The 288,358-nt window shown below is 39.3% G+C and overlaps 1 protein-coding gene, 1 long non-coding RNA gene and 1 pseudogene across 3 annotated transcripts; 2 read left to right on the forward strand and 1 right to left on the reverse strand.

The window, feature by feature from the left end:
* The first annotated feature begins 24,018 nt into the window (after positions 1 to 24,018).
* On the forward strand, positions 24,019 to 28,500 carry LOC306666532. Its single transcript, XR_013765326.1, has 2 exons — positions 24,019 to 25,676; positions 25,737 to 28,500. It is a non-coding gene; the product is annotated as an uncharacterized lncRNA (long non-coding RNA).
* On the reverse strand, positions 28,426 to 119,626 carry SCAF8 (SR-related CTD associated factor 8; the record flags this gene model as incomplete). Its single annotated transcript, XM_079148670.1, is given in 27 exon segments — positions 28,426 to 30,501; positions 31,228 to 31,446; positions 35,539 to 35,607; positions 37,738 to 37,882; positions 39,628 to 39,761; positions 41,929 to 42,085; positions 42,997 to 43,110; positions 44,417 to 44,517; positions 48,719 to 48,912; positions 50,198 to 50,310; positions 50,528 to 50,659; positions 56,342 to 56,459; positions 58,303 to 58,382; positions 59,360 to 59,536; positions 64,097 to 64,227; positions 65,557 to 65,710; positions 69,710 to 69,871; positions 86,390 to 86,434; positions 89,009 to 89,092; positions 113,442 to 113,504; positions 119,153 to 119,205; positions 119,208 to 119,326; positions 119,328 to 119,382; positions 119,385 to 119,434; positions 119,436 to 119,492; positions 119,494 to 119,549; positions 119,552 to 119,626. Coding segments are annotated over 27 exon segments (4,317 nt in total). The 3' UTR covers positions 28,426 to 29,041.
* An 86,575-nt stretch (positions 119,627 to 206,201) lies between these two features.
* LOC306667018 (SCP2 sterol-binding domain-containing protein 1-like) lies at positions 206,202 to 206,743 on the forward strand (annotated as a pseudogene). Its single transcript has one exon. The product of its transcript is annotated as an SCP2 sterol-binding domain-containing protein 1-like (transcript).
* The last annotated feature ends 81,615 nt before the right edge of the window (positions 206,744 to 288,358 follow it).

Genomic DNA, 288,358 nt, shown 5'->3' on the forward strand with positions numbered 1-288,358 from the left:
GTGTTCACTCCAAGATAATGTCAGAGTTAGGAAGTGACAGGGTCAGGACTCAAATGACCCCTTATCCCTGCCTGCATGAGGAAGATGTTGCTGAAGGGCACAGCGAAAGCATTGGGCACAGGGTCCTCATCTGATCACACTGGTCTGCAGAAGTGTCCCTTGATTCCCAACTACTTGCTGTCTTCACAATATTTCATGTCACCTGTTATAACTTCCATAAAAGTAAGGACGATCAATGTACAAGGCTCATTTGTGATTTACATTTATTGTGGCTATCTGGTAAAGGCATCACTAGATCTACAACAACCAGCACTGTGTTTACTCTCGAAAAGTCCTCTGAGATAATATCTCTGTAGACAGCCTCACAGAAAATATTCTCCTAGGGAACACTTGGTTGGCATACCCAGACATGCAACACCGTGTAATATGGACACTACAAAGGTAAAAAAGCCTAAACAGTTTTAATAAGCAAATTCCCATTAGTAATCAGCAGATAACTGTACTGAAAATAATTCCTTTGAAACTATTTGGGATTTGCAAATTAGAAATTGTTAAAATAAAATCACGCCCGGTGCTTTAGCTGACTCAACCAAGTATACTGTGGGAGGCTGTGCTATGACTTCACTAGCCCTTGTCATGGTATGGTTTCACATGGACAGTGACAAATGACTCTTGGCTGATGACAGGCAAGAGCCGCTGTTAAGATGTGTATGAGTTGAGGCTGGGGCTTAAGATCCCAGAAATTCCAGTGATGACTATTAATAGATCTAGGATGACCAGCAGCACTGGGTTTCCTTCGATAGGGGCACAGCGACCTCTACTGGTAGAAAAACAGAATCCTGAAATGTGATTTTTCTCCAGAGTGAATTTTCAGAGGCACCACTAAAAATATTTATTGTTCGGAAAACTTGTACAACTTTTTAATTAAAGAAATCTCCTCCTCTACAAGAATTAGACATTCTAATTGAAGTAGGCCGCAATCCTATTATCAAAGGAGAGAACTAAACAGTACTTTACTCCTAAAATTAATTCTGCTGATAATACTGAGACTACAGTATCAGAGTTATCAAAATTGTTATAAAAATGTTTTTTGAAAATATTGCCAGTACACCCTAAAAGTTTCCAAAGGCACCAATTAAAGAAAAAGTATAGAGTTAAACTTAAAATGCTTTGAAACTTTCCAAATACTAAATGGCCTACTTTCTCATGAGTATTTTGCTTTCTTGTTTTCAAAACAATAAATTTTTGGTTTTCTCTTTTAAGTTTCAAAGGTTATCAAAAATTATCCACAAGTTTATTAAAAACCTGCAACAGTGGGAAAATAGTTTCTCTGCTCCCATTTGCTTTCTTTTTAACCAAGCCTAATAGATCTAATTAAGGATTGGTGTATTAGTTGGTTTTTGCACAGAACAGAACAGATTAAATGTGGCGTTCTTTTTCCAGAAATGTACTTATTGATAAAATAAGAGTAACAGATTAGGAAAAATGACAACATTTCTATTAATTGTTCCTAAGTAGGACTTAGAGATTTCTATAACAAAACTGTCTTTTCATTTCTATTTGTTAACTGGTCAGTCCCTGCTATCTGCCATGTGAGGCACTGTGGGGTCAGCAGGGTGAATAAGACCCTATCCTTTTTCTATGCAAATAATTATAAAGACTCATTTTAAACAACTTATTCTTAAAACATGGAGTTGTCAATAAAACAATCTAAGATTTTCACACAATCCGTGTCAACCCCGTGCAACATTATCTGCAGCCACTGGGGGCCTGCTTCTGAGTACTTGCAAGGATCTCTTCTCGCTTTTAGAGGGGGATGGGAAGAGACAGGGAGATTTGCCTTCTGGTTCTGTCCACAGGAACAACTGAAGCTGTTAATTGCCAACACACCACTCTCCTCCCTCTGACGACAGGAGCACAACATGCCTAGCATCGCAAACCCAAAGACTACTCGGGGTAGGGGAGTGTGAGGGGAATTAGTGAAACCCCACTCAGAGTCCCTCACTGCTGTGCCCTGGGTCTCTGCTCTACTCAGCCCACAGGACGACGCGTCCCTCACCTGAGGGAAACATCAGACACCACAAAGGCAATTTTCTACAAGTCAGCTCTAGTTCCCTGCAAGAACTCATGGCTTTTAAAATTATAATCATTAAATCAAGAAATCTATGTAAATACTAAAATCTTGACAGGACTCTAAAATAACATGTCTAAAACTCTGCCAAAAATGCATACAACAGAGGGGGGAAACAATAGAGGGGAGGAAGTCACTGAAATGCTCCTAAGAGAAGAATATTATGCAAGCCAAGGGGTTGAATATCATGCATTTAAAAAGCATTAAAAAGATGAAGGCTTTATGAGCCATCTAGAAGGATATATGAGGAACTGACAGCAGTGATCCTCTGCAGGGGAAAGGCTGGCTGGCTGGCTATGAACTTTTCTACTTCACACCCTTGAACTGTTTATAACAAACATATCGTTTTTAAAAAAGAAACACAAAAATATACAATAAATCATTTTGAATTACAAGAGCTATGCTGTGGACAAGAGAAAAACATAGGTCAGTGTGAGAGATTTTCACAAAAGTAGCCAATTTGTAAAATTTTTGGCAAAACAATACTGTTTTTGTTTCTTTGTCTGTTTTATTTTTTTTTTTAAGGTATCGGGGATTGAACCCAGGGGCACTTTATCAAAAAGAGCTACATCCATTGTCCTATTTATTTTTTGACAGGGTCTTACTAAGTTGTTGAGGTTGGCCTTAAACTTGAGGTCCTCCTGAGCCACTGGCATTACAGAAGTGCACCACTCTGCCTGGTTCAGATGAATTAATTATATTCATTTGTCAAAACAAACTGTCAGTTTTTTAAAAAAAGATGATGATGACTGATAGGGTAAAAAGTCAGTTATTACTAAAAGGAAATAACTCTTTTCATGAAGGTTCCTCAGTGGGGGAATATTAAGTCATTTGTAAAATATGTTCTATTTCCTGTTATTCTCACAAATTTTCTTATTTGTTTGCTTAATTCAAAGCATCACCTCACTGGACGCGGTGGTGCACGCCTGTAATCCCAGCAGCTCAGGAGGCTGAGACTGGAGGATTGTGAGTTCAAAGCCAGCCTCAGCAATGGTGAGGTGCTAAGTAACTCAATGAGACCCTGTTTCTAAATAAAATACAAAATAGGGCTGGGGATGTGGCTCAGTGGTAAGGTGCCCCTGAGTTCTTAAGGCTCCAAAATGCTGCAATGACAGATTGGTTTTTCTTTACTTTGTGAAAGTGTTGTTCAAACAGTAGCAGCAGCACCAGCAGCAATGAGGTTGTCCAGTATGAAATTCCACAATGTGAATTTTCCATTTAGCAGCTGAACTGGACTGAGGCAATGGGGAAGGACACAAAGCCAGAGCAGAGCTGTGGCCACACAATGCCCGGGGCACAGCTGGAGAGCAGAGGTCTGGGATGGCCTTTAATCTGCACCTGTGAACTCCTGGTCACTCCGTGGCTGTTCGCTTCAGGGAGGTGCAGCTTTGCTCTGTGTAAGAATGTGCATGTGAGACAGTGAGGGCACAAAAGGAATGGCTTAAAAAAAATTCCCTGAAAGGTGCCCAGGGTAAACTGATTTAAAAACCAATAGAAGATCATGTGTATCTAAAAAGAATAAATAAAAAATAAGATAAAGTAGAAAAAACTCAATAGAAGCAGCAAAGGAAAGCAAACCACTTATTTTATAGCATCGCCTGACGCTGCTGGAGTATCTTAGATTACATTCTGACTGTGCTGTGTCTGTGTATGTATGTACAAGTTACATGAACATCTATGCATTTAAAGGGGGCAAAACAAACCTTGCACTGAGTCCCAACTGACCTTAACCATCAACTCTTAACAGCATTGACAACAATTTCACAATTCAGAAGTTTTTGTGACTGTCATTTTACTTATCAATTCCCTTGTCCACTTTTAAAGATCTATCATCTTGGGAAACTAAATCTGCAAACATTTCTCATCTGGCAAAGCTAATCATCATATGATCTGTAATACTGCCTCCATGCATGTATGAGTCAAAACTCTGTCCCAGTTAAATCATTAGGCAGTGGCAAAATTTTGCTAAAGATCACAACACGAAGGGAATGTTAATTACATTCCAAACTCAGTCCTTTAAACTGCAATTTAACACAAATCTAGCTGGTGTGGTCCCAGTTACGGGAGGCTGAAGCAGGAGGATTGTTTGAACCTCAGAGTTTGGGGCCAGTCTGAGCAACACAGCAACGACCTTGTCTTTGAGTGTGTGTGGGGGGTGTCTTAAAAATTACAGTATATTCTACAGAAAAGCATCCAATACACATAAATAGTACAATGAGGTGACAGTTTTGAAGGTATGAGGGTTTATCCTTTAAAAGGGTTCAAAACAACATGTTCAGCTAAAAGCTTTCATGCTTGACCAAATGGAGACATCTTCATTTCTCAGTTTTATGGCAGACTCCAGATGTCCCATTTTAATAACCAACAGCACAATTCAATCTTACAGCAGGTTTAAAAATCAAATGATTTCTGGAAAACCGCTAAATGAAAACTGACTTTTGCTGTGGCTAATGACTTGATTTTTCACTTGGCAGTAATGCTGCGGTGTCAGCAGCATTTTCTTTTTGATGGCTAATAGAAATTTCAAAATCCTCCTTTCTACTTGGAAGCATATAAAATAGGTCTTATATGGCAGAGGCTCTTAATACTACTTTCCTTGATGGGATCTGCCTGGCCCCTTGTTTCTCATTTAAACACACAACTAAGGTGCAAACAAAAAAGCTGTATTGTCTACATCAAACTAACTGCACTACAGTTAGATGTATGATCAATCTGCATTATGATGGGGTGGGTACACATAGTGTTCCTGTTATCTACAAAGTGCCTTTTCCTTTCTTTAAAAGAAAACAAAAGTGAAAAACATTCCACATTAAAAACCAACAGAGGAGAGGGACTGGGGTTGTGGCTTAGTGGTAGAGCCCTTGCTGAGCACGCGTGAGGTACTGGTTTTGACTCTCAGCACCACATAAAAATGAATAAATAAAGGTGTTGTGTCCATCTACAACTAAAAAAAATTTTTTTTAAAAAAAAGTCAACTTAGGAGACACACAGAACAAAGGGGGCTGATGCCAGACGGCACTTCTGCATCTCATCTGCCCCAGACAGAGTGCGCCACTTCCACCTCTTAAACAGCTCGCGGGCGGCACAGAAGGTGGAGTAAGGAACTGCGCCCTACTTCTTTGCAGACAAGAGGTTCTAGTTCAAGGACTTTGTATGGACACATTAGGTTTCTTTTATTATTTTTTGGTGGTGCTGGGGATTGAACCCAGGGCCTTGTGCTTACAAGACAAGCACTCTACCGACTGAGCTATCTCCCCAGCCCTGTATGGACACATTAGAAAGACTTTTTCAATGTTACCAAGAAACCAGAATGAAAAGGAGCACGCTACATTATATGCTACATTATATGCTGTAGCCTCGGGGAATAAATATTTCTAGGTTCTATTCCTAACTCCAACTCAAATGAATATAAAGAAATCCATTAAGTATCTAATTTGCCTGTCAGTCAAATAAGAAATAAAATGGTAATAAGCTGAATTTACTCACAATTATATTAACCAAAGGTCAATAAGCCAAAGGGAGCAAGTGTAAGGAAAAGGCAGTGCCCACAGGAGTGATGGAACTTCTACCTGGAGAAGGAGATCCCTCTGTCCCATCCCATCCCACCCCTGCACACTTCCAAAACAGGCCAGCTTTACTCATTCATCTCATTTTAAAAAATAATAATAAATTATTTATTGTTATTATTTTTGGTGGTTTTGTTTTTTTTTTTTGAACCAGGGATGGAACCTGGAGCTTTGCGAATGCGAGGCAGATGCTTTAACGCTGAGCTGCATCTCAGTGTTTAAAATTTTTGTTGTTGTTGTAGATGGACACAATATCTTTGTTTTATTTATTTTATACAGTGCTGAGAATCAAACCTAGGGCCTCATATTTACTCTACCACCGAGCTATAAGCCAGCCCTCATCTCACTTTGAGACAGGTTTCTTCCACCTTTTTTTTTAATTGTAAACAAATGGGATACATATTGTTTCTGTTTGTACATGGAGTAAAGTTTGTACATTTGTGTAATCATAAATTTACATAGGGTAATGTTGTTTGGTTCATTCTGTTATTTTTTCCCTCCCCCCCCCTTTTCCCTCTATACAGTCCTTTCTTCCTCCATTCTTGCCGCCTCCCTAACCCTAACCCTAACCCTCTTCCACCTTCTTTTTCTAGTGGTACTGGGGGTTGAGCAAAGAGGCATTCTACCACTGAGCTACATCCTCAGCCACTCCCACCCCCAATTTGAAACTGGATCTCTTTAAGGTGTTCATGCCAGCCTCGAACTCGGAATCTCCTGCCTCAGCATCCTGAGCTGCTGGGATTACAAAGTATGCCACTGCACCCAACTGAAATGGTGTTTCAGAATTGGAATTCTTGTTTTAACTTTTTCCTTTCTGAGGTTGATCAAATTATAAGAATTTAAAGATACAGATTCAGGGGTCATTTTAACACTCACGGAAGGAATCTAATTACTGCAGGGGAGTCTTAAGGAAGCAGTCCAGGTAGATTAGAAATCATTCAACTCCAGGAATTGGTAGAACAGTGACATTCTCAAAAGGAATTTGATGAGATCTGACAGATGAAACACAACACTGCGGGCTGAGCTGCTACCTATGCTCACAATGTTCAACACGTCAAAGGGGAAATCGTTTGCTGTGCGGTACAAGAAATTGCTTGCACTGTTAAAAACAGAACAAAACTGGCCCCAAGCACCACTAAATTATTTGTTCTTTTGGCTTCCATTTGAAAATAAGAGGCCATGTATGATATGGGTTACTAGGAAATGTTCCTCTAAAATGAACTTAAATACATGGGAAATGAGTCTTAAGAAATCTCCTGACTGGGAATGACAAGTCTATGCATTAGTTCCTGAATGAATGTTCTCAAACTTCAGCATAAAATACCAGGGACTGCTTGTTAAAGATGCAGGGTTCTCCACTGCTCCCAAAGTTTTTACATCACTTGTCTTTTGACGGAGGTTATCCTGCATTTTAAACAAATCTTCTGGGTATTTTAAGAGGCTATCCATGCTCCACACTTTGAGAAACACTTATCTTAAAGATGTGTGCTACTGTATGGGTGGCTTCTTGCACGGGGTGATTCCACTGTCCAAAAGTGTGAACTCCCTGCCATTTCATCAGTAATGAAACTATGCCAAGGAAAGGTCTTAATTTTTTAAAAAGTCACTTATTTGAGGCTCTGTGAGCTTCTTTTTAAAGATTATCCACTAACTCACTAACTCAAGGAATAACAGCTGTCAAGCATCTAACAAAGAGGACTAGGACAATGAAGAGGGAAGGAAAATGGTGGGAAAGAGAATGACCTACTTGTAATTCTGCCGAGGCCCAGCCTTAGGGGTCATAAAAGCTGCTGGCGCTTAAGACTCTGTCTGACCCAGTCTCAACCCATCAAGCATATATCACTTACTGCTGAAGTGACTGCTATATCCCAATGAACACTATAAAATAAACAAATACCTAAGTAACCATCACACATCAGAATGTTTCCTGGGCACTGGGACTGCACTTAGCGAACTTTGTCCTTGATCAGCTCTCATATAAGCTTTTGAAACAAGAACTATTCATCTTCTTCCTGCCACCAGCATTCTGAGGCTCTACGGTACCTCTTTACGGTGACTCTGAAAGGTGATCAGAGCATTTTCTACTTGTTACTGACCCTCACATTACAGTGAATACTGGGTCCTTTATCTTATGACAATAACATCTTCAGATGGATTAATTTACAGTGTGACATTTACTTCCTATGTGCCCTATTCAGTATCTGGTAGACAGAAACATTAGATGTCAGTTGAAAACATGTTTATTTTAAAAGCCTCAAACTGAAGATACATATAAACTGCCATCATTAGAGACTTTTTCATCTCTTTATCTTTTCCTGAATAAAAGGGATGGGACTATAAATAGCAAGTAAAGAATTTCCAAGGATGAATGACTCTTCATGTGACATTTGTTTTTAAAGACTGTTGCAAAATACACAACATGAAATCTACCATTTTAATGGCAATTATTTTTACATTAAGAAAATCCTCGAACTACTATTATAGTATTGATTAAAACAGGGAATCCTCTCCTGCAACAAAATAAAACTGCTATAGTTAACACCTGAATTCAGAGCCTACTGCTAGTAAATACCTTTTTTACATTATAAACATTCTACTGCTGGCAAACCTCACTAAAATAAGCTAGTCATAGTTAAATCACTTGTATTTCAGATAGTGAAATAAAACGTAAATATTATACCTTCCTACTTTTTCTGTATTGTTTTCTTAAAGTTCACAAATGATTCCTGGTATATGTAGCAGCTCATCTTTATAAAGACAGCTTATAATAAATATTCCAGGTATCTATAAAGTGCTTTACATGCATTACTGTTTTTCTTCTTACAGAGGTATTAATTCATATATCATAAAATTCCTCCTTTTCAAATATGTAATTCAGTAGTTTTAAGTATATTCACAAAGTTGCACAACCATCCCCACCACCTGACTTCAGGACCTCATGAGCTTAGCCAGAATTACCTATTAATAATTAGCACGTTTATGTGTCTGCATGAAGTGGTAATGCAGATGTACACGCAAGCTGTAGCGAGACACACCTAACTGAATATTGACTGCATTTGGAAAATATAAGCTGAGTTGCTCAAACCACAAAGTGGCAAATATGATGGAGACTGAAGAAGAAAGAGGTATGAAAGCAGTCTGCTGGATGTGTTTCTTGTAATCAAACACTGTTATTTTTAATCCAAAAGAATGTATAAAAGATGTGTCTAAAATGCTATTTGAAAACTTTACTGAGTTGTATTTGGAAAAATATTTCAATGTCTCAAAATGCAAATTAATTACCAAACCAGAGTTTAATTTATAAAAATGGATCAAAACTGTTGCGCATTAAGACTCCTTACTGGGAAATAACCAGAGGTAATAAGCTTCTGAAGAAATAATATGGGGGAGCATTTTCAATCATAAAATTGCTACAGCAAATAGCCCACTTTCCGGGCTCTACGCTATCAGCAGTCACTATTCCAATAGCACCACAACATGTAACTTCCTGGAAATCTGTATCTGTGCTGTCCGACATTCCAGCCAACATTCCAGTTAAATGTGATGATGGAGCATTTCAATGTGGCCAGTGTAAATGAGGAACTGAATTTTTAACTTATTTGGATGTAAGTAGCTATACTTGATCAAGGGACTACCTTATCAGACAATACAAATATTGAATGACAAAAGACACGACACACTTGACCGTATCATTAATGTTCTGGAAATCTTAAAAAGCACCAGGATACTATGGTTAAGGGGAGACAACAGGAGAAAAGGAACTTCCAAAGAAAACTCCAGTTGACCTCCAAGACTTTTGAGATGTTCCCCTCAAATCCATGCTCTGGGGCTATGAGGACAGAACGGGGGAAGACAGAAGAAAGACTCCTTTTAGTTATACAGAAAACTGCCTGATTATCAGTGGCAGCCAATATGTATTAGGAAGTCTGTTTTTTATAGTGAACTATCTGTTCATGTACATGGTGAACTAAGTACTGAACATGTTTTTTTTTTGGGGGGGGGGCGTAAAATACTAAACTCAGGGGTGCTTTACCACTGAGCCACATCCCCAATTCCCAGCTCTTTTTAATTTTGAGACAGGGTCTCCCTAAGTTGCTTAGGGCCTCACTAAATTGAACTCTTGATCCTCCTGCCTCAGCCTCCCAAATTACTGGGATTATAGGGTACACCACCAAGCCTGGTTGAACATACATTTTTATTTTCTGCTCAAAACAAGCCTTCCAGATAGATACCCCTCATCTATCTCTCCACAGAGGGCGATCTTGAGGCTTAGGGAGTAAATTTGCTGAAACAAAGATGCATCTTCTAAATCCACCAACTAGTATTCTTTCTTCTGGATAGAGCCCGAAGATCCTTCTCTTACAGCAATTCACACATTACACAGAGTTGCAGAGATGTAGTTTACTAGCTGCCCCCACCAAAAGCTATACTCTTAAAGGAAGGGACTGCGTTCTATCAATATTCTATCTCTCCTAGCCACCTGGTATCACCGATGGTTATGAATAGTACCTATCAAGGCACCTGAAATACATACTCTTCAGAGAGGACCTGTTGAATTTAGTATGAATCTGCTTCTATTCCAACATCTATGTCATCACACTTTCTCCAACCTGGACATCTCAAGCATCTATATTTTAGATTTAGAATCGAGCTCAAAGTTTAATGTTTACAGTTTTATATATAGTTTCTAAGAATCTGGAAATAAAATTGGAACTCTATGTCTGATCAAAATATTTAATTTCAAGTTGTTTACTTCTGGCCTATACTTTTAAAAAATCAAATGTCCTGTAATTTTTGGAAATATCTATTTTAGTACTACGATGTTACAGAAAAGATGTTCTCTATAAAGCACTTACCCAAGACACCTCTTAATGTCCTTGAGCCGAGGCAAGGTGCTTATAGCAACTTAATAAAGTCTCACTACTTTCCAATCTTTTCATCTTATTTATCAATGGCATTTACTTTCAGTTTTCATGCTTTATTAAACTGTATTTACCGTCAGTATCTACTAGGCAAAGGGAGGCAGAGAAGCGAGCCACCAAAAATCAGCCAGGGACAAAACAGCCTAGGAAGTTATTCCCAGTTCAAACACAGAGGCTTCCACCCCAAGACATAATGAAAACTGATCTATAGGCAAAATAAAAACATTCACATGAGAAACGTTCTTTTACAAATACTGTCAGAATGATATGAAATAGAATTCTTCAACACACGAAGAGGATGTCTAATTAAAAAATGATCTTGCCATGCACAGTGGCACACACCTATAAGCCCAGCAGTGCAGTTCAAGGCCAGCCTGGGTAACTTAGTGAGAGCCTGTCTCAAAATATTAAATAAAAAGGCCTTAAGATATACTCCATGGTAGAGCACCTCTGGGCTCCATCTCCAGTACCAAAACAAAACAAACACAAACAAAACAAAATAAAAACACAACCAGACCCATCTCTGCCCTAGGCAGAGTGAGGGTGACCTAGGGTTTCTGCCGATGGTTATCTTAGGAGAAATATGATTAAAACTACATACCTTTGCTGGGGAGATAGCTCACAAGGCCCTGAGTTCGATTCCCAGTACCGCAAAAAAAAAAAAAAAAAAAAACTACATACCTTTACTAAATTTACCCTTTTATATGTTTTGCTTTTCTTGCCATTAAGCATTATTTGCTTATTTTAAAATCCTTACAAATATCAAATATACAGTTTTGAACCTAAGAAAATCTGATGTTGGGTGAAAAAAGAAATGAACTAGAGCGCTGTTTTTCAAATTTTGTCATGGTATGAACGAGGATCTGTAAAAATGCAGACCCTGCTTCTGAAAGTCTGGGAGGGAGCCTGAGGTTCTGAATTTCTACGAAGCTTCTAAGTGATGTTGAAGTTGTTGGTTCAAGGATTTCTGTAGCATGGAACTAATTTTTCTAGATCTCAGTGTTTTGTTCTGTTTTTGTAATTCAAAAAAATGTTTTTCTCCCCAAAAATTTTAAATGTGTGTTATGATTCAGGTACTTCACTGGGAACACACAATCTGGTTTCTGCTCTCAACTGGTTTAAAAAAAAAAGTAAAAACAGCAGCAAGCAATTGCACTGTAACTGCAAAGGACTATAATTAAGATGTGCAGTGAGAAGAAAAGGGCAGGGAGATAAATGGAAGTCTACACAGAGGAAACCAGGACAACGTTTCAGGCAAAAGATGAGCAGAAAAGCACTCTGAGAAATAGTTAAATAATATCAAACTGCTGAAACACATGATGTTTATGGGAGATGAGACACATACATCAGAATGAGTCCAGCATGCCAGACTTACAGTTCGGACTTTATTTGGGAAGTTATCACACCAGTGAAGGACTCTTGGTAGATAAGTGTATTCAAATGTGTATGACAATATTAATAATAGTAACAGCTAACATCTGTGTATTTATATGCCAGGAACTGTTTCAAGTGATTTACATTTCTTACTTACTTAGTCCAACATATTCAGTAACACTGAGAACTATAAGGCACCAGAAAGACCTGCTCTCAATTTCAACCCAGGCAGTACAGTTCCGTACAGTTCCAGGGGCCATACCTCCAAGGAACATTCTGGAAAAAAGCCTCTGATGAGCACTGTAGAAGCTGCTTTCATCAGTGTTGAGCCTGGAAGAACAGTCAAGTAAAGAAATACTGAAAGACCGAGTGAAGGCCAGGGCAACGGAAATGAGACTTTACATTATGTTTATAGAGGGGAAAAAAAAAATCTAAGAAATTTGTTGCTGAGGGATATTATGGATGCAAGAGAGAGTAACTTCCTAATTTCTAGTTTGGGAGATGAAAAAAATATGGGTGTCAATCAGTGAGACCAAGGCAAAGGACATTTTGGGCAGGAATTCTGGAGAGGACACACGGGGATTAAGTTTGAGATGCTTATGGACTATCCACACAGAAACCTTTGTAGGGGATCAGGTAGATCTGGGTGTCAATGGTGTGGCCACTGGGATGCCAGTGTGGGTGAACGTGTGGAACCAGATGGGAAGTTGTGGGATTCAATGAAGGGGGTGGAGATGGTCAGGTTCAGGAACACAGGAGAGAGGTCTGTATGAAGATGACGTTGTCACTGCCATCAAGCGCTGCTGAGTTAATGATGAAGAGAAGCAGGGGAAAGGGCTGCTGGATTTGGTTAAGAAATCACCAGCGACTAGACAGAGCAGTGTCAGTGGGCTGGTAAGGTCAGCACTGACCCCAGTGCATGAGGAATGAAGAAACGGAAATGCACAGAAATGCTTTCCCTGAAGATCTTGCTATAGAATAAAGAGACCAACAGCTAGAAAATAACAAAGGATCCAAAGAAAAGTTCTATTTTTTGTGTGAGAGACTCGAGCACATTATTAGGAAGACAACATCAGTAAAGAGAAAAAAGTAAAAAATACAGGAAGGAGAAAAATGTTTGATCGAAGTGGTGTCCTGAGTGAAACAGGACAGTAAGACAGAGAGAAACCAGCTGTGGACCTAGGCAGCAGGTGTCTCAGCCTCAGCACTGCTGACAGGGACACAGAAGGCTCTGTCATGGGGTGCACTATAGGATCTAGATGCCAGCTACACTCAACCTCACCTGAAAACCAAGAATTCTCCAAGCTGTGAATGTTCCTGGGGAAGAAGGGGCAACTGTCCCTTGGGAGAAGAAAGAGGCCACGCTCATCCTTGGTCATGGACCACTGGAAGCCAGGAAGGGTCATCAAAGTACTTGTAAGTTACTAGCTGTACCAGAAAAGGAAGCCAGGCCCTCTGCTGAGCGCTGAGGAAGGCTGTGTGCCTGTGTTAAGTGGAAAGCTTCACAAAGCTTTTGTGGGGAATGAGAAAGGCACCTGCCTAGGGAAAGCAAAAGTGGGCACCAGAAATACTTTCCCTTCTAGACTTAAAAGCAAGTGTACTTTCCTTGCTCCAAAGCAGCGCAGAAGAAACTTGAGCCTGAGAATGCACGTAAGAGCCAAGCATCACCCAGCGGCACACGCCTGTAATCCCAGCAGCTCAGGAGGCTACAGGAGGATTGAGAGTTCAAAGCCAGCCTCAGCAACTCAGTGTGCCCTAATCAACTCAGTGAGACCCTGTCTCTAAATAAAGCGCACACACACACACACACACACACAGACTGGGGTTGTGGCTAAGCAGTTAAGTGCCCCTGTGTTCAATCCCCAATACCAAAAATTTTTTTAAATTTAAAGAATAAAGCAAGATAAAAAGAAAGGACTGACGAACCTTTATCAAAATATTCTTTCCAACAATTTATGGTACAGGGTCACCTTGAAAAAGCACTAAAAAGACCCATCTTTTTCTTTGTGAGAACAAATTTTAACAATGAAAACTGAATTTATCTTTTTTTTTTAACCTGAGTACACAACTTTACCACAATTTTATAAGGAAGGCTGTTACATTTTACTTATCTCAAATCCTATCCATTATAATCAACATTTTAATTTTTATCATAAGACAAAAAAGTTAAGTAAGTTGATATTTTAGATTAGGTACCACTTTTAAATGTTCATGTACTACTGAGTAAGAGTCTACATTAATGTTTGTGTTCAATATACAGAAAATTTTAGTATTGTACCTTGGGTTCTGAAAGTTTTATTATTGTACACGGTCAGAAATGATAGGAAGATGCTGTTATAACTAGCTATAATTTTTTTATATCTTTTGTCTTCTTAAAAATGTTTTAACAGTCTTGCACTTTCCTAAGAAGGCTGAATACGCCCTGACTCACCACAGTTTAAGCAGAGGCACTCATAAAAATGAGGAGACCAGATGTAAAACAACATTCCCACTGTTTATAGACGTATTACCAAAGAAAGTGTCTTCAGAGAAATTAGCTCATTAAGAAAAAAAAATCTATTAAAAAATTACGGAACTTGGCCACACTCTTTTCTTTTTTACTGCATTCACAAACTTAACTGAAAAATCTCCAACACAGCCAACAGACCCAAATTTGCTTTTAGCAATATCTTCCCAAGAGATCAAACACACCTTAACACGAATATCACACCTAAATTTGCTAAAACAACAATCCTAAATATAAGAGGCAAAGATTCTCATCTGTGCTACTAAGTCTCAGAATAAGCATACGTTCAAGAGCATGACTTTCTTCCACTAGAAAGAAGCCGTGCTTGGCTCTACAGGCACCTGCAGTTTGAAAGGAGTAGTGAAAGATTAGAGCTGGGAGGTTACCGATTCTCTTCCAAATAAAGAAAAATCAAGTTGGATTCACTTCCAGATCTGCCATCTTTACTAGCTAGGGGACAAAAGAGTGGAAATTTCATACTCTTAAGAACCAATGTACAAACTCATCCAAATGTATCTGACAATTCCCAACTTCAGCACACCTGAGGCCTCTAGAATGACACACAGTCCAAGGTAAAGGGTATTTTAGGAAAGGTTTTTGCCCTAAACCTGACTATAAAATGATATCCAGGCCTACATCCCTGTGGGTGCAAACACTGGGGCCAACAAGTTCACACAGTCATCAAGGCCGTCAAAAGGCATTATGTCTCTAGTTCCCCAAAGGAAGTGAAAACTGCATATGACTTGTAAAAACTAAGGAGAACACAAATCAAGAAAGGGACTATGTGTATAAAGAGCAGTCTAGGCATAATCAATTCACTTAGTTGGCAGCTGGGCACGGTGGCACACACCTGTAATTCCAGCAGCTTGGGAGGCTGAGGCAGGAGGATCGAAGAGTTCAAAGCCAGCCTCAGCAAAAGAGAGGTGCTAAGCAACTCAGTGAGACCCTGTCTCTAAATAAAATACAAAATAGGGCTGGGAATGTGGCTCGGTGGTCAAGTGCCACTAGTATCCCCTACAAAAAGCACCCAAAACAATTATAGTTAACAAATCTAAGGATTAAGTTATTGGTTAAAAAAAATCCAACTCTAGATCTATTTATCATTAGAAGTTACTAAACCAATTTACTTTAGGGCCAAGTAGTAAGCAAATCAGATTTCACTAGACCCATCAATCAATTCAAGAACCGGTTTTAGGCAAATTACAAGGTGGACAATTTTTTGAGACCATTTTTACTTTACCTAATATGAACAAAATGGATCAAAATCTTTGTGGTACTCAATATTATAAAGTTGGCAAGGCCATATGCATTAATTTCCATGATTCTATTTGAATCACAGTTGACATTCATCACTGGGTCCATTGTTTCCTAAACATGAAAGCCTAATGTAAAGTTTAACTGTCTGATTTTAAAAAGAACCTGGATGTATTTAGGTACTAAATAATGCTTTCTCTTTTCTTAAACAATCTTTACATAAGTCTCCCACTAGTTTAATTTTCACTGGGAAGTAACACAAGTAACCATCTTAACATTCCAGTCTACTTTTGAATTCTTTTTTAATCCTGTCCCTTTAAATAATTTCTTCCTCCATAGTAGTGCAATGAAGATAAATTGCTCCTTAACTTTTTTAAAAAATAAGGTTTTAACATACAAAAGAAAAATCAACTAGCTTCAATGACTATGTATGAGCATGTTTCCAATAATAATTTAAAACAATTTTATCTATAGGGCTAAGGTCACTCTAAAGCAGATGGCAAAAGATGTAATCTATTTAACATTTCCACTATGAATTCTTTCCCCTAAGATGGAAATAAGGCTAGAGTAATAATTAGGGCACCATGACATCTGTAAAATTAAGAGCTAATAAATATTACTGTATTGCTATTTTTAATACTTCAAAGAACTGAGGAACACAAACACTTGAATATTTAATTACTTGACTTCATGTCAAGTGAAGGCCAAGAAGAATGACACTCTGACGTTACCAATGCAAAGCCAACATGCTACAATTCACACACCATCATCTAAGAACTAGAACCTGTACAGGACAAACTAAAAGGTCGCTATAATAACTTGAACGCATAGTTTTACATGGCAAAATGTTCCAGAACCAAAGATGAGTAACAGGTTCCAGATTTAATGCTAAACTGTGATTGACAGAGGTTGCCTGGAGAAACATGGAAGGCTCTGGGCGTAGGAGTGAAGTCCTGGGACGGATCCATGGTATCTGCCACAGTTGAGGGTAAGGTACAAGTGCTTCTTGTGGGGGAGAAAATGTTGGCACACCTTCAAGTTTTTTCACTAAAACTAGAGTGTCATAGCCAGGAAGGTAACAAATCCCAGTCCCATGTGTACTACAATGTCCACTCTCCCCAGCTCCAGGTTCTTCCCATTGTGCAACTAGAGGAGAACAGCTCTCTAGCTTCAGCCTTCAAAGATTCTTAGTAAGAGATGAAAGCTGTAAGGTAAAAAGGATTTGGGAGAGCCAGAGAAAAAGGTATCAGGGACCCAACTGTTGTTACAGAGGAAAATTAACAGTGTTTTATTATACTGTGTTTGAAAAGCACAAAGGTATGGAATGGTAACTACTGGGAAGGCCACTAATTCTCATTTCCTAGGAAAACCTGTAGCATAGGACCCAAGGAGTCCTGGTCCGGAGCACCGAAAAGATTTTCTTCCTGTGTTAACTCCAAACTCAATAAATCCCTGGAGTTAAAATTCCTTTTTTATTATCATCCCAAGAAGTCTTCTGTTCATACTTCACATGTGAAGTCAAATATATTACGTTCTCATCGATCAGTTCTATCCACACCAGCTCACTGAAATAAGTACTTCACTTTATATTCATCAGTTTGACAAAGACTTTAGAATAGTGGTTAATAATTCCTATTATCCTAGAGTATATCCATAAAATAGCCTTTTGCCAAAATAAATAAATAAATAAAAGGGGAAAAAAACCCAAAAAACAAAAGGCTTGTTCACGCTTGAACATAGACTATAAAATGGTCCCAGGCTAGAATCAGGCTCCATGTCTGTCCCCTGGGGCACGGCTCTCACCATCCTCAGAGATCTCACTTTCCGAGTCTCATACAGCCTCAATTAATGTCTCACCTCTGAACTAAATGGTCCAAAGAAAGAAGCTGAGGCAGCTGGGTACAGTGCACAGGCCTATAAACTCAGTGACTTGGGAGCCTGAAGCACGAAGATACCAACTTCAAGGGCAACTCAGACTGCCTTCCAAATAAAAAAAGATAGGAAGCAGCTCAGTGGGAAAGAGCCCCTGGGTTCAAGCCTCAGTATCAGAAGGAAGGAAGAAGGGGGAAAGGAAAAGAAAAAAGAATAGAAGCAAGCCAGCAAACTGAAGCTAATCCACAAAATGAACCACAGTTCTGATGCTATTAAAAGCACTAGATAGCAATTGGGGGGAAAGGGTTAATTGGTGATTGAACCCAGAGGCGCTTTACCACTGAGTTACATTACATTACATCCCCAGGCCTTTTTATTGTTTGAAACAGGATCTTGCAGAGTTTATTAGGATCTTGCTAAGTTGCTAAGGCTAGCCTCAAATTTGTGATTCTTCTGCCTCAGACTCCCAAGCTGCTGGGGTAACAGGCATGTGCCACTGTGCCTGGCACTAGACAGTAATTTTAAAGACCACTGGTAGGTAATAATAAATCAGAAGATGAATCGATGCCTCAAAAATGATTTAAAACCAATGTTTTTACAACATACTTATCAGTAATACTATTGCTTTGAAATTATACTCGGTTCCTGTTTATTTTCCTTCTCTACGCTTAGTGCACATGTAGTCTTAATCTCTGGTTACTGGAGCCTTTAAAGGAGTCATTTATCTAATGAAAACTAAGTTGGCCCTGACTAGAAAATATCAGGCCTCAAAGTTCTAAGTCCTAACAAGTTTCAAAAACCGACGTGAGCCATGAAGAGAAAGAAAAGATACTGGTTCTTTATGACTCCTGTGAATACTCAAGGGATGACTGTAAAAAAATCGAAAAAAATCTACAAGGTTTGCTAATGGCTTGTATTCATACACGCAATATGTGTGTACATATAAACACATTTCCAATTACGTTATATTGTAATATTAGAAACTATTTAGAAATGTTAAACTAAAAAGGTAAAGGGCCAAGAGAGAAACAAAGGTGTTCACTGAGCAATAGAACAGCATTTATCATGAAAAAAAAATCAACCTGGCTCAACCACACCCAGCCAGAATAAATGCTGTGTGTGCCTGAGTGGGTATTTGACAGCCACCAACTATAATCGCCTTATCTACCAGACAGCAATCTGAAGGTACAAAAAAGAAATGGGGAGTGTTCTAAACTATTTAGAACAAAACAAAAAGCTACCTAAAAGGACTTAATAACTAATCACAAGTGTTGGTATCATTCAATCTTCTGGAAACAGAAATCATGATTGTGCAAGGCCTGGTTATACCACTAAAATCATTTCTATCTGATGTTTGGCAGCACCTACGCCAAGCTTGTCTACAACCTTTGGATCATTAGAACACTCAGTCAGACTCTGGCTGAGACTAAAAAGCTAGTCTTCATCCCCATGAAACTGTTTGCCAGTTTTGCCAAAGAAGATCCTCTACCAGGATTCTCTTAATCCATGAACATTCCCATTCATAAACTTTCTCTAACCATCACCCAAACAATTGTTTTGGGAATAAGGAGCCCTCTGAAAACTGATTCTAACTTAAGAACTTCCTCTCACTCTACACTGATTTAACTACTCTTCACTGATTTTCATTGCCCAGAGTATAAGATTTTGAATTATGAATTCTGAGCAGGTAAAATTATGCACTTAATTCTCTCCATTGTCCTCTATCTACAGCTTTAGTCCATAAAAACTTAAAATAACCAATGTAGCAAAGAAAGATTAGAGCTAGTAGTTTTTTGTTTTTTTTTTTTTTAAGATGTTGGTACACCTTTATTTTATTCATTTATTTATATGCGGTGCTGAGGACTGAACCCAGTGCCTCACAAATGCCAGGCAAGTGCTTACAACTAAGTCATGACCCCAGCCCCTAGTAGCAGTTCTTTAAGGGACTGATCCATTTAAAATTTGGCTTTATATCTGAAGATTACAATTTTACATTATTCCCTCCTGCAGAGTTTTTTTTTTTTAAGCACTGATAAAATAATTAAAAGTACAGATACTGATCACTGTTGTGGCATTTTGTGACTTCCAGTAGGGCCAAGATTTCTACTTTGGCTTCCCTAAACTGGCTACTACAAGTGACTATACTCTGGAATTAGAATAGATATAGTTAATATTCCTACTTTTTATAACAGTACAGATATGTCAGCAGTAATTTCATTTCTTTCTCCCCAAAAGACATCTTTTCAAGATCTCAAATTCTGATAAATTCACTTTGGGATAAACTGGCTCTAAATATGCTTCTCAACATCTCTGTATGACAAGGGGAGGCAATAATAACACTTTTAAATGATTTCTCTAAATCATTTCTGTAAATCATTTAAAAGTGTTATTATTGGGAGAGTAGGCTGCCTGCCCACAGCTGTGTTGTTTAAAGGACACGGAAAGCTTCGAAAACCTGAAGCTCTACCCACCCCCTCAACGCAGTTTGGGTTCTAATACTCAAAATTTGGACCTTAATTATTTGCAACTAATATAGGACACCGACTTGCTGTCCTCAAAGTCTGTACTGGTCACAGTAAACACCAATAGATGGTATTATGGGACACAATGTGCTTAGATACTGCGGTCTTCTAATACCCAGGAGAATTCTCAGTTCAAATTTCCATAAGTTATAGGGGTTATTAAAAGACACCTATTGAGGAAGAACACATGTAGCTTGGATTTCAGTCAAACACAAAGCAGTTTTTAACATGTCTGAATAAAGATTTTGCTAGTTGATTCTATGAAAAAAGTAAAGAAATGTATAAAAGTTAAATACTATATAAAACAGTGAAAACTCTCTAATTTGGTAAATAAAAAACTCATCTGTAATAAGCCACAGAAATGGCGAAGTGATGCCTACATAACACTAGAGAGGCTATTTTAAGGAGCAGACAAAGCTGAAATGCTAGTATGCTTTTGCTCTTGCTGCTATGGTCCTGGGGATTGAAAGCAGGGGCCCCCTGCACTCGCCACGGGCCCAGCCTTTTATTGAGACAGGGTGCTAAACTGCAGAGCCTGGACGCGAGCTGAGATCCTTCTGCATCGGCCTCCCAACCTGCTGAGATTACAGGCACATGTCACTGCACCACGCCTGTCAGTTTGTTTCAAAAACACGACATACAGAAGTGAAAGGGAGGGACCCAACATGGCACATTTTCAGAGCAGCTGGACTTAATGAAGTCTTAGAAACATCCACCTTTAAGCTCCAGCATTTTTTCTTTTTCTTTTTTTGGTGGTGGTGCTGGGGGCTGAACCCAGGGCCTTGTGCTTATTGGGTAAGTACTCCGGCACTGAGCTACACCCCTGGCGCAGTGTTTAGTTTTTATAGAGTAATTCCCACTAACGAGACCTCCTTTATATATTGTGAATATTATTGGATTTCCTTTGCAAATTCCTTTAGTTCTAGTACTCAGAAATAAACATAGACGTAAGGGCATCACAAATTCATCTGAAAAAAGAAAAGGTAGCGTTGCCTCTTAGGTTTCATGGCTTATGTTTTATAGTTTATGAACTTAGATTTGTTATTTTAACACCAAAACTAATTTAAAAATGAAGCCCTATAAAAGATGTAGTTATGTCATTCTAAAATGTGCCTCCTACTTCCACTGTGTGTGCTTGAAGATGTTCAGATCAATTTATTCAGATCCTGAGATGGTTATACAATTAATTCACAGGCTACTATGGGTGGAATTGTGTTCCTTCAAAATATAAGTCCTAACTCCCAGTACCTCAGAATGTGTCTTTTATTTAGAAACAGGGTTGTTGCAGATACAGTTAGTTAACGAGGATGGGCTCTTAACCCAATATAACCGACAGCCTCTTAAGAAAATGTGGACACAGACGTGGAAAGATGAAGGAGGCAAGCAAAGGAAGACGGCCAAGTGACGCTGGAGGCAGATGCTGGAGTGATGCATCTGTAATACCAAGGTTGATTGACAGCTGCCAGAAGTTTGGAAGAGGCAAGGAAGAATTCTTCTCTACAGCCTTCAGAGAGAGCACGGCTCAGTTGACACCTTGATTTCGGATTCCTAAGTCTCTAGAACTGTGAGAGAATAAATTCCTGTTGTGTTAAGCTGCCCAATTCTTGGTGCTGAATAGCATTCCCAAGAAAGTAATCAAACAGAGCATATGTTAACATCTACCTTCCTGCAAGAGCATTGTGAGTAAAGCATAGCTCTGAGGTCAGCAAAACCTGGATCAGAGACCCTGTGCAAACCAAGAGCTGTGTGACCACGGACATCTCTGAGTTTGTTTCTTCATCTGTAAAGAAGAGACAGAAAAGCCTACCAAAGAGGTTTTCTGAAAAGAAAGAAATTATGCGGGTTACCTGCTACAAAGAATTTTAAAATATTAGTCTCTCCACAAACCATTCTCTGTCGCAATGAGAATGCATTTTGATTTACAATCGTGGACTCCAGGGTTAGGAATTCATTAAGTAATATATTCAGAAAAAGGCCTACAATTAAAACATTATTAAATAAACTTTCTTAAAACCACTGTTCTAGATAGGCCGTTTATGTTTTTGCCACTGAAAAACATGAGTCCTTATCTTAGTCTAACTACAGTGATGTAATAAATTCTACCCTCTACTATCTAATAGGCTGAGAGCAATTAACCACAGCAGGGAAGGTCTGTTCTTAAACAGCAGCTATCTTTTACACTTTCAAAATTATTTTAATACAAGTCTTCTGACTGTAAATAAAAAAATGTTTTTAGACATGGAAGTATTTTTCCCTAATGAGTACACTTATTATCTAACATTTTATTTCATGTAACAAGCAAATAAACTTTGACAAGATTAGTAGAAATATCAAAGTTACCCACAAATTTAATAAGCAGATCCCCCTGAGGTGTGCATTAGGCAGTGACACGGCCACAATGTTCAGTCACTGGTTCAAGGACTCTGGAAAAAGTTATTAAAGGCCAGCACCAAGACATGCTTTGGATTATAACTTATATGAATCTAAGTTCAGTGACTTAAAGAAAAAGAAAACATAGAATAAGTTATATATTCTAATAAGGTAAAATAACCGCAAATTATCCACTGCCATTCATACGAATTTAAGTGGCAGAAAATACCAATAATAAATGCTACAGGTAAAGGTAACTTCACACATTTAATTGAAGTCAATGAAGTACTCCTAGACTAGTTTTATGCACAAGAAAGCACTAAATTTTGGTTGTGTAGACAACATATAAATGCTAAACTTCATAAAGCAGATGTCTAACCCACATTCTGAAATAAGTTTGCAAGCAATCACTGGTTCTGCTTTCCAAAGTATTCAAAGGGCAAAAGAAGGGCTTTGAATTTTTGTTTGATTTATGGGAAAGTGTTTTCAAAACGAAACCTTATTGAACCTCAAAGCAACATAAACATGCCTCCAAAATAGTTACTGATAAAAGTTCAAAATATGATGGCACGGCATTAACATTAAAAAATAATGAAAGCAGAATCTAAAGTGATTATTTCATGATGGGAAAGAAAGATAACACGATGCACACGCATAACAATGAAAACAAAACTTCAGTGCTTAAATGCAGTCATAAATGTGTTAAGCCTAGTTGGGCTGTTTATGTTTTTCTGAGGAACTATCTGGCAAGCCTTGGCCAAACATCAGGCCCCAGTTTCTGAATCTGGTACAACAGGGTTTCAATCTTTACTTGAATATTTATAAGTTATAAGACTTTGGGAAGTTAAGTCATCTGTGATTTAAATTTCTCTTCAGTAAAATGATCTTAAAATAATAAGTACCACACAGGATGGACATGAGGATTCTTATGATATAAATAATTACCCAGTTCCTGTCATATAGTATATGTTGATTCAATATTAGTTACTATTACCTTTACTAATAAAAACTGTGACCCTACAGACTAGCTATTAAGAAATAATGATTAGAGTTTGGTAACTTGTTCAAAGACACAGAGCTAGCAATTGCTAAAGCTAGTTTTAAAAAACCCAATGACAAAAAAAGGCTTGTTATCTTAACTGTTTCGATACTGTTAATTTTTTTTTTCTTTCTGTTCTCCTTAATTTTCTTCATCTGGTCATTTATAGAAGAGAAAATTAATTTTGTAAACTTAAGGTATTTAAATGCTCGAAATAACCTTAGAAATCATTTAGTAAAGGACCAGCAAACTATTTTCAATGCAATTAACAAAGTAAATGATAGCCTTTGCCTAGAATAATTAAGCAAAAAGGAGCATTGAGTGTTGCAACTAGGATTTGGAGGCTAATTCTGAGAAAAGCAACAAAATAAAAGTGACAGGTGGGGGAAAGAGGAAACAAAGAGCATAGGAAAATCAAGAGCTACAATCAATATTCTGTATCCACAGGTCCCGCAAACACTTGAAAAGAAAACAAGTATCTACACTGAGTGTGTATAAACTTTCTTTCCTGTCTTTAGTGACTAATCGATACGGTATAACAACTAAATGCACAGCATTTACATTGTGTTAGGTTTTAGAAGTTATGTAGAAAACATTTCAAGTACATGGAAGGACGTGCAAAAGTCCAAGTATTATGCCATTTTACATAAGAGACTGGGGGCTTGCGATTTTGCTATCTAAAGGCATTGTATTGTTCTGGGATCAATTCCCCGTGAACACAAGAGACAACTGTATATTCAGTAAACTATCTATTAAGTTCTGTGCAAAAGAACTCTCAATTTACTATCTGAAGCATCTAACATCTTTAAAACAATAAGAAGTCCATTGGCACCTTTCTCTCTCTTTATATAGTACACATGCGCACCCACATATACGGTCTTTCGTTCTGTATCTTGAATAATCTTTACAACAACAAGGCAGAGTAATTCTAAGTGTCTACAGGGATGAAGAGCCTGCTGGAAAAGAAGGGAATTAAATGGACGGGAAGAAAAATGAGCAAATCTTCCACACCACTGATGTGCATTAGTTTTTGATGTACAACTCACACTGAAGTAGTCCTTCTAATAACACTACTTCTTGGTCCCTGATAAATTTAACACTCACAATTCTGTCCCAAACTGGCTTTTTCTTATAATCAGAGTATTTAATAACATATCAAAACTTTATCTGAGTTATTTTATAAAACAGGTCCACCTGAGTCAAAAATACTTCCTACAAACCTATCTTATAAGCTTCCTTCCTCTTCTTGATATAGTAGTTCCTTAAATGTTTAAATTTTAACTATCTACAAGTGACCTGTCAACATCAAATGCCACAATTTTAACTGTTAACACTAAAAATAATTCTATATAACCAAAATATTTTTAATTTTTAAAAATCTTAAGAACCTGAAGTATATGGTATAATAAACATTTACTTATTTTAATATATCTAAAATGGCAGCATGTGGGGATTTTTAAAAAAAAAATACACCCTGAAAGGTGTGTATATGTACGTTACCATAAGTCTGTGATAACTGGTCCCTGACCAAGATTCAAAGAGTTCCATGAAGGACTCTGTCATACATTTCCCAGCTGAGAACCACAGAGAAAGCACACTTCAAACTGCTTTCAATGTGTGTGTTCTTATTTAAAGTATGACCCCTACAAGCACCAAAAGAAGGAATTTTTTTCTAGTTTCAGATGTTTTGTTGGATCAAAGTATCTTTTTTTTGGTATTAAAATTACAACAACCAAATCGTTTTACTTCATAAGTGAAAAATAGATGCTTTATATAAAACCACAGCAGGAACAATTAAGGAAACATAATTCTCTGTGCCTATGATTACTTAAGATAATTAAGGGGTTGGGGTTTGGTTTTGGCTCAGTGGTAGGACGATTGCCTCGCACATGTGAGGCACTGAGTTCAATCCTCAACACCACGTAAAAAATAAAGTATTGTGTCCACTTAGAAAAAAGAAGAGATAATTCAGTGTTTTACTTTGCCTATCCTAAAAATACTTCTCCCTTCTGTAGTAGGCAAGTACAAAGAAAAATGTTATTATTTTTCGTTGAAAGTCAAAAGGCATTAGAACGTTTTTAATATAGCACCCAATACTTTTCTAAATGAGGGCACACAAGGTATATCAAATTATTTTTAATTGAATGTAAAATATACTTTTCTAAATGAGGGCACACAAGGTATATCAAATTATTTTTAATTGAATATAAAATTTCCTGTTCATTCAAGGTTGTGCCCATCTAAAATACATAAGGTGAGAAAAACACCAAAATATTCTTTAAATTGCTTAATAGTGTGTATGTGTATAAAAGTTTAAGTGGGTAGGAAATTTACTCAAATTCATTTAACAACAGTAACAGTTATACATTCTCACTAAACTGAATGTCTATTTCAATAAGAAATCTGATTTCTTTTACACCATGATTCTCTTTACACTTCATCTCTGAATTAGGGCTGTATTTTTACAATTACTGGCATGTCTTATCAGAAGCAATTTTTAGCACTTTTCCAAATTAAAAAAGTAACTTCTTTTTAAATGTAAAACCACTGCCCTCAAAAAGTTCTAAATGTGTGATTCTATAAAATATAACCTTTTATATAGAAGTAAAAAATGGCAAATTTAATGAAGTGTCTAAATTTACAGTATAAGAGAACTGCTTCGGTAGGAATGAAATAGCTTAAATAATAAATAGATACTATAAAAAATCAGGTTACTTTTTGAGTTTTAAATGAATAATTTCATACTATCTTTTAATACTTTCAAAGAATTTCTCTACCTGATATTAAAACAAAATTAGAATAGGGCATTTACCCATAGTATGATGCAGATATAGACAACATTGCTGCTTCTATTGACAGTATAAAAGATCAAATACAGTATATACATTTATGCTAAAGTAGAGAAGCCCATATTTAATGAAATGTTTAGAAACATGAAAATATTTTAAAACTACTGATTTGGTTTATTAATACTGATAAAGTGACATCACTCTAACATGTCACATATTGAAATGCTGGTGGGGTTAGGGGTGTTGCTCAGTGGTAAAATGCATGCTTCACATGCACAAACCCTAGACTCATCCCCAGCACAGAACAAACCACCACTACATAATTCAGGGTCTGAAGTAGTTACTTCCTGCAGCACCTCAAACCATTCTTATTAAAGCAGCTATGTCACTCCTAACATTATTTCTAACTGTTAGCATTCTGGTGAAAGAATTGTGAGCAAAAGGAGCAGACCATAATTTCCTTCTAGCTATTTTAAAGAGCATCATCAAACATTTCCTGGGAGGATTTCAAGATACAGTACTGCCAACTGATTAGGTAACTTTCACCTTCAGAACCTCCAAACCAGTGCAACACTTGAACTTATTTTGTTTTCAAGTTCCCACATGGAGTTGCCACAGTGATGAAAAGCTTGGAATCCATAATCACTAGGAAGTCTCACATTTTTCATTATTACTTAATTCAACTGAATGTCACTGAGTTTTAATCATGGTAAATGCAAATAAAGTAGTTTAAAAGAAATTCCACTCATTATTATTTCCTTAAGGAAAAGGCCAATCTTTTCTGAACATTAACTTCACACCAATGTCGTAGTTCTTCCTCACAAGGAAATTATCTGAAACTAACTCCCAATTATTCACTGAATTACCATGGAAACAAAACAAAATAAACACTATTTAAAACATTTCTACTCTCACCTACTTTTCCAGAAAGTAAAATAAATAATGTACTATTTCTAGGCAGACGTAAGAGATTTTATTTTTGACCAGGAACTTTAAAGTTATCTGATCGCTGTCTAGATTATCAGAGGTAAGCAAAACCAATCCAATTTTAAATGGCTGGTGTGCTCTATCATTTCTGAAGGTTTGACAAACAGCTTAGGAATTTCTGATAAGCAAATGGTAGAGTTGTTGGAAATGCACAGGAAAGAAAATGACTTCATAAAACCAAATGAAAGCCTTTCTTTAGAAACTAAAAATCATCGAAGGGTTTTTTTATATGTACATACTGTATATGAAAAACCCAAAAGAAAACAAACAGCAAATAAATGAAACATAAAAGCAAAACCAAACAGGAAAACCAACCCCCAATTTTTCTCCTGTTCAGTTTACCTGGGAGGCTAATACCAAAAGTATTACCCAGAGCCTGCCAAACACATGATGGACACTTTGTTCTTGGAACACAAGTTAGTATTCTTAAAGTCCACCAACACCACTATACATTGTTTTTAATTAAGTAATTCATGGCAGGCACATGAATTAAGAAGGTATTTAGTGCTACTATTAAACTATGCAGAATACCAAATACAGTGTGAAACAAAGCAATGCAGGCATTTATGTGTAATAGGCCTCCAAGCTAAATCTGGATTCACACTTAGCTATGTTAAAAAAAGAACTGCCAACCATCACTGTATTTCTTTACAATACTTCTTATTTATCTTCATCAAGACCAAGAACTATAAGCTATAACTATAAGCAAAGTTACTTTGCCAAGTTTTTCCAATTTTCTATTTCAAAGAACATTTTATTACCTAAACCCTTATCTTTTTTCCTCTGTATGTGCATGAAGATCAACATACAAAGAAAAAACCTATGACTTATACAGTAAACATACATGGATATTGCATACATACTAATGAGACTGCATGATTTTTATAACAAAGTACATGCTTCTTCTACCACACAGTTCTTCAATGTTGTTATAATAATAATAGAAAACTTTCATAACTTAAGCACATGCTACTAATGATTCAGGGTTTTAAGAATTTGTAGGTTAAAAAAATACAATTCCTAGAACACTGTTATCAAACAAATAAGTTTTATTGGCATCTAAAAACAAAATTCACCCAACATTGAAACGTACTTTAATATTTATGTTGTCGTTTACTTTTTTTTTTTTTTTTTTTTTTCTTTTACTCACTGCAGTATGAGGAACAAATCACACACACTTACTTTGGAGTAACAGAGACCATAGTGTAGATTTTACAAAAACACTTTTTAAAATCTCTGTATTATGCTCCTCAAATACCTAGAGCCAGTCTTTGCATAAAATATCACAGCTTTGTCTACTACCTTAAAATGCTGCAGCAGCCTAGAGATATGGATAAGATATACCACCACTTGCTATTTTGAAATATATCTATTACCATATCCAACCTATTGATAGTATCTAAAAAATTCTTTCTTCCATAGGAAGTCTCTGACAAGCTGTTATTCATTTCCTCGACGTTAAAAGAATCTGGGGCAACATTTATATTTTATCAGAAAAATAAAAAAAAATGTTTACCTATCATGTTCATATTAAGAACAATGTCTATACAAGTCAGTTGTACAATTATTTTAAGAGAAAGGTGAACATGAACATCAGATTAACTTAATTCTGGCAGACAAAAGTGAACAACTATGGTCCAGTCAGCCATTAATCTATTACAGAGAGATGACAACTTTACAAAAGGTATCTTTTACCTACTGAGTGATGATTATGTCCCCTCAGTTTCTGTGCTTTCTACCACCACTGGTTCACTTTCTATATCAGCAACTGTGTCACTCTTCTCCTTGTTTATGTCACTTGAAGACGTCAGTTTTTCATAAAGTTCAGGATCATTCTGTACTGGTAAAGGCGGTGGTTGAGCATGTCTCTCTGTATTTTCACCATTAACCTGAGGCACATTATCACCTTTTCGTTGAGAAGTGGCCCCTTCAAAATAATCAAAAACCCGAGCATGAGGAGGGGGGACCCAAGTGTTTTGAATTCTGTCTCGTCCAAGACGATTTCCATTCATTTCTCTGCAGAAATCAAAATCTCTGTCATCCCTATCCCTCTGTCTCTCCCAGGGTCTTCTGCGGTCATCAAAATCTCTGTGAACTTCTTGTCCAAATCCTCTGTTCCAAGGACCACTTCTAGGATCAAATCGGTAGCTTCCAGCCCGAAATCTACCTCTTTCTTCATGTAATCCTTTTGGACCACCATAGACAGGGAGAACCCGGTGCTCTCTCTCATCAAAATCTCCTCTATGCCCCCAGGGCTTCTCTGGGGTAAAGCCAAAGTGGTCTCTTCGACCAAGATGATCTATACCTGGCCTCACAAGATTCTCTCTTATATCTACAGGAGGTCTTCCAAAATGATCCCTACCATCTAATGGAGGCCTTCCAGGACCTTCTCTTGGATCTATAGGCCGCCCAACCACATCCCTAACATCCACTGGGGGAGGTCTACTAATGCTCTCCCTGGTTTCTATGGGAGGAAACCGGTAATCTCTATCTCCTTCCTGTTGAATGTTATCACTCCCAAGTGGTATCCTTTTTTCTGGGTTAATAACATTTTCCACACTTTGTCTTCCAGGAGCTAGAAAAGGTCTTTCTGGCTGACTGAAAATATCTCCTGGAGGAAAAGGTCCACGGGGTGGTGGGTGAAGAGCTGAATCAAGTACCGATGGGGGAGGGATTCCACGCTGGGGTGGAATTCCAGGCTGCATTAAAGGGAATCTTGGTCCAGGTGCCTGTGGTATCAGTCCTGGACGAATGTCTAATATTGGCATTGCAGGCATCCTTTGATTAGGGATATTTAAAGGGGGTAAACTTTGAGGTCCAGCTGGTGGCTGTGTTCCCAAAAGTCCAGAAGTGTTTGTAACATTTGGTGGCTGTACTCCTACAAGTCCAGAATTATTCGGCATATTTGGGGGTAGCACTCCCAAAAGTCCAGAACTACTTGACACATTCGGTGGCTGTATTCCCAAAATTCCAGAGTTATTTAGAATATTTGGTGGCTGGGCTCCAATAATCCCAGAATTACTGGAAACATTAGATGGCCGGACTCCAAGAATTTCAGAATTACTTGATACATTTGGTCTTTGGACTCCCAAAATTCCAGAATTGCTTGTAACATTAGGCGGCTGTGCTCCTAAAATTGCAGCTGTACTTGAAATATCATTTGGAATCACTAAAAAAGAAAATAGGAGAAATAATCCAAAATAACAGTCATTCTGGTATGAAAAGGAAACTTCATTTATAAATTACTAATGTTATAATTTCCAGTAATTAGTTGGAGTTAATCAGTTACTTGTATCCCACAAAAATCAAGCTATACTAAACACTAAATAAAAATTGAGCTTCAATTATTAAAATCATACAAAGTAAAATTTAAATATTAAAACCTAAGTGTGGCTGTTATATAAAATAACTTTACATAAAATCTTTTAAAACAAAAATGGTAGATTTTACACTGATTCACTTATCTTTAATCGAAAGTCTTTTTAAAGCATAATTTTTAATATACGAAGAGCATGGCAATAAGAAAAGGAACTTAAATGCTTGCAAACATCATATTTATCATCCAGATCTAACTGGATAATACCTGAGATTGGTAGAAGTTATTCACACATAATACTTGCTCATTTTATTTATTTTCCTATAAACATACAGGTTTTGTGCAGACTTATTTTGACAGTAATCCACTAAAGCAGTCCAACAGGCCAAAAAAAGGCGGAAGCAAACTGAAATCTACATTATTCTGAGGAGAATGTCATTTTTAAAAAATCAAAGTTGAAAATTGCAATATTTCAACATCTGTGGAAATGTATGCCACCCCAGAATTAAATATCGATACAGAAGGAAATGCTAAGAGATTTAATTACATTCTTAGAGATTTATTTTATTTATTTTTTACCTGGTCTGCTGTTTTCACCAGAAGGAATCTGGTGTTCTAAAAGATGAGGTACTTTTTCTTCAGGCTCTGCTTGTTTAGTTGGAGGATTAAAAACATTTCCAGCTGGTAGAGCAGAAGTAGCAAGACTGCTGGCAACTGGACCACCTGGTAAAACGAGACTACCAAATCCAACATCCTTCACAGTTTCTGGGGTCATGGACAGTGGCGGCTGCACTAAGGCTGTTTAAGAGAGGAAAATTATTTCAGATTTAATTAGCTAATGAATTCATGAGCTACATTTTCTGACTGCTTGAATGATTCACTTAATGGCATCTTTATATTACTAAGGACATTATATAATAGCTAATGCTCAAAAGGACCAATGAATCATCATGAAATGGCTAAGGTATATTTACTTTACTTTTAAAAATAGGGAATACCAACAGTTTTAAGAAATATTTTTAACAAAAGTGTTTAGTAAAACAAGAACTAGGACTAAAGAAAATTCTAGTAATACAAAAAATTAATTTTCCAAATATACCAGTCAGAAAAGTGACTAAATACACAGAAATGATTAGTATAGAGAAGTAGACATCAAAATGAAAATGTGCCCATTTTCCTTGAAATAACAAGGTTTAGAATTCTTGCATTCACTACTTTTTGCCCAACAAAAGCAGAAACACAGATGAGATGGATTACAAATACAAAAGCTAGAGAAACTACATTTTAAAGAACTGACAGAAAAATGTTTAATAGCAAATGTCACCTGTATGTTAAAAAGAACTAGAGGAATGTTAACTGTACAACTATAATTTTTAGTCTACTTTGTATCACTTAAAGAATATTGTTAAATTATATTTGGAGATTTTAGAAATATTTTTCCTCACATTTGACTCCAGAATTACCAGGACAAACAGCATATAAGAGAGCAGTAAAATATAGATAAAATCCCTAGGATCAGAAAACAGGAATCTGAGAAATGAGACAGTGTGCAAGCAATCTGGAGCACACCAATACTTCTTTTTATTAATCGATCCCAAATTTTCCAAAACTAATAAACTAGGAGTAATTAGGAGGAAGAATGTAGCTTTATAAACTTGTATGAATTCATAAATGACTTCTGAACACTTGGTCTAATTTTCTGAAATAAATAATTATTCCTAATTAACTAACAATATAAAAAAGGAAGGATTCTAATGTGGCCTAAACACTGAAAGAAGAATGCATTTAACAATACTGAGAAAATACTGAACTAGACAAAAGGGCATGAAGGGAAGGAGGGGACATGAGAATAGGGAAGGCAATAGAATGAATCCGACATAATTTTTCCATGTTCATATATGAATTCACGAAGAGTCAAATTCCACATCATGTACAAACACAAGAATGGGAAGTTACACTCCATGTATGTATAGTATGTCAAATACACTCTACTGTCATGTATATCTAAAAACAAACAATAAAAAAAAACACTAAGAAAGTGAATTAGATATACAAAGTTAAGATCTCTACTTAGCGTATAAATTCTCTTTGTAATATGGATCTTTTCAGATTTAATTTTTGACACAAGCTTGCCCAAATTACTAAAGGTTTGTTCAGAAGACTTAAGAACAGCTACAGGAAAAAACAGATAAAAGCAATAAAAATGAATAAAAGGACATATTTAACATTTCTGAAATGTCCAACAATAGGAAAAAAGATTTAAAAATTAAAGTTAATAAGTGTCTGTAATGATTTACATTTGAATTCTTGTTTTTCTTTTGAAATGTTCACTCTGGTAAAGGAAACCAGATAGGCTGGGGTGCCTATTCCATGAATATGTAAAAAAAAAATTAAAAATTCACATATGAAGCTGGTGCTACAACTACAAGAAACAAATTACAATTTCAGGTGATTGTGGGTTAAGGGCAACTCGATTATACATTTTCGGTAAATACATACTCTGAGGATAAAGATAACAGTGAAGAAATGTTAAGTTTCATCCAGAATTCTTGTTAGCACTAATACTGGCCTTTTCATGAATAACCACTGTGTGTGGGTGTGCAAGTCTATATTATAAGAGAATGAAAATAAGTAATCATGTTCCTGCTTTTAATAGGATATAAGTTTAAAAATAAAAGTAGCTAAGTTAAAAAGTCCTACAGAGTTGAATTTGTTTCACAGTGTGTATTCATATTTTTTTCTTTTCAAAACAGGTATTTCCTAGTTTTAGCCATTGAAAACTCCTACACCCAAAGAAATCCCAAAAGCAAAATGAAAATCTAGTGCCCCAATTGTTATTTCTAAATACTGTATCCCATTTGGAGAAATGACAGATTCTTGAACTATAGCAGGAAAACAGAATTAGTCATGGACACAGTGGCCAAAACAAAGGTAAGCCCTGAAAAACTAATGCAACCACCTTAAAAGAACAGAAGCAACGAGAAGGTTCTCCAAATTGTTCAAAGATGAAGCCATCTGAACTTCATAAAGAACAATAAATGCAAGCCATTGGAAGAAAAAGGCTTTTAATCTATAAACACTGAGAAAGCAGAAAAGAAACAGGAAAAAGGGAGGACAAGGAAGAGGAGAAATTAAAAAAAAAAAAAAAAAAAAAAAATCCTCCCTGCTACAGTTATTGGTTATCACTGGAATCACCCTGAGAACTAACTCACAATACTGAGATGGCAATTAGAGGCAAGATTTGGCATCTACCCTGACTTTCCTACACAAACCAACCAAGTACCATTAGCTGATGAGAAATATATATTTTTTAATTAAAAACATTCCAGTTAAGGAATGAAGGAATTCTAGATTTAAAGAGATAAACCACTTTGTAACTAATGCCAAATAAATTCAAGTAACAATGATCAATGAATGACACCATCATATAAAAATTTGAAGGGAAATGTTTCAAATGACCAATTTCTACTACCTGAATGTTTTTTTTTTTTTTTTAAGATTACTGGAGTAGTTTATTTAAAATTTATTTCCAGTTTCTTTGTCCTTCAAGCATAGCTCCTAAATGTAAAATGTAAAACTAAATAATTCCTGTGTAGTTTACATTATATATTCAAGCGTTAGTTTCATCTTTAAGGAATTGTCATTTATGATGACTTAGTTTTACAATTGTATAATATTTACATAGTTCCAAGTCAACTCTCTAAAAACATTATATATTCAAAAAAATCCAGTTTCTATTCTTATATCCTTCACTTTATTTTCTTCCTCCCTTATGGGTAACCACCAAAATATGTTGCAGTTTATCCTTCCATTTTTAAGCAAATATGAATAAGCATAGTATATCTATGTACATGTGTATTACACACGTTTATATTGCCATAATACGTAGATAAGTGATGGTATAATTTAAATACTTTACCCTTTTTCCTTTGATTATTTATTTTTTTTACAGACTGCATTTTTATTTATTGTACACAAAGGGGGTATATCATTTCGTTTCTATGGTTGTACACGATATAGATTCATATCATTGGTGTAATCATATATGTACATAGGGTAATGATGTCTGTCTCATTCCATGATTTTTCATACCCCCTGAATGTTCTGATTCATCCTAGTATCATTAAAACTGGAAAAGACACCAAAGGCTAACTCTAATGTAAACTGTGGACTTTTGTGTAATAATGTCATCTCAATGTAAGTTCATCAACTCTAACTAGGCACCATTCTGGAGAGGCTAGACAGGTGCAAGGGTGGTGGCATACAGGAAATTTTGTACCTTTGGCTCAATTTTACCATGAACCCAAAACTGCTCTAAAAAACAAAGTAAACCAAAAGGTAACAAAACAATAAGATGCTGCATGGCTTCTGATAGGATGTCATGCCCAAGTTTAAGGCATTTAGCTTGTTAAGTATTCTTGTGAAAAGAGCTAAACTGGGATCTGTCTTTGATGCACACTTCCATTGTACAAGAAATGTACAGACATAGGAATAAATTTAATATCACAAAGAAGTAAAAATCCAAATCCATTATTTGGGATCGTGTGTGTGTGTGTGTGTGTGTGTGTGTGTGTGTGTGTGTGTGTGTATCTAAATTGATCTGTTTCTTCAACATGTCATGAAGAATAAATGAAATGGAAGGAGAGTTTGGGTAGGACTGCTCCACATTAAGACATTTAATAAAGCAAATGAAAACCACAAATATGATGAGGGCACCCTCTTTGAATTCTGACTTTCTGACTACTAAAGTATATTACAGAAAAACATCATCTAACAAACACACTTGTTTGAAAACTTTCATTAAAAAAAAAAAATCAAGTCACAAAAATTAGAGTCACCACATTTAACACTACTGGGAATAAAGAAAATACTTTTAAACAGAAAACTCACATGTTGGTACTACTGGTGGAATTGTAGGGGGTGGTACAACCGGCGGGGGAACTGGAGGGGGCATGAAACCTACATGGGGGAGAGAAAGACCAAAAATGAAACAGTACAAGAAAAAGTATTTGTTTCACATCAAAGATTACAATAGCAATAAAGGAAATTCCACATGCTTCTCTTTTCCTTTTTTGAGATGGGGATCTCATTGTGTTGTCCAGGCTGACCTTGAACTCCTGTGCTGAAGTGATCCTTCAGCCTCGGTGTCCTGGGTAGTTGGCACTACAGGTACATACTACCACATCCAGCAAAATTCCTTTTTCTTTAATTATTTTTATTGCTATGCCCTCACATTTGTGCATATAATTTCTACTTTTAATGACATTTATATATAGCATGTACTTTATTTAATTCTGAGTAATTTAGGATTAAACTAGGATTAAGCAGAGAGATCCTGATCATAAACACATTGTATTTATTCATTCATTCAAGTCTTGAGGCACCCTTGGTACTGCTGTAAAACTGATGGTTAATACAAGTCAGGTAACCGAGTTACGTTAAGCACAAAGAGTACATGGGAGAGAATGAAACATTTTAAACTACTGATCACATTATAAGAAATGTCATCTGTAAGATACGTCATTTTAGTTCTTTGATACATATGCTGTTTACTGGTTAGATCAAAATATTTTATTGACCTTAGAAACATTATATGTTTTGAGTACTAGAATAAACTTTCAATTTAATACTGCCTTTTCAATTATTTTGAAGAACAAATGATCACACTATGAATATTTCTTTGCATTTTTTATTTTAAATGGAGCTGCCATTAAATTTAATTAGAAAACAGTGATAAAGATAGTTTCAACAAATTCAGTGATAGAAAATGATTTACAAAGTTTATGTGGCATAATTATTGAAATCATTATTTCACAATAGCTTCTGAAATTTTAAATTTCAAATGAAGAATACAGAAAATAATAGAGAAGAGTAATTTTCTGTCTTTCTTTTTGTGGTTCAGGGGGGTTGAACTAATGGGCATCTTTCCACTGAGCTAAATCCACAGTCTTCTCATTTTCTTTATATTGTGACAGGGTGCCAAGGCCATCCTAGAACTTGTGGTTCTTCTGCCTTGGCCTCCCAAGCTGCTGGGATTACGGGAGCGTGCCAACATACCCAGCAACAGGAGAGATTATTCAAAATTTAAAATACAAAAGATAAAATTCTTTTTAAAATCTATCAATGTTAAATTATGTATTAATCTGCAATTAAAATTTTTATGTTAACGTGAAAAAGAAATTGCATTCTATGATGATTAATTTATTTTTTATTCTTGCTGTTTATAAGAACTGTATCCAATGGTTAAGAACTTAAATTACAGAAAACAAAGTACTTCTTTTAATAAGCAAATAATTTATGAAGCTTAAAAATATTTTAATTTTGAGAAACAATAATATATCACTTGATCCCTGTGTCCCTCCCTCATTCTTTTAACTTCCCATGGTTTAATACTAAAAGCTCTATCTCTAAACTTTATAAGCAATTACATATACTTAATTGTTAAGATGGGAGTTAAGTAATTTATAATTTTTAACCTAAAAGCATGATTTGGGGAACTTTTTTTATCAATAATTTATTAGGCCAACAAAACTATTCCAAGGTCAATTAGCATTTTAAAATGTAATTTCCAAAATAATACAAATTTATAGTATACAATGTAAACTTTCTGATAAAAAAATAATAATTATGAAGAACTTTCAGCTGGGCAAGGTGGTACATGCCTGTAATCCCAGCAACTTGGGAGGCTGAAGCAGGAGGATTCTCAAGTTCAAAGCCAGTCTCAGCAACTTAGCAAGACCTTAGCGAGACTTAGCAGGATCCTATCTCAAAATAAAAAAATAGAACAAGCTGGGGATGTGGCTCAGTGACTAAGCACTCCTTGGTTTGAACCCCAGTTCCAAAAAATTTCACATTGTTATAATCTTCAATCATTTTAAATTCCATTTTTTTTTCTCTCTGTCAGTGCTTCTTCTAGAAATGTGCCTTCTGAGAACAAATAAATAATGAAAACAATCTGACTGCACCACAAACTTAATGGAACAAAATCTGGTATGCTAAGGTCTGAGAACCACTGGCTCAATGACATTTAATCCTGGAAAAAGAAGATACTCTAAATACAGTTCAAATAATAAGGTGAAAACTTCTTACCAGGAGGTGGCTGTGAAGGGTTAAAACTTGCTCGAAGAAAAGGTGGTGGAGGGATCGGACTGAATCCAGGAGGAGGAACTGGCATAGACACAGGAAATGCTGGTGGAACTAAACTAACTGTAGGCACCGCTGGTGCTACTGGAATCTTTAGTCGATAAGGGGGGAAAAATCATTAATCAGTTTATTCATTTGTAATGATCACATCTTGGGAGAGCTAAAGGTTAATTTTATATATATGTATATATTTTTAGGAAAGCAACCAAATATCATTACCCACCCCCACATTTTTGTACACTTGTCAATGAATATACTTATCAGGGTAAAAGCAAGGCAATATTATTTAACAGATAGTTTTCTTGGAGATTGTGAAATCTTACATTGAAATGATGTAAACTAATGGACACCAAGGTGAATACCTGAATAGCAGGATTAATTTTCAACTGCCTACTAAGTCTAGTAGTACCTACCTATGTTATAACACACCATTAGGAAACATGAAATAACAATTTTAGCATGGCTCAAATTTCTCTTACATTTATTTTCTTATCCCAGCATAAATATCCTTTACTCATCTTAAGTACAAAATTTCCCAAATATTTACCTGCTGCTTAGCTTTACCTCTTTCCTAAATTTCCCACTTTATCAACTGTCTATTCAACATCTTGAGTTCAATGTCTAAAAGATACTTTACACTTAAAATTCACATACAAAACAAAAAACTCCCAACTGTTCTTCCCAAAGGAACTCTTCTCACAGTCTTTTCCATTCTTAAAAAATAATGGTAAATCCACCTTTCTAATATCTCAGACCCAGGGGTGGGGGTGGAGGGTATCATTGCCCTTGCCTATGCTTTAACTCACAAATCCATATTGACACTTCTAGAAGTCACACTGATCATACCTTCAAAGCATGTCTAGTCTAATATTTAACCAATTCTCATTACTTCCACAACTAGCAGGCTATTTGGAGTCACCACCATCTCTCACCTTTATTGCTCTAATTGTTTTTTAACTGGGCTCCCTGCTTTTATCAATGCTCATTATAGCCTATTTTCAAAATAGTAGTCAGTGCAACCCTTTAAAACTATCACATCAGATCAAGACATTCCTCTGCTCAAAATCCACCAATGGTTCATCGCATTCAGAATGACAACCAAGACCTTAGAGAGGTTTATCTCAACTAACCTGCCTTTCACTGGCCTTACTCTGACCACTTACACAATACCTGGGACACACCAAGTATGTTCCTGGCATACAGCCTTCCAACTGGTTGTTACCTTTACCTTGTATGCTCTTCCTCAGATATCCACATGATTAATTTCCTTAGTATCTTTGCTGCTCAAATGTTAACATTCTCAACTGGTCATTGTATTTAAAATTGTGAGCATCTACCCAGACACTCCTGATAAGTTTTACACTATCTTTACCCTTCCATAGGATCTCACTCTTATTTTTACCTTCTCTCTCCTCCCCTATTGAAAATGAAAGCCTCAAAAGGGCAGAAATTTATTTTTTCCTCATTGATGTGTTACTATAACCCCAAGTGCCTAAAACAGTACACGTCTCAGAGCCAGCACTCGTTAAATAAAGAAAACAATCATGCAAGTTTGCAGAGCCAATATTTTCCACATTTACCTTTGTTTTATATTTCTTGTGTTTGGTACAATAATAACCACAGAACCAACAAAAAATTTTAAAAAGACTGAAGAGATTTAAAAGAAAAATCCTTTGCCTAACACTACTGACAAATACCTTTCCTGCTTTGAACAATTCCAAGTTTTTATAAAGTAAATAGTATACATGTAAGTGAAAAGAAACGTAAAATATATTTTTTAAAAAAAGAAAAAGAAAAAAGAAAAAAAAACAAAAAAAAAAACCACCCAGCACTAACCTGCAACATGGCAACAGGTGGAGGGAAAACCTCTGCCTGGGTTGTGACCACTGTCTCCTTTTCAACTGGAGTTGGACTCTGAGTTGTCTGGACCGTCTCTTTAATAGGTTCTGAGCTTTTCACTGTTTCCCATTCTAAACAAAATATTTGAAATTGATTTCCTTTGGATAGGTGCAACTTTTCAGTTTTTCCTATTCATACATTTATATCACATCTAAATCCTTCATCTACCTTGGTAAACTGTAGGAAACATCCACAACTTTGGTGTCACCCTAGATTTTTGCCCAGATACTAAGGAATCCAAAAAAGCATGAAACACAAGACACAAATGGAAGACGCTACTATATTTGGTCTAAAGATAACATTTAGAAAAGATATAACGGAAATGTATCTCAAAGGATGTTAGACATACAAGGAACCAACCTTATTCTGTATTTTAATCACCAGATATAACAAGGGACAAACAAAGAGAATATTAACCCAATACAGGAAAATCCTCCTGAAAATATGACTATACAAAAATAGAACAAAGAGGCCCTAGTGGGTCCTCCTGTGGTTCTCCATCTCATTCAGATTGAAGATCAAATAAGATTAATAATAATTTGCCCCTCTGTACCCCTCGGCCTTCACCTCCTACTCTTACCTCACCCACTTTGCTCAAGCTATACCAATCTCCACATTTCTGAATATAGAATTGGCTTTGCACTTCATGTTCCCTCTGAATGAAGGTGTTCTCCCCAGAGGCTGTCTCACCTCTTTAAAAAACTCTCCAACAGACCTACAACCACTTAAAAATTGTAAAGCCTCGACACCCATATGCTCACCTTCCTTCTCTGCTTTTTCTTCTTATAATCTATTGACACAAGCACTGTACAGTTTGTATTTTTTTGTGTATTATCTATTTCCATTATAACACGGATTGGCAATCTCTTCCTATGGAAGTATCATACTTTGTGGGCAATATGCTCTCTGTTGCACCATTCAACTTATGTTGCACAAAGACAAGTCATATGAAATAGGTAAACAAGTAAGACCACTATATTTCAATAATTTTTTTGTGCAGAACAGCACACTGGCAGGATTTGACCCATTTACTATGAACCCTGTGCTATACTCCATGTTAGTAATAATTTTTGCCTATTAGTCTCTGTTATAATTCCCATTCTAAAAATTTGGCCTTGCACAAAAGAGGAACCAAACTATTTATTAAAAGAATGAATGAGCCAGGCACAGTGGCGCCTGCCTATACTGCCATCAGCTTGGGAGGTTGAGACACAAAGAACAGGGGTTCAAAGCTAGACTCAGCAAAAGCGAGTTGCAACTCAGTGAGACCCTTTCCCTAAATAAAATACAAAACAGGGTTGGGGTGTGGCTCAGTAGTCAAGTGCCCTGAGTACAGTTCTCAGTACCCACCCACCCTCTGCAACAAAAAATGAATGTTCTGGAGAAGCTGTGGTGGTGCAGAGGAGACTGAGGAAGAAAGCAACTAAGGTGTTGCTTGGTACTGAACTCAGGACCCTCTCCCATGCTAAGCACACACTCTTATCACTGAGCTACATTTCCTAACCAAAGAAAATAACAGAACGAAATCATATAAAAATATCTACACTGGCCCGAGAACTAAAATATTGTGAAAATTAGCTAATTTTGATGAGAGAACTAAGATGTGAAGAAATAAGTCACCAATCATGTTTCAGTTTTTTCTCAAATATCAATTTTAATATTTCTTTTTGAATATAACTGCTAATCATCTTGTGAGTTTATAACTGGAATCTTTCAATATAAAAAGACATTTTTTTTTTAAAAACAGCAGACCAGATGATCATTTGGGTGTAGGTATTCTAGAAGTATTATACTGCCTGAATTTGAATTACATCTTTTTAGACTAAGATTCTGTTACTGCTCTTCCCAACATGGACAATACTCAGAATAATCTGGAGTTTCTTAAAAAATTTTCAAGTTTTCAGTTCCCACTGAAACTCAAGGAATTAGAAATGTTTAATTCAAAAAACCTTGATGCACACAACTCTTAACTATCAAAAAATAAGATATACATGAAAAATGCTACATTTGTAAAATACACTTCTAATCCAAACTTTTCTAACTATGCCTTTAAGACCTATGAAACAGGACCCATTAAACATATACAATGGACACAGTAGTGTTTTTAGTTTTTTCCTCTCTCTTTTTTGGGAGATGACTTCAGGAAATAAAACAATTCACTCTATCACCCCAAACTCATTTCAAATACAACCTTCTAAATGTACTTTTTAAATAATAAAATGATCTTAGGGTTCTTACCAGTATTTACAGTTTCCTGATCAATCATGCCTCCTTCTGCAAAACCATCCAAGTCATCCACTTTAACTTTTTCCCATGGTATATATGTAACTCCAAGATCCACATCCCAGAATTGTTTGTATTCTGTTTTTACACCTTTGTTTAAAGCCCAAGCAATCTATTGGGAATGGAGAGAGGAAGAAATAAGTTCTTATGTATACTGTAACAACAATGTAAAAATTCAAATTTTATTTTAACAATGTAAATACAAATAAAATTAGTTTTGCTTATTTTAAATCTGCATTAGATAGTGTATGAAATTTCCACTTACTACTGTAACATTCGTATAATACATTTCCAGAGACAATCCAAATATCATTTTCACTATAAAAAGGTCAATTTATATGAGCAATAATTAGGATAGTTATTACAATGCAAACAAAACCTTGTATACCAGGAAGGAAAATGACTAGCTCTACTTTTACACAAAGAAACTATTTACCATGTAATGACAAATAAAATAAGTAGAAAGGAAGCTCATAAAATGGTACCCTACTTTTACTCAGAAAATTGCAAAAAGTGTGATTTTTAAGGAACAATTTGACTAATGTTTTGGTTACTGGACTTATTTTACCTATATCTAATTCTGTAACTCAACAATACTGAAGGAATACATTTCTGATGAACTATGCCTATAATATTAAAATGGAAGACAAGGTTAAGGAATGTAGCTCAGAGTTAGAGTGCATGCTCCATGGCCCCAAGTCCTGGGCTTAATCCGTGGCAGTACAATAGAAAAGAAAAAATGAACAAGCTGTGCCCAAGGGTGCACGCCTGTTATCCCAGCAGCTCAGGAGGCTGAGGCAGGAGGACCACAAGTTCAAAACCAGACTCAGCCAACTTAGCAAGGTCCCTGCAACTTAGAACCTGTCTCAAAATTAAAAGAGGGGGAAAGAGCTGGGGGAAGGGCTGGAGATGTGGTTCAGTGTAAGCACCTCTGAGTTCAATTCCTGATTAAAAAAACAAAAACAAAAACAAAAAAAGTTCATCATCCCTCCCATTGTCTGCCCCTGCTCCTCCAAATCTCACCTTAATAACCTTGGAACCGATTTTATATGATCCAGAACTCAGTTTCTGAAGAGCTCGAAATGCATCTTGTCGATGTACCATACAGACATAAGCACAACCCCTGGGAGGAATCATCTATTTAAAAAAAAGGTTTTTTGCTTTTTTTAGAAAGAGTATAAAGATGAAAATTCATGCTAGCAGTTTACAGTTTCAGTGAAAGAGAATGCTACTAATACACCAATTTTGATAGATCAGTCAACTAATTTCCCCTTTCCTTCTATTTACCGGTATTGTTTATGTACAATAACTCGGTTAAAAATAAACAAAATTCAAAATCTAATTTGGCTTCATTTTAAGTTTTGTTATATGTAAAATCTTTAATATTATATGCTAAGGGTTCTTGAGTATAAAATAAAGAACTACTTTTAAAAATTTTTTTTAGTTGTTGACAGATCTTTATTTTATTTTATTTATTTATATGCAGTGCTAAGAATCGAACCAAGTGCCTCACACATGCTAGGCAAGCGCTCTGCCACTGAGCCACGACCCTAGCCCCTAAAATAAAGAACTATTAAAACAAAAAATGTATAGCTCCATATACAAAATACTACCAATAAAAGGGAAATAATTTATTTCTAGTGGTATTTTAACTTTTCCAAATGATAAACTGAGTAATGTATGGAGGGTTTTGTTTTGGGGGAGTGTCATCCTTAATATAAAATCTGTATTCTATAATCTGTATTCTATAATAATTGATGATGAAACTATATTTGTCTTATAAAACTTTATTTTGACCAAGACTTCTGAATGAAGGTTTTAACAATAGGAAAATAATCTGTTACATATCTGAAGAATGACTTAAGAAGTATATAATAACTACACTTAAGTGCCCATGTGCAAATGGTTACAAATCTGTGAAACTGTTTCCTTTTAAGCATTTTCAAAAAAGAGAGGAAACAAACCTAGATCACACACAGGGGTTCCTGCTCATTCAAACATATGATGTTAAGAAAAGAGTTCTAGTTGGGTGTGCTGGTGGTGTAATTTCAGCAATTTTGGAGGCTAAGGCAGGAGGATCACAAGCACAAGTTCAGACTTGGGAACTTAATGAAACCCCATCATAAATTTTAAATAAAAGTGATAAAGCGCTCCTGGGTTCAATCACCAGTACTGCAAAACTAACCAAATAAATATAGTGCTGAATTGCTATAAAATCCCTATGAGTATTTTGTTTGAATTCCACTAAACAGAAAATATTAAGGTGATAAATAGCATCAGAGCAAACACAGAAATGATCAAAATGAAACAATTCTTATAAAGATGTGCTTATTAAAGCCAAATACTACTAGGCTTAACTAGGAATTGAAATAGATTCTTTAAATGAGTGATAACTCTGACTTTTAAAGAAAATTCAAATTATTATTTAAAAGGTGGTACTTACATTAATGGATTCAATTTGTCCAAACTCTTCAAAAAGATTGGTTAAATCTTGCTGTGTCGCCTTCTTGTCTACCTGACCAACCCACAGAGTAGTACTACATACTGTCAAGAAATAAAACAGACAAAATGACCTAAATCACGAAGATATATAGTTACTTCTTTCAAGTAACTGAAGAAAAAATACTAATAACATTAAATTAAGATAATAAACTTATTAATAGACTGTTTTTGATCAAATCCAATTCCAGCTACCCATTCACATTTCCACTGAGTCAACTTCTTGAATGTCACCTGTTCTCATATTTACTAGGGTTCACTGTAGGAGACTATAAGTGGCATATGGCATGCTAGTCTGGGAGATGGAATTTTTTTTTTTTTTTTCCTCCTTAATTCCCCCAGGTGATTGTAATATGCAACAAAGTTTTAAAACCACTTCCCATTACAATCTTATCTGTCAGTCTTTCAAATATCCTTCAGCATTAGAATCATTAAGTGGATGTTTTTCCCTCCTCAACAAATCAATCTGAAAACCATACTACCTACCTAATTCTTAAGGAAATACTTTGCACAGAGATAAAATGGGGAAAAGACTAAATTATAGCTCAACTTGTTATCATGAAAGACTTAAAAGATAAATTTAACTGCCAAAAGTTACTTTTCCTTAATAAAATGTTAAACATCATACTGCCTATTTCAGCTGTACTATGCCTCCAGCATTCTATCTCTGATCTTGATAGGGCAGGTCTAGGGCAGGTTCTATTCTGTGGCCAACTTAACCTCACACTGGAGTGTGATTGTTGGCAAGATCATTATTGGGTCTTTCCACTCTGGCTTTTCAGAACACCAACATCTTCCAATCCTATGTAAGCTCTAGAACTGTTTAGCTAACACAGAACACTGGTAAAAGCTCTTTCCCTGCTAGCTATTCTTTGTCTCGTGTATAGGTATTACCCTACACATACATAATATTCAACCCAAAGTCTCAATCTCTCCATCTTGTGATCCTTAATTTTTTTTTAAATTTTAAATTAGAGCTTTAATTTAAAAGGGACTATAATGTTTCTTTACTGAGTGCTACAATTTGGATGCAAAATGTCCCATAAAGGTCATGTGTTCAAGACTTGGTCTGACAGACTGTGGCACTATCAGGAGGTGGTAGAACTTTCAGAAGGAGGTACCTAGTGGGAGGAAGTTAGGTCACTGGGGGCTTGCCCTTGAAGGTAGTACTGGGACCCCAATATCTCCCTCCCCCTTACTGAGGCAGTTATTTATCTCAGGTATTTTGTCATAGTGATAGAAAATTAACTAACCTACCTTGTAATGCAAATGATTTACAAGTTCCAGAAACTCTGGATGTAAAATAGCTTTTGGGGGCCCATCAGTCAACCCACCACAAACCCTTAGCAGATTGATGAAGTTCTTTGACTAGCTCCTTCCTCTCTATTAACTGTCCTGCATTTTTTTAGCTGTCTTAATGTCCCCAAATTCTGTTCATGTTTCCTAGTCTTCACTGTTATTTTTCCTCTTAAGAAGCAATAATGATTCTCCTCAACACCATGAGAAGCATTGCTTTAGATATAACATCTCCCGAAAGCTCATGTGTGAGATAGCCCAAGAATTTTCAGAGGCGAAATGATTAGATTATGAGGGGTGTGACCTAATCAGTGAATTAATCTACAGATATGGATTAACTGGGCAGTAACTGTGGATAAGCAGGGTGTGGCTGGAGGAAGGAAGCCATTGTGCCTCTAGGGTTTACATTTTGCCCCTGGTTGAACAGAGCTCTCTCCACACCCTTGAACCATGATGTTCTGCTATACCGAAGGCCCAGAGCTACGGAGTTGGCCAGCCATGAACTGAACCAATGAAACTGTGAGCCAAAATAAACCTTTCCTCCTCTAAACTGTTGTCAGGTATTTTTGTCACTGTAATGAAAGCTGACTAAAACAGGAGGGGACAAATTGATTCCTGGAGTGCTATTATTGCTTCATATCTCTTGGACTATTTCAAAAACTTTGTATTCTAAAATATTCACTCTAAGGACCAATAACGGGGAAACACGACCACATGAGTTTAATATATGTAGAGAGAATATATGTAGAGATAATCAGAGGAAAATGACATTGCTTCAAAGTAAAAAGAGTTCTAAGGTTAACAATGTGAGACATATTCTTTGCTGTATTTTCTTATATGCTTTTTGAATTTTATTTTTTACTATGTGATATTTTACTCATGAAAATAATAGTAATAAAAAATTCCATTATATTATTCAGCCATAAAAAGATATGAAATCTCTCATTTGTAGGAACATGAATAGAAATGGAGAACACTGTGATAAGTGAAATAAGGGGGGCACAGAAAGACAAATACTACATCATCTCACTCATGTGGAAGCTAAAAAATGGATTTCACAAAAGTAGAGTAAAACAAATGTTAGCAAAGACTGGGAAGGTATGGAAGGGATGCATAGAAAGAAGCTGACTACTGGGTATCAAAACAAGTTGATATTTCTTTTTTTTTTCCTTTTTTTCTTTTCCTTAGCTTTTTTGTAGTACTGGTGATTACAGTCAAGGCTTTGTGCATGCTAGGCAAGTGCTCCACCACTGAACCACATCCCCAGTCCAGTTGGATAAGAGAAATAAGTTCTGATGTTCTATAGTACAGTAGGGTGATTAGAGTTAAAAGTTTATTAAATTTTCAAAACAGTCAAAAGAATGAATGTTCCCAATACAAAAAAATAATAATTGTCTGAGATGATGGATATGCTAATTGCTCTGACTTGATCAATACACATTGTATATGTGAATGGAAATGTCACATTGTATCCAACAAATATTTACAATTATTGAGTATCAACTAAAAACTAATGCATTTCAAAAGAAGAAAGTAAGGTTCCCTGGTTAATAGCTATGTAACAGTGACAGCAAAACATAAGTGAGAACTAAATCAAAGAGACTCTACATAATAACCCTACCCTAATATTGGTTAATGAATGAGTCTCAATGTCCTACTGGTAATCATGCAAGGAGGCATAGTGCAAATTTTGTGGTCAGACTTTAGACATTATTTCTTTATCAGACAGTACTAAAATTTTTACATTTAGTCTCCTACCCAAGGGACAAAGAAAGACATAAAAGGTAAAATATCAATATTAAATTAACACTTCCTCTCATAACCAGATAACATTCTCAGAAGATAGCCAAGACCTACTCAAACTGCCAAAACTTAATCAAAAGATGGTTGTTGCTACCTTTTATTTTAGGTTTCTACTTTCATGATACTCTAGCAACAAAAATTATCCCAATTATTTATCTATCTCTCCCATGCAGAAAGAATTTGGAAACCTTCAGAAATTAGGTACCAGGATCAATGTTTAGTCTTTAATGATCATAATTTGCTGCATTTAATATACCACTTTGCCCATCTGTAGTCTACTAGTTCACCTTAGGAGTCACAACCCAGTAAGAATGACCTTGCAGAATTTGGCAGTAATCCATTTTATTATGTTATACTTAACAATCCTACTACATGAACCCTCCCCTAGTCTGCTCCTAAAACAAACTCAACCATTACCAAATTCGTTCTAATTATACATAATAGATTAACATATAAAGAGGGGAACACAGCTTGTATAATAGGAATTCTTTTTCCAGAATTAACCTGCAAGTTTATAATCTGTTTTAAAAATTATAACAAAGTAGGGCTAAGGGTATGTCTCCAGACTAGAATATTTGCCTAGCATGGACAAGTCCCTGGGTTCAATCCACAGGGCTGCAAAATAAATTTTACAAACACACACACACAAAGTATATACTCCACATGATAATTACTTCTATAAATCCAGTGTTCACAGTTGGTTAGGATACTATAGATAGAAGTCACTGCATTATGCTAGAGATATTAGCCTGGTCTGCTTTATGTATCATTAGTCAAGTCATATTTTCTAACTTGTACTACATTTTTTAAAAAAATCAACTTTAAACAATCTTAGTATTTGAGTAGAATCTGCTTTTCTTTTCATTCTGTACATTATTGAAAAAAAAAAAAAAAAACCCCTGATACATAATCATTCATTCATCTAACCCATTTTCAACTTTCCTTTTTTCTTCCTGTTTTTGCGGTGCTGGGGATTTGAACCCAGGGGCCTTGTGCTTGCAAGGCAAGCACTCTACCAACTGAGCTATCTCCCCAGTCCTCATTTTCAACTTTTTAATCCAAAAATATAATTTGGTTTAGAGATCTTAGGAAATAACTATTTTTTATATGTATTAAAACCAAAGTTTTATGAAAGTATGTTACTTACCACTTAATGTTTTAGATCTAATTGGAGGTAATCCCTTTTTCTGCCGTTCCTTCTCCCTTTCTCTGGCTCTCCTTTCACTGGAGTATGATCGTGATGACTTCCTCTTCCTCTCTCTTGAGCGGGACCTGGAACGCTTTCTGTGTTTACGTTTTCGAGATCCAGATCGTGACCTGGACCTCCGTTTCCTTGGTGATCTACAAAAACAAAAACAAACCACCTTTTGTTAACTTTTAAGGACAATGTTGTCCTTCTGTAACATTGTTCAATTCTAAATGAGGGGGAAAATGTATACTCTGCTAACTCTTAAAATATTTAATATTATAATCAAACACACATTGTGCTCAAATCTCAAAGCAACACAGGTCCACATTAACCACAAATATTTGTGTAGTGATTCTGAGTCTTGGCGATTATTCACAATCAGGAGGAAGAAGAATGAGATTTGAAAAAGGGCTTCACTATAAAATTCAGGACACTAAATAATTCAGCTTAGTGTTTTTCAACTTGAAAATTTATATGGTGCTTCACTTTTTACTATGGAAGGTGAAATACTTTTAAAATTTACTGTGCAAATTTTCAAGAGCATTCACATATAAAAATTAGGGTTAAAAATGTTAAAGACTGGTTAAATTACTAGTTTGGTGGCACATGCCTGTAATTCCAGTGACTCAGGGGAGATCGATGCAGAAGAATCAAAAGTTCAAGACCAGCCTAGGTAACTCAGCAAGATCCTGTCTCAAAAAAAAAAAAAAAAAAGGATGTGGGGTGTAACTTAATGGTAGAGTGCCCTGCGTTCAATCCCCAGGACTGCAGCAAAACAAAAAATCATTAAAGCCTACCAATAAAAACATTTATTATAATGGCTTGGTATTATAATTAAAGTTTTAAAAAATAATTTTTGAATTTTTTTTGGGGGGGGGGCCATTTTTAGTATCATGAGATAAAACACAAGAAACATGGCTGTTTAGAGGCAATAATATCCTAAACTAGATACCTTCCTAGTATTATTAAAATCAAGTATAACCCAAACCCAGTCTCATGATACAGCTATTATTACATAAATCACTCAAATCAGTGGCACAAACATATTCAATTTAAAATGGAACAAAGGCTTTCTTCTGCTTTTATTGCTTTTATGTGGGGGTAGGGATTATTGGGGATTGAATTTACAGGCATTTTACTACTGAGCTACATCCCCCAGCCCTGTCTAATTTGATAAAGTCTCTCCAAGTTGCTAAGCACGCCTCACTAAGTTGCTGAGGTTGGCCTTGAACTTGTGATCCTCTTGTCTCAGCCTCCTGAGTCACTGGGATTATAGGTGCGCACTACCATGCCCAGCTTGTTCTTGATTTTGAAATACTTTTTATGAGAACATTTCAAAACTCATTCAAAGAAAAATATCTTTTAATCTTGATGCAAAGAAAAAAGTCAATGTTTTAAAAGTTCACATGTAGTTATTATTGAATATTATTATAGGACCTTGAACGAGATCGCGAATGAGTTCTCGATCTGGAGCGAACAGCCACTTTCTTAGCTTCTTGTTCGAAGATTTCCTCTTCCACTCCATCTTGCCCTTCATCTATATCCATATCCTAGAAAGAAAAAGACAAAAATCCCAGCTTACTTTTAGTTACATAATATCAACTGTACCTTAAAAAATATTCACAATAGTGGCATTAATGCTTAATAGGCAAAACAGATGGAGTGTGGCATTTCTGAAAACCACATTCAGGACATTACCATTATACAGTGTTTTGTTTTCTTTAAATAAGTTTATAAACTATGACTAGATAAAGCATTTACTTTTACCTGTTGCTGAATATCTATAGAATCATCCAAATTTGCTTCAGGCTCAAGAAAATGTTGCTGACTACTTCCTTGTGATGGTGAGGCTGAATGCTCTGATCCAAATGTACCTTCTTGACTATCCTGAGGAGTTGCCTGTTGAGAGCACACAAATGTTGGGAGATAATTTAATTACAAATGAAAATTTGTACACAGCAGATAACCCCAAAAAAATGTTTAAAGTAGTCCAAATACATAAAGAAGTTTCCATGTTAAATAATTTATAAAGTAAAACGACATATATGAATATATATAAATATGAGTGTATATATATGTATATAAATACAAGTTTATAAATACTTGTACAAATACAAGTTTACTTGAAATCAGGAACATTAGGGAGGAGACTAAAATATTTGAGTAAAATGGTTCTTTGATTTTTAGTTATTTTGGTAATGTCCAAATGGCTATTAAAGCAGAAGTTAAGAAGTTAGTTGCTATTCTTACTATTAAAAGGCAAGAAATACATTAGATAGATGACTTAATTTTGTTTCAGTTGCATCACGCTACAATAATTTCCCAAGGTTACTTTTTAAAACGCAAATATTTTACATGAAAAATTCCAAAACTAAAGTAGAATAAATATCAAAATGATCCTCAAAAAGTAGTTTCCTAGGCTTTAGGGTGTACACAATTTAAATCATGTTTGTACATAATTTTTCTAGACTATGAGAACTCTTGAGAATTGTTTATTTCAACCTCAAAATGTCTTTTTAAGAAAGTGAATTTATCCTGGCTATAATATGATATCTATTTTTCTTTCAATTTTTTTCCTCTATGGGAATAAACAACATGATAGCACAAAGCTGCTATTTTGGTCAGTCAGCATTCTTCTTTTACAATATCATTCAGTATATACTAAAACTGATTATATTATGTGTCCTTAAAACAAAACAAGTTCAAAGCAAGATCAGGACTTAGGTATGAATCACACCAAACCAATTAGAAATTTGTTTTTGAGGGCATTTAAAAAAATATTACTCTTATATTAGTAAGAACATTACTAGTAACATTCAACGTGAAAGAAAATAGCAAAAAGTTGAGTCAAAAAAAAAAACATTGAAGAAAAGTGCCAAGTCCCTTAATTTATGACAGAACAGACATTTTCAAGGCTAAAAAATAAACTAAAGCTAAAGTTTGAATTTAAACAGATAACAGTCTTCTATACCATGATATTGACCAAAATAAGTGTTATCTTCCAGAATATATCAAACATGTTTTAAGCATACCCCTGGCTTAAATCTTTAAAATGGTACAGTAACAACAGAATTTGTTAGTAACACAGCAGAAACTTTCCAACTTCATCCTAACGTTTCTTATTTAGTCCTAATTCAATGTTCATATATTGTTCACGTTATTTGTTTTTTACTTCAATACTAAGCATAAGTTCTACATCTATCTCACCGCACCTGTAGTTGACCTTTAATTATTTAACAGGTTAACCCTTAGTGTAACTATCAAGATTCACTGCAACCAATTTTGGTTCTTGAGTTTCTCTTTTCAGCAGTTTTTCTATTTGAAAAGATTTGTTATTTTTAAACTTTTTCCTTTTTCAGGAAACTTAGGAAGAAAAAAGTGAAATTTTACCACGGGGGGGGGGGGGGGGGGCGGCGCTAAAATTTATTATGTTATCTTGCTATTATGCTTATTAGGCCCACTGGAGTACTTAATAAACGTAAGCTATGTCACGGGATTTTAGACATCTTATTTTTGTATATTTTTAAACAGTTTGCTACTTTTTATTTCTAAGAATTATTTCATTATTACAAATGGTTGTTCAATTATTCCCAATTATATCAAAAAAGAAATAAAACCAATGGAGTTGTTGAAAAGGGTGATTGGATAGTGAAAGAAATATTATTCGGTTTTAATGCATGACCAAAAATATTGTACTACACTTCAAGAAAAAGATTAGACAGCATCTCTGTAGTCTACTTTTAGCCTTCCTCGAACAGTTGAAAATTCAATTCATAATTTTCTGCAAATAGCAACAAAGGGAAGAAAACGGGAATATACTTCACAATTATTAGACGAAGATGAATACAAAGAAGATTCTAAAAATGATGGTAAAATTTAACATGTAAGAATAATAAATAGCAGGCTATGAATTTTCCAATGACTATACCACCAAGAACTGGTGAAAGAAAAATAGATTTCAAAGGGCAAAAAGGAAATACGGTATTCTCAGTCATTTCAACAAAAAGGATTTTTATCTTGCAGTGCTTTTTCCAACAAGAACCCGGAATGTTCTATTTTTGTTAAAAAAAAATATGTAATATTTGAATTTGACACAAAAAGCTTTGCTACATCTAAATTATATTAAAATGCCTATTACAGCTCTCCTTCTCTCTTTAGTCTCACTTCTGTAAATTATTTAGAACATGACTTAAAAAGGTAGGAAAAAGAAGCATTCACTGGACCCAAATGGCAAATGACTTTTTTCTGCTTTACATCCTGGTATACATGTCTACTTTCTTCAGAATATCTTCATGCAAAGCAGCAATGAAAACACTGGGCAGGGGAGGGGAAGTAGAGAGTGGGATACGGCTAACAGCAGCTAGCAGAGACTTCTTTCAAGGTTGGTCCTAATACTGTAATGTGTCATAGTTTAATCATTTAGAAAATTCTTTATTTTTTATGTAGAATTGATAATAAAAACTCAAAGACATAGGCTTTACTGAAATCCACATATGCTATACCTATAGCATGTATACGATTTATGAAGCTAACAACCTTATAATTTCAGTATTTGGAAATGAAACTTATCTAAGATTGTAGACAAGTCATAGAGAGCAACTCAGGACTCAGAATACATTACCCATGTACAGTTCATCTTCAATTATAGTCTGCTGTACTGTATAAAAAATTTTTCTGAAAAAAAGTTATATATTTCTGATATCTTAATGAGTGCTTCATTAGTAGGCTGGACCTTCCTTAATCTTTTTATTCCTCTTTGAAAATCTTACCATCAAAATTTCATTTTGTAGGGTGCTTGCCTCGCAAGCACAAGGCCCTGGGTTCAAATCCCCAGCACCGCAAAAAAAAAAAAAAAAAATTCCATTTTGAGTTACAGCTCTTGTGACCTTTTAACTATTCTAATAAACAATTAGCAAAAATATAAACTAACTTAAGACAACAGAAATCACTCCTCTTCTGACATAATATCTAGTCCCTTCACAATTCTGACCATTCTTCTCTAGAAGTGTCCAGTTTTTCAATTTTGAAGAAATTTTTAATTTTTAATTTTTGTGGACAATAACAATCAACACATACCACAGGTGTGATTAAGACCTGCAATGAGCAAGGGCGGCACTATCGATCCTATTCCTTTATCTGAGACACTATGATAACTTTTAGGCAGCCATGTTCAGCTTACTGGTAAATGAAAATGCCTACCTTTTTTGCTTATTTTAAATTAAGTACACTAAGGAAAAAAAATTGGGTAGATGCAATAACATTAAATTGAACTGGTATGCAGTTAACTTCCTTTCCTTCTCTAAACCTGTCAAGTTTCATTGAAATCACTGTCCATCTGAGGCACGAGAAAACACAGTTTGGTTTTTTTTTTTCCCCCCACCTATCCCTTTTCTTCATTGGATTCATTTCAAACAACAAAGTTTTTAAAAACTTCCAAGATCTTCCAAGGAAGATCTTTATGTGGTGAAATTCTGGAATTAATATACAGAGCCAGTAAGTTTAGAATTCTCTTTTTTTGGTAGGTGAGATTCTTAGGACAGATTGGCTCATTCTCAAATTTTTAGTTAATTTTCACTTCAGTAACATAAGGTTCATTACAAGTTGGTCTAAAGTACTACCTTGACTTTACTGCTTCTGCTAAATTTTCTGAAATGAAATGAAGATAATTCAAAAAGTATCACATTTACAGCTAAACAAATGTGCTATTGGATAAACTCTTCTATCATACTCCATGCTGCCTCTGCATAAATTCACTGACAACTAATTTCTTTTGAATTTCACTGTTTTTCATTAAATGACATTCAAATGTTCTTGTCATCCTGGATTCTCAGGTAAATATTATCTGCTTGATATATATACTACCCTTATTCTGACGACTTCTATCAGAATTAGCTCCTCAAAACAAGGTATGAAATTCCATTCTTAGAATTCTATGCATGAGTTCCATGAATATCCATTTTATACTGACTATCTGCATTAAAAGGACAAGTGCAGGCACCACCTATGTCAAGTTGTACTCATTCCCATCTACATACACAACCAGTATAACTCCACATCATGTACAAGAATGAGAAATTGTACTACATGTATGTATAATATGTTAAAATGGATTCTACTGTCAAGCATATCTAAAAAGAATAAATAAAATTAAAAAAACAACAACTAAATAAATGGATGCAGTTTAGCAAAGCTTGTAAAAAACTGCAACGGCAATATTGCAAATTTTCTTCCAGAAGAATGAATGACCCAAGTCCCAAAGTGGTACTTTTGTTATGAAACATACATCATTTAGACATTTTAAAAAGGGAACCAATTCTGTATTTTTGGATAGGATAACTCGATAGATAATTTTATTTGAACTAACTTTGAATTTTTAGTGGAATACATATTGTATATACTCACTGTAGTTTTTAAAAAATGCGTATTAAAAACAAAAGGCACTTGTAACCTCAAAAAATAATAATAAAGTACCCATTCCCTCTTCCATAGTCCCATAATCCTTTAACCTGTATTAAAGAAACTTCTGCCATGTGCTCACACAAATGTATGTGCTCCATCAGGGAAGAGGTTACTTGAAGCCAGAACTAAGGTAACCTTTTCCTGTCCAACTTTATATACATTGCTTGCCTAAGAATGTATTGCTCACACTTACAAAATTTTTGTATTGTGCTATAAATTCGTTAATCCCCTAGTTTTTTATAGTAGGGATAAAGTGTGTGGGCTGAGGGGGCTTCCTAACACTCCTAAAGACCTTGTACCTATAAGTATTTCTCATACACAGCAGAAATATGCTTTGTAAATGAATTTAATCTTAGCTCGGCAACTTGACATATTTTATCAATTCTAAGGTGTAATATTTTTTCATGTTTTATTATCCCTAAAATTAGTAATATCCTTACAATTCAAAAGGATGTTAGGCTGTAGTTAGAAGTATTTTGAAATTCTTAGTTATATATAAATAATGTGTCTTATGACTGCTCATATATAATATTGGCTTTGTACTTTTGTATTAGATGTTTAATTTCATCAAACTTCAACTTCCGCTGGAGTAAAATAAGAGTCACAGTGTCTACCTCATGAGGGTTAAACGTAATTATGCCTACATTTTGCCTATTACATTGCTGATCATGCTCCTGTCACATGGTAGTAGCAATTAAAATTTTAAGTTTAAAGACAGCAATCCATTTTGTCGTCATTATTACCACCAATAACACATCATCACTGCCTTGCTAAACAAGGAACAAAAGTCACACCAAGTTTTAAGTGGTGATTCTGAAATCCCACCCTTCTGTCCACTGGTACACTGCTATTAATTTCTACAATATGGATTCATTAAGTTGCCAGAATACATTCTGATTATAGAAAAAAACAAACTATAAATGTCTTGAAAAAACTGATCTTCCTAGTAATAAACATTTTATTTTTTAAAAGTCACTATACCTATGAAAGGAAAAAAAGTGACTGGAAAAATAAGAGATGAGAAAACCCCAAACAAACAAAAACCAATCATCCTATAAATAATGCTCATCTACAAAATGCAAACAGCAATAACTCCAAAGACCACAAGATGGGGTTATGAACCTTTTGAGGCTGTTGCTGTTCCAAGAGCTGCTGTCTGAGATGTTCAAGGTTTTGCTGTTGTAGTTGCTCTGCTATCTGATGAAAAATGGAATTGTTCACAGATTCTGAAACATGAGAACTAAAAAGAAAGACAAATAGAAATATATTTTAAAATCCACTGAAGATAATACAAAAATAACTAATTAATCAAAGAAAACTAACAAAAGCCAATTCAAGAAATCATACTCTATTACAATGTTTGCTTCTGAAATATTAACACCCAGAATGGAATAATAATAGTAATATGAAGAGAAATATATTCAATAATATTTCAATAAATACATAACATGTTAGAGATGCTCTGTTGAAGGTTTCAGGCTATTAAATGCAGATACATTAGTGATTTTTAAATCTCAATAAAACACTTTATAAACAATTTAAAGTAAACAAGGTCATTTCAACTCCTTTTCTAACTGTGAGATAGTGGGGGACATGCTATATTAATCATGTGTAAAATCTACAATTATAATCTACCAAATAAAATTAATATGCTTAGAAATGAACACGTTATTAAGTATATTGACACATTTAGACAAGAGAGAGAAAACAATTTCAACTATGCTCTGAGAAATGCACTCCCAGAATAACCTGGAATTCTGTGTGCCATAATGTAAGAAATGAACAAAAAAAATTCCAAAGGGGACAAGCAGATGGTGAGAACTCTTGAAACAGTTGTGGGGGACAGAGAGGTGTGCTTCATCTGGAGCAAATAAACCTAACAAGAAGAACGATATCTACCTTCACACATGGAAGACTATATCTCAAAATATAATGGAGCAAATCTGTTTCCTTGCTTTAGAAGGAATCAGTGTGTAGAAAACAAATGGAATTCAGTTCAACAAAAGAACATGCAACAACAACAATACTTAAATTCTTAGTTCAGAAGGCATTAAAACACTGGATACTTAAAACTATATCAGGACTGTTGAAGGATATTCTTACGTTACTTAGGACACTGATTTACGTGTCTTTTTCTCTCTCTCTTTTTTTTCTATAATGGGGACTGAAACCAGGGGTGCCTTACCACTAAGCTACATTCTCAGTCCTTTTTACTTTTTGAGGGAGAGTTTCCCTAAATTGCCCAGGGTGGCCTTGAACTTGAGATCCTCCTGCTTAAGCCTCCCAAATACTTGGGATTACAGACATGTGCCACCACAACCAGCATTCTAAACAATTTCAAATGCTCCTTCCATCTTTATAATTTATAATCTAAACTACTAGTTTTAATTTTGTCAAGGTAAATCCTCTTAACAAACGGATACATTTGCATTTTATACGTATGCTATTTTATACGTATGCTATTTCTGTTTGAAGGAAGAATCCTAGGGGCTTTCTTCATTTCATCCCCCTCCTTCCATCTCCTAACTTCTACCTCCCACTCTCCAACAGTTCCTGCTATTAGTCTTTGCATGTACCTTCACAGAATCTAGGACTCTGCTGAACTATTTAGCAGAGGTCGGGAGTGGTTCCCTGATTTAAAAACAAAAAACAAAACAGACTCCATTTCTTAAAAATCATCAACATCCCTATAACATCAATTCTCATTTCTGATTAGTCTGCTGCACTTCCCAGAATTTGGTGATCTTCCCAGAAGCAGAGTTGGCACTAGAAATAAGCTACTGTCCTTGTATTGCAAATATTCTTAAAATTTAGTTAAATAAAAGAGATGTAAAAAGGTATCAGAACTAGCTTTACCCTTATTTATCAATTTTACTATAAAAAATTTGACATAATGAAACTATTTGAAAAATTTGAAAATGAGTACAAATAATCTAGGGAGACAAGATAGCAATTCTGCCACCTTTCTGTATGTAAGAGTTTAATAGCCTGAAATAACAATCCTAACACAGTCAAAGTATACTTAGAAGATGGTAACAAAAGTATCAGAAAAGAAACTGATTAAAGAAAAATATAATTCTTACAGTTGAGGCGTTGGCATTTCCTTTTTGGGTTCTTCACTATGCTCAGAATCTTCCCCAAAATCAAATCTATCCATCAACTTCTGGGGGGAGGGGAGGGCAGGGAAAAAGAGACAAATTAAAGTGCTTTACATAAATGTAAGTTACAAATGCTACTTTAAATGTCAATGACATCCCATTAGTTTATTTCTTCATTTAATATGTTCTTTTACAGAGTGAAGCACTGTGAGAATCTCTCTTCTTTAAAGTACCCATAGTCCCTTATCCAGTTTCGATTTCTCCAATTTCAGTTATCCTCTCAACAGCAGCCCAAAACTTAATATTTGTCTTGATTTGTTCGTGAGTCCATATTCACATAGTTTTAATTGTTAATTTTTTACTGTGCCTTCTTTATAGATTAAATTTCATTGCAAGTATGAATATATATGAAAAATATCGTGTTTGTGTGTGTGTGTGTGTGTGTGTGTGTGTGTGTGTGTGTGTGTGTGCGCGCGTGTGCACGCACGCAAATATAGTTTCAGGTAACCTGCAGAGGTCCCAGAATGTATTCTGAGGACTAGGGAGATCTACTATGTTGTCTTACATAACAAAACAAATTGTAGAACAGGCAATAAAATCACTAATGATAATTGTATACAAGACTAAGGATTAAAATAATGAAGTGATCTGCTCATGTCAAAACAGCTTGGTAACACCAGAAGCATAATCAGTGAATTTATTCCTTGATAGAAGATGAGGATCCTCATCTTTGTATGTTCCATCACCTTCTGAGTGCTCAACTTAAAGGCTTTTGATATGGTCAACCTATTTACATTAAATTAGACTCAGATGCTGCTGCCACAATGGAGAATACACTTACCATTTATCTTTAGTTAAAAGAAGTATTTTAAAGGTTTGAAGAGGAATTTTTAAAGTCTAAATCGTTTTAAATTTAAAATGCCTTCTACAGTACAGTGTATACAGGCACAAGTCTACGATAAAATACAATTTGTTGAATCCACGTGAAATTTCACACAATTTCATGTTTCCTATTGAATGGATCTGGTATTTTAATGACTACCTTGTTGAAAGGGACTCCCTGCTCCAAGGGAGTAAGTGTGTTGGCTGCTGCGGCTGCAGCTGTAAGCTGTGCTGTGAGAGCCTGCAACTGGACCACGAGACCAGCATCCAGGGCCTGGAGGATGGAAGGCTGTGGCTTCTGTTGTTGTATCTGTAAGGTTTGTATTAACTGCTGAAGCTACAGGAGAAATAAAACAGTTGCGATATATTTATAAGCATACCCATTTAAAACTTTTAGTTAATAAATGTAATGATTTACAATCTTAGGCAATCAAAAAAAGTCTTTCTTTGTATGCATATATAACACAGTCCTTAATAAGTTTGTCCTACTTCTGAAAAGTCAGAAAACTTTCAACAAAATAAATTAATTATACCATAACAACCAGAAAAAGAACTCCTAACAAGCTGAATGACATTTTTCACTACATTTCTCACCCCTCCTTCCATTAACTCCATAAAGGGATAAGTGCTGACAACAGCAGAGCTTTCACTATCATTCAGATTTATCATCTAAGAACATACTCCTCAAAGGAGAGCAATTAAGAAATTTATTGTTACAGCCAAGTTTGAGACTAAAGAAACAAGTTATTAACAATGAATAGTGTCAACTATGGTAAAAAGAAACCCATTTCCCACTATTACTCACTTTTGCTAAAAAGCTTGTAAGATGTTTAAGATTCATAAATAAGAAATCCCTACATTCATCACAGAAATAATACACAATTGAGCTCTTAACCTGTAATATGCAAATTGGTGCAGTTGGACAGGAAGAGTAACTTCTAATGTTACTATGAGAACGTATGTTACATAGAGAACTATGGTTAACAATTAATTATTTTAAATAGCCATCAGATTTTTAATGTTCCCAACAAAAAGAAATAAAAAATGACTGAGCTGATAGCTATGCCAACTACCCTGATCATTACACATTATGTACACATATTGAAATGTCACTCTATAACCCATAAATGTGCAATACTACTATGTGTCAATTAAAATGAAAGTAATTTTTAAGAAGCCCTAAGCCTGAGTTATATCTGAAAATTATCAATTTAGATTTGAAAAACAGAAACAGCAAACCTACTGATAGCCAAGACATCTGTATTCCTTTAAGTTCAACGTATAGTATGAGAAAGTACAAATGCCATGTAAGATGACAGTAAATAAAATCATTCATGCCTATTCTAAAATAGTAGCATTAGGAAACAAACTAGAACTGCTTAACTACCAAGCATCTTCTTTAAAGCTACTATTGGAATAAAAAAGAAAATGCAAAAATACATGAGCTAAGTCATGGCACTCAGGAAGCTCCAGAACGACTAAGACCAACAGGCGAAGACAAGAGCTCTACGTCACTGTGATGAAGGAAGGAACGGGAGGGAGGGAGAGCCTCTGACATCATCATTTCCCCACGACACTGTTATTCTTTCAGTCATCCAAACTCAAATCACCTCACATTCAACTTTTTCTTCTACGGACATCACTGCTGTGTCAACTTCTTCGTTACCTGTCTGTATTAACCCTCCTTGTACTATTTTCTTTGGAAAGCAATAAAAATAACTGTCTTACTATCTCTATACTTCTGGAAAATTTCTATCAGAAATATTAACCTAGTAGCATCTTTTAAAATGAAAGAGTACTTCATAAATTACTATTACTATTACTATTATTATTTTATTATCACAAAATAAGTTTACAATTTCAGTTAATATTCAGTTTATAATTGGTTTCCTGTCTCAAAAATGCAGAAACTCTTGTGTGCGAGTGTCAATATGCAATGAAGAATCCTGCCCATTATGTATAAGGCACCGTTAAAAACATTTTTTTAAAAAAGCAGAAACTGGGGCTGGGGTTGGGGCTCACTGGTAGAGCACTTGCCTAGGAGGTGTGAGGCAGTGGATTCAATCCTCAGCACCACATTTTAAAAGAAAAATTTAAAAAGGTATTGTGTCCATCTACAACTTTATATAAAAAAATGCAGGAACTGTATCCAGTCTGAGATTACCCATTGGGCTAATTTTTATACTTTTAAAAGACTGCACAGGTACCACATTTTTGAGCTTATCTTTTTAGAGAGTACACCCCATAGTCATTACCTCTCTTTTAATATCGCTACTAACAAAAGGAAGTCTCTAGACCTCTCTCCAACTCGTTTAACATATTAATCAGATCATGTGGCTTCAATACACAGATCTATCCATTCCCCATTGCTCAGTATGTGAATCCCGTCATTTCTCAAGCTACTCTCTATGGTTTTCAGAACCAACACTGTTATACCTCTGTCATTCATTCCACAAAAATATACTGAATACCTACTATCATACAGACATAGACTGAAAAAAATAGGCAAAAATCCTAGCCCTAATACAACATACAAAGTACATGCAGCAGGAAGAAACGAGGTAACAACTTCAAAAAAACAAATGAATTACATAATGTCATATAAGGTAGTAAATGCTAAGGAAGGAAAGAAATGTGAGAGGAAAAGAAGGTAAGTTCAGTTTATAATATTAAACAGCATTCACTGAAGTTCTTGTTACGATGACTTAACAACTTACAGGAGAATGAAACCATATGAAAATATGGGGAAAGACAATTTTCAGTATAGGAATCACCAAGTGCACATATCTTGGACTGTAAGTAGTATAAGTAAGGAATAGCAAAAAAGCCAGGTGTGGCTGGGGTAGAACAAATCAAAGAGAGAAAGAAGTGATGAAGAGAAACAAATGATAACAAGAGGGATCAATATAAACAAAACACATCACTAGTTTAGAGAAAATGATGGATTGTTGATGAAAATACTGAGAAGGAAACGAGATCAAGCTGAGAACACATAAAGCCTAGTGAAGTGACTATACAGCTTTACTGAGTCAAACAGAGAGCCACTGAGTTCCTGAGAGAGACCGTAGTGGAGCAAGGGTGAATGCACCATTAAAAGGCAACTGCAAGGAAGCAGGTAGTAGTGTGGCTTGACTCTAGTGATGAGTAGTGAGAAGTGGCTGGATTCAGAATCTATCACAGGTAGGCAACTTCTTTCTTTCCAGGGCCTTACACATTCTAGGCAACCGCTCTACCACTGAATTATATCCCCAGCCCTAGAAGATTTGAGGTCAGATGTGATGAGCAAAAGAAAGAAATCAAGGATAAATCACTTTGAATCTGATAGGCTTGGTATTTTTGAGCTTAAGAAAAAAAGAAACATTTCTGAATATATCTTTTAATACAAAAAATAAACCTAACTGGAAGGATACATATCCATTAATGAAGACTACGCAGACAGAGCAGGTTTCATTTCAAAGACTGAGAATCCATCTTTCACTCACTAGTCTCTCTGTCTACATAACTCAATCTTAGCACCTCTTTCTTACCTATACTTTAAAAAACAAACTATCATTTGTACAAAAGAACTTTCCCTGAAACAATTATTTAAGCCAAAGCATTATCTCTAATTTTGAATTTCCAAAGTCTTTTTTCTCAAGATTCTTATTCATTTTAATTATATTTATGTATTCCAATTACCTTGTCTATTAGACTTTAGACTTCAAGAGGCCAAAGAATGTCCCGTTTATCTTGTACACCCCACCACAAAGCCCAGAGCCTCAAACAGTGTGAACGCTATCATTGCATCTAGATAGTGTAGTAAGAAAAATATACAGGACAGAGGAACTTAAAGAGACAGAATTATCATTAATTGCAAATAATATGATGTAACTGGAAAATGAAATAAATCAAAAACAAAGACTGGCACTGGAAACAAAAATCCAATCTACTCAAGTGTATTCACAGGAATCTACAAAATACAGAAACCACATTTAGTAAGTTACAAAGCCTAAGCTACGATGTGACAATGGAATAATTAAACATTGTAAAGCTATCTCTTTCCTATCCCTCAAATGAATGGTTTTCTGTAACCCGATTCTCCTCTGTCTGAACAGTGGAGCCACCGTAGCTTGCTTTCTGTTCCCACTACCCAACACACGACTGCCCACTGTGACAATATCGATATCTGCCATTTGCTCTGCTTCCCATCATCCTGTCCCACTAGGACTAGTCTCAAATTCTCAATTCAACACCAGTTCTTCAAAGCACATCCTCTTGTGGCATCCCTTCTCTAATTCTGACCCTATCCCAACTTGGTCACTCTACACAATCTTTTCTAAGACAATTATGACCATTTAAAATAATTTTACAATTTTTAAATCATCTGTCTCTCCTAAGACATCTATCCCTAAGATAGAAGAGCAGTCCATCCATTTTGTGACTGGGGTTGCAACACCACATAATAATGTTTGGCACAAACTATGTGCTAAAAAATTAGGAGTCTGCCAAACAATTTTTTAATAAAATATTTATTTATTGAGTGGGGGACTGGGATTGAACCCAAGGGTACTTTATCACCGAGTTACATCCCCAGATCTTTTTATTTTTTTTACTTTGGAACATGGTCTCACTAAGTTGCTGAGGCTGACCTCACACTTGCAATCCTCTTGCCTCAGCCTCCCAGGTCACTGAAATTAAAGGGATGCTTCACCATGCCTGGCATAAAAAATTTTAATAACATGAAAGTAACTGTGATGAATTACTAAATGAAAAGTGGCAGTTATAGAGTAAGCTATACAGTGATCCCATTTTCAGAAAACTACAGAAATACTTACATCCAGGTGGTATATTATAAAACAGTACATTAGGAAAATAATGAATTATACATCATTCTCAACATAAGAAAAAACCTGCTCACCTGTTGGCCTTGAGGACTTTGTAAGATCTGAGCAACTGCTGCAAGTGTATCTGTATTTGTTATCTGAGATACCCACGGATCAGGCAGGCCTTGGACCACATTGGCTGGAGTAACAGGTGTCACAGGTGTTCCTTTTAAAAAAGACATCACACAGTTCACCAAACAGAAGCAAATAAATATAACTTGAAAAAGCTGAGGGACTTTTTCTATTACCTTTATAAAATAGACAAATCTATATAAATGTCTTTATTTTATTGGCAGCATTTAGAAAAACCATTTTAAAATCCTTCATATAATCAGGCTTAAAAAAAAAAACATGAGATTGTCCATATTTGTCCTCAATGAACTAAGATACTACTGTAACAAAGCATACTTAGCATTCATTAAAAACTGATCTACAAGTTTAACGAAGCTTACTTAGAAGCCATGAAAAACCTTACTTAAGAAGACATTCAATAACATAAGGAATAATCAAAACATAACCTTTGATGGAGATAGTACTTATAATATAAAACTATTTTTTTTCAAGTAAGTATGCATATAAATACATGACAAAAACTAAACATGTACCAAAATGTTAACAAATTCAATTCTTGGAATTGTGATAAAAATTTTAAATATCATGTAAATACCCTAAGAAAACATGATTTTGAGATTATTACTAAAGCATTCTTAGCATTATCAAACAATTTAAGCTTCTTAGTAAAGACTAAGTTATCCTAATTTCCTGTAAATATCAAGTTGATTTATATGTCACGTGTTAAGAAGTTACGGACAATCCAAATAATCTGGAAAAACCTAACTGACACACACCACACACTCATTTTCCCCAAAGTTCATTATATTTATGTTTCTTGGGATTAAAAAAAAAAACAAACTTTCTGAATTTTAGAATTACACAGAAACAACAACACATGCTGGCACACCCCTACAATCCCAGTGACTCAGGAAGCTGAGGCAGGAGGATCCAAATTTAAGGCCAGTCTCAGCAACTAAGTGGGACCTTTCTCAAAAAGTAAGAACGACCAACATGATGGTGCATGTCTGTGATCCCAGCAGCTAGAGAGGGTGAGGCAGAAAGATTGAAAGTTCAAAGCCAGCCTCAAAAATTTAGGGAGGCCCTGAGCAACTTAGCAAGACCCTATCACAAAATAAAAAATGAAAAGGGCTGGGAATATAGCTCAGTGGTTAAGCACCCCTGGGTTCAATCCCCAGCACCAAAAAAAGGACAGGGGGAGTGGGGATGTGGCTCAATGATAGAACACCCCTAGGTTCAATCCCACTTAAATAAACACATACCAACACTTGATTTTATTTTTCCTTTTGAATTATATTTTCTTTCAATTATCTAATATAGTATCAAAATTCTCCTGTAGTTTCAAATTGTTATTGTATATATGAATCATGTGAAAATATGAGTTGCTTATTTAGACATCAAATCTATATTGTAGTAATTATACCTGGAGTATTGCTCATAGCAGCAGTAGTACTGGCCAAAACAGGTGTGACAACGGGAGGAGGAATCCCTGCTGCCATATCCAAAAGCGGTTGAATAATCTCACTCTTAAATACATTATTCTTCTGCCATAAGTTTAAAACTCTCACTATTTTACTCTAGAGAAAAAAGAAATAGGACATTTTGATTTTTGCTTTCAAAACATTAGCACAACCATTTCACATGGGCTATTAGGGTGCAGGAAGGGAAGGCGAGATTAAAACGCTTCTGTGGTACTTTCTACCACTGAAAATCTGTTTTCTACCATTTTGCTTTTGCTAACCTTAACTCAATTGAGGGGAGGAAACATTAATTCTAATAGACATACAATACAGATGAAAGCTACACTTACACTTAGCTGAAGGCATGACAACTAGTCCCTATCTCCAAAGCAATTCTAATTAGCTCAATACTATGATTGCCCTGTAGAATTGTATTCAGTATTCTGAAGCAGAGTTAGGATTCATCTCAGTACTAAATTTATATTTAAAGTTAATTTTAACTTTGTCTCATAAAATGCTTATCTTTTGAACAAATAAATTACTCCAGGACAAAGTCCTCATCTAATGTGACTCTTAACAAACTTTCATTTTACAAACTATTTAAATATAGGAGAGGGTATTTCTTCATATAAGAATTTAACCAAGGGGTGGGAATGTAACCTCACTAGTGAACAATGTGTAGCATTCATGAAGCCCTGAGTTGAATCCTGCCATTAGAAGAAAACAAACATTTTTAAACAAGTTATTCCTTCCTAAGGACCTGACCATAAATTCTACTTCCCTATTGATGCTTTAAACCACAGACGACACACTTCTGTATGAACAGAATGTGAAATAGAACCTCTTCACTCTCCACTTTCCCTTTTTCATTATTCTTTCCGACTCTCTCCCCTGTGGCATAATGCTGATTCCACAATAGCATTACTAAATCTGACTCATAGAATGATAAATCATGTAATATACGAATAATGTTCTACATTTATTTCATTCTTACAATAATATGAGAAGTATTTACCCCTTCTGTTTAAAAAAAAACTGCTTGCTACTAACAAGCAGATTTACATATCTGAACCATCTCAGTGATTTTCTTTTCTCTTTCTCCTAGGCCCTTTAATAGCAACATTGAATCCAATTTACTCTTACTGCCCCTAAAGATTCTCAACATTGCTTAACCCAACCCACTACACACACAGATATCTCAAATCTTTGTTTTAATCTCACCCCTTTCTAGATCATTTATGCATTCATTCAGAGTACTTCGTATTTTTGGTAAGACTCCACTCAGACATATAACATTTATGCAGTTGCTATAAAACTCATGAAATTCATGCCCTCTACATAACCTTTCTTGGTCTTAAGCCAAAAGTGTAAATGAAAAAAAAAAAATTATTTTTTGAATCTTTAGTTCCCTTATTTATAAAAATGAGACCGTGTACCAGAAGTATTCTTGGGTTTCTTTTCTCAATTTCAAATTGTTTCTGTTTAGGCAGACTAGTATTCTGAAGGTCTTGGTCTTAACCACTCCCAATTTTGAACTTCTTGGCACAGAGCTGTATCTTAACTTATTACTTACAGCAACACAAAAATAGTACTTCACTTTAATTACATATATCCTAATCTTGCTCCAAAAGAGATTAAGGAAAATTTCACTTAGTTGTGAAGTTTTGTTTAATTACACTCTTGCCTGTCTCCTCTATTATAGTCTGTGTATTATAAACTTGAAAAGATAGGTATTACCAACTTCTATTTTTGGGATAAATCTGAAATCTAACAGCCTAATTAACAATATTTAGAGAAAACTAACGAAAAGAAAAATTCCCAGTATCTCCATTGGTTATGTGAAATTTTTCCTGAAAGCTTCAGATTTACCAGCAGAAAAATATGCCCAATTAAGAGAAATGTCTCAAGATGTTCGACAATATTTTTTAAGTAAAATCAACTGGACTGTTTATTAAAACCTTGCTTAACGAAATTCAAATATTTTTCCCAGAATATATACTTAAGTCAGTAAGCCATATACACTTAAGTTAATGAAGCCAGAATGTCATTAAAATACAATGATTACATAATAAGTATTTCCTTGACACTGAACAATCTGATCCACAACTTTCTAAATACATAAAAGTTCTGTAAACAATAACTAAGTACAAATTACTACTAATTGTGAGGCTACTTACATTAGGGGAAAAAAGGAGCTGTTATTGTGTATTAAAAAAGAGCAATTTTCAGAATAAAGATCTGGTTTATTAAGTTCCTCATACTATTATGTTCATATATTTTTAAATTACGTCCAAATCACTCATTAAAATGCAAGTTTTTGTACTTCAAATGAAGCATAGGAGAACAACACGACAAGCACGGCGCAGAGGCTGCATGAGTAATCTTAGCAGTTTGGAGGCTGGGGCAGGAGGATCACAAATTCAAGGTAAGACTTGGCAATAAAGAGAGACCTAGCAACTCAGTGTGACTGTCTCAAAATCTAAAAGGGGCAGTAGGTGCTGGGGATGCAGCTCAGCAGTAAATATGGTATTGGGATCAACCTCCAGCATGAAAAAAAGAGAAGAAAATTATACAACAAATGTTTCCTAACTTCAGATTTGACTACTACTTCTTTGTAAAATGTGGGCACTTAGAAAGTTCTGTGCCTTACATAAGAATATATCAGTTTCTAAGACATCATGTTATTCAAACAACTAGTACCTAACAACTATCATTCTAAAAATCTACATACCAACACATAATGCCCCTCGTTTATTGTCAAAATTACAGCATGAATATTTCTTCTTACAGTTTAAAAAAACCAAAAGGCCCTATTCCTAAAACACTTATAAATTAAAGATATCACATTATGAGATATACAACCTGAAGACTGATTTGTTCATTGTAACTGACAGAAATCAAAGTACAAATAATGAAATTTCGAAGTCAAGGTATTGAGTTACTTTTAAAAATTTTGATATAAAATTTCAACATAGCAAGTTTTATTAGATGGGATCATAAAGTACCTATTTTAACAGACAGACCACTTAAAATCTAAAACATTCTTTCAGCCTTTCAAAGAATCAAAGTACCAAGATAATGAAAAACAAAAACTGTGAGGAAATAAGTCTAAAAATAGTTCACTAAGAATATATTTAATAAATTTATCTGTGTATCTATCCATTATAACAAGATTTTCTTCTTCCAGTTCAAGATTCTCTTATGATTATTTAACGTAAAACTACCTATGAAGATGGTTTGTTTGCTCATAACTGTCAACTCGTGTGACTGACATTAGGATACTTGGGTATTTGTGATTGCAACAGTATCTTTTGTATTGCCTACTTTATTGTGTAAAGTAGCCTATGAAATATTGTCATATTTTATATGTAAATGTTCTTTTTAAATAAATAAAACTACTTAGACATGAATTCCATTAGTCTTCACCCATTCTTACCATTTGCTAATTAATCAACACAGCATTCAGCCCTGTCAAAAATCACACCTAGGGGTGGGGGTGTGGCTCAGCGGTGGAAGCTTGCCTAGTACAGGTGAGGTCCTGGGTTCAATTCGCAGCACCACGTAAAAATAAATACATAATACAGGATCGTTCACAACTAAAATATATATATAAAATGCACACACACAATTTTTTTAAAGACTTAAAAAAGAAAACCCCACACCTAAATATCCAAATCAGCATCCAAAATGAGTAACCCAAAATTTCAGAGCAAATACAAAAATAAACTCCTTTTTATTCTGCCTCTGGCATTTTCCTATAACACTTTTAATAAAATTGTACCATAACAAAAGAATTCTGATTTACAATTACTTTCTATGAAGTACTTGGCAAAACCATTTTTCACGAACAATGAAAAGGAAAATATGAACTCAAATCAAATCATCACAATCCTGAAATAGTTGTAGATTTAAATAAGTGTTTAATACAATTCTAAAAGACATTGTGGTCAATTTCTTTACCAGCATTCTTTAATAAATGAAAACATAGCAAAACGAACATCATTCTACTCTCTAAGGAATTCTAATAACAAAAAGGAATGTGGGTAGTGTAATAATTAAATATTCAAATTTAGAATAATCTAAAGACTCTAACGCCAAGCAAAAATAGCAGCATACCTTGTCATCCCCAGGGCAACGATACAAATTCTGGAAAGTGCTAATGATGTTATTACTAAATCGAGGTGCAAACACATCCTTTTCTTGACCAAACTGATGTCGGGATTGTCTCACAATAGAGTCAATAACATAAAGTCCAGGTACTTTGTATTCCGGTTTACACTGATGAGAAAAACAGTGGGAAGGGAAGAAAACAGAAAGGTAAAAACCATCATAAATCCTATGGAAATACATAAACACTGCTCATGTTGTAATGAATATTCAAACACTGAGTATTCCACACCATATGTCTCTGGAATGGCATTTTAAAGAAACTACTTTGGCTACTTTCCTCATTCAGTTCAACTGTCAGTCGGCATTCAAGTTCCAAAATAGTGCATAACTGATTTCAATGAAAAAAACCAAACTTGTAAATAAGCTATTGTTATAATTTTTAAATTTGCATGATGATTTTGAAAAGCTATGGAAGGAAGAAAAAAATTAAGGACTCTAGAAACTTTATTGCCTAAATGTATTAGATTTCATATAAAACACATAACAAACGGGTTTCTATACTAATTTCAAAAACAAACAAATGGCAAATTATACCATTCTAAATACATGCTACCCAATTTATCCTATGAAAACATTTTTTCAGGAACTCTCCTGGGTTATTTCTCAACCCTCATGTGAAACTGTAAGTCCTCTACTTTTTAACCACAGGTTTTTCTGGCCTATGGTAACTAAGTCAGCAGAATGAAGAATCCTTCTAAATATTAAGCTTACTACTCCTATTTTTGTTTCCATACCAAAAACATAAGAAAATCCGCCTAACAGCATGTATTGATTAAAAGAAAATTATAGTTACAGAGCAAGTTCATTTTTTTAGTAGTATAAAATCTTAAGTATTTTCACCTAAAATTACTTTCCAGAAATCATATATGGCACTAAAACAAAACTGTATTCTTAGGAGAATGTTCTTGGAAACCTAAGTATTATTATCACTGAGACAAGACTCCCCAACTAGGGCTGGGGAAGCAGTTCAGTGGCAAAGCACTTGCCTAGCATGTGAGGCACTGGGTTCGATCCTTAGCACCACATAAAAAATAAATAAAATAAAATAAAAGCATTCAGTCCACCTACAACTACAAAATATTTTTTTTAAACAAACAAACAAACAAACAAAAAGAACCCAAAGCCCATCCCTAACACACACGCGCGCACACACGCAATTTTCTAACTGGGATTTCCAGCCAAAACTATGAATGATTTCATTCTTCAAAAAGGGCAAGCGGCATTTAGTTTCTTCCTTAAAATCCTTTTTGAACACCTATTTTATTGTAAGGGTCTTTATTATGCCAAAAAAAAAAAAAAACGCAGAGATTTAACTGTAATTCAAAAGAGTCTATTAGGAGAGATTTGGGCTATCATGTGCTTGTATTTCATAAAAGAGCAAAAACTGTTAGTGTTTGGACATTAAAGATTTAGAATAAAGGACCAAAAAAGTCTTTGTTTTAAAGTTAATGTTTTTCAATGTCTCAAAGAGTTCAGACATTCAACCCTCAGTTCCAAAAACCTGACTTATTTTCCTTCAGTTCACACATCTAGTCAAGGCTAACTTCTTTTTACTGTAATACATTCAAATAATTAACTACCTACCCTGGCTAACAATACATGTCAGTAGACAAAACTTTCTAAACTTAATGAAAACCAGAACATCCATGTTATTAAACACACACACAAATACACTTACATAAAATATTCCCCAGTGCTAGAAACACATATCTGTGCTTAACAATTATTTATTGACTGGCATTTAAATTTTTCCAAAGGCAGAAAACAATCTTATACATAATGCATTATTTTACACAAATGATTATCTTAGAGTAAGACTGAACAGAACTTAAAAGTCGCTGATAAGAGCTTTAAAAATTAATGTGATAAGTAATGCAATTAATTCATGTGGTGTATTTTTAAATATTTTCCTTCGATTTATACCAAAAACTCAGATCATAAACTCACAATTCAGAAGAATGATGAGTACATACGCCACCTATCACTTGCCATTTGCCCGATCACCTGCCTTTAATCTATCCATCACACAGCACCCGAGGGCCATCTGCCCATTGTCCACCCTTAGCCGGCAGACTGCCAGTGAATCGCCTACTGCCGCAGTTACCTGGAAGTTCATTGTCACAGTAATCACAGGTTTGGTTACACGTGGCTGCCATTTGGGGACAATAGCCAGGACCTGTAGGCCCGCACAACCAAGACCTGCCTTCAGACTCAGCACCCGTACTGCCACTCCCTATTTGCCAACACTTTGGAAGCCAGTGCAACCATCTTGGATTACCCGGGAAGCAGAAGCCACCAACTGTAGGTGGGGCAACTCCCATCCTGAGACGCCTCAGGTACCTCTCATGCATGAGGCTACTAAAGACTTGTTTGAATAGTATAGTACTGTTATAGTGTAAATTGGTTTTCTTCCTTTTTAAAATTTTTAACTTTTTATTTTCCTTGTTCTATTTTCCTTTTGTTTACCTGTTTCCTCAGAGTTTCTTCCTCCCCTTTCTCATGCTAACAATTTCTTTTGCTTCTCCTTTCATTCTTCCTACAATCTAGTACTTCTATATATACTCTTTTCTTATCCCATTAACAGTTACATTCTACACCCCTCCCTATTCTCTTTGTCCACCATTAGAAACTGCAGACCTCATTGCACATCTATTTGTTATACTGTAGATAATAATTGAACTCATCCTGTTTATTATAACAATACTGTTAATGTCTTCATAGGGGCTGTTTGGTTTAGGGCTGCAAACTGTCTGTACCAGGTGCTGCTAATATTGATCTCTCCCTTAAAGGAGAGGTTTTGGAAACCTGCAGGATCATTATAAGCCAATAGGGGGAAAACTGCAATACCCCAGGATCCAAACTTTTAGAGGGGAGGATACGTGAACAGCATGAAAAATAAAGGAAGAAAGTGTTCCAAACAAACCAGGATTCTATATTAACAAAATCCAATGATAGCACAGTAGAAGAAATGCCAGAAAAGGAGTTCAGAATGTATATGATGATCCATGAAGCAAAGGATGAGATAAGAGAGCAAATGCAGGCAATGAACGATCACTCCAATAAACAGTTGAAAGAGCAACTGCAGGGAGCAAAAAATCATTTCAATAAAGGGACAGAAATTTGGGGGGGGGGGGGAGAAAGAAAGAAATCCTTGAAATGAAGGAAACAATAAACCAAATAAAATGTTGACAGAAAGCATGACCAACAGACTAGATCACCTGAAAGACAGAACTTCAGACAATGAAAAACTATTTACTCTTGAAAATAAAGTTGACCAAACAGAGAAGATGGTAAGAATTCATGAACAAAACCTGCAAAAACTAGGGGGCATCATGAAAAGACCAAATTTAAGAATTATCAGGATTGAGGAAAGCACAAAGATACAAACCAAAGGAATGAACAACCTAATCAATGAAGTAATATCTCAAACCTGAAGAATGAAATGGAACATCAAATACAAGAGGCTTACATGACACCAAATGTACAAAATTTAAAACGGATCCACACCAAGGCACATTATAATGAAAAATGCCTAACATCCAAAATAAAGAGGATTTTAAAGGCTGGAAGAGAAAAGCATCAGATTACATATGGGGGAAATCAATATGGACCTGAGCAGATCTCTCAGCCCAGACCCTAAAACCTAGAAGGGCCTGGAACAACATATTTCAAGCTCTGAGAGAACATGGTTGCCAACCAAGAATCTTATACCCAGCAAAACTGACTTTCAAATTTGAAGATGAAATAAAATTCTTCCATGATGAACAAAAGTTAAAAAAATTTACAAATAGAAAGCCTGCACTACAGAACATTCTCAGCAAACTATTCCATGAGGAGGAAATGAAAAAAAAAACAATGTAAGTAAGCACAGGGAGGAACTACCCTAAAGGAAAAGCCAGTCAAAGGAGAAACCAAGTCAAGTTAAAAAACAAAAATAAGTCAAAATGATCAGGAATACAAATCATACCTCGATAATAATCCTGAATGTTAATGGCCTACACTCATTAATCAAAAGACAATGAGGGCTCATTGAATTAAAAAGAAAGACCCAATAATATGCTGTCTTCAACGGACTCATCTCATAGAAAAGGACATCAACAGACTAAAGGTGAAAGAATGGGTAAAAACATACCAGGCAAACAGACTCAGTTAAAAAATAAAAAAAATAAAAAGCAGGGGTTTCCATCCTTATGTCAGATAAAGTGGAACTCAAGTCAAAGTTAGTTAGAAGGGATAAAGAAGGACATTTCATACTGCTTAAGGGAACTATAAATCAGCAAGACATAAAGATTGTAAATATTTATGCCCCAAACAATGGCACATACATGTACGTCAAACAAATCCTTCACAATTCTAGGAACTAAATGGAACACAACACGAATTTTCGGTGACTTTAACACACTGCTCTCACCACTGGATAGATCTTCCAAACAAAAACTGAATAAAGAAACCGTAGAACTCAATTACACAGTCAATAACGTAGCCTTAACAGACATATATAGAATATTCCATTCATCAATGAGAGAACACACCTTCTTCTCAGTAGCACATGGATTCTTCTCTAAAATAGACCATATGTTATGCAACAAAGCCCTTAGTAAACATTAAAAAAATGAGATACTACTTGGTATCCTATAAGATCACAATGGAATAAAATCAGAAATCAATAAAATTAAATAACAGAAACTACTCCAACACCAGGAGACTAAATAATACACTACTGAATGAAGCATGGATAACAGAAAACATCAGGGAGGAGACAAAAAATTCTTAGAGGTAAATGAGAACGATGATACAACATATCAAAATCTCTGGGACACTATGAAAGTAGTACTAAGAGGAAAATTTATTACATGAAGCACATCCAAGAAAAGAATAAAATGTCAACAACTAAATGACCTAACATTACAGCTCAAAACCCTAGAAAAAGAAGAACAGAACAACGCTAAAAGTAGTAGAAGACAGGAAATAATCTCAGAACTGAAATCAATGAAATTGAAACGAAACAATTGAAAAAATTGACAAAACATTGGTTCTTTGAAAAAGTAAACAAAATAGAAAAACCCTTAGTCACACTAACAAAGAGGAGAGAGAAAACTCAAATTATGAAAGGTCATGATGAAAATGGAAATATCATGACAGACACCATTGAAAACCATAATATAATTAGAAACTACTTTGAAAATCTATACACCAACAAAATAAAAAATCTCGAAGACTTTGTCAAAGTTTTAGAGACATATGATCCTCCCAAACTGAATCAGGAGGACATACACAATTAAACAGATCATTTTCAAGCAATGAGATAAAGGAAGTCATCAAATGCCTACCAACCAAGAAAAGCCCAGGGCCGGACGGAGTCTCAGCTGAGATCTACAAGACCTTCAAAGAACTTATACTCCTCAAAGTATTCCATGAAACAGAAGGAAAGAACCCTTCCAAATTCATTTTATGAAGCTAGTATCACCCTGATATCAAAATCAGACAAACATACATCAAGGAAAGAAAACTTTAGACCAATATTTCTGATGAACACAGAAACAAAAATCCTCAACAAAATTCTCACAAATCACATACAAAACCATGTTAAAAAGATAGTGTACCACAATCAAATGGGGTTCATCCAGGGGATGCAAGGATGGTTCAACATCTGGAAATCAATAAATGTAATACATCACATCAACAGACTTAAGGTTAAGAATCATATTATTATTTCAATAAATGCAGAAAAAGCATTTGATAAAATACAGCACCCTTGTTGCTCGAAACACTGGAAAAAACAGGGATAGTAGGAATATACCTCAACATTGTAAAGGCTATTTGGGCTTAATGGAGAAAAACTGAAAGCATTCCCTCTAAAAACTGAAAGAAGACAGGTATGCCCTCTTTCATCACTTCTACTCTACGTCATCCTTGAAACACTATAACAGAGCAATTAGACCAAAGAAATTAAAGGGATACAAACAGGAAAGAACTCAAAGCTATCACTATTTGCCCATGACATGATTCTATATTTAGGAAAAAAAAAAAAAAAAAAAACAACTTCACCAGAAAAATTGTAGAATAAATGAATTCAGCAAAGTACCAGGATATAAAATCAACAGCATAAATCTAATACATTTCTATTCATAAGTGATGAATTCTCTGAAAGAGAAATTAGGAAAACTAGTCCATTCACAATAGCCTCAAAAAAAAGAAAGAAAATACTTGAAATCAATCTAACAAAAGACATGAAAGACCTCTATAATGAAAACTACAGAACACTAAAGAAAGAAAGAAAAACTTAGAAGATGGAAAGATCTCCCACATTCCTGGACAGGCAGAATCAATATTATCAAAATGGCCATACTTAGAAAGGAGCTATACAGATTTTATGCAATTCCAATTAAAATCCCTATGACATTCCTCATAGAAATAGAGAAAGCAATCATGAAATACATCTGGAAGAATAAAAGAACCAGAATAGCCAAAGCAATCCTGAACAGGAAGAGTGATGCAGGAGGTACCACAATACCAGACCTAAACTCTACTATAGAGCAATAGTAACAAAAAGAGCATGATATTGGCACCAAAACAGACAGGAAGACCAATGGTACAGAATAGAAGACACAGAGACAAACCCACGTAAGTACAGTTATCTCATACTAGACAGAGGTGCCAAAAACACACAATGGAGAAAAGATAGCCTCTTCAATAAATGTTACTGTCAAAACTGGAAATCCACATGCAGTAAAATGAAATTAAACCCCTATCTCTCACCCTGTAAAAAACTCAACTCAAAATGGATCAAGGATCTAGGAATTAGACCTGAGTCCCTTCACCAAATAGAAGAAAAAGTAGGCCCAAATCTTCATCATACTGACTTAGGACCAGACTTATTCTTAATAAGACCCCCAGAGTGCAAGAAATAAAAGAATCAATAAACAGAATGGATTCAAACTAAAAAGATTATTCTCAGCAAAGGAAACAATCAATAAGGTGAAAAGAGCGCCTAAAGAGTAGGAAAAAATCTTTTCCACACACACTTCAGACAGAGCACTAATCTCCAAAATTTGTAAAGCACTTACAAAACTTAACACCCAAAATACAAAGAATCCAATCAATAAATGGGCTAAGGAACTGGGCAGACACTTCACAGAAGAAGATATACAGATGATCAGCAAATATATGAAAAAGTGCTCATCATCTCTAGTAATTAGAGAAATGCTAATCAAAATCACCCTAAGATTCCATCTAACTCCAAGTGGAATGGCTATTATCAAGAACACAGGCAATAACAAGTGTTGGCGTGGATGTGGGGGAAAGGTACACTCATACATTGCTGGTGGAGTTCCATACTGGTGTAGCTACTCTGGAAAGCAGTGTGGAGACTCCTCAGAAAGCTTGGAATGGACCCACGATTGGACCCAGCTATCCCACTCCACGGTTTATACCCAAAGGACTCAAAATCAGCATACTATAGTGATGCAGACACATCAATGTTTACAGCAGCTGGATTCACAATAGCTACATTGTGAAACCAACCTAGATGCCCTTCAATACAAGAATGGATAAAGCAACTGGGGTATAGATACACAATGGAATATTATTCAGACTTAAAGAATAAAATTATGGCATCTGCAGGTAAATGGATGGAGCTGAAGAATATCATGCTAAGTGAAATAAGCCAATCCCAAAAAACCAAAGGCCGGATGTTTTCTCTGATAAATGGATGATGATACATAACTGGGGGGCAGTGGGTGGGAGGGGGGTAAGAGAAGAATAGAGGAACTCTGGATTGTGTAAGTGTGAAATGGGGTGGGAGAGGGTGGGGGAAAGAAAGAAAGTGAACTGAGACAGACATCATTACCCTATGTAAATGTATGATTACCTGAATGGTGTGAATCTAAATTGTGTAAAACAGAAATGAAAAGTTGTACCCCATTTGTATACAATGAATCAAAATGTAGTCTATAAAAATTAAAATAAAAAAAGAATTTACAAGGCTCTCCAATGGCATGTTATATTTTTACTCTTGGAATAACTTTTAAAAAGCTGCATCATGCAAAAATTTTTACAGATATACCATCTGCAAACAATATTCTAATAATTTCCAATTTCCCATGCTTCAGAGAAAGTTGTTTTAAGAGAAAGGGAAGAATGACTAGAGAGAAAAACACCTTTAAATATATTAGTGTGATTTTCATTCTGTCATCCAAATTGGTATACAGCTATCATCAATCAGAGTTGTTTTACAAAGAACTCTTCAGGCAAGCTGGACTACATACTAATCCTAATAGAATCTGTGCTGCCACTTTCAACTATTAAAGGTTGATGTTAAGACAGAGCTAAAGCAGTAAAAACAGGAGCAAGGGGCTGTATGTGCAAAACACTGCATGACGCTGATGTTAGCCATGTAAGAATAGAGGACACAGGACAGTCATGTCTGACACCGTGAGTGATTTTTCTTTCCTCTGTACATTGGAAAGCTTGGCTTGTGAGCTGCCAACATTTCTAGATTACATAGTAAACACAGATTCTTACATTGTGGAGTAGACTAAGTGGGAGCTGCAATGAAAATAGCTTTCCCTTGGCTCAGAAATACTTCCTTGTGCCATGCCACACAAATACAGTGGACTTTAATATTTATATTACATTTAAAAAAAAATAGTTAACATATGCAAAAGGAACAATAACACTGACAGGTAACTAGCAAATGTAATCAAATTCACTAATGCTAGGATCTGCTCCAAAAGCTTTCTAAACTTCTAGCCATTCCTATCAAATTTTTTTGCCGTTTTTTTTTCCTGTAGACTATTTCAGGAATCTCTACATCCCTCCCCAAACACACATATATTACAAAAATAAGTATTATTTTTCTAATTATTCACCTTCCTGGAGATTTTAATACTCATACAACATGGGCCCTATTCCACCTTCATCCCTGTGGTTTCTTTTTTTTTTTTGGGGGGGGGGGGGGGCGTGGATCACTGCTCACTGAGTGGTTTTTAACATTTTGAGAGTCTTCTTTAATAGGCCTTCTTGTACACTGTGAAGCTTACCAGGAGTTTCCCTATACCTTCTGAAGCCCATCCACAGATCTCTCCAGGTGTCAATGAAATTACATTAGTAACTCTAAAATGTACACTTGCATTTCTCCCACAGAATTGAAAGAGTTCAGTATTATGCCATAGGCCACAGGGACAAATTTTATAATAATCAAATAAATTCCCCTCTGTATTTAAAATAAGTTTGCTACTTAGGAGACAACTGACTATTTTACTGGAATATTTATCAAGTAGATTATAAATTCTGTTATATCCCCCACTCTATATGGAGCAATGGTAACAGAAACAAAATTGCTGCTCTATTAAATATAAAAAGGTTGTTTAGGTAATAATTTACTATTATCTAATGCCTTCCAACCAGATTGGAAGCACAAGAGAAGGATAATGTATCCTTCAAGTTTCTCCCAACTGAGTTTTCTAAGCAGCAAATTATTATTAGTTGATACTGTAACACTGGTCATTTAAGATTATTTTTAGCTATAAAATTTACAGTTTAAAGATACAGTCAATTAAGGAATTTTAAGAAATCACAAGAAACTTTATTTATGTTCCTTAATAGTCACACAAAATGTTTCCTAAGATTTTGTTTCCTTTATGTTAAAATAATAACTAGTTTATACCCTGAGAATTCATACTGTGGAGTACCTGTAAAGTCTACAAACCTGGGCTGATTTACATACCAGCTACACTATTAAAAAAACATACCTCAGATTTTATGGACATCCAATATTAGTTCAGTAAAGATCCAACAAGAACTAAGCATATAATAATAATCTTAGGGCCGGGGAGATAGCTCAGTCGGTAGAGTGCTTGCCTTGCAAGCACAAGGCCCTGGGTTCAATCCCCGGCAACGCAAAATAAATAAATAAATAAATAAACAAACAAACAAATAAATAAATAAATAAATAAATAAAATAATAATAATAATCTTAACAGTCTCTATTATCTTCACTGCTAATTCTGAACCAATCTACATAATATTTCCTAAGAAAGTAAACAAATTAGGTAAGAGAAATTACTACAAAACAGGAAGAAAGATCAATGGCATTTTCTTTTGGATGGCTAACTAAATACTTTCATGTTATTTCCTAAATTTTTAATAATTCAAATTTTCCAAAAAGCATGGAACTTTAGAAATCCCACAAGAGCAATATGCATTTCCACAACTCCTAAGCCAGAAGAGGGGTCACTAACACATCTTTTCACAGAGGATCCTGGTCCCAGCCAGCAAGGAAGTTAAGAGATAAAAAGTGACTAGTTCTTTAGTGATGTCACTGAGGGATGATGGGAGAAGGGAGCTGCCTTCAAGTAAGAAAAAAATATTACCTTAGCTCCTGACAAGACACAGCTAACTAATCCAAATTTTATAAACACCTTAGTAAAATATCTGAGATTGAACTGAGGTGATAAAACATAAATCTGAAGAAAAGTAATATTAATCAGAAAACAAAATAATATTTTAAAGTTTTAATAATAGGGCCTATGTTTTACTCTTTAATTATAGGAAATCATTCTGATGAGTCCTTAGGAGTCTAAAACCAAGTCTTTTGTTGTTGTTTTGCAGTACTGGAGACTGAACCCAGGAGCAGTCTACTACTGAGCTACATCTCCAGCCCTCTTTATTCATTTATTTTAAGACAGAACCTCGCTAAATTGCTGAGGCTGGCCTCCAACTTATGATGCCCCTGTGTTAGCTTCCTCAGTTGCTGGGGTTACAGGAAAGCACTACCACACTTAAAAACAAATTTTAAAGCTGACTGGAATTTAATTTCTTTAGTGGAGGTAATTTATTAATGTCTTTTGAAAATAACCTTTAAGACTCACTAGATTAGAAAATTTAAGTCTAACAATACCAAGTGTTGGCAAAGAGAAAAACACAATCTCACAGATTGCTAATGGTAGTGTAAATTAGTACAATCATTATGAAATTAATTATGCATTATATAGCCAACTAGAAGAAATGCATATTCTATAACACAGCAATTCTACTCCTACACAAATATAATCTGCACTAAAACACATATATAGGAACATTCCCAGCAGTACTGTTCAGAATTTCAAGAGGTAGAAAAGTCATACCCACATATACACATCCCAACATCTGTAAACAGCAGAATAGACAAGTTAAAGCTTATTTGTAAAACGGAATATACACAAGAAGGAACAGTAACAAATATTGCTACCAGGCAGAAATCCTAAATATATGATGAATAAAAGAACTGTACACAAAAGAACATATACCAAAGAATTCCATTATGTGAAATTAAAAACTACATTAAATCACATTAAGAATTCATATTTACATGCAGGACAGTATTGTATCAACTGTAAATATAAAATATCTTACATTTGCATTAAGATATAAAGTAGCAACCATGCTTTATCAGAGCTGTTTTTAATGCTATTATTCTAGAATGTTCTCTTTCCAGATGACAACTGAGAAACTTTAAAAACTGTTTCCAGGTATTGTAGTAAGGGAACTTTGCTGTTTTCGGAAGTGTGTTGGGGGGGTGGACTTGGGGTCTCTTTATTAATGGAGTGTGCTGGATGTCTCTATAATAATTTTGTCCAGATAACTGAAAAACCTAATGTGTGTGTGCATGCACATGTACGAATCTGGATGGAAACTTTAGTTCTGCTGTCAACTTTGGACAAGGTTTCACAGTTCACCATGTCAGGTTGTAATGGTAGAGAAATTAACAGCCATACTGGTCTAGGAAAAATAAAACAATTTTTTTTTCCATGTACACAGGAGTAACACACAGTATTAAATATGTAAAGCCTTTTTTTTTTTGTGTGTGTGTGTGTGTGTGTGTGTGTGTGGTACTGGGGATTGAACCCAGGGCCTTGTGCTTGCAAGGCAAGCATTCTACCAACTGAGCCATATCCCCAGCCCATAAAGTCTTATATACGAGGGTTTGATCACAGAAACTAATATTCTCTAAATGGTGAAATTGCACTTATTTTAAATAAAACTATAACACCAAACAAAGATGTGACTAACATAAAAGTCTGACTATGGTTACTTGGGTAGAGGATGTGATCAAGAAGAGGCACTTGGGATGATAAGCACATCAGTCACAGTTTGATTTCAAATGAGTGGGAACTACACAGATTTTATCTTGGTAAAAATTCACCTATATATGTTGTTTTCTGTACTTTGTGTGTGTGTGTACTGCATAATAAAAAAATAATTACATAAACATCCATGGTTTCTTAAAACACAGACACATAAACACACACAACAGGCACAAGTTTCTCATACTGTGATGACCCAGGATGACAGATAAGGTCAAGATATATTTGAAATGCAACTTATGGACTGAGAGACTTAGAACCTATCTAAAATACCCCAGGGCAAAGAAATTTTGATAAGAAGCACATGTGCAAAGTAAGAATCTCTGAGTTTGTTTCTTTCAAACTATTTGGGCCCAAAAGTGCAAATCCTTATGTGCACCATCCCAAGGGTAAGACAGTACCCAGGATAAAAGTCCACCATTAAGGAATACTACACCCTACATGAAACAAAACAACAAAGGTTAAATAAACGTAACAACCATTTTTTCAATATGGACTCTACCTTTCCTCTGGGGGAATATCGCTGGGCAGAAAAATAAATATACCAAAAGATGACAAACTGTTTTGGCTTCATCTAAAAATATTATACTCACTACAAAGATTCTAACAATGTGCATAAAACTATCAAATCAAAATCTTTCATTATGGTAATGCCTATAAAGTGTTTAACCCAATATTTCCATGTATTATTGAGTAAATGTGTGTTACAGGGGCTGGGGATATAGATCAGTTGGTAGAGTGCTTGCCTTGCATGCACAAGGCCCAGGGTTCGATTCCCCAGCATCACCAAAAAAAAAAAAAAAAAAAGGTGTGTGTTACAAGATTCAAACCACATTCCCTGTTCTCACTGTTCTAATAATGCAGAAAGAAAACTGAAGGTTAAACACGGTCAAAAACTTGTAAATAAAGGTAACGGTGGTTCATCTACCGACTATTATTAGAGTCTAGGAAGATAAAATGTTTTGGTGATCTTATGGTATCTAGGAGAAGCCACATGTCATCAAATGTATACACCTGAAACTTAGTATCTAGATTATATTAAAAGAAACAGTTTTGAGTGATAACTTTCAATCTCATTCTGCATTTAGTGAACCGATTCATTTGTAGTACTCATGTACAAAGAAAGATGATTTCAAAAGAATTGGCTAAAGTCTACCTATTTTAGGAATGTAGCTGAACAAATATTTAGCTTGTGCATTTCAAGCTAGCAAACAGAATGGTTAACTATAGATGGTAGTAGTAAAGTCAGCAAATCGTAAGGTCTCTGAACCCCCCAAAATGCATTTTCTTTATTACTCAGGATAATTAAATCAGTTATTTATAATGCAAATAACAATTCTAAAATTTGTCCAAGTATTTGCTTCTGTCTCATGAAAGTTAGACAAAATCAGAACATAGGATGATTTTTGGCAAAATTCATTAAGACAAAGGCCAAAGGCCAGAATATTCTTTCAGTTTTTCCTAGCTCACAGGAAGTCATCTTTATTGTTAATTTGTCATTTATCATCACCACCTATAAAAATCTTTCATGACCCAAACATGGGTCTCCCTTACCAGCATTATTTTTTATGATACGTAATGGGGATATAAAATGATATTGCCATTCTAGAAAACAGTTTGAGGGTTTCTTAAGAAATGAAAACATGACTTCCTATCCCAGAGAAATGAAAACTTATGTTCACCAAAAAATTATATATGAATGTTCCTAGCAGTTTTATACATTAATAGTCAAAATCTGGAAACAACGCAGCTAATCTGCAATAAGTGAATAGCTAAAACTGTGGCACAACCATATAATGGAACACTACCCAGAAATAAAAAGGTAAAAACTATTTGAGTGGCTGCAGTTATATCTCAGTGGCAGAGCACTTGCCTGGCATGTATGAGGCACTGGGTTTGATCCGCAGCACCACATACATACACACATACATACATACATACATACATACATAAAATGTATTTTAAAAAAACTTAAAAAAAAAAAGAAACTATTTGATACATACAATTACTTGGCTCATCTCAAAGGAATTATACTGAGTACAACATGCCTACCTCAAAAGGCTACAGACCAAGATTCCACTTAAAATAGTCTTGAAATGTAAAATTACAAAAGGAGATAATATTAGTGAATGCTAGGAATTAGGGATGACAGAAGAGCTGAAACACAAAAAATCTTTGTGATGAAGAATTGTTCTGTATCTTGACTGTGGTAATGGTTACATGAATCCACAGATGTTATTAAATTGCATGGAACTAAAATTAGTCATGTAAAACTAGCAATATCTGAATAAGGTTGGCGTGTCAATAAAGTGACTATCAATTATGTGCTGACAGCAACACTGTACCACATGTATACCAGGTGAGTATTCCTCATACAAAATGCTTTGGAACCAGAAGTGTTTTGGATATTGGACCTCTTTGGATTTTGGAGTTTTCAGATTTTTGAATATATGCGTATAGCTAATAAGGATGGAACCCAAGTCGAAACAGGATGTATGTTTTACATACATCTTATATACATAATCTGAAAGTACTTTTATATAGTATTTTTTGTGTGCCTGCATTTTGACTACAATCCATCACAAGGTCAGATGTGGAATTTTCCAATTGTTGCTTCAAGTTTGGGATTTTGCAGTATTTCAGATGTAGGATTTTCAGATTAGGTATGGTCAATCTGTATAAGATATTACCATCAAAGGAAATAGAATGTAGGTTTAGGGAATCTCTGTTATTTAATCTATTCTTAATTTAATTACATGGGAATCTATACTTAAACTTGAAAATTTAAAAGATCAATTAAAAATACAGTTAGAGGTAGAGTTCAGTGTGAAGCCCTGAGTTCCACCTCCAGCACCTGGGGGGCAGGTTGGGGGGGATGTGGACTCTAACCAGAGACAATAGTATGCCTCTGTAATCCCAGCTACTCAGGAGACTGTGACAAGAGGATAGCATTGGCAACACAACAACTCCCTATCTCAGGGGAAAATCCCCCTGCCCAGACACACACCAACAATTTAAGTTAACCCTTACAAAGACCCATTGCTAAATCTCTGATTTAAACTGGGGTAGGTACAAAGCAATTACATTTCACCCACAAATATCGACTTGCTTCTTCAGACTGATGATACAATTACTTAACAATGGAATAAGTGATCACTACAAGTCTTCCTAAAATTCTGAAATATCTTATTAAAACTACCTCTGCCCCAAATCAAATCAATCAACAAACATTTTTTTTTTTTTCCACAAATCACATTTATCCTTTAAACCCTATTACTCAAATTCTAACTTCTGTACAAACAGCGAAGGCATTATATAGAACTATTAGAAACGCAGGCTCTTAGGCTGCTCCACACAGAGTGAAACAATCTCCACTGTTAACAAGATCCCTACCAAATCCTACAAACAACAAAGCTTAAGTGGTGCTGCTTTAGATAAAAGACTTAAGACTTGCTTTAGACTGATGGAATCTTCAGTCACTAGCATTTTTATTTTATAGTTTGATTTACCTAAAATAAAACATTTTATTCATGTCTTATCTTCCAATTATGTAAATTAACTAATCTCCAAGTATGCTTAACCAATACCTTAAGTATTGAGAAAAAGACCACTTGAAAAAGAAAAAGCGAGAATCAACTACAGGTTGAATTACTCAAGGCTACCTAGTTTACTGACATAAATCTCACCTTGACTCCTCTTCTCTCAGTCAACTATTTTTGTGACACTGCAACCTTGCTAAATCCTTAATGCCATATTCTTCTGATTCTCACACTGCCTCTGCTTATACCTAGACACATGAATATAGACAGCAGATAAGCCTAAACACAAGTCAGGAAGGTACTGATTTCCTGTAGTATATCCCCTAATAAGGAAATAAGTCTTAAGTACTCCTGCCAGAAAGTGTGACATCAATAGAGAATGATCACTAACAGGTGTACTAAAAACTACAACTGTCTCAGTCTCTGGTTACAAAAACATTACTAAATGTATGTAAGACGGCTGTTTTCAACTTTGTCTCCTGTGATTCCCCTGGAAAATGAAACTGCAGGTCTATATGATAAGATGTAGCAATTTTCAATGTCCTAATGGATCAGATAAAATGATCAGCAGTTTGTACAGAAGAAAAACAAACAGTATTTTATCCATCTTATATAAAGAGAATTGCTTTCTAAGCATACAGCTTGATATGACAAGTGAGAATCTAAAGGTTATATAAAATAAGATTTATACTCCATTAAAAATCAGTCATATTGACATAATTATTTTCAAGGAATGCATGCTTACGATGGCAATGTAAATTTACAGAAGTATCTGCCGGAAAACTATCTTTTACAATTATCCAAAAGGCATTTTCATTTTCTCTCTTAATTAGAAAATAAAATGGAATCATTTTTAACAGTCCCTCAAAACAACCTCAGGTATTTAATTTAAAGGAGAATAGTACAGGCACTAATATACAATTATAGTACATTTAACCTATGTATTAAAAGCATATACTTACTTTCTGAATGAATTTCTCAACACTCTGTACCACATGTTTATAGAACTGAAAGAAGGAAAAAAAAAAAAAAGTAGGTCTTAAAATCACTTTTAGTAGATTTTTCCTGCCAACCATATGCTTCAACATGGCTCAAAAGGCTTATCAAACCATTTAAATTTTCAAGATAAATATTTACACCACTCACCTTTTACAACCAACTAGCTGTGATATATAATTTCTTAAGCGATTCTTAAAATAGATATATGGTCAGTATGTCTAAAATGTGTTATTTAACATAAATATAAAAGAATACTATTAAAATTTTTATGAAACCATACTTTGACAAACTTGTGTTGACAGCAAAATACTTGTGATATAGAAAATGGCAGATGTATTTTCTTATTTTCAAGGAAAGAAAAGAACAGGTGTCCTTTGGTATCAGCAAAAGCAAGGATAGTACTAGAAAAATCAAATCATTTTATCAACCTACAGCATTAACAAATATGTATATAACAGAGCTGTTTTCAACCTTATTATCTCCTGCTTCTCCTAGAAAATTAACTACAGGAATATTTAAGACATGGAAATGGATAATGTCCTAATGGACCATACAAAATAGATTAGAAAGGAAGTAAACACATGGATTAAAAATTAAAAATGGTCTTCTATCAATTGTGAGAAAACATAATTTTTATAAAATACAACACTAAGCATAAAACTGAAAATAAATAGAATGGAAATTATAAATTTAACAAAAAAGAATCTAGAATTTATGTTTAATAAATTTTATTAAGTTAAAATAAATTTTAATATCCAATTGTAATGCCGTGGTAATAGCATAATTTTGTTTGAAAAATTAAACTGCATGAGTTATGTTTTATAAGGGACACTTCCTTAGACTAAAAAGACATGAGAACTAAAGTCAGTGCTGTTGTAATGTATGTAAGGACTATGTAGATTAGGTAACAGTACTTTATCAAAGAAGAAATTTCTTACATGTGATCCTTATACTATGGCTGCTTAGGAGAATGTCTTTGTTCTTAGATATAAATTCAAGTATATAAAGATTAAGTACTATTATGAATGAAGTTTGAAACTATCAAATGAATCCAACAGAAAAATAAAACAAAAAGTGTGTATGTGCATTCATGTGTGTAGAAATAAAGCAAATGTGGTAATATTAATAACTGTGAATTTCAGGGAAGAAAATTTGGTGCTTATTGAAATATTTTACAACTTCTGTTAGAAATTTTCAAAATTAAAATCATCAGTACAAATTAGTATGGTGTATCATAAAAACAAAGAGACTCTTGACTGACAGAAACCTAGATTCAAATTCCAGCAAATAACTTAAGTTTCTTATATCTTTCTGACATTAGAAAATAGGAAATAAGGTTAGCACCTATATGTAACTGAATCTTTAAAGTATTCTGCTCAAGAAAGTTGCATAAATACACCAACTTGTAATTTTTACAGATGAAAATGGCAATATACATGTTCACATATTCTCGGGATCCTGATCATAAAAATCATATCACAATGGAGAATAATATAGATAAACAAAGTACAAGAGATTCAATTCATTCTATATACTAACTCTACCAGATACAGGGGGGCAGGAGGGATTGCTTCCTGGAAAAATTCTCTAGTTTAAATGTGATAACTGTCCTTACCCCATCTTTGATTTTCTGTATGTAAGTATTGAGAATTTAACTATAATGATGTTTACAAACTTGTACATAGTCGGTCATATATAAAAAAATTCATTAAGATACTACAAATCTGAAAACTAAGTTTTAGCTATAAGAAAACAGCAAAATCAACCAATAATCTGAATTTATCTCAGTAGCGATTATTAGTAAATAGGAAATCATATATAAATTATAAATAGAAATTTATTAAATGTTATATATTGTTATCCAGAAGGTAATTTATATAGTTGATACTTCTAGTTATGGATGATGTTTTAATTCATACTAGAAAAACATTCACTAAATATTCACAGGTTAAGACTGAGTCAAAAATAACCATTCATTCTCATTTTTAAAAGACCTCCTAAAGCAGAGAATCTTAGCTCTAGGGAGAAGAACTTCTTGGAAAGGTGTTTGGTTGAGCTTCAAAAGATCCTTTAGTCATGAAATTTTATGTATATTTCTTTAGAAGATCCAATCTTTTCCTGAACATTGGTTCAAAAACCTATCTCTGTGTTCTCTTTCCACAGTTCAAGCACCTTATATACAACAAGGTCCAATTATTAACCACAATAGTCCATTTTCAATCTATACAGAATCAGTAAGAAAAAAATACATTAATTTTCATTTAGAAGTCTTTTACTAATTTGTATTTAAGATCTTACAAAGTCAGTGTGACGAAAGTTGAAAATCTCCATGATGTGGCCTATGTCCAAAATATCACCTAAGGAAAACTAGTTGCTTCAAAGTTTATAGAAGGATAAATACTGAAAGTTAAGTGATTACGTGGAAGGGTTTGCAAGTAATACACATTTTTTCCTTTAACATACTGAACATATATTAAAAATTCACAGGAGGAAATATATAAAATCTATAAAAATTACTTCTCCTTCAAAATACTAAAGTGGTATTTTCTTCTGAAACATAGAGAGTAAAATTTATTACTCACCTTAATAGCTTTGATGGCTGCCTTTGTAATCTGGGTCATTTTTGCTTTAGAAATGGGTGGTTTGTAGTCATTCAAGGAATACAACTGATGAAAAAAGAACAAATTTTAAATATAGCAAAATTAACTGTCTCCAAGCAATGATATGAAATTACCAACATTTCCATTTTTATATTCTCAATGAAATCAAAGTGCTGCTTTTCTTTTAAAAAACAAGTTCAATATCTTTAGTCACCAGGGAAACACATCAAAATTACAATGAGCTATCATTTCGTACTTTGCTTATAATAAGAAAGACAGTAAACAAGCATCAGCAAGGATGTAGAGATATTATACACTACTGGTGGGAATGTAAAATTTTGTAGTGGTTTTTATAAAACATTTTGGTAGTTTCTTCAAAAAAGTAACGTTATCAAATGATCCAATTTCACTCCAAGGTACATGCCCGAAAAAGTTGAAAACAAATGTTCACATAAAAACTTGTACATGGTCAATCATATACAAAAATTCATTAAAATTCCGTTTAAAAAGCAGAAACAGCCCAAATGTTCATCATCTGATGAATGAATAAAATGTTTTATCTGTTCAATGAAATTTTTGATAAATGCTACAAAATATGTGATGCTTAGAAAAATTTTACTAAGTTAAACAAGAAAAATGAGGAATGACTATTAATGATAAATATTTCTTTTGGAAGTGAAGAAGATATTTTAAAGTTAATTGTAGTGATGATTGCACAACTTGGTGAATAAACCAAAGCCACTGAATTTTACAATAAATTGGTTGATTTTATGGTATACTTTTTTTTTAATCAAGGGATCCAAAGTTTAACAAGAATCCTGCCCCCAAAAAATCTTTATTTTGAAATTTCTTACATAAGCAAAGAATAAAAGTGCTTAGAAAGAAAGCAGTTAAAGACATGTTAGAGAAATCAGGCAACAGACAAATGACTATGAATAAATGGATGCTGATTAAAACTGTGGGTCTGGCACAGTGGAGCATGCACAGAAGCCCCAGCACCTGTGGATGCTAAGGAAGGCAAGACCCTGACTCAAAATTTAAAAAAGGACTGAAATGTAAGCTGAGTGGTAAAGCATCTCTGAGTTTAATCTCCAGTCAAAAAAAATTTTTTCATTGTACTCAGTAACTATAATTGGTATAATAATTTAAAAGTTTGGAAACTAGGCTTTGCCATTAAAACACTGTAAAACCTACCTGAACAGACTTCAAATTCTATTCATTTTCACCCCTCTTATCTCTGGAATCTGCAGTTTTCTCATTTTTGTCTCCTCTTCCTTCCCTAGTCACCACCTCCATGACAACAGTCCAAATTACCTTCATCACCCACCTGGACAACACCTAAATGGATGTGGACTATTTTCCTCACCACATTTACAACTCTTTTTAAAACTATCTTGGTCAGATGATTGACACTCAAAACCACTCCCATCATCCCTTATTAAAGGTCAGGGATTTCTCTTTAGATAAACAATAAGTAAAAAAGTCTGCATATATAAGGCCCTGCCTGCTCCAACTTCTGTGTCTGTTTATACTCCAGCTTCAGTTCATACCATGCTCATAGGCCCCTCTCTGCTCCTGGCACAAATGATCTCCCCCACCCCCCTAATCTCAAGTTCCCTGGGTCCCAAATTAATGAGGCTAGTTCCCTCTACTTAGATACTCTTCACCATGGCTTCCCCAGTAGTTAATGTCTTTCAGACAGGTAGCAAACAGACAAGAGTGGTGGGATCATGAGGTTATGGGGAAAATTCTATAGAATGGGCCTATGTAGTGACCTCCACATGCTTTCTTTTGCAAAACAATTTACTTGGGGCCACTCTGGCCCTGACTAGCTTAAGTCAACAGGATATGCTACATTCCTCAACAAACGACCTGCTCTCTGCAGAAGAAATGTGGACCCAAAGGCTCCTCCCTGATAAAAACACAAGTTACTTTGAAAGGGGGACTTTTGTGACCTTTACACAGACCAGATTCCACGACTCAAGGAGACAGGATTATTAGAAGCAAAGCCTCCAATCATAAACTCCGTAGAACCGAGTTCTGATCAAAATCAGTCAGCATGGGCCAAGGTGAGTTGCCTTGAATATTTAGCACGTCATTACAACAGTAAATCTCCCCTCCATGGGGTAGGGGTAAGCCCATGTGCAGTGGAACTTCAAAGTCTGATGCAATCCTGCTGTCAGTCAAAAGTCAAAAGGTGGGCCTGGGTGGGTTTCTCTGGAAACTTCCCTGGAATTCCCAATAAAAAAGGAGGGTAGGAGGGGCCACTTCTCTGTGAAGACCCACTCTCTTCCTTTCTCCCTTAAGAGTGTTCCTTCTTTCCTTTTCCTTTCCCTACTAATAAACTCCTGCCTGCAACTATGTGCAACTGGTCTAGAAATCTTTATAGCATGGTTGCAAAGAACCGGTGACCAAGAACCTCTGTGGTTGCTTTTGCTCTGCTGATGGCCTTGCCTGAAAACACTTCTTTTTTTTTTTTTTTTTTTTTTTTTGGGGGGGGGGGGGTTTTGCTGGGGATCGAACCCAGGGCCTTGTGCTTGCAAAGCAAGCACTCTACTGACTGAGCTATCTCCCCAGCCCCTTGAAAACACTTCTTAAGCAAAGCACCACCTAATGAGGAAAGGGTTCCCTACCTCCCCAACAAGATCAAGACTTCCCTCTTTATGGGCTCACTGCTCTACACTTACTTTTGAAGCATTCACTGCAATAATCTGATATTTACTTGTATGATTATTTAATACTTGATTTTAAAAAAGGACTGCCACAAGGACGATAGTAACTGAAACCAATGAACAAAGGATGTGAAGTTTCTTAAAAGCAATTTAAGTTACCAAGTGGTAAATATATGCACCACTTGCTATTCAAACTGGAAGCAATTCAAGTACAAACATCCTTTACCCTTTAATTGCCTATAATGGGACTCAACTGCTAATGATATTGCCTAAGATTAGATTCCATCAGATACTAAGAACTCTTAAGCTGAGATTTTTAAGATCTTACACCAACCGTAAACCAAATGCCTACTATGTTAAACAGGGAATTTTAATATAATTGTATATACTCATTACTATACTGTAATTCCTACCTATTTCAGAAAATGTACCTGTATCCAAGTACATTCACTAGATGCAAAATAACAAAACATTCTATGGTTTTTCAACAAGCCAGGTAAAGTAAAGGTCAATTTTCCAGAATTTCTCAGAGGACCCACCTGAGATCCATTCCTGTCTCTTTCTAGAGAATAAGATCTAAGAACAGAAACCCTATCTTTTTTGTTGAGATTCTAATTTTTTTTTTTTCTATCCAACATCTGGTGAAGACTAGTTACTTGTTAAGAGTAAATTAAAATAGACAAATACAAGACTCAGTAATGCAAAAGCTTTAAACAGGAAAACCTATATTTGAATTTCAACTATGTTACCTTATGAAAAGTTGCTGACCCTCTGAACGAAAAAAGAAACATGTTCATAGAAACATAGCCCACAAAGCTTTTGGAGCACAGTGAATTTGCTCAACAAAGGTTAGCCATTATTAAAAATCCTTTTCTTTGGTAGGCATTCTTCATTTAAATGAGTCCTAGTCAAGTATCCATTAAACATTCACTCAGCCATTTGGAGGCACAACTATATTTATATTACTAGGTAAGGAAGTGGTATCAGGTTGTTTTATAGTTGACAACACATTCTTTCATTTTGTGTAACAAATTCCAGTCAAGCACTAATCTATATTCTATCAGACCAAAACTTTACTTGCTTTTTGAGGGGTGGGTTGGCAAAACACAACTGAGACTCCAAAAGCATATTCTGGATTGGGGATATATAGCATTCAGTAGTGGTAGAGCACTTGCCTAGCATACTTTAAGTACTGGGTTCAATCCCCAGCTCAGGAAGCTGGAGGAGTATGGACATTCAACAATCTGAAGATAGAGCTTTCATTCAAGATCCTCCTTTTAAAATTCCACACTGTAAACATTTAAGGTATTACTCAGAAAAACATTGAGTAATACACTTCAAAGACTTAATACATAAGCTTCCAACTAACCATTTTTCTAGATTCTCTAAATATTCCATTTAATAAATCTGATCAACAGAAAGCTGAGATCATTTCATCCATTTCTTCCCTAATCACCTTTACTCATTCAATAGTTAAGTCCTCAACTTTTAAAGAAAGCTGACAGATATTTTGCCTAGGACATGATCTTTTTAGAAATTGGTTAAGAAATAATTTTTCCCAAAAGGTGCCTTACTCAAGAATTCACAAAGTACATTTTCCTTGAATCCAGAAACAGGACAGTGATTCATCTAGTTTGTGTATTTACTTTTTATCAAAAATGGATCATTTAACAGGTTTCTCCCTTCTTGCCTTTTGTTCTAGAGATCTTGCTGTTGTTTTTATTTTGCTAGCAGAAGCAAACATCTCAAAAGTCTACTTGAGTTAGGACAGAAGAAATAAAAGATAGGAAGAAAGAGACAAAAGACAAGAAAACAGAATTTTAATTTGTAAGTCCTGTACTAAGTTCCTCATACCTTTACTCCCTGAGCCAGTTCTCTTTCCAAGGTCTGTCACTCCCAAATTTTGGGGAAATCTACAAATCTTTACTCACAATCTTAAACCTACTGGAAATTCACATTTATGAAAAATGCCCTGTGCGCTGTTAACCAGCCCAGGAACACACATATGTTTAGAAGAGATTGAGCAATGGGAAATGTGAAACCTAGAATATGAGGTATTTTCCCAGAAACCTAAAACATAGGGTACTTTCCCAAGGTAATCTGTTGATCGGATAACGGAGAAGACATCAACATACTCTCATCAACCAACTCTCATCAAATGTGCAATAAGCCATCAAGAATTAGCAATAGATATAGAATTCTCTCCATTTTCTCAAAATGTGAATCGAGATACAAAACACATCAGGGTTTTAACAGTGGAAAATGCTGGAGAAGAATGAAAGTTGATTCTGGGACCTTACTTTTGTTTTACTTGATGATTCCCACTTCCACGCTCAGGTCAGAAGACCACAGCTATGAAGACCACCATAAACTGTCTTGTGATCATCAGACTGATATCCCCACATACTTCCCATGCCCACTCCTTACCAAGTTTTTTTAAAAGAACCCAGGGATTCTAAAAGAATCTCTCACTCTCATCATGGTCCACATTCTCCCTTGTCCTAAACAAATCTCAGTGCCTAAGTAGTTAACACATTAGAAATTCTTTTCTACAGTACTTGCCAAGGACCCAGTTGTTCTGAGTTGAGGACCCTTCTCTGGACCTCCTCAGTCCACCCTCAGTGACATACTGACATCTAATTTCACTGTTATATGACTAGTTTTGTGGTACACAAAGATAAAACTTCTGTGTTTAATTTCATTAACTAGGTTACTTTAAAGTTCTTTTGAATTAATTAACTGAAACAAAATTTTTAACATTTATTAAACTAATGAGAATCTATTACATGATCTCAGGGACAGTTTGTCATCATTCAATTTCCCTTCTAGTTTTGTATCCAATTTCTATGTTCTATACTATCACTTAATCCTAAGCATCAGACTCACTCCTCTAGGACTTCCAACAAAGAACATCTGCTGAGAATTTTATAAATGTCACTATAACAGTCAGTAGTTTAAGAAAATAATGAGTTCTGGGGTTGTAGCTCAGTGGTAGAGTGCTTGCCTATCATGTGTGAAGCACTGGGGATCCTCAGCACCACATAAAAATAAATAAATAAGGGTACTGTGTCTATCTACAACTAAAAATTAAAAAAAAAAAAAAAACAAAAAAGAAAAGAATGAATGTAAGAGCTGGGAATGTAGCTCAGAGGTAGAGTGCTGGCACAGCAGGCCAAAGCCTGGGTTCATTCCAGCACTGAAGAAAAAGAAACAAGGAAAAAAGAAATGATAAATACATGATGGAATGCTGCCAGTGCATTCGAGGCTTTTAACAAACTTCCACAAATAATTCAGCATACGTGAAGAGACTATTGAATCCATCTTTAGATCCACAAGATATGATACGATGCCTGACATACAGCAAGAATTCACTAATAATTATCCAACAGGTAACTTACTTTTACTGCTGTTACAATGCTTACTACTAAAACTGCCAAGTTTCACTTAAACTCCAGATCTCATCATATTTGTTAACAAGTCAGTCACCAAGAAACAAATAGAATTCTCTCCGTTTTCTCAAAATCTGAATCAGGATACAAAACACATCAGGGTTTTAACAGTGGAAAATGCTGGAGAAGAATGAAAGTTGATTCTGGGACCTTACTTTTGTTTGACCTGATGATTCCCACTTCCATGCTCAGGTCAGAAGACCACAGCTGCATGCTCTCTAGGCTTGAGCTCTTCAACTACCCAGTTTTCCCTGCTGATGTGTCTTCCTCAAGCAGCTGTTTATCCCACTGAAGTTTGTTACATTAAGTTCTTCCCCAGTTAAAACTACTGTAATTTTTCTAAATCCCCTGGTGCTTGCTATGTACCAGACTGAACTCTGTTTCCCAAACCTAAGCTTCTTCCCCATACATACCATGTTCTAATATTATCTAATCTAACACCTTACTTACTTTTAAATGCCTTTACTTACACAAACTCTCTATGTCCACCTGACCTCAGAATAACTTGCCCCTAAGCTGTCCCTCTTCCTTTGGCCACCAACACATCTTTACAATGGAAAGGTACTAAATAAAAGCTCTCACTCTAAGTAATTCAGTTCTTCTCATGTACACTGAACAGTCCTCCTTAAACTTGTAACTTACTTTTTTGTGTGCTACTAAAAAAATTAAGTAAGTTACAAGTTTAAGGACTACTCAGTGTACATGCTTGCTAGAAAAGTGCTCCACTACCACTGAGCTAATCCCCCAACCCTAAACTTGTAAAATTTTAAACTGCTATATTATCACTTGTAGATACCAGAGCAAATGAGTATTTTTAACCTGAAAACTTTTTCAAGTCCAATCAGCTTCTAACGACTTTAACCAAGATTTGAGGAATCTTTCACCTAAGCTAAACTATGTTAGCTTAGCTGTCACTTCTGGCTACTCCACCACAAAATTTCTACTAATGACCTTAAAAGTCACTTAATATAAATTGGGTCAGGGATCAGCAAACATTTTCTGTAATGGGTCAGATTGTAAATATTTTAGATTTTGTGAGTGTAATCATTTGGATATGGTTTGTCCTCCCCAAAATTTCACATATTAAAAAAGTTGGATCGCCAGAGTGGTGGTGTGTTTTAAGAGGCAGAGTCTACTGGGAGGTCCTTGGAATCCTGGGGAAGCTGCTCTCAGAAGAGAATGAGGTACTTCTCTTCCAACACTTAGGTAGTTCTCCCGGGAGTTGTTACTCAAGCCTGAGCCTGGCCCCGCTCAGCGCTCCAGCTTTGTGTTCACTTGCTCCTGCAAACGGTGCTGCCGCTGCCCTCCACCACAATCTAACGTAGTCAAGAGTTCTGTCTCTCACCAGAACTGAGCCCATGCAAGCACATACCCTTGAACCTCCTAAACTGCAAACTAAAAAACTTTTCTTAAGTTGCCTGCCTCACGTTTTGAGAATCAGCAAGCAAAAGATATCAAAAACTTCTAAAACTGGAAATGTAATAAAAGGGTTGGTAACTGATACAATGAAGAAACCACAAGTCATAGCACTCACAAGAGGATACAGCCCAGAGTGAAATAATTTGTCCTGCAGCATTCCAGGGTCTAACACTCAAAAATCAAGGTATTAGAGAGAACAGTAGCAGCCCAAATAAATTACTGCTCTACTTACTATTCCAACAACTCAATAAATAATGGATAAGTTTTAAGAAACAGTGGCATAAAAATATTATTTACTGATAAGAGGTTAATCACCAGAAGAACTCAAGTATTAAGAATTAAAACACTGTTCTTGCGGGGATCAAGGACAGGGTGAGAAGGAAGGGCTTTGAATAAAATCACTTCAGCTCTTTCCTACCCACCAATTCTTATGTTGAAACCCCAAACCCCAAAGACATTGTATTTGGAAATAGGACCACTTTGGAGGCAATTTAGGCTAAATGAGGGTATAACTGTAGACAGGCCTGGTCTAATAGGATTGGTGTCCTTATAAGAGACACCAAAGAGCTCTCACTCAGACACACACTCTTGTATGCTCTCTCCCTACCCCCCCACCCCACAGCATGAACACACAGTGAGACAGCAGCTATCTGAAAGTCAGGAAGTCTTTCCAGGAACCCAATGGTGAGCACCTAAATCTTGGACTACCTAGCTTAAAGATCTGTAAGAAAATAAATTTTAATTATTTAAGACCTTTTATAAATAATCCATTATATAAAAATTTTCTATCAAATTAAGCATACATAACTTATGATTAGTGAATTAGAGCTTTGGGGAGAAAGCTAGGAAAAAACATACACAGCTTTTTGATGCATTTTTTTAATTAAATGTTTTTAATTTGTTTTAATTAGTTACATATGACAGTAGAATACACCTTGATACATTATATATAGTGGAAGTAATTTCTCATTCTTCTGGTTATACATGTAGACTCCCACCTGTCGTATATGTACATGTACATATGTACATGGAATGTCTGATTCATTCCACTGTCCTTCCTACCCCCACACCCCCTCCCCTCCCTTCACTCACCTCTACCTAAAGTAACTCATTCACAAGGATTACTACTCCTAGTTCTAATTCACTGAGGTAAAAACTGAAATAATCATTCATTCTCTCGGCCCAACTCCCAACTGTTTCACTGGGATGAAAGACAACATGAACATGACACTGTGGTTTTCCTACTTAATAAATTCTGTCAAACAACTTTACATTTATTTTATTTAAATAGGAATTACTGGCATTCCCACCCATGGTTTTATTAAAGCTTTTCATATTCTGCATTACAGATGGTAAACTCTAAACAAAATGATCTTTTAATAATTAGAATGACTGTTTATAAATGATAATAATGAAAATGCCAAAGCATAGTATTTATGATATAAAACACAGCACACAAAAAAAACCAGAAGGAATCAATGTAAGATAACCAGTTTTGTTTTGTAGTTTTGCGAGAATTCTTTGATGACCCCCAGATTTTTCCCCACTTGGTGGCACAGGCCCTGTTTAACCCCCTCTCCAAATAATCCTGCACTTCTGAATGTGAGTAAGATTTGTGAATCTGATGGGACAGTTGTTCTCTGGTAACTGTTGTTTGAGTCTCTTCAGGAGCAGACTGGAGATAGAATTTCTTACTGGTTCTGAAGAAATAAACCGTCATATATGAGAGGTCCCCATGACTACGAGACTAAAAAGTGGCCACTAGAAACAGATCAATCCCCAGTTAACAGTACCTGGATCCTAACCCATGGAAATTATGAAATAAATATATGCTGCTTTTAGCCACACACTAAATTTGTGACACCTATTACACAGCAATAGAAAACTAATATAATAAAACACAGGTTTGAACAGGGCACTGTGACACATGCCTGTAATACCAACAACTCAGGAGGTAGAAGCAGGAGGATCACAAGTTTGAGGACAGCCTCAGCAACGAAGACCTCCCCCTCTCAAAATAAAAAATAAAGGGGCTGGGGATGTAGGTCAGTGGTAAAGCACCCCTGGGTTCAATACCCAGTAGTCCCCCCGACCAAAAAAAAATAGTTTTGAGTGATTTTTCTTCATTTTCTAAATTGGATGCCTTAAGTTTTCTTATTTTTGTTAAAATTATTTTTATTAACAATTCAATGTAGAAATTAAATTTTGAAAACTATGCTTTTCCCTAAGGAGTTTCAAAAATGAAAATGGAAACTCAACATTTTGAATACAGAAGTAAAATAAACACTAAGATTTTTCTCATCTATGGAGACTTTTAAAGGGGCACATTATTCACCAACTTTAATAACTGAACTAAAACATTCAAATTTCACTTCAAGTTAAAAATGAAGTATTCTCTGTATCCAAAATTTCTCACTAACATGTTGGCTCTTTCCCATGTAGCATTGATCGTCCATACTAATTTTTTTTATTATTTTTTCTTTTTTTGGTATTGAGGACTGAACTCAAGGGTGCTTAACCACTGAGCCACATCCGCAGCCCTTTTTTGTATTTTATGTAGAGACAGGGTCTCACTGAGTCGCTTAGGGCCTTAATAAGTTGCTGAGAATGGCTCCGAACTTGGGATCCTCTGGTCTCAGCCTTCTGAGTGGCTGGGATTATAGGCATGGGCCACTGCACTTGGCACTAATTTTAATTTGAGCTACAATTAGATAACAAAGTAACATTAAATCAGAAGAATTTGAACAAAATGTGACCAGGAACAACTTTAAAATTACAGCAGCAAATTCTACTTTACGAAAAGTGTGTTCTAAAACAACGTAAGTGATTTTTCTTTGGTCTCTTAAAATAAAAACTCCTTTCCTTTTTTCCAAGATTTTGTAATAGGTTTATTTGTTTAAAAAATTATTTCAGGTGAGCACAGTGGCTTGGGAGACCCAGGCAGGAGGATCTCAAGTTCAAAGCCAGCCTCAGCAAAAGCAGGACACTAAGCAACTCAGTGAGACCCTGCCTCTAAATAAAATACAAAACAGAGCTGGGTATATGGCTCAGTGGTCAAGTGCCCCTGAGTTCAATCCCCAGTACAGCCTCCCCCACCAAAAAAAACTCTAAAAAAGGCTTTACAGTGCAGGCCAACATGGAGTAAAGAAACTACACACACCCCTCCCTGCCGACAAATGAAAACTTCAGACCGAATACAAAAGCAACTATCTGAGAACTCAAGAGTAAAGCAGCAGGTAAAACTTATGTCAAACCTGAATATTGACCAGAAAAGCAGGAGGAGACTGAGTGCTTGGGAGGAGGTAATTTCATAGTATTTGGTATTCTTCCATGATCTTCCGGCTTTGATCCCAGTGCTGACAGATTGACAGAATGGTGCAGCCAACACCAGAAGCAAAATCACCAGGAGAAACCCCCTACGTTTAGCCAGACAAACGCGTAAAAGGACTACTCTATGTTTTCGAGGAAGGGAAAAGAGGAGGAGGCAATCGGTTTTTCTTTTTTCCCCTTTTCCCTTTTCTCTCCTTGCCTGCCAACGATTTGTTTGGCACTCTAGCATCTAAAACCCAAAGACCTATCTCTGGTCTGAAGAACAAGGAAAAAGGGTCCAAAGAATGGGAGTGGGGGTTCTAATTTTCTCTCATTCTGAAGACTAAGCCTGAAGAGCAACCTGACATTCCAGGGCAATGGAGAGAGGGAAGAGCCCCATGATATGGAGAACATGAGGATCTGCCAGGGAACAAGAGTATCCCGTAATTCTGCATATGAACTACTTCAGTCCTGGGATCATCATCCTTGTCAAAACAAACCCAAAGAAGCAGAGTGAAAGCTCTGAGAACAAAAATCCACGTCAACCTCTACCCAATTACTGGATCAACTCCTGAGGGCGACAGGTGCTAATCACACCTAAAGATTGGAACAAATATTTTCAAAACTGAAGTGACCCTGGAACCACCACAAAAAGGCAGGACAGAACTTGCATCCTGAGCTTACCCAAGTCCACTGCCTAATAAACAAAAACATTCTTCATTCTCCAGAGAATTTAAGTGAAGCCTTAACAACATAATATTGAAAATGTACAATATGCCAGCGAAACTTACTTAACATATCAAAAGGCCAACAGACACATACACACGCCCCAGGCAAACGTGTTACCACATAGGGGAAAATACAATCAACGAATGCCAATCCCAAAATGACACCAATGCTGGAATTCTCAAAGACTTAAACTACAAAAAAAAAAAAAAAAAGACAAATGGACTTTTTAAAACTGAAAAACATACAAAAGGAGGTAATATGGAGGCAAATACAAGTAATAATTTTTTTTACTAATGACTGTACATATTTAGACACAAAAAAATTGTTTATTTTCACATCAGCATTATCTATGATAGTTTAAAAAAAAAAAAACCTATATGTCAAAGATTTAGATTTAGTTAGGTATAGTAAGATACAGTTAACCCAATACACACATTATTAATGCTATAGTAACAGAAATATATGATGTGTTCAATGACAAATATAAAATATTTGCAATAATTACAACTTTATAAACAAAAGAATAAAAAAGCAAGAGCAGGAAAAAATCTGTTAGAACACATATTTCTTTTTCTACTTCATAGCATTCTTTCCAACTAGATGGTATTCAAACCATAATCTAGCTATTAACACACTAGAAGAAAAGTTTTTCCATATAATTCTCACCCACTTAAAATAAAAAAGAACTAAACAAAACAAAATAATGACATGCACTGATAAATCTTGGGTGACACTCTTCCTGTTAAATACACATATGTATCCCTTGAATCATTACAAAAGCTCTATTTCTTCTTATGGGTTGAGATTAAAACAAAAAATGTGTTTTTGGAAAACACTGCTCTAGCCCACAACTATCAGAAGATAATATTAAAATTAATTACAAACAAAAGAAAACATTAAATTCTCTCTAGATAACACTGCTTGCCAAAAGTAAACCTACAATGTAATCATTTCTTTTTAATATTTTGTTTTAGTTGTGGGTGGACACAATACCTATATTTTATTTTTATGTGGTGCTGAGGGTGTACACGAGGCACACAATCTCCCTTCCTCTACCCATCCACTTTGGAAGACTGACTTTATGTTTTAAAAATCCTCAAAAACTAGTGCCCAATAAAACCATTTTTCCGTATCCTCCACAATGGCTAAAAGAGTTACATATTAGGTACACAAGGGATCTAAAAGGCAATCAAGCAAATACAAGCTAGCAAAACAAATTTACCCAACATCCTCACAACTAAATTCACCTGAATACAGACTAATTTTACTCAAAGATGTATAATGTCAATGCCACAATGATGATAGAAATTTCTCTTAATTTCTTCCCCCAAGATTTTACTCTTACTAGGTTTTCTGAAATCCTGTATCTATAATTCTAGGCCAATAACTATGAATATGAAGAACATATTTTAATGCAGCAGAATATTTCACTCTGAAATAATTCCCAATATCACTTGTAATGTTTCATAATAAAATCATTAATAAAGTTTCATGTTTAATAATTAAAAAATTTTTCTCAAGGTAAAACCTATGAAAAAGAATCAAGGAATACAAAAACAAATTCCACTGATCAATAAGCTCAAAGCTAAGTGGTGACTTATGTCAAACTGAGACAGTATTCAAAAATGGGCATTATTCAGCTACCAAAAATGGGCACGGTATTAAGCCTATCAAAAAATAACGTGAAGACCCATCCCTCAACTAACAATCTACTGAGGTGGAAAAGCAAAGTCATTTACATACTAAGATTATAGTAGATTCTCAGTTTTCTAATTTACCATATCAGCTTTGACAATTCACAATGATCCCAAAGATCTCTAAAATTTTTCCCAGGTAACTTTTCAGAGACATTTACCTGAAGTATATATATTAAACTTAACTATTAGTGACTGAATATCTTTCATTTTTCTTTCCTTACACTAACAGAGAAGTAATATACTAAAGTTGTAATTAAAATTCAGGGGATCCTGGAGAACCTCGCTCGGACTTGGCCTTATGAAAAAAGGATCACATGATATAATTCAGTGCCAAATAATGCTACTAGAGGAGGTACTAGCTATAACTAAAATATATATCCAAACAACATTACTCTATGTAAATTTATGATTACACAAATGGTATGCCTTTCCGCCATTTACAAACAGAGAAACAACATGTATCCCATTTGTTTACAATAAAAAAAAAAATAATAAAATATATATCCAGTTGGAAAAAGCAGAAATAAGATTTAATAAAGAAAATGGAAGTGTAATGAACTGACTAGAAAAAGCACATCCTGACTTCCACAACATTTACATTCATAACACACTCATCAATACATCTTTATAAACGGTCATTACAAAAAAGAATGGAAGAAATGTATACTTCCTAATGGAATAAATACATAGAATCTGAACACAACTTTGTTTATTCTACTAAAAAATAGCAGCGAGTTGCAAAACCAAAAACAAAGATGGACCAGTCATAACCCAATGGCTCAAGTTTAAGGCCAGCCTCAGCAAAAGTGAGGGGCTAAGCAACTAGGTGAGACCCTGTCTGTAAATATAGCAACTTAATTCACAATAGTTAAAACTGTAGAACCAGGCTAGATGCCCTTCAATAGATGAATGGATAAAGAAACTGAGGTATATATACACAATGAAATATTACTGAGCCTTAAAGGAGAATAAAATTGGGCATTTGCAGGTAAATGGATAGAGTTGGGAGAATATAGTGCTAAGTGAAATAGGCCAATCCCAAAAAACCAAAGGCCAAATGTTTTCTCTTGATATGTGGATACTGATTCATAATGGGGTGTGAGGCCAAGGGAAGAATGGAGGAACTTCAGATTGGGCAAAGGGGAGTGAGGGGATGGGAGGGGTATGGGGATGGGAAAGATGGTGGAATGAGACGGACATTACTACCCCATATACACGTAAGATTACACAAATGATATGACTGCATCGTGTATAACCAGAGAAATGAAAAGTTGTGTTTCATTCCTGTACAATGAACTGAAATGTATTCGGCTGTCATGTATAACTAATTAGAACTAATTTTTTTTAAAAAAGACTTAAATATAAGCTCAAAAATATACACAGTTGAGGAAAAGAGTATTTGAAAGGATTTTAAAAGCATAAAGTGATTCAGAGGCAACATCATTTGAAAAACTTAGTAAAAAAGTAGTAATCTAAAAAAATCTAGTTCTACTATATTAACCAGTAAGAAATAGTAAATTTAAGTGGACTCTAACATCTGGCTATGATAGTGCACACCTGTAATCCCAAGGCCTTGGAAGCTGAGACAGGAGGATAGCAACTTCAAAGCCAGTCTTAGGGACTTGGTGAGATCCTCAGCAACTTAGAGCAAGACCCTGCCTCAAAAAATATAAAGGGCTTGGGATGTAGCTCAGTGGTAAAAGTCCCTGGGTTCAATCCACAGTACCCAAAATAAAAAAATTAACATTGGATTTCATGACTGATAAAATTTGAGTGAAAGACAGGAATCCAGGAAATCCCAAGTTTTTGAGTCGAGTATTGGGGATATGGTTTTACTATTAACATAAACAGAAGTCTAAAAGCAGGACATCTGTGGAAGAAAGATTAAGTTTAGATTTGGGGTGATAATACGATTTCAAGTGCACATATGCACAAAATACCTAGAAGATATGGGACTGAATCTCAATAAAGAAAACAGAAAATGCAAGTCATTCCTGAAGAGATAATAGCTAGAGAGACAAGGAATAAATATGGAAAACTAACTATCAGAAGGAGTATAAGTAAAAATGAGAAGTACTTAGCCTCAGGTTAAAATCACCTAAGAAATTAAAACAGGCAAAGAGCATTAAGTAGCATTAAGTACTACTTTTTCAGATCTAAGGCACTTTGTCACTATCACAATTGTTGAATTACTTTTACCTTCAGAATACTGACAGAATATTTTCATTTTATGGATGAATAAATTTAGTTAAGTGACAATTAAATTCAAAGAACTGTTAAATAAGAACTATGTGTCAAACCAAGTTCTTCTGGCTAACCAGATACTCACAGATGTGATCTAGTTTCCAAAAAACAAAGAAATCCACCAGCTGGAAGTCAAGTAAACAATACAACTATGTCACCAAATAACATGGCGGAGGACTGTGAAGACATACCATTTAATAGCGTTAACCTAATAACAAACTAGACTTTAATCAAAAGACCAAAGATTATAAAGCTGTGAGTATACTGACCAAATAAAAGCCAGATAAATCTTATTTAAACACATATTTCATACATTCCTTAACAAGGAAGTCCCCTTTCTCTTAAAAATTAATTTAATCAGAGGTAAAACACAACAATTCCACACTTCTCCCAAAAGCTAAAACACATACAGTTTAGGGTTCAACAAAGTATTACAAAAGTAATACAGCAAAACAAAAAAATAATATAGCAATGAATACTGTGAAAAATTCAAGCTATTAAAAGCTCTCATCCACTGCACCCTATCTACCTGCTGCCCTCATCAGAAATTACCACTGTTAGACTGGTAGGTTACATTCCAGAATCTTTCATGTACACCTAGTTATACATTTATAAACATCTACATCTATTTATATATTTATAAATATCATAAATATGTACATGTACATATGTATAAATGTGAAAGACATTTTATGCACCCAAGTGAAAAATTATACTCATTACTATTTAAAATGACTTTCTTAAAAGCCTCGTTGAATTTTGTAAAGCAATGAAATTCTTGTTAATGATGAACATTACAAATATTGTTCCAAAATACCAGATATGATCGCATTTTGTTACTGCCTGTTGTTCAAAAATCTTGTTCAACATTTCCCCATTATTGGAAAAAAATGCAGAATATAATTATGACATTCTAGTATGTTCTTTTGAACTTAGGCTCTACAATATTTATCCATCATTAATGTATGTTATAATTTAAAGATATTTTCTAGGGCAACAAAATCAACCAAAATGATACTACATGTTCCCAAGTTACAGTTTTGTTTTTTTTTGTTTTGTTTTAATTAAAACTATCTTTCCTTAGAATTCTTTAAAATTTCCAGCTGTTAAAAAATTGGGGGCTGGGGTTGTGGCTCAGTGACAGACCACTTGCCTAGCATGTGTGAGGCACTGGGTTCAATTCTTAGCACCACATATAAATAAATGAATAAATAAAGGTCTAGCAACATCTAAAAGATATTTTTAAAAAATCTTAAATATATTAATACTAGTTAAATATCATATCTTAAAATTAGTATTAGCTTTCCAAATACTTTATAAAATTATTAGGCTTTTAAATATTCAAACCAACTCTGACAGGTATTCAGGGAAAGTGCCTTATCTATTTTCAAAATGAATAAACTGAGACCAAGAAATTCTTAATTAGAAAACTTATTCATCAGGATTAATTTAAGAAATCCTAAATTAGGACACACTGTCTAATCCCATTTTGTAAATAATAAAACCACCATCTTGTCCCTTGTTGTCAAATGTTATCTGTCACATCTTTCTTTGACAACAACTTGATTAATTCTGTACCTTTTTCATATTTCAGAACACTGGGAGCTTTCTAAACAGTTGTTTGCAAATATCTAAAGGAAGCAGTTACAAAGTAGTCAGACCATTATTAAAATGTGAACACGAGAAATATGCTAAAGATACAGACTGAAGAATTAATTGCACTCTCTGCCACATGAACTTTGTATTAAGGCTCAGGGGCTTCTCAGTTTTCTGTAGAAGGTGAGCTGCTGGAAAGCTGCTAGCTAAATAAACAGGTGTTACTTTGTCCAAGGAAAGCATGTTTATTCTCTGGTGCCTTATTCTAGTCACAGCATAGTATTATCTATTCTGCCCCAGGGTTATCCTAAAATGATAATTATCTACTAAGAATCACTAATTTCCATTCTTCCTCCACCTTAAACAAACATAAACATTACCAAAAACATTCAAAGGCATCCATGGGGGGGGCAGTGAACTGAAGTATAAAGGATAAATTTGTTTCAACTCAGTCACTAACTATGGGCCCTGAAAAAGTTATGGTTCTGAACAATTTTCATCACTCCTGGGTCTTGATACTTCATTTGCAAACTAAGTTTAACAAGTAAGTCTGGTTTAAAATTTGTAATTTTTGGAAATGAGGTTTAAGAATAGAAGTGAACAAGCGTAGAACCATAAGATTTAGTTATGCGCGTAGCTACAAATCTGTAACACAGTGATGATCTTTACCTACCACATTCTAAAATCAAAAAGAACAAATTATTTTTCATGAGAGAAAACAAATTATATAATCACAGGAGACTATATGAAAGAATTTCTTCAGCTTTAATTTTCCCTGTGATTCAAACAATTCACCCTTCTTTAATTTCAGTTTTCTCATCCTTTGTAAAAATCAAAATGGAAAAATGTTATTTTCTTTTAACTGCTCCAGATACAGTGAAATGGTCAAAATGAGAACAAGAAAAAGAATCATTCGTTTATAAAACATCTTCATAAGAAGTCCCCACAAATGTATTACCTAGAACTTATCAAATTTTTAGTCATTGAATTTACAGCTTCCTGTTGACAGTAAATTGATTAAGATAGTTAAGCAGAGGTAGATGACTCAGTAAATAAAATGCTAGGATATGAATATACTTAATGTTTAAAATTCTAATAAATTCTCATTAAAATTTAAATCCTTAATTTTATTCATACTTAAATTTTTATCCTATACAAGAACATCTGGCTGTATAAATGAAATTAAAGTCAAGCATACCTCAAGCAATCACCTTTAAATAAATACCTTTATACTCTCCAACACAATATGACAGAATGAAACATCAAAGAAGGGAGGTGAAGAAACCAATAAAGAAACCAACCAACCAACCAACCAACCAACCAACCATTGAACCTAAAGACAAAAGAGCAAAGAAAGAGTTTGTTCTAAGCCTACTTCTCTTCTTCCTCTACATTATCTAACATTTGTACTCTTTTGGGGGGGGGTGGGGGGGGCGCTACTGGGGTTTGAATCCAGGGGAGCTTGACCACGGGGCTACACTCCCAGCCCTTTTTATATTATTCTGTGACAAGGACTAGCAAAGTTGCTCAGGGTGCCCTAGAACCCACAATCCTCCTGCCTTAGCCTCCTGGGTCACTGGGATTGTAGACATGAGCCACCAGCCCAGCAGGATACTTTTTTTCCTTGGACAAAAAATTACGCCCCCATACACACCTACTCTAACTCCCCAAAATTATATTTCCCCTCAAGCTTCTTGTTCACCCACCTCCACAAGCTACCAATCTTTGTGATTGGTACCATTCCATTCCACCAACCTAGTCACTTAAGTCAAAGAAAATAATTTAGGTTTGGTGGGTCACAAATATTACTATCTACAGAAAACATTTGCAGATCCATGGATTGGAAATTCCACTCACAGGAGAATTCTCACAAAAGAATGAATGAAACAAATGCTTTCTGAACATCGCTTGTCTTTCACCCCTCAGAATCCACACTATTAGTTCATTCACCTAAGCTCTTCTCTATAATTAACATTGAATTTTAGAATGCTATCTGATTGGAAGAATGTTAGATAAATAGTGTGTTTTATATTTTTACCAAAGCATAAGTAGTTATATTGTTGAAAGTAGGAAAATAAAATTTACCTGTAATGAACCACACACACACACACACACACACACACACACACACACACACACAGAGAAGGATGAAACAGGAAAAAAATCAAAATGGAATACAAACAGAAAAAAACTGAACCTAACTAGAGTTCAAACAAATAGCAGAATCATATTAAAGGAAACAAACTAATCAGGTAATGTTTATACACAATATTCTGACTGCCCTCAGGCTAAACAAAAACTGAATTATAAACAAATATTAAACTATAGTTAATAAGATCTGTTTCCACAGACATAGCTCTAGCAATTTTGGAACTATTGTCTGTATTTTAGGACTGAGCAAATAATAAATAAATATATCAGAAGCCAGGTCTCTCACTGTCAGACAAAGGCATTACAGATTTGAAAAGAAGCAAGGCTAGGTAGGGTGAACCCTAAATTGCTGGACTGGAACTGGGGGTATCATGATGAACTCACGGTTGTTTACACAGATATGAGAGATAAAGGAGTAGGTGTAGGGGTGTATATGTGTGTGAAATCTCTGGCTTTAGCTGTTAACAGATATACATCCTCTAAAAGAAACCAGGGGCTTCCTGGAGAAATAGTTTACCACGGCTGGGGAAAGAGTATCTTATTACACCAGAAAATAAGAGAGTATTCAGAAAATGTTTAGTACTCATCAAAAGGACACAGAAGCCAGCCTGATGGAGCTGTGATGGGCCAAAACTAAGAACAGAAAAAAAAAAAAAAAAAAAACAAGTAAATAAAAAAGAATCCATGAGTTCATAATGATAATGTATACGTACATCCATTCAAACAGAGGGAAAGGAAAGCTCTTACAGAACATCAACTAAGTGACAGACATGACAGACTTAGAAAATTGCCATTTGGCAATCATATTAGTGTTGATTCAGGTAAAAAATGAACATATATTGAAACAAGTGGAAAAGGTTTGATGGTATTTTTAATACCTGCCATCAAAATATCTCCCCTTAAGATATATGTTACAAGAAGATGGAGCAAGCCAGTAGATAACAATTCCCGTTTAATGAGATAAATGGGCATTACATGCTTCCTGATATGGTGTACAGAGAAAAATATAATATGACTTCTAGAATATTCCTGTTAAAAATGCATAACCTGAATCTAATCATAAAGAAATAGCAGATAAATCAATACTGAGTGAATTCTGAAAACTGGTCTATTCTTACCAAATAACAAAGTCATAAAAGACAAGAAAAGAATAACCAACTGTTCCAGATTAAAGGAGACAAATGAATGCTGAGGTATGATGTAGGATTTATTCTATTAAGAACAGTACTTGTATATTTAGTGAAATCTGATTTTCAGACAACATAATAAATGTGAATTTCCCAATTTTGATAACTGTACTATGACTAAATAATGTTTTAAGAAAATATACACAGCTATTTAGAGGTAAAAGGTACCACGACTGGAATCTACTCTAAAAATATTCAAAATAAAAGGTTATGCGTGTTCATATGTAAATGGAGAGAAATAAGAAAGCAAATAAAGTTAACAAAAGTAGAAAAATACGACTGCAATATTCACAGAAATTATTCTTCTTGTAATCTTTCTATAAATGTGAAATTATAAAATTTGAAAGAATGAGGAGAAAACGAAGTTAATTTATATTTGCACATGCTGCCTGCAAAAATTATGAAAACCTGAATTATGGTTCTCCTTTACACAGAAAGAGAAATGTCTGCACGTTCAGTCCCTATTCAAATACCTACACAACTGCATTTCCTTGGTAAAAAATAGACCGCACCTATCCAGCCTTTCTCAAAAATTATCCTTAAGATTCACAGAAACATGAAGACAGCCAGGGGAAAAGGGAGGAGTCTAAAATACTACACAGGCAGCCCTTCACCTGTAAGTCCTGCGTCAATGAATTCAACCATCCACAGAGCAAAAATATAGGGAAGCTGGGTGCAATGGCACACGCCTGTAATCCCGGTGGCTCGGGAAGCTGAGGCAGAAGGATCATGAGTTTGAAGCCAGGTTCAGCAACCATGAGGGTGGAGATGTGGCTCAGTGGTCAAGCGCCCTTGAGTACCCCCCCCCCCAAAAAAAAAAAAAATATATATATATGGGGAATATATGGGGAAAATAACTGTCTGTACTGTACATGTAATGACTTCTTGTCATTAATTCTAAACAATAAAGAATAACGACTATTTACATGGGATTTACACTGTATTAGTTATGGTAAGTAATAGAGATGACTTAAAGTATAAAGGAGAATGTATCCGGGTTACATGCAAATACTATGCCATTTTATATAGGAGATTTGAGCATCTGGGAATCTGGATACCTGCAAGTTGAAGGGCTGTCTTAGAATCAATCATCCTTGAACACCCAGGGAAAACTATATTATAAAAGTTGTTCATTCTAAACAAAATGGCATAAAGTATAAGTACTTCAAAAATACATAAGCTAGATATTCTCCCATTATAGGGAGCAGCTGTTACACAAACTAGACATTTGAAATATCAGGTGTTCTGATTTGTAAAAACTTTATTTATTCAAGATTCGTTGAAAGATTAAGGAAAAAAAAAAAATCCTTGCTGCCATGGCTGAGGGTATAGCTTGAGGGTAGAGTGCACATTTACCTGCCCAGGCCCAAGTTCAATCCCCAGCACTGAAATAAAATACTTTTAGGGGCTGTAGAGTGTTTACCTAGCATGTGTGAGGCACTGAGTTCAATCCTCAGCACCACATAAAAATAAATAAATAAAATAAAGGTATTGTGTTCACCTACAACTAAAAAAAATTTTTTTCTTTTTAAAGAAATAAGGTTGGGAATGTGCCTCAGTGGTACAGTGCATTGCCTGGAAAGCATGAGGCCTGGGTTCAATTCCAAGAAAGAAAAAAGAGGGGGAGAGGGGTGGAGGGAGGGAAGGAGGGAGTGGGGACAGAGAGAGAAAGAAAGGGAGGGAGGAAGGGAGGTAGGGATGGAAGGAAGGAAGGAAGGAAGGAAGGAAGGAAGGAAGGAAGGAAGGAAGGAAGGAAGGAAAAATACTTTTACTCCACAGATTTTTACCATATGTCAAATATTCTGATACATTCAATCATATAAATTTTTTTCATAAAACCATATGGCACCAAAAACATTACTAAATTTAAAAAAGACATTAACTAGGATTTGGTCAACCTCTGAAATATTGTGACCCAGTATCACTACTATATAGAGATCTCTATATTATTTCCCAGTTCTACGCATTAAAGTACATGACCCAAACTGTTTTATTCTTTATTCACAAGTGACTAAAATAAGCCCCGAGGAATCACACAGAATTCAGAAAATAAGTCGTAAAAATCAGTCGGGTGTAGTGGCACATGCCTATCATCCCAGAAGCTTGGAAAGCTGAGACAGAAGGATCTTAAGTTCGAGGCCAGCCTCAGAAATTTAGCAAAGGCCTAAGCAACTCATGAAGACCCTGTCTCTAAACAAAATATAAAAATATAAAAAAAGGGCTAGGGATGTGGTTCAGTGGCTAAGCACCCCTGGGTTCAATCCTTGGTACCAAAAAAAAAAGAGGAAGAGAGATCAAATTTTTTCATGTACTAAAGTCAAAGAAAAGCTATTTTAAAAATAACTTATGTCCAGGCATGATGGCACATGCCTGTAATCCCAGCAGCTCAGGAGGCTGAAACAGAAGGATCCAAGGTCTGAAGACAGCCTCAGCAACTCAGCAAGGATGTAAGCAACTTAGTAAGACCTTATCTCAATAAAAAGGGCTGGGGATGGGGTTCAGTGGTTAAGTACCCTTGGATTCAATCCCAGTACAAAAAATAAAAAATAAAAACAAAACTTTCTATTTTTCTAAATTCATAAAGCTTTGATCACCAATGAAAAGAAGCTGCATGTAGAAACTGTATCTCACCAAAAGAAGAAAACATCTTTAAAAGCTGTATTAGTTATAATTCTAAAATATCAGTGGAGAGTTTCTTAAATACATGATAGGAAATTTAATGTTACTAGTCATACCTGCCCGTTATTGGAAAAAGAGGATAATATTCTTTTTTTAAATACATGTACTTGCTTAGTTTCTATTTTGACCAGTACACAAGTAATCTGGCTCTGTGAGGCAAAATGCTGAAAACAGACCAGGTGGAACTGAGACTAGAGAAAGGCAACCAACCCAGTCCACAGCAAGGAAGCAATCCAGGAATCAGGATGCCTGCCCAGCCTCACCAGCTCTACATCAAGCTCACTCAACACAAAACTGATGAGGCAAAAGAAAAAGGATCACAAGAACATAAGTTTCAAGAGGGTATGGATTTTTGCTGGTCTGGTTTACCAATGTACCACAGAAACAGAAAAACGTTAGCACACAATAAGCATTCATGAAGAATTAAATGAACAAATGAATGAGAGAATGAATGGTCTTTCAAGTAGATCTACATAGATTACATTATGTTTGCAAAATTATTTCAAAAATGAATTTGGTACACATTAACTTAACAGTCATACTGGTTTTAAGAGAACATGAATAATCTATTCTGCACTCTGACTAAATGAGGTAATGTCAAAGTTTCTGAGATATTTCTTTGCCTACAGTAGGTAGCATAATACATTTGCATATCCCTAAGTTTAAAATATGGTTTATCAAAAACTTTCATAAAACCGAATTAAAAAGATAAAATGAACTCATAAAATAAAATCAGAAAGAGCAAAATACATCATATTTACCATCAAACTTGAGACGATTCACATAAGAAATCAGGATCTAAAACATTTCTCATCATCATTTACTTTCACAACTAAACTATCACAATCTGTTCCTCTATGATTTAGTCTTTTTTGTTTCTCCATTTCTATATTTGTCATCTTATAGTTTGAGGAACTTCTTCAAAAAATAAAATGCATTGTATTTCCAACCATCATATTAAGAGGTCTGCAATTTGCTCATATTAGTTATATTTGTTTTATAAAAATAAATAAATAAATAAAATTAGGAGCAGAATGCAAGTAAATTTAACAAGAGTTTATATGATTTATGCTCACTGCTAAACACAATACCCCCCTCCCATGGAAGAAATTCTACAACTTCTTGCAAATGAATTCAACTTATTTCTTATATGCTCTCATGTTCTAAGTGACAAACTTCATTCTGCTTCCAAGTACTACCCATATAATCAATGTCATTTCACTATCAATTTAAACCTAACAATTTCCAAAGCGCCTGCCTTATGTGGATTATAATTATCTTACTATGCTTCTTGTGTCCATGCTGCTGGAAAAGCAGTCTGTACAAGCAGGAGTAGAGGCACAATCCTGAGAGAGAGGAGTAGAGAAAGATGTTGAGAAAACAAAACCATATAAAATGAGCTCACTTAAGAGTTCAGGAGCTCAGCCAGTGTTCACGGTCAAGGTTGATTACATTCTCTCATACCCTTATGAGTTAGAAGTTGTCCAATAACAGCACAATTGGCTCTAGAAAGAAATATCTGAAATTTTACACGTAAGGAGTAATATCACTTATACTAAGCTACCTATATACCCTTTTTAAAAAGAAACAATCATAACATATAACTATTTAGGAGATTGGGGATATACAAATTCTCTAAATGTTCATCAAAATTACCATAATAAATCCAATGGTAGTTCAGTAGAAAACAGCTGAATGGTTATGTATGGTGTAGATTTCAATCTTGCCAAAAAAATTTTATATGTAATCTTGAATGATTAAAACTACATAACATCCTCAAAGCATGCAGTTTCATATCATTAGTATCAATCTCAATTATCCTTTTATTCTAAATTGTTTAAACTGGTCTTTTACTATGTCATCATTTTAAAATAATGAGAACAGAGCATATTACTATACAACATAAAACCAAGATGAATTTAACCTAACTAGAATTTTCAATCAAAAAGTCCCAGCCCCTCCTATTTGTTCTACAGTAAGTAAAAATTATAATCAGATAAAAATTTTCAATTTAAAATTTTCTACCTAATCTTCTATATTCCTATAGTACCATAAAAATAATCTTTAAAAGTATTGCTTATGCATAATAAATCCTCATAAAATTAACTTTAGATTAAATTAGTCAAAGAATCTTCCCACTAGCATGGAATCTAAATATAAAATCAAATCAGTAACATTTAAATAGCAAACATCAAGAAACGCCAACTACCTTGGCCAAGGTCATTCAATTTCCTAATATATAATCCATCTATTCATTTAAGAAATCTTTATTTGATATATATACATACTATGTATTAAAATACTGTGCTGTGTATCAAGGATATAAAGCAATGAGAATATATGGTCATTCTTCTAATATAGTGGTAAAGACTACTTATCATTATTGTAAATACTCAAAGGTGAAGTACAGATGTCTTAAGACACTTAAAAGGAAACCTAAATCAGTGGTTCTCACTCAAGGTCATTTTGTCCCCTCCCCCAATGTGGTTATGCCTGGAGACATTTTCAGTTGTCACAAATGGGAAGGGTGCCAGTGATACCTAGTGGGTAAAGGCCAGGGATGCTGCTAAACATCCTCAATGCACAGGATCACTCCTCACAGCAAATAATTATCTAATCCAAAAGACCAACAGTACTAACACTGAGAAATCCTGATCTGAACCACTGGAGAGGAGACGGGTTAGTGAAGGCTTCCTTCCTCTAGGACTTAAATGTACTACTTCTTTAAAGGATTTTTACCAAGGTGGATTGGCCCGATCCAATTAACCAGAACTCCCACTAAAAAATAAAAACAGGAAAAAATAATGAGAGACTCCCCAGTAGATGAAAATCAAAGAGCACAATGTTTTAGAGTTGCTTTATATAAATTCTTTCCTGAATAAAGACAAAGGGAAAATATTCAAACTGAAAACAGATTTTATGTGTTTTTTTATTCTACCTTTTCCACCAAACCAAGGCTACTACTTGATATTGATGGAAGATTATAAAAAGTCCCATAATTAAGACAAAATGTATACCCTCTGGATACAAAACTGAAAATGAAGGAAAATAGATATGGGGTTTCACTTTGAAGAACAGGAAAATATACTGGATATTAGAGTGAGTCTTAAGTTTGTAACAGTTTCAAGAGTAAACTACCTAACCAAAGGATCCAAAGGACAAAAGACACGAAGTATTTTAGGCACCCTAAAGACAAAAGGTAATAAAATCCTTTCAGAATTTATGAGCCTAGGTAAATTCAAAAATTAAACTGAAAAAAGATTTCTGACATATCTCAAACCTACAGATCCAGTCCTACATCTTCCTACTCAGTCTATTCAGAGCAGCAAGAGAAATGGATCATGGAGGGGGAAGGGGGTGGAAAAATGTAACTAGCTATACAAAGAAGCGAAAAAATTTAACACTGATTAAGATTTACTGCTAAATTTTTGAAGTGTGACAATAATTCTGGGGTTATATTTTTTAAGTCTTTAAAAATTATAAAAATCCAACCCACAAGTCACACCTCCTTTAGCTACTACTTTGTGTAAGCAAACTCAATGCTAACAGGCTCTTACATTTTTCATATATTACTTCAAGTTTTTTTTTTTTTAATGCTTTCTCCAATTAATTTGAAATTTTCTAAAAGAAAGGTCATGCTTTGTCACTCTTTCCTTCCCCCTTTTCAAAAAAATAGAAAAAAGAAAAAGGAAGCAGCATTAGAGGCGAAGAGACCCTAACCAATATGATCTCCATACAGTGATCATTCTTAAATATACGACATGGCTATATAGCTCACACATAAAACTGCTGCTTTTCAGCAGTCAACTGCAGTCCTAAAGAGGACCACACATTTAAGTAGTATAGCATATGACTTTTTCCCTAGGTGAGAACTCTAAATCATTGTAACAAATACTACAACACTACAATAAAATTATAGTACCTTATTATGATCGTTCTTCAACAGTTAACTGCTCTGGTCAAGCACTGACTCTTAGGGAGTCTTATCTCTCAATATGGACAAATTTATTTTCATCATTTCAGAATTGACAATAGCAGCCATGAGATGCTTTGATCTCAGTGATGATGCCCAAATAGAAATTATGCTTCCCACACAAAATTAGCACAGTGGGCACTTAAAAATCAATTCTTGACCCTAAATTTCATTCAAATCATGATAATTAAGGGGAATTTACCACCTAATTCCTGAACAATGAAAGTACCTCCTGACAGTAATTTTTAGAATAAGATTAAGAGGCTAGAGAATCCCTTTGAGAAATTATAATGGTAGGGGGAGATATGATATCGATTCATCCATATCCTAGAAAAGGTCAGGAGTTTCCACAGACTGAACTCATTCACATTTTGCGGACTTAAAACACATACACTCTTAGCTTAAAAATGTGGCATGTTCTTATTTGCGAACCAAAGTTCTCTGCAAAATTAAAATATGAGTGGGGAAGTTCAGTTTGGAAAAATCTAAGAATTAGCAAGGCATAATAGCTGAGCATTTCAAACATCTTAAACATTAATAATAATTTTTTTATATCTTTCTTATTTTATGTGGTGCTGAGGACTGAACCCAGTGCCTCATGCGTGTGAGGCAAGCGCTCTGTCACTGAGCTACAACCCCAGTTCCAACACAAATAGTTTTTAGAGATAAATTTCTAAGCCTTACAAAGCAAAAGGAATATGATGATTCAATGCTTCAGACACCTTTAAATTTAGAAAACTTCTGATGAATTGAGTCGAAGGATAAATGCCTTTAAAAGCCAAATTCATTACAATCAAGCACTCTAAAACATCACTTTTCCTAATTCTACAACTCAGATTCCTTTATTTTCGTACTTTGCAACCTGATTTAAAGGAACACATTAATTACATGAACTGCTTCCTGTAACAAAACACTCACTAATCAGCAATATTCACTCAAGTTATTATCAATTTTTTTAATTAATGAGGTTATAATTTTGTTTAAACAAAAAAAAAAAAGCATTATTTTTCTGGGTCTTCCTCAAACATATTTTGCTTCCTCAGCTCTGACTCCATACTGCTAGTTTTAAGTTAATCCCATTTTAAAACATGAAGTTACAGCATATCAGTATATAAGTTTAAAGACTTTTAAGTTCTTTGTGACTTACAGGGGGCAGGGGAGAAGTGCTATATACACATTAAAATAGGACTACGAAAAATCTCAAGTTCCTATAAAGATCAGATAAGAAATAGTAGTGGCAAACCCAGCTAGGCATGTAAATGTTAGGCCCTTTATTCTTAATTAATACTAAAATAAAAACCAGTAACATTTCTTCTCCACTATGCTTTACTGTGACCAACCACTGTGCGCTAACCATGGGGTTACCACTTGAGGGCTCCAGTAAAACCTTCTGGGGGGCTGGAGGGAGAAACTCCTAAACAAAGAGAGAGACCCCCTAAAACGGAAGGGGATTGAATCCAGTAACTGCTGTGGAAACAAAAGAAAGGATTTTAAAATATTTTTAAAAACTTAATATTAGTGCTGCAAATACTATATGTAGCAAAAGTAAAAAGCTACATAGCTGTTTTTCTTCCTGTACAGTTGTGAAACTATTAACAAATAGAACAAACAGTATCACTGAATTCTTGTTTCATATTCTAAGTACCACAAAATACTGTGTGGGAAAGCCAAATTTTAGACATGAAGATATTTGTCCCAAATTATCAGGTATGAATTCATAAATAAAATGAAAAGATTCCCAAGTCTATTGCTCTATTTATTAGCAAACTGTTTTTTAAAAATAAAACTCTAGTACTTAAAAAATTCCTTTGCAAAAGTTTATGTGCGTCACCACTATCTAGTCTAATATGGAGTGTTCCATTCACATGAATGTAATTTAACTTTTAGCCTGTTTGCTAAGCTACCCAAATGCTAATTCTTAAAACAGAAAAAAAAGATGAAATTGTAAATGGACATTTAAAGTGTTATAAAATAATTTTTAAAAGAGTTTAAACAAATAGAAGTGTTATACTTGGATTATCACCACCATAAGTGTGATGTTTTAAGAGGTCAGCATTTAAGATATTAACGATTTATATTATTGAATATATTAGTACTTCCAAACCAAAAGTTCATTAAAAACTATGCTAATTTAGTTCCTAACACGTTGAAATACTTTTAAAAGGCATACAGATAGAAAAAAATATCGCTGGTTGTGTGACTGTATACCTGATGTTTAATGTTTGCATTAAGATCAAGTGAAATCACGGCTTAAAAAGCAATGGGTAAATTGTATCGAAACCTTCCTTCCAGCCAATAAATTTAGTTGAAAAATGAAAATCGGACACCTGCCTTTTAAAAAATCTTTTGACACCGAAATGACCCCATGGGAAAAGATTCCCCCAGAATCTTCCGTCCCTGCATGCACAGATCTGCAAGCCTACCATAAAGGCTTGTCTTTTACGTTGCGATGGATAAGAAGGCACAGTTAAAAAAAAGAAAAGAAAGAAATCGCAGAATAACCTTGCCTGGTTACCAAACATCCCATTGGCCAAGTCCCCGCTGGCGAGTTACCCGCTCGACACTCTCAACCATAAACACTAACCCGTAGGTGCTTCTCGCCCACCGCCCCACTGGCTGCCACCCCAAAGACCGGGAAGGTCCGCAGAGTGACATTCTGCGAACGGTTCAATGTTCCCCAGGCCCAGGAAGGAGGTGGGCGGGCCAGGCCGCGGCGGAACTGACCCCGGGGGCCGCCCGAGGCGCCGGGGGAGGGCCCGCGCCGGCCTCGCCTCCGGCCCGCAGCCATCCAGAGGCCGCCGAGCCTCCGGAACCTCCCCCCGCGCGGCGCCCTCCGGCCCTCCCCCCGGCCCCGGGGGAGGGGCGCGGAGCACACCCCTCCCCCACGCGCGCTAGGCCGCCGCGCCCCGCCCGGGGAGCCCGCGGGCCCGCGCCCACCCTCCGCGCGCGGGCGCGGGCCCGGGCCCGGGAGTGGGGGGGGGTCGGTGCGGGCCAGAGGGGCGGCCCGGCAGCGATACCAACCTCGCTGTTGAAGGTTTTCACGGCCTCCATGTTGTCTGCGCGGAGGCCCCGAGCCCGGCGGCGGAAGAGGCGGCGGCCACTGCACTGGGAGGGGAGATCGGAGCGCGGGCGCCGGCGGGAGAGCGGCCGCTGCGGCCCGGGGCGGGCGCGGAAGGGCAGGCACTGGCAGGCGAGGCTCCTCAGGGGCGGCGAGGCCCCGGCATGGCCGCTGGGGCGGGCGGAGCGCCGGTCTGGGAACACAGGCGCTGCCGGGGCGGGTCGGCGCGGGCGGGGGAGGGGCTGGCGCGGCGCCTTCTCCTCTCCGCCCCGCTCGGTCTCGGTCCCCACCCGCAGGCCCCGTCCCTACTCTCTCCACCCCCTTCTTCCTCTTCCTCCCACGGGCTCCTGTTTCACCTCCCCGCCGCTTGGGCCGCAGGAACCAGCAGCGCACGGCGAAGACAGAGGAGGAAGCGCTGGCAGCGGCGGCTGCGGCATCCAATATGGCGGACACGATCGGGCCGCGCACCTCGGAGTCGGCGGCGCCAGCCAGCGCGCCCCCTGGCGACTGGACCGCGCGGGCCCGGCGGTCGCGCGGAAACCATCGAGCGAGCGCAGGCCAGAGCGTCGCCGCCGGCCGGCCCGACTCGGCGGGGCTCCTGGGGGCCACTCGCCCCCGCCCCCGCCCCGGGCGCGGGAGCGAGCGCCGCAGGACTGCGGAGCGCCGGCGGCGGGCGGATTGTGCCGGGCGCTGGAGGCCGCCTCCAGGCGCGGCTGTAGGAAAAATCTGAACGTGCTGGCTCAGTGGCCGATTAAGGAAACAGCAGAATCCCCATTTCCGTTGTTTCCCTGTGGATTGGCTTCTGCAGGAGTGGCTTGGTTTAGTTGCTTTGCAGAACTTTAGTGGACAGTGACCTAAAGGTGAACCGCCAAGAGAAAAGTTCCCGGTTATTCATTTCGTGACTGTGTGCCCAAGCGCCTTAGTAACTTGGGGAGGAAATGTTAGAAATAAAAGCTTCGGATCGGATGAGGGCTGGCGGGCAGGGGAAGCTCACATGCAGCAGCCCCGTGCTGGAAATGCACGCTGCGTAGGAGCTGGGTCTGGTGTGGCCCAGACAATGAGTGTGTGCCTGTGCACGGCGGGAAGGGTACCAGAGTGTTCACCATCTGGGTAGTTGAAAGGGAGTCCATCTTTCAGGGAAGAGTTATCCAAAGGAATTTTGCCCTAGATTATTAGGAGTAAGGGAGTGAATATAATATATCCTAGTTGAACCAAGACATGCTAGCAAAATGCCTTTGCTCTCGTTTTGTGCAATAATCAATACCAATTTAAGAACATTTATTTCAGGTTTAAAATGGGGGTGTATCATTGACCCCTCAAACACTATTGCCCTCTTGTTGAAAGTCGTTTTTCAACAATAGCTTCCCCCCACACACACCCTCCAGTTCACGCAAAAGGAAGAGAGGAAAGAACAGAATTTTCCGCTGGGTGATTGATGGAATCAAGGTAGCTCCTAAGGAGCTGAGCCCAGAGTCATAAGAAATAAAAGGTAAGACCCTTCTGACATTTTAGGATATTTAAGTCTATTTCACTGGACAGCCTTGTTATGGGGACTGGCTACTTAGAAGGTAAAAGGGGAAACCCGGTGAGAAAAAGCTTACATTTTTACCTCATATATCTCAAATGCCAACAGAGTTTTCAGCCTCCACTGCCTGGGTTCACATGCCTAGCCATGATGTTTTCTTCCCAACACCTGCAGTAGCCTGACTGTTCCCCCTGTTTATAGTGCCATCATTCATTTCCCAGACAGTAGCCAGAAAGATTTTTTTAGACACATCCTATCGGGTCACTCCCTTGCTTAAAATAACATCCCTTTAACGCACTTCCATTGCAACTCAGATACTGAGCCTCTTGCGTGCTCCAAGGTCCTACAACCACAGCGCATGCTACTCTTGCACACTGCCCTGTCTGTGTTACTTGACAACATGCAGCCTTTTCCTACTGGGGACATTTGCATGTGCCTCTTCCTTCAGCCAACCTGTTGTTGTCCATGTTCTTTTTCATAGCTGACCCTGCAAGCAGTCTCCTAATCATTCACTCCAAAGTAGAACGCTGGGACTTAAGGAAGTGTCACACGTGGTTGGGTTCAAAGCCAGGTTCTCATAATCAAAATCTAGCACTTTGGCCTATGAGGGCTTATGCAGTCACTCATGGTCAAGGGATGATTACGTAGGCTTGAGTGATTTAAAATGCAATTTGAGCTAGAGTAAAATCTGTTGTTAATATGTTACACAATTTGATTTAATAAAGTTTTCACACCCATGACAGTAGAGAACATACTTTGATCAGGGGAAGAAGGAAGAAAAGCAGAAAACAGAACAAATGCACTTAAGACGATGAGATAAAGCAAAAGGGAAGGTCAAGAAAGGTTAGAAGAGGCTAACATCCAGGGGCCCAGACTTCGTACAAAGTTCGTAGACAACTATACACACCCCTCAGGAAACAAGGATTCTGGAATTGCTTAGTAGGTTAAGGTATAGAAACAAAATTATTATAATCTGATTATAGGAAGCAGCATGTTAATTCCTCACCCTTCCAGAAGGTGAAAACATCAATACTCATCTGTATTACATGTATGTGTATATGTATGTATGTGTTAGGATTCCAAGAATTCACCATTAGGCTACAGGTCTTGCTCATGTAAACCAAAGTTGGGAATGTAGCTGAGCCTAAAGAAGGGAGCCCAACTCATATACAGAAAACAGGAGGCAGCCTAGTCTCTACTTCCTGTGTTTCTCTGCAAAGTCTGTTTTACATAATGGAATGTGACTAATACTCCTGGTTTATAGTTTTAAATGCTCAGAGGTCCTGAAACATCTCCTTCCCAGTTTCAGATTCCTAAGGGAAGAAGCAAGGAATTTAATTGGCCCTGCTTGGATTAGTTGGGCCATAACCAAGAAACTGAAGACCCCTAATTTATATTCTGAAGAACATTGTATGAGAGATATTGGGAAGTATTCCAGTCATTGGAAGAGATAATACAAATTGTAAATTATAACACTCACTTGCTAGAATTTATGGCATTCTCCTATGAATGTGGTTATTGGCCTGTCCCCTAGGACTAAATCATTTCTGGGAGTAACTCATAGGATCTAATTTAGCCACAGCCAGGATGTCAGAGTCAAAACAGCACTCTCCATAGAACTTTCTAGAATTATGGAAATGTTCTATATCTGTATCTGTCTTGCAAAATGCAGTAGTGCTAACCTGTTGTACGCTTGAAATGTGCCTAGTGCAACTTAGGAAAATAAATTTTTACTTTATTTCACTTTGATTCTCAGTTCAATGTATGGCTAATGACTGCCGCATTGGAAAGCACAATTCTAGCTAGCGATGATCACTCCCATGCATGAAGGGAGGAGGAAAAGTTTATCTTGGCTCGCAGTTTCAGGTTTCCATCCAGAGTCAGCCATTGCTCTGTGCCTGGAGTGAGGCAGAACATCATGGCGGGAAGGACTTGGTAAAGGAAAGTTGCTCAGCGCATGGCAGCTGGGAAGCAGAGCGGGCCAAGGAGAAGAAACAGTTTCCAAGGGCATGCCCCCCAGGTATCTGATTCCTTCCACTATGACCCCCCCACACACACAGTTCCCACCACCTCGAAATAGTCCATTTCATCTATCAGTGGATGAATCCACTGATAAAGGGAGAGCCTCATGATTCGATCTCTTCCCCAGAGCTCTGCCTCTGAACATTCCTGCATTGAGGCAAGTCTTAAACACTGGAGTCTTTGGGGGACATTTCACATCCTAACCATAATATGGACAGATTTCCTACATAAGGGGAAATCATTAGGAGGTGACACTAAGCCAAAAAAGTCTTCAATTATCAGCTATTGGGAGGAATGCTATATGCATATAATTTATTTTCAAACTGGGGGAAGAAACCCTGAGCATTGTGTAAATCAGAACTAATAATTCTCTCTGTATTGGAAAAATGAAAACTTGAGACCCCTTGGGAAACAAGGATTCTGGAATTGCTTAGTAAGTTAAGGTATAGAAACAAAATGATTATAAGCTGATTGTGGGAAACAGCATGGTAATTCCTCAGAAACTAAACAGAGCTGGGCATGGTGGCACACACCTGTAATCCCAGTGGCTCAGGAGGCTGAGGCAGGAGGATTGCAAGTTCAAAGCCAGCCTGAGCAACTTAGTGAGGCCCTAAGCAATTTAGTGAGTCCCTATCTCAAAATAAAAAGGGCTGGGGATGTGACTCCTGGAATTGAACCCTGGTTCAATTCCTAGAACAAAAACAAACTAAATCTAATTGCTATTTGATATAAAAATTCCACTTCTGGATATATACCCCAAAAAACTGAAAACAGACTGGAACAGATACACCATGATCACAGCAGCACCGTTCACAACAGCCAAAAGGTGACAGCAACCCAAGCACTCATCAATGGACAAATTCATGTGGACAGAAAGTAAAGTGGTGACCAAGTGGTTGTGTGAGGGGTGTGTTGGCAGCTGTAGTCTAATGGGGAGAGAATTTCAGTTTTGGAAGATGAGAAAGTCCTGGAGATGGATGGTGGTGATGGTGGCACAGAACTGCACACTTAAAAATGGAAAAAAACAGTATGTTTCATGTTAATGTATTTAACCACAAAAAAAAAAAAACCCTCAAGAAAATGGTTAGAATGCCTCTAGAAATACGTATGAGAGTCTATTAAGCACAAAGCAATAAAAAACAAATCTTATGCATTTTAGATCTAAGAGTATACATCCACAGCCTGAAAATCATATACAAAGTAAAAAATGTATTCATATACTGGGATTATGATATTTTTTAAGATAAGCCAAATACAATGGTGCATTCCTTAGTCCCAGTACTCGGAAGGCTGATGAGGCTGTTGCAGGAGAATCATGTGAACCAAAGGGTCAAAGGCCAGCCTAGGCAACATAGTAAAACCCATCTCAAAAAAAAAAAAAAAAAAAAAAAAAAAATGTACTTTTAAGACAAGAGGAAATTAGGACACAATTACAAGGGAAATCCACATGAAGAGACAGGGAGAAGATGGTCATCTACAAGTCAAGAGGAAAGGTCTCAGAAGAAACCAACCCTACAAACACCTTGATCTTGGACTCCAACCCTCTAGAATTACAAATAGAGGCCTGCTGTTTAAGCCACTCAGTCTGGGGTGCTTTGTTGTTGTAACACCAGCAAACTAATACAGGTGATATACAAAGCTTGGAAACATTTTTAAAAGCACATAGGCTCAAAGCAGTGGAAAAAATTGCCAACAGTTTTCATTTTTCTGGGAAGATACTTGGATTTCTTTTTTAGAGTAAATTGCTCTTCATTTGGAGTTGCTATTTTTGTTTACAAACGTAAATCCACAATCTTATTCTGAAATGAAGCTCAACTGTCTCACAGCTCTGCACATGTCTATGCTCTTGGCGAATTTGTTAAACCAATTTGGAGTTAAGTTTTGGCATGAGGAGAAATGGATGTTCACCTCTTCCTGGGCCTAGAGAGGATCACAGCCCCTTGACTTGACACAGGGATGATTTGATCAAAGACCCGGCATGGTCCTCAGGCATCCTAAACCCTGCAGTATAGCGGTATGCTGAGGATCCACTAGAATTTTCTTCCATTCAGTGAGTTTGGCACAATATAAAGGCAAAGTTTTGCAGGTAAGGTGGAGGCTTAGAATAATGTTATCTGTGCCTTAAAGAAAGATTAGATTACTCAGTTGAGTGGCAATTGCCTGTTGCTCAGTTTCTCATTTAACCTGTTACAAGCATCAGTAATGCATTACATTCCTCCTAGGTCTATGTTGTATGTTTCTGTCTTTTCTTCTAGAATTTTCTTTGCCCCGGCCTTTCTACTTTCACATTTTGACTAAGTTATTGGACTTGCACAGATAAATGAGACATAGCAATGAGAATGTACAAAGGAAAGGTGGCAACAAAGAGAAGAGAAAGGCCCAGAGGGCAAAGTGTTTATAAGGAAAGCATGATAAAGCAGTGGCAGTCAAAATCATCAACTATGGCCCTAACATTAGGTAGTTTGAGGTCTCGGAGGGTTCACTGGATTCAGGGAAAAGTTTCATTGGTGACTTTAGTAAGTACAACTTCAGTGGAATGATTGAGGGGTGGGAGAGTACTGGGGGTGGGGGCAGAAATCAGGTTGCAATGGAAATAAAGGGGGAGCACAAAAACTTGTGGGAAGGGGGCCTGAGAAAATGAGGCGTAGGGAAATTGACCTGTCTCAACACTGGAACTGAGTGAAAAGAGGGAAACAGTTCCCCTGAGAATTTGTAACCACAAATCAGACCTCATGCAAGTTTGTGGTCCAATTCACAAAACCTAGGCGAAAAACCTCAAGCAAAGAAATTATTTTAAATTGGTACTCAGCTGGCATGCTGTCAGGCAACTGACAGAGTAACTGCAAATTTCCTGGATGGTAAGCAACTCCAACCTCACCTTCAAAGAAGTCTGACAAAGGAGAGTCCACTGCACATAAGAGTATAATTAAACAATTGAACAAACCAGAAAACAAAGCATTAAGAGTGTACGGTGCCAGAAACAAAAGACAGCATAACCAGACCAGCAAAAGTTTAGGGAATGGGTCTGACAGATTCAGATATTTCTCTTTGTTTTTCAGAGACGGGTCTCCCTATGTTGTCCCCCTGACTCAGCCTCCCTAGTTCTGGGACTTGGGACACACCACAGTGCCAGGCTTCTTTGACAGATTCAGAATATAAAATTTTCATGTTTTTCCTGGACTGTCATAGATTATTCAGACCATCTCCATTATCAAAAACAAGAAACACAAGAGAATCTTCACATCCAGTTAAACTTTCTGAGTGCAATGACCAGGATTAGGGTGAGAAAGAACGCATTTATCCTGCCACCCCAGGGTGTATGAGAGAGACTCCTTGTTCAACAGAGCAAGAGAGCAAAAAATGCTGAACAACGAAACACGTCCCAGCCTCTACATGGATTCGCAGCTCAAAGGTACATTACCTTAAGCCCTTAATAGAGTTTAAAGTGTTCCCACAGGAAGAGTGCTGCCCACAGGCACGTGGGAGAAGTAACAAGGAAGACCCTCTCACCCAGCCCTGCAGGGAAACCCTGCGGTACATGCTCAGGGAGAATGGTGTGCTTATCAGTTTTTCACTGATGCTCTAACATCTCCACAAACCTGGTGGCTCAACGTGATGAAGGGCTGGATGTCGGGAGTCCAACTTGGGTTTCCCTGGCTAAAATCAAGGTGTCAGCAGGGCTATTTTTCTCCCGACTGGAGGTACTAGGAGAGAATGAATCCATTTCCTTCCCTTTTCTGGCTTCTAGAGGCTGCAAGCTTTCCTCACTAGGAAGAGGCCCCTTCCTCCCTTTGAAGCACCAAGGACAGGTCAAGTCCCTAGGACAAGCCCCACTCTGACGTGGCTTCCCTCCTCCCACCTCCTCCTCTCTCATCTCCTACTTCCCCTCCTGTTTATGATGACTTGTGAGTCTTTGGGGCCACCTGGATAATCCAGGGTAATCCCCACATCTCAAGGTCCTTAATTTCATCATGTCTCTCGCCCTGCAAACTAATTCCATTCTTTTGCTGTAGATGTAATACACATGGGTTCCAGGGATTAGGAATTAAGCTTAATTTAGGGGGCAGCAATTTTTTTCAGTTTAATTCTAAAAGACATTGTCTTTAATTTGTGTTTCAATCAGGATCACTCAAAAACAGTTACAGCAAACACCATACCTGATACTAATGCTTAAAGCATCCCTGGTAAAACCAGGTATCAGAAAGGATGATTGTTATTACCACTTCTGTTCTACACTATTCTGGAAGCCCAAACCAATGCAAAAAGAGAACAAAAGTAAAAATTCCAAACATTAAAAAAAAAAAAGTTGTTTTGATGTCTTTATAGAAAATAAAACATCTCTAGATAATTATAGAATTAATATATGTTTATTATATATTCTTACATTTCTGTATGCCCACATATGGAAATTATATTATACAATGTAATTAGCCTAAAAATACCATGTAAAATAGCAACCAAAATGGTAAAGGGTGTTGTGTTTCCTGCCATGATAGAATACCTGGTACCAAAAGACTAGAATGAATTAGACATAACTTTTTCCTATGTTCATATATGAATACATGACCAGTGTAACTCCACATCATGTACAAACACAGAATAGGAAGGTATACGCCATGTAAGTATATGTCAAAATACATTCTACTGTCATGTATAACTAAAAAGGACAAATTTTTAAAATTTAATAAAAGAATCCCTGGTACCATATTTGCCTTCTTATATGAATAATCAGAAAATGTACAAAATACGCACAAAAACTATTTTCGGATATTAAGCAATAGAGAAAGAAAACAAAGAAGTTATCCCAGGGGGCTGGGGAGATAGCTCAGTCGCTAGAGTGCTTGTCTTGTAAGCACAAGGCCCTGGGTTTGATCCCCACCCCTCCCCCCAAAAAAAGGAGTTATCCCAATAATCCCTTTGCTTTCTGCCTGGTAACTTTTCTGGATGGTAATGAATAAAGGAAGCAGGGACCCAAATAACATGGGAATCTTGCTGAGTTGAGAAGGTGGAGATAAGATTTTGGAAATCTTTGGTGGCTGGAATTTGCAAGGCAGTAATCAGAGGAAGCTCAATGGAGAAAGGGCTCTAGAAATCTGCACAGAGACCACCTTGAGTTTTGGTGGCATAGTACCCCCTTTATTCTCAGGCAATATGTTCCAAGACCTGCAGTGGATGCCTGAAACCTCAAGTGGTATCAAACTTTATACATACTATTTTTTATTTTACATACTTGCAGTAAATGTCTTGGTGTCACTCATTTCTGAAGATCTCTTGCTGAAGTTTTGCATTGGCCCAATTCTTTCTGGCACAACATGTGACTGTCAATTGGAACATGTTGACTGTGTGTTTCACTTACAGATGTAATGCCTCTTCCATTTTAGTTAAGCACTTATATCTCACACTGTGGCTATAATTTTTACAGTTTAATATGCAACTGGAAAACCAGAATGCTTTTTCCATTTCATAATTGCATGCAGATTTGTTCCTACTGTGGATCTCAGAGACATCAGCATGTAGTTTTTTCTTTCTTTCTTTCTTTCTTTCTTTCTTTCTTTCTTTCTTTCTTTCTTTCTTTCTTTTCTTTCTTTCTTTCTTACTAAATCCAAAACTCACACATTTTCACTTACAGGAAATGATTTGCAGCTTCTCTTTGGCATATCTGCATTTTCTGCCACACTACACTTGCACTTTGGAGCCACTATTAAGTAAAATAAAGGTACTTGAACACAAGCATGGTGATACCACAATTGTCAAGTGGACAATTGAAACAGCTAGTAAATGACTAACACCATGGGCTGGTAGTATATGCGGTTTGGAAACTCTGGATAAAGGGACGATTTGTGTCCTATGTGGGATGGTGCGAGATTTCATCACACTGCTCAGAAGGGTGTACTATCTAAAATTTATGAATTGCTTATTTCTGAAATTTTTCACTTAGATTTTCAAGCCATAGTTAACTGAAGTGACATGAAGTTCAACTTGGATAAGGGGACTATTTCACAAAGCAGCACAAGCACAGCATGAAACACCATAAAGTCATGCAAGGAAGGTAGTTGGGTACTGAAGGCCGGACAGATGCCAGAGTCGGGGGACGATTGAGGGTTCTGACTGACCACCATGGAGAAATCTTGCTGAACACTCAAGGTCATGCCTCCAAGGTAGACTCACTCTAGAGAGTCACCTTCGTAAAAGAAGTAACTCAACTACCTGAAAAACAAAATTCAATATTCTTTAAAGGAAGACTACAAAAATGACATTATCAAAGTGACATTCAAAATGACCAACATTAAATAAATAAATACAAAACATAAAATATTAGCAACATGGGACTCTTGTTAGAAGTCCCCAGATTCACCCTCAAGTTAATTATTAGTCAGAAAATCCCACAGAATTTAGAAAAGCTGCTATTCTCACACTTAGTGTTTATTACCATGGAAATTGACAGATTAAAATCTGCAAAGGTGCATAAAGGAGAGCTTAGGAAAATCCAGCCATAAACCTGCAGTTGTCAAAGAAGCTTTGAGCCAGATGGACAACACTTAATTGGAGCCACCTGGAGCCTTTGGACAGCACTTAATTCTCCCAGCAATGATGAGTCACAAACAGCACAAAGTATTTTACTTACCAGGTTAGCTCACTCAAGCACTGCTGTCCAGGTTTTTTGGGGGAGGGTGGAGGTGGGGAGGGTAGAAGTGTTGGTTTGTAGATATGTAGCTTCTGACAGCTCCCCTTAGTTATTTAGCCTCCAGTGTCTGTACAGTCAAACCCATACAGCATAACCAAAGGCACCCACCAGAAATCCCAATGCTAGCATAAACTTTCTGGGATGCCCAACACCCCAAATAAATGATGCCTTCTTATATTCCAAGGACTTAGGAGTCATTGTCCAGGACAGACACTATCAAGAGCCAGACCTGTCCTTGGAACATGCACTGTTCATATATCCAAGACCTACCATGTTAATCCTTCAATACACAGTGACACAGGAGAAATCTAAATCAATAGAAGCAAGTCCAGGGATGACAGACATAATTATAACTGTAAATTTAAAAATGGAATTAAAAAAAACATGAACATAATGGAGAAAAACAGTATAAAAAAACAAAATTAAATGTCTAGAACAGAAAACATAAAATTCTCAAAGTGACGCATATACTACTTTGAAAAATTAAGTAAATGGATGGCTGGGGGATGTTGGGTGGGAGTTTATAAACAAGAGGAAAAGGCTACAATGAGGCAGATAATGAAGAAGTGGATTACAGTTAGAGATACCAGTACGAATTCATGCTCAGCTTAACATGGATACAGGTAGTTGTACACAGAAATATTTGTAAACGTGTATGTACTTGGGTTAGTGAACACACACACACACACACACACACACACCTTTCCAAGGGTCTATTTTTTTCACAGGCCTAGAAGCAATGGCATTCCAGTATAGCCAATAAGAACACCTAATGTCCAGATATTGGTTTCTTTTTTTTTTAAATTTATTTTAATTAAAAATCATAAATTTACATAGGGCAATATTGTTTGATTCATTCTGTTATTTTTTTCCCTTCCCCCCACCCCTCCCACCCCTCTTTTCCCTCTATACAGTCCTTCCTTCCTCCATTCTTACCACCCTCCTTATCCCTAACCCTACACCTAACCCTAACCCTAATGCTAACCCCTCCTACCCCCCCTTATATGTCCTCATCCGCTTATCAGCGAGATCATTTGTCCTTTAGTTTTTTGAGATTGGCTTATCTCACTTAGCATGAGATAAGCATTGGCTTATCTCACTTATCCTCCAGTTTCATCCATTTGCCTGCAAATGCCATAATTTTATCATTCTTCATGGCGGAGTAATATTCCATTGTATATATATGCCACAGTTTCTTTATCCATTCATCAACTGAAGGGCATCTAGGTTGGTTCCACAATCTGGCTGTGGTGATTTGAGCAGCTATGAACATTGATGTGGCTGTGTCTCTGTAGTGTGCTGATTTTAAGTCCTTTGGGTATAGGCCAAGGAGTGGGATAGCTAGGTCAAATGGTGGGTCCATTCCAAGTTTTCTAAGGAATCTCCACACTGCTTTCCAGAGTGGCTGCACTAATTTGCAGCCCCACCAGCAATGTATGAGTGTACCTTTTTCCCCACATCCTCGCCAACACCTATTGTTGCTTGTGTTCTTGATAATGGCCATTCTAATTGGGGTGAGATGGAATCTTAGTGTAGTTTTGATTTGCATTTCTCTTATTACTAAAGATGGTGAACATTTTTTCATATCTGTTGATTGCTTGTACATCTTCTTCTGTGAAGTATCTGTTCATTTCCTTAGCCCATTTGTTGATTGGATTATTTGTATTCTTGGTGTAGAGTTTTTTGAGTTCTTTATAGATTCTGGAAATTAGTGCTCTATCTGAAGTATGAGTGGCAAAGATATTCTCCCACTCTGTGGGCTCTCTCTTCACATTACTGATAGTTTCCTTTGCTGAGAGAAAGCTTTTTAGTTTGAATCTATCCCAGTGGTTGGTTCTAGCTTTTATTTCTTGTGCTATGGGAATCCTGTTAAGGAAGTCTGATCCTAAGCCAACAAGTTGAAGGTTTGGACCTACTTTTCTTCTATAAGATGCAGGGTCTCTGGTCTGATTCCGAGGTCCTTGATCCATTTTGAGTTGAGTTTTGTGCAGGGTGAGAGATAGGGATTTAGTTTCATTCTGTTCCATAGGATTTCCAGTTTTCCCAGCACCATTTGTTGAAGAGGCTATCTTTTCTCCATTGCATATTTTTGGCACTTTTGTCTAGTATGAGAAAATTGTATTTATTTGGGTTTGTATCCAAACCCAAATACAAATGGTACAGGTCTATTCTGTACCATTGATCTACCTATTTTGGTACCAATACCATGCCGTTTTTGTTACTATTGCTTTGTAGTAGAGTTGAAGATCTGGTATTGCGATACCCCCTGCTTCGCTCTTTCTACTGAGGATTGCTTTAGCTATTCTGGGTTTCTTATTCTTCCAGATGAATTTCATAATTGCTTGCTCTATTTCTGTAAGGTACATCATTGGGATTTTAATTGGAATTGCATTGAATCTGTATAGCACTTTTGGTAGTATGGCCATTTTGACAATATTAATTCAGCCTATCCAAGAACATGGGAGATCTTTCCATCTTCTAAGGTTTTCTTTAATTTCTTTCTTTAGTGTTCTGTAGTTCTCATTGTAGAGGTCTTTCACCTCTTTTGTGAGATTAATTCCCAAGTATTTTATTTTTTTCGATGCTATTGTGAATGGGGTAGTTTTCCTAATTTCTCTTTCTGAAGATTCATCACTTATGTATAAAAATGCATTGGATTTATGAGCATTGATCTTGTAACCTGCTACTTTACTGAATTCACTTATGAGTTCTAAGAGTTTTCTGGTGGAATTTCCAGGTTCCTCTAAATATATAATCATGTCATCAGCGAACAGGGATAGTTTGAGTTCTTCTTTTCCAATTCGTATCCCTTTAATTTCTTTGGTTTGTCTAATTGCTCTGGCTAGAGTCTCAAGAACGATATTGAATAGAAGTGGTGAAAGAAGGCATTCCTGCCTTGTTCCAGTTTTTAGGGGGAATGCTTTCAGTTTTTCACCATTTAGAATGATATTGGCCATGGGCTTAGTGTAGATGGGCTTTACAATGTCAAGGAATGTTCCCACTACCCCAATTTTCTCTAGTGTTTTGAGCATGAAGGGATGCTGTATTTTATCAAATGCTTTTTCTGCATATATTGAAATAATCATGTGATTCTTAACTTTTAGTCTGTTGATATGGTGAATGACATTTATTGATTTCCGGATGTTGAACCAACCTTGCATCCCTGGGATAAAACCCACTTGATTGTGGTGCACTATCTTTTTAATATATTTTTGTATGTGATTTGCTAAAATTTGTTGAGAATTTTTGCATTGATGTTCATTAAGGATATTGGTCTGAAATTTTCTTTCCTTGATGTGTCTTTGTCTGGTTTAGGTATCAGGGTGATATTGGCTTCATAGAATGAGTTTGGGATGATTCCCTCTTCTTCTATTTTATGGAATACTTTGAGAAGTATTGGAATGAGCTCTTCTTTAAAGTTTTTGTAGAACTCGGCTGAGAACCCATCTGGTACTGGACTTTTCTTTATTGGTAGGCTTTTGATGACCTCTTCTATTTCATTGCTTGAAATTGATTTATTTAAGTTGTGTGTGTCCTCCTCGTTCAGTTTAGGTAATTCGTATGTCACTAGAAACTTGTTGATGTCTTTGAGGTTTTCTGTTTTGTTGGAGTATAGATTTTCAAAATAGCTTCTAATTATGTTTTGTATTTCACTTGTGTCTGTTGTGATATTTCCTTGCTCATTCCAAATTTTAGTAATTTGAGTTTTCTCCATCTTTCTCTTTGTTAGTGTGGCTAAGGGTTTATCAATTTTGTTTATTTCTTCAAAGAACCAACTATTTTGTTAATTTTTCCAGTTGTTTCTTTTGTTTCAGTTTCGTTGATTTCGGCTCTGATTTTAACTATTTCCTGTCTTCTACTACTTTTGGTGTTGGTCTGCTCTTCTTTTTCTAGGGCTTTGAGCTGTAGTGTTAAGTCATTTATTTGTTGATTTCTACTTCTTTTGTTGAATGCACCCCATGAAATAAATCTTCCTCTAAGTACTGCTTTCATAGTGTCCCAGAGATTTTGATATGATGTGTCTTTGTTCTTGTTTACTTCTAAGAATTTTTTTATTTCCCTCCTGATGTCTTCTGTTATCCATTCATCATATAATAGTGTATTATTTAATCTCCAGGTATTGGAGAAGTTTCTATTTTTTATTGTGTCATTTATTTCTAATTTCAATCCATTATGATCTGATAGAGTACAAGGTAGTATCTCTATCTTCTTGTATTTGCTAACAGTAGCTTTGTGGCAAAAGACATGGTCTATTTTAGAGAAGGATCCATGTGCTGCTGAGAAGAAAGTGTATTCGTTCTTTGTTGGATGGTATATTCTATATAAGTCGGTTAAGTCTAAATTGTTGATCGTGTTATTGAGATCTATGGTTTCTTTATTCAATTTTTATTTGGACGATCTATCCAGCGGTGAGAGAGGTGTGTTAAAATCGCCTAGTATTATTGTGTTGTGGTCTATTTGATTTCTGGAATTGAGAAGGATTTGTTTGACATACATGGATGAGCCAATGTTTGGGGCATAGATATTTATGATTGTTATGTCTTGCTGATTTATGCTTCCCTTAAGCAGTATGTAATGACCTTCTTTATCCCTTCTGACTAGTTTTGGCTTGAAGTCCACATTATCTGAAATGAGGATGGATACTCCAGCTTTTTTGCTGTGTCCGTGTGCATGGTATGTTTTTTCCCACCCTTTCACCTTTAGTCTATGGGTATCTCTTTCTATGAGATGAGTCTCTTGCAGGCAGCAAATTGTTGGATTTTTCTTTTTAATGCATTCTGCCAGTCTATGTCTTTTGATTGATGAGTTCAGGCCATTAACATTCAGGGTTATTATTGAGATATGATTTGTATTCCCAGTCATTTGATTCATTTTTGTTTTTTGACTTGATTTGGTTTCTCCTTTATTTGGCTATTCCTTTAGGCTAGTTCCTCCCGTTGCTGATTTGCTTCTTTGTTTTTCATCTCTTCCTCATGGAATATTTTGCTGAGAATGTTCTGTAATGCCAGCTTTCTTTTTGTAAATTCCTTTAGCTTTTGTTTATCATGGAAGGATCTTTTTTCGTTGTCAAATCTGAAAGTAAGTTTTGCTGGGTATAAGATTCTTGGTTGGGCATCCGTTTTCTTTCAGGGCTTGGTAAATGTTGTTCCAGGCCCTTCTAGCTTTTAGGGTCTGGATTGAAAAATCTGCTGATATTCTTATTGGTTTCCCCCTGAATGTAATTTGATTCTTTTCTCTCGTGGCCCTTAAAATTCTGTCTTTATTTTGTATGTTAGGTATTTTCATAATAATGTGCCTTGGTGTGGGTCTGTTGTAATTTTGTATATTTGGAGTCCTATAAGCCTCTTGTACTTGGTTTTCCATTTCATTCTTCAGATTTGGGAAATTTTCTGATATTATTTCATTGAATAGATTGTTCATTCCTTTGGTTTGTTTCTCTAAGCCTTCCTCAGTCCCAATAATTCTTAAACTTGGCCTTTTCATGATATCCCATAATTCTTGTAGATTCTGTTCATGATTTCTTACCATCTTTTCTGTTTGGTCAACTTTGTTTTCAAGATTAAATATTTTGTCTTCAATATCTGAGGTTCTGTCTTCCAGGTGTTCTATCCTATTGGTTATGCTTTCTATGGAGTTTTTAACTTGGTTTATTGTTTCCTTCATTTCAAGGATTTCTGTTTGGTTTTTTTTCAATATCTCTAACTCTTTATTGAAATGATCTCTTGCTTCCCGTATTTGCTCCTTTAGCTGTTGATTGGTGCGATCATTTAATGCCTGCATTTGCTCTTTTATCTCCTCCTTCAATGCCTGCATTTGCTCTTTCATCTCCTTGTTTTCTTCCCTGATTGTTTTAATTATGTACATTCTGAACTCCCTTTCTGACATTTCTTCTGCTGTGCTGTCATTGGTTTTATTGATATAGTATCTAGGTTTGTTTGGGACATTTTCTTCCCTTGTTTTCTCATATTGGTCAGATGTCAGTGGGACTTTGTGATATTGCAGAATTCTTCTATTGGCTTATAGTGTCCCTGTAGATTTCCAGTGTATCACCTTCCTGCCTTAAGTAGCCTGAAGTCTTGGAGTAACTTGATATTGCAGTGCTTCCAAGGAAAGCTGCCCCTAGCCCGCTACTGGTTCCAGGACTTGGAGCTGGCTCTGTGTGGAAAGGCTCTCACTGGGGGGCCTGCTCTGAGAAGCTAGCCTGGAAAGGCGCTTCCTGCTGGAGGGGGCCGGGCTGCGGGCTGCTTGGGGAAGTCCTGGCTGCCTTGTCCTGGTCCCTGAAGTAACCTGCGGGCAGGAACTCACCGCCTTGGTTCAGGGACTTGAAGCTTGGTTCTGTGCAGATAGGTTCTCACTGGGGGGGCCTGCTCCCAGATGCTGGAGAATCTGGCCCTATGGGAGGAGCCCACCACTGGAGTGCAGGGAGCTGCCTGGGGAAGACTCTAGCTGCCCTACCCTACTCTAATAAGCCACCCGAATCCGGGCCTGCCACCTGGGCAGCGCTTCACCGGGTGGGGGAGACTCACCCCGTGGCTCTATTTTAGTCCGAGTCTCTCAATGTCTCCCCTTCTTGAATCCTGGGTTCTGGAGCGACTGGAGATGCAGTCACCCTCTAGTCCACCATCTTGGATTGCCCAGATATTGGTTTCTAATACTATTACCCAATGAAAAGAAGCAGGCCTTGTTGGAGAAATGGCTGGTTCTAGGACTATGGCACCAAATACATAAGATGAGCCCAGAATGTGATATAATGGCAGAAAGTAAGCAAGGGCTAGACACACATACTTAGTGGTGGCATATGTCCAAGTGACACAGGAGCCAACTCTAAGAGCTCCCAGTGACCAAAACAGATAAGATTTGAGGAACAAAATAAAGTAATTCTAATTATATAAACAAACCCATAGTAGTATTGCATTATAATCCAAACGGTAATAACACTCCTGGAATGAAGTCTCAATATGAAGATGTCAGTTCTTGCCAAGATGACTTAAAAGTTTCAGTGCATTTTTTTTAAAACAGGATATTTTCCCTAAAAATTGACGGGTGAATTCCAAAACTTGCATAAAAATGAAAGGGATTTAAAATACCTAAAGCAATTTTAAACAAAATTGGGTGGGTGTAAACTTCCTGATGTAAAAAATAAATGCCATGACGGCACAGCGTGAAGGTCCCCGGAGGGGGACCACGACCGTAGCTGCCTCCGCCATCACTTCCACCAATCCCTCATTCCAGTCACAATTTCAGTTCCTTGAACCTGATAATCTTTGCTTTGATGCTAGTCATTGCTCTCCTCTTTCTTTCTTTTACTTTTCTTCTTTTAATTCAAGAACTCCAGTTCTTCACTAGTCACGGCTTGCTCACAGTGACACACAGGACAAGCTCACTAGGGAAGAGTCTATGAGGGGCAGCGACCTTCAGGAGTTGAGAGTTGGGAAGGAATGATTTCAAATCTGCAGTGAGTCCTTATGCTGGGTTATTTGGTGATTCAGTTGGCACAAATGTCCCACCTAGCCCTCTTAACTATGTTGGCTCTCACAGATAATTTTTGGAGGGAAGAGTACCTGGGGTTTGAACCCAGGGGCCCTTAATCACTGGGCTACACACCCAGCCCTTTATTACTTATTTATTTATTTTATTTTGTGAAAGGGTCTTGCTTAGTTGCTAAGGCTGGCTTTGAACTTGTGATCCTCCTGCCTTCGCCTCCCGAATCACTGGAATTACAGGCATGTGCCACCACACCTAGCTAACTAGCTAGCTAGATTGATTGATTGACCATACCATGGATTGAACCCAGAGGCATTCAACCACTGAGCTACTTACCCAGCCCTTTTTATTTTTTATTTTTGAGACAGGGTCTCGATAAGTTATTTAGGCCCTTGCTAAATTTTGCTGAGCCTGGCTTTGAACTTACAATCCTCCTCCCTCAGCCTCCTGAGTCTCTGGAATTACAGGCATGCACCACCATGCCAGGCCCTAGAGTAATTTTTTTTTTTTTTTAAATAGGCAGGATTGCCTCACACTAGAGAAGAAAAGACCAGCTTGAGTGAAAGTCCACAGTGTTTTTGGTTTTGTTCATACATGTGTTTTACTGTAACAACCAGCCCAGTTTCCAAGTGCAAAAATATTCAGAATCTTCATGTACTTATAGACAAGAGTTTAAATTGATGTCATAAATCATAGTAATCACAAGTTAGCCACCTGAAACATTAATTCATGCCATCAAAAGAACTTCAGTTACAGAATCAAGCCCACTTTAGGAAGAATGCTTTCACACCTGCTTAAACCATTTGGATCTGAATTCGTGCTCAGTACTTTACAAGGTTCTGCTTCTGCCCAGATTGATCTCAGATCTGTCTTCTCACCCATCTCTTTGCAATAACCTAGTAGAAGCAGAAGTAAATTACATGACTGACGGATTTTCTTAGTCTGATTTTGTCATTTCTGGGCAAATGTGGAGACTTGTGTGGAGTACATAACAATTCAAGACTTCTAGAATGAAGGCAGGTGTTCAACGGAAGCCACTTGTACGAACACTTTAACTGCAGTGAGTCATTCTTATCAGGCAGTGGTGGAACCCTCCCAAAATCCAAGTTCCCAGACTCCAGCCAAGGTCCAACCTTGAAAGTAGGCCTTTATAGGGATAGAAGTCTCAGGGTTCCTGTTCATCTATTCTAGCTCCAACTTCCTGTTTTTTTGCCCTTCCCCAATCCTATAACCCTTCCTCCCAACCACTTCTCTTATGACCCCAAATAGCCATCATATTACATGTAGAGTTATTATTCCCTTGCTTTTCTCCATAGGTTTATTACATGTGTGTTTGTAAAGATGTATCTATATGCTTATACAGTTTATTTTTGGTTTTGCAATATTTTGAACTTTATATCCTAATGGGATAATATTTTTCAATTTTTCATTAATATGATGTTGGGGATTCATCCATTTTGATGCCTGTGTATTATAGTACATGTATATAGACAGACTTATATCTATGTATGTATAATGTGTTCATAGACACAAACACATAGACTTTGAAGATAGAATATAATATTCAATTCAGAAAAAGATCTTTAAGTTTACTCGCAGATGTAGTATTTAAATATGTGAAAACAACTTAAGTTCTATCAATAAAAGTAATGGATTATAAAATTAAAAGCAGAAGATAATTTAAAGGTAATTCTTTTCTGAATTGAAGATTATATTTGATATTCAACAAATATATAGAAAACCCATAATATTCTAGGAAAAGATGAACATCATTGTATATAAATTTGCCTGTTCAAATATTAAGCTTAGAGTTTATGATTCCTATGTGTGTAGCTTTCCATTGCTATAACAAAATATCTGAGATAATACCACCTTTCTCATATGCTAAATTCCAATATAAAACTCTATTTCATTCCACTGGTTTGTCTATTAATGTCTGCACAATTAATACTTAATAATCAAGGTTTTTATAATATATTTTAATATATGGTGCATTGGTTCCATCTTATTGATCTTCTATTTCAGACATTTTCTAGCTTTTATTTCTTGAATGGTTTTTCAGATGAAACTTTAAAATCAACTTTCCTACTATCAAAAATATTCATAGATATTTTTATTGCTACCCCACTAAATTTACAAATAGATTAGGAACAAGTGGACTCTTTCTGAAGTTGAGTCTTCTGTGGCAAGTTAGGAAACATGAAAAATAAATAAGCCAACATTATGATTCATTTTTTGGTGATAAGTGATAAGTACATCTGGGGAGGAGATTGGAAAGGAGAGGTGGAGGTTGTTATTTTAGATAGGAGAGAACAGCAAGGGACCCATGGAGGGTGAGGCTGGGAGTGGTAACAGTGACTGAGCCTGGATAAGGAGAAAGACAGGAACAGGAGTGGTTGGAAACAGCCACCTTCCCTTCTGAAAGCATCCCTAGGTCCTTGAAGCTTCAATACCAGCTCCAGAATAATTTTGCCAAATTTATTGTGAAATAAGCAGTAACTTGTATTTCTTCTCTCTCTACTCATATTTCGTAAAAATCTCAGCTTTGAAAATAACTTGAGGATATACCAATGCTTAGCTGCCATGTGAATTTTCGACAACTGGTCAATTGGTTTCTGGCTTTTATGATACTAGTGATAGGGAAGTCAATAATTCTCTTGGAATCCGATTTATTTGAACTGTTTGTTATTAAGTTTTATCCCAAAATGAGCCCAAACTTACTCCCATACACCTTTCATCTATTTGGATATAGCCCTTGCTGTTCTGCCACTGCGACTTACGATTAAAGCGGGCATGATTCTTTCTCTTCCTCTGTCCCTGCTCCTCTCTCTTCTTTCTCCCTTCCTTCTGGGGATGGGGGGACAACAGGGTTACCTGTCTTCCCCATCCTAGACAGAGTTATCTGTCCCTGAGTACACACTCACCATAGGAAAAAGTAATCCAGACTTTGGGGATGGTACCGGGATGGTACCGTAAGATCTCAGAAATGACTATCTCCCAGATTAACGAGTGAACTACATTCCAACAGAGAGCACATGGAATGTAGCCTTGAGTCACCTCTTTAAAAGGCCCCTGTTCCTGCAGATGGGCAGAATCTCAGCCTTTAGGACAGGAGTCCCCTGTGTTTCTCCTTTGCTAGCAAAGCAATAGACCTTCTTTTTCCTTTTTCTCAAAACTTTGTCCTCATTATTGGATTGGCATCAGGCATTAGGATCGAGTACTTGGCAACATCTTTAGCATTTATATCATATCACATCTATTGCTTTTTATCTATGCTCCGGTGCAGTTGGTTTCTTGGGCCCAGTTCTGGTTGTTATACTTGTTTATATTGAGCTTTATATTTTAGATTAAGCCCATTTCAACCTACAAACTTTTCAAAAATTCAGATTCTGTTGAATCTATTAGCCTCCTAGTTATGCCTCATCTGAAGATTTAAATAGCACATTCTAAATGTGGTTACCCAAAAGCCTGTTTTTCAGGGACTCTGTTTGTTTGTTTTGGGTACCAGGAGTAGAACCCAGGGGCACTTAACCATGAGCCACATACACAGCTCTGTTCGTATTTTATTAGAAACAGGGTCTGGCTGAGTTGCCGAGGCTGGCTTTGAACTCGCCTCCCAAGCCACTAGGATTACAAGTGTGCCACCATGTCCAGCTGGGGACTCTTCTTCACCTGTAAAGTCCTCTTCCGTTTTGACAATAGAACAGCTCTATTTCAATCTTTTCTGACTATGCCATTATCAAGGCCTCAGACTACATGTGTGCATTTGCCTAACCTTCCTTCTGAGAATGACACTATAGAAAAGTTAGAAGAAAAGTCTGCTCCTGAAAGATATCCAACACTCTGAAGACATATTTTCCAAGGTGCATTCTGGGTTGACTCCTTGACTTCTAATGATGAAGTTCAGCATGCCAATTCACCTGTTCCTCCAATAAATAAGGGCTTCCCAGTCGGGGAAGAAGGCTCCTCATGAGGCTGATGTGCTCATATGTAGTAGGAGAAATCCATTCTAGCTATAAGAATAATCCATCAAGTCTTTTATTCTTAAAAATGAAGGTGCTATCAAGGATCAGCAGATGTATTTTTAAAAAGGTAACTCAGATGAGCTAGATCAAGGACTGGGGATATAGCTCAGTTGGTAGAGTATTTGCCTTGTATACACAAGGCCCTGGGTTCAATCCCCAGCATGGGCCGGGAGGAGCTAGATCAAGAGACGAACACACAAAACTAACCCAGAGTAGGGAAAACAATTCAAGAAACAGAAGAGAAACTAACACTAATTAGTTTCAAGAAAACATTATGTATGTGCTATAGTTTGTGGCCCCCAAACTTCTGTGTTAGAAACTCACTCAACAGTCATGGAAGGTGGGCCTACGAGGTATCTCAGTATGAGGTTTCTGTGCTCATGAATGAATTAACACCATTATAAAAGACTTGAGGGGGTGTTTGCTCTTTGGCTGTCTTGCTCTTCCACCTTCCACCATGAGAGGACACACAAGAAAAGGCTCTTACAAATGCTAGTGATTCTATCTTGGACTTCCCAGACTTTGAAACTGTGAGGGAAAAAAAAAATGTATATTATTTATAAATTACCTGGCCTGTGGCATTCTGCAAGAGCAATTCAAGCAAACTAAGACAACGCATAAAACATTTTGAAAAATAAATAGTACAAAAGAGGAGTATTAGAAAATTAAAATAAAGCCGAGTGTGGTGGTCCCTACCTGGAATCCCAGTCATGTGAGAAGCTGAGGCAGGAGGATTGCAAGTTTGAGGCCAGCCTCAGCAACTTAGTGAGGCCCTAAGCAACTTATCTAGACCCTGTCTCAAAATGAAAAGGGGGGTGTGCTGGGAATGCGATTCAGTGGTTACGTGCCCTTGGGTTCTTCTTACACTTTATCAGTTATTGATTTATATTGCTGAAGGCATTAGATTGTGTTTTTGGTCCGCTTTTTTACTGCTGCAACCAAAAGATCCAATGAGAACAATTTTATTTCATTTTTATTTTTATTTTTTTGGTGCCAGGGATTGAACCCAAGGCCACTTAACAACTGAGTCACAACCCCAGCCCTTTTTTGTATTCTAGAGACAGGATCTGAGTTGCTGAGGGTCTCACTAAGTTGCCGAGGCTGGCTTTGAACTCATGGTCCTCTTGTCTCAGCCTCCCAAGCTGCTGGGATTACAGGCATGTGCCACCACACCCGACTTCCCAATGAGAACCATTTTAGAGAGGAAAAGTTAATTTGGGGGCTTATGGTTTTAGAGGTCTCAGTCCGTGGAAAACTGGCTGCATTCCTCAGGGCTCAAGGTGAGGCACAACATCACAGCTGAAGAGTGTGGTGAAGAAAAGTGACTCAGGGCACTGTACCAAGAAGTAGAGAAACTTCACTCGACAAGGACAAAATATATGCACCAAAGGTATGCCCCCAATGACCCATGTCCTCTAGTCACACCCTACCCATCTTCAGTCACCTCTCAGTTAATTCTTATCAGGGGATTAATGCACTTATTAGGATAATGTATTAGTCAGGGTTCTCTAGAGGAAGTATGATTATAAAAGGGGGATTTATTAGATTGGCTTGCAGGACCAGAAGCTGGATAGTCCACAATGGCTGTCTGCAACTGGAGAGCTGGAAGAACCAGCAGCTGTGCAGTCCAAGATGCAAAAGCTCCAGAACAAGAAAGATCAACAGTGCTACCCTAGTAGGGGTAGGGACCAAGGTTTCTGGAAACTCCCTGGAGAATCACTGGCAGAGTCTGCTTTGGATGAGTGCAGAAGCGAGAGTCTGATATCCTCAGATGATCACAGCAGCAATCAAGAATCCGTTCAAGAAGAATTAAGCTTGCATCTGCATCTGCTTCCTTGTTCTTCCAGCTTTTATTCCATCCAAGCCACCATCCTATTGGACAGTGCTCCCCATGCTTAGGGAGGGGCCCACTCCAGTTCACTAGCCCACGTGCCAATCATTCCTAGACACGCCCTTACTGACACACCCAGAAGGCTCTTAATCATCGGCATCTCTTCATCCAATCAAGTTGAGAATTCAAATTAACCAGTACAGATAAGGCTCTCATAGCCCAGTCGTTTCACCTCTAAACCTTGCATTGTCTCACACATGAGCTTTTGGGGAACACCTACTATTTAAATAAGAACAGATTATCTTGATTATATTGTTGCTCTTAATTCCCCTTTTCTTTTAGGATTGAAGGTGAAAATAATTATTTTGTCATATTAAAACTACTCTCCTATTTTGCTTTTAAATCCAATTTCTGGAATCTTTTGATTTTGTGTTTTTAACCTATTTACATTTAATTAAATATAATAACATACTAAAATTTTATAACATCTTATTTCATGTTCTCTATTTCCCTCTATCATTACATTGAATGAATCTAGGTTTTTTTGTGTGTACTAGATTGGCAGATATTTATGATGTCTCCTCATATTTTTTAGGTAGGTGCTGAGTTATTTTGACCTAAACTTGTTTATATTCTCTGTTAATTCCTTAAACTTACCAACATCTCATTGGTTTTTATCAGCCTAGTTCCTCCCAACTTAACCCTCTCTACCCTTGCTATTTTCATAGAGTTTATATTCTAAATTATTATGGATTTACTTTTTGCTTTCTCCTCTAGACCACACAGTATACAGGTATTACTAAATCATCTGCCTGTCTGTATTTCCATATACTTTCTGGTACTCTCCTGTGTTTTTCTCCTCACTGAAACGCTTTTTCCAAGAGTGTATTGAGAGAGATCTGTGTGTGGGAAATCTTCAGAGGCCTTCTATACCTCAGTGTATGTTTATTGTATGCTTAAATACGCATGAAAGTTAAGCTGAACAAAATTCTAGGTGCAGATATTGTTTCTTTTCTTTTTTTATTAAAATCTTGATTCATTGTAACACAAATGGGGTACAACTTTTCATTTCTATGGTTGTACACAATGTAGATTCACACTATTCACGTAATCATACATGTACATAGGGTAATACTGTTTCATTCTACTATCTTTCCATCCCCCGCCCCTCCCACCCCATTCTCCTTTACACCATCCAAAGTTCCTTCATTCTTCTCTTCCCCCTATCACCTCCCCCTTGTTATATATTGTCATGCACTCATCAGAGAAAACATTTGACCTTTGGTTTTTTTGGGATTGGCCTATTTCACTGAGCGTGATATTTTCCAATTTCATCCATTTACCAGCAAATGCCATAATTTTATCTTTCTTTACGGCTGAGTAATATTCCATTGTGTATATATACCAGAGTTTCTTTATCCATTCGTCAATTGAAGGGCGTCTAGGTTGGTTCCAGAATCTAGCTATTGTAAACTGAGCTGCTATGAACATTGATGTGGCTGCATCACTGTAGTATGCTGATTTTAAGTCCTTTGGGTATAAACCAAGGAGTGGGATAGCTGGGTCAAATGGCGGGTCCATTTCAAGCTTTCTGAGGAATCTCCATATTGCTTTGCAGAGTGACTGCACCAATTTGCAACCCCACCAGCAATGTATGAGTGTGCCTTTTTCCCCACATCCATGCCAACATCTATTATTGCTTGTGTTCTTGATAATAGCCATTCTAATTGGAGTTAGATGAAATCTTAGGGTGGTTTTAATTTGCATTTCTCTAATTACTTTTTCATATATTTGTTGATCACCTGTATATCTTCTGTGAAGTGTCTGCCCAGTTCCATAGCCCATTTATTGATTGCGTTCTTTGTATTTTGGGTGTACAGTTTTTTAAGTTCTTTATAAACTTTGGAGATGAGTGCTCTGTCTGAAGTGTGTGTGGAAAAGATTTTCTCCCACTCTGTAGGCTCTCTCTTCACATTATTGATTATTTCCTGTGCTGAGAAAAAACTTTTTAGTTTGAATCTATCCCATTTATTGATTCTTGCTTTTATTTCTTGCACTCTGGGGGTCTTGTTAAGGAAGTCTGGTCCTAAGCTAACGTAATGGAGATTCGGGCCTACTTTTTCTTCTATGTGGTGAAGGGTCTCAGGTCTAATTCCTAGATCCTTGATCCATTTTGAGTTGAGTTTTGTATAGGGTGAGAGATAGGGGTTTAATTTCATTTTACTGCATATGGATTTCCAGTTTTGCCAGCACTATTTGTTGAAGAGGCTAGTTTTTCTCCATTGTAAGTTTTTGGCACCTATGTCTAGTATGAGATAACTATACTTACGTGGGTATGTCTCTGTGTCTTCTATCCTATTTTGGTGCCAATACCATGCCGTTTTTGTTACTATTGCTCTATAGTAGAGTTTAAGGTCTGGTATCGTGGTACCTCCTGCACCACTCTTGCTGCCCAGGATTGCTTTGGCTATTCTGCGTCTTTTATTCTTCCAGATGAATTTCATGATTGCTTTTTCCATTCCTATGAGAAATATCATAGGGATTTTAATTGGAATTGCATTAAATCTGTATAGTGCCTTTGGAAGTATGGCCATTTTGATAATATTTATTCTGCCTATCCAAGAATATGGGAGATATTTTCATCATCTAAGGTCTTCTTCAATTTCTTTCTTTAACGTTTTGTAGTTTTCATTGTAGAGATCTTTCACCTCTTTGGTTAGATTGATTCCCAAGTATTTTATTTTATTTTTTTGAGTCTATTGCAAACGGAGTTCTTTTCCTCATTTCCCTTTCATATGTTTCATTGCTAATGTATAAAAATGCGTTAGATTTATGGGTGTTGATTTTATATCCTGCTATTTTGCTGAACTCATTTATGAGGTCTAGAAGTTTTCTGGAGGAGTTTTCTGGATCCTCTAAATAGAGAGTCATATCATCAGCAAATAGCGACAGCTTGAGTTTCTCTTTTCCTATTTGTATTTCTTTAATTTCTTTAGTCTGTCTAATTGCTCTGGCTAGTATTTCAAGGATGATGTTGAATAGAAGTGGTGAAAGAGGACATCCCTGTCTTGTTCCAGTTTTTATAGGGAATGCTTTCAGTTTTTCTCCATTAAGAATGATGTTGGCCATGGGCTTAGCGTAAATAGCCTTTACAATGTTCAGGTGTTTTCTTACTATCCCTATTTTTTCTAGTGTTTTGAGCATGAAGGGGTGTTGTATTTTGTCCAATGCTTTTTCTGCATCAATTGAAATAACCATATGATTCTTATCCTTAAGTCTATTGATATGACAGATTACATTTATTGATTTATGGATGTTGAACCAATCTTGCATTCCAGGGATGAACCCCACTTGATCATAGTGCACTATCTTCTTAATATGTTTTTGGATACGGTTTGCCAATATTTTGTTAAGGATCTTTGCATCTATATTCACCAAGGATATTTGTCTAAAATTTTCTTTCCCTGATGCGTCTTTGTCTGGTTTGGGTATGAGGATGATATTAGCTTCATAGAATGAATTTGGTAGTGTTCCTTCCTTTTCTATTTCCTGAAATACTTTGAGAAGTATTGGAATAAGTTCTTCTTTGAAGGTCTTGTAGAACTCAGCTGACAATCCATTTGGTCCTGGGCTTTTCTTGGTTGGTAGGCATTTGATGGTTTCTTCTATTTCATTGCTTGATGTTGATCTGTTTAAATTGTGTATGTCCTCATGGTTCAGTTTGGGAGGATCATATTATGTCTCTAGAAATTTGTCAATGTCTTTGGTATTTTCTACTTTGTTGGAATATAGATTTTCAAAGTAGCTTCTCATTATGTTATGTATTTCAGTGGTGTCTTTTGAGATATTTCCTTTTTCATCATGAATTTTAGTAATTTGAGTTTTCTCTCTCCTTCTCTTTGTCAGTGTGGCTAAAGGTTTGTCTATTTTGTTTACTTTTTCAAAGAACCAACTTTTTGTTTGGTCAATTTTTTGAATTTTCTTTTGTTTCAATTTCATCAATTTCAGCTCTGATTTTAATTATTTCCTGTCTTTTACTTTTGGTGTTGTTCTGTTCTTCTTTTTCTAGGGTTTTGAGCTGTAATGTTAGGTCATTTAGTTGTTGACATTTTATTCTTTTCTTGAATGCGCTCCATGCAATGAATTTTCCTCTTAGTACTACTTTCATAGTGTCCCAGAGATTTCGATATGTTGTATCATCATTCTCATTTACCTCTAAGAATTTTTGTCTCCTCCCTGATGTTTTCTGTTATCCATGTTTCATTCAATAGCATATTATTTAGTCTCCAGGTGTTGGAGTAATTTCTGTTTTTTTATTTTGTCATTGATTTCTAATTTCATTCCATTATGATCTGATATAACACAAGGCAGTATCTCTATTTTTTTGCATTTACTAAGGGCTCCTTTGTGGCATAACATATGGTCTATTTTCAAGAAGGTTCCATGTGCTGCTGAGAAGAAAGTTAATTCGCTCATTGATGGATGGAATATTCTATATATGTCTGTCAAGTCTAAGTTATTGATTGCGTTATTGAGTTCTATGATTTTTTTATATAGTTTCTGTTTGGAAGATCTGTCCAGTGGTGACAGTGGTGTGTTAAAGTTACCCAAAATTATTGTGTTGTGGTCTATTTGTTTCCTGGAAGGAAATCCTTTGAGAAGGATTTGTTTGATGTACATGGATGCACTGTTGTTTGGGGCATAAATATTTATGATCGTGTAGGCATAGGGTGTGGGCGTGGTCAACTGGTGGTCCTGGAGGTGCGGAGTGGTTGGTTGGGCAAGGGTCCTGGAGGTGGAGTGTGGTCGGTCTGGTTGCCAGATCCTGGAGGCAGGGTGCAGTCAGCTGGTCTGGGAGGTCCTGGTGGTAGGGTGCAGTCAGTTGGTCTGGGGCCCCTGGAGGCAGGCAGTGGTCAGTCTGGCTGAGGGATCCTGGAGACAGGGCTCAGTCAGTCTGGCCACAGGTCCTACAGGTCGTGGCTCTTGTCTCAAAATGGTGGCAGCCACGTGTAACCAAACCTGCAGGTACTGTGACAGTGAACTTCCAGGCAACAGCAGGCAGCTGGCGATCTGTGGTCAGTCTGTGGGCTGCTGTCAGATGATCGGGAGCTGAACCTCGGGCTGTGAGTGATGGGTAGGTGAAAGGCAGGTGATGGACAGGCAAAAGGCAGGCAAATGGTGGATGGTAGGTGCCAGACAGTGAGCAATCTGCACTCAAAAGTAGTTGATATGCTGGCTGACTGCAAGTGATCGCAGTAGGCAAATGGGATAAACAGCAGGAGATCGATAAGCTGCAAAAACTGCCTCACCAAGAAACAGATATCCTCTGCTTGAAACCCGAGTTATGGAGCAACAAGGAACACAGCCTCCCTCTAGTCTGCCATCTTGGATCCCTGGATATTGTTTCTTTATAATGCTTTAAAAACTTGTGTTCGCTGTCTTTTCTGTATCCACTGTCGCTTTTCAGAAATTCATATTAATATGATATGTATTTGTTGGTAGATATTTTATTCTTCTGGCTGCTTTTATAATTTTCTGTCTTGGATGATTAAAATAAACATGTCATCCTCTTTGGCAATTTAGAATCATTACATTTCAGATCTTTCAGCTTTCTTTAATTCTGGAAAATTACTCATTATTATTTCCTAAAATATTTCCTTCTTCTAGATCTCCTATTATGTAAGGATTGACAGTTTTACTTCTAGCTTTGATAACTTTTCAAATAATTTCTAAATTTTATTTCCTCCTGGTGTCTTTGGAAAGATTTCCTATTTTCTTGATAGGATGACCAAGTCTGAGTTTTTCCAGGACTTCCTAGTTATAGCACAAGAAGCATTTCAGCCTAGAGAACTCCTCCACCTTGGGCAAACCAGGATGGTTGGTCACCCTACTTCCAGACAATTTGGGATGAACCCAATTTTTTTACTTTTGCTGCCTATTGACTTCCTGATTTCAAAGATTACATTTTATATTGTATGTTTCTGTTTGGTTCTGCTTTAAGACCTGTCTTGCTTCATATGGCTGAAAATCCTTATTCTCTGAAAGAGGCTTATTTTGAAATAGTAACCAATATATTCCATTAATTCTGTCTTTCTTTAACTGCTGTTATGCTTCTATCCCCTTAGTTTAGTTATGGGACTGAGAGCATGAGCTACATTGGGATTATGATCCAGAGCAATGAACAAAATCCCAAACTCTACTTCCAGTCCCTTGGGGGTGATTGTAATGTGTGTGTGTGTTTCAGTGGGAGTCTCTTTCTAATGTAGAAATTTATTTATTTATTCTTTTTTGTTGTTCAAATGTGAAAATTCTATGAATACTATGAATATATTAAAATTTGATGCTATAAACCTGGTGCGATGTCGCATGCCTGTAATCCCAGCTGCTCCGGAGGCTGAGGCAGGAGGATTGCAAGTTCAAAGCCAGCCTCAGAACTTAGTGGGGTTCTAAGCAACTCAGGGAGACCCTGTCTCTAATAAAATACAAAAAGGGACAGTGGATGTGACTCAGTGGTTAAGTGCCTCTTGGTTCAATTCCTGGTACCAGAAGAAAAAAAAAAATTGATGTCGTAGTTTACTTGGACTTTTAAATCAATTTCTATGCTATTTTTAGACTCTGTTTATCCTGATTTATTTTTCACCAACCAGATATTTGGGAGGTTAAATTCACCCACCACTATAGCATGAGTCAATTTTTCCGGTATTTCTCATCGGTTTTTCTCTAAGTATTTCTCCGGTTTCGTGCTATTTAGTAAAGGTTCTTGGAAATTACAGTTTATTATAAAATATCGCTTCATTGGTATAAAATTTATTATTTTTTCTTGAAGTCAACAGTTCAAACAATTAAACAAATAGCACAGGGCTGGGATGTAGCTCAGTGACAGTGTGTATGTTCAGAGTGCCTGAAGCCACAACACTGAAAAATATATATGTGTGTGTGCGTGTGTGTATATATATATGTATGTGTATATATATATTTTCTTAAAAAAATAATAAATTAATTAAGAAAAGAGTTCTCAGGTTTGTTTGTTTTGTTTTGATTTTTGGGGGGGTACTGGGGAGCGAATAAAGGAATGCTTAACCATTGAGTCACATCCCCAGTCCTATTTTGTATTTTATTTAGAGACAGGCTCTCACTGAGTAGCTTAGGGTCTCACTAAGTTGCTGAGGCTGGCTTTCAACTCCTGATCCTCCTGTCTCACCCTCCTGAGCTGTTGGGATAATAGGCATGCGCCACCCTGCCTGGCCAGTTCCCAGTTTTTGATGCCCATTTTGAGGGTCTCTTCCTTGATATTAATGTACTGGAGTTGACTTTTTCTTTCTACTTGAATAACATTTTCCTTTATCCTTCAACCTTTACTTCTTTTCATTTCATTTCTTGTGTTTAATAAACAGTATATTGTTAGACTGTTTTAGAATCTAATATAACATTATCTTAATTTGGGAATTTTATCCAAAATTTTTTGGAAATAAATGACATTATTTCTCCTTTTGGCCATCTTGTTCTGTTCTCTATAATTTTGCATATAAATGATGCTGGGGTTTTTGTTTGTTTGTTTGTTTATTTAGGTACTGGGGATTGGACCCAGAACCTTGCACATGCTGGGCAAGCACACAACCAGGGAGTTATTTCTCCAGACCTTTTAAATTTAATTTAAAAAACACTTTTGAGATAAGGACTCACTAGGTTACCCAGGCTGGCTTCCAACTTGGAACCCTCCTGCCTGGGACTCCTGATCACCAGGATCATAAGTGTGTACCACCACGCCAGGCCAAATTATATTTTCTTTGCTGTATCTTCTCTAATGTTTACAGAAGAATTAGGATGTAATTATTAAGAACTCATGTTCTAGAATCAGGCATATCTGACTTTTAATTCCTATTTTATAAATGACTTACTGTATCAACTTATGTATCACATAGTCTTTAAATTGCAGTTTCCTCATTTATAAAAATGGAATAATGATAGTCATTACTTCCTAAAGTAACCATAGAGACTAAAAATAGACAATGCATGTAATTATCTTTGTACAATGCTTGGCAAATAGTTCACTATCAATTTTTTTTAGCAGTTACTATTGGAGTACATTATTGTATTGTTTTGAAATGTAATGATGTTGACCGTTAGTTTTTAAAAAATGTCTTCAACCTATATATCTATAATGGTTAGTGTCAACAGAAAGACAAAATCTTTTAAATTCTTTTGTGTGTGTGTTTCCAGGAATGGAACCCAGACTTCACACATGCTAAGCAAATGCTTTCTCACTGAGCTACACACCCAGTCCAATCCCTCTCAATCTTGATAAGCAGTTTAAACCTTGTTCAATCTTTCACCTCCCTCCTCCTTTCCTCATCTTTTCTGGTCAAATGTAACCTGACACTTTTTCAGAAGTTTAGAAATTGCTTTTAGTATTATCTAATTTCATCTTGAGAAGAATCTTTAATATTCGCTTTGGTGTATAACAAAGTTGATGTTTTTGTGTATGTTAACTTCCATCAGTTCCCACAACATATGACCCCTTAGGTCTGTTGTGTCTGGGCAAAACCAAGAAACAACTTCATGCCTTGCTAAGATATGAGGAAAGGTAGTAGCTATAGGCTGAGATCAAAGTGATTTGGTACAATTTGTATATTTCGCATACATTCCAAACCAGTGTGAATTTGACCCCAATCAATGAGCACTAAAATTAGGAGTTTCCTATCAGCTAGCTACCTTTATGCATTAGTATAACCCTACTATTGAAGGTAAGAGCTTTCTTTATAGTGCTAACACTGTCATCTCGGAGAAAGGCCAAGAAGTTTCAACTAGAGATGCTATAATTTCTGATTCTTGACTTAACTGAAAATTTGGGACAGGAAGATAGTGCCTGTCTCAACTTGGAGGCCAGGTAACGATTTTCTTAGTCTCCAGCACTAAAAAACCAATGAAATGTCAATGTGCCTCCCCCCCATTTAATTATAAAACTCATAAGCCCTCTACACTGTCAAATAAAATTAGGAAACCCAGTATGGTGCTGGCCTTTCTGCTGGTTGTTTAATGTTTTAACAACACACAGATTTCAAAACAATCTTCATGGTTTGGTGGCTCTGTTTTTGGAGCCCCTTAAATACACGTTTGGTTGGCTCATAGAGTACTCTGTAACTGGCCACATTTCTCTTTCGAGACCCAGTGGGCTAGACTGAAAAAAGTCAAATGACTGCAGGAATGAGGAAGGAAAACTAAATGACCTACTGAAGCAATTAGGAGTCAGATCTCAGGGAAATATCAGGACTGTGCCATGCTACAAGAAAATACCCCTTTAAAGGGACTGGGGCTACTGTGCTCTAGTCAATTGCTGCCAAGAATTAATAGAGATAGTTCCAGATTTGATTTTGTAAGAGAGCCTGAAATATGAATTTTACACCAAAGTTTCCCATATTAATTTTGGACATTCCTTAGAAAATTTTTAGTTATTAATATAGTCTATTTATTTATAATGCATGCTTTGTGGGCCAATAAAACACAACCAGGAACTAAATCCAGGCTGATGGACTCTGGTTTGTGATCCCTGCTACACACATGGCTCTAATGTCTTCTGACAGTGCCAACGATGGTTCAGATTATATTTCCCATCATTTGACAGAATGGGGTTTTCAGAAAGACTTTTAAGGACGATAGAGAAAGGAACCTGTTCTTGAAAGTTGGAAGGTGTGATAAAATAAGTCATGACACAATTAATAATTTGGTGTCTCGCTATACCTCCTCTCACTAAAAGTCCAAATGTTCTGTAGTGGGTCGGTGCAGGGTGCACACCTGTAATCCCAGTGGCTCAGGAGACTAAGGCAGAAGGATCCCAAGTTCAAAGCTAGACTCAGCAAAAGCAAGGCACTAAGCAGCTCAGTGAGACCCTGTTTCTAAATGAAATGCAAAATAGGGTTGGGGATGTGGCTCAGTGGTCAAGTGCCCCTGAGTTCAATCCCAGGTACCCACCCCTCCACATATACACAAAAGTTCTGCAGTGAAACATACGATGCATACCAAGCATCACCCCAGGGACCGAGCTCCAAGCAGCATGAGATTAACTGTACTGCTCAACCTAAATTGTTTTCAGTATTTATTGTTATGCATGCTGACTGAGTTCCTCTCAGTTCTGACAAACACATTAACATTAGACCCCATTTTCTTAACTATTGGATTCAGGTAACCATCAATATGACTTTAACCTTTTTTTTTTTTTTTTTTTGTTCTTTCTCTCTCTGCCTTTTAAGCATATTTTGGATAGAAAAAAATTGTTTTTCATCTCACTTGCAGAGTAGTTTTCTAACAATTACATAGAACATTTTAATTGCAAATGCGGTGACTACAAATAGCTAGGCAAATTAGCATAAATACAGAATTGAAAGCTGTTAGGATAGTCCTAAATTAAGTCAGGCTACCAGCAGACATTTTAGTTAACAAAAAAGATTAAACACAGACAACTCACAAAATTGGTGCAAGTCCTTCTGGTTTTTGGTGTGTATTCTTACTTAGCAAAGGACCTTTCCAGAAAATTGGGGTATTGAATACACACTTGCTGAGTGAATGAACAGATAGGCAGGCTAGCTCTGCAGGCTTTTAACATGCCTTCATTCTAGATGCTTCTGCTGGATTCATGTTGATAAAGGCTGATTTGGTTATCTCATTCTTCATCTCAAATATTTTTACATTGTCTACATAGTAAAAGTTTTCCTGGCCTGAGTACCATCTTGATAGATCTGTTTCACTTTTAACTCTTGGACTTCTAACATAAATCCCTCCTCCTGCTCCAGACAAACAGATCACTTAGCTTACCTCTTCTTAAAATACAGGCACAGAACCTTCTTCCTCTCCCAATTGATCAACTCCTGTTCATTTCCTTGATGAGACATGTCTTGGGCACAACAACTGGTTTGCTTTTATGTGGACCTTAGTAATAGTTAACACACAACTCCTTAAATCAGATTCCTGGCTTCCCCCTGGACCTATGAATTTTCTAAGTTCATCATAAATTTTCTAGAGGAATGAGAATCTCCTTCAGGGATGGAAAAGTATAGGAAACTGACATTTTATAGGAAAGTACAAGAAACTGACTTTAAAAACTCTTTTTGTCCCATAATCATCGATAGACTTTTATCATTCCATTCCTAGTCCCTCTGGATTTTTCCTCCATAAAATGTACTTCTGACCTATGAGGACCATGATCACTTTGTGTTGACAGCAGATGCTTTACAAATTTCTGCTATATGTGTGAACATCTGCTAAAAAGTGTTGCTTAGGCAAACCTTAAATTTCTTTTTTTAAAGCAATTTATATTATTAGTCTCTAATTGGAGTTTATATGAAGAACCAACACTTTCTAGTTCTAAATACTCCTTATTATTTGGTCAGGAAAGGAATGGAAACATTTTGACAGTTTCAATCTGGCAAGTGAATAAGGCCTGTGGGATTGTTCAGGAGTCAACTCTGGTCAAGCGCTGACTCATTCGGGAGATTCTATACTTAAGCACTGATGTTGGAACAAATTTGAGAAAAAAAAAATCCTTCATGAATATTTACGTACATCAGAATGTGAAATGAAAACACGAGTCTGTGAAATGGGAGCCAAAAATATTAAATTCCGTCATCAATTTTGCTTTTTTATTTTTGGTTTTCCATTTAGTGCCTAGGACCTTGATGGGATGCTAAGTGTCTTCTTCCATTTGAGTTCTATGCGCTCTTTACTTTGTCCTGAAAGTTTACTGCTGGGTGTCTTCCGGTCCATCTCTTCATCTTCAGAACCCTTATGTTTCTCGTATAAGATATGAGAACATAGAAACTACCTGGTCTCTTAAAATGCAAAAGAAGTAATAAGGAACTAGAACGATGACGCCTTATCCTTGATCTACTCTGTAGTCCGTGGATCTAGTTGAAATGGAAAAGTGGTGTTTTGGGGCTTTGAAAACATGCCACACAGAGGACGGGGTGTAAGGAGCCGCTTTTGGCTCCCCACTCTTCCCCAATCCCTAAGGGAATAGTGGGGAAAATGCCACTTTGCGGGAAGAACTTCTGACCAAAGAAATTCATTAAGAGGAGCGGCGAGATAATCCAACCAGAGTTCAATGAAGCTGAGCTCTGACCTAGCTTTGAGGGAATCACCAAGGATTCCTTAGTATCTCCAGTGTGTTTTACACACTGATAAACAATCTTTCTTTCTTTCTATTTTTGGGGGGGGGTGCTGGGGATCAAACCCAGGCCCTTGTGCTTACAAGGCAAGCACTCTACCGACTGAGCTATCTCCCCAGCCCCAATCTTTCTTATAAATACTACGGTGGCAGTGATGGTACATGTCACACCAATTTGCATTTGCTGTATGGGATGCTCACTTAGAATTTTCGCTGGTGACACTTCATGTTCCAGAAGCATCAGAACACCCATAAATTTCCCAAATGTACCCTGCTCCCTGAATCCTTTGTGATTTTTAAATACTGTTTGGAATGCCCCACCCAAGGTTCATGCCCCCCTTCATTCTCCATTAGACCTTAAGAAGTTTCAGGCCAAGAGTACAAGGATTGTTCTGCTGTCCTTGCTGTTTGATCTCCTTTTTTCATTGCCTGGAGCTGTTGAACTTGTCCTATGGTAATAAGTGATCAGTAAACACCTTGCCAGTGAGTGGCAATTAGACGGTTGACAGTGATCATTAAATCCTCTAGTAACTGAGATTCAGTAATATCTTCCATATAAAGAAGGAACTTCCAAAATCATATAAAACCAATTGTTTTTCTAAGTGTGGTCTCATTATAGAATTGAAAGCAAATGAAACAAAATGTAAGGAAGGTTGTTTGATAGTTTTTTTTTTTTCCTCCAATTCTGATTTTTTTATTTTTATTTTTTGCAAGTACTAGGAGTTGAACCCAGGGGTACTTTACCACTGAACTACATCCCCAGACTTTTTTGATTTTTTATTTTGAGACAGGGCCTTGCTAAATTGCTGAGGCTGGTCTTGAACTTGTGATCCTCCTGTGTTTCTGGCATAACAGGTGTGCGCCACCATGCCTGGCTCCAATTCTGAATTATTGAACAAGTCCCGAATGTCTTTGTGGTTTCTTTCTCTTTTCCTTTTCTAATGTTCTCTATGCAAAACTAGTAAGAGTCAGGTGTAGTGTTGCATGCTTGTAATCCCAATGTCTTGGAGGCTGAAGCGGGAGGATCTTGAGTGCAAAGCCAGCTTCAGCAACTTAATCAACTTGGTGAGACCCTAAACAACTCGATAAGACCCTGTCTGTAAATAAAATACAAAAAAGGGCTGGGGATGTGGCTCAGTGGTTAAGTACCCCTGAGTTCAATCTCTGGTACCAATAATAATAATAATAATAATACCACCAAAATCAGTAAAAATTTATTAATGCTTAGTGCATGATGATTATAATTTTATGTTTCAATGATACCCTGCTATATGTAAATAATACAGTCTAATTAATTAGGGATACACATTTCCTTTTACTATTCTAATTTAATTTTGAGAATTCTTTTCAAATGTGTGGATGGAACTCACACTCTTTCGCTTTTCCACGTTGAATCCCTATGAAACTAACAAAGGAAAAGATGTGCCGATCATCACAACAAAGGAAAGATGAACAAAGATTTTGGTTTGTTTGGGGAAAACGGAATATAAATAAAACAATGATTCATAAAGTAGAGAAGATGACATAAAGCCTAGAAACTACCTGCCTAGAGGTATTGCTAAAAAGAGAGCCAATCAGAGTGCACTCTGCAGTATCTCTGGGAGACCCCAAATCTGCAGAAATCAGGTATAGTCAATGATGCTTAAGACAAACAGTGAATGTGAAGAGAGGAGAGTTTTGTGTTCCCTCCTTCATTTAAAGTAAATGAAGTGGGTGACATCTGATAAGTCAGGATGAGCTGGTCCCTCCTGCTCATCCTAGAGCAAAGTCTGTCAGCTGGCAAACCTGGCCAGCAGATCCCCAGCTTCCCATCAGCCTTACTGAGTCTCTAGTCAAACACAAGGGACAAAGGTCATGGGAATGAATGAGGAAGACCAAGAGGGACAGGAACACTGACCTTGGAGGAAACACATGATTCGGCAGCCATAAAAGAACATTAACCCATAGACTGGTGGTTCATGAGCAGAAGTTTGTTTCCCACAATTCAGAGACTAGAAGTCCTGGATCAAGGCAGGCAGCTCCATTGTCTGGTGAGGGATGAGGTCCACCTCCTGGTTCAGAGATAGCCACCTTCAGCTGTGTGCATGGCAAAGACTGCGAGAACGTCAGGGATTCTCTCTTATGAGGTTATTAATCCCACCGTGACCCAGTCACCTCCCCACGTCACATCAGCACACATTTTGGGGACATACACATTCAGTCTAAAGCAGAGATTTTTCTAACAAAAAATGCTCCTGAGTATCTGGGACAGGGTGTTGAAGAGAGAGCTCAGAAAGATAAACAAAAAGAGATGGAGACAGGCAATGGATATGCCTATGGCCTTAATACGGTGATACTTATTCCCAGGTTCATTGAGATGGAAATGTTAATTACGCACAGCTTTTTATACACGTGTCCATCATAAATAAAGTGGGCTTTTAAAGAGAAAAAAAATAAGGTAAGAGTCAGAGAGTCATTTTACTGAGTCCAGTATTTACCTAGTAAGAATGATAGCAACAGACAGATAAGATCTTCATGATTTTCAAGTTGTGCAGGTCACGATTTGTTCAGCCATAAAGATGATCCTGGATAGAGAGATGAGAACAGAGAAGAAGAAATGATCAAAGACCATTAGGAGAGAATTTCCCAGAGTTGAAAGATGTATCTTCAGATTTAAAGGGATCTTTATTACATCCCCCCACCCCACCCCACCACCAAATGAATGCAAAAGCCAACATTGGAATGTACCATTGTGAAATTTCAGAATCTTGAAGATAAAAGAGCTTATTTTTATACCTATAATCGGACTAACATATTTTCCCTCCAAAATATAAAAGTTGAAAAATACCTAGAGGGTAGGAGGGAATGAGACCCGTTGGTTGAAGTGGAAACTAGAAGTGGCTTTGGAGAGCATTTTCTCAGTATCTAGTAATGCTGAAGATGCACACAGACTGTCATTCAACAGGTCCACTTAAAAATATATTCCTCGAAGAAACTTCCACTTTTGCTTAAGGAAACACGAGCAAGAACATTCTTTGCAGCACTGTTTACAATAGAAACAAAGCAGATCATTATATAACAGTTAAAATTACTAGGCATCTTTGTGGATAACTCTTAAAAATATCGTGCTGGGGAAAAAAAGTGGCAAAGTGACACATTCGGATGAGACCATTTATGAGTCTTTTAAAAGAACGTTAATATGTACGAGTGAAAGAAAAAAACTTCCAAGAGGTTTTTTTTAAAAAAAGCCAAGAAATACTCCAGGTCTCCCAGAGAGCATCTGAATCAGACTGACAAGCTTCTCATAGCCACACTGAACACTGAAAAATGAGAGGTGATTCCGTAAAAACCTGAAGTTATTAATTTTAGAACCCAGGTTGCAGCCACAGGAAGGGTTTGCCAGGTTGAACACACCCAGACCTCGAGTCCTAAGAACAGGTTAAACTGAAGAAGACCCGATGCTCCTGGAAGACCAGAGGCAGCCTCCCAAGGTGTGTGATCCTGAGGCCAGGGAGGACAAGACGAGGGGTGTGAGGGTTCAGGCTGGAAACCTGGGCTCATTGTTAGGCATCAGGCACTCTCTGCTCCCTGTCTCTGAACTCTGCCCTGGACTGAAGGGAAAGGGTACCTACCAGAGGCTTCTGGGTTCTGGCAGCTCACACACAGGCAAAGGGCAGAAGCCATCAGAAAGGAAGAGCATCAGTTTCACGGTAACTTTTACTTTCAAAAGGGAAGTTTCATCCTCTGCCTCTGGCTGGGGATAGTGAAAAGAGAACGAAGTTTGCATCAGGCTGCTGTGCTCAGCATGTGCAAGGGCCTGGGATCAGCCCCTAGCATGCACACAGATGTGCACACACACACACACACACACACACGTATACCCACAAACACACATGAACCTCCATCTATTAACAGAGCTTTATGGTAATGGGGAAAAACTAATGCTTTCTGTGTTTCTCCTGAAATTGTATTTCCAGGTCTCAAACAAACATTTGATTGGAGACACCCTGAAATAGCCTCTGTGTTAAGCCAAAGAAATTTCAGTGTAAGCAGAAAGCATTAAGCATGTTACCGCTGTCTGCTCAAGTTCTGAGTCATTAGTTGAACCATTATACTGTTCAGTTATTGGGATTATGAACCAATTGGGAGCTTGCATCAAGTGTGCAATCCAATCTGACATCTAGTACAGTGCTTAGAGCGTATGGGCATTTAATAAATGTTTTCTGATTGCAAGTAAAATCTTTGGCAAAATTCCATAACATTCACTAAAACCGAGCTAAATTGAATTGGGATGGCAAGGTGAGAGAATGTTCAAAAAGAACCCATGCTTCAGCCAGGCGCCATGGTGCACACCTGTAATCCCAGAGGCTTGGGAGGCTGAGGCAGGAGGATGGGGAGCTCAAAGCCAGCCTCAGCAACTTGGTTGAGGCCCTAAGCAACTCAATGAGACCCGTCTTTAAAGAAAATACAAAATAGACCTGGGGATGTGGCTCAGTAGTGTAGTGACCCTGAGTTGAATCCTCGATACCAAAAAAAAAAAAGAAAAAAGGAATCAATGCTTCAACAATGTTGTCCCTTTGTGGTTACAATAATCATTGCAAAGCAGATGCAAGAAGAGAAAAGGTCCCAAGATAACTTCTACTTTCAGTAATCCAAATCTTTATCTTTTCAGTTTGTACAATGCACAGCAACCAGCCCTTCTGAAGTAATGCAAAAATCCTTCTGTGATCCCTCATAGCCTCACAGCCTCTAACAGCCCGGGGAAAAGTTCCTGGTCACTCTGTTTTTGGATGTGAGTTTTTGTATTTCAGTGATGGTTGGTGGCTCAGTTTTTTCCGTCAAGCTAATTGGGTTTCATAAGCCACCATGCACCTTGGTGAAGTACATTTTGCTGCTTTTGAGAAATCCATGCGTTTCAGGAATCAGGAAATTGGTAGTTTTTGAGGCTGAGCAGTACTCTTTAACATGTGCTGGAGTTATTTTCTCAGTCCCCCGGTGGGAGTTTAGCTCTCCCTGTGGTGGTTGGCATTCTATCAGTATAAATTCTGGCTTCCGTGAAAACGTTTGCAGTCGATTGATATCCCGCCCCCCACCCCCCAACCACTTTTTCCTCACGTGTCCCTAAGGCACTCAGGTAAGCCTTCCTTTCCTGGGTATTTGGGTATCATGTTGGGAAACAGTTACACCGGTAACCACCTTGAGGTCTTAGCAGGTGCTTTGAGGATGTAAGGAATTCATTTCTCCAGAGATCTTCTCATCTTGTCAGTCCAGTCCAACAGACATCAAGGAGTCCTCCTTCACGTCAGACTTTAACCCAAGTGCTGGTGTTACAAAGCAGAACAGGTCCTGCTGTTAAAAACCACCTTGAGAATCTTTACAGCACGTCTTGGGTAGGGCCCGGACATCAGCATTTTTGAAAGCACCCCCAGGTGATTCCAATACACAAAGAAGAGCAAACTATCTATTAAACTAATAAAAAGTTTAAATTTATTGAGAACTGTTTTAAGTCCAGCACTATTCAGTTCTCATATTTTATATTATTTAATCCTCTCAACAACACAGTAAGCGTACTGTTACTCCCACTTTAGGAATGAGGAGACGAGGCAGGGTAAAGTTTAATGACCTATACAAGGCCACATAGCTAGCATGTGGGGGAACCAAGAATTGACACCAGCATTTGCTTCTGGGGCCCGTGTTCCTGACCACTGTGCACACTGGCTCAAGTCACCACTGAACCAATATTTAATTTGAAAAGCTCTTTCATGGTGACAGTTTGTAAGATATGCTAAGGGGAGAGATTGGAGTTGTTCGTCTTTACCTTTCCTAGCCTCTTTTTCCTCTCTTCCTCCCTCTGTTTTCTTCGGTGCTGAGAATCCAACCTAGGTCTGGCAGATGTTAGGCAAGCGCTCTGCCCCTGAGCCCCTAAGCACCCCTCCTCTCCAGCCTTGGAGCTGCAGTTTCTGACCACAGTTGAGGAGGTTGGAAAATATTTCACAGTGAAGGAACTGTTTGAATTTAAATGTTGAGTAAGATTTATTTGCAGAGCAAGGAGACAGAAAGGACTGTTCCAAGAGAGGGGCTGTCTCCCTACAGAGGTTCTCAGAAAAGTGAGTGAAATGTTCCAGAAACGTGCTCTTTTGGGTTGAGCTCTCTGCCCTCTTTAAACCCTTTATCTATGAGTGATTAATTTTGGAATCCCAGCCTGCCTAAAAAAGTAGACTTCTCACTGAGATAGACAGCATCACCCTCTGTACATGTATGAGTACGTGAATGGTGTGACTACATCGTGCACAACCATAGCAATGAAAAGTTGTGCCCCGCTTGTGTACAATGAATCAAAATGCAGTCTGTAAAAAGAAAAATAAACTACAAAAAATTCTGCATTATAAAAATATAGACTTCTCAGTACTTTCAGTGCTCTCGTTTTATATCTCATGATATAAAGATATTCCTTTAATGTGTTTTTGGGTATTTTAAAGTAAAGGAGGGACTGGGTTGTACACTTGCCGAGCATGTGAAGCATCGGTTTCCATCCTCAGCACTGCATAAAGACAAATAAATAAAGGTGTTGTGTTCATCTACGACTAAAAAATAAAAAAAAACAATTAAAAAAAAAATAAAGTGAAGGAGGCAAAGAAGAGGTAGAAGTACTCTTCAGCAGTCTCGCTCCTGCCGGGCAAGCGCGTGACTGTTGTTCCCAGTTACTTGGCAGTGCCCATAAAGAGGGGCCGGTTTCACTTGAGCTAAGTAGAGTCTTCATAACCAGAACCCTGTCCTAATTATTTCAGCTCAACCATCATGGTAAAGAAGATGTCAGTGTCTATCTCCGTCCCCATCCTCACTGGAGAGCTTTCTGCTCTTGGAAGGTCACATCGATGAAATGAGGAGAAGGTAGGAGAGTTTGACGTGTGCCAGGCTCTGGGGTTTGTGGACAAGAGGACATCATGAGTGTCTCAGGGACGTGGTCACCGTGTGGGAAGGAATAAATCAGGATGGCTTTGTGGATGATCCAGCCAAGTCCCAGAGGTCAGGTGGGGACCAGGCTGCTGTGGGCTGCGGCCTGGGAACTAGAACTCGGGTAGCAGCTGTCCCACCCAGTTCTTCTAGGTAGCGGGGTGGATGCTCGCGGGCTGGATGCTAGCCTGCGGCCTGTCTCTTCTGACATACCCAGCTTCTCAGCCTGCGCTGCACTGACGCTTCTGTGGATCACTGAACTTGGAAAGCACCTTGTCGAGTGACGATGGAGGACATCAGAAGCCATGGGCACACGTCACATTCCTGACCTGAGGAGTGGACACGATTTCGGTGAAAGTCATTGAGAAAACAACCTCAAAACCCAGTCCTAGCTGCCATTGTCAACCAATTCACTCTTTTTTCCCCGTTACCTTGTTATTTTTTATTTTGCATTATTTTACCAGATCAGTGAGTTGTGTGTGAGTTCTGGGTGGAATCTCTTGATAACCAAATAGTGTTGTATTTAAACGTATATTAAATGAAGAAGTCAAGTCAACCTGCCTTAGCTGAGAAGAGATGCGTACTGTCTGTCAGGGAAGTAGGTCCGCTGAGGGCTCAGCCTCAGGATCCGCGGGATTCTAGTGCCACCTGCTGGTCACAGGGGTGTTTACCGCCATGACTGGGCCGGCTCTGCCAGCTTCCTTTGTAACAAAAGACAAACCAGAGTCCACGGTTAGGAAAGCGACCTCTAGCGAAGAAGGCTTGGAACTTCTTCTTTTTCATTGAATTTGTAAAGGTTGAGAATGTCACTTGGGCAAATTACAATTGTCGGGGAGGAGTGGGGAGCGTAAATATTGTAAGCATATGAAAATTTGTCAGTGATGTTCATATTTAGGTTTTGATGATTATTGTCTTTTAGAGATGTATTGTTTTGCATTCATGTGTTGTTTTCTATTGAAATACTACACAATTTAGTATTAAGTGCACAGGGTCTGGAGTCAGGCTGGTTTAAAACACAGACTTTGCTACTCACTAAGTTTTTGCTGTGGGCATTTTTCTTGATTTTAGTGTGCCTCAGTTTCCTCGGCTTAAAATCGGAGTGATTGTATCTGTGTCATCGAGGTTAAAATGATGCTGGATGCAGAGTAAAAGCTACCTATTAGTTACCTCCCCCAACATCCTATACTTTCTATCCATCTGAGATACGCTTAGCCTCTGGGCCTCCTTTTTATTGGGAGAAGGCTGAGGTTGAGGGACTCTTGTTCCAAGGATGGTGGAGAGGCTCTGCCAAGGGGAGGATCCAAACTTGAGCCCAGGGCTTCATGCAATCTGGATGGAGGATTCAGGAGAGGAGACACTCCAGGGGCGTGAGCAGGGGTGGTTTTTGCGAGCAGATCTGCATTCATGAGATTGGGTTGGATTAATGAGACAGGGTGGTGGGAGCTCCCTGATAAAATGCCACGTGGTCACTGGACATTGGCTGGGGCTGGAGGAGGCCTTCAGGCTGCCCGGTGCTTCCCTTGGATTGGCACATACTCTGCAGGTCCTCAGATATTGTCATTGTCCTTCCTGAGCAGACAGCAAGAATCACCTTGCCCTTAGGATACATGCAAAGAACGTGACCTTGAGCAAGCCATGTGGGCCAGGCGGGTATAGGATAGGAGGATACAGGAGCGGAAGCTGGGCACAGAGCCCCATGAGCCTTTGCAGACTTGACTTCTCTGCAAAGCCTGTGGACTGGCTGTTATGGCCCTGGTGCAGCTGGGCGTCATTTGCTTCTGCTGTTTCCTGAAAATCCGCCTTCCAGCTTGGGAAGGTACCACAGTTGGGTTTTTGTGGAGGGAGTTTTGATTCCAGTTTATTTAAAAAACTTTCTTAGAGTATTATAAGCAAAACTTTAAAAATAAAAATAGTATAGACTAATAAAATGATAGTCTTCTTTATGGTGTCCTTAAAAATGACCAATCTCAACCCGTTTAGCTTTATTCTCTTAATTATCTTTGCAGGTCTGAATACTGTGTTAGTGTCACTGTTTGTAAATATATCAGCTTAAGAGAATGCTACCTGACTTGTCCTGAAACGTGAGGTCGCAGCTCACTGTTTTAGTGTCTCTTGCATCGGGTGTAGGCTGGCAGTGTGATTTGGTGTGCACGCTGTTGAAAAAAAGGTTTGAGCCAACACTTAAAGGATGGTACATAAACGTAGATCTCAAGCCAGGCACGGTGGTGCATGCCTGTAATTCTAGGGGCTTTGGAGGCTGAGGCAGAGGATCACAAGTTCAAAGTCAGCCTCAGCAACTTAGCAAGGCCCTAAAGCAACTCAGTGAGACCCTGTCTCAAAAAAATATAAGAACAGGCTGGGAATGTGGCTCAGTGGGTAAGCACCCTGGGTTCAATCCCCAGTTCCCCTACTCTCCAATACATACATACATACATATAGATTTCCCTGCTTCTCTTGAAATATCATCATATATTCAGAACTGGATTCCCATTTCTTTATGGAAACAGGTGGCCTGAGCTGAATTCTGACCATCGGTTATTCTGGTTCCAGTTTTCCCCAGACCTCACTACTCCTCATTGCCCTTCAGTAAAGAGGCACAATATAAATTGCCATGTAGCATTGTCTGTTTCTTTCTTTTCTTTTTTTTTTTTTTCTTTTCTTAGAAAACAAAGCATTTCTGCATACCTGCCTGGGAAAGTTAAGCACTGACAAAGCAGGTGGGGTGACCTTTTTTGCTTCAGGCATGCTTTCCCCATTTCTCTAGCTGCCCGCCTCTGTATCACTGTCCCATGAACTGCTCCGTATGCCCTCCTTATGACTTCAAGTAGGACTCATGCTCCTCAACTCGTCCTGTTGGTGTCACGTCCTGATAAGCCCCTAGTAAGTTGAGTCGAAAGTGCATTTAATGTAGGTCCAGCTCTCTAGCATGTTGGCTTAGGAACCAAATTCCTCGACAAGACTCCTAAAGTGCAAGAAGTAAAATCAAGAATCAGTAAATGGAATGGTACTAAACTAAAAAGTTTCTTCACAGAAAAAAAAAAAAAATCAGGAATGTGAAGAGAGAGCCTACTGATGGGAGAAAATCTTTGCCATCAGCACCTCGGGTAGAGCATTATCTCCAGAATATTTAAAGCACTCAAAAAACTTAACACCAAAACCCCCAAATAACCCAATTAATAAATGGACAAAGGAAATGAACAGACACTTCACAGAAGAAGTACAAATGGTCAACAAATATATGAAAAAAGGTTCAACAAATCTAGCAATTAGCGAAATACAAGTTAAAACTACACTGAGATTCCATCTCACTCCAGTCAGAATGGCAATTATTAAGAATACAAGTAATAGTGAATGTTGGAGAGGATGTGGGGGGGGAAGTTCATTCATATGTTGCTGGTGGGACTGCAAATTGGTGCAACCACTATGGAAAGCAGTATGGAGATTCCTCAGAAAACTTGGAATGGAACCACTCCTAGGTAGACACCCAAAGTACTTAAAATCAGCGTATTACAGTGACACGGCCACATCAATGTTTATAGCAGCTCAGTTCACTATAGCTAAGCTGTGGAACAAACCTAGATGCCCTTCAACAGATGAATGGATAAAGAAACTGTGGTATATATACACAATGGAATATTATTCAGCCATAAATAAAAAAGGAAATTATGGCATTTGCCCATAAGTGGATGAATCTGGAGACCATCCTGCTAAGTGAAATAAAGATAATTAAGAGAATAAAGCTAAACGGGTTGAGATTGGTCATTTTTAAGGACACCATAAAGAAGACTATCATTTTATTAGTCTATACTATTTTTATTTTTAAAGTTTTGCTTGTAATACTCTAAGAAGTACCCCCATTTGTACTTCTTCTGTGAAGTGTCTGTTCATTTCCTTTGTCCATTTATTAATTGGGTTATTTGGGGGTTTTGGTGTTAAGTTTTTTGAGTTCTTTAAATATTCTGGAGATAATGCTCTATCCGAGGTGCTGATGCCAAAGCCAAAGGCTGAATGTTCTCTCTGATATGCAGATGCTAACACACAGTGAGGGAAGGGGAGGAAAGAATAGAAGTTCACTAGAGTTGGGTTCCTAGCACTGTAAAATAAATTTTAAAAATAAACAAAAAATTAAGTTTAATTTCCCACTGGTTTCTTTCGTTTTACCCTTTTCTTGTGCCTTGAAATCTCTTCTTTTTCGATTTGGCTTCATAGGGAACCAAGTACTTAGCTCAGAGATTTCTTACAAGTACGTTATACTTGGTTACCACCTCACAGTTACTGGCTGTATGTGAATTCTTCTATGACCTTCAGTAATTTTCTCTCTGACAACTGTTTCTAGGCTATATAGTTGAGATCTGGGGCAGAAGGGTAGATGAAATAATTTACCAATGTTAAAAATTTGTTGTATCAAACATAGTAAGCAGTTTTTTTGAGAGAAGAACAAGGAAATGCATTTAATACACCTGACCTGCAGACACCTTGGCTCAGCGCACAGCGCTGGAGAGGGCTGGCACCCTCGTGGCCACGTGGCTGACTGGAAGTGGTGCTCGCTGCTGCCCCAGCGTCACATCGCCACATCGTCACAGGAGAGGGTGGAACTGTACATGATCGGCCCAGGGGAGGATCCAAGTTCAAACCCCAAAGTTTGCTTTCTACTGAACGCCTATCATAAAGTCAAAAAATCAAAAGCCAAGCTGTCTACTGTGGAGACGGTCTCTACAGGTGATAGTCTCTGAAGACAGGATGCTCCCTGCCTTCATCTCCACTGCGGTGCCAGTAAGACATGTCTGCAGATTAACAAAGGAAATGGTCAAAACCCAGCGGAATGATTCTTGGGCCACTGTTTTCCCACTTCGACCTGGAGAATATAAAAATACTGAAGTGGCCAGGAAGAGAGCGTCTGGTGAAGAAAGCCTTCCCTCCCTGCCCCTCTTCCCTCCCTCCCTTCCTTCCTCCCTTCCTTCCTTTATTTATTTTTGGTACCAGGGATTAAATCCAGGGGCACTTGACCACTGAGCCCCATCCCCATCCCTAGCCCTTTTTATTTTTTTATTTTGGGACAGGCTCTTGCTGAGTTGCTTAGGGCCTTGCCGAGGCTGGCTTTGAACTGCAGTCCTCTGGTCTCAGCCTCCCCACCTGAGCTGCTGGGATTTACAGGCGTGTGTGGGCCACCACGCCCGGCTTGGTGAAGGAGATTTCTTTGGAGGAGTTTTTGCTGTGAACCACATCCACAGTTCCCACTAAAGGTTCAGGGTGCAGATTACCTGTTTCCTCTCCTCAAAACAAGAGGACTTTACCTGGACCAAGGAGTGGTTCCAATATGCATCTCCTGCAATTTAGAGGACAGAGTGGACTGGTGTCTAACTTCCGTTCTAGGAAGTTTGGAGAGGGAACAAAAGTCATCCAGTGAGCAGCTTAGAGGGTAGAGGTTCTGGGATGAGCAACTGCAGACCCCGCTGGTGGCTGGTCCGGAGGGGTGTGAGGGTTTCCAGTGGGCCAGATGTGAACCACTGGCAAGCGAACTCTGCCTACGAGGACAAGCTGTGTGGGGCGTGGTGGCACGTGAAGTAAGAGGCTTCTAGAGTGGACAGAGGTCAGCCCCAAAGGATGCATCGCCCGCGAAGGTGCTCAGCCAGGGGACCCGCTGATAGCCCTCTGCAGGTGCCATGAGACGAGACCGTTCTCGGCATCCGTGAGGCCCAGAGCGCAGAGGCTGACTGCACCATCCTGTCCCTGCGCCCCTTCCCTGGCTCCAACCCTGGAGAGGGAAGGAGCCCCGCTTGGGAGGAAGCGCAGCCCCAGAAGGAGGGGCTTCCTTTCCTTCTGCGGGTCTCAGCCCACGGTGGCACCGGGAAGCCGAGAGAAGCTGATGCTGAATCAATTCAAAATTTCTCTGTTGTTCAGGGCCAGATGTTAGTTTCTGCTTTAAGGATCTCTGCAACTTAACGCAGCAGAGACTGAGGAGAAATGTCCTGGGATCTGGGCAGGCCCCCTGAGACACCTGCAGGCAGCAATGGGAACAGCTCAAGGCAAGCCGTCCCATCACATCTCAGGAGTTATGCTGGTTTCCCCGGTTGGCAGATGGCTCCCGTGTTTATCCCTCCAAGCAAGACACACTTCTTAGGAACGGGGCGTGGGCCCTGCACCTTCCTGTGAGGGCTCCTCTCCTCCTCTCAGCTGCTGCCTGCTGCGTTGAGCTCCCCAAATGCCACTGTCAAAGAGCAAGTTCTGTAAGGTCACTGTGTCTTTAATGTCTCTGCTTTAAGGGATCGATTCCCGAGATTACCTGGGTGGTGTGGTTCACAGCAGGTCACTGCTCTGACCAAGGACATCTAGAAAAGCCAGGCGCAAAACCCAGCACATCCGCTGGAAGACAACTGAGGCAGTGGGCGGGTGAGCAGTACTGGAACGAGGGCAGGCCCGCACGCACCCCACAGCTTGGTCCCTTGGGGCATCTGCCAGCTCATGGCCTTGCACAGAGACTTCAAAGTCTTCTCCCAGGTGCATGCCAGCAGAGCCTTCGGCCATCTCACCAGGCTAAGGAGGCCCTGAGGTAGCGGTCGGCCCCGAGCAGGAAGAGAACAAAGAAGCAGGAGAGGACAACGAAGGGTGGCCGTCCCCTTGGGGACCCTGAGCACAGGGCGCCTGGAGCCTGGGGCCTGGTGCCAGAACCTCCCCTCCAGGAACCCGTTGCTTCAGGGTCATGCCAGGACCTTTCCTTGTCACCGAAACTGTCCCAACCATGTCCCAACCCGACCCGCAATTCCTGTGATCAGGCCGTCCCAGACGCTTCTGCAGGATAGTGAGGAGATGAGCAAGGACACGGGACCCAGGCAGCCCTGCAGACCCCCGCCAGGGCGAGGGCCCAGTCTCCCCGCCAGCGTCTCCTGGCCTTCTCGCCCCTTCCCTTCGTAGGAGCCTGGCTGTTCTTTTACTCAGTCTCGCCTGGAATCCTCTCAAGCAAGAACAGGAGCATCCTGGGCAGGGACCCTGGGGGCAGGGACCCCGGGCGGTCTTCCGTGCAACAAGGTGAGCACTGGAATTTGAGGATTGCCAAGATGGCCGAGAGGTGAGGGTACAGGATCCAGTTAAGAGAAAGAATTCAGAGAAGTAAGCCCAGCGCTCAGGACCAGTTTTGTAGAAGCTTGGGGCATTTGCTGAGCGTTTATTTGCGGTGGGGGGGAGGTGCGAAGCAGGGATTGAACTCAGGGGCACTTGACCACTGAACCACGTCCCCAGTCCTTTTTTTTGTATTTTATTTAGAGACAGGGTCTCACTTTTGCTGAGGCTGGCTTTCAACTCCCGATCCTCCTGCCTCAGCCTCCCAAGCCGCTGGGATTACTGCGCCTGACACATTTGCTGATCTTTAGCAGAAGAAAAGGTTAGGGCAGAGTGGAAGTACCCGGCAGGCTCAGTACTGAGACGGGGAGATCAGAACTGGAGCCAAGGAGTGGGTGGTCTGGTAACATCGCAGGCTTTGTTGGGAGGGCGAAAGACTCGGAGTGGGTGCCGTGCAGAGGAAGGACAAATCCCCAAAACACTCCAGGCCAGCCTCAGCCCTGTGCATACTAAGTGCACACGGGCGCGGCAGACCCACACCTGCTGCCTGCCAGAGAGCCAGTCCTCCGCTGGAGGGCGACACAGCCAGAGGCTCCGCAATTTCTCACCACATCTGGCATTCGATACAAAGTTACTAAGTACTTAAAGAGCCAGGAGCCAGAGACTGGACCTATAGGTGACTCAAAGGTCAGAGTTAGCGTGTAAGCGTTTCAAAACCTGATTGCTCTAAATACCTTCAAGAAAATAGATGACAAGATGGCAAATTTCGCCAGAGAATTGAAAACAATTTATGTTTATTTTAAAACTGTAACTTAGGTAGAGAAAAAGGACATGCGTCTGAAGCGTGGATTTTGCACATGATGAGATTTTATGAATGCGTTCATCTTTCCAACCTGGGTGAAGATTAAAATATAGAACAAATCCAGGCCCTCGGGCAGCTCCCTGATGGGTCCTCTTAGTCAGGACCCCATGGAAGGGAGCATTACCTCACTCTGATCAACTTGGGCTAGTTTTATCTGTTTTTAGACTATAAATACAGTCAGTGTGTTCTCCTCTGCTTAGCCTCCTTCACGTTTCAACATTATGTCTGTGAGATTTGCCCTTGTTGTTGTGTGTACCCCTAGATAGTTCCTCTTTTTTTTTTTTAATTCTTTTTTTTTTTTTAGTTGTTAATGGGCCTTTATTATTTATTATTTATTTATATGAGGTGCTGAGTTTAGGACCCAGGGCCTCCTACATGCTACGCGAGCACTCCACCACTGAGCCACAACCCAGTCCTAGCTAAGTTCTTTTATACGACCGAGCAGAATAGATGACAAATTCTTTGTATTAATATTCCAGTCTTCTATCAGGTGTACTCCTGGTGGACACTGGGTTGTCTCTGACTTTCGACTTTTCTGAATAAAGCTTCCCTGAGCATTCTTGAGCATGTCCTCGAGTGGACAGAAGCATTCATTTTGTTCAGTATATACCCAGAAGGAATGGCTGGGTCATCAGGAATACGGAGATCAAGCCATAGAAAGTTCTGCCAAACTTTTCCCAAAATGGAAGAACCAATTTTCATTTTCAAGAGCTATTTAAGAGAATTCCAAATGATTAATTTTCCTCATCCAAAATTGGTTATAGCTTGTCTTTTTAATTCTGGCCATTCCTTTAGGTAGGTAAGGGTACTGACAGTTTTAATTCGAATGTCTATGGTGGCTAATGAGTGTCAGCACTTTGAGTATGCCCGTTGTCATTTCAACACCTTCTTTTGTAAATGTCTTAGGTGAAGTCTTTTGCATTTAAAAAAAATTTAACTGTCCTTTTCTTATTGATTTGTAGGAGTTTCCAGATACCCCATACGAGTCCTTTGCTAGTTATATTGCAGAGACACGACTTTTTAATCTGTGCTTATTCAGTTCTCCTGACTTTTTTCTTTCACTCTTCGTGGGCGCGTCCTTGTACACACTGACGGGATCTGTTACAGACTTGAACACGCACACAGCGTAACAATCCCATTTGACCACCATCACCCCCAGTACTTCCAGCCCCATCTCCACTTCTCCACGCCCCGCCCTGCTCCTCTACTGATCCCCTTTGGATTTTCATGAGACCCCTGCTCCCCACCATCCTTTTCGTTTTTCTTTTTCCCTTTTTAGTTGCCACATATGAGAGAAAACGGATGACCCTTGAACTTGTGAGTTTGGCTTCTTTGCTTCACGTGATGGTCTCAAGTTCCGCACATTTTCTTGCACATGACCTGACTCCATTTTCCTTGATGGCTGAATATATCTCCATTGGGCATACAGACCACATTCTCTTTGTGCATTGTCTTGTGGTGGATGCCGAGCCTGATTCCACAGTTCGGCTCTTGTGAATCGTGGAGCTATAAACTTGGGTGTGTGTGTATCCGTGTGGTGTGATGACTGATTCTGCAGGATAAATACCTAGGAGAGGTGTGTCAGGATCATGTGGTGGCTCCACGCCTAGTCTTTTGAGGAGCCTCCATCCTGATTTCCCTGGTATTTGCACCCATGTACGTCCCACCAGCTGTGTGAAAGTGTTCCTTTTCTCCACATCCTCTCCACTTTTACTGTTGCTTGTATTCCTTTTTATTATTATTATTTTTGCGGTGCTGGGGACTGAACCCAGGGCTTTGTGCTTGTGAGGCAAGCACTCTACCAACGGGGCTATTTTCCCAGCCCTTGTATCCTTGATAATTGCCATTCTGACTGGTGTGAGATGAAATCTCAGTGTAGCTTGGATTTGCTAATGATGTTGAACATTTTCTCATATATTTGTTGACCATTTGGATTTTTCTTTTGAGACGTATCTGTTTAATTCATTTCCCATTGATTAATTGGGTTATTTGGGTTTTTTTTGGTGTTAAGTTTTTTGAATTCTTTATATATTCTAGATATTAATCCCCTATCAGAGACTACCTAGCAAAGATTTTTCTCCCTTTCTTCAGGTTCTCTCTTCGCATTCTTGGTTGTTTCTTTGCTGTGCAGAAGCTTTTTAATTTGCTGCCATTCCACTTGTTGACTCTTGGCATTACTTCCTGAGCTTCAGGAGTCCTGCCGAGGAAGTTCTTGCCTGTGCTGACGTGCTGGAGAGTCGACCCTACATTTTCTTCTGGGAGTCGCACATTTCTGGTCTCAAATCTCTTAATTTTAGTGAAGTTCAATTTATCAATCTTTTACGGTTAATGCTTTTTGCGTCCTGTTTCAGAAATGTCTTTATCTTGAATCACAAAGATATTCATTTGCATTTTCTTCTGGAAATTTGATTGCTTAGGTTTGTGATCTGTCATGATCTGATTTGGAGATATGCCATGAGACAGAGACAAGGTTGTTTGTGATTCGGCGTCAAAGGTCATTCTTTGTTCCCTGAACTACAAAGGATTCAGGTAACCGTTTGTGTTTGGCTCTGTTTTGCATCCTATTTATTTATTAAAAATTTAAATTAGTGCATATTAATCATATAGAATAAGGGGTTTCATTGTGGCATATTTGTACTGGATGGAACATAACTTTGATCATACCCACCACTCACAGAGCCCCTCCTTATCCTCCCCTGATCCCTTCCTCTTCTTCAATAGTCTCCCTCCTTTCTTTTCTTTTCTTTTTTTTCTTTCTTGGTACCAGGGATTGAACCCAGGGGTGCTTAACCACTGAGCCACATCCCCAGCCCTTTATTAATATTTTATTTATAGACAGGGTCTTGGTGAGTTGCTTAGTACCTTGCTAAAGTGCTGAGGCTGGCTTTGAACTCTTGATCCTCTGCCTCAGCCTCCTGAGCTGCTGGGATTACAGGTGTGTGTCACCGCGCCCAGTCTCCCTCCCACTTTTGTGTCATCTTTTCCCCACCCTAGGTTCCACATATGGGGGGAAACTTGATGTTTGTCTTTCTGAGTCTAGCATATTTCACTTCACGTGATATTCTCTAGTTCTTTCTAGCCTCCTGTGAACGACTTGATTTCATTCTTCTTTCTGGCTGACTAATATTCCATGTGCGTATAGACCAGTGTCTTTATCCATTCATCCGTTGACTCAGGTGGATTCTGTAGCCTGGCTATCGTGACGTGGGCCAAGTGTCTCTACAGTATGCTGACTTTAATTCCCTTGGGTGTGTACTGCGGGGTGGCATAGCTGGATCATATGTAGTTATGACTTTAGTTTTATGAGGAACTCCCATCTGCACTCTATTTAATCCCACTGATCTTAAATAAAACCTCACTGTCTTAATCATTGAAATGTTAAGTTGTGGCTTTGGAGATGTGTAACTCAGCTTTTCTCCCTCTCTTTTTCTTCCTCCTCTTCTCCTTCAGCATCTCATCGGTTCTTCCAGATTTTTTGTATTTGCATATATATTTGAAAATAATCTTGTCATTAAGAAAAAAAATCCATAAAATGAACCCCCAACTTGGTGAGAGTTTTTTGAATTAGGGATACATTGAACTTATAAATCAATTTAAAGATTTGTGATTGGGGTTGGGTTGAATCTGTAGGTCGATTTTGGGAGAACTGATTTTACTAGTTGTCTAATCCATGAACATTGTTATTTCTTCATGTCTTCAAACCCACTTGAATTTCTCAGTTATATTTTATAACTTTCACTGTAAAGTATTGCACATTGTTCATAGGACTTATTCCTAGGTATTTAAATGTTTGATGCTATTGTAAATTGCATTAAAATTTTTTGTCTTTCAATTGTAGGCATATGCAACAGATTTTTCCGTATTACTCTTTTATCTGACTTCCTGTTGTAGTAGGGGTTTTTTTAGGTTAGATTTTTTTGCATATGCAATCATGTAATGAATAACAGCAGTTTTCTTTCTTCTCAACCTTACTGTGATTCTTCGCAGGATGTACTGTGCGCTGGGACGTTTGGTACTAGGTTGAATTTGAGTGGTGAGAGTGGACTTTGCCCTGGTCCTCACCCCAGGGAAGCTTGCTCCACGTTTCCTCATTAAGGATGGTGTCAGTGACAAGTCTTTTGTGCATCACTCTTATAAGATAAAGGAAATCCCTCCCAGTTATAGTTTTTGGAGAGTTCCTTTTTTTTTTTCTCTCACCTAAATAGGTCTAGAATTTTATCAAATACTATTTTTACATTTAATAAGACATTAGAAACAAACGAGATTATCTCCAAGGAAATACTATGATCCTTCTTTATTGTGTGTGTGTGTGTGTGTGTGTGTGTGTGTGTGTGTGTACAAGGACTTGAACCCCGGGGATGCTCTATCACTGAGCACTTTTTATTTTTTATTTGGAAACAGGGTTTCACTAAATTGCCCAGGCTGACCTTGAACTTGGGCTCCTCCTCTTACCTCAGCCTCCCAAGCAGCTGGAATTACAGGCATGTAGGTTTTAGCACAATCAAAAAGGAAGAGGGGATGACATATTTGAGTGCAGGATTCAACAAGCAGGAGTGAAAAGAATTAAAAAGTTAATAGTTGGACTTCAAATAAAGACTAAATAAGCAGGGGACTGAGGTGTTGCTCAGTGGTAAAGGGCTTGCCTTGCATACAGGGGTCTCTGAGTTTGATCCCCAGCACAGAAAAGAAAATACTTTTGGGAGTATAACCGATTTAATCTGTAAAATTTCTAATCTTTTTGAAAAATCTTTGGTAGATTTCTGCTGACCCCCTGCCCCTGCCACCTTCTGCCTCCCATGCAGGAAATAACTGCTGGGGTGGGAGGCTGGGAACAGGTGGAGGTCAGGAATGTGTTGTTCCAGGTGCTTAGGTGTGCAGCATCTCTCACGTTGGATGTTTTACGGCTGAAATGAAAGGTGCACTGTTTCTTTAGGTCTTAAATCCTTTTGAAGTGTAATGACACGATCCCATTAATATTCCTGTGAACAATGCTCTTCTTTTTAAAAATCTTGGATTTCATATTCTGCACAGCATATTTCCAAAGTCTCATTTCCTTTTCTGACAGGTTTATTAGTAAGTTCTCTCTCTCTCTCCTTCTCTTTCTCTCTTTTTTGTTTCCTATTGACTTTTGTCAAATCTCCTCTTCCACCCGCCCCCTCCTCTTATAAAAGTTCGTTTAAATCTGAATGAACTAAAATATGGATCTGCAAAAGAGAAAAATTTGTAGGAAAAATTTGTACCATAAAACAGTTTCATTTTGTCAAAGAACCTAGTCCCTATGTATCTTATATGTGTATGTGTATAACTTTATGTCCCATAAAATAATTCGCGTTTGTCTCAGGTCACTAGGCCTGAGTGACTCAAGCTAAACCATTCATAGTTTACACACTTTCTGTGAAGGGTTGTCCTTTTCTTTTAAACCAAAGCCCCAGCTCCTTTCCTTCTAAATACCATCAACAACGTCTCACTTAAGCATTTGCAGAATTGCTTTCAGGGACACCTCATTCTGCTGCACAGGTTGTGTACTGAACAACTCTGGAAGATACCTTTTACACTGGAGTAGCACCACCCTGATTCAGTTAAATGGCATCTTAACTTGATTACATCAGCAAAAAACCCTATTTCTAAATAAGGCCACTTTTGTATACTTTAGTGTTGGGAGTTAAAGCATCAACATATCTTTTATAAAACTTTGTTCTATTTAGTTACACATGACAGTAGAATGCATTTAGATTCATTGTACGCAATGGAGTACAACTTTTCATTTCTCTGGTTGTACACGATGTAGAATCACATCATTCATGCAATCATACGTGTATATAGGGTAATGATGTCTGTCTCATTTCACCATCTTTCCCACCCCTGACCTCCTCCCCTCCCTTCATTCCCCTCTCCCCAATCCAAAGTTCCTCCATTGTTCCCTTACCCACTCCTTATGTATCAGCATCCACTTATCAGAGAAAACATTTGGCCTTTGGTGTTTATTTTGCTTAGCATGATATTCTCCAACTCCATCCATTTACTGGCAAATGTCATAATTTCATTCTTCTTTAAGGCTGAGTAATATTCCATTGTGTATATATTTTCTTTTTCCATTCATCAACTGAAGGGCATCTAGGTTGGTTCCACAATCTAGCAATTGTGAATTGAGCTGCTATAAACATTGATATGTCTGCGTCGCTTTAGTATGCTGATTTTAAGTCCTTTGGGTATAAACCGCGGAGTGGCATAGCTGGGTCAAATGGTGGGTCCATTCCAAGTTTTCTGAGGAATCTCCATACTGCTTTCCATAGTGCTTGCATCAGTTTGCAATCCCACCAGCAATGTAAAGGTGTACCTTTTTCCCCACATCCTCGCCAACACTTATTGTTGCTTATATTCTTGATAATAGCCATTCAGACTGGAGTAAGATGAACTCTTAGTTTTGATTTGCATTTCTCTAATTACTATAGATATTGAACATTTTTTCATATATTTGTTGATAGAGTGTATATCTTCTGTGAAGCGTATGCTCAGTTCCTTAGCCCATTTATTGATTGGGTTATTTGTGTTTTTGGTGTTAAGTTTTTTGAGTTCTTTATATATCCTGGAGATTTGTGCTCTATCTGAAGAGCATGTGGTAAAGATTTTTTTCCCACTCTGTAGTTCTCTCTTCACGTTGTTGATTGTTTCCTCTGCTGAGAAAAACTTTTTAGTTTGAATCTATTCCATTTACTGATTCTTGATTTTATTTCTTGTGCTCTGGGGTTCTTAAGAAAGTCTGGTCCTGAGCTGACATGATGAAGATTTGGGCCCACTGCCTCTTTTATTTGGTGCAGGGTCTCTGGACTAATTCCTAGGTCCTTCATTCATTTTGAATATTTTGAGTGAGTTTTGTACAGGGTGAGAGATAGGGGTTTAATTTAATTTGCTGCATATGGATTTCCAGTTTTCCCAGTACCATTTGTTGAAGAGGCTGTCTTTTCTTGATTGTATGTTCTTAGCACTTTTGTCTAGTATGAGGTGACTGTATTTATGTAGTTTTGTCTCTGTGTCTTCTATTCTGTACCATTGGTCTACATGTCTATTTTGGTGCCAATACCATGCTGTTTTTGTTACTATTGCTCTGAGGTATAGTTTAAGTTCCAGTATTGTGATACCTCCTGCTTCATTCTTCTTGCTAAGTATTGCTTTGACTATTCTGTGTCTCTTATTTTTCCAAATGAATTTCATGATTGCTTTCTCTATTCTATGAGAAAAGACATTGGGATTTCAATGGGAATTGCATTGAATCTGTATAATGCTCTTGGTAGTATGGCTATTTTGACAATATTAATTCTACCAATCCAAAAACATGGAAGATCTTTCCATCTTCTAAGGTTTTCTTTAATTTCTTTCTTTAGTGTTCTGTAGTTCTCATTGTAGAGGTCTTTTACCTCTTTTGTTAGATTGATTCTCAAGTATTTAATTTTTTTTGAGACTATTGCGAATGGAATGGTTTTCTTAATTTCTTTCAGAGGATTCATCACTTATGAATAAAAATGCTTTAGATTTATGGGTGTTGATTTTACATCCTGCTACTTTGCTGAATTCATTTATGAGGTCTAGAAGTTTTCTGGTGGAGTTTTCTGGATCCTCTAAATAAAGAATCATGTCATCGGCAAATGGTGACACTTGAGTTCCTCTTTTCCTATTTGTAGCCATTTAATTTCTTTGGTCTGTCTAATTGCTCTGGCTAGTGTTTCAAGGATGCTGTTGCATAGAAGTGGTGAAAGAGGGCGTCCCTCTCTCCTTCTAGTTTTTGGAGGGGCTGCTTTCCGTTTCTCTCCATTTAGAATGACATTGGTGGTGGGCTCAGCACAGATGGCCTCTGCAGTGCTGAGGTATACTCCTGCTGTCCCTAGTTTTCAACATATCTATCTTGGGGACACAATTCGACCTATTTTCAGTGACTTCGATATTCTGAGTCCCCCAGGAGAGTCCAAACAAAGGGGGCAAAATTCTCTCAGAGCAGAGCTGAGCAGCCAGTCCTTAAGTGTGTGACCCTGTGATTTGAAGCTCACGCTTCAACTCTCAGCTCAAACTAACAAGCAGTTATCTTCATTTAGTCTTTTCTCTGTTAGTATTCCGGATCTCCTTCTATCTCCCTTCTATGTAAGTGGATAACCTGTGCCTATTGATTTCAAGTGTCTTTCAATTTCTGTACAATAATCTTCTCTCTCCTCAGCATCCTCACTAATTTGGCTCTTCAAGTGACTCACTGAAAGCTGTCAATAAAGCAATACATGTAGTTGTTTTTGGTCCTGGGGATTGAACCCAGAGGTACTTTACCACTGAGCCACATCACCAGCACTTCCCCCCCCCCCCACATTTTTATTTTAATGCAGAGTTTCACTAAGTTACTTAGGTCCCTTGGTAAATTGCTAAGGATGGCCTCGAACTTGTGATCCTCCTGCCTCAGACTCCCTAGCAGCTGGGATTACAGGCATGCATCACCTTGCCTGGCATATAGTTATTTAAACCTTTGCATATTGTTTTAAAATGTTCTGAGCAGAAACAATCCTAGATGGTGGGTTAATTTCCCCCATGTTGGGGAGGCAGCTCTGTTTTTAATTGCCTTCTCTACTTTGGCCCATTTCTTTTGGTACCTGAAGTTCATGTAAAGATAATAAATCTTATTTTGCAATTTGAAGGTAAGTGCCCACGAGAGGGGCAACACATTGAATTATGTGATTCCAAGTGCAAAGGACACCTCAGAGATGGAGGCCCAAGAGCAGGGCTCACAGGGTGCAGAGGGTGCAGAGCCCTGGGACTCTGAGGGGCAGCAGGGGCACAGGAAGGGTGGAATGGATGTTTCCACGTGGGAGCGCTTGCCCTGCCCTGTTCTGATTTATTTGCTTACTTAGAATTTTCCACACTGGTAAAGAAATCCACGTCTGCTTCTAAAGATGCACACACACAATTTGGAGGATAAACTAAGAATAAGGGAATGAAGAACGTGGGTGGGAAGGTGAGGTGGCCAGCGCTGTGGCCAGCGCTGCCACCGCCGTGGGTTCAGAGCTGGCCCCGGGCGATGGGGGAGTGAGAAAGACAGACAGAGAGAGCTGGGAGCAGGTGGAACACGGTCCTCTGACGGAGGACCGGTGACCCGGAGCTGGCTCAGCACGTGTATCACATAGGCTTTATCGTCAAAGGGTCGTTGGTGGGAAAGTTCCTGCAAAGCAGGCAATCTGAAAGATGCAGCTCGGGTGAGACATTAGGGTCACCTTGTTATGCTCAGAATTCTCTGTCTGCAGCAGCTGGTGCCCAAGCCCAAGGTCCAGACTGAGCGAGCTCCTTGCCTTTGCACAAGGTTTCCTCAGGCCGGGCGTCACCATAGCAACTGGGCAATCTTGACCTGCACTTTGCACAGGAAGTTCCCAGTGCAAATGCTGGCAGGCAGAGATCGTGACCCAAGTCACTGCTCTCACAGGCCAGGGTGGATGTTGGTGCCTAGACCAGCCGAGTGCTGGACTGTCCACTTGGCGCTTGAGAGAGGTGGCCTCCGACCTGCTCTGGTGTCCTCACAACGCTTGGTGCTGAGGAACCGTGATGCATATCCTGCAAAGTACAGGAAAGGCTCCTGCCCTCGAATAAACTTTTAAAGCAAATTGCTTCCCTCGATAGTGGTCAGGTCACCAAAGTGACATAAAGAAAACATGTTGAAAATTTGGGATGCAATGATAGTACTTCCTCTAAGAGTGGAATAATCTGAAATTAAAAATTTCACGCCCATGCACACACACTTGAGAACCCCGAGAATTTGAATAGTAAGGAGATGATGGCAGAGCAGCACTAAATTCTCAGTTCCTGAGGAAACAAGCGTTTGACTTCTTGATTAGTTAGGGCAAATCCTGATGAAATGGTTCCATCTCCTGTGATTCCGGAGTGCCTCTCTGGGGACTTGCATTTCACAACTGCTTTGTGAAGCCTGCCGTTTCCCTCCCTAGGCTGTAGGGACTGGCTAGTGTGCTCTTAATGTAACTTTTTATAAAGCAAGTGAGGTAACAAGGGACTAAGTCTTCTTCCCCTTGCACGCACCTGTGCACAGCTGTCCTTTGCGTGTCTAATGTGAGGTCTGCCTTGGCTTTTGTGCAGTGATTCGCATTGGTGGGAAGACGTTATGACTTATGGTAAATGCTTGGCCACCTTCTCTGATGTTACTGTAACTGCAGTAGCTCAGAAGCACAAAAGGTCATGTCAGGCATTTATGCAGAATTGACTAGCACTCTTTATAAAGGCACCTTGGGTTTTATTACTCTGTCGGCGTCTCTTACAGGAAATCCAGTCATGCCATCATTTCCTTCCAGATATCAATAAATCCTCATTACAAGTAAAAGCTTTTGATGCTACTGTCCCCTCTGGGGGTGGGGCAGGGTGGCCTGGACTTGGTGAGGTCTTACTTGGCCGGAGGACATTCTGTGAGACAGGAGTGGACTGAGGCTCCCGGGGTTGTTTTCTTGTGTCCAGGTGTGAACTGGCGCCCCTCCCCACCCTCCAGAGACGAGGTTTTGTACAGGGAGTGGCGACTGTACTCATCCGCCCCGTCAGCCTGCCTCTCCCTGGTTACCTAGTGCCTCCATCCTTATGTGAGAATGGCCATTTATCCAGGGATTTCTTACAGAGACTTAGGAAAAGTCTTCGCTGAGGACATTAAAAGCTTCCCCCTTGCCACAGAAACCTCTTCATGCCCACTCCACAGCCTGTGGATGGCGGTGCTGGCCTTGCACGTGGAGTCCTCTCCCCGGTGGTTCCGCAGGATCGCCACCTTCAGCCCTTCATTTACAAGACTCAAGTGCTGTGAGGCAGGACTCTGCGGATTATGTTGTGGAATCGAGTAGATTCCGAAGTCTGGGGATCTTACTGCGACAAGAGTTTACTTTTCCCTGCGTCCGGGCCAGCAGCCCTCCTCCAAGGGGCGAGCCAGGGGCACAGCGTCTGCGTTGACAGGTGGTCTCAGGGCGCGTCCTGTGAGTCCTTCACGACCAGGTCGCATTTCCCCAGAGGGGGTGGAGGCCGTAGGAGCAGAAGGAATCCGGTGCCCTGGGCAGTGTTTTGGAACCACAGCTAAAGTTCTGGAAGAGGCTGGAAATGATGAGTTCTGGAAAGGTCTTTCCTCTGAAGGCCCTTGGCAGAAAATCAACCCGAGGAATGCGTTTATTTTATGTACCCCAGGCCCAGAGCTGTGTCGCTCATGACTTTCAGTGGAGCAGAGGTGAGTATGCTCTGCACCCTTTGGATAATAAGCAAAGAAGGACTAAACAGGGTTAAAGGTCGAAGCACCTTCACCCTTCAGTGCTGCGCAGCTCTGCACTGAAGATTCCCAAACTGGCATTTCATGACTAAGCCAGTTTTTTCACGAACAGGATCCGGTCCTTCAGCAACACCCTTCATGGACTGTTGACACTGACAGGAAGTCTGATGTCTTAACAAGGACACCAGGGTGCTCAGGGGGGGGCTCCCTGGTCCCTCAGCCACCACTCCTCGGTGGCCACATGTAGTGACCTGCTTGAACATCAGGGGAGTTTCCAGAATTGTTTTGATTTCCTTTTCCCTGAATGTCTCTCCCGCCTAGGATATTGTCCCTGAAAACACCAGGATTTCCACATAATTAAAAACAAGACAAAAATGCTAACCCAACACATCACAAAACCAGAAATTCTTAACTAGTCCACTGTTACCATTTTAAAATCAAACTCAAAAGCACCCCTAATTCACATAAGGTTCCCTTCATATCGGGGCGGAGTTTGAGACTCAAGACTGGGGAGGCAAATTCCCAAAGTTTCTTTTGGCAACAGACACCACAAATATTTTTCAACCCTAAGAGGGAAAAGAAAAAGAGAGAGAGAGAGAGAGAGTGAGAGAGAGAGAGAGAGAGAGAGAGAGAGAGAAAAAAAAAAGAAAAGAAAAAAAGAGACACTGTTTTTCTTTGCACAGAGCTGCTAGGGCTATTCTTGCTTCTACTAGGAGCTGATGCAGAACTAACTGTACCCCTGTTCTGGTTCCTGGTTTTCCTGGGTCTCCTGCCTCTGAGACATGATCCCATGGCTCTGGCCTGATCAGGGACGGTGGACACTACCACTCTGTAACCTGTTTATGGGATATGAAGGTAGCATTTTGCAGAATGTAACTCAAGCTTCCCTTTCTCGAAATACCATTCTCTTTTTCTGTCTGTTCCCAAACCTGATCATTTTGATTTCTGTTTAGTGACATTGCAGGTGGGGACAGAAGGCCACCACTGGAGACAGAGTTTCATTAGCAGACATTGTTCTCCCAGATGGAAACAGACAAACCATCCTCGGAGGTGTAAACATTCAATGGCACTGGAGGAAGTAGCCACCAGCTTCAGGTGACTGCAGGGACCTCGCACTGAGTCAGACAAGGAAGGTTCCCGAGGGGCAGGGCGGCATGGGCAGGGGAGAGGATGCCGCTTGCGATTTTGCCTTGGCCCAGCCTCTCCTGCGTTGTACCAAGGAGAATTTCTGGTTCTGTAAAGGGAGATGAGAGAAATTAGAGGAAATAAAAAATTAGAAACCACGGAACAGTGTCAAGACAATCTGACTATGAAAATAGTGGACGAGAGCCAGGAGGGCCTCGAGTTCAAAATCAAGCTCAGCAGCATAGGAGGCACTGAGCAGCTCGGTGAGACCCTGTCTCTAAATAAAATATATATTTAAAAAAGGGGGTGGGGATGTGGCTCAGTGGTTAAGCACTTCTGGGTTCGATTCCTGGTACCCCTCACCCCTGCAAAAAAACGTAGTAGGATGAGGACTACCTGAGTTGACTCACCAAAACTGTCCCCAAAGGATGGACCCTCCTGTAATGCCATTCAGCTGTTCCATGGTGTTCAGATGAGTGACTCTGTAGACTCAGAAAGCCTCAGGGTGAGGCAAAGCAGCAGCTCTGACATTTTGTAATCCACACACTCATGGGCAATAATTGCTTTTCCACCAAGATGCCAGGAACACGAAATGGAGAAAAGGCAGCTTCCTCAATGAATGCCGTTGGGACGACTGGATAACCACATGCAGGAGAATGAAAGTAGATCTTGACCTCACATGTGCTACGGTGTGGGCATCGGTTCCTCAGAGCTCATGTGCTGGAGGCTGGATTCCCAGCCCACTGGTATTGGGAGGGGAGGCCTTTGAGAGGTGATGGGGTCAGGGGGCTCCACACTTATGGAGGGACTAAGGCCATTCTCCCAGGAGTGGGTTAGTGCTCTTAGGAGTGGCTGTGTTATAGAAAGTGAGGTCTTTCACACACAGTGGTCTGTCTTTACACCCTTCTAACATGTTGAGGTCCGTTATGGTTTGGATGTGAGGTGTCCCCCAAAAGCTCATGTGTGACACAATTGCAAGAAGGTTCAGAGGTAAAAAGATTGGGTTATGAGAGTCTTAACCCAACAGGTGAGTTAATCCCCTGCTAAGGATTAACTGAGTAGTAACTGAAGATGTGTAGGGTGTGGCTGGAAGAGGTGTGTCAACGGGGGGTGCCTTTGGGGTATATATATATTTGGTGTGTGTGTGTGTGTGTGTGTGTATATATATATATATATACATACATACATACATATATACATATACATATATATATAAACATACATAACATATATGTATGTGTGTGTACATATATATGTATGTGTGTGTATATATATATACACACACACACACACATACACACACACATCTGCTTTCTGATCATCATGTGAGCTGCTTCCCTCCACCATGATGTTCTGCCTCACCTTGAGCCCCGAGGAATGGAACTGGGTGTCTTTGGACTGAGGCTTCTGAAACTGTAAGCCCTGAAATAAACTTTTCCTCTAAACTTCTCTGTGAAATTTAGATGGATTTCATTTCGGAATTGACAACCTCTGGTTAATTTTCCTTTCATTTCATGTAAGATTAAAGTGAAAATGGGAAGAATAGCTGGTTCTGGTCCTAAAAATTTCACCAGCTCTCACCTTGAGAGGAGAAGTCTCAAGATCAGATAAATTCCGGGTAAAGGTGGTTCAGGACAGTTTCTTGCACTGTGCACTCCCAGAAGACCAATCTGGCACTTGAAAACAAAGACTCCCCTTTGGAAATTTAAAGGATGAAATTCTGCTTCCTGAACTGTAGGAAGAGAAGAGGTCAACTTGTCACTTTGGGGAATTAAAGAGAACTTCCTGTGGTGTTTACAGTGAGGCTGGATCTCTTGAAAATGCAGTAACATATTAACCAGAACTCAGTGTAAATTGTGACTTAAAAAAAAGAGTTATGACTTGTTGGATTTTGAATACCATTTCAGGTCTCCATTCAGGTACAGTTTGGGGCAGATCAATTATCAGATCTCAGTGACTTTACATAACATAGATTTATTTCTCCCTCCTGCTATGTCTCCAAGCAGATTGGCATTTGTAGGTCATTTAACTATTCAGGCTGCTGGGAGCCTGGTCACCCTGCCAGAGGGAAAAAGGAAGAACCTTACAAGATCTTGCACTGACCATGAAATGCTCCCAACTGATAGTGCCATTGCTCACAGTTCACTGGCCAGATGCAAGTCTTGTGGCCCCGCCCCTCATAGGAACAGGAAGTAGAGTCCTGCCTGGAAGGTAGAGAACGGGAAATATTTGAATAGTGTGGATGTAAGTAAAGTCCTGTCAATCAAATCCTTTTCTTAGTGAAATCGATGACTTCATTCTTACCTAAAGAATGAAGTATTACAAGCTGCCTGTTCATAGTTATAGTCATTAAATAAAAATATGGTTTCAGGTTGGGAGAAAACCAGAATTTTAACCTGGTCATTATTACCTTGGTCACGAGCATAAAGGAAAAGAATTGCTTACTACCATAGTGATCCCTATCCTTGCAAGTTATTTGCCCTAAGTTTGTACTTAGTTTTTAAAAAAACTATTTATTCTTTGCAGACTGCATTTTGATTCATTGTACATAAATGGGGTACGTCATTTCGTTTCTATGGTTGTGCACGATGTAGATTCATACCATTTGTGTAATCATACATGTACATAGGGTAATGATTTCTGTCTCATTCCACCATTTTTCATACCCCCCCATTTCCCTCTACGTAATCTAAAGTTTCTTCATTCTTCTCTTACCCCTCACCCCCCACTCCCATTATGTATCATCATCACTTATTAGGGAAAATATTTGGCTTTTGGGTTTTTGGGATTGGCTTACTTCGCTCAGCATGAAATTCTCCAATTCCATCCATTGATCTGCAAATGCCATAATATTATTTAGTTTTGAAACAAATGGTATAGAAGAGACAAAGTGCATATACCACAAAATGTGTAGGCAATTTTAATATTAAAGAAATATATCATATGGAATCTTCCCTGAATGCTATCTATAGTTTTCTGGATTCAATTTTCTAACATTTTGAGCGGAACTAAAGAAATAAATCAGAGGGGTTTGTTTTGTTTTTAAGGGAAAGATACTGTTATGTATTAGGATGTAGAGTGTTGATGACTTTTTATTTCCTATAACAAATCCAACTTATTGTTTCTTAAAGTGGTAGATTTCAAACTTTTATGGTCTCCCTCGCTTATTGGTAATAGATGCAGTTTATTTGCTTTAGTCTCCATATACATTTGCATTTGGTGATAAATCCATATGGTGATTTATTACATATACTAGAAAACATATGCAAAAATTAGATGAAAACATATGCAAAAATTAGATTAAAACTAGAAATAGTCTGCTATTTTCTTCCTGCCCGATGGAGAAGTGTCTCATCTTCCCTCTTGGGGGATGACTGAACATGAGTGGTGGCTGAATTGCATTTTGGGGTCAAGATTGAGTTCCCGGGCTGGGGGGATAGCTCAGTTGGTAGAGTGCTTGCATTGCAAGCACAAGTACCAGGGTTTGATCCCCAGCACCGCAAAAAAAAAAAAAAAAAAAAAAAGAAAAAAAATGAGTTCCCACTGGGCAGCAATGTCTGCCAAGGTATAGGAAGGGGTGCTTCATGTTTCAGAAGTTTGCCGTCTCTGGAGTTAGGATTTTCTTGCTAGTGCTGGCTATTCTGCATCTGTATTTCCTTCTTTTCTATGGCTATAAGACCTCTGCTCCAAGTGTCCATTTTACATGATGAGAAGTTATATCCCTTGGAAACTTGTCCATTGGTTCTTTCAAAAGTGTTCTTCCTGAGTTGAATGGACTGAGTGGTTAATAGGACAGAGGACAGACGATGTGCCTGAAAGTTCACAACAGCCAGGAAGGAGGTAATGGTTTGCAAGCTGGATCCAGGGACCATGGATTTGGGGGGTGGTGTTTTCCCCATATGGTATGTTTCTTTAATATGAAAGCTACCAGAAGTTTTTTGTAGTATATGTACTTTGACTCTTCTAGGACATTTTCTTTTAAAACTAAGTATACATTTAGGGTTCATAAACTTGAATGACGAGAATTACCAGATTTTAAAAACTGTGTGGGGGTCAATTTTTTAAAAATAACAATAATTTTTTTCATAGTAGCTAGTATCTTCCAGGTGAGGACTAGAGAACTTTATAAGCTCATGGTTAGAACAATTCATGTTTAACCTGCTTCTAACACAGAAATTAGTTTTAGGAGCATTGAGTTTTTAGGAACTGGGAAGGTTGAGGAAAGGTTTGACTTTGGATCATTGTGAACAGTGACAACACTTTTTATCTCCTCTTATTACTACTGAGCTCAAGAAGGAGGTCAGGCATTCTGATGTTTAGGTGCTCACACATCTAATAGGCTGGGAACTTTATTACAAATATAAAACAAATGTATCGTCTTTCCCAGGGATTGATATTGCCACAGGAAAAGTCTATTTGTATTTGATTTATTTACTTTTTAAAGAGGGTTTTAATATACCATACAAAATTTATTGACAGTTCCATCAAACCTGGCAGCCGTCTCCATAAATATAACTTAAAATGAGGAACTTCCAGGAAGTCAGAGGAACAGGTCACGTATGGCTCTGAGTAGCTATTCAGAGTTTATAGTAATGAAGGAAGTCAAGGTGGTGACGCTTCAAATGTTAAATGATCTGTGAAGAGTGTGTGTGTGAGAGATTAAGTCCACCCTGTCTGTATAAACAGATTGTTGCCATGGACGATGTGATACATGAACACAATTTGATACTTGTTCCATGGAACTTGTGGCTTCTAACTCTAACAAGATTCTTTATCAGGTCTTTTAGAAAGCCTTTTTTTTTCTTTCTATATCAAAAATGCAATAGCCAGGTGTGGTGGTGCATACTCATTAATCCCAGTGACTCAGGAGGCTGAGGCAGGAGGATCACATGTTCAAGGCCAGCCTCAGCAACTAAGAAAGGTCCTCAGGAACTTAGTGAGACCCTGACTCATAGTAAAAAATAAAGAGGGTTGGGAATATGGCTCAGTGGTAAAGTACCCCTAGGTTCACTCCTCAGTGCTAAAAAGAATGCATATGATATTTGATATTTCTTCTTTCTAAGAGATGGTACTATCCTGTTGCCAGTTAGTCCATGGCAAACTCTCCAGAAAAGGTCTCTCCAGGGTCCAGCTGCTGCTGTTCAGGTACATCGGCCCATAAGGCAGTTGAATATTGCAATCTCTAAAAGTTTCTTTAAAAACTCTCCAATAATGCATGTATTTAATTCATCAACAATTTTCCTTCATAAACTTCTTCCCTTTATTAAAAGCCAGGCTTAGAATGAATTTATAACTTGCTTCTGACTTCTTTACACACTTTATTCTACTTGGCTGTCAGCAGATTAAAGGAAATACTCGTTAACACAGCAAGAGTGTGTTGACCTAAAACACTAAAGTGATTTTGAATAACTCTCTTATGTGCTGCTATACATATTTAAAAAGGAAAAGATAGCTTCATCCTGTGAGACCCCTTCAGAAGCAGAGGTCATCTGGTGACCCCTCCAAGCCTCTTTTAACTTTATGATTTCTGGACAGCATGACTTTTTAGTACATTAGGCTTATTAAACGTGTACATACAGATCTAAGTAACATTGGTCATTGCCTTTCCTGTGCTAGTTTTCTGTTGAGCACTGTCATATTTAATAGAATGGCTTGAAAATTAAATGCAAGTATAAAAGGGTATATTGAATTAATTAAATACTTAGAATACCTATTTAGAGAGCATTTCGAATTTCATCTCTCGTTATCATTTTGAACTTATGACTATGAAAACTTTCAAACATACCTGAACGTATAGAACGAATAGCACAATAAAAGCCCAGTACCCATCGTCCAGCTCTGATGATTATTCATGTATTGCCACCCTGTTTCATTTCCACCTTCCCATGCCTGATCTCATGTTGGTTGTTTGCTACAGTTTTATTGAGGAATAATTTTACATTCTACAGAATTTACCCATTGTCAGGATACAATTCAGTTATTTTAAGTCAACGTATAGAGTTGTGAAATGGTGACTGTGATCCTCGGCTGTTAGGACATTCCCATTGTACTGACAAGTTCCCCTGAGCCGCTTGGCAGTCAATCACCACTTCTACACCTCGTCCCAAGTCACCAGTGGCCCACACTTGCGTAGATTTCCACCTTCTGGACATTTTACACAAATGTAATTGTTTAGTCTACGAGCTGTTTTTGCATCTGGCTTCTTTTACTTAGCATAATGTTTTCGATACAGTGTTCATCATCCATACTATGACATATATTTTAGTCAGCTTTTTTGATGCTGTGACTAAAAGATCTGACCGGAACAATTTTAGGGGAAGAAAAGTTTGAGGATTCACAGTTTCAGAGGTCTCAGTCCATAGACAGCAGGCTCCATTCCTCGGGGCTCAAGGTGAGGCTGATCACCCTGGCGAGAGAGTGGCAGAGGGAGGCAGCTCATATGAAGACCAGGAAGCAGAGGGGGAGACTCCACTTACTAAATATAAAATATATACCCCAAAGTCACACCCCAATGCCCACCTCCTCCAGCCACGTCCTACCAACCTTCAATTACCATTTAGTTAATCCCATGAGGGGATTAATTTACTGATTGGGTTAAGGATCTCATAACTCAATCTTTTCTCCTCTAAACCTTCTTGCATTGTCTCACACGTGAACTTTTGGGGGACACCTCACATCCAAACCATAACAGCATGTAACAATAGTTCATTCCTTTTATTGCTTTATATTAATACCTAGCACAATGTAAATACTATATAAACATATTGCATTGTTCAGAGAAAATGATAAGAAAAACAAGTCTGTATATGTTCAGTACACATGCAGTGTTTTCACATGTTTTTGATTGACAGTTGAGTCTATAGGTGTGGAGTTCATGGATAGTGAGGTCTCACTGGACATACATAGGTGTGTGTGCACACACATGCATACTCAGTAGATGCAGCCATGTTTCATTTAATAAGGCAACACTCTGAATCATTTTTCAGAGAGTGATTTCATTATAGTGGAAACATCATGCAGTGTGCTTATACAAACTAAGATGGCTATAATGTCATTAAGAGATATAATCTTATGGGACCACCATCATATTTGTGGTCTAATATTGGCCAAAATGTCCTATGCACTTCATGACTCTGTGTGTGTGTGTGTGTGTGTGTGTGTGTGTGTATGTGTATGTATGTTCCCTAACATAGTAAAATACTTTTTCAGTTAAGGATCGGTTTCTTGTGGGGCTTCTCTCTTTGGTTTGTAGATAACATCTTTTCCATGTATCTTCACAAGTTCCTCCTTCTGTGATTGTGTTCTATTTTTTCCTTATGAGGACACCAGTCATTATTATTCAAATGTATGATTATTTAATAGAGGTCAAAAGTCTCCATGATTTAAACATTGAATTAACACATGAATTTATATATTTACTGGATATAAGGTCAATATACAAAAATCATTTTTTACCTCTTTAACAGCAAAAAATTTATAAGGTAGAAGTGAAAAATATGATGTATATAAGCATCAAAACCACCAAATGCCTAGTAATAAGTTGAACAAATGAAGTATAAGACATTCTCATCAAGGAAAAAGAACTGCAAAGTATTCTTAATAGAACTGAAAGAAATGAAGGAAGATCCAACTATTCTATGTTCATGGATTGGAAGAATCCATATTGTAGAAATGTCAGTTTACCAAATAGATTTGGAGATCAAATAATTCCCATTCCAAATTCTGCCAATTTGATTTTGTGGAAATTCAGCTGATTTTAAAGTTTGCATGAAAATTTGAGGGGTAATAAATAGCCAGGACCATCTTAAAGAAGAACAAAGTTGGCAAACTTTTACTACTAGACTCATGATTATAAATTTATAGTAATTAAGAATGCATTATATCAGTACCATGTCAGGATTCTCCAAGACCACAACCAAGGCCCCTTAGGTTTGATAATTAACTAAGAGGACTTTGCATCTAACTATATTCATGGCTGAGATTTATTACATCAAAAACAAAAACAAAGCAAACTTTGTTTCACAGTGAAGGCAACCACACAAAAGAACGTAAAACAAAATCAACAAAGGGAACATGTGCACAGGGTGGAGTCTGGGGGAAATTAGGTGCACATGTCCAAGATTCCCTTTCCAGGGGACTCCCAGTGTCTCCCACAGGATGTATTTAATTCTCCTAACTTGTGAGCTCATGACAACATGTGTGGACTGTCAATCAGGGAAGCCCTGAGGAGCCTCAGTACCTAGGGTGTTTTTGTTTTTTGTGTTTTGTTGGACAGTGCTGGGGTGTAAGTCCAGGACTTGAGAAGGCTAAGCAAACACTCTGCCATTGAGCCAAAGCCCCTACCAGTGCCTGGAGTTCTGATTGAGGGTCCATCTTGTAGGCACTCTGCCTTGCATGTACCGAAACTGCAGATTTCCAGCGGAGACTATATGGTGTGCAAGCAGTTTAGTCACAATGAGCCACTCTTACCCATTGTGAAAATCACGGGGACCTTCTCTAAGTTCCCAGATGCAAGGACCAACCCCCTCTGCAGGCCTGTCAAAGGGTAGCATCCTGAGGCCTGCTGGGTTAGCTCCTTTACGTACAGGTGCAAAGATGGATACGTAGAACAACAGAACAGAAAACGGTCCAGAAATAGACTTGATGTATCACAAATTGTCATTGTAGTATGGGGAGGAAAAGATGTTATTTTTTACTTTTGGTACTGGGGATTGAATCCAGGGGTATTCTACTACGGAGCCACATCCCCAGCCCTTCTTATTTTTAATTTTGAGGTAGAGTCTTGCTAAGTTACTTAGGGCCTCGCTAAGTTGCTTATGGCCCCTGCACCTGTGATCCTCCTGCTTCAGCCTCTTGGATTGCTAGAATTGTAAGTGTGCACCACCATGCCTGGCTTGGAAAAAATGCCATTTTTGAGAAATGCTGCTGACCATTTGGGTATTTATACAGAAAAATGTATATCTGGAATTTAAATGATGCCCAAATATCAATTCCAGTTATCAAGATAATGAAGGTTTAGAAAATAACATGGGGAATGCATTCAGTTTCTTAAACGTGCGGAAAAAGCACTAACCATAAAGGACAAGTTAGGGGATAGATACATTGGACATGGTTAAAACTGGGAATTTGGTTCTACCAAAAGATACAAAGAGAATAAAAGAAATAAACCACTGAATGGGAGAATGAATTCTAAATCAAAACAAAAGGAAAGACAATTTATTTTGAAAAGCGAATACAAGACCTAGTCAGGCAAGTACTTCACAAAGATAGTCATATGTCCAACCCCCAAATGAAAAGGTAACTATGTAAATTTCCTATTGCTATGGTAACCACTTACCACAAACCTAGTGACCTGACTCCTATGCCTTGGAATAGTCCAGCCAAAATGTGCACCAACGTTCACCAAGATACCAGGGTGGACAGCACTATACATAAAAGCTCTAACTGGGAAACTTTCCAAATGTCCATCAACTGTAGAATGAAAGAATTCATTGTGGCATGTTCATTCAATGAGATGTGAAACAATAATGAAAATAAGAGAATTACCATTTTTACTATAGGTAGTCACAGAGATAAATCTCTCAAATGCAATATGGAGCAAAAGCATTCAACACACAAGAGCATATGTTATACATTTCCAGTTTCACAAAAATAAATAAATAGGCCCATCCATCGTGGGATGTTAGAAGTCAGAGCAGTGATCCTGCTCTGGTTGGTAACGAATAGCAGGAGCAGTAGAAGTTTTGGCGATGCAGTAATAGAAGGTAATATTCTATACCTTGACTTGGGGCTGGGCTCACAGGTAGATTCATTCTAAAAACCCCACCAAGCTGTTCACTCTTGGTCTGTGAACTTTTCTACCTGTGTTAAGTAAAAAGTTTACTTATAAAACACAAAATAAGTTAATAATTATGCCTAAAGTCTTCTTGAGAATTTTTTGAAAAGGAAACAAGTCATTATCAAGTAAACTCTTCCCCTTCCCATCCCACCCTGAAATTTTTTACTCGAAGAACAAGTTTATTTCCGTTTCAGGATCCGCACACTCTCCAGTTGAAGGTTGAGTCCAATTTTAAATTTGCAGAGTAGCTGGAAGGTGGAGAATATCCTCTCAGGAAATGGGTCCTGAATTGTTTGAATGTGCTTCACAGGTCACAAAAACAGGCTTGGTGGGAATTTCAGCTTCAGCATTTAATCTACTGCCAACTGCACTTGATTTAGAAATTCCAGTGACTCATCATCTCAGGTTGCAACAATGAGATTAAGATGAGTTCGGGAGCTCAGGCACAGAAGGGATCAGTTGCTGGTGAGCCAGTTTCTCTTTGTTGTGGCCTTTCAATAGTGCACATATTCCCAGAGGGTTTCCACCCTGTGTATGACTGAAACTGTTCTCTCACTTCGAGATTCCATATAATACCGTAAAGTTGTTTTTTTGTGGGGGTGGGTGGGTACTGGGGATTGAACTCAGGGCACTGACCACTGAGCCACATCCCCAGCCCTATTTTGTCTTTTATTTAGAGACGGTCTCACTGAGTTGCTCAGTGCCTCACTTTTGCTGAGTCTGGCTTTGAACTCTCGATCCTCCTGCCTCAGCCTCCCAAGTGGCTGGGGTTACACGCGGATGCCACTGCAGCAGGCCGTAAAGTTGTTTTTAATCTTGCTGCACTCATTCGTTTGCTTGTTTATATAAACCCTGTAGTGAAAGAACAGAAGAGGAAAACCAGTCCCTTCCCTCTGGAATGACAGAATCTCTTTTGGAGATCTTCAGGATCATTTCATCGACTATGTACCCAGACTGTGGGGGACCATATTTGTGAAGAAAACTTCCACTCAGTTCTGTAAATGGACCATTAGGAAGATGGGAAGGATAACTCCTGCCCTTCCCTCATCCACCTCTTTGGTGACTTATCTGCCTGGAAGAAGCGCTGAGCACCAGGAGCAGAGGTCCTGAAGTTGCAGGCAGAGGAGAACTTTCTAGAAAGAGAGCAGTTGGCAGAGAGGCGGGCGAGGTAGGTGGAACTGGTGGCCTTAGGAACGAGGAGGTTGTTTGGGGTCCCAGATCCAAGCAGCCATCTCCAATCTGCCTTTGTCAGTATTCGGTCTTACAGGATGCCCTTTCTTCCTCCGACTTTGTGTCTCTTTCTTGATTGGGCTCATTGTACTTCGACTGTAGTGCCCGGTCCCAGGATTGTGCTGTTCCTCCTAGGAGGCTTGGAAGCCTGGAAATGTTACCTTGTGTAGCCGAGCAGATTAGAAAGGGGGGGGGGGGGCGTGTCTTTGATAAGTATTAAGAAAGGAAGGGGGGAAAGGAACACAAGAAATATACAGAGAAAAACAAAAATAAGAAAGGAGTTTATCTTAGTTCCAGCTGCTGTAACAAAGTACCGTGGACTGGAAGGCTTGTAAACAACAGAACGGATTTTCCCACAGTTTTAGTATCTAGGAAGTCTGAGATAAGGGTGTGAGCTTGATTGGGCTCTGGTGAGGGCCTTATTCCGAGTCACCCCCTGCAACTTCTCATGGTATCATCCTTCCTAGGGGCAGCCGTTCCTCTTGTGAGGGCTCCACCCTCATGATCCAACCCTACCCAAAGCCCACCCCCTAAACCGTAGTGGTGGATCCCAGCCAGGGGCTTCGGGGGACACAAACATTCAGACCATGACAGAGTTAACCAGTGAAGTGCTGGATCAGGACTGCAGATGCCTGAAGTTCTTTTCCATGAGATTGTTCCTGAGCAGTTCTGCTATTCAGAAAGACTTGAAGGAAAATCACTCTGCTATTTTTCTGATTATACAGGTAACAGAACTGTTTAAAGAAGTGAGTTAAAAACCATCTAAAATCTCTGACTGGGAACCCACTAAATGTTTCGGAGATATTATTCCGAGAAGTGCGAGGGAAGCTTTTGGAGTCTTAGAAATGTTTTATATTTTTGCCTGTTTGACAATCAGGTAGGTGGACACACAGTGAAAACTCATTCATCTCTATACTTAAGATGTGTGTACTTTATATATTTCACATGTCAGTTTTAAAACCTTCCAGATCTCTCTCTAAATACCATGTTACAAAAACAGAATCATATTTCTGTCTTCTTTTTCAAAGTGTATCCCCAAGGAATCGTACATTATAGGACTTTTCCTTTGCAATATATTTACTTAGAAATCTTTGTTTTAGACAGGGTACAAGGATGGCAAGTTTCACAATGTTATTTGACCTATGCTATGGTGTGAACGTTTGCATTTCCCCCAAATTCACATATCAAAATCTTAAGCCCCAACATGATAGTCTAAGCATGAGGCCTTTGAGAGGTGAGTAGGTCACAAAGGCAGAACCCTCAAGAATGGGATTAGTGCCCTTAAGAAGAGTCCAAAGGAGCTTGTCTCTTCCTTCCACCACATGAGGACTCAGTGAGAAGGTGCATCCATTAAAAAGTGGGCCCTCACCAGATGGCTCTGCAGAGCCTTGACCTTAGACTTCTTGGTTTCCAGAACTGTGAGGAATAAATAGCTGTTGTTTATTATTGACAATTTCCCAAGTTCTGGTATTTTTTACATTTTTATTTATTTTATTTTATTTTTTACTAGCAGTCTGAATGGACAGATGCAAGCTAGTTTAAGAAAATAGAAGTTTTAGGAAATGAATTTAGTAGGTTTTCTCACAGCATGACCCCATTATATTCCTTATTTTTGAAGATAATGAAGACAGCAAATCTTCTGAACCTTCTCTACCTTATCTTGCTTGAATTAATTTGGAGAACTTAGAATTTTGTGATGATCACAAAGAATACCCTCAGGATTTCCACCCAACGTTTCTGACTGAACATGCCATTTAATGAGGTTGGGAAGATCTGCCGGGCTCCTTGCCTGTCTGCTCTGTACCTCACGGTGCGGCTCTGCCTGCCAGGCACGAAGCAGGACAACAAACGTCAGAGAAGTGATCTTGTGTCAATCAAAATTGCTGGTTCAATTATATGGGAAAATGGCAGAAATACCTTTGTAATTGTCCCAGAAATTCAGTGAGTATTCATTGATTAAAAAGATAATATGTGCAATATGTTACTGGATGCTGGGGAATTTATCCTGGACCCAGTGAACAGGATCCAGTGGAAACTGGAAGATAAAGGGGCTTCTTCTGAAACAACTTCCCCAAATAGATATTTCCTGATTCTCTTACCCTGTTGGCCAAGGGTAAGGGCTGACCCAGGCTAATCTTACTGAGGATAGTGATAAATGCCTTAAATGAGAAAATGTACAGAGCCAGAAGAGAACAGGAAAGCAGATGTCTAAAAGTCTGGAGAGACGTTTGGAGGTTAATACAGTATGAAGTGAACATTGAAGTAGGAAATTTGAGACCTGGGCAACAAAGTGATGTGAATCTGGAGTATAAGGTACTGAGGAATTAAAGTTGGGGTGGGGCATAAGGAAGAATAGAGGGCAGGGATCTACCATCCTGGTTGGGCCTGACTTCATCAGACAGCCTGGGAGAAACTGCACTTGATTGACTTCACATTCCAGATCTGTTGAAAAGAAGGTAGAAAGTTTGGTGCTGGGTACTGGAAGCACAAACAAGGTTAGTTATCCATTCCAAGGAGAATATTGTGTCTTCTGGTATCTTCCTAGGTCCCCGTGCCTGTCCACTTAGATTAGGTGTTGAATAGAAACAACAATTTGAAACTTGGGTCTTTGTATGAATAGGAAATAATTGCTACTGAAGATGAATTGAAAACACACACAAAATGCATTGAAATGTTACCCAAAGACCTACAGTAGTTGGTGGGTGGTCTGTTTTGTTAACTGTGGTAGAATAAGCTTTTACTGTCAAACTGGAAAAATGTGAAAACCAAACAAAAATCGGTCCAAGATACGATACTTAATACTGATCATTAAGAATGGAAAAGAGCATTTGAAGAAGTAAAACCCAAGTTGATTACTCTGTGGTGGATGTTCATGTTTAATAACACAAGTCAATGGATTCTCATCTCCTAACCCCTAACCTGACATCTAAGCCAAATACTTAGCATGAAAGAAATGCTAATCAGCTGTGTTGAGTTTGATCCCAGTGGAAATTTCATTTCTATTGTTTCTTAGAATAAGTGGATTTATCTTGGCTTTTGTAGTTGAAGGAAATGCTTTGATTCCTGTTTTTTTTCCAGCCAAAGGCCCAGGGAAGATTCCAGAGGAGCAAGCAAGCTGTGTGTGTGTCTCTGTTGCAGACTTGGACTTTGATAGGAATTCTCAATCTAGAACTCATGTGAGAAGATGGAAGATCTTTATGATGGAAGAGGCAAGTAAAACTTAGAAGTGTACCGCTCTGGCTGGCTACATCAGGACCAGCGAGTCTGAAGCATTAAATCTGCTGCTCTCAGTGTTCCATGTATGAAATTCATACATTTTAGTTAAATTTCTTGTTTACAACAGTTTGTTGGGAGGGTTCCTTTTGCACTCCTGGAAGTAATTTCTATATCATTAAATATGAACACTTCCTCATATTTGCTTTGTAATCAATTTGTTATCACCATATAAATAGGAGATGGCCATATTCAGTGCCTTAGGTACATCAGAATGACATCACAGCCAGGCTTGGTGGCCACACTCCTGTAATCCCAGCTCCTCAGGAGGCTGAGGCAGGAAGATGGCAAGTTTGATGCCAGCCTGGGCAACTTAGTGCAACTTAAGATAAAAAAGGCTGGAGATGTGGCTCAGTGATAAAGCACTGGCCTGCCATGCACAAGACCGTTGGTTCTGTCCATCGTAACACACACACACACACACAAATGGTATCATGCCTACTAAATAAACACCTCATCCAAATAAAGAAAAACAAAGACATGGACATTCTGTACCTGGGAACATGCTGGCAAGGTCACTGGAGGTTGGAGTGTCCTTGCCTGTGATAAATGTGCTTAAAAGAGCCACGGTCATGAAATATGACTGTGAGAAAGAAGAGGAGGAGTGGCTGGAGGTGGGTGAGGTGGAGGACGAGGAGAGAGAGGAGCAGAGCAAGAAGGGAAAAAGGGAAAAAGAAAGAAAACACAATTAACTCCCATATACAGATTTCCTGCCACAGAGGCCAGGCTGCCCATGTAGCTCTGGAACCTTCGAAGCAGCTCAGACGCTGCTTCCCCACCAGCCTCTGTCCCCAGCTCCTCCATGTGGGACACACAGTCAGGGCCAAGCCATTACTACATCATGGCTTTCTAATGGATCATACCTGTCCGCTTTCTTTTCTCATTGACTGTTGCTTCCTAAGGGCCCGAAATCCTTCCTGTGTATCACAGTGCCTGGCAATAATGTGTAATCAATAAGCACTTAGCTTCTCCCTGTTCTGAAAGTCACTTTATTTTTGTTCTCTAGCCACACAGCTCCCCTCTTCTGAGGCAGCCCGTTTTGTGTGTATCCTTCCAGAAATGTGCTCTGTGCATTCAAGTAATCACATATGTAATTCCCCCTCACTTATTTTTACTCAAATGGTGTGCTGCATTATACATTTTTCCTTCCTTAAAATGTGTCTTGATTTTTGTTGTACATGGGAGACTCCTTACACAGGTATATTTATATCATTCTTTTTTTTTCTTTTTTTCCCCTAAGTAGCCCCTTAGCATTTCATTCCAATGTGTGGAGTTCCAGAATTTATTTCACCAGGTCACACTTTTACGCTTTCTTCAGTAGTGGGGATTGAATCGAGGGATGCTTTAACCACTGAACTATAGCCCCAGTCCTTTTTCATTTTTTTAAAAAATATTTTTAATACCTTTATTTTATTTATTTATTTTTATGTGGTACTGAGGATCGAACTCAGTATCTCACGAATGCTAAGCAAGCACTCTACCACTAAGCCACAACCTGCAGCCCGCATAATTTTAGTTTGAGACAGGGTCCTGCTAAGCTGACCTCAGACTTGTGATCCTCCTGTCTTAGCCTTCTGAGTTACTGAGATGATCATCATGTGGCCCCCATGCCCAGTTTCAGAGTCACTCTTGATTGACTTTAGAGGTACTCCTGCTAGTCTGCATATTATATTGTAACTAATAAATAGCCTTAGAAGGAGAAAAAACATGTAAAATGATACCTAGCAGATTAATAGCATAAATGTCATTTTACATGGTACGAGATCTCCATCATACCATGAGAAGAAATTTGTATTACCATTCTGGAGAAAATTTTGGATCTATGTCAATGGAAGAGTGACCTTGATATTTACTGTGTCCTTAGCCCATCATTCTTCCAAGGGGAAAGTAAAGCGTGTCACCTTTATAAAGAAGGACTAGACCCTGAAAGCTCCACAGTCGTTTTAGGACGAGCAGGAGGGAGTTGATAGGGAGAGAGTTAAGAAAGAGGGTGGACCCTGTTTCCTAGAAGGGGCTCCCTGTGAAACTGCAGAGACAGCAGGATCGTGATGATCAAGAGCTAGAACTTTTCAGAGAATGTCACAGACCCTTCAAATTTCCAGAACGCATTCCTGTGGGGACGGCATGGCAGGCAGGTTTAAGGCAATATGGAAGGAGTCAAGGTTAAGTGGAGGTGACGTCAAGGTTAAGTGGAGGTGATGCCAGGTCCCTCCCCATCATCGAGAACTTTCTTTCAGAATATTTATCTTTAGAAACCAAAAACTCGTATTAGGAAGAGCCAGAGATGAACTCGATTCTTCTGCTTACATTGCCTATATTATTAGGATACCAATAATGTAAACTGTCCGTTCTGGCTACTGGAAAGCCATTAAGAAGCAAATTCAAGGAAACTCGTATTTGTGGAATTATAAACGAAATGAGAAGGTGAGAGCCAGGGTCTTAGGGTGAGAACGAAAACTAGTGAATATATTTAAATGCAAAAAGCTTCGTGTTTAGAATTTGGCACAAAGTCATCAATCACATGAAATGTTTTTCTTCTTAAAAGAAAAAAAAAAAAAAAAAGGAAATGTCCTCAAAAGTCATTGGCTCCAGGTTTCAAATCGGCATGGCCCTTGGAGCTAATTGTGGGGTTAAAAAAACACACACACACAACACCAAAATTCTAATGAAGATAATTAAACTACTGATTTCATGACTTGGGTCTTCTTTATCATTTGTTTATTGAATGGAGAGCAATGACACTTCAGGAAATTGAGGCTTAATTGTGTGAAAAACATGAAACATCAGAGCAGAATTTCTCTGAGACACATTCCTAGTGTTTTCCTTTTGGTCCTAATTTAGCTAAGCCAGCCTCCATGGCATGAGTCCCTTTTAATTCAAATTCTGGATTTTGCCATGCCTGAGTGCATTCGCTAAGAAAAGTACTGCAACTTTAAAAAAAAAAAATTGTTCTAATCAGTTGCACATGGCAGTAGAATGCGCTTCGACACATCACACATAAATGTGTACAATTTCTCTTTCTTCTGTTGTACACAACACAGAGTTACACAGGTTGTATAATCATATATGCTCATGGGGTAATAATGTTCCATTCCTTCTCTTAGCACTGCATCTTTATACACTTTATATGCCCATTTACTTGCATTTAAAACAAAACATATTAGAATATACGCCAAATTTTTGTTCTAAGGATTTGAAGTCCATAGTAAAAAGAATGGGTCTCTTTCTAAGGAGTTCCCTTTCCCCTACTTATGTTCCCATTCTTGCCGTCAAAATACACCAATATTGTGACTAGTGTGCTGTATGTATGTGGGATACTGGATGCGTACATTCGAGAAGTAATTTGCGAATAGCATGAGTTCTCTTTTTCTGAGATCAGGAACAAACAAGAAGTTCCAGTCCCTGTTCCTAAGGGTCTATTAGCATGGCTTTAGCAATCCTGTCTTCCATGTTTACTGGCTAATCTCACTATGGGAGTGTAGACCAGCCTGACTGTAGATGTCACTGTGTAAGACACAGTGACAGGGTTCCTCTGGATACAACTCTATTTCCTTACCCCTCAACTGTGATGTCAACTTGCCTGATTCAACTCTGCTTCCACAAAACAGTTATTTTTTGTTTTTCTATAGCTACACATAGAGGGGAGAATAAAAATATAAGGTTATTTTGTTTTTCCTTCATTTGTGTTTGATAAAACCCCAAGTTCATGTTTGAGTTTATCATTCCTTGAAAATCATTTAAGTATTTGAGAAGTAAGAGAGAGGGAGGACATTTTTATCTTCATGGGTTTGAAGACAGAAACTAGTGAGCCATCTTTTTAAATCAGTGTTGACACAATTTAAAGAGAATGAGAAAGAAAGATGGAACATTGGATTTCAATTTGTCTTCCCATATATACTAGAAGAAAAAATGGAGGAATTCCTAGGTTGAAAGACATATTCCTGGTATAGCTAAACATAGGGAATTGTAATGGACAATGAGAAAAACTTGACCATTTCTTCTCAAGTTTGGGTGCTTCACTTATTTTACTTCTTACCTGTCTATCTAGTAGTGTTCGGAGTGATATATGTAAATTTTTATTTGCCAGCATTTGAACTCCCTTCTCATGTGGGAGAGTTAGCCATGTGTAAGTTCTGGAAATCAAAAGGGTCATATGTGACCCTCTTAATCATGGCAGCTAGGGCACCGGCCTTGGCTCCGGACCTTAGAAGCTCCTACTTGGGCTTTGAGGGGCTGCCTGGACTTGAGAGTCAGCTTCCTCACTGATAGCTCCATGACTTTTGGCCAGGTGCTTGGTCTCTGTGAGCCTCCTGTCCCAACCTGTAAAATGGAGCACTTTCTTTCTTTCTTTCTTTTTTTTAAATTTATTTTTATTGTAAACAAATGAGATACATGTTGTTTCTCTTTGTACATGGAGTAACAGCATACCATTTACGTAATCACACATTTACATAGGGTAATGGTGTTTGATTCATTGTTATTTTTTCCTTCCCCTCCACTCCTCCCACCTCTCTTTTCCCTCTATATAGTCCCTCCTGCCTCCATTCTTGCTCCCCTCCTACCCCCCCATTATGTGTCATCATCCACTTATCAGCGAGATCATTCGTCCTTTGGCTTTTTGAGATTGGCTTATCTCACTTAGCATGATATTCTCCAATTTCATCCATTTGCCTGCAAATGCCATAATTTTATTATTCTTTATAGCTGAGTAATATTCCATTGTATATATATACCACAGTTTCTTTATCCATTCATCAATTGAAGGACATCTATGTTGGTTCCACAATCTGGCTATTGTGAATTGAGCAGCTATGAACATTGATGTGGCTGTATCTCTGTAGTATGCTGATTTTAAGTCCTTTGGGTATAGGCCAAGGAGTGGGATAGCTGGGACAAATGGTGGGTCCGTTCCAAGTTTTCTAAGGAATCTCCATACTGCTTCCAGAGTGGCTGCACTAATTTGTAGGCCCACCAGCAATGTATGAGTGTACCTTTTCCCCCACATCCTCTCCAACACCTATTGTTGCTTGTATTCTTGATAATCGCCATAGCACTTACTTTCTTAAGAGGCTCATGGTGAGGATGAGGTGAGACAAAGGTCACTTGCTTAGGACCTGGCTCGATCAGTCGCAAGCTCTCAAGGTGGACTCTTCCAGGGCTGGGGCCTGTCAGGCAGCAATACAGGGGCAATCTAGAATTTTCCTGGCATTGGCAGTGTCTTGTACCCAATGTCTGGTGGTGATTTTGTAACCGAGTAGTTCCTTTTACATGACCCTGATGGTGGATTCCTTTGGTCTGGTTATTCTCCAAATTTTTGGCCTTGCGTTTTTGTGAGCTGCTTAGTGAACTTCCAGAAAATTCCTTTCTGCTTTATGATTGCCTACCCAGATGGTTATAGTCTGTGACCATTGAATAAAGGCCTGACTATTGTGTCAGATTGTTTTACTTTGGTTTCATTTGTTCCAGTCTTTTCCCCATAAGAAAATCTTCTCAACAACAAAGACCCTACCTTTTGTTTGTCTTGGCCATGGTGTTTTGTGTTGTACTAAGTCCCAAGCCAGCACTTTCTTCCTCTCCTGGCACTTGAGAGGCGCAGAGGTGGGCTGAGGAATTTCCAAGGCATGTTGAATGAAGAGTGAGTGAAGGAAGCATTTCACGGTCACTATCTGGCTCAGAGCTTTGACATTGTTGAGCCATGCTGTCAAACCTCTAATCACCTATCTTGTTTCAGGCTTCTGGTTACAGGAGGTAGAAATTTCCATAGTTTTTGTTATTTTGATAGGGTATTCTGTAATCATAGCCAATTACATTCTGATATTAAGATGAAGCAACTCCTGCTCCCAGATTCTCTCTATTTTTTCCCTTTTAACCATCTACTGCCGAAGAAGTACTTGCCATGTTTTTGAGAAGTGATTTGCTAGGTTCTCTTGGAAACAAAGATTAATTCATGAGAGTTTCAAATGGCTCATCAAAAACCAGTGCCATTTCCTTTAATTCAGGGGGATTTCTTTCTGTGATACTGAAGATGAGAGTAGAGGGTGTAAAAAGCCAACGAAACACAAGATGGAAGCAAATGCTGTGATTTCAGAATGGAGATGTTTTGAAAGAACTTTTGCAGAATTTTTGCATCAGTTAATTATCCCACTAATTAAACCATAATAAGGCATTGATGTGGATTTTACATATTTAGAAAATGAAAAACACATGATAATTTTTTTTCCTGTTTAAGTCTGAACTGCCTCAATGGTCTGTTTTTACAGAGGTATTTCAGAAAACAGTCTGAGCCAACCTGGGACAAAGAATTTGAGCATGCATAGCGTATGCTTGAAAGAATTCCCTCAGAGCTTTTATCTGACCACCAACCTGAAATGCTGGTCACAAGCCAGTGCATCTCTCCATGTTGTCTCTTGTCAAGGGATGCTGAATTGTAGTGCAGCCAGATGAGAAAAGGAGGCAAATTTTAATAATATCCAGTCTGAGATGCCATCAGCAAGATGACATTTCCTGGAAAGACCTATGTCATTACAGCATTATTATTTGTAAAGATTTGCTTGATACGATCAACAAAGAAAAAGTAAATTATCCAAATGGAACTTCTGGCAGGGAACTATAATTCTCATTAAAACAGGCATTCGTGGGCCAAACACACTTGAGTAAACACTGAAGATGAACTCGATGTCAGAAAGGAGGGGCTGTTGGTGGAGACCACATGAATTTGTAAGGCCAAGGAATTCTGGTTTCACCCTCTTAGAGCAAATAAAAGCAGCCTGGCCTTTGCCAAACTTCTCAGCAACCTTAGCCAGGGTTGATATTTATGGAAAATTTAAAAGTCAGAATAACATCGTTTACATGATGTCATGTGCTTTATCACTGCCATCTTTTAGATACTCAGATATAGTGGCATACTCTCTGGAGCTCTGGTCTTTCAGAAAAAAATACCCGGAAGAGCATGAGGGGGAGGGATACAACATTTTCAGTTCACTGCCAGGAGGTCACCAGGCCTTAAAGATAACGGGTTAGGAGGTCGTCAAGCTTTAAAGATAAAAGGATAGAGGGGAGAGACTGCTTCTGACTCTCAGTTTGCCAATGAGAAAAATGTGGTTCAATGACATGGATGGGTTAGTTAGAAAAGAGTCTGTAGATAATTTCCCAAAACATACCCATTTTTTAATAGTTTGGATAGTTGCCTTTTAAAAATTCATAAGATAAAAAACAATAAAATTTTAAATTAGGTAGCTGAATTGGTTCCAATACCAATGTCTGATAAATTCCTGCCAATTCCTGCCATAATAAATGCCAAGGAACTGGACGGACACTTAACAGAAGAAGACACACAGGTGACTAATAAATATATGAAAAAGTGTTCAACATCTCTAGTCATTAGAGAAATGCAAATTAAAACAACTCTAAGATTTCATCTTACTCCAATTAGAATGGCTATTATCAAGAACACAAACAATAATAGATGTTGGTGTGGATGTGGGGAAAAAGGCACACTTGTACATGGCTGGTGAAGTTGCAAATTGGTGCAGCCACTCTGGAAAGCAGTATGGAGAATCCTCAGAAAACTTGGAATGGACTCATCTTTTGACCCAGTTATCCCACTCCTCAGTTTATACCCAAAGGACCTAAAATCAGCAAACTACAGTAATACAGCCACATCGATGTTTATAGCAGCTCAGTTCACAATAGCTAGATTGTGGAACCAACTTAGATGCCCTTCAACAGATGAATGGATAAAGAAACTCTGGTATATGTACACAATGGAATACTATTCAGCCATAAAAAGAATAATATTATGGCATTTGCAAATAAATGGATGGAATTGGAGAATATCATGCTAAGTGAAATAAGCCAAGCCCAAAAAACCAAAGGCTGAATGTTTTCCCTGATAAGTGGAGAATGATATATAACAGGAGTGAGGGTGGAGTGAGAGAAGAATGGGGGAACTTTAGAATATGTAGAAAGAAATGAGAGGGAGTGGGTATGAAAAATGGTGGAATGAGGCAGACATCATTACCCTATATACATGAATGATTACATGAATGGTATGAATCTACATTGTGTACAACCATAGAAATGAAATGATGTACCCCATTTGTATACAATGAATCAAAATGCAGTTTGTAAAAAATTAAAAGCTAAATAAAAAATAATAAGAAATGGAAAACACAGCCATATCAAAAAAAGCTAATATTATTTTCCAAATATTCCTGTATAAATGTAGGATTTGCATGTCCTCGATGGTCAATGATTTAACTCAAGTCATATTTGATCCAAATCATAAATAGAAGACAGTAGGGTCTGAGTGACATTTTTTAAATAAATATAAAAGTATTGAGACAACTCATTTTTCCCTAAAAAAGTAATTTAATGGATAAAAATAAGAAACATATTCTGCCTTAATTTTAAAAACATTAATAAATTATATTGCTGCTCATCTTCCAGATTTTACACTTAAGAAATAGATCATCTTGAATGATACTCTCCATCTGCAAAAGAGGCAACAGATTCACTCGGGGGCTTGTTCAAAAAATAAAACTTTTTACAAAAAAGTCCTGAATCTACTGATGTGATGGATCCAAGAGCCACATGCTTATAGATAATATGTTATGAATTTATAAATTAACTTTTCAAATTTTTTTTCAAATTTATGATTGACAGATTATAAGAGATTATCAGAGGGCAGGCTCTCTTACACTACTGGGAAAAGTTCTTTTTAGGGCAGTCCAAAACACAAAACTCTCTGCACTTGGGCGTATGTACAGGTGATATAAATAAATATGTTCATAAACACACACACACACACACACACACACACACACACTACTTTGTATCTAGTCCAGATTCTCTAATATTTGTTGAACTGGAATATAAAAATAAATGGTCACAAAGGGACCTGAGCCTTGGGAACCAACTGACCCACCTGCAGGCTTGGATGCTCTTTGTGTGTTGCGGCTCTCGTACTATATTGATAAAGACTAGCTGGCCCAGGTTACACTTAAACATGGTTGTGGTCCAAACCTGGAGCTACCTGAAACTCAAAGGACAACAGGACAGAGAGCTCTGGGAATCCTGCCCTCTTGCCTGGTTGTTTCACTTTTGCAGACAATGTACTCCCCATAGATGAGAGAGAAAAAAAAAAAGTTCTGAATTTCAGGATTCACTTGGGTAACTTTTTAACACCTGCATTAGGAAACACTTAAGCTCACTCAACATTTTCCACATTCTGCATTTTCTTCACCTCATATACAAAACATGGTCTTCCCATGGGGCCCTTCTCACTGGGCTGAACTCAGAGCCCAGTTATTACCTTGGTAAATGAATCTGGGCAAAGTTTCCCCTTTCAGGACTGAGGCTGCACTTAGAAAGGAGAAGAATCCAGTGGAGCTAGACAGCCTGATGTGCTCGTACAAACATCTGTGACTGTATTTCATTGATTCTGCACATTTTTTTTTTACTGTAAGTATCTCTAGAGCAAGGATGCTTGCATCAATCTGTAGTATCTTATAGTCTATAAAATACAGTTTGACAGCACTTTCCAATAACAGCAATAATGCCATTCCCTTGGAGATCCCTCAGATTCCACTGGGTTCTATTGCTACAGCACTTGAAAGTGTCCCTCAATAGCTGTTTTCTATATGTTCAGAGTCCTGTGAATTGCTATGTGGTTTTCCATTCTTATAAGCCTCGATGATCTTGATTAGGACAGCATATGGTTTGGACATGATATGGTTTGGAGGTGTTCCCCAAAAGCTCATATGTGAGACAATGCAAGAAGATTCACGGCCCAAGATCAAAGCAGGGGATGAACCCCAGATGGGCCAGCTCAAAGTTCTGGGTTCAGCTCAGGAAACTGCCATGCCAAACCCTCTAGATCTGTCAGAATTTCAGAGCTTACCAGTGTTCGAGGACATTAGCCATCACATCAAAGAAGTGGGAGGCCAACTGGTGAAGAAAGTCAATGCCATCTTTCAGCTGGACATCACCAAAGATGGTAAGACCATTCTGCAGTGGACCATTGACTGAAGAATGGTTCTGGGGACATGTATCCAGGATCTTCCAGGTTCCCAGCAGACACTGTCTTCACAATTCCAGAGTCTGTCTTTATGGAGTTAGTTTTGGGCAAAATGAATCCACAGAAGGCTTTCCTGGCTGGCAAGTTCAAAGTGAGTGGCAAAGTTCTGCTTGGCCAGAAGCTGGAGAGAGTGTTCAAGGACTGGGCTAAATTTTAAGCATGCAACAATACCAAGAAAAAAGATTAAAACTTCTCTCTGGTTATAATGTCAGGTGGAAATCATGCTTAAATTGAAGATTAAAGTAAAAAGTATCCAATATTTTTACTCAAATTCTTCCTATGCAACTTTGATTAATTTTACTGCTGATGTGTATATTTGCAGGGGCAAAAAAAAAAAAGAAAGAAGATTCACGGAAGAAATGATTGGTTCAGAAGAGCCTTAACCCAATCAGTAAAATAATCACGTGGTGGGATTAACTGAGTGGTAACTGAAGGCAGGTGGGGTGTGATGGGAGGAGGTGGGCATTGGGGGCGTGGCTGTGGGGGTATATATTTTGTCTCTGGCTAGTGGAGTCTCTTTCTCTGCTTTCTGATCATCATGTGAGCTGCTTCCCTTTGCCCCGCTCTCCTGCCATGGTGTTCAACTGCACCTCAAGACCTGAGGAATGGAGCCAAACTTTATGGACTAAGACCTCTGAAACTGTGAGCCCTCAAATAAATTTCTCTGCCCTAAAATTGTTCTGGTTAGATCTTTTAGTCTCAACAGTGAAGAAACTGACTAAAATAGGACAGATACAGGCTGGCTTTTATTTTGTTGTCATCGTTTGCTTGTTTTTGAAGGCTAATTTCTCATTTTTCGCCGGTGACAGTAATGGCACAAAGGAATTTTGGGTAATACCTATTTAGTGGTTGACAGTAGCAGGTGCCATGGGAAGCATTTGAAATATATGAAATCATTCAATTTACACAAGAGGAAGGTGCAATTATTATTGCCGTGTAACAGTGGATGCAATGGAAGCCCAGAGAGGTCAAGCAACTGGACTTGTGAGTAAGAATTGGAGCAGGGATTTGAAGCCCCTGCTCCTGCCCTGCATCCTGGCCACCTAAGATTTATAATAGCACATAGGCTGCTGGAGTCAACCCTCAAGCCGATACCACCCAGAGCGACTATCACTGTATTATTAACTTGTTGTGTGATTTGGTTTGTGTTCTGAGGTCTGTTTTCAGGGCCATAAGAAAAACTCAACAGATTTTGACTGTGTCCAGCTGAAAAGCCCCCTGGATGTGATGATTGGTCAGGATGTGGAAGGCAGGTCTACAGTGGCCACCTGTGTTTTTACTTCCCTTTGCTTGGGTATTTTTGTGAATGACCACACCTGTGTAATTACCTTCACTAGTCAACCCTATAATTAAAAATTTCCTCAGCCTTTTCCAAAAATAGGTGTTGGCTATTTGGAAAGTTGAATCCAACCTCAAAGGACAAAGAATTTTTCCTCCACTGAAAAATTCTGAAAGAGTCCGCTGTGGTCTGTGAAGGTGACTGGAGAAGAGCTCTCCCTCCCACGAGGCTCGACAGAGAGAGCTGGTCAGAGACGGTGTTGGTTTTCTTGGATGGACTCATTTAATTGTAGACATGCTCTTGGGATGTTCAAGGAATGGGCGTTTATTTTTAAATATGGGTTGTTTTATGGTTAGAACACGTAAATTACTTAAAATAGGATTAACCTCTTTGGACGTGTCAGAGATGATTGAATGACATTCCTGTCACATGCTCACATTCTTTGGGAAAGTGAAGGAATACATTTTCTTTTTGGTTTTTAGTATATCCACAGTTGGTGGGATGGAGTTTGGTTTTCTGTCCTAAAGTTCTATGTTTTGCAATTATTTTGGATCACAATCATGTCTAAAAGTAATTCTCCTAAAAAAAAAAAAAAGGAAAATTCTACCTTATCCTATGAATGTAAAAAAGAAAATGGATTCTATTTGAACAATTGACCAATGTGCTATTATTTCCCTTTTTCTGGTGTGTGTGTATGTGGGGGGGGTAAGCGCACAACTTTTATTAATATTTTTATGCACTGAGATTTCCAGAAAGTAGTTTAGAACTTAGGGGCTTTTTATACCCTAAGGAAATAAGAAGGCATGGTAACTAGTTTAGGATTTGGATTGACCAAAGAAGAATGGAGTTCCTAGAGCTAGGTGCCATGATAAAGTTGGAAATGTTATAGTTAAAAAAAAAAAAAAAAAAAATAGCTGGGCGCCAGGACACATGTCTGTAATCCCAGTACCTCGGGAGGCCGAGGCAGGAGGATTGTAAGTTCAAAGCCAGCCTCAGCAAAAGCAAGGCGCTAAGCAACTCATGAGACCTGTCTTTAAATAAAAGACAAAATAGGGCTGGGGATGTGGCTCAGTGGTCGAGTGCCCCTGAATTCAATCCCAGTACCACAAAAAAAAAAAAAAAAAAAGAGCACCCAGTTACAGAGGCAGCATAGGACTGTCCTATATATTAACCTTGCTAGAAAAAAAAAATTGAAAAAATTCTAGAAAAAGTCAATTAGACACTTCAAGAATTTTTTTGTTTGTAATTTTTCTTTTCAACTAGCTTTGAGTGAGAAGTATGGGAACACAGGGGTGAAGGCATGGGAGATGAGAACTCATCATTAAGGTCTGTGAGGCCAGCATGGTGGCACTTCCCTGTAATCCCAGAGACTCAGGAGGCTGAGGCAGGAGGATCCCAAGTTCCAGGCCACCCTGGGCAATTTAGTGAGACCCTGTCTCAAATGACTTTCAGATTGCTTTGTTCACAGGGTGTATGTTCCTTTTGTTTTACTTTGTTCGTCTTTTAATCTATCAAGTAGATATTTAAAAACTCAAATTGTTAAAGAATTTTTTTTTTTTTTTTTTGTATTGTCATTTTTTCCATGTGGCTGCCAACCGTGCCTTCCAGGTACATTGAGAGCTACAAACTATTCTTTTGGTACCTACTCAGCAAGGGCTCACTCTTTCCCTGGGTCGACAGGATGGGATAATGAGATAGAAGCATGCTGGACTTTGTAGTGGTCACGTTGGGGACAGGAGTGTGGTCTATGCTCTTTTTTTTTTTTTACAATTTGCCAACCTATATGATCTGGGGTTGTGCAGGGCCCCCCAAAAATTACATCAAAGTCCCAGAAACATTTTAAGATCTTCAATCATCAGTCACTTTTATTCTTGAAAAATATTTCTATTTTTCTGGCAAAAACAGTTCCTCAGTTGTTAACTGTTTATTAAATGTCTGCCATGCCTACCAGGTATCATAATTGCATTTTATCCTGATTTCTCTGCCTTGGAGTATTGGATCTTGCCATTAATGCAAATGACATTTTAGATTTCCTCACACCTGAATTGGGCATGGTCGGGAGTGAGCTGGTTGGTTTGTTGTACTAATTTGGAAGGTTTCATCTTTTTAAAATTCAGGTTTTGATCAACTATAATTATGTGAAAGTGATTATATACTTTCAGTAGGGTAACCAAAGGCACTATCTCGTGCTGAGAAGAGTGAGTTTTTATTGTGTGCATGCGATTTATTGTAAGAGAAACCTACAAGGAAGTGAGAAAACAGCAAGAGAATAAGCAAGACGTGGCTTCAGAAGGAGCCCCAGGGTGGGTCTGCAGCATCCGTGGCATGTGGGAGTGTCAGGCCTGGAGCAGGGGACTTCTCTTGGTGGCGGCTGTGCAGGAGGCGCACACCTCCTTGGCAGTTGGTGACGATGCAGCTCCTGTGGGCAACTGAGGGCCACTAGCAGCCCTTGCTCACCATGGCTGGGACCAGCAGCACCTAGCTGGTACAGGAACCAGGGAGGGCACGTGATGCCTACAGTCACTGGGAGTGGGAAGTCCACAGTAATCACAAAGTGAGAAACTTCCACGTGGCTGCTCACTGCATTTTGTACTTATCTAATTTACTGACTCACTAGGGCAGTGCACATCCACCAGGGAAGGCGGATCTGACATCGCTGTGTGTATAAGGCAAAAAAAAAGGGGGTGGGGAAGCAAAATCTCACCATCACACATTTGAGAAGCTGAAGTTTGCTGCTCATTTAGTAAACCTGAGATCCAATCGGCCACCGTCTCCTAAACTGCTCTTAGTAACTTTTGGGGATGTAAATGGAGATTCGTTGGGGATTAAAATAACAACAACTAACACCTGTTTTTATTAGCAACTAGATGGCATGACTTTTTAAAAATAATTACTTATTTTGTTTATTTGATAAAATTCCAAAACAACTACACAGTGGTGTGAGAAATATTTAAAGAGGTAATCATATTGTCTCTACCCACTTCTGGTTACCACTGTTAATTAAGGCTTTAGTGTCATTCCATCCATTTTGATGTAAACATGCAAAACCAGCAGGACTTCATTTTCTACTTTTTAACAGAAAGAAGTGCCTTTTTAACAAAGCAAGCATATGACTTACTCTGGCCCAGGGCTCAGTTAGCAGACTCTGTGCTCACTCTGCTTTCAGAGGATAAGCAATTGACTTTGAAGCATGGGGTTAAAGATTACAGGATGTCTTCTCTGGTCAAGGAGGAAGCATACCCCTTGGCCACAAAGTTGCATTGTGAAGCTGACGCCCTTGACCATCAGGTCAGGCTTCAGGGTTTTAAAGTACTCAGGATCCTGAAGCCACTTTGGCAGAAAACTGAAGTTTTTATTTTTGATTTGAACCCTATCTTTGGAAAGCTATGGGTTGTTTTCACTCATGACTCTATGCAAAGGAAGCATAAACATTTCCCTTCTTGAAAACAAGTTGCTTTTTGTTTTTAACTTTAGTGGACATTACACTGAATCCCAGAGTCAATGAAGTACCTAGAACTGAAAGTGGCCCGTACAGATACAGACCACCCTCACTAGGCCTTTGGGTGTAGGGACGTGACCCTTGTCCATGCGTTGGCTTGTGGCAGGTGTTGAACTTCTGACGGCATGTCCAACCCCCTCACACTTTACTGGGCCGAATTCATGTTAAGTTCTGTTTTACTGACAAGGAAACTGAGGCTCAGAAATCTATGTAACTTGCTCAAGTTCATACAGTGGAATGTGGGCGCATCTGCCCTTGAATTGGACTTTGCTCCAAATGGCATGTGTCTTCCATTGCATCTCAGACACCCTTAATCCTGTGCCAGGGTTTTGCCAGCCAGGGGGAATGACAATTTACCCCACCTCAAACAACTCTGACCAGATACCGGTGGGAGAGGAGAGGACGGTTAACCAAGACTTACTTAAAAGGTCTCGGTGACGAGAAGGCTTGCAAGTTGAGAGACAGATTGGGGGTAGTTATGTGGTCTTAGACAAGCCACATAGCCTAACTGACCTTAGTCCTTTATTTGTGAATGAAGAATGTCAGCAATAGAATAATTAGTCCCAATACTAGCATTTATGACTCTGGTCAAGGAAGTCTGGAAGGAACAGTCATGTGAACTTGATTTTGAAGGGAGAAACAAAGGAGTTGTGGAAGGACAGTCCAGACGAGGGGAGTAACTTAAGTAGAGCTCAGAGATGAGTCCAGACAAGCCATATTCCTGAGGCAGTAATGGATGCATTCACCAGGTGGGGTACCATGCTCAGACAAAGGCCTGGAGGTCGGCCAATGGAGGAAGGATCTGGAGATCCGTGCTCAGCCCACTCATTGATCTGGGTCATCATTCATCTGTTCCCCTCACCCCCAGTTGAAAGCTTTTATTATTCGCTCTGAGAAGATGCATTGGAAACAATAGCTCTTAAAACGTAATGGCATGCTTGATAATAAGTGCTGCAAAGGCAGTTTCTCATTGACAAGGGAAAAGATGGAATGTGGGCGAGAGCTTTGGAAACATCCACGCATGGGCTGAGTTAGGACCTTTGAGCTTATCTCTCCTGCTAGCCCTGCCGGGTGTCGATTCCACTCAAGCGATGATGAAGGGCTGATTATACGTACACATGACATTATGGCTGGAAGCAGCCCACAGCCTAATGAGTCACGGGGTAAGGACTGAAGCCACTAGAGAAGGGCAATGGGACGTGAGCCATCAGGCCAGGCCAGAGGGACTGGAGAAGGCTTCCATGATTAGAACGTTCACACTGTGCCTTGAAAGGAAAGCAGATGGCAGGCATGACGAAGCATGACAGGCACAGCTGACCAGGAGTGACACCTGCCTGGCTCGGAAGGACCCTGCACATGGAGAGCTGGAAAGGGACGCAGTGGAACATGAGCTAGGGCCTCATCGTGGTTCCTCATGTTCTGAGCAAAGAGTTTCTGACTTTTCAAAATCAAGTGAATTGCTACACCATGTCCTGAGACTGAGTGTGGGATTCTGGGAGTAGACCTAGGCTTTTAGGTACAACCATAGGACAGGAAAAAATGGCATGCTGGGGTCGACTGAAATCAAATGGCAAGCTAATCTCTCGGTTAGTGGGTCTGGAACTTCCAGAAGGGTCTGGAACTGAGGAGAGGAAGAGGAACCGAAGTGGGGATTTCATGCAGATTTTGAAATGAAATTTTATCATGAAAATAAGTAAGGGTTCAGTCAGAATCCTCAGAGATGATTCAGTAGTTCAGGAAATAAAAAAATCAACTTTTATCATGTTGTTCTATGTCGAAACCCTGTTAATTGGTCATTAAAACTAATTAAATGCACACACCCTACTTAAAGGCACAGTTAAGGGATGGGTGTTTTTAAGTTGAGTTTAGTACTATTGTTTTTGGGCTGGCGTTGAGGGGGCTGCTCCCTTAGGAAAATAATTTCAATTCATATTTGAAATGTGATTCATTGTTCGAGTGGAAGCGTGTACTTGCATGCTTTTCATCTGAGGGCTCAGAAGATCATCCGTCAGACTCGGCTCGGTCGTCCATGCTCATTCGCTCCTCGGGCACCTTTGCCAAGGCCTGACTGCCCGCCCGTGGCACTTGCCGAGGAGGAAGGGCGTCTTCGTGGGTGGATGCCACAGGGTTGCTTAAGGATCTCAGGAAGGCACCCGGCACCATGGTGCACACTTTTAACCTCAGCGACTGAGCTAGCCTGGGAAACTTAGCAGATGCTGTCTCAAAATAAATACCAAAAAGGGCTGGGGATATAGCTCAGTGGAAGAGCACCCTGGGTTCCATCCCCACGATGAAAGAGAGAGAGAGAGGAAGGAAGAAAGAAAGAGTCTTAATAAGAAGACTAAACATTAAGGTGCAGTTTTGATATGCTATGTGAGCACGTACATGGTTTATTTTATTTTTAGAATACCAGGGATTGAACTCAGGGGCACTCGACCACTGAGCCACATCCCCAGCCCTATTTTGTATTTTATTTAGTGACAGGCTTAATGCCTCACTTTTAAAAAAAAAATACTTTTTTTTTTTGTTGTCGATGGACATTTATTTTACTCATTTATTTATATGCAGTGCTGAGAATCGAACCCAGTGACTCCCACATGCCAGGCAAGTGGTAGCACTGAGTCACAATGCACAATGCCAGCCCAGTGCTTGAGGCTGGCTTTGAACTCGTGATCTCCCTGCCTCAGCTTCTGAGCTGCTGGGATTGCAGCCTGCACCACTGTGCCTGGCTCAAATTTTATTTTCATTAACCACGTATCTATATGTTGGAGGGGCTAGGGGAAAAAGAATCACATAGTTCTCCAAAATAAAAATCTCCAAGTTATCTTTAGCTCTTTTTTTTTTCTCTCCTTCACCTGCTCTGTAAGTACCCTACCCAACGTCACACTAATTCAGTCTGTCACCAAGTCCTACTGAGGCTACCTCTTCTCTACTATCTCTGCTCTGGGCCTCTTACCTAGAGCTGTGGTTTTCAAAATGTGTTCCCAAGGCCCCTGGGACCTCCAGACACTTTCAGGGACCTGTGTGAAGAAAGAAGCATTTTTGTGGTAATGGTAAAACTTCATTTCCCTCTTTTACCCTCATACTTTAAGAGGGAGAAGGTAGAGGTTTTAGAAGCCACAGAATGTGGGATGTAACCTCTCTAATAGCAAATGGAGAGTGTGCTTAGGTGTTCTAGTGTTTTAAAATTGTCTCAAATTTATAATTCTGCCAAAGTAGATAGATTTAACCACCTCAGTGAAAGCTCGTTGGGATCCCCAGTGATTTAGGAGTGTGAAGGGGGCAGAGACCAAGCCTGTGAGCGCTGCCCACCTTGAGGGAAGCCCTACCTTGCTGCTCCTCCTCTTCTCATGCTTCTCTAGTCTCCGCCCTTCTCTGGATTATCCTCCGGTCTGCTTCCAAGGGCAGAGACGATGGCACTGTTTTCCTGACGCATAGGTCTGTAGAGGCTGTCAGTCTGGAAACTTGAAAAGGTTCATGATTTTACAGAGCGACATTTTAGACCAGCAAGGAAGCCTGTCACACTTGGGCCTGAAGCCACCCTGTGTACCTTCACCCAAAGCTTACTGAGCCAGCCACGGACTCACTCAGGCCAAGAATCCACAGCATCTTTTCTTAATACCTTCCCAGTGAAAGTGAGCAATTCTGGAATCCATGTTCACAAACTGAGTGGTCACACCTTTATCTGCTACTTACCACAGTCTGAGTTGTGTGATACGTGTGTAGATCTGACTCTACCCTGGGCCGTGAATTACCAAGGGACAGGGACCTTGTCTTGTCCAAACCAAGACACTGCCAGGCTTATTACAATTGAATAAAAAACACTTTGTTGAATGCATGATTGAACAAATCCTTGCAATCACCAGATTCTGTTAGCTACTCCTGTAAGCATTTGGTAGTAGATATGGATTTAGATACAAGATATTAAGACTGATTTTTGAACATGCTTGCCTGATGAGACATACAAGGACATTAACCTCATTATTTGTTGACGTTTCTGGGTTTGGGTAAAGTAGTATTGCTCAGTCCAGTTACCCACTTGGCTCATCAAAGTAGGCACTCAATGGCTTTGATCTTTTCTAATCGTGTATCTAAGGCTTACCGCATTAGGGTTGTGCCACCACTGAGATTATTAAAAGGAATATGTCTTATGACTGGACTTAATTCCATGCAATTCAGCAGGCACTCATTGAAGGAGCAGCTCAGTGGGTAGCGTGGGTGGCTTTGGATATGGAGATGAATGCCAGAAGCTTCCTGCCTTTGAGGAACTCCCAGACTAGTGTGGAAAATAAAGAGGTAGATACCTAAACAATGTCAATCCTGGCAAGGGTGGTGACAGGGAGCAGATGTACCAGAGTCCTCCTTATCTGCGGATTCATTTCCTAAGATTTCAGTTACCTATAGGCAACTTTGGGCTGAAAATAGTACATGAATGGTTCCAAAAATAAGTATGGCATAATTCAAAAATTTATTTTATTAAGACTACTATTATAACTGTTCTATTTTATTATTGTGAATCACTTACTGTGAACTTCATCCTACGTGAGTATGGATAGGGAAAGAATCATAATACATACTTAGGGTTCAGTACTACCCTGGGTTTCAGGTGTTCACATGGGGTCTTGGAACCACATGGATAAAAGGGGACCACCGTGGGACCAAAAATGATGAATTGTCTCTTGAGGTGATAGTGATGTGGTGGCAAGGAAAAGCATTTCAGAGAATGTAGCCTTTAAGCTAGGGTTTTATGAAGGAACTGGGAAATCTTAGCAGGGAGTGGGGATGGGGGCAAACAGTTTTCAGCAACAGGACCCTCACCTTGAGGAAAGGGGTTTAGCCGAAACATCTGGAGGCTAAATGACTTCATGAAGTCATTCACTCATTCATGAAGTCCTCATTTTACATGTTTGGACTTGACCCTGTAAGTGCTAAAAAACTCCAGCGTGAAGAATTCTAAAGTTATTTGGAATAATAGCATCAGAACAGAATTCAGTATGTGCCTGCCAGTGGTATTACTTTGGTGGCTTCACACCCATTTGAGTATACAAGTTTTGGTACATTTATCCTGAAATCATCTGTTACCACATTTTAGGTCTCCTTTGAAACAATGGATTTTTTTAAAAAAATATTTTTTTTAGTTGCCAATGGACCTTTATTTTACTTATTTATATGTGGTGCTGAGGATTGAACCCAGTGCCTCACACCTACGAGGCAAGTACTCTACCACTAACCCCAGCCCACAATGGATGTGTTTTAAGAAGGATAATTTCTTACCTATGAATTTCGTTTATTGTGCACATATTTATTGAGCACCTATTATATGACAGGCACTCTTCTATGATTTTGGGAAACTTCAGTCTACAAATCAGACAAAAATGTCTCTGTCTTTATGTATCATGCACTTTAGTTTTCCTACTCTGCTGTCCCCCCTTGAAGGTCGGTGTGAACAAATTGCTCAGATATTTGGGTGGGAGGGATACGCCAGTCTTTTTCTCTTTCTGTTAGGAAACCTACCTGAGAGGCTTGTTTCCAGGAGGGACAGTTGGGTGAAAGAGGCATATTGTGCCAGTAGGTCAGTGGACTGCAATAGAAAACACCTGCTTCTTCTCTTGAACCGTTTACCAATGATTTATTTTAATAGTCTTTATTTCTTAGACTAGTTTGAAGTTCATTGAAAAATTGAGAAGATAGTATAGAGAGCTCCCATATATCTTTTCCTAGTTATCTTTATTATTAAATCTTAGATTAGCACAGTACATTTGTCACAATCAATGAAACAATACCTACACATTGTATTAACTAGAGTCCACACTTTGTTCTAATTTCACAAGGCTTCCCCCAATGTCCTTTTCCTGTCCCAGGATTCCATCCAGGATACCACATTACTCTTCGTTGCTGTGTAATTCTCTAAGTGACACTTTCTCAGACTTGTTTGTAAAAGATTTGTCAAGTCTATTGTAGAATGACGTCCTTCAGTAGAGATTCACCTGCTGTCTTCCTCATAATTAAATGGGGGTTTTAGGTTTCTGGAAGACCGCACGTGGGAAGCACCATTCTCAGTGTGTCCTACTAAGGGTCCATACTATCCACACGCCTTGTCCTCTGACGTTGACCTTGACCCCTGGATGAGGTGGTGCAGGTCACGTTTCTCCACTCCAGTTGCTCTCCACCCCTCCCTTGTCCTCGTTCCGTACTCTACTCTTCGGGAAGGATGTTGCATGGATGTCCACACTTGAGGGCAGAGAGTGACGCTTCACCTCCTTAAGGGTGCAGTATCTAGATAAGTACTTGGAATTCTTCTGTGTGGGAGATATGTCTCTTCTTCCTCATTTACTCATTAGTTGCCAGTGATTTTTTAATAATTGCTATGAATAAGGTACTCAGTACATAAAAGTACCAAGGGCCTGCTATCTGCAAGACATTAGCAATATATTGCTACTGAACAGTCTTTTTATTTTTTTCAGGAACACTTTACTTAAAAATGAAGAAATATGATTTCCTGTCCTGCCTCTGATACTGCACTAGTCATAGGAGGCTCCAGGCAAGTAATTTCACATTCAAGCCTTAGTTTCCTCTTCTGGAAAATTAAATGGTGGAAGGGGATCTAACATTTCCTTCAGGTTTAAAATTGGGGGATCATATAATAAATCCATAGAAACAACTTCAAATTCTCCACAAAAGGGAATTAGTAATATCTGTAGTGGGCTAGCTCAGTTCAGTGAAATCTGGGTTTAAAATCTTCCTTATTATTTGCCTCAGGGAATGTATCTTTTGTGTAGTATATTATTTTCTTATGACTCAGAGCTAAAATATATACACCCAATGAAAATATCAAGTGCGTGAAATTAACCTTGTTAGTAGCAGAAGATATTTTATGACCAAGAAAAAGATGCCAAACCATCTGCAAATGACTGCCTTGTGGATTTAGTAGAAACCACCTCCTATGGAAAAAGTAACACAGGATAAAAACAAAACCAAGAAATTCAGAGTCTAGTCTAGTACCAGATTGAGAAGGTCTCATGGGAAGTCTCCTGTGAACCCTCCCTTATTGTTATCTCTGCTGGGAAAAGTAAATACGAGAAAAAAATAATGAAGTCAGTGGATGAAACCTGAGGATAAAAAGCATTAAAAAAAATACAAACATTCATTTCTTGCTTCTTACCATGTTTGTCTTCGGCTTAAAGGAAAGAGGCCCAAAGAAGGAAGTCTCTGGTGTGGGGTGCCAATTAGCTCTTGGCTTCATTTTAGGGAAAAGGCAAGGTAACTTTTTTCCTGCTCCTGCCCTTTGCAAACCTAATCAGGCTTTCCTGAGCAGCTGGCGGCTCTCCTTTCACTGACGAATGTCTTTTGATGCTTTTCTTGCAAACACCATTTAATGAGTGTTCTTTGCAGTGTTTTCTGGGAAGATTTATTCCTGTAAAGTCAATAGTTGTCAAAGCAAATCCTAGTTCAGTATAATTCAATGAATCCAAAGCCCCACAGCAGCCCGTCTCCACATCCGCCGGCCGTTGTCAGCTGCGCCACCTTGGGCGGGTCAGTGGCTCTTGCTCAGCCTCTGGTGACTCTGCTGTAACTTTTGAGCTGCCCATTCCAAAAGGAAGGACTCCCATGAGCTCCTGGGGTCTCTTCCAAGCCCGTATTTCCTGGGACAGCAGACCTCAAGCAGGAGCAGATGGGGCTGAAGTGATGCAGCCAGTGTCAAATGCCACCAAAGGGCAAGGGCCACTGGGGGTCACGTGCTTTCCCACATGTTCTTGAGGAGGGGGAAGTTTCCAGTTTTGTAAGGGGAAGAAGGCTTGTGCCAAGCTGGCTATGATTCAGAGCAGCCTAGGTGAGGAGGACAAGCCCTAAGGGAGCAAGAGAAGTCGAGTCCCAGCCCCGGAGGCCCAGGTGCTCTGCTCTGGCCGGAAGTGAGGCCTGAAGGTCTGAGGTGGAGGAAAGGGTAGAGCTGGAGGAGGAGGAGACGAAGTGCATATTTTTCCATCTTCAAATGGTCGTGGGGCCCAGGAAGTTGAGTCCGACCCTCTGTACTGCCATGGAAACAGGCAGGTAGGCCCTGGTCAGGCTGTGTTCCTGCCCTGCAGCTGCAGGCTGAGGCTGAGGGTTTCCTGCTCCTCCAGACCAGGATGGCCTGGGCCACCTCAGGCTTTGTCACCAGCACCAGCGTCTCCCAGCCGTGGGTGTGTGAAGAGAAGACCTGCCGTGTGGGGCCGGGACTGTCCCAGCATTCCCACATGCCTGGCGAGAGGCAGTGGCGTGAATGGTGGGCTAGGTGCAGGCAGAGACTGTCACTGTGACTTGGCAGGGCTGAGCCAGCCCGTGTCCTCTCCAGAGGGCGAGGGAAGGAGGCAGAGCCCAACGTCAAGGTGTTGCTCAGGCCGAGGGGTCTCCATGTCTTCAGTGCATTTAACCCATGAGACAGGTATTAACATTCCCATTCCAGTAGGTTCTGAGTGAGGCTTTAAGTAATGTACTGTCGTCCCCAGAGTTAATGACAAAGGAAGTAAAGCAAATCCAAATCCACGGCCCACGCTGTTCTGTCACGTTGCCTGGCCTTCCGTATTACTGAGGGTGAGGGGTGCTGACCGTCTTCTGTCTCCGGAGGGCCAAGGAAGGGGCAGCTTCTTCCATGTTCTGCCTGTTGTGCAGTCAGAAACTGCACCATTCGGCTCTCATTTTCTCAGGGTAGCAGGAATGATCTCTCTTCAGGGAGCCCTTTTCGAAACATAAAGACCCTGCCCCTTGCTTCCTAGTGACCTTGAAGTTGTGTTCGTGACCTCTGCATCCCATCTCCCGCAACTCCTTGCCTCTCCTTTTCTAAGTGGGGTCCAGCAGAGTGACTCTGCAGGGGGAGGGTGAGAAGGACCATCAAGGAGGTTGTGACCATTGGCGTGCCCAGGTGCATGTGTAGGGTGGGCTTCAGAAAGGAGTCCCTTGGGCTCGCAGAGAAACATGGAGTTTGCTCTGGAGGAGGGGGGATCTCCCAATGTACGCACTGATATTAAGGCCAGCAAAGCTCTCTGGGCCCAAGGAATAGAGGATGTCCTCGTCTGTGTGGGGTTGTCCAGAGAATGGGATGAAGATGAACTGTCCTTTAGCAAGCTCTGCGCTCTGGTTAGCTATGTACCTGTGTCACTTTGAAAAATCTGCAGTCAGACTGGATGAGAACTAACCTCTGGTTGTCAAAGTCACAAAACTGCAAAACAATAACTGCAAAGACTCACAAGGTACTAACGGGTCAATAGGACACCAGGTTGACTATCAGCTACCTCCTCCACTCCCACCCCAACCAGTGTCAAGAACTGTGATAGTCTTGAGGTTTTATTCTTCCTGCAAGTTGCGGTAATCTGGTATAGTTTTGTGGATAATGGTAGAGGACGTGAAATTCCAGCATGAGAGATAAAGGACTGCATTACTCATGGCACAGTTAACAGCATGAATATCACGATGCTTGTTTCAGGTCCCTAAGCTCACGTCCCGTGGGGGCAATGTGGAGGGTCCAGATGGGTGCTACACCAGTGGTGCATTTGTGTGCACCGAGGAAGGCTGAGCTTGGGGAACACGCCATTTTGTAGCAAGTGGTGAGCAAGACTACTCTTTCATCTAGAGAGACTTCGCCTCAAACCCCACATTTGCTCACTGCCAATACAACCCTGAGAAATGATCTGGGTAAAGAGAAGTCAGGGCATTCTTGCGTTCTTGGCATTCTCAGGAGTACGGAAGACCCAGTTAGCAGTGCTTTGGTCCTGTGCCGCCTTGACTTTGGGCAAATTTTCACCTAACAATGTCCCTGCATTTGCCACTCTCGTTAATTGGACTGACAGATGCTGGGGCCAATTGCTTTCCTTTTATCTTGTACAGCATTGATTTAAGATTACTGCAGACAGGATGCTGATGCTTGCAGTATGAACTTCAACTCTGCTCCCAGGATCTTGCGCTCAATTGTAATAAGTCTTAACGGGGCAACAGTGGATGTTTTCCTCAGATGGCCAGGATGTCGTCTGAGGCTACTATTATCTATTTTGATTTGCACAAAGGAGTTTAGACTGACCTGATCTTTAATGCCATTGCAATAATTACAGGTGGCAGTAAATGGGTCAAAAAGTAAACCTCACTCTCGGCGGAAGCATATCCTGTGGTGTACACTTAGGCACACACAATCAGGTAACCCGAAGGAACACAGGTCACTCCAGTTTGGGATTTGTTGCTGCACTCGCTTTGGGTCGCCATTACGTAGGTTTGGTTAAGCCATATGGACAGTGGCTCTGAGCAGCTGCAGCCTCCCTCTGCAAACAGGGTATAATTCAAGGCCACTCAGGCATCAGATAAAGCATATGAATTCGTTTTATTCAGATTGAAACGAGGTTGTTCTCGTCCTCGTATGAAGGCTGTTTGTGTTTGGGAGTTTCCATTTGTAAGGCAGGCCTACTAGAGTAGTTCAGGACTGGCCACGTCCACAGGGCCTTCTGTTTTTTTAACTTAAGGGTGAGAAGGGCAAGTCCAGCATGGGTCACGTTGCTGCCTGTACTCCTCAGTCAGGTTGATCAGATGGTCGTTTTGCCAGGCTGTGGTGTGGACGTAGGGGACAAAGAGAGCAGTAACGTCTCTTCTCTCCCCGCCCAGGGTCCGAGGTATTTCCTCCCCAGGTGCCAGTGCTGTTGCTTTCCTTCCGTGGCCATAAATCCGTATGTCTCATTCCAGTAGCTATAAGAGTACCCTCCCCCTGAATCATCCCCGAACATTTTGTCCTGAAGGATCAAGTGGGAAAAGAGTAGTTTTTACAAATTTATAGAGCTCAATTGTTTCCTCTACCTGGCCTGTGTAGGAACTCAGAAAACACTGTTCCAATCAATAGTCATTGTCTTTATGATCTAGGACGCTGCCTATTCAACAAGAGCATCCAGGCAGCTGAACCAGAACTAACTTTGGATGTGGACAGGCCCCCTTTTGACTGGACCGCCACACAGGCAGTGTACCCTGCCAGTCCAGTGGGTCTGGGGCTTCTGTCGGGGGAGAGTCGGACACACCAGGCCAGGAGTCGTCAAGGAGGAACAGCAAGTTTCCAACATGGCTCCTCACCACCTTCACATGGGTTACTCTTCAGCATGGACTTTTAGGGGAGACAGCTGCATTCAGTGGCCAGACTGCCCGAGTTATGTAGATCAGGAGGTGTTGATGGGAATCTTTTTGAAATTATTTTTTGAGGAGTCTGTTCTGTGCTGAATAATCCCTGATGCTTGTGGATAACAGTGTACATAGAAAGTTCATTAAAAAGCTTTACTTTGGCTTTTGTTGGTTGGGATTTCAACAAAAGGCACACTATTTTCTGACTGTTCATGATCTAGAAAACAGAAAAACATGACTCATTTTGGTCTCAGGAACCACAGTGGTGTGGCCAGAGCTGACCTATTGGACTGGCAGAGCAGTGATGTAACCTGAGGAAGTATCAATATGTTGAGGCACCACAACACCTGGGAGATCAAGGACTGATGTAGTTAATTGGGCAGGAACAGAAGGGTAAATACCTCTTTTATCAATAGACAAATGGACCAAATTTTGGAAGACATTGCTGGTCACTGTGGTAGTTTCCGCATCAGAAACATACAGCTTTTCATTGTGCGTCTTGACAGTGAAGGAGACTTCTTACCAGGTCCAGTGCGGTATTGGAGCTAAGTAGCAGTGGGGACGGTCTGAATGGTGTAGGCCTGATCAGCAGCTTCCCAGCCAGCGCCATTTGGAGATGAGTCCTTCTCATGGAAATCAGTGAAAATGGCGGGCATGACTTATTTCCACAGTTCATAGCCCCAGAGAGGGGTGTCTTTACTCTACCAGACTACAGTCTTCTAAGTGGCTGCTAAGCCATTGGCAATAGCCAAAAGTTAGTGAAAACACAGCAAATTCCATTTAGAGCAGCACTGGCTAGGGTGGTGAGCAATGCCTGCAGGGCTTCCCACTGAGTAGAACAACCATGTCATTTCCAGTTCTGTGGAGCAGCACTGAGTTTGAGCAGCTGCACCAGCCCAGTAGACACCATTGGGTTTTACGTTAGCCAAACCATCAGTGAACCAGACTTAGGTAGGTAGGTAATTAGGGGAATGGCTGTAAATTTAGGGTTTCATTGAACCAATGGCTTTGCCTTAAGGGGCCATGGAAAAGATGAAGTTTTCCTTAAAGCATGGCTGCCACTTTATCCTACAAAACCAAGGTGTGTTCTTCAATAGATCGTTTCCACTTAGTAAGCGAGGCTCACTGAGCCCTTCCTGACTTGTTAGTCATGGAGTCCCCACTGACCAACACCAAGTGGCAATATCACAAGACCTTCAGGTTCAACAAGAGCTTAGTAGGCAGTTAATAGATGTTTTATTTTCAAAAGGGGCAAACAGGGGCACACCTCAGGCAGGTGGTGTTGTCCTGGAAGTGGCCTGAGTAAGCCATTAGTAAGTGACTTCCTTTTGCCCTTTTTCTAAGCCACTTGTAGGGGACAGGGAAGTCAGTTGTCCTTTTGGTAGTGGCGTGATGTCCCATTATCTCCTTTTTGTGTGCTGCAGACCCTGAACGGGGAACCCCTCTGATGGATGAGGAACGGGGTGTAACACATCTGTTTCAATGTGGAAGCCACAGCGATACACATTGACTTGACCCACGGGGGTCTCACCCACAGGGTCACTGTAATAGTTCTTCCCTAGGCAAACCCTCTCCGAATCCCCCTTCCCTCCACAGGAATGTGGACAACAGAGTCTAACGTGTGAGCTAGGGCCCACCACACCAGTTCCCTGAGGTCACTGCTACCCCCCATTGGGGCGCACAGGAGTGCAGGGAGCAGAGGATGCTTTTTCTTCCCATGATGCCTTGCTCCCAGGAAGGTCCAGCCTGGGGCTGCTGCTTTCCCCCTCAGCTCCTGGCACTTAATGGGTTCTTGGACTCACTCACACACACACACACTCTCTCTCTCTCTCTCTCTCTCTCTCTCTCTCTCTCTCTCTCTCTCTCTCTCTCTCTCTCTCTCTCTCTTTCTCTTCCTGTGCCTGTGCACAGTCCTTGGTACCTCTGGTCACTGTTCCACCCAGCACCCACAGTCAGGTTAGGCTGTGGCAGGGTAAGGTGTATAGATGTGGCTAACCCTGCTGTTTGGCAAGATGATGTGTCTGTTTTTGGTTTTGATTAGCTACTTGTTCCTTGGTCTATAAAAACAAACTTCCAATGTTTCTGATCCACCCAAAGATCTGTAATGGATGGCGAGCTCCTACTGCTAACACCCTTCTCTGTTTCAGCTTTGGGGACACCCGACTCAGCAGTCCCAACCACATTGCCTTTCAGCTGGGCCCTGGGCCGGGCCACTCCACTGTCATAGTGACATCTCTCCCTCCCTCTGACTGGAGGAGAGTGAGTGAACAAGGACCGTGGGGACTCAGGGGTTGTCTCAACCTTACTTCTCACCACTCAGTCTTGTTAAAGGGAAGGATAATGGGGGACCCTTTTAGGCTTGCCTACTGCTTGGATGGGGGCATTCACTATCACCCCATGGGGTTTTCTCACATCCCTGAGTCTGTCCTCAGGGACTTCATCATCCTCTTCCAGAAAGTCATATCTCTGTCCCACTGCTGCCCACTGCCATCCAGCTGTGATTAGGCAGTGCATCACTGCCGACCATCCAATGCAGGAAGGCCAGGACTTTGGAGGTGGCATAGCTACTGGCCTGCTTTAGCTACACTGACATTTATGTTTGGGGCTACAATGGAAGTCCTGAAGAGGGAGGTGAGCATTGGGAATAAACGTGGATTCTGCTGTGTCCAACACAATTGTCTTTAATCCTCTCTTGATCCAAACATAGTTTATTCCTATAAGAGGCTGCCTTCAATTAATTGCTTTATTAGGTTATTGCAGTGTGTTAGTAACATAACTTTTTTGACAAACACAGTATATAGCATCCCAATTTGAGAAAATCTATTGAATCACTATTTATAGTCAACTTTTTCACTGCCGTGACTAAATGATCTGACCTGCACAATTAGAGGAGGAAAGGTTTCAGAGGTCTTAGTCCATGGAAGGCTGGCTCCATTCCTTGGGGTTTGAGGTGGAGCAGAACATTGTGGCGGAAGAGTGTGGCTGAGGGAAGCAGCTCACATCATAAGGAAGCAGAGAGAGGGCTGCACTCTCCAGACACAAAATAAATACCCCAAAGCCACACCCCAATTCCCACCTCTTCCAGCCACACCTACCACTTCAATTAATCCATCAGGGATTGATTCACTGATTAGGTTAAGACTCTTACAACCCAATCATTTCTCCCCTGAACCTTCCTGCGTTGTCTCACATGTGAGCTTTTGGGGGACTCCTCTCATCCAAACCATAACAAAAATACACCAGGTTCTGTCTCACTCTGTTCCAAGAACCAAGGTGGATGATAGGGCAGAAGAACCTTCAAGTCCATGAGGAAGAAGCTGAGTGAACTTGCAGGGGTGACTCAGGCTGTCACTGGCCTCACCGACAGCTACTCTGTCCTTCTGGGAAGTGGCTGGATGCAGACCAGCCTCTGGGACGCTCTTCCTCCTAGTTGAATCTTCTTGCACTTGGGACACAGTGTTTATGGAACAGCAATAGACAAAATTATCCTTTGTGCAGATGAGAAAGGATAATGGTAAAGACCGCCTCTTGCGGACCATTAGAATGAAATCTGTAAGCGTGAGTCCTTGTTGTGTATCTTCTTATTCCAGAAGAAGAAGGAAATGTTTACTTTTTTGACTAGAAAAACAAGGAAGCCTTTTCAACCACGCTCAAATAAAAAGCAATGATAGGAATTCTGTGCTCACGAAATAAGAATATTCCACAGCTGCCTTGTCTCTCTGCCACACTGGGAAATTAAGTTCAAAAACTGACATACATATTGGTAATGCTGCTTTGATGAGCCTGAATTCCTCACAGCCAGGTTAATGGGTTAGAAGTGATGATGAAAAATAAACATAGCTTAGCTGACAGCCAAGTGAGGGGACAGTCCCTTTGGTGAGCCAGAGATGCAGGTCTGGAAGCTCAGGCTAGCCATGGAGGAGAGGATGGCGTATATCTTCCAGAACAAGAACTTGCACAAGAAATCAGGAAACAGGGGCATTTTCCAGGCAAGAAGCAGTCTTTACCATTGTCCTTTCTCTTCTGCACAAAGGATAATTTTGTCTATTGCTGTTCCTTAAACACACCTCCTCTGAGGAGCCACAGGCTGGCCCTGCTGCCTAGGGAGCCTCTCATCCAGACCTTTGCTCTGCCTGGTAAATGACTTAATCTTTCAGCACTTTGTGGCCTTGGTGAAGTAATGCTGATAATACTCCAGGCACTGAACTGTCTGTGAGTAAAATGCAACTAGATTAAAATCCTGGTTTTGCTATATGCTGTATGTATGAATTGAAACAAAAAGTTCAACTTAAAAATTCTGGTGTTTTTTTTTTTTTTTTTTTTTTTTTTTGAGTCAGAGTCTCATTATGTTGCTCAGCCTGGTCTCGACCTCTTGGGCTCAAGGGGCCCTCTTTCCTCAGGGTCCTGAGTGCCAGGACTACCTGTGCATGGCTCTCTATTTTTTAAATTTAGAAAATGGCTATACTTACACTCCTTTCATGAGAATGTTATAAGAATCAATGAGATGCTCACTGAGCACTTGCACAGGGCAGGTGCCTGGTAAGAGGGAGGTTCTGCTTCGGGATCAGATCTTCCTGGATTTTTCTATGTTAGCATAGATTCCACTCCATAAAGATTTAAAAAAAAATATTTTTAGTTGTTGATGGACCTTTATTTTATTTATTTATGTGTGGTGCTGAGGATCAAACCCAGTGCCTGACACATGCTAGGCAAGCGCTCAACCACTGGGCCACAACCCTAGCCTTGAAGATTTTCGATTCTTTTTTTTGTCAATCAGTGGTGGGCTCCTTGAAGATAAGGAGTGTGTCTTGACTTAGTCTTGAATCTACCGCAGCACCCGGAACAGTACTTGGCAGGAGCACTCAGCAAGTGTTGAATGACGAATAGAAAAGTGATTGAGTGTGGCTCTGGGTCCTGAGTGCTGGTTTTTAAGAATCTTTGCCCTGCCTTGTGTGGTGACTTTTAACCTCCAATTTTACCCTGAAATCATGCCCCAGGCACCACATAAAAGTGCTACATAAGTTTCCAGCTGTTTACAAGTGTAATTTTAAGATACTTGCCTCAACTCATCCACAGGTTGTGTTCCTCCCTCCCTACGGCTCTCCTCCTCCTCCTCTTAATATTCTTTAGTTGTAGATGAACACAGTATCTTTATTTTACTTATTTATTTTTATGTGGTGCTAAGGATCGATCCCAGTGCCTCACACATGCTAGGCGAGCGCTCTACCACTGAACCACGACCCCAGTCCTCCATTTCTTTATTAACCTTCAATCTCAAACTTGGGGTTCAGACCTTGGGTTCTCCTGGACCCATGGAGAGATTTCCCTCCATCTGCACTTAGACTGCTTGGGTTTGACTCCTGTCTCTGGTTGTTTTAGCCCAGATACTTCAAGAGGCACCTCCAAACCCATTAGATTTGAATACATCTAATATTTCCCAAGTCTTCTTTCTCAAAATCTGTCTGAAATATACACTTTCTTTCTAATTTTGTGCATATATTTAATTGAATCTTTAATAATTGAGGCTCTCATTATGCCTTGGGTTTATCAAAGTAAATATGTGTTCTTGCACACTATAATAAATCCATACAAAATATTGGTAGTACTTAGAAACTAGTTGATGCTTCATTAAAATACTCATTTATAGTCTAATTCAATCAGTCAACATGAATAAATCAATCGCTACCGTGGCTGAACTTAGCTTGGGGTATAGAGGTGTCAGAGTTCCAATAGGTTAAACGGTGAGACAGGTGATTTTATAAGAAAACCAGCAGCGGAACACATCATACCATGCATACCAAGGTTGTGGTGTGAGGAGAAGGCACTATCAGAATTCCGAGCTGCGAGAGATCACCACCAAATGGGGTGGAACTTGAGCTGCGCCTTGGGAAAGAGTTGGGATTTCAACAGGAGTGGAGCAGCGAGGCAGGAGCAGGGTTGATCGTATGAACAAAGACGAGGGCAGAGGAGGGACCTGGGGTGGAAATACATCAAAGAGCTTCATTTTATTGCCTGGCAAAAGTCTCTGTTGCTGTCAGGTGGTCATTGTGTTGCAGTAAAATTTGAGTACCCAGGTAAGAAGGACTGGCGGCTTTCTGAAGACGTAAGCAGAAAGAAAGAATGGTGTTGGGAGGCTGTATGTTTAACTGTGTGAATGAAGCTCTAGTGACTGTTCTGCTAAGAGAGGTCTGCCTGTCACTCGGGAGTGGACTTTCTATGCTTAGCTTCTCTACCAGGAAAAAAAAAATCTCTTTGGTTGCTCTGCTCCTGTCATTAGGGGCCTTCTTTGGAGCACTGCTCTTGGAGGATAATTTCACTCGCTGCCCAGTCAGATTAAGACCTTCAACTGCAGAGAATGACATCGTCCCTGGAATGGCGTTTCTGTGAACTCCATCGTGACAGCTTCTATTAAAAGGTGAATTTACCTGAACCATGTGTCTGAGGAGATTTTTAAGTTTGCCGTGAAATGTGTTCAGTACAGCTGTGACCCACTGGGTTTGATGTGCTACAGCTTTGCAGGCAAATGGCTTCCAGTTCTGTGCAGAGGCATCCTGAAAGGCCCTGCAATGGAGATAGACTGGCTTTGAGAGCAGGTGATGGCCTGGCAGTCTTGACTTCTGAATGGACGTGGTCAGATGCAGGGTCTTGGACAAGGACATAGGTAGAGACTCGCTCCCTGCTGCCCACTCCCTTTTCTTCCCTCCATGGTCCTGTTCTTCATGTGCCGGTGCAGACCCACCAGTCCATGGGTCAGGCACGCTCTCCCCTGAAAGCAGCGGCCCATTGGCTGTCGCTCAGTCCTGAGCATGTGCACCCAGACAGGGCAATGTTTGCTCCCTTTGGAAAAGGCCCACTTTGGCCCTGGAAGTGGACTAAAGGTCATCTGGGTAGACAGTTTTGGGTCCTAGATGTCCAGAGAAATCTAGAAGAGGTAGGTGGCTTAGGCTCAGAGCAGGGATATCCCTTGGCTTCCTGGTGATCTCACTGGGTGAGAAGGGGTCTCACCAGAGAAGGGTCCAAACACGACTCTCTAGGCAGGGGCCCAGCACCAGAGCCTAGGAGTAATACATGATATGATCACCATGGAAGAGTGATCACGGAATCTAGTATTCATATTTTTAGTAGCTCCTGGGAGGCAGACAGATCTTAAGATCATGAGGTATCAGGCCCTGCTGAAATCATGCCTCTGAGTCCAAATAGAGTCCCTGCTGTCCTATGGCACAGGGGATTTTGACAGGGTCAACAATTTTGTGTATAGGTGAAAATTCTAGCATCTCTTTTTCTTCCCTGGCTGCTTATCTCTGTTCAGGAAATTCTCCAATTAATGGGAACCCACTCCTGCCCCTACTAGGTAAAAATTGATAAATGCTTTCCCAACCTCCTTTTTGGGGTGGGTCATGAGACCTGAGCTCCAGCAAATAACCACTTAGCATAGCATTTCTCAACCAGTGAGCTGTGACAAAGGGGTGGACCACGAGTGGGTTACAAGAATGTGGAGATGTGGGCTTCTGCAGCCCTTGGAAAGTTCTGGTGGAGCCTGGGGTGGACAGAGTCCCAGAGGTGTCCCTTCTGACCGAAAACATCCTCATTCCCTCCGTGTTTTATGGAAGTGCACTTTGCTGCAGTGCTGTGGTGTAAAGGGCTGACGTGCTGGCCCTGCAACCCGGAACTGGAAGCTGGTGGGGCAGACCTGGAGACCCGGGATGCTTCTCTCTTGGGCACAAAGGCGGTGGCTGCAAGCGTTGTGTCACCGGCTGCCGTGGAGAGACTGCAGCATCCGGGACCAGCAGTGTGTTCTGGCAGGAGCCGTTTGGTGGCAGGGCTCCCCGCTTTCTGGAAGTGTTGAAAATGGAATCGACCGCTTCTGGGCGCATGGTTGGGCTTGTCCAATGGCTGCCACAGGAAAGGGCCGGGGAGGGAGGCGGTCAGCAGGGTCAGGGCTCCTCTTCTTCCCACCCAGGGGAAATCTGAATTGGTCGAGTGCCTTCATGGACGAAGCTGTTCCCGAAGAGCTCACACGCTGTGAAATCATAGCTTGGAGAGACTTCAGAGGTTCTTTTTTTTTTTTTTTTTTGGGTGCTGGGGATTGAACCCAGGGCCTCGTGCTTGCAAGGCAAGCACTCTACCAACTGAGCTATCTCCCCAGCCCCTCAGAGGTTCTTTTAGCTCAGTCCTCTCGTGAAGCCAAAGTGAAATGACTGGTGGTGCACGCCTGTCATCCCAGTGCCTTGGGAGACTGAGGCGGGAGGACTGTGAGTTCAAAGTCATCCTCAGCAGCTTCGCAGCTCAGCAAGACCCTGTCTCTAAAGCCAAAAAAAAAAAAAAAGGCTGGGTTGTGGCTCAGTGGTTAAGTGCCCCTGGTTCAATTCCAAATCCCACCCCCCCCAACCCCCAAAAAGACAAAAAAGGAGGGGTATCTTATTTTTCCTAGAACAAATCAATCCAAATCAAGAATACACTTTGGACATTGTTTTACCAAGTTAAAATTTCCAGGTAGTTTGTTGAAGGGCTGATGGAGAAGTCGCTCTGTAGTTTATACCTCCTGGAGGGAGAAGGCTTCCACTCGGCTGAGAAAGGATTCATTTCCATTGTCAAGAGGGTGTTTCCTTCAGCAAGGCCACTGCTCACTTCTTCATAAAAACTTGGACCCTTTTGGTGTCTAGCTGTTCTTGGCGTTCCCTTTTCCATAGGAAAGAATGCTTTCCATGGCTTCAAGCTAAAGCAAATACTTCTTTTCCTTAAGCTTGTTAAACAAGCCAAATATATTCTTTGCTGTCTTGGAATTTTCTTGCATCTTATTTGTCCATTTTTTCTTTCAGTGTGGTGTGCCAGACAACTCAAGTTGATTTCTGTGCATTTTTCACATGGATTTACAAGAAACCTTTGAGCCTGGGAAGGTTTAAATTAGGCGAGTAACTTAAACAGTGTTTGAAAAGAATAACTCTCTAAACATTTTTTGGTTTTGTTTTGTTTTAAGCCAAGTAAAAGGGGTCTGGGGATGGAGCTGGGGAGTGACCAAGGACAGGGGAGGGGGAGAGGTGGGGGTGATGGATGTGTTGCTTGTGGTGATGGTTTCGCAGACATCATTGTGGCTCAATGCTGATTAAATTGTACACTTCGTCCAGTGTCTCTCGATCCATTTTGTGTATGTGGTGCTGTGGACGGAAGCCCAGGCCTTACTCATCCCAGGCAAGTGCTCTACTACTGAACCACATCTCTAGCCCCTCAATAAAGTTGTTGTTGTTTTTTTAAATAAAGCTAATGAAACTCTAGTTCAGAGTCTTCTGTGAAAGACTCAGAATTAGGGAAGGCAGGTGGACCTGAGACCTGAGACTCAGGACCTGAGACTTTGTGGAACGTGCTTTCCAGAATGGCCAGAGCATGGAGAAACCATTTGTAGTAAAAAGCTGTCCACTCAGCTCAGGTGAACACCAGTTCAGAAGTCCTGGACGGTGACCAAACGCCGTTTCCTGTGACCAGTGCTCTTAATGAGTTCTTCCCAGTTTTTTCTCTCACTCAACTCTTTGCCCCAGGTTTTCTGATCATCTTTGCTCAGTGTGGGAGGTGGGCCATGCTTGTGTTTTAAAATAATAACTCTGTTTTTCAGGAGAGTGCAATAAGAATTTATATTTATTAAATGTAGTTCTACACTTTATCCACAGGCTCTGGAACACATGATATTATTGGTCCCACTCTTGGCCACAATCTCTAAGGTGTTGCTGCAATTCTTGTTTCACTGCTGTTCCATTACCTCGACAGCTATACAGAATGCCTGGGAGGGGGCTCGGAAGTGGAGGGAGAACTCCTGTAGTGACGGAGAAGAAACTGGTAACAAATACCAGCATGGATGTGGACTGGAGCTGTTGCTGGGTAAAGCAGGACATCTGGTCCACCTGGTCATAAGAATCTTTGCTTTTATGAAACTAGGAATTCATGGGCCCCATTCACCCAGTTTTGGTGTGCACTGGAGTACAGGGCAATGCTCTCTAGGTAAAAAGGAGCCACACTTGATCTGCCTACTGAACTTACCTGACATGAAACTGGAGAAAGAACTAGGGGAGGGAAAGAAGACGGGGGTTGCTTACAGGATTCATAGGACACAGCTGTCCACTCATGACACACACACTGCTAGCTCACTCTGAGGCCTCAGGGCAAGACTTAACCTTCCTTTGTTTAACATAAAGCTTTGGCCTACATAGCATCTGAGCCACATGTAAGCAAATCTCCATCCAATGGGAACACAAGCAGGCTTCAAACTTAAAACATTGGATAAAGCAGATAGAACTTTTCTTGAATTCAACTTTTTAACCATCGTGATCTTTGAAGCCCAGAGAGCAACCTGAAGCAGACTTTTGATGATTTGTTTTGTTTTGTAAAATAATTAGGATTTCCTACAGACTTTGCCTCCTTTTCTGTACTCATATGGAATTGCCACTAGGTCTCAGTAACTTGAATTTGAAAATAAAGAGTGGAGGGTATCACAGTGATGAAGATTAGGAGTAGATTTTCAATATGAAAATATTTTTAATATCCTGCCTGGGTGTGGCAGTGGCAGGGAAGGTCTTGGATGAGGTCTCATGAGACTACAATTGGGTTTTATTGCATTGCATTGAACAGGTTTTCCTAACACAGCAGACTGCGAGGCTTTTTGTGATTCTATTCCTGCTTATCAGGCTGACCTCATCTCTCAGCCCTTGATGACTCGGAGTCTATGCTCCAGCAATATTGAACGTCTTGCAGATATCCACCCCCGGGTCCCCACGCAGAAGGTATTAAAGATGTTGAGCTCTTGAACTCCAAGTCCTTTCCATTGCTCATGCTCTGTCAAGATTATTCTCCCTTCCATTCCATGCCTATTCCCCTTCTAACGTCAGCAGTCACCCCTCCCAGGAAGCCCTCCCTGACTGCTCTCCTTACTCCTCCCCCTGCTGGGTTGGATTCCTTCTCTTTGCCTCCTTAGTATGTGTACAACTCTATTAGTTCACCATTGAATTAAAAAGTTAAATTTCTTTGTTTGCTTTAGCATATAAAATAATACCTGGATGACACCAAATACTTTAGGAAATGATGTTATCTGAAGAAAGTCACCCACCAGAAGCTCTCTCCCTGTTGTTTCAACTTCTCCCTTTGTTTACTGACCAGAGACATCTTGGATGGAACACTCTGGAGGCCTCCCTCTGTGTCTGTTATTTATTGTTTAGAAGGAGTAGAAGGTTTTCTGCTGTATGCCTAAAGTCTGGTCCAGGCCTGACGTACAGTGAGCACTCAGTCAGTTTTTGTGAGTAAATGGAAGTTTTATTCCAGGTTTTCTCTGTGTGGTCCACTTCTCTTGATTCTCCCCCATTCTCCTTTTAAAAGTCACAACTCAAATCCTGGAGGGTGACGGAGGGGATTTTAGACAAGGCTCTCCTAAAGGGGGTGAAAATCAGCCTTTGGGAAGCCACTGGTGCATTTAAAGTAGCCACATCTGCCCCTTCCCACCTCCTCACTCTGAAGCGAACTGGACTCCAATGATTGGTCCCGTTGACGTGGAGTAGGTGTTTCCAGGGCCCAATGAAACTGTATGTGAACCTGAGAAAACAGTCCACTGAAAGCTTTCCAAGAGAGACAGGTGTGCAAACGGTTCCTGCCGTGAGCGTCGGTGTGATGCTGTTTACACTGCTGCAGATCTGCTTCCACTACCGCAGAGTAAATATGTGCACGCGTTACATACACACAGATGTGCGGCACCGAAGCCCAGCTGTGCTATCTTCAGATGGGAATACATGGGCTTTTGTTGACCCCATGAAATTGGATCCATTTTTAGCTCTCTATTTATTTCATGTCAGTTTCAGTTTTCTCAAAACTGAGAAATGCCACATCTGACTGTTTATTTTTCAGGAAAGTGGTGATAAAATAATAAGTAGGAAGTGTCACTTCCCAATTGCTATTAGTGGGCATTCGAGGTCATTTTCCCCAATGTCCTTTTTAACTGAGCAAACTTGGAGCACTTTTGGACAGCATGTCTGTTCCCGAGGAATATTGCATCCCAATTGGTGGGGGTCTGGAAATAGGAAGGGAGAAAGCGATTAGAAAAGTTTAAATACATTTTATCTTCCAATCCTCTGTTGTATTAGTGATTATTACCTGTTCAAATGGCAAACTTTAAAAAATAATAATTCCCCAAACTGGAAATCAGGACTAAAGATTGTAGAATCTGCCCTGGGCATGGTGGCACACACCTGTAATCCCAGCAACTCAGGAGGCTGAGGCAGGAGGATCGTGAGTTCAAAGTCAGCCTCAGCAATTTATGGAGGCCCTAAGTAACTCAGTGAGACTCTGTCTCTAAATAAAATATAAAACAGGGCCAGGATGTGTCTCAGTGGTTAAGTGCCCTTGGGTTCAATCCCTGGTACCGAAAGAAAAAAAAAAAGATTATAGAATCTGTTCAAAAGGTTAATGTCTCTAGAAAGTTAGCAAAACGTAGGATCATCTACCCTTTGAATTTCTGAAAGCAGGAGAGAAGTTCAAGTATTCTGATGTACTAGTTAAGTGCAAACCAGTGTAATTATTTTTAGCTATACAGATAACCAATGGTATTTGAGATGGCTAGAATATTCAGATTAAAGTTCCAGGTCAATTACTCAAAACACAAGTGAGTCTCTGGACAAAAGAAAGCAGGACTGGATTGATCATTCAGACTGCAGCTACGCTGGATCTTGTCAGTTTTCTCTGTGAAGTCCAAAGCTTGGGGTTTCTAGCTCCATGTACAGTAAGGAGGTTCAACTGGGCTTCTTTTCTCACCAAGGCTGAGGTACAGTGCCTTCTGGTTACATGTATTGGGCAGGTTAATTGCAGTGCCTGCTGCAATTTTTTTCTTTTCTTTTTAATATTGGAAACTACCCTGGCTGTCGCCCCCTGCTTAGTGAGGCAGTGTCTGACTGAAGCTGTGAGCCACTGGCTTCTGGTAGGACCCGTACTGAGCACCAGACCCCAAGCCAGAGGTGAAGGGTTTTGCCTTTTAGGAGAGCAGTTAGCTAAGCCCATCAATTCAGTTCTCTCCAACACTGTTTCTTGGGGTGTAAATTCCCTGAGTTTCAGGGGAATTCAGTCAATTCACAGAAAGATAAAGTAGACCTATAGATCCGAGGAACAGCACTTTGAAAGACAGCAGGGGTGTTAGCAAGGTGGGAAGGAGCACTGTTTCAAGAATATTCTTGTATATTCAAGAATATTCTGATATTCTTGCAGGTTTTAAGTTGTGGCATCTGCACACCTTTATAATATGTCCTCACTTTTTTTTTTTTTTTTTTTTTTTTTTTTTTTTTTTTTTTTTTTTTAGTGACCTAAGTAAATCTCTGTTCCTAGTCATCAAGGGTCTAATGATTGTATCCCAGTGATAAGAGATAGCTGCTTCAACCCTGGAGCCACTGAAGACAGAGAAGTTGCTAACCAGAGGCTCAGTAGGAGAAGCAGAGACAAGACAAGTTTCTAACTCCTTAAAAACTCCAAACAAATGCCAGGGACTCCTTCCTAGCCAGTCCTTGAGGGCCCCATGAGACAATGAGCATATTGAGGCCAGCAGAAATCACTGAAGAGGGTGTGCCTGAGATGATAAAGAAGTTCTGGTAATCGGGTCCATCCTGTTACATTATTAGGAAGTCATCCTGTGGCCTGAAGGTAGGGATTCGCCCCCATACAGAGTCACGCACCGCAGAACATTTCAGTCAGCAGCGGAGAGTACACACGCTGGTGGTCTCATAAAACTACTCCCATGGTAATGTATTTAATACATGGCAAGTGAATGAATGATAGACTTGTGCATCAGAATAGTCTAACATTGCCTGAATGGTATAAAATATGAGTTGAAATTGAAAGAATGGGAATGTTCAAGGGAAAATTGTAATTTTACCATTGGCTTAAACAAATCAATTGCACAAGGATAAAATGGGAAGATCTAGTTTGACCTCAGTAAAAACAAATGCTCAAGTTTAATTGGAATGCATGTTGAATTAGGCCAACTGTATGGTTTAGTCTGTTTTCAGAATTTCACTGTAATTTGCACTAATAAACATACAACTACTCAAAAAAAAAAAAAAAAAAGGATTATGGGGGACAGAAAAATTCCCATTGCCAGCGACACTGTAGTCATTGTAACATCTAGCACAACATATTACATGTTTGTGGTGAAGCTGGTGTTAGCAAAGCTACTGTATTGCCAATCCGATAAACATCTAGTATATACAGTTATTCATAGTACCTAATACCTGATAGGGGTCATACAGGGTGATGCTACTGATTTGTATATTTACTGTGCATAATTACTATACATAGAGTTTATCATTACTATATGTAGAGTTTATCATTTTAGAGTGTACTTGTATAAAAATATTAACCGTAAAGCTGCCTCAAGAAGGTCCTTCAGGAGGGATTTCAGGAGCATGCATCGTTATCACAGGAGATGACAGCTCAGTGTGTGTTACTGCCCCCGAAGACCTTCTGGAGGGACAGAATACAGAGGTGGAAGACAGTGATATTGATATTCCTGACCTTGGGTAGACCTGGGCTAATGTGTATATTTGCATGTTCGTTTTCTCTCTTTCTGGTGCTGAGGATTAGACTCAGGGCCTCTTGTGTTGCTAGGCAGGCACTCTACCACTGAGCCCTCGTGTTTCAGTTTTAAACAAAAATGTTTAACAAGTTTAAAAAATTAAAAAGAAAAATTAAAGCTTATAGGGTAAGGATGCAAAGAAGGAAACTATTTTTGCATAGCTCTATGACGTGTTTATGTTTTAAGCCAAGTGTTATTGGTTTAAGAGTAAAAGAGGATAAAACATATAAAAGTCTATGAAATTAAAAAGTTACAGTAAGTTAAGGGTCATATAATATTGAAGAAAGAAAAAAGAGGCTTTAAGCTGAGCGTAGCCTAAGAGTGCAGTGTTTATATGTGTATAGTCTTGTGCTGTCATGTCATGGGCCTTCCTGTGAGCTGACCACTCACTGACATGTCCAGAGCAACTTGCAGTCCAGGAAGCTGTGTTCCTGGTAAGTGCCCCGTACAGGTGTACCATTTTATACCTTTTTTTTTTCTGTACGAGGGATTGAACCCAGGGATCCTTAACCACTGAGCCATACCCCCAGCCCTTAGAGACAGGGTCTCACTGAGTTGCTTAGGGCCTCTCTAAGTTGCTGGGCTGGCTGTGAACTCACAATCCTCCTGCCTCAGCCTCCCGAGTCGCTGCGATTGCTGGTGTGTGTCACTGTGCCTAGCTCTGTTTTATACCTTTTATACCATATTTTGATTGCATGGTCTCTAGGGTTAGCTATGTTTAGCTACAGGTACAGTTACCATTGTGCTTCAGTTGCCTTCATAGCAAGAACAATAACATATTTTGCAGGTTTGTAGCCTCAAGCAAAGGCCTATTTAGGCCTATGTCATTAGCTGAGGCATGCGGTGGACTGGACATCCAGAGTAAATATACTCTGATGTTCACACACTCTTCCCAGATACATCGCCCTAACCAAGCAATACCTGACTTTACATTTGGTCAAAAAGCTTCATTTCTTAGAACTCCTATTTACAGTTCTGGGTATCTAGGTGTAAATTAAAGACATTAAATATTTTGCTAATATTAATAGCTCGAACAGATAATATATAAATTTCATTTAAGTGATTACTTCTGAAGGCAGTAAAATAGGCATCTGTGAAGTCTTTATGAAATGTACAAAGAAATATTTAATCAATGTTTTGCACAGTAGTGGTGATGAATGCAGATTATTATGAGAATGCAGATAATTATGAAGAACATAATTTCTCTCTTTTAAGTGGAGAACCAGTTTGGCTTCCTTAACTGGAGCTATGGTCTAATCGGTCAAAGCAAGAGTTGAAACTGCAAGGGGATGGATGTTTTATTAAGGGTGTCAGAAACGTGCACTGATCTACGAATGCCCTTAGTAATGGGCTTAGGATTTCACATAACTTGAAGAAGTAAAGCATTGTGAAAGAGATCAAAAGATCACACGAAATTAATTGTGTACAGATTTGTAAATTATACAGTAAGGGCATGCGCTTCAAGTACATTGGCAAAGTCAATTACACATAATTGCATTTCTAGTTCGTGTGCTTGCACAATTTAAATTTTACTAAAGCTTTACTACATGGAACAAGTTTCAGCACATGGAAATAATTTTGAAGTAAATCTTGAATCATATCATACTATAAAAATTTAAAATTTCTCTTCATTTTGATGTCATTTTATTCACTTCCAAATGGGAGACATGTCCAACTATCCATCCACTATATGGTAAATTTTTCCTAAAACCAACCAGAAATGGTAGCATCACCAACAGGTCAGGCACTAGCTTTGTTTTTCTAATTAGTTGCTAAAAACTTCTTGGCTCAGAAAAGTTTTAATAGCTATTCTTACACTTAGGAACATGACAAAAATGTGCAAATGGGTCTAAGTACTCAGACATGACATAGAACCTCGTGATCTCATGTTTTTAACTTGAAGAAGTTTTCCTTTCTTATATATAACTTCGTCACCTGTTGGCTAGATTTGAATTTAAGTTTTTTTCACACTTGGGACCTTCCAAATTCTGTGGCCCCATAAGACTTTGTACATGGTAGTCAACTTTTTTATAGTTTGGTTGGAATCTTTGATTTTCTTACTTGATTTTCTACTACTCCTATCAATTACTGGGAGAAGGATATTGATATTGAAGTTGAAATTATTTTACTTCTCATTGTAGTTCTTTCAGTTTTTATGTATTTTGAACCTTGATTATTAGGCACATAAACATTTAACATTGCTGTGCCTCTTGGACAAATTGACATTTTAACATTAAAAAGGTCTCCTTTTTATTCCTGGGACTATTCATTGTTCTGGAAATTTACTTTGATATTAATAAACTACAACTTTTTTTTTTTTGGCTTGACATTTCATGGTATCTTTACCTCTATTCTTTTTACTTTATCTGTTTCTTTATATTTAAGTGTTTTTCTCATAAACATTACTATAGGCAGGTAGTAGTTTTAGTCTGATGATCTGTCTCCTTGATTGATGTGTTTAGATTAGTTATATTTAATGTAAATATTGGTATGGTTGGGTTTTTAAAAAATACTTTTTAGTTGTTGATGGACCTTTTATTTTATTTTTTTTATTTATATGCAGTGCTGAGAATCAAACCCTGTGCCTCACGCATGCTAGGCAAACACTCTACCACTGAACCACAACCCCAGCCCAGGATGGTTGGGCTGATATCTCTTTTATATTTGCTCTGTTTGATTCCGCCCCCCACCCCCACCTTTTTTCTTGCTATCTACTTCTTTTGGGATTTATGTTCCATGTGTCATTGATGCGGTTTATTTTTTTCATTGTATTAGCTATTAATCCATCTAGTATCTTTACCTACTGGATGTCATATTTATCATTAGTATTTCATTGGATTTGAGGGAAACCTTTTGTAGATCTGTGTGTGTGTGTGTGTGTGTGTGTGTGTGTGCGTGCGCGTGCGTGTTTCTCTTTTCCAATTCTTCACCCACAGATGTAGCCGCTGGTCACCGGCCTCCTTAACTCCGTGATCTCTGTCTCCTCAGCTTAGTGATCCTGAGGCTTGGAAACTGCATCCGGGCAGGAAGCTGGGCTGATCACGGCACTGGGCTCATCTGATTCACTCTTTTCAGGATTCACAGTGTGGTGCTGTCCGTTGTCCAGTACCTGAAAAACATTGTTTCAGGTATTTTTTCCAGGGTGCAATTTGTGCATGGAAGACAGATTATTCCTATAGGCATGAATGCTTTGTGAATGGAAGTGAAAGTAGTTATTTTGAAAGGAAATGTGTGTTATCATTGTAAATGCGACAGTTACAAAAAGAGACCTACGCGGATGCTCTCTTCCTATTGCCTCCCATAGGATAGCATTTGTTGATGGTGATTTTCTTCAGTGGACAATCACTTTTGGTAAATTTAAAAACAAATTAAGTCTCTATTTTTTCTTAATTTACATGATATTCACATTACTGGAAATATCATATATATTTAAATGGAGCAAAAATACATTGTGTTTACATATAAAACAAAGACAGGCTTTTTCCTGACAGAAAAATTGCATAGGATGTTGGACCATAATCCCTTGTGAGTGGTCCTTGGAGCTCATTAAAAATCACTGTCTACATAATTAGTTCTTTCCTTACATCACATATTTTATTTTTTATGCACAACTATGAAAAAATTTTGAAGCCTACATGCTATTGGAAAATGAACCAGTAAGTTATGTCTTAGGTGCAGCTACTGCTGTCAGGGAAAGGAACAGACACTTGATACTGCTCAACCAAGATAATCCTTGCACTTTATTCTTTTTTTTTTTTTTTTTTTAATTTATTTATTTTTATTTTTATTTTTTATTGTAAACAAATGGGATACATGTTGTTTCTCTGTTTGTACATGGCGTAAAGGCATACCATTTGTGTAATCATAAATTTACATAGAGTAATGTTGTTTGATTCATTATGTTATTTTTTCCCTTCCCCCCACCCCTCCCACCCCTCTTTACCCTCTATACAGTACTTCCTTCCTCCATACTTGCCCCCTCCCTAACCCTAACTCTAACCCTAACACTAACCCTTCCCTCCCCCCCATTATGTGTCATCCTCCACTTATTAGCGATATCATTCGTCCTTTGGTTTTTTGAGATTGACTTATCTCACTTAGCATGATATTCTCCAATTTCATCCATTTGCCTGCAAATGCCATAATTTTATCATTCTTTATGGCTGAGTAATATTCCATTGTATATATATACCACAGTTTCTTTATCCACTCATCAATTGAAGGGCATCTAGGTTGGTTCCACAGTCTGGCTATTGTGAATTGAGCAGCTATGAACATTGATGTGGCTGTATCTCTGTAGTATGCTGATTTTAAGTCCTTTGGGTATAGGCCAAGGAGTGGGATAGCTGGGTCAAATGGAGGGTCCATTCCAAGTTTTCTAAGGAATCTCCACACTGCTTTCCAGAGTGGCTGCACTAATTTGCAGCCCCACCAGCAGTGTATGAGTGTACCTTTCTCCCCACATCCTCGCCAACACCTGTTGTTGCTCGTATTCTTGATAATCGCCATTCTAATTGGGGTGAGATGGAATCTTAGGGTGGTTTTGATTTGCATTTCTCTTATTACTAGAGATGTTGAACATTTTTCCATATGTTTGTTGATTGCTTGTAGATCTTCTTCTGTGAAGTGTCTATTCATTTCCTTAGCCCATTTGTCAACTGGATTATTTGAATTCTTGGAGTAGAGTTTTTTGAGTTCTTTATAGATTCTGGAGATTAGTGCTCTATCTGAAGTATGATTGGCAAAGATATTCTCCCACTCTGTAGGCTCTTTCTTCGCATTGCTGATAGTTTCCTTTGCTGAGAGAAAGCTTTTTAGTTTGAATCTATCCCAGTGGTTGATTCTAGCTTTTATTTCTTGTGCTATGGGAGTCCTGTTAAGGAAGTCTGATCCTAGACCAACAAGGTGAAGATTTGGACCTACTTTTTCTTCTATAATCTGCAGGGTCTCTGGTCTGATTCCAAGGTCCTTAATCCATTTTGAGTTTAGTTTCGTGCATGGTGAGAGATATGGGTTTAGTTTCATTCTGTTGCATATGGATTTCCAATTCTCCCAGCACCATTTGTTGAAGAGGCTATCTTTTCTCCACTGCATATTTTTGGCCCCTTTGTCTAGTATGAGAAAATTGTATTTATTTGGGTTTGTGTCCGTGTCCTCTATTCTGTACCATTGATCTACCTTTCTATTTTGGTACCAATACCATGCCGTTTTTGTTACTATTGCTTTGTAGTAGAGTTGAAGATCTGGTATTGCAAAACCCCCTGTTTCACTCTTCCTGCTAAGGATTGCTTTAGCTATTCTGGGTTTCTTATTCTTGCATATGAATTTCATAATTGCTTGCTCTATTTCTGTAAGGTACGTCATTGGGATTTTAATTGGAATTGCATTGAATTTGTATAGCACTTTAGGTAGTATGGCCATTTTGACAATATTAATTCTTCCTATCCAAGAACATGGAAGATCTTTCCATCTTCTAAGGTGTTCTTTAATTTCTTTCTTTAGTGTTCTGTAGTTCTCATTGTAGAGGTCTTTCACCTCTTTTGTGAGATTGTTTCCCAAGTATTTTATTTTTTTCGAGGCTATTGTGAATGGGGTAGTTTTCCTAATTTCGCTTTCTGAAGATTCATCACTTATGTATAAAAACGCATTGGATTTATGGGCATTGATCTTGTAACCTGCTACTTTACTGAATTCACTTATGAGTTCTAAGAGTTTTCTGGTGGAATTTCCAGGTTCCTCTAAATATATAATCATGTCATCAGCGAACAGGGATAGTTTGAGTTCTTCTTTTCCAATTCGTATCCCTTTAATTTCTTTGGTTTGTCTAATTGCTCTGGCCAGAGTCTCAAGAACGATGTTGAATAGAAGTGGTGAAAGAGGGCATCCCTGCCTTGTTCCAGTTTTTAGGGGGAATGCTTTCAGTTTTTCACCATTTAGAATGATATTAGCCATGGGCTTAGCATAAATGGCCTTTACAATGTTAAGGAATGTTCCCACTATCCCTATTTTTTCTAGTGTTTTGAGCATGAAGTGGTGCTGTATTTTATCAAATGCTTTTTCTGCATCTATTGAAATAATCATGTGATTCTTGACTTTAAGTCTATTAATATGGTGAATTACGTTTATTGATTTCCTGATGTTGAACCAACCTTGCATCCCTGGGATGAAACCCACTTGATCATGGTGCACTATCTTTTTAATATGTTTTTGTATGCGATTTGCTAAAATTTTGTTGAGAATTTTTGCGTCGATGTTCATTAAGGATATTGGTCTGAAATTTTCTTTCCTTGATGAGTCTCTGTCTGGTTTAGGTATCAGTGTGATATTGGCTTCATAGAATGAGTTTGGGAGGGTTCCCTCCTCTTCTATTTTATGGAATACTTTGAGAAGTATTGGAATGAGCTCTTCTTTAAAGGTTTTGTAGAACTCGGCTGAGAACCCATCTGGTCCTGGACTTTTCTTTGTTGGTAGGCTTTTGATGACCTCTTCTACTTCATTACTTGAAATTGTTCTATTTAAATTTTGTATGTCCTCCTCGTTCAGTTTAGGCAATTCATATGTCTCTAGAAACCTGTTGATGTCTTTGAAATTTTCTATTTTGTTGGAGTATAGATTTTCAAAATAGCTTCTAATTATGTTTTGTATTTCCATCCTGTCTGTTGTGATATTTCCTTGTTCATTCCGAATTTTAGTGATTTGAGTTTTCTCTCATCTTCTCTTTGTTAGTGTGGCTAAAGGTTTATCAATTTTGTTTATTTTTTCGAAGAACCAATTATTGTCAATTTTTTGTATTGTTTCTTTTGTTTCAATTTCATTGATTTCAGCTCTGAGTTTAACTATTTCCTGTCTTCTACTACTTTTGGTGCTGTTCTGTTCTTCTTTTTCTAGGGCTTTTAGCTGTAGTGTTAGGTCGTTTATTTGTTGAGTTTTACTTCTTTTATTAACTGTGCTCCATGAAATAAATTTCCCTCTAAGTACTGCTTTCATAGTGTCCCAGAGATTTTGATATGATGTTTCTTTGTTCTCATTTACCTCTAAGAAGTTTTTAATTTCCTTCCTAATATCTTCTGTTATCCATTCATCATATAATAGCATATTGTTTAATCTCCAGATGTTGGAATAGTTTCTGTGTTTTACTCTTTCATTTATTTCTAATTTCAATCCATTATGATCTGGTAGAATACAAGGTAGTGTCCCTATCTTCTTGTATTTGCTAACATTAGCTTTGTGGCATAATATATGGTCTATTTTAGAGAAGGATCCATGTGCTGCTGAGAAGAAAGTGTATTCACTCTTGGTTGGATGGTATATTCTATAAATGTCCGTTAAGTCTAAATTATTGATTGTGTTATTGAGATCTATGGTTTCTTTGTTCAATTTTTGTCTGGAAGATCTGTCCAGTGGTGAGAGAGGCGTGTTAAAATCACCTAGTATTATTGTGTTATGGTCTATTTGGTTTCTGAAATTGAGAAGGATTTGTTTGACATACATGGATGAGCCACTGTTTGGGGCATAGATGTTTATGATTGTTATATCTTGCTGGTTTATGCTTCCCTTAAGCAGTATGAAATGACCTTCTTTATCCCTTCTGACTAACTTTGGCTTGAAGTCCACATTATCGGAAATGAGGATGGATACTCCAGCTTTTTTGCTGAGTCCATGTGCGTGGTATGTTTTTCCCCATCCTTTCATCTTTAGTCTATGGGTATCTTTTTCTATGAGGTGAGTCTCTTGCAGGCAACATATTGTTGGATCTTTCTTTTTAATCCAATCTGCCAGTCTATGTCTTTTGATTGATGAATTCAGGCCATTAACATTCAGGGTTATTATAGAGATATGATTTGGTTTCCCGGTCATTTGGTTCATTTTTTAAATTTTATTTATTTGTTTGACACAACTTGTTTCCTCCTTTATTTGACAATTCCTTTAGGATATTCCTCCCTTTGCTGATTTGCTTCTTGTTTTTCATCTCTTCCTCATGGAATATTTTGCTGAGAATGTTCTGTAATGCTGGCTTTCTTTTTGTAAATTCTTTTAGCTTTTGTTTATCATGGAAGGATTTTATTTCATCGTCAAATTTGAAGGTAAGTTTTGCTGGGTATAAGATTCTTGGTTGGCATCCATTTTCTTTCAGGGCTTGAAAAATGTTGTTCCAGGCCCTTCTAGCTTTTAGAGTCTGGATTGAAAAATCTGCTGATATGCGTATTGGTTTCCCCCTGAATGTAATTTGGTTCTTTTCTCTCACAGCCTTTAAAATTCTGTCTTTATTTTGTATGTTAGGTATTTTCATTATAATGTTGCCTTGGTGTGGGTCTGTTGTAATTTTGTGTATTTGGAGTCCTATAAGCCTCTTGAACTTGATTTTCCATTTCATTCTTCAGATTTGGGAAATTTTCTGATATTATTTCATTGAATAAATTGTTCATTCCTTTGGCTTGTTTCTCTAGGCCTTCCTCAATCCCAATAATTCTTAAATTTGGCCTTTTCATGATATCCCATAGTTCTTGTAGATTCTGTTCATGATTTCTTACCATCTTCTCTGTTTGTTCAACTTTGTTTTCAAGGTTAAATATTTTGTCTTCAATGTCTGAGGTTCTGTCTTCCAGGTGTTCTATCCTATTGGATATGCTTTCTATGGAGTTCTTAATTTGGTTTATTGTTTCCTTCATGTCAAGGATTTCTGTTTGGTTTTTTTTCAATATCTGTAACCCTTTATTGAAATGATCTTTTGCTTCCTGTATTTGCTCTTTTAATTGTCGATTGGTGCGATCATTCAATGCCTACATTTGCTCTTTCATCTCATCGTTTGCTTCCCTGATCATTTTAATTATGTACAATCTGAACTCCTTTTCTGTCATTTCTTCTCCCATGCTGTCATTGGGTTTTATTGATGTAACATCTAGATTTGTTTGCAGCATTTTGTTTCCTTGTTTTCTCATATTGTTCAGGTATCACTGGACTGCTGAGATATTGCAGATTTCCTCTACTGACTTACAATGTCCCTGAAGATTTCTACATATATCCCCCCTTAGCCTTCAGTAGGCTGAAGTCTTGGAGGAAGTTGATAATGCGGTGCAACACAAGGAATCTGCCTCTCTAGGAGTGGTGGCCTTCAGGTGGGGTATAATCCCTGCTAGTGGGCAGAGGTGCCTCCACTTGTTGACCAATGGTCATCCAAAGGGGACCTAGGCTGCGGGCTGAGGCAGGGCCTGTTTGGGCCTGAGTCTCTGGTTTTACCGTCCTTGTGGGGAAATCTCACCCAGCAGGGAAGACTCACCCGGTGGGGAGGTCTTGCTGGTCAGTTCCCTCCTAGAGGTTCCCCTCAATTTACAGCTACCACCTGAGCTGGGCTGCCTTCCTCTGCAAAGTTCCTAGGGGCCCAGCCCTACCTCCTGGACCTGGGAGCCTCACCCTTCGCAGATGAATCTCCTTAGGCTGCCCCTCCTCAGAGAATCTGCCCGCAGGTCTGGAACCTTCACTCCGCCCTAAGCCTGTCTCTGTGCGGCTCTTCCACCAAGAAGCCTCCTAGATCCTGGGACCCTGCTGTGCACCTAATCGCCTGGCTATGCGGCCTCTCCTCTGAGCAGCCACCTGGGGCCCTGTACAATCGCTCTGAGTCCCAGAGACCCGCCACACGCCTCTTCCTCCAGACAGCCGCCCAGTATTCCGGTGCGGTCACTAGGAGTCCAAGAAACTCACTGCATGCCTCCACCTCCACCAACCACCCATAGCCCTGGGCAATCAATCACTCCGAGTCGAAGTGACCCTCCCCATTCCTCTTCCTTCTCCAGATAACCCCCTGGGTGTTCAGGAGCGGTCGCTCTGAGTGGCTCTGAATCCACGTGACCCGCTGCACGGGTCCTCTGGGCAACCGCCCGGAGCTCTGGTGCGGCCACTCAAGACCAAGCGACCCACCACGCTTCTCCTCCAGGCAGCCCCCCTGTGTTCAGGCGCTGTCGCTTTAAGTCCAAACAACTCACCACTCGCCTTCTCCTCTGAGCAGTCGCCTGGAGCTCTAATGCAGTCACTGCGAGTCCAAACGACCCGCCGTGCTCCTCCTCCTCCTCCTCCTACTCCTCCAGGCTGGCCCCGTGTTCAGAAGTGGTCAGAGTCCAAACAACTCGCCATGCAGCCCCTCCTCTGGCAACCGCCTGTAGCTCTGGTGTAGTCCCTCTGAATCCAAGTGGCCACGCTCCTCTTCCTCCTCCTCATCCTCGGGGCAGGCCCCGGTGTTCAGAAGCAGTCGCTTAGAGTCCAAACAGCTCGCCGTGCGGCTTCTCCTCTGGCAACCGCCTGTAGCTCTGGTGCAGTCACTCCGAATCCAAGCGGCCACGTTCTTCCTCCTCCTCCTCAGGGCAGGCCCCGGTGTCCTGAGTCCACACAGCTCTCCTCGCCACTCCTCCCCTGGGCAGCCGCCGGATCCCCAGAGGTTGCTCCGAGTCCCAGCGCTGTGCTGAGCGGCCTCCTCTATGATGCTCCCAGTTGTCCGCGTTCACTGCTCCAGCGGGGGGAGGGGCGTCTCGCCGGCAGCTCTACTTCACAAAGTTCTCTGCGTTTCGGGACCACCGTCCCATCCAGGACGCGTTCCCAACGGGTGAGAGTCACCCAGCTGCTTTGAGTTGGTCCCAAGTGTCTCAATATCTCCTCTTTTGAAACCTGAGTCCTGGAGCAACATGAAATGCAGCCACCCTCTAGGCCGCCATCTTGAAACCTCAATCCTTGCACTTTAAATGATCTGCTCTAGTTTTAGTTTCAAGCAAAAGTCAACGTCAAATGCTACCAAGCGGCAATGTCCACACCATCATCACAAGTCAGTCATTCAACAAATATTTCATGAGCTTCCAATGCATCCTAGGTATTGAGGGCCCATGAGTGATGTGATCAGACAAGAATTCCTGCCATTGTGCGTTACGTTTATTAAGGTTCATGGTAGAAAAACTGGCCACCAAGGGTACCCACATGCCTCAAACTGTAAAAACAGAGTTGCCACATCACACATTTCCGTTAACCAGTAAAACAGGTTATGAGAATCTGAGAGTATATAAAATGGAAGCAAAACCCTCTATCTAAATCTTTTGGTCAAGATTTTCTATTTAAAGACTTTACTTTGAGGAAATGCATAAACAAACTTAAAGACTGGACCTCTAGGCAACGTTTGGATGATTTACTTCAACTTTATTTACAGGTTTGAAGAGATTTTCAAATAATACTGCTCAACTCACCCTTTATGCTTACTGAAAAAGAGGAAGAAATCTGCTCTTCCTGCTCAATAACAGCACAATTGTCCAGAGTCACCTTGGCTTTTGAGAAATTATTGGTTTGACTGAAATTCCACCTTCCTTAGGTTTGACTTAAATTAATTAGGTTTAGCTTAAATTCTGGACCGATGACCCCTGGCTGGTTAGGACTGAGTCTCTAGGCTAACTACTTTCTGACATGATGTTGTGGTCCCAGGCCAGAACCACAGGTAAAATTCACTGGTTTCATTCCCACCAGACAGCTGCAAAACCTCCTTGGAGCTTTGGAAATCAGAATTGGCAACTCTATGAAATGTGTAGACACAAACATAAAACTCAGCTTTAGGAGCCCAGAGTTCAACACCATGCCCCTATATCTATTTCATGTGGGGACTTGGGTGAACCAAATAATTTTTATTTTTCTGAGGCTCAGATGGCTCAACTCTAAAATATGGGGTTGCTAGGAGGTTTATAACAAAATCATATATGCCAGGATATATGGCTTTTTAAGCCATGCAGCGCCATATAAATCACATATTGCTATTGTGGAGGTGGTAAGGAGAAGGGTCGGTGGCCTGGGGAACACACCCAAAGCCTGAGATGTCTATGGATCGCTGGCTTGAGCACCTGAGTGTAATGCACGTTTTGCTGCATTTCCTGATCAGACAGCAATAAGGTTTTGCTTTCGATGCTCTTTCCAGTTTTCATTAAGTGTTGTCATTGCTTCCAGTGTAGCCTGCGCGTGGTTTAATTTGGTGCAAAAGAGACGGTGAAGGAGGTGCATATGGTGCCCAGCTTCTCTTTGCTGATGTGGGAGCGTCAGCCTGAGGCTGACCTCCTTCTCAGGGTTGAGGACTCTGGGTTGGGGGAGGCCCTTTGTAGCTGTTTCACACTGACCTACCTGCCGCTTGAAATGCATGCACACCTGTGAGCTACTTACTTTGCAGTTCTGGGGCTTAGAGGGCATGCCTGCTCCTGTGATCGTGAGGCCTAGTAAAAGATGATTAAGGCTTTGCTTGCTGAGTGGGAGTCAATGACGCGATGTCCTCCCTTGACAGGTGACAGAAGTGTGTTCCTGCACTAATGATTTCTTGGCTGGATCATCAAAAAAGGCTTCCCTTTTCAGGATCGAACTTTGTAGAACCTCATTCCTTCCTCCAAGGCTTCAGCGTCTGGGTTGTGTGGTGGCCCTAACTGCTTTCCCAACAAGAGCGCAGGGCGGAAGTTCTGTTCCAGGGAGTCACCCGCGGCCTGCTGACCTTCACTCTTCTGCCACCTCCCTTACTCACTGCTCCCAGCAGTTTCTCACGAGGCTAAATATGTGTCTCGGGATAATTGGACTAAACTGGTTTGTCAGATGTATTTACAAGCTTCTCTCAGTTTGTTTACTTAGCTTCGATTTTGTGTGGGCTGTAGTAATATTTTTCTGCTGTTAGGACAAAAATCACACAGATGACAGTGTTTCTGTGATAGGATCAATGGAATGATAATCCATTTTCATCTTTATTACTAGTCAGGTTTCTTAGGTGCATGATCTGATTTAATCTTCATAACACTTCCCAGGGTTATGGGGGCATTACTGTCCCCCTTTTTCAGATGGCGCTCTGAGAGGTGAAGTTCTTTGTCTGAAGTCACATAGTTAATCGTTATGAACTGAAATTGGAATTGAGGTGGGTGTAAGTCTGAGTCTACGTTCCTTTCACTGTCCCACACAGCTTCTTGACTCTTTGGTTACTCTTTGGCATGGCATTGGAAATCAGCACTCTGTGCAAGTTTCAGGTTAGTTTCTCTTTAGCTTTCTTTGTGCAGGGCTGATGCACAGGATACAGGTGGTTCTAATTTTTACAAACCAACCTGTTTCTAGAAAGCATAATGGGAAGCAGACTGTCACGAAGTACACTGAGCATCCGAAGAATTGACAGTGAGAAGTAAAGGTTAAAGCAAGAGTCAGATGGTAGACAGACCCAAACTGGGACCCTCTTCAGAAGACAGGGGGAATCATTTAACAACACAAATCTGATTATGCCTTTACCACAGTTTACACATTTATTTTGTTTGTGTGATTGTCTTTTGAGTTAGCGGTGGCCTCTCCCAGTAGACGCTACGCTCTGCAAGGGCAAGGATGGGTCTTTCATGTGTCCCTGGGTCTGTGTTCCTGACTCAGTGTCTGGCCCCAGTCCTCTGACACAGCAGGGTTTCTCCTGGCTCCAGATCTTTGCACTGACTTTCTCCTCTGTCGGGCAACCCACCTTCTGCCCACCCTCCCACGCCTGCCCTCACCTGCATGCCCCCTCCCCTCAGTGGGTGTGACTGCTCACATGGCTTCCCCTCCAGGAGGTACCCCCCGCCCCACTGCTCTCCCTGTGCTAGCACTTCTGCCTCTACCCAGGGCCCATCACCTTCTAATCCTTTACCTCTTTCATTAAAACATTTTTTCCTAGCACAATCACTGACTAACATTATATTAGACTTATTTTATTTTTTTACAATCTGCCTCCTTTCTCTAGTATATGAGCTTATTGAGGGCATGACTTCCTGAATCAATAAACAATTACCCAAACCCATTCCTCCATCTGTCCGTAGCAGATGCTCTTGATGGACTGAGCCACGTGCCCTTAACCTACCCCTGCTTTATCCGTGGCTGTGGTGGACAACTTCCGTGCGTGTTGATGTTGGCCTCCCCACGTCTGGGCAGAGCCCTCTGCTTTTCTGCATTAGGCTTTCTCAGTAGCTTGGAAAATCACTTCACTGCCTGTAAATGCAGGGGATTTATTGTCCTCAGGGGTGACCCTGGGCAGATACATGCTGCGGGTCCCCTGTGTACCGTCTTCAGGATTATGACAAGATCTCCACAGTGGTAGGTCTCTCTGCTGAGCATCCTTCAGGATCTCCTCCTCCTCCTCCTCCCTCATTCTGCCTGAGCCTTTGCTCTGGCTTTCTGGTATCACCTCTTAAATAGACTATCTGCCTCTAAGTCTGCACCAGGGATACGCAAACCAACACACTATCCTTTTCAACACTTATTGTCCATGACCCAGATGTGAATGTCTGTGGCATATATTATGCTAAGTTTGCATGAAGATCCAAGCAATAATTTATGCTTATGTTGGACTTTATAGTTTACCGAGTGCTTTCACTCAGGTTGATTAGCATAGTGACTGACAGAATTACAATCCAAACAAGATATTTAAAATATCTGTAAAACAAGTTGAATTTCAGAAATAGAAGGCAATAGAAAAACTACAAAAGCCAAGTGTTAGGTTAAAAAGTAGCCATGTATATAGAATGGAAAAAAATGTTCTACTCATCACACTAGTAGTTCTTCAGGCAGCTGTGATAGCCCAACTCTATTTCATGGTGATTCCTGCATCCTCGGTGGCCCTGAATTCTTAACACATAACTCTGCTGCACAGGAACGAAAACCAAGTCCAGCTCTGGACTGTCCAGCTGATCTAGCTGTGGCCAACAGGCTTTGGCAACTTTATAAGAAAGATCTAGATCAGAGGTGTACTGGCAAGTGTGAGCCCCAGCACCACATATTAATAAGTAAATAAATAAAATAAAGGTATTGTGTCTATCTACAACAAAAAAAAAAAAAAAAATTTTTTTTTTTAAAAAAAGACTCAGTCCTAGCAATGGCCTTGACTTGTCACACATCCACACTTTTTTTGAACTTCTGGGCACATTTCCACTTGGACCACACCTCTGCATGTTCTCTGCAAATAATCATGTGAATGCTCACCGGAGGATGTGGCTGTGGTGTCACTGTGAACACGTGTGCATGGGCTAGTCCCTGTCGTGGAGTTATCTGTGTGCGCCCAGGCATGCCATGCCTCACGGTGACGAAAACCCCAAAGACAGATGTTTCCTACCGAGCAGAGAGTACCACAGAAAATTCCATGAGAACTCTAAGCAATTTGGAAACAGTGCTCAGTTTATGAAAGCTTTCTCTAGAATAATCGGGCCTCACTCTTTAAACCAGAATGTGAAAGAGGGGCAACTGGTGTAGCCAATGTTGAATTTGGAGGTTTTCCCCATTTACCCAGATTGGGAATAGAAATCTGTGTAAACAGCAAAAGCAGCTAATCCTAAGACCACTCAAATATTGACTTGATGATTCAAAGGAACCTGAGAAAAGTCTATGGATATTCTTAATTGTTGTCTAGTCTCTGGGACTTTGTATACTGTTATTGAACTTAATCACGAATAAGAAGTCGATTGTTTGAGATACAGACCTCTTTTGCCAAAGCTAACATTGATTTCCTTCCTCTTTTAATAAAACATGTCTCTTGAAGAGGTGAAAACCATAACTCTCTTTCAACACCCTATTTGATTTCTTTCCTTGAAAAAAATCCCCCAATACAAAGCCCATCAGTAAATGCAAAAACAATGTAATAATGATAATTCTTATCATGTATGGAGGACTTGCCTTGTGTATTAGTCATTATCTCCTTTAAGGCTCACGCCTGCTTCAAAGTTGTTATTCATAGATCCCATTTATGGTGGAAGAAGGTGAGACTCGGACCGGTTAACTTGCTCGCTCAAATCATTCAGATGAAGAATGGAAACGAGAATGGTAGGATCTGAAGGATGCAGTCTTTTTCTAACTACTCCACCATCTTCTGGAGAGAAGAATCTCTTCCTTCCCCAACACAGTGTGGGATACCCCTTCCCTGTTTCTAATGGTTTGTCCTGGTGAATCTTGTTCAAGTCAAAAGTGGCAGCAATCAGGGAAGGCAGCAGGAAGAGGGTGGATGGAGACTGACTCTCGAGATGGGAAAAGTCAGAGGTGGGTGGCATTCAGGCAGCTCTGTTTCTTGTGAATGTCATCCTATGTTGACTTCGTCACCTTTTCTGGTTTTCTTTCTCCATCCCAGCACTGAGCCATAGCTTCTGCAGCGGGGTTTCCCCAGGAGGACGTGGGTCCTTTACATTCCGTGGATTTGCCTTGATTGGCTGCATCCTGGGGCCAGGTCTGCCACTAATCTCTAGTCCGACCAACTCCCACTTGCCTCTTATGGCAGATGCAGAATAATTACTATGCCATTACTTTCCCCCACTTCCTGAAGGATGTTAAAAAGGAGCCAGTTGGATGAATTACAGAATTCCACTACTATTGAGGGCATCAAGTTTTAGTTACCAAAAGATGAATGAGAAATAAATATGACTCTTGCTGGGCTGAGACAGTAATTGACAAAGCAGATCTTTTCTGTGTCCCTGTAGCATTTAAAATCGGTTCTTGAGAGCCTAGTTTTGAAGCTGGGTAGCCACTTCCTCTGGGCCTGGGTTACTCCCCACTCAGTATTTGACTGCTGTGCCAATTGTTGACCTAATTTATCTTTGCTCATGAGGTTGAGGTTCCTAAAATCTCAGCAAATGAGAGTTCCACAGCAGGCCCCTGTGAAGTTCAGCATGGGTAGTGCCAGGTAGTGCAAAACTGTGTAAATAAAATCATTTTCTGCTCTATAAATTGTTTTCTTATGGCTCTGACTGAGCTATCTCTAAAGTTCAGCAGGTGTTATTTTGTGGACTGTAATGCAATCTGCATTGGGGCAACTGTGTGTGTGTGTGTGAGAGAGAGAGAGAGAGAGAGAGAGAGAGAGAGATGGGAGGTGGGAGAAGGAGAGAGAGAGAGAGAGAGGTGAACAGACAGATAGTATGGGGAGTCAATAGTGATTGATATTTATGTTAGTTTTCTCTCACTGTGACCAAAACACCTGATAAGAACAACTTAGAGGAGGAAAAGTTTATTTGGGGCTCAGAGTTTCTGAGGTTCAGTCTGGTTGACTGACTCCATTGCTCTGGGCCTGAGATGATGCAGAACATCATGGTGGAAGGGTGCAGAAGGGTGTAGAAGAGGAAAGATCATGGCTACTGGGAAGAAGAAAGAGAGGAGCCAGGAACAACAACAACAAAAAATCCCCAAGGGTATACCCCCAGTTACATACCTCCTCCAGCCACCACCCAGTTACCCCCAAGTCCTTTTACATCATGAATCCATCAAATGGATCAATCCACTGATTCTGTTGCCACCCTCACACTCTGATCATTATGCCTATGAACCCTGCTATAAGGCCACATGAGCTTTGGGGGGACATCTTATATTCAAACCATAGCAATATTTTGGATAAAAAACCAGTCATCAAGAGAATTTTCCTAGTACATAGCCACCCAAGTATCCCTTGTTTTCTTACAATTGTTAGAATTGGAGGTAAACTTTTCCTTCCTGAGCAAGTCTTACTTATTATTGCTCTTCTTATTTTTTCCTACACACTCCTGCCGCTTAGAATGCTAATTTGCACTTCTACTAGTTTGTCATTGATGAACTACATCCACATAAGCTATTTTCTCTACTCTGTCCTAACCCTGTGCATCATGAGAGACTGCCATTACTATACCCGTTTAATAAATGAGGAAACTGAAGGTCAGAGATCTTGAGACCAGATTACATTCACACACGTAACAAATGCACCACCAGCTGTAAGCCAGGTCACATGAGTCTTACCTCAGTGTACTTTCCGCTGGACACGGGGCCAGCTGGTTTGATAATTGCTGGGTTTGGGGGATTTTGTTATTGTTTCTTGGGAGACGAGTTTTTTGGCCTGCCAAGTAAGAACATAGTATCCGCTAGTCATAAAAACAAATTTACTCTAGAGAATGTTAAGAGACAAATGCTTCATGCCACTCAACGTATTTTTAAAAAATGGCATCATCACCCTGTGACATTAAGGTTGACCAGGTCTGGAGCAATGTGCCTGGACGACTCCAGATGTTCTCCAGTGGGTCATTTCCCCTCATTGTATCCGCAGAATGGTCACAGAAACAGAAACTACCCCTGTAGGTTTCTGGTACCTGATTGAAATTTTCCTGGATGCTCTTCTACTTCCTGGCAGCAATTTAACTGAGGCAGAAAATATGAACCCAATATGCCTTTTGGTTTTGACATGTCCCCAAATTATAAGATGCTTTTCCCCAAACCTAACAGCTGGCATGCACAGAGGGGTCTGAAAAGATCATTCAATAAAACATATTTGAAAAAGTCTGCACCACAAAATGCTATTTGGACAGCTGTTTAAGATATAAGCAGGTTAAATGAACTTACTTTAAATTCCCTAAATTCTTTAAATTGATGGATTATATGAAATTGCCTAACCTGATTTGATTTAGTATGTGTGAGTTCACACTTTCAAAACTAAATATTTGTCTTAAATGACATCACAAAAGTTTATAGAAATGTTTAATTGTGGTTTTGGAGGGAGCTAAGATGGATTTTAAAAGAAATTTTAAGTGCTGTCTTTTCTCACCGATCCATCAATCTATTTACCCATCCATGATCCATATTTTCATGTGGTACATACAGCTTTGATCCTTGATATTGTTAAAAGACTTCAGCACCATGGGTATTTTTAAAATGACTTTATTGATGTGTCATTTACATGCCATTTAATTTTCCTATATGAAGTGTATAATTCAATGGTTTTTAGTATGTTCTCGGAGTTATACATTCATAATCACAACTAATTTTAGAATATCTCATCACCCTTCTAAAGGAGCCCATGGAGTCTTTTGTATATCACGGTGACCCTGCCAGTTTTGTTCAAATACAGATTGATACATATGCTTATCTCTGTTGCTTCCCAAAGCTGCATTAAAATATCAATAAAAGATTTTTAAAAATCATTAAACTCAATGATATGTCCTGAATGTTTGTATCTCACGAAATTCACCTGTTGAAATTGTAACCCTCAAGGTGGTGCTAAGAGGAGCTGGGGCCTTTGGAAGGTGGATAGGTCATGAGGGTGGAGGCCTTCTGAATAAGATTAGTGCCCTTGCTTCTTCCTCCAAGTGAGCTGGAGTGAGAAGATGCTGTCTGGGAGGAAGCAGGCCCTCACCAGACACTGACCTGCCTTGATCTTGGACTTCCCAACTTCCAGAACCCTAAAAAAATGCATGTCTATTGCCTATGAACTGTCATTATGATATCTTGTTGTAGCATCCTGAATGACCTAAGGCACCTGAGGACAAGAGGAGAGGAGAAAACACCAAAGGAAGCCAATGAGCTTGAGGACACTGGACAGTGAGCGGATGTGGACAGGAGGATGTTGAAAGCCAAGTAAGTGCCTGTTGAGATGGCAGGTCCACGTAGCAGCTGGTCAGCAACAGACTTAGCTGCAGTACAAAACCCCAGAAAGTCTCAGAAATTTGAGGCATCCCCTGTAATACCAGATTCCTGGGAGGGTGAGGCAGGAGAACCACAAGCTGGAGGCCAGCCTGGGTAGCTTAGCTCTCTGTAGTAGAGCACTTGCCTAGCAAGTGTGAAGCCCTGGGGTCAGGACTCAGTACTGCAAAATGAAAGGGGAGCGATAGAGAGAGAGGAGAGGAGAGAAAGAGGCAGAAAAGGGAGGGAGAAAACAAACAAACAAATAAATAAATTTGAGGCATCTACAACCTAAAAGCAGAGCTACTGATTAGGGGTGGAGGGTAGAATGTGGGTATCAAGGAACGGTTTGGAAAAGCTATGGAAGGAGAAAGAATTCCTTGGGCTCCTTGCCCAACCAGGTGTAGCCAGGCAACAGCCCTCACCCCTGATGTGAGACTCCCCGACACAAGAAATAAGGTGTGTTTCTGGGCTGCTGGAGATTCTGGTGCACACCCGTGGGAGTGGGCGGGGGCTGCACTGAGAACAGTGGACTGGACGTACATCCTCCCGCTACAAGCCAGAACCCGGAGCCTCCCTCTGTACCCGTGAAGGGGACTGTAGGATTCCCTCCCTTGGGAACTGGGCAGCTGAGACTCATTGGTGCTGACATTCAGGGGTGTCACAAGGGAAAGGTTGTGTCCTCTTCAGCACTGGGTCATTTAGGTTGGTATGCTCCAAAGAAACAGAACCAATAGGATTTACTTATTAGAAGCAATTATGTCATGCATTTATGAAGGGCATCAAGTCCCAAGGTTTGCAGTTGGCAGAATGAGCCCGGGAAGCTTGGATGCAACAGGTCCAGGCCAGGCCCCACTGCCTGATACCCAGGAGAGCCAAGGGTTTATTTAGTTCCAGTCTGAAGACTGGCAGCTTGAGTCTAACGGCAGAAGAAAAACAAAAACAAAAACCCATGTCCTAGTTCAAAGGCAGGAGCGATTTCCTATTTGGGGGGGGGGGGGGGTCCGTGTTCTTGTTTCATTCAGACTCAGTGGATTGGGTGAGGCCTGCTGATGGTGAGGAGGACATCACTGTACTTAGCCTATTGCTGAAGTGTTGAGCTCATCCAAAAACACCCTCTCAGAAATACGTGACCAGATATCTCTGTACTCTGTGGCCTAGCAAAGTAGGCAAATGAAATTAATCATCACGTGTTCACTTGTTAACTTGCCATCCACAGGCATCTTATTAAACCTATTTAGTCTCCAAATGAAGACAGCGACAAAGTTATAATTCTGCCTAACATGATGTAGCTGTGCTTTATACAAGGAAAAACGTACCACGCCTTCCCAGAAGAGGAGGGAAAGTCTGAGAGATACTTACTCTTTTCCTTGATGGCCCATAACTTCAATGCTGTGATATAAAATTAACAGTATATAAATACTGTAATAGAAAGTCAACTTATCCTACATAAAATGACAAGGGAATAAGAGAGGGAAGAAAACATTCATAGCAAAATAAGGAGAAACACTCTTGACAGTTATAGTTCTTGTTCTTGTAACTGGTCACACAGTTGTGGCCAGGATACCTGCCATTTCCCACTGCCAACTCTGTGTTCTCTTGTACAGTCAGCAAGCATCTCAGTTGGTACTTTAACTGGTGAGATGACTGAAATCTTCCCTCCTGACTATCTGGGTCATGAGTAGGACTTCCTGGATTGAGTTGTTATAGTTTCCCATCGACCAGTTATCATTATGCACTAGGGAGCTGGCATAGTAACTGACACCCTGAGAATTTCCTGTAGGCCAGACACACTCTTCTTCACTGCTCTATGGAGTAGTGTTTCAGTTTCCCATTGGTAGTCAGGATCAGGCACCCCAGCCAGCACAGTGGCCCCTTCTTTGCCTGTTGATTCAGAAGCATGAGGAACCCAAAGGGGTCAGCAGCAATCATAACTTCTAGTTCAATAGAATCATTGTTGTGTAGCCTGCGGGAAGCATTGTTCTCTTTGCAACTAAGACCTCTAGGCTAGGTTAGTAGAGCAGAAGGTCTTAAAAACAGAAAGCAGAAGTTTTGCTAGTGGGTCACTAGAGTTAAAGTGAGTGGTGTAATCCCCTTTTGCACCCCTTGATTCCCACACCTAGAAATGCTGGTTTGTGCAAGAAACAATTTTGGACAACCTGTATTAGATACTGATTTGGAGCGTATACAGTCTTCCAGAGAAACTTGCAAGGTATGGCCACCTAGCTGGCACTATAACCGAGTCTTCAAAAGGTCATTCCATTATTCTATCCAGCTTTAGGATGGTGGGGAACATGGAAAGACCATGGAATTCCATCAGGACTGATTGATTGCTGTACTTCATTTGCAGTGAAGTGAGTTCCTTAGTCAGAAGCAAGGCCGTGTGGAATTCCATGGTGGTGGAAAAGTGCTTGAATGATAGTTTGGGCAGAAGCATTGTGTACAGGGAAGGCAAGTCAATATCTGGAGTGAGCCAGTAAGAACAAAGCTCAGTCCCTTCCAATATGAAGGAGGGCCAGTGTAATCAAGCTGCCACAAACTAGCTGGCTGATCCCTCCAGGCAATGGTGCCATATTGGGGGCTGTGTGGTCTCTGCTGCTGGCAGATTGAGCACTCAACTGTGCTCATGGTTGGGTTGAACTTGATGAACAAAAGTTCATGTTGCTGAATTCATATATAACTCCTGTCTCTGCCACCATGGCTACTTTGTTCATGAACCCATTGGGCGATTTCAGGGGTAGCTGGAGGAAGAGACTGACTGACTACTCTCCTCAGAATAGGTCATCATATCTACTTGATTATTAAAGTCTTCCTTGGCTGACTTTGGTGAACATTTCCATGGGACAAAAAGGTCTTCACATTCCCTGCTAGTTCAGAAGCATTTGTCTACATACCTCTTCTCCAAATTTCCTTGTCACCAATTTCCTATAGTGTTTCTTCTAATTCCCTGGAAAGCCAGCCACACCACTGGCTATAGTTCATGAACTGGTATGTCATCATATATCTGGCTGGTTCCCTTTTCAATAAAAGTTCACAATCAAGTACGTTGACTGTAGATCTGCCCACTGAGGAGATTTCCCTTCACCACTGTTCTTTAGGGATGTCCCTGCAAAGGGCTGGAGTTCTGCATCTGTCTCCTTTTGTGGTTCCTGTATCTCGGCAGAACCATCATGAAGCTGGCCAGTTTTATCCTCCTTTGTCACCTGATCAAAGGGAACTCCCCAAGAGGCCAGAGGTGCAAGCTGGGAGAGACGAGGCAGTGTAGGAGTGGGGTCCACTGGCATTTGGGACACTTCTTCAAGTAACTTACTGTGCCTTCAGGACAGTCATGCATACATCAGTTCCGTGTGATGATGGGGTATTGCTGTGCACGCTCAACTTATGACTTTGTAGGTTGATAATATCCAGGTCATGATGGGCAGCTAGGGTGGCTTGGTAACATGGTGGCCACTGGGCAAGAATTCAGTCTCTACCGAGGCTTGCAAGCAGGCCAACAGCTGTTTCTCAAAAGGCCAGTAGTGATCTGAAAGGGATGGCAGGGCTTTGCTCCAGAATTCCAAGGGCCTGCCTGTGACGCGCCTGTAGAAGTCTGCCAGAGGCTTCTGGCAGCAGCCATGTCTGCTGCTGTCACTCCAGGCACCACTGGCTCACGTGGCCCAAATGGTAGAGCAGCCTGAGCAGCAGCCTGGACTATGACAGAGCCTTCTCTTATCCCAGGTCCCTCTCAACCTAGCAGCTTTTTGGGTCACTCAAGCTTGGTGGTCAGGAAAAACTTCCTGGGGGACGTTTTGTTAGAGTCCAGTCTTACTGAGCAAATAAATGTTCCCTGAAGGGGTAGGACAATGAGAGTGAGATCTTTGAGAAACTGCAAGAAGTTCAGTGTGCCTGGAGTCAGTGGTAAGAGATGAGCCCAGGATGGAGCTGGAGCTAGATCAGGAGGGAGTAAATGAGCACACATGTCCATGTGGTCACATGACTTCATAAGGAAATCACAAAAGGACAAGCCACCTTAAAAATGCTTCGCTAGTACATGGCAGTAGTTTGGTTGTGGTGAGTATGGAACTGAAAATGTCTTTTGGTCTATACGTGTCTCGAAAGTTCAAGAGCGTTCTCTTGTGTCTGACAATTGGAGACCTTGGAGCGTTTCTACGGTGACCGTAAGTGGTAGCAGTGGGTGCTGAGGGCAGGGGAATAGAGGGAGGTGGGTGAATCGAGGAGGTTCTTGCCCTTCCCAGGTGCCCACTGGGAATGCTGGATGGTGGAGGTTTGCAGTAGCATGACCAACCATGCCAGCAGTGGTTGAGGTACTGTCCTGAGAGGAGTCAAAGTGACCAGGAAAGCTCATCAGCCGGCTTGCCCCAGAGTGTGCTTACCACTGCCCACCCAAGTGCTGTGGGCAGGCAAGTCCCCTGCTCACACCCACACCTGTGTCCTTGTATTTCTTTTTTTGTACAATACTTTTTGTTGTATTGTTGTATATTTAACATGCATAGAATGATGTTTTGATAAATATAGACAAAAGATGACTATAGTCAAGTAAATTAACATATCTATTACCTCACATTCTTTTTCTTTTCTTTCCTTTTTTCTTGCAGAAAGAAATCTGAAATCTACTCTTTCAGAAAATTTCTGGTATTTTATAAAATAATATTAACCGTAGTACTTATGCTATAAATTAACTTCCTAGGTTTATTCATGTGATAAAATTATACCCTTTCACCTTTGTCTCTCATTTCCCACTCTTCTATCCTGGTAATCATCTTTCTATTCTGTTTTTAATGTATTTATTATTTTTTTAGATTCCACATACTAGTGAGAGCATGCAGTATTTTTTGCTATATGACTAATTTCACTTAGCATAATGTCCCCTAGGTTCAGCCAGGTTGTCACAGATGAAGAGATCTCTTTTTTAAAGGTTGAAAATTATCCCACTGTTCATATGTGCCACACCATCTTTATCCATTCTTCCATCAGTGGATCCTGGGTTGTTACCACACCTTGTCAATTGTGAAGAACTCTGCAATACACAAGGGAGTGCAGATATCTTTGAAAGTAGGGATTTCATTTCCTTCAGGTACTCAAAAGTGAGATTGCTGGGTGCAATGATTGGGATCTGCAATGTCCCCCAAAAGCTCATGTATTGAAATCATGGTCCCCAATGTAGCAAGATTCACCAGTGGGACTTTTATAAGACTTTTAAAAGCTCTGACCTCATCAGTGAAATAATTCATTTGGTGGATGAACCTACTGACGGCTGAATAGACTGATGAGAGAGGGGACCTAGCTGGAGGAAGTAGGTTGTTGGGGATGTGCCCTGGAACTGTCTACCTTTTCCCTGGCTCCTCTGTCTGTGCTCCCCGGCTGCCATGTTCTGAGAAGCTTTTCTCCATCATATCCTTCCGCCATGATGTTTTTGCCTTGGAGGTGGCAGACCATGTACTAAATCTTCTAAAATTGTGAGCCAAAATAAATCTTTCTACTTCTAAGTTGTTCTTATATTTTGGATTTGGGTCACAACAACACAAAGTTGATTGATACATTGGGGCATATTATAGTTTTTGCTTTATTTGGTTTTTGAGGTATTGAGGATTGAACTCAGGGGTACTCTACCATTTAACTGTAACCCCAGAGCTTTTTATTGTATTTTGAGACAGGGTCTCGCCAAGTTGCCCAGACTGGCCTTGGACTTGCTATCCTCCTGCTGCAGCCTCCTCTCAGCTGATGGCCTTGCAGGGGGTACTCCCGGCCTGACCATAGTTATAAGTTAGCTTCTTTGGGACCTGCCACACTGCTTTTCACAATGGTTGCACCATCTGCATTTCCACCAAGGGTATACAAGCGTTCCCTTTGCTCCACATCCTCCCAACTCTTGTTTTCTCTTATTTTTTCATAATAATCCTCCTAATGGGTAGGAGGTGATATCTCATAGTGGTTTTGATTTACATTTTCCTGATTATTACTGTTATTGTTCATTTATCTTTTGGCCATCTTTATGCCTTCTTTGGAGAAATGACTCTTCTGGTCATTTCCAATTTTCAAAATTGGGTTATTTGGGTTTTTGTTGTTTTGTTTTTGCTATTGAGTTCTGTGATTTCCTCATATATTTTAGATATCATCCACTTATATGATACATGGGCCACTAATATTCCACCTTGAAATTGGCTGCCTTTTTATTTTGCTGACTGATTCCCTTACTATGCAGAAACTTTTAAGTGTGATGTAGTCCCACTTGTTTACTTTTTATTTTGTTGCCTGTGCTTGTGGGGTCATATCCGTAAAATAATTCCCAAGGTCAATATCTTATGACCTTTCCCCTATGTTTTCTTCTAGGAATTCTATATGTCAGATCTTGCATTTAGGTCTTTAGCTCATGCAGCAAACCCTAGGGACTCAGCATACTTTTATTTTCTCTTTGCCTTAACTTTCTTCTCAAAGAGAAGCTGCCGAGCTCCATTTCCACTCTTGCTAGTCAGAAGACAGGTTTGCAGGCAGTTGCTGTCTCAGGATTTTATCGCTAGTCCCCATGAGGAAATGGACAAGATAATTCTTCCAGAGGTTCATGGTCATGGTCAGGGGGCTACTGTCGCAGACGTCTTCCTGACATGACACTGGTTATGACTCACCCAGCCATCCCATCCCCACTTCCTGCCATGAAGACCTCTTGTCTAGCCAGATGGTGGGAAGACACAGCGAGGGCAAGACGGTGGCAGAGCCTCTGCTGAGTGTGCTCTTCGCAACTCTGCAAACCTTCCACAGAGCCAAGGACCTTTCCACTGGGCTCTGAACCAAGGTTGTGCTCTCGTCCCTAGAGCTTTGAATCTGGCCGCCGCTCCACTTTCCAGGCAGTGAACTTGATGGTTGACAAAGGCCAGATGGGAATAGTTTAGCTCAGTGGTTTCCAACCTGACTGTACATGAGCACCACTCGGGAATTTGTTCTTTAGCACGCCGTTGCTCAGGTCACACGCAGATATTTAGATTTAACAAAATGAACATCCACAGAACTCACCCCAACTTAAGAAGTAGAACTTTGCCAGTGCCACTAAAATTACCTCATGGGCCCTCTCAGGTCCTGTTCACCTCCTAACTTAGTTTACTTATTCTGCATGTATCTCTAAACTAAATATTGCTTGGCTTACCTGTTGTAAGTTATAATAAAAATTTTTCTAATGGCATGAAGAATTCTGTAACTTGCTTATTCCGCTCGACTTTACGCCTCTAAAATTCATTCCTATTTTAATTAACAATATTTACCATCAAAGGGATCCTCAAGGAAAGAGCCCTTTGAGCCACAAATTCAACAAGCCAGTCTATGGATGGTTTCTTCCAAAAGTTCTCAAGAAGTACAGAGAAGTAAATTTTCAGTTATTTTGGGTGGCCAATGATGTTTTACATTTTGATTTTGATAATTTGTTTTCTCCCTCACATTAACCCTTCCTTTAAGAGTGAGGAATTTTTTTTGTTTTACTAGTCCTTCACAGAAACTTTTCTTAGTAGTAAGAGTAGAAAACATTTTAGGTCCCGTGCTGTGGCATACAGTTGTAATCCCAGTGACTCAGGAGACTGAGGCAGGAGGATCGTGAGTTCAAAGCCGGCCTCAGCAACTTAGTGAGGTCTTAAGTAAATCAGTAAGACCCTGTCTCTAAATAAAATATAATAAAGGGCTCAGGATGTGGCTCAGTGGTTGAGTGCCCCTGGACTCAATCCCCCGTACCAAAAAAAGAAAACATTTCAATTAGAATAATAATTATAACTTTAAAAAAACATAAATTTACTGTCTACATATAGAATCAATAGAACCTTTTTTTTTTGTTGTTCATAGGAAAGAAAAAACAAATAGAAAGATGCCTCTTCTCCAGAAAATAAATAATGATAATTGTAGGAACAGTTGCCAATTTAAACCCAAGAAGAAATTTCATGAGGGCACCCATGTCCTGTCTCAGGATTCAGGAAAATACTTCTGGTAAAGTGCCAGGCCAGAGATGGGATGTGTTTCCAGGGTCCTCCAGCTATAGTTGAAGAATTCAGGAGTGGTAGCTATCCTGGGTTATCAAAACACTAACTTGTCACCTATGCCTGTTTGGATAGGCGAATGCCTCTGCTTTGGAATTTCCCCCAATCCACCTGACTTCTCTCCCCCTCAGTCAGAAAATGGAGTTCATGCTTGCCATGGGTGTTTTAGCTCTTCAGGATTGCACATTAATCCAGTCTGAATAATTACTTTGCAGCAACTTAGTTCTCTTAATTGTGCTGAGGCATCTAAGGAATTTGACAGTGCTGGTGGTAAGGTTGGCATGGTATTAGATCAACAGCACACACCATTAAGAAGCTTAAGCCAGCTGAAGCATAATGCATTCAAAATGCCGTCTTCCAAAATGAAATCATATCACCAAGCCTATCTTGACCCAGGTACAAAGCTATGATTTTTATAATGAGTAAAAGGAGTCTTTCCCCTTGGGCTAGGGCATGGTTAAGTTGAACACAGAAATGACATCATCCTGACTTTGCTGGGGCATTTGGCCACATCTTTAATGTGCATTGCATCCTTAATGGGGAGAGCTGTCTTGTGTCTTTTGCCCTGAGAAGGAAGAGATAACCAGGTAAATTGAATTAAATGTAGGTCGTTCTCAAACTGCGGCTAGTACAATTGGACACAAAGAAATAATTGTCTATGTCTGAACTGGTACATTGAAAATCCAAAATTGTCCAGCTTCTCCCTGTTCTTCAGCTCTCATGGTACTGTAGAGACTGCTCATTGTGAGGTGTCTGAGAAAGACGGGGTGGAAGCCTAGATCCCCAAGGCCTCTGCTGAGACAGCATAGCAATGTGGGGGAAGCACGGGGGTCTCACAGCCCTCACTGTGGTCGCACATTTAAAACACTGGGCCTCCGCGGGCCTCAAATGAGCCTCTGTTCCCAGATACACTTGACTATGTAAGGTAAGGGTGTGGAGCATGGAAATTTGAAGGTGTGGCAGAATCTGAAGTCAAATCCTGATTGCTTACTGTTAACTGGCTCTATGGTTTTGGCCATGAAATGGAAGCATTAGAGAAGCTGTAAAACATACACAGACATGCAAGTTTGCAAATAAATTGTGGAGTCCTCTCTTTATAGAGGTGCAGGATGCTGAGAAAACAACAGGTTCTGGGAACAGAGAGATCAGGATCTGAATCTTGGCTGCAACTGAATTTCTGAATTGTCCAGGCAAGTTACCTGTCTCTTAGGGATTCCATTTCCTCACTCTTAAATAATGACAGCTATCTCCTAGAGTTGCCTGTGGATTAACGAGATGATGTTTGTAGTGCAACTAGGCCATTGCCTAGCATCTTAGTCAGCTTGGGCAGCTTAACAAAATGCCATGGACAGAGTGGTTTTAACAGCATTTATTTCTCACAGTTCTGGAGGCTGGGAAGGCCAAGCTGCAGGTGCCAGCCGATTTGCTGGCTTCCTAGCTGCAGACAGCCACCTTCTCGCACGCTGTGTCCTCACGTGATCCATCCTTGGTGCACGCTTGTGGTGAGAGAAAGATCTTTCCACTTTCCTTTTCTTAGAAGGGCACTAATCCTATCATGGCCCTGCTCCATGACCTAATCTAAACTGGATTACCTCCCAGAGACCCACCTCCAAATTCAATTATGTTGGGAGCTAACATATAAACCTTTGGAGGAAACATTTAGCCCATAAAAACCTAACAAACAGGAGTGCTCAGAAGTGAGGAGTAGGTTGGGTGACATGATCTCTAAAGTCTTTTCTAACTTAGAAGAAATTCCAGTTAATGTTTTGCTCCCTAGCACTATCTTCCTTACTTCAGACTTGGCAAGAGCTCATCCTCTGGCCCACTGTCTTGGAAGTTCCTTCTAACTTCTTTGTGAATTAGCATACCTTTGGTCCAACTGTCCAATCTAACAAAATGTCCTTCTAATTTGTATCCTTCAAATACGTTTATGCCAGTAGAATTAACTTCTTTTTCTTATTTCTTCTCTTTCGTGTGTGTGTGTGTGTGTGTGTGTGTGTGTGTGTGTGTGTGTGTGGTGGTGGGGATGGAATTCAGGGGCTCATGTATCTAGGCAAGGGCTGTACCACTGAGCTACATCCCCAGCCCTGGATCTAACATTCGGATTACCATGATCCTGTGCATGAATTACTAAATTGTCTTTTAACTAGCTTTCTGTTTTCTGGACTTGCACGTCTTCGGTTTCCCTCTTGTGCCACACAAAATTATCATTTTCCATGAGTGTCATGGCTGCCAAATCCAGGAAGCACTAGTGTCTAAGTCACTTTTACACCTCGCCAATGGGTTTTTTAAAGTAACAGCCAAATCATGTTTGTAACTGTCAACAACAGTTCCTCACATTGCCTTTAGGATCAAAATTCCTTAGCTCAAGGAGACAAAAGTTCACTTTTTCAGTTTTAATTTATATTAGGCTCATCAGGCTATTGTGAGAAAATATTTTCCAAATCCCTTTAATTCCTTTTTAGCATATGATCAGCTCAGTCTGGAGAGGTGAACTTACAAAGTCCTCCCACGTGGTCTTTTCTGATTATACACAGAGTCAGAAAGGTGTAGGACAGGAACTGGCAGAAGTCAGAGAAGCCTACTGGTTTTCTGATCCTAGGGATTGCTGGGAGGAGAGGGAAGAAAGAGTATTGTCTGAAGGGAAGGAGAAGGTGGGGACTGGCAGTCAGTCCTTAGTCCTGGGAGGTGGGGGCACATTCAGTAGGTGGTTACACTGAGGACAAGGGGGGCAGGGAGCTCTGCCCACAGCCTCCCCAGGATGCAGCCTCAGAAATAAATGGTACCAAGCACACCTTCTAGGGATCAGCCTCAGTTCCTGCGTGGGACAGAAGCCAAGTCACCTTGGGGCCAACTGAGGCATGGCAAGTCACCCTGCAGCAGGATGCCAGCTTGTCAAAATTGGGGGAAAACAGATAGCAGGAGTCACAGTGAGGTGGTCAGTCACTTTCTGATCCTAACCAAACTGAGGGGACCAGATCACAGGTTCCACAACACCAGGGTACCAGGGAACTCCGGAGTCACATTGTGGGATCTGAGAATACCAGGATCTCCCCAGCCTGCAGACCCATCAATCACCTGCCCTTCCTCCTGTGCATCCGGATAACCTCTTGGGAAAGCAGCAGAGGAGGGGAAGCGTCTTCAGAGACTGAACATTTTTTTTGTCCAAGAGAGACTTGGCATTCCCTAAATGGTCTACTTAAATTGTTGGACTGCATTATGCTTTGAACAGACATAAGCATTAACTTAATGTGTTTTTCCTATTAACAAGCAGTTGGAGACTTAGGAAAGAGACCAAAATAAAGAAATTACACTTTTCTGCACATCTCAGTTGGAGTGCGTGAGACCTTTTGCAAAACTGCTATATTTGGAAAACTCGAAGAGAACTAATGGTACGAGGTAGCATACAAGGCTCTCAGGTCTTTTTTCCCATTTTGTTTCTCTTTTCTTCTGTTACTAACATTTCTTAAAGTCAGTGGAGAATGGGAGGCGACATTCTGAGATTCCGGATTTGGGCAACTGGGTGAATGCTCCTGCTGCTGACACGTGCAAGACTGGACCACTCGGTGAAACTGGGACTAAGGCTGAGCTACATCTGGATGAGTTCACCTGATGTGACTGTGCTTTCCCAATCTCAAGATGTATCTTGCAAGCTATGGATGAGGACCTTAGGCAAGAGATTGGGAAGGGAGGTGCAGATGGGAGAGACTTCAGTTCATGAGTGATGAGTGAGGTCGTTGTGATAGACCTCTCCTTCAATGAGCATGTATTGGTGGAGGCCAGAGCCAATGAAAAGGGCTGAGAGAAAAGACTGTTAGTAAAATAGCCAATCAGGAGAAAGCCAGACAGAGTTGCAGAAGGCAAAAGAAGAGTTTCAAGAAAGGGTTTGTGTATCAATGCACAGTATATGCATGTATAGAAATATCACAGCGAATCCTATTAATTTGAACAATTAATATGTGTTAATTATAATCAAAGAGTGGGATATCTGGGCCTAGTTAGTTAAATATTAATTAAAAAAATTAAACACCATGTACCTTGTATGGTATTAAGCTCTGGAATACAAAGATGGAAAGACAAGAACAGCAAACTATTTCGGTAGGAAGACATGGGATTTTGCCATGAGGAAGGCCAACAGGATAAGAGGTAAAGTTTCAGTGGCTGAGGAGTGACTGGAAACCTCTTTCAGGCAAATCTGCGGTGAGATACAAGAAAGCAATAGGGAGGGAGGAATCCATACTGGGAAGAAGACATGTTTGAGGGAGAGACATGAGCATGTATGTATGTAAGCTGAGAGGAATAAGCCCTTGGATCAAATACAGTCTATTGGCAAATATTTATGTAGTGGATCTTCTGTAGCAAACACTGCTGGTAGGAGGTTTTCCAGCCCTGCTCTTAAAGGGCTGCTATTCAGACACGCAGTAAACTAAAAACACACATTCAAATGTCTGTATGTTGGTGACTGTTGTAAACAAAGTGACCATGGGGTAGTGTGGGAGGACCCCATTTTCAGGAGGCTAGGCCTTCTGTGATAGACGCCTGAGCTGAGCTGGAGTGACAGGCAGTGGACAGCTACACACACATGCAGATGAATAGCCCTCTGTGCAGAGGAGGAGAGGGCCTCCTGTGTTGGAGAAGAGAGACCACCAGGAGCGTTAGAGGAAATGAGGTTTGGAAGGCAGACCGTGACCTGCTGGATGGGGCTCAGCAGGTCGGGGCAAAGGACCTGGTTTTGCTTTAATCACAGAGGGAAGTAACTGGAGGCTTTAGGGAAGGAATTGCTCAGATCTGGGTTTTGACCTGAGGCATGCTGGGTACTACTGGGGAAGCAACTCCCAGGCACAGGAAGAGACTCAGGGAGAACGGGAGACCCAGGCAGTGGGTGGGCAAGAGCTGCCGGTACCTAGACTAGCCCTGGTGTGTGGCAGTGAAGGTGTGCCAGCTTGGTAGCGACATTTTTGGGACGTAATTCTAAAAGGACTTAAGGACAGGTGGGATGTGGGGTTAAAGGAAACTCTGGGTTAGAACTAAGGAAGTCACAGGAAGGTGGAGGCATTGATAAAGAAGTCCTCGGAGAGGCGGGAGGGCGGAGCATGCAGAGGCGTCCGCAGGGAGGGTGAGCCTGGGCAGGGACGCTTCCTTTTAGATCTAGACGGGAAGGCATATGTGGACGAAGACGCATTCTGAGGCGCTGGCAAAGTCCCAAACCTCTCTGAGGACGCCGAGTGGCTGTACCTGTGGAAGGGCAGCGCAGGTCCCTGGGCCAGTTTACTTCCAGGTCCACCCAGCGTGGGTTTGCTTTACCAAGGGCCATGGGCCTGGGTTATAAGCAGTAAGAAAGGAATAGGTGTGACTGCCATGGCTTGATATATGATTTATATGGCCCCAGGTCTCCATGAAGGTATATTTTGAGATTTAATCCTCAGTTCACTCTTTTTCTTTTTTGGGTGCTGGGGATCGAACCCAGGGCCTTGTGCTTGCAAGGCCAGCACTCTACTAACTGAGCTATCTCCCCAGCCTGGTTCACTCTCTTTTTCTCTATTAAAAAATATTGACATGGGCTGGAGTTGTAGCTCAGTGGCAGAGCACTTGCCTAGCATGTGTGAGGCACTGGGTTTGATTCTCAGCACTGCATATAAATATATAAAATAAAGGTCCATCAACAGCTAAAAAAAATATAAAAAATACACTGATATCTTATGGTATGCATAGAATATTCTCATCCTAAAAAGCTACTTTAAAATTCTATTTTCCTTTTAGGTAGTTTTCTTTGCTCAAAGACATATATGATAACGCTATTCAAATAGTGGGCTCTTATTTTCTCAAAGTCCATTATCCTTGGATGATGCCCTCAAATGAATAAATTTATTTCATGCTTCTTATTTTCTTTATGTAAGAAGATAAAACAACATATGCAAGAGTTTTCATGTAGTTATTTAACAAAAGAAAATAATTTAATCCTTTGTAATAGTGATTTCACAGTTTTCTTTTTCTATAAATTGCCGTAGCTTATTTTGGCGAAAAATCTTGTGAAGTTTCCTGAAGTTCTGTTATTTTTCCTTCCTTTCCTTTTTCTCACATACTTTCAAATTTAATTTAGAAGCTTGAGACACCCTTAATCTATTTCTGTATCTGTTAATGTTCTTTTCCTTAAAAAAGTCTTCCTTACACATTAAAAATCCAGTATGAACTTATGACTTTGGACTTGTGTTTAAATTAGAAAGCAGTGTCTATTGTTGATGGGTGGGAAAATGGTCATCCACAATGCTGTTCTTCTTGGCCTTTTTTGGAAAGTGATCTTTTTGTGTTGATAGCAATGACTACGAGACTCATAAAGAGATATGGGAAAATATTCTGTGGGACTTTTATTGATGATAGCTCCTCCCTGATTCAAAGTCCTCCCTGACAGTGCTGCTGTGATTCTCTTCTGCTGGAAATTCCATTCCATGAGATTCCATTTTCAGGATTATGGCTGTTTAGTCAAAGTGAAGTTTCAGTTATTAATGTACACGCAAAATGGTTCCTACGTATTAAGCAGGGTGTCTACAAACATGAAATCACATGAGCAGACTGAAAAGTGGCCAGTTTTGTCAACTGCCAGTGCTTTAACCTATATTAGAACACTCTTTGCTTTAAGTCGTTAAAATTTCTTCTTGCTGTTTTGTGGACTGTGGCCAAATCTACAGAGTAAACTATGGGGGGATATTAAATCAGATTGAACTTGCAGGCATATTAAATTTCCATTCCTGGGAAAGTTAAAATGCTCAGTGTTTGTGGGCAATCTTTTCCTTCTGAATAGTTCTATGATTTATTCTTTAAGTTCTGCTTTCACGATCATAAGCAAATCAATGACAGCACATTAGCCTTTGCAAAGGACATAGGCTTGGAGTGGAAAAAAGTGTGAAATAAAAGCACTGAAATTCAGGTTTCCCGGTCACTAGGAAATGGATTTGTCCTATCTGATGGCAAGGAGAAAATCTGTGTAGTAGTCAGGGTCAGGGAATGACTACATTTAAACCTTAAATTCTAATACAATGAAATACAACTCTCCTATGTTTATAGACCTTGTAAGCAGAAGAAGAGGTGGGGAATGTGTCTGCAGAGGCTTAGTTGTTAGAGACGGGACTAGAACTGAACTCTCTAGTGTCCAAACTCAGTACTTTTTACTATACAACAAATTATTAGGTCCAGGTCAGGGGACAAAAGGAGCTGGGGAAGAATTTTGCAAACCAATACTGAGTTCTCTTTTCTGATTCCTGCCTTGTTTAAAATCTGGAACACTGAGTTAGGTGTAGTTAATCAAGGCAGGTCAAGAGGGGAAAAAAAAAAGAGTTGAGGTTTTCCTGACTGTCTCACACCTGTAAAGTCTGCAAACTGGAAGTATGTAATTGAAGTTGAGACTTGGAATCTCATTCCACTTTTGACATTAACAATGTTAGGCAATCTGTTAACCCAGCAGAGCCTGGGTTACTTCCATTGTCAAATAAGAGGGTTCACCTGAATCAGTGGCTCTCACACTTTAGCATGTACTGGAGTCACCTGAAGGGCTCCTTAGACATAGTTGTCTGGGTCCAAACCCTGAGATATTGGTTCAGTTTGTCCAGATGAGGCCTGATAATTTGCGTTTCTAAGTATGCCTGTTGTGTGAAGGTTACATTTTGAGAACTAATGACCTAGAGAATATCTTACATGTCTTCCTGTGTGACAAATTCTTAGTCTTCTGACCTTCATCTTTTCAGCAAAGGGAAGTTTATACTTCTGTGGCACTTGGATAGGGTGGGGCAGGAAACCAAGTTTTCATTCATGAAACCAAGTTTTGTAAGATCTTCAGATGAAAGACACAAGTTATTTTAATATGGTATTGGGTTGAAAGTCACAAAGTTGTTGTTAAGAGGAATGTCCGATACTCTATGTATCTGGCAAAGGGAATCATGGAAGAATGTTATTGTTCTGAGTGCATCATGAACTCTTCAGGAGCATCTTCCCTCAGTAGCCCATCTCAAAACAAACCTTATTTATTTGAATAGGAGTCAGTGGGAGTTCCCAACAAGCAAAAGTAGTTGGGAGACCAAAGCACTAAGTGAAAAAACATGAAATAAAGATTTTATGTAACCACTATCTAAAGAGATCTTTAGGTAAGAATTTTCAGTTACATTTTCTTGACATCCTTTGTAGTTAAAAATGGCATGAAGCCATGTTTTCAATTCCACTCCACTCCTTTCTTGATCTTGAATACAAATATGCTTGGTTGTTCTATTGAGTTAAAGGCAAACCATTATCAGAACAAAGAGAAATGGGGAATTCCAAATGTAGAGTCAGTTCCTTGTTCTTATTGGAGATAGTTTTGCCTGGAGCACTCTAATTTTCAGGAATGTATTTTGGGTGAAGTCAGTTGTGCCTGGGAATTTAGATACTCTATGTCTCTGAATCGCTAACCCGGTGTATCTCTCACTTTTAACACACTATTTGTTGTAGGCCATATTTTTTTAAAACCAAAATTCCCAAGAGTTAGAACATTTTTTTAAAAAAAGAGTTGCATTTATGTTGTAAAACTATGTCCTCTATACGTAATTTATTATTTTACATTTCTTTAATTTTAAAATGACCCCAAATCTGTACCAGCCACTTGGAAAGAAAGGGCTTTCTTTCTCTTGTGAACCTCTAAAGCGCTGGTGATCTACTTTTGTCTGAATGAGTTGTGACTCTTGTAAAATGTAAATTTTTACAAAAGAAAGAAAAGGAACACATGCCATGAGCTGGCTGGCTTGCTGTTGGTTGCATAACAGAGTTCGGTTTTACCTTGTTTTTCTCTGACACAGTGGGGAGGAAGGAGCCTGATTGATCATTTAAAGACCATCTGGGAAACTTGTCCCCACATAGCTGGTGGGTGTCCTGGACACTGAGTGGCCTGCTGGGCTGACCCATTGTCTGCACAGAAACACAAAGGGGAATTCTGTAGCCAGTTAATCTGTCAATCAGGGCTATGAAATTGAGGACTTTCTTTTTTTTCTTAATCGGATTGATTTCTGGTTTTGTTTTAGAAGATACTACATCACATATCAGAAATTAAAAGTGAAACTCATTGTGGCTTTAGTTTTAAAAGTTCAGGAAATTAAATTGAATTTTGAGTGTTGGTGTGCATGTCTTTGCTAGTGGGGTGTAAAGTGGTGCAGCCACTTTGGAGAACAGTCTAGCACTTCAAGCTAACCATAGAGTAGCCGTAGAGAAGGGAGGCCACTTCTCCTTCCATCTCTCCCTCCCACCCTCTCCTCAAGTGCCCTCAAAGCAACCCTTCACCCTAGAGTGTAGGCTCCATGAGAGTCCAGGCCTGCTCTGTCTGGTCACCGCTCTCTCCAGCACCTGCAATAGAGAGGCACGTAGCAGTTGCTTAGCATATTTTTAAATTGACTAAGTCGGTGAGGCCCAGGCACACAGCAAAGTTGTTGAGAGCCTCTGCTCTGGAGTTACCCTCCCTTGCTGAGAATTCTGGCTCCACTCTTCACTCTGGGGCATTTAAGCCTCTGTCTGCTCATCTGTGAAATGGGATGACTTTAGCACTTGCATGAATTTTGAGTGACAAGCACTTGCAAAAGCTTGTTAAAAGTAAAGAAAATTAATATTTTATTAAGAACGGACTGCACAATATTTTGTGCTATGGAGTATGGCATCAGCTCTGTAGATGAGTAAGCTGTGATCCCTGCACTCGCGATCTGAAGGAACTTTCACCTAGGAGGGAAGAGATTTGTAGAAGTTCCCCCTTCCCGAAGGCCTAGGTCTATGAAGAATATACCATGAACACACCGTGTTGCCAAACATAGAGGAATTGCAGGTTAGAAAAAGCTTAAATGTTCCTGAAGATGAGCAGGAAGGGCGAACAGTAACGTTGAAATGAGTTTATTTTTCTCCAAAATATAGTACTGTGTGTGAAGAAATGAACTGCTATGTATTTCAAATGGATGCGTTTTGGCCATCGTAAGAAAATTTTATTTCCTGCTTGATTAATTTACCTCCTTTAAAAATGATAAAAATCATAACATTAAAGATAACTCTGAATGTACTAAAATGCAATTTTTTAATATATTTGACCCTTTTGCAATGTATTCAGTGGGAGTATTTTCTCCTCTGCTCCTGGATCCTAACTTAGGCAGGTCCCGATCTTGGGGCTCACTCTTCGATCATCGCAGTCCTGGTAGGTTATGATCACAATAGCCCTATGAGGTTGCACCTCTTAACTTGAGTTTCTCCTAGACTTAAATTCTAGAAGACATCATAGTAAAGAATTCACAGTTAAGAAACTTTATGCCTTATGAGGAAACAAAATAGAGACAGGAGACAGGGGCTATGATTCTGTGTATTCCATCTTTATCTTTACTGACTCTAGCTAATGTCAATTCAATTAGGAAGAGTCCTCAGATCAGAACCCGGCAAGCTTCTGGAGGAGGTGGAAGATCACTTATGGTTGGAAACTCTAGTTAGGATAGGTTACAAAGCTTCTCAGAAGATCACAGTGCTGTCCCGACGGGTTTGGATGTGGTGCAAAATGGAATCTTGGCAGCACCTGCTGGTTAGAGCGCTCCACATCCCGTGGTGAATCCCAGGGCAGGGAAAGGCAGAGTATGGGAGGGAGCATCTTTCAATTCTTAGAACATTAGAGACTTTTGAGGACAAGTTCCTAAGAAAATCACAAATGTGTTTTACCAGCAAATTAAAGAGAAAAATCTGTCCTGGGGAATGGCTGTAGCAAAGATTGGTTACTGTTAAGAAAGATGGACCCAATTTGTGTACAATGAATCAAAATGCAGTCTGTAAAAATAAAAATAAATAAATAAAAAGAAAGTTGCTATCACCATAGAATTTCCACATGGTGGTTTAAGGAGAGTGGGAGGGTGGTGTGTGTGTGTGTGTGTGTGTGTGTGTGTGTGTGTGTGTGTGTGTTTACTACTGGGAAAAGTAGCCAACTACCAATATTCTGCTATCATCATAAACAGGAGAGGTATTATTCTGTTAAAACTGGAATTTCAGTGTTTGCTGTTTATGTATGAAGAGTCCAGAAATGTAGAAAACCCAACTAATTCTGGGCAAAAAAATAAAGATCCAGTTAAATAACAGTCTTTGCATGATAAAACTTGTTTAGCATTTACAAAGCCCCTTGTGCATATTTTTACATTTAATAAAATAATAGTGCATGAAATGAAAATGGTTTTGGTGGCACCTTACACATATTAAAACTAGATCATTCCTTTTCATGTCCTGTTTGTAGCCAGAAGCTCTTTCTCTCTTCTTTCTCTAAAATCTTAAGTAAATTCCTTTTCACTTTTGTTTAAAAAAAAGATCCTAGAATAATTTTGCCCCTTTTGGATGCCCCATGCATTGTTTGAGTGCCTCTCTGGCTTCCTGACCCTGAGCTGTTAATGCCGGTCTCTCAGGCTCCAGCCTTGTCCCAGGAGATGCAGATCTGAATGCCTGAGATGGGAAAAGTCAGGAGAAAGCTTTACTTAGGCTATGCAGTAAGTCAAGCTTTCTCAGCTTCCCAAAGCCCTGTCCTGCATTGCTAAGGGGACACCAAATGGTGTAGCCTTAGTTCTGTCCATGAAAACTTGGTGGCAGCACCTCTCTCATAAGGAGGAAGATCCTCTGAGTATCAAGCCCCCATTTCTCTTGCGTTCCTCCCAGGACCTGTAGAGGGCTTTATGGCAAAACCCTGGGCTTCTGCTTTACAATTTTCTCTATTTTCACAGTATCTACTTTTCTAATTCTTTACAGAAACTATTGCATGATTTGTGAGTAATATACCTATTTTTTGCTGCTATGGGAAAGTGAATTCACTAGAAGTTGGCATGAGACAACCTGTGGTGGGGGAATGAATTTAGTATTTAAGATCTAAGAGCAAAACACACACAAAAAAACTTATTTAGCTTCTTAATGTAGTATTTGCTACTTACAAAAATTCGTATAGATTTTTAAATCTGTTCAGCAGATTTAAACAACGTGCTGTAACATAAACATTCTTTTTCCTCCACCTCCTTTTTTAACCAAAGACTTTCATGAAAACACAAAGTCTTTTGTTCTGCAACTTCCTAGAGCATCCTTCAACGGGCAGAGGCCCTGCCGGCCCCTGATGTCACTGCGACAGTGCTCATGGCTGCCTGACCCTTGTACCATGTTGTAATGCCTCTGAAATCGAGTTGGATCTTATTTATTTTTGTACTTTCCCTGGCTTTTAACTTGTCACATAAATTATTCAAGGAAAAGTCTTTCTCATCTCTGCTTTTTTGTTCTCTTGGAAAATGATTTATGAAATGTATTAAGATCATCGTCTGCATATCCCCTCCAAAGGAAAAATTTAATTTATGCTGATTCGTCATTTATTTCAATTTTATGAAAGATTGAGGGGAAAAAAATGAGCGATGTAAAATCAGGGCCACCTTCCTAGGTTCCTTTATAGCTAATACATCCCGCAAGGGCCCCTTTGTTTAAATGTTTTAATTTGCTGCTGCCATTCAGAGAACTCTTAAATCTCTACTCCAGATGTGGTCACGGTGGGCAGGCATTCAAGACCAGCCAGCCTTGGCTCTTGTTTAAACTGAAGCAGCTCAATAGAAGACAGAGATGGAAGACGCCAAGAAAGACACACACACACACACACACACACACACACACACACACACACCCCGATGAGGGCGGCACAGTGTCTGGGATGGCCTTGCAGGCTCAGCCAGTGTTTTGCAGGCTTTGCTGGTCTTGCTGGGGACAGGAAACTGATGACCAGCTTCGTGGGTGACGTGAGCACCAGATGCAGCTGTTTGCTATTGTTGTCAAAGAAAACAATAAGGGTGAGCTCACACCTACCTAACAAGTCGCGTGATCATCACGGAGATGCAATCGCAAGGAAGGCATACATGTTTAGCATTTTATATAAGTTGCTGTAATTGTTATTGTGTTTTTACAAAATGACCCACGGGTTTTGAATTTCTCACTTTGGTGTATTTGTAATCAGTCCAGAATGTTCTGGGTGAAGTCTACCACTTTTTCTGTCATCACCGTGACCACCGGCCCCCTCCCTGTAACTGCATTAACTTGCAGGGTATGTGGGATCCCCCCATCTTCCAGGACATCCCCCCATATGCCAAACCTCAGTTCTGCTCCCACACACAACGTCCCACACTGCTCCACTACCCAAGCCCCAACACCGTGACCCCAGCCCCCTGAATTGCAGGGTGGACAGCTGCAGGCTGCAGAAGGTCTGAGAGCTTGGCTGTGGACGCCAATGAGTCAGTGCTGAAAAGAGAGGGAAACCCAAGTTCAGGGACTGTCATACAGGAGTAAGAGGATCCATCATGTTTAGCGTCTGTCTGGCTCCCCTGAATCCTTGAGCCATGATCAGTTATGTTGGAGGAGAAGCGTGAGGGAAGGAGAGAGGCCATCTCAAGCACTTAACAGCCCAGGATCTCCACCACTGACCCAAAGTCACTTCTCGACTGCTCACCTTCAGGAGATGGAGTGTCGGGATATCTCTGATGCCACCATCCAGTATTGGTTCTGCCTCATGTTTACGTAGATATAAATTCTAGGGGTTTAATAATGTGCCAGTTTTGTCTGGAGCTAGGTAATTTGCAAAGAGCATTCTCATTGGATTCTGATAACTCTGTGGAGAGAAGTTTTGCCATCTCTGCTTCGTAAATGAGTAAATGGTCAGTGAGGAGGTGTGGTGTGGCTGAGGTACCGCTGCCAGCTGGTGGTCAAGCCAGACCCTGACTCAGGTCAAGAAAGCAGAGCATGATGGGCAATGGGAAGGCAGTGAGCTCAGGGCTAGAAATGAAAGTGGGTTGGGAGAAGCTGCTGAAGGTTTGGGAAAGAGACGGGGGAGATGGGAGACAAACTTGTGTCTCTGCTCATTCTGTTGCACTGGACAGTTTATCTTCTTTTCTGCACTTAGTTAAAAAAAACTAAGCACATCAGGAATTCCAGCCCTTTGAGGGGCTACTGTTTCATCTCAGCAAGAATTATGGGCTGCCATTTTGAAAACCTGAAAAAATTGATCCTATATTTGGACATCCCTTCCTTTAGTTTTCATTCTTGTCATATCATCAAATCCTGTTTATAATGAACTTGAAGGGATTTTAGAAAATCCTTCAACTGTGCTGACATCTGGCATCAGATGTTAGTACTCTGAGAAGTCTTGGGAATCTTTCTTCTGCTTGGAATAACTGAGTTCTGTGGTTTTTATCTTAGTGTCACCTATAAAATGTTCTACCACAGATTGCTAAACATGGAATGACTTCTCTGCTAATCCTTTTCTGAAGCTCTGTGATGTTATTTGTGTTGAAAGCAATAGGATCAAGTGAGCAAAAGATGCTTTATCCACTTTCTAGATAAATATATTTAAAAAATGCTGGAGACAGTGAATTTTTTAGCATGAAGACTCGGGGACAGAAAATCTGGGGTGGGAAAGAGCGATTGTTACTCATTAACAGTTCGTGTGTGTGTTTCCCCCCCCCCCCCCCAGATTCATGTAATAGTTTCTCAATTAAAATACACAGTTAATACAGGTCGAATAGTCCTTATTTGAAATGCTTGATACCCAAAGCATTTAAGATTGTGGAGTTTTACATACTTTGAAATATTCACATAGATTTTACTGGTTGGGCATCTTTAATCTGAAAATTCAAAATTTGAAATGCTCCAAAATCAGTCATATGTTTAAAACATTTCAGGTTTTGGGGTTAGGGATACTCACCCTGTGTGTTATAGCTTTCCTCTTTTACAGCTTTCCGTTACTGTGACAATATACCTGAGAAAATGACTTAAAGGGGGAAAGGATTTCTTTTGGCTCACAGTTTCAGATGTTTTAGCTCAGAGACACTTAGTCCCATTCCTGGGGCCTGGGGTGAGATAGCACATCATGGTGATGAGGTGGGGCAAAGCTGCTCACTGCATGCTGGTCAGGAAGAATAGAGAGAGAAGGAGAGAGAGCTAGAGAAAGAGAGAGGGAGAGAGAGGAGGGGGCTGGAACAAGATACACTCCCCAAGAGACCAGCCCTGAGGATCTACTCCCCTCAACTAGGCCCAGCTGCCTCTGCTTTCCATCACTCCTTTAAGCCATGCCACTGCAAGTGGATTAATCTACTGATGGGATGAGAGTCCTTGGATCCAGTTGCCCACCTCTGAGCACTACTGCATTGGGGAACCAGCCTTCAACACATGAGTCTTTGAGTTACACTGCAGACCCAAACTACAACACCCTGGAAGGACAGGAGAAAACAGCAACACCTTGAGAATCAGTGACCTAGGACAGGACCTTAGTCTGTCACTCCTTAGTTCCATACCCTTTGTCTGGTTGCTTAACCTCTTTAATCCCCATTTTTCAATATAATTTTGTTAGTACCCACCTCATAAAATTAGTGTATTAAATAAAAAATGAAGTAAAATAATGTTTTACTTATTATTATTGCTAGTCACAATTATCATCACTTGGTAAGTCAAAGTTTGCATTTTTTTTTAAATCCAAAGACTTATTTTGAAAGCCAATTATCATTCTCAAATTTTCCTTTCCCTGGATTTTTCTGAGTGTTCACTGGATAGATGCAGTAATGGGATTATTACCATCATCTGCTCACAGTGGTTTGCTCAGAAAGTCTAGGTTATTCTACCAATTTTTGACATCTCATTTTTCTGCCTCACATTGTTTGTGCTAGACTTCCGTCATCGCACCCTTCCGCCTCACATCTGGTCACAGCCTGGCTCCTCGGTCCGTGGTCCCTTCACAAAGGGCAGAATCCCTGACTCAAGGTCGGCCAGTCTGAATTGGGGTGTGTTCTGTCTTGTGTTTGAAAGTGCCTATGTGCCCCGTCATTTCTCTCTTGGGTTTGGACTCATCTATCTTCAGGAAACTTCTTTCTCTTGGATTATTCTGCTCAGCTGGGGTAGTGTGGGCATTCTGACCTCGCTGGGGTTTTGTGTGGCTCACGTTCCCTTCCTTGCCCAGAGGGCGTGTGACTGTTCACTGCATGTCTTCTCTCCCCTCAGTTGGTTTGATCCTTGATGGTCTCCTCTCGGTGTTCAATCTGGCTCCAAGTGCTTAGTCTTGGTGCTTGTTTTCATCTCGATAACATATGGGGTTTCTGAGACACCGTTCCTGGCTGGATGGACAGTGGAGAACATGAAAATACCTTTCTCTGGTCCATGTGCAATGGATCTGGTTAAGACAGCTTTCTGCACAGGGTGCTGTTGCTTGGATTTTGTGGGGAATCTTCGTAGCCATTGTCATGAGTTCAGCTATTCCAGACAACTGTAAAATAATAGCTGAGCATTGTTAGGAAGACAAAGACGTTGGGTCTGAAATGAGAAATATGCACCCTTTTCTATAAACATGTGGTAAACGAATTCCAGTAGATTTACAGTGGGTTCATCATCAATATTCAGGTCCTGTTCAATCAGGAATGGTGGGTAGTATACCTAAGAAAGGGCCTCTGATTTAGTCTAGCCCGAAAGCCGGGCCACTCTTGCACTTTGAGTGGGTATTTCTGCGCTGCCGAGGGTCTGTCCTGTGTACTGCAGGATGATCTCTGTCTGATACCACTACAGGCCACCAGCACATCCTTAGTTGTGATCATCAAAAATGTCTTCAAACTCAAAAAACTTAACACCAAAAAAAACAAATAACCCAATCGATAAACGGACTAAGGATCTGAACAGACGCTTCACAGAAGAAATGCAACCATCAACAAATATATGAAAAAATGTTCAACATCTTTAGCAATTAGAGAAATGCAAATCAAAACTACACTGAGATTCCATCTCACTCCAGTCAGAATGGCAATTATCAAGAATACAAGCAACAATAAATGTCAGTGAGGATGTGGGGAGACAGGTACACTCATACATTGCTGGTGGGACTGCAAATTGGGCAACCACTCTGGAAAGCAGTGTGGAGAATCCTCAGAACACTTGGAATGGAACCACCACCATTTGATCCAGTTATCTCATTCCTCAGTTTATCCCCAAAGGACTTAAAATTAATATACTACTGTGATGCAGCCTCATCAATGTTTATAGCAGTTTAATTCACAATAGCTAAGCTTGGGAACCAAGTTAGGTGCCCTTCAACAGATGAATGGATACAGAAGTTGTGGTATATATACACAATGGAATATTACTCAGTCATAAAGAAAAATGAAATTTTGGCATTTGCTGATAAATGGATGGAGCTGGATAATATCATTCTAAGGGAAATAAACCAATCCCAAATAACCCAAGGCCAGATGTGTTCTCTGAAATGCAGATGCTAATTCACAATAAGGTGGTGGGCGGGGAGAATAGAGGTATTTTGGATTAGACAGGGGAGTGAAGGGAGGGGATGGGGCAGAGGGTAGGAGGGATAGTAGAATGAATCAGACATTATTACCCTATGTGCATAATGACTACATGACTGGTGTGATTCTACATCATGTACAACCAGAGGAATGAGAAGTTATGCTCCAATAACATGTGATGTGTCAAAGTCCATTCTACAGTCATGTATAACTAATTAGAACAAAAAATTCAAATTCATAAATTCTTATGCTTAAAGGGAGACAGAATTCGGATTACTTGTGATGGGAAACGTCATCATCTTATTTTGTTTTTAAAATGACTTTTATTTCCCCCAATATTTAGATTATTTGAGAGTGGTCTGTCCTTGGTGCATGACATTTATCAATATTTTAGTTCCCAAGATACTGACCGAGGGAGAAATGTGGCTGTGGTCTCACAAGGCCCGGCACAGGGACCACACCCACAGGCCCTCTATGCTGTCCTCCCTTCCACGGTCACACTGGGGCGCAATTCTAGCCCTTCATTGCCCCAGGTGGCAATAGTTCATAACGCAGTCCCGCGTGGTCTCTATCACAAGCAGGGACCCCATTTTAAATATTCAGCTTTTGTGTGTCTCACTCACACTCCATCATTTTTCTCAGTTCATTCTCTTTTTAGTCTTTTAACATTTTCTAGGAGTATTTCCTTTAGGACAATCTGGTTTTAGCTTCAACAGCCCACACAGGACCTGGCATTGATTTTTCTCCGATTTCCCCGAACTTCCAGTTTCCTTCTGCGTGACACACTTCAGCCAGGAAGCTGCGCTAGACACCATGGCTCTGGTCTCTTCACATGAGACTAGCGTGATGATCTGGTGTACAAAGGTACCATTTTCTGGAATGGGTTATGTTTTCTTTTAGAAAAGATGGTCTGATTTTGAAAACACAATTCCGTTTACATCACTTGGGCAGCAGCAGCTGGTGGAAGACCCTTGCTTCCTCATCAAGTAGATGCTGAGATGAGCACAGGCTTTCTGCAGTTGTTTTGGATCCGAATGATAAAACACAGGACAGCCATTTACTAAGCATTCCTTTAATGACCAGCAATTGCAGAGAGTAAAAAGATCCTGCCTGCTGTCGATGAACCCAGAGATTGGGTTACTTGAACAAAGAATCAATTTAGTCGACCAGGATTCAGTTGGACTGAGTGGAAAATAATTAGACTGATTAGGTGCATCTTTAGATGCAAATGAGGAAGCTGCTGAAGCAAACCCACTGACTTCCTGCTCTGTAGCATACCCAGGAAAGGCACAGCCCTGTGAGGGAGGAAATGCTCACTGCACTATTTATTTTGGCTTTTAGAAGACTTACCACATTGTTCTCATGTGACAGTCTCAGCACGTGCAAGTTATCAATGGAGACAATGATGCCTGGAGACCGTTTAGTCCATTCTTCCACCCTGGATTCCTAGGTGTGTGTGTGTGTGTGTGTGTGTGTGTGTGTGTGTGTGTGTGTGTGTGTGCGTGCGCGCGCGCACACACATGCATATGCATATATGTGTGTGTGATTGGTTATTGTTTTGGTTTTCTCTCTACAGCACCTTGCCTTTTCATATTTGATTGTTGGTTAAGACCATGTGCAGAAATTATGAAATTTTATCTTCACTTGAGCCGTTTCCTTTTGTTTACAAATAACTTATACTGTATCTCCATAATAAAATTATAACATTAGGATGGTTATTCCACCTTCACCATAAATATTGCTGTTTAGCCTCTTTGCTGAAGTTTATTAACTTTACCATGGATAAAACATTAGTCAAAAAAGTTTTTTTTTTTTTAATCCTCTACTTCTTTGTCTGGTAATGCATGTGACAAATTCATCAATAGATCCATACATGGAACGATATTGAGAAGCACCTACTCTGTGCTATGCACTGCTTCTTACTGTCAGCATACAAGACAGAAACAAGACAGCAACTCCCTGTCTCTGCAGAGTTTACATTTGAACCAGATGGGATGGACAAGGGCTAAATTAATTCATCATGTTTGAGGCGATGTCCTAGGGTGTTTATGTTTCAAAAATCTTCATGTAGAAATGGGTGAAGTATTTTATATTAGTCACCTATGGCGGCAAGACTCACCGAATTTAGTAGCTTATAACAACAAACGTTTGCTAAAGTTTGCATCTGGAATGCACCCACAAGGCCCGTGTGGCTTGATCACCAGCTTGGCACTATTAGGAGGTAGTAGAAACTTTGAGAGATGAATGGGAAGACGTTAGACCCTTGGGGCTGTGCCCTCCAGGACGGTGAGAACCAGTCCCTTCTGATTTCACTCCTTCTTTTCCTTCTTCTTCTTCCATCCTGGTGACTGGAAGTCAAATAGGTTGTTCCGCTTTACATTTCCCACTATGATTTGCTGTCTCACCACAGGCCCAAAGCAACGGGGCCAGTTGGTCAAGGACTGAAACCTCCAAAAGTGTGAGCCAAAACGAACATTTTCTCTTATAAGTCAGTTATTTCAGGTGCGATGTTATAGTAACAGAAATCTGACTAACACAATCTTTTTTTAATTTTTATTTTTTATCTTACCCCGTTTCTGTGAGGTAGGTGCAGTTTAGCGGGAGGTTTGACTCAGGCCCTTTCATGGCTGCAGTTGCCATGATACCAGAGCTGCAGTCCTCTGAAGGTCGACTGAGGCTGAAGGTGCTTCCAAAGGCGCTGAGTCCCTGGCTGGCAGATCAGGGCTGGCCACCAACAGAAGGCTTCAGTTGTTCACCCTGTGCTCTTCTCCCAGGGCTGCTGAGTGGCCTTACAACATGGAGGCTGGTCTCCCCCACGCAGGACTGATCCACGGGAAACACAGGCAGAAGCTATAATGTCCTTTGTGACTTTTTCCTGAAATCACAGATCTTTACTTCTGCTATGTTCTGTTGGAAGTGAGTCACATGCTCAAGGGAAAGGGGGACAAGACTGTCCCTCTCAAAGAGCAGATATCAGTGAATTTGTGGACACATTTTAAAACTACCCTACTTATCTTGATACATTTGAAAAAAATTTAATGGTATGCTTCAGAGAACTTAACATTAGCGTTGCCTTTTTTCTTATTCATTAGCATATAATGCCTTATTTTATTTTGTTGTTTATTATTGTTCATTAACGTTATCGTTGGGCAAAGAATCATTAGCTTTTTTGAGTTTTGCTCTTATTGCTCTGATGGCTAAGGCAGTCAATGCCGTTTAAGAGTTCCTTTAATGAAAACATAAGCTTTTTCTTTTTCATTTCTGAGATTAGTTGATAAATATAACTTATTACTAACTCATGTTTATATTGAACACGAGTTGCCTGCATGATAGGGATACTGGAATTATGGTCTAGAGGTAAAATAAAATCCCCTCAGCTTGATTTAGCAGTTCTACAAATTACCCAAATATCAAAACATCATATTGTAAAGCCATAAATATATATATATATATAATTTCTACTTGTCAATTAAAAAAAAATTCCCTCTGGTTACTAAATAAGTTAATTCTCGTTGTACACTTTCTATAGTCTGTAGAAGTATGGCTCTTATGTGGAATTCACTTATGATTGTTTGTACATACATGCTGTAAGATAGAAAGAAGACTTGAAATTTTGGTCAGCTACATTTTAACCTGGCAATCTGGCAAGAGATTATGCATGGTTGCTCAGAGTACATACATAATATATAAAGAAATGTGGGTGAAGGAGTCATTCTTTGGCCTTGGCTATAATATTTTTATGCTTGACTGGAACAGATGAGAGATCCTTCTTTTGTGGCCCCTATGTGTTGACAGTTACAGGACTTATCTCTTAACCTCTGAAATGGTACATTTGGAGTTCATCAAGTTCAACTTTTTCTTGTAACTGGCTTCCCTTATGAGCAGTTAGGGAGTCTTTAAAGGAGTGTCTCTTCAATTGGAAATTGACACTGACTTAGCCTCTGGACCTTTAAAGATAAAGGACTCTTGTCAACTACATAGGGCTCCCTTTTCCCAGAAGAGAATGCTTTTAAGTTTTTTAGTGGATTAATTAGTAATTGAAGATAATGCCATTCCTTGAATTCTTCCCATTTTTTGCAACCCAGAACTACAGAATCAAGTTCTATAAGAAGAAATGAAGAAAAAAAAAAAAAAGATAAAAAATAATCAGCCAACTTTCAGACCTCAGCAGTTATGTGGAGAGCTTGTCCCTTCTAGATTCTGCCCTGAATGGAAGAGGCTGTTGATGGAGCCAGAAATCAAAGAGAAATGGGAGCAGGAGAGGAACTTTCTCTCCCTTTGCCTGGGTGAAGGCGTTTCGCATCTGTGAATAATGGTCGTGTGTCTAGTAGCAAAAGGATGGAGGAGGATGGATGCTCCTTCTCTTAGAAAGACATAATATTTTATAAAGTGCTAAATGTAAATAAAGGAAGTGCTGCTTTAAGCCACACTGGTATTTAGGAACTCTTTTGGGTAGGAGGAGGTGAACCTTAGATGTATGTATTCATACTGATTTTTAAATAATGCTGAGCAGTACTATAATGGTTAAATTTCTGATTACATGAATCTATAAAGATTTCATAGATGGTCTTATTCTGACTCAAGAGAGACTAAGTGATTTGGTGAATCATTATTTGGTGAAGGGATGTGGGCAGAACTACTGAGAGCTTCTAGCACATTATTCTGGAAAAAAAAATGAACCACTGATCTTGAATTTTCACTGTGTAAAACAGCAATTCAGTCAGAGGTCATTTGATGTGTGTGTGTGTGTGTGTGTGTGTGTGTGTGTGTGTGTTTGTGTACATGTTTTAGAACAGGGGGCATATAAGAGTCTCACAACTAAACAGAATATAAATCTTAAAAAATTCACTGAAATGAAAATTCAGCTTTCCTGTATGACCTCTGGATTGTGGGGAACGTAGAGTGAAGGTACCTAAAAGGGAGATGGCAGTTTAGGTCCTATGTAAAATGGGGGTGCCTCACTTCATTCAGCAAAGAACCCGTGGGAATTATGGCAATTGGCTCCTGTGATTATGGGGATCAAGGAGTCCTTAATATGCTGTCTGCAAGACGGAGATTCAGGAAAATGAATGGCGTGATCCAGTCTTGGTCCAGAAGCCTGAGAATCAAGGGGAGCTGATGGGGTAACTCCTGCTACAGTTTGATGTTTGTCCTCTCCAAACTCATGCTGAAATTTAATTGCCAATGTCACAGTATTGGTTGAGGGGGGAATTCCTTAGAAGGTGATTAGGTCACATGGGCTACAGCCTGTGGGTGATTTTAAGGCCTTAATAAAATGTTCTTGGTTAGTCTTCATTTTATTTTTTTGGTGTGGTGCTGGAGATCGAATCCACCAGGGGTGCTTTACCCCTGAGCTACATCCCTAGCTCTTTTTATTTTATTTTGAGGAAGGGTCTTGCTAAGTTGCTGAGGCTAACCTCAAACTTATCTTTGTCTCAGCCTTATGAGTTGCTAGGTTTACAGGCATTCACCACTGTGCCCAAAATAAAATTGTTTTTAGGAGGGGACTCTCAGTCCTCATATCTTCTGCCATGTAAGGACACAACTGTGATCCTTTCTGGAGGACTCAGCAACAAGGCATCAGTTGGAAGCGGAGAAACTGGGCTCTCACCTATTGGCACCTTGCTCTTAGACTTTCGAGTCTCCAGAGTTGTGAGTCCATACTGTTTTATTCTTTATGAATTACCCAGAATGTGGTGTTCTGTGCTATCAGCATAAGACACTTCCACAGTGATACCAAAGGCCTGAGAAGTCTGGAGGCCTGAGACCAGGAACTCCGTACCTAAGGGTGGTGGATGCTGGGTGTTCCAGATGACTGCAGGAAAATTTGACCTTCCTCTGCCTTGCAGTTCCACTTGGGCCCTCAGCAGATTGTGTGAGTCCTGCCCACAAGGTCGGGAAGGATCTTCTTTACTCAGTGTACTGATTCCAAAGCTCATCTCTTCCAGGAAACACCCTCATGGACACACCCAGAAACCGCGCTTCACCAGCTCTTGGGGATCCCTTAGTCCATTAGGCTGACACACAAAATCAACCAGGTGACATTTCTGTTCTGGGGAGACATACCCTCAAGAAAGATTTTTGCCATCTGATGGCTAGTAGTAGTAATAAGTGTGTGTGTATTTAATTCTTTTGTTTATTTTGTTTATTTTAATACTGACGGAAGTGAAATCCTCAATTTGATAACCAGGGTATGATTTGCTGTCATTATATTATTAATAGCTTCTGATAAATTGCCTATCTTCATTTTATGTTAAAATCTATAAAAAATATGCAGAATTTGGGGTTGTCTTTTTTTCTCTCTCTCTTGTTATTATGCCTTCCTATTGTTGAAGCTAATACCTCTAAAACCAGTTCAATAAGTGAGTTTATACGATCATGGCAAGCCAAGTGATTTTATATGATCATGGCTTACAGGAGACAGAAAGGAATTGTCCATCATTCAAAAATGCCTTCCCTTCTGCTCCCAGCAATTGGTATCTCACTATTAGAAAAGAGAACTTTAAAGCTAAAAGGATCCTTACTGTCCCTTTAGCTGAAAATCCTCAGTATAGAGGCCCC

The sequence above is a fragment of the Sciurus vulgaris genome (assembly GCF_902686455.1).
Source record: "Sciurus vulgaris genome assembly, chromosome: 7".
NCBI lineage: Eukaryota > Metazoa > Chordata > Mammalia > Rodentia > Sciuridae > Sciurus > Sciurus vulgaris.